Genomic DNA, 288,358 nt, shown 5'->3' with positions numbered 1-288,358 from the left:
GTGCATTCAAGGCTGTGAACATCGAAGCTGCCACATGGGAGGAGCATTGCCTGAAAAAAGACACCGCACAAGCTATGAAGCAAAAGGACAAAGAAAATGCAGGTGAGAAGACCTTGGTGACATGCATGGATCTACAGGGGCTCCTGCTCTGCCCAAAGCCACACGCATCCGCCCTCTACTTTAAGACAAAGCTTGCTGTCCATAACTTCACCATCTTTAACATGGCATCACTTGATGGGACAAACTACCTGTGGCACGAGGGTGAAGCTGGTCTCTCTGCCAATGAGTTTGCTTCATGCATCGTGCACTTTCTCGAAGCAAACCCCTCGTATGAAGAATACATCCTGTGGAGTGATGGGTGTGGCTACCAGAACCGAAACCTGCTCTTAAGCAATGCCCTCCTCAAGTTTGCTACTGAAAAGAAGAAGCAAGTGACACAGAAGTATCTGGAAAGAGGTCACACACAAATGGAGTGTGATTCTGTGCATAGTGTGATTGAGAGATGATTGAAGCACAGAGAGTCACTTTATTGTCCCATCAGCTGGGAAATTTGTCTTGGGCTTACACCCACACTACAGCCACAGACACATACATACAGACATGACACAACACAACTGACTCCTGCACAGAGGAGATAAACAATATAAAAGATACAGTAAAGTACCTGCACGGCAGGATGTCTGGCAACACCGAATTAGAATAGTATACCTATCGAATAACGATAATATAACAACCAAATATCAGTTATTCGATAATTGCCATTTATCTGGCACTATTTAAAAGTTTAACTGAGATCGGAATAAAGGAGTTTTTTTTTTTTTATCTACTTTTTCTCCCCATTTTCTGTTTCTCCCATCCCAATTTCGTATTATCCAATTCTACCCTCCCCTGTCTCGAACGTTGTTAAACCCTGCCTCCCACTGGTCGGCTGCAATGTGGACCAAGCCTTGCATCATGTGTCCCCTCCGGTACACGAGGAGGCAGCTGTCGCATCTTTTCACCTGTACAGCACAATCTCTCAGCGGCGAGGAGTAACGCGCTGTACAGGCGCACCAACCGACCTGTAGGAGTCGCTGTCCACAATGTCCGATCCCCACCCACCGGCTTTCCCACACCCTAATACTGCCAATTGTATTAGTATGAACGACCAGCCAAGCCGGAAGCAACGCAGAGAGCTGGGCTCGAACCCAGCATCTCCTGCGTTAGTGGCGAGCGCCTTGCCCACTGCGCCACTTATTCCGCTTATTCCGCCCCGGAATAAAGGAGTTTTTAAACCTATTTAGTCTAGAGCGTGGAACTCTAAACCTCCTCCCAGAGGGCAGTAGCTCATACTCGGCATGTAAAACATGGAAGGGGGTCCGAGACAATTCTATTGGCTTGCCTTAGAGTAAGTAGCCTGTTCACAAATAGACTGCAGGGATGGGTGACCTTTCACCCCTATGATCTTCCATGCAGTCTGCATCAGACGGACCAGTTTGGACTTTAGTTGTACAGACAGGTTACCAAACCAAGCTGTAATACCGTATCTGATGAGACTCTCTAATACAGATTGGTAGAAAAGTAACATACATTTTTGATCTACACCATGAACTCTAAGGCGACATAGAAAGTGCAGTCGTTGTTGTAGTCTGCTACACAGGCTATCTACATTCCAGCTGAGTATGCTGCAGTTATCCAGAGAGCTCGCTCCAATCCCAGGCCATGCAGGTGAGGTACGTGGACCGCAGTTTCTTCACAGACTTCAGCCAAGGGAACATCTGCAAGTCCATTCGACCTGGAAAAAACACTGGAGATCCAACGGTGCATGACCTCCGAGCAATCAGGTATTTTATCATACACACACAGTACATTCTACATCAGATTCCATCACCACTCACCAGCTGTAATCACACACTGGCTCTCCCACAGGAAATGTAGGCCACATACAGTTGTGTTGATTGATTTTATCGTTGCTTATTAAATTGTAATTGTTTTTGAATGCAGGCCTAAAATGGATGTATGTAGGCTTGGGGGCTATTTAGGGGGTTAAATAGATTCTATTTAACCCCCTCGCCCCCATGTGAACCCTTCCCCCACACTAACCTCCACCTCTTTTCCTTTTCAATTTCTTCTGTCCATCTATCCACTAGATACAACGCAGATGGCACTATGGAGTACAAGATTCGCCACTCGGATGACTGGGAACCTTATCCATCCCCATCTGTCAGGAAGAAGAGTAGTGTCACCACAGTGTCCCCTCTTTACACCTCCAGACAGAAGATCAACGTGCCTCCAAGAACTGAAGAATGTTATGCCCAAGGACTTCCATGGCTTCTATGATGGACTTGACCATGTGGAGAGCAGGGTGTAGACTACTAGAGGACATGTCCTAACAGCACAGAGAGCAGGGTGTAGACTACTAGAGGACATGTCCTAACAGCACAGAGAGCAGGGTGTAGACTAGAGGTGGAGGACATGACCGAACAGCAGAGAGAGCAGGGTGTACTAGTCTACACCCTGCTCTCTTTAGGTCATGTCCTCCACCTCTAGTCTACACCCTGCTCTCTCTGCTGTTCGGTCATGTCCTCCACCTCTAGTCTACACCCTGCTCTCTTTAGGTCATGTCCTCCACCTCTAGTCTACACCCTGCTCTCTCTGCTGTTAGGTCATGTCCTCTAGTAGAGCTCTCCCACAGGAAATGTAGGCCACATACAGTTGTGTTGATTGATTTTATCGTTTCTTATTAAATTGTAATTGTTTTTTAATGCAGGCCTAAAATGGATGTATGTAGGCTTGGCGGCTACACTGTATGCACCTTGACTGGGGGATATATTTTAAATTGTGCCTAGTAGCCTAATTAAATCTATTCATTTATTGAATGTTTTTACAATTGAATACACTAATGCATTTTTTTTAACATGAATACAATGAATTATAAATCAATATTGATTAAACCAGTTTTATATTATGTGGTCATTGTTTACATCATTCACAATGTAAAGATAGCCATATTGTTAAATGATTAACATGATTTCTAGAACATGCATGATTATTTTAGGGTCTGCTGTAGATCCGTGGTTCCCAAAGTGGGCGACGTGAGCCACTGCGGGGGGGTCTCGAGATGATTAAAAAAATATATATATATTCCAAAAAAAATATTTTTTAAGGGGACATGTCTTGCTATTCCTTTCACTATTTGGGCAACTTTACACAATTCCTGTGAGTCTATGGAACACATCTGTAAAGTTTTTTTTCAAAAAAATTCATTGTTTTGTATTTCTAATCCAAGTACTCTAAACTCTAAAGCAGCATTTTTCCACTTCAAGATTTCAAGCTGTTTTGGGCTGGGCTCCGCCCATAAGCGCTTTGAGTGACAGTCACCCACAGTCTGCACTGGCAGACAGAGAGATATAGAGATTGAGGGGGATACTAATTAATTACGCCGCGGGGGGGGGGCATAATCCCACGGGACAATGCATTGGTAACTTGTTTCAACTGACAATATATACCCCTGTGAATATTATTGCACGGATCGGAATACGGGTGCACGCGTGGGAGTCAAAGATATTTTGACAGTGATATGTGAGTGGAGAAGCTCCAGCCCCCCGTGGTCGGGAGGTTGTGTGTGTGAGTATGTGTGTGTTTCCCAGAGAGAAGCTCCTGTCCCTCTCTATCTCTCGCTCGCTCGTTCTCTGCCTCTCTGTCGGCACCCGCTTGAGGAAGTGTCGGTATTTCCACCCGCTCTGTTGTTGAGCGAATGGTTGCGCTACAACCATAGAGGGGGCGTTACTGCAGATCAGCTCCTTGCTACGTAGGATAGCGAGTCAAATCAGAATAGCTTAGTTCACTGGGGGAGAATATTGTCTCAACTGAATTGGAGCAATCCGCCAAAATGAGAATTAGAGACACAGACCCCATTGATACAAACCCCCATTGCTAGGAAACAATGCTAAACACTGGAAAAGGCCATTTATAAGACACAGGACCTTTAACTTATTATTATTATTATTTTTTTTACGCAGTCAGGCCACTGAACTTAGAAGCAGGCCAGGCCAGTCTTTCTAGTTGCAGCGACGCGATAGTTAGATAACCTAGGTGGGGAACAACCAGGAGATCACTGCGACTCACATAAGTTGGAGAACTATCTCTCTCTTGCTCACACACACAAAGGGGGCCGCATGTGATTGGTGGAGGCGGGACCCTTACAAAAACTAAAAATCCATCAAAATCAGTGTTGTTGCTAATCATTGACATGCTAGCCTGTAATAATCCCCCCCAGAAAAATCTACTTTGCATTTGATATATTGCAAATATATGTCATCACACACACTGGCATTTAAAGGGTTAGAATTATAAAATTAATTCAATATGTGGTGTTATGATCAGGGCTGAAGTTGAATAAAAGATTTATGAAAGAAAAAGTGGTAAATTATTTCAACATATAGTAATATATATATTTTTTTATCCTCTTTTTCTCTGCCTGATTTTCTATTTTTCCATCCCAATTTAGTCGTTATGCCAATTCCCCCCCTCCCCTACCTGTTTGTTGTGCGCATGTTCCTCCTACTGGTTGGTACAAGGGAACCCTGAAGTCCACCACATGCTTCCTCCGACACATGTGGAGACAGCCAGTGGCTCTTTTTTTCACCTGGCAGCGAGGACTCTCATTGGTGAAGCGTAACGCGTGGGAGGTCACGCTGCCTTCACCATTTCCTGCCTTTCGCTGAGCAGGCGCCCAGACCTGACCTGTAGGCGTCACTGTCCACAACGCCAGATTACCACCCACGACTTCCCTCCCGCTAACCCAGTCAAACGAGTTAGTATGACCGGCCCAAGCCGCAGGGCAATGCTGACTCCGGGAGTCGAGACCACAGCCTCTTGCATTGGTGACGAGCGCAATCTCCGCTACGCCACCCGACCGCCCCAACATATAGTAATATTTTGATGGCGTTTTTGCAGAGGACAATTTAGTCCCTCGTGGAAAGAGTGAGTATTTCTTTCAATCTGACATTCCAAAAAAAACTGAAAATCCATCAAAATCAGTGTTGTTGCTCATACATATGCTAGCCTTTTTTTTAACAATAATTTGTGATGCCATCACAAACACTGGCATTTAAAGGGTACAAATAAAAAAAAATCTCTCCAGGAAATGAAGTCTTTGTAACAAAATAATTCCTGGTGGGGGACCCCCAGACCCCCCGCTTAAAAAGTGGCCTGACTGGGGCTATATTTCGCACTATATTTCCTGGCCTGAATGATTTCCCCAGTCCGGCCCTGGTTAAAAGCCTCCAATGCTTATTAGTGTGTGTGCGTTTGAACGTTTGCATGTTTCAACCATACATTTCCAATTAAAAAAAAGTTAAGAAAAATAATAATACTTTTTTTTAACCTCCTATAATAGTGGGGGTCTGACACCGTTATTTCGGGGGTTGCGGCCTGAAAACTTTGGGAACCCCAGACAGTAGGCCTAACAGCAAGTTTAAAATTAGCCTAAGGAGAGTCTACAGATTTTTGTCAAATGTATAATGCAGTGTTCTGGAGAAATTCTGCCAGCAGTCCAGTAGGAACGGTACGTTTTGAGCCAAGGGTAAACGATAAGAAACGTAGGCCTATGTTTTTTCCCTGAACAGAGTCATAGTGATGCACTTATGTGCGTGTCAGACAGTTAACTCGATACCATAGGGGTGAGTACACATCCACAGACCTCCAGGTTAGGTAGGCTACAAAAAATTCATCATTAAGAATTGAGTCCGCGATTTATTTTCACACCCTTGACGTTGATGTGACGTTTTGAGCTTACATCCCTTCTTCAGACATGACGACTATAATAAGCCACATTAGTATATGGATTATGCTGATTTCACTTGAAAATAGACAAAGTATTATGTGGAAACATGTAGGGTGGCTTGATCGATAGTTTACCAGCTGAGTGAAACGCAATGAGGCCAGAAGCTAACCGTGCGCCATTATAACCCATTGTTTTACAAAAGCGCATCTCCACTTTCGCCCACAACTAAGAACGTATGTCCATTTAAAGTATTAAATGGTTCCCCTATGACTGTGAAGACATATTTAAATTTTGGATGCTATATATGTCTAATTACATAATTTAGGTTTAATTTTGTATGTTAGTTTATGATAATTTGTTTTCTTTCTTCTGAAAAATACGCTTTTTGGACATACATGTTTCTCATCGGACAGCGACGTTATGATATTTATTCCCAGCTTTTAAATAACATTCAGACTGCAACAGGACCTTTAAACTCAAATCATCTGTCCATCAGCTGAAATCAAATAATTTCACTCTATTCCCTTGTTAAATCTCTTCTATTCCTTCCTCCCTCCCTCTTATCTCCACTTCAGATATCTTCCCTGGCCTTCCCTCCAATAACATACAGGAGAACGTGGACAAACCAAGACACCCCTCCAAGACTATCACTACAAAGAAAGGAAAGAAACTGCGTCATCAAAACCCTACAGGAGAGGAACCCTACCACTGTGATGTCTGTGGTAAATGCTTCAGTTATTTAGGAGATTTACAGATACATCAGCGCATTCATGCTGGTGAGAAACCCTATCATTGTGATGTCTGTGGTAAATGCTTCAGTCATTTAAGAGATTTTAAGATACATCAGCGGATTCATACAGGAGAGAAACCATACACATGTGACCAGTGTGGTAAATGCTTCCGGCAGTTAGGACACCTAAAGATACATCGCCGCATTCATACAGGAGAGAAACCTTACAAATGTGACTTTTGTGGTAAATGCTTCAGCCAGATAGGAGATTTAAAGCTACATCAGCGCATTCATACAGGAGAGAAACCTCACCAATGTGTCGAGTGTGGTAAAAGCTTCAGTCAATTAAGAGTTTTAAAGGTACATGAGCGTATTCATTCAGATGAAAAACCATATAATTGTGACCAATGTGGTAAATGCTTCAGTCGATCAAGAGATTTCAAGAATCATCAGCGCATTCATACAGGAGAGAAACCTTATAACTGTGACCATTGTGAGAAATGCTTCAGCCAGTTGAGACATTTAAAGGCACATCAGCGCATTCATACAGGTGAGAAACCATATCACTGTGAACAGTGTGGTAAATGTTTCACCCATTTAAATACTTTAAAGGTACACCAGCGCATTCATACAGGAGAGAAACCGTACAAATGTCAGCAGTGTGGTAAAGGCTTCAGTCGATCAAATGAATTGAAGATTCATCAGCAAATTCATACAGGAGAGAGACCTTACAAATGTGACCAGTGTGATAAATCCTTCAGCCAGTTGGGAAACTTAAAGCAGCACCAGCGTATTCATAAAAGAGAACAAGGCCACACAGCGTCATAGATGTGATTCTGAGTTGGTGACATTGCCGACCATAGAGGTGCTTGGCATCTAAAGATCTCACAATGTGACCAGTGTGGTAAATGATTCAGTCTGTCAGGAAGAGTAAAGATATATCTGTTCTCATGGAGAGAAACCCCACCATGTTGATCGGTATGGAAAGTGTTTCAGTCATTCAGGAGATTTACAAAAACAAATGGATTGTAATGGATAAGTACATGCTATTGCTACAGTGTATCGGGAACATTGATACATCAGTGAATTCATACAGACACACCTCACACTACATACACACGTGCACTCACAAAGACAGATGAGGACTGCAGACCAAAGCTGCCAAATGTATTTAAAGTCATCATGTTATTCATGTCATTGTTTTTGAGCTATGCCTATATAGGCCTATGTTTCTGTATCTGTAGAGACCTGTAATAGTGCTATTATATAGATCTATGTTTCTGTATCTGTAGAGACCTGTAATAGTGCTATTATATAGATCTATGTTTCTGTATCTGTAGAAACCTGTAATAGTGTTATTATATAGATCTATGTTTCTGTATCTGTAGAGACTAGGGATGCCCGATCGATCGGCCAGCGATCGGTATCGGCTGATATTCAGTATAAATATGAGATTGGGGAATTCCCATAATGCTTTCTAGTCGCCGATTGTGAAAACCGATCGATGACGCAAAAAAACATGAGCCAATTCTCAGCGGAGTTGGTGTCATTGTCGCATGTTAACTATCCTAAAACATGTCGGCAGTGTGGAACTATTACAAAGTGTCTGAGACAGATGCAACAAATGCCATCTGCAATGTATGCCAGGATAAAATACCTAGTGGGGGAAGCAATGTAAAAAGTTTCAACACAACAAATGTAATGACACTTGAAGTCCCATCACCCAGAGGAGCATGGAGAGTTCATTAAGCTTACCGCGGAGTAAAAAGAAAAAGGCAGATTAAAAACTGTCCAGAGACAGTTGTGGTTCGGTCCGGATCTGGATCGGAGTCCGGACTTTTTTTTTTTTTTTTTTTTTTTTTTTTTGGTCTTTTTGTCGCTTTATTTCTACTGGGCAGTCCAGTCGAGAGAGACAGAGGAGGAATGGGAGACAGAGTGGGGGGAAGACATTCGGCAAATAACGACGGGTTCGGGAATCGAACCCGGGTCGGCCGTGTCGCGGCTGAGCGCGCTATGTGGTTCGCCACTGGGGCGCCCCGGAGTCCGGACTTTGAGAATGCCTGTGTTAAGGGCTCTACATGCTCGATCAACAACAACACAACATGGACAATGCAACAATGTTGCAAGCACTCTGCATTTATATTTCTGCAGCGGCTATGCGCAGCCTAAGCAACATTGTACCCTGTATGTAGCTAGCTTCCCTAGCTTCCCTAGCAACATAACGAATTTCCCTTCTCAACCAACCCATTGATAGCAAGTTAGCAACCCATATAATAGCCCTGTGGTCCGGTCGTAGGCACGACAGCGCAGCTTGAACTACCTGTTGTATTCAATTAATTGATTGATGTTTAACTTTTCCCTGTGTCCAGTCCTTTCGACTAGCCCCACCAGGCTAGGTAGTAGCAGTCAATAACCAATTATTTAAAGGTGCTATAGAAAACATGTGATTTAGAATAGTTTTTTAATGATTCGTCTACATAAAATGTTTATCTATAGCACCTTTTAATGAATGAATACATATATTTGTATATGTAGTATGTAAAGTATACTTGACAATCAAGTAGCTTGTTATATGCATGTCAGGTTTTATTGTATTTAACGTTACCTCAGGATAATTGGTCTCCGTCTCCCGGTGTTTAATAAACACTTCTAGCCAGGACAGCATGATGTAGAAGGTCGGCTTGTTCTGACTTCCACCTGCACCTCCACTTTTCTTGTTCAATGTCCTCTTAATTCGGACAAACTTGTCACATATTTTCTTCCATTCCTTGGTAGCATCCACCCAGTCCATCCCAATACTTTTGCCGATCTCTTTCCATGAGTTCATGGTTATTTGACTGTCTTTGTAATCGCTACATGAGCAGTCATACAAGTGTTTGTATTTTCTCACTTCTTCTGATAATATTTCTTGTAATTGGTTCATGGTCAAAATTAAATGTAACAATCAAATTCAATGTAACTATCGATAACGTTAGCTAACGTTAGCTATTTTTAGATCTCGACTAGCAACCAATAATTATATGACAGCCCCGCCTCCATTCGCTAACTAACCAATCAATGCTGCGCAACATCTACACAAACGGTTGCGTTGCTGTCGCTAGTTAGATTTTTGTGCTAGGTACGCGACATCCATCGGCAGTGTATCTGCCGATATGGCTCATAGACTATCAGTGATCGGTATTGGTGGCAAAAAACGTGATCGGGGCATCCCTAGTAGATTAGCTATTATATAGATCTATGTTTCTGTATCTGTAGAGACCTATTTCAGTGTTATTATATAGATCTGTATCTGTTGAAACTTGTCATAGTGTTATTAGATCTATGTTTCTGTATCTGTAAAGACCTGTCCATGTTATTATATAGATATGTTTCTGTATATGTAAAGACCTGTCCGTGTTATTATATAGATCTATGTTTCTGTATCTATTTAGTAAACCTGTCAAGAGTTGTATTGCCAGAACTGTTAATGGATTAAACATTGATTCTTTGTTAAATAATTATTATTGTTAAAGAAACCTGGTGTCTGTCTCGTGTTATTCTCTTTTAAGCAGAAAGGTTATTACTATAGCAGAGCACCTTGGAAATAAATCACACCAAAATAATATCAGGATCTATAATGCAAAAGACCGACTTGAGTCTTAGTAACAGGACAAGCTTTGGGAGGACTCTTGTTCGTGAGAAACGAGGCCTTCTGAAAGAAACGATTTTCTCCACACTGTTCTGCTGCCAGTCCTGTTCACTATTTATATTAATATTGTTTCTGCTTTAACCTCTAGTGGACTAATGACCGCCGGGGATTAGTCATCGCCCTGCGGTCACATTGCCAAACGTTAAAATATAGGACTGAGTCACCTTGTTTGTAGAGCTAAATCTATATTTTATATTATAGCTATGGATACAATACTATAGTCATTAAGCATTGTGTTTCTTCCGGTCAAGATGCAAAAAAGAGATAATCTTTCTATCCATACGTTCCTGTGTTATACCGTGGTGAATATAAGTGTGGTTTTAGAGCGGTCTAGGGTAATTCATGAAATGCTTAGTTATGGCAGTATAAGTCGATTCCATTGTAATCGTTGCCGTTTCTTGCCTGAACCCGCTAGCGTTCCGGAATCAAATCCACATCATAGCTATTATGTTCCATCACGAATGCATGAAAGGAGGGGGGCGTCGTTTCTGATTATTCAATTGTCGGTAACGGCATTCGCATTAATAATAATAATAATGCATTTTATTTATAAGGCGCCTTTCAAGACACTTAAGGTCACCGTACAACAATTTAAAAACAGTTCATTTACAATCCCAATCCATTTAAAAAATAAAATCAGACATACGCCTGCCTAAACAGGTGGGTTTTGAGGTGGGTTTTAAATGGGATGATTGAGTCAATGTTCCTGATGTCGGGGGGAAGGGAGTTCCAGAGGCTGGGGGCAGAGCAGCTGAAGGCTCTTGACCCCATGGTGGACAGACGAGCTGGGGGGACGGTCAGGTTGATGGAGGGACCGGATGGGAATGTTGATGTGGAGGAGGTCGGACAGGTATGGAGGGGCGAGGTTGTGGATGGCCTTGAATGTATGGAGGAGGATCTTGTAATCTATGCTGTGTTTAATGGGAAGCCAGTAGGGCTGTCTTAAATACTTCGAAGCTTCGTTCGATGGCACAAGCTTCGAACATTAAAAAAAAATTACTTCGGTGTGTGTGTGTGTGCATGGGGCCATTGGGTGGGGCCGGGGGACAAATACACTGGAGGAAAGTAACCCAGCTCAGCACTGCCCAAATTATATCATCACTATTGCCTGTTTGAAGGATATCATCCTCAAACACATATACACCACCTACACGCCTATTCTCAGTCCTTGCCCCACAATGGTGGAATGAACTACCCACCCCAGTTAGGACAGCCGAATCCCGTCCAATCTTTCGCCGTCGACTAAAGACGCACTTCTTCAACCATTATCTGAAATAAAATTTAAAAAATAAAATAAATCTAACCCTAACTAACCTTACTGTCATGCACTTGTCCTAATAAACTAACCTACACTGTAACACGCAACACTTTGATGAATATTGTTACTCAGCTGATAGAGTTGTATTCTTCCTGATGACCTGTCGTACAGAACTTGTAAGTCGCTTTGGATAAAAGCGTCAGCTAAATGACTAAATGTAAATGTGAATGTAAATGCCTTGTAGAATTCCACACATAAGAAAGAAAGATACTGGGATGAATAAACAAAATAGGAAATAAAATGTAGAAATGCATGCAATACATAAATAAATATGAATCTCCATATATGAAATAGAACATTTAGATAAGGTGCTACTGAGATGTTTTGGTGAGTTCTTTGTTTTTTTGTGGAAGTAGCCCTTCTTAAAAATGCATGAACATTCACTGATAATTGGTCTGTAGTGGAGTCTACAAGGTCTACATTGCCGGACCTTGTAGACTGACATAATTCTGTGCATAGTTTAGTCTACACAGGCCATATTTCAAATAATCAAAATCTTACTTCATTCATCTTAAACATTCTTGATTTGGGGGATTGGTAGTTCCCATGAAATCTGAAGTTGTTCAAACGACAACAGCTATCCACCTTGAATTAAATCACACAGCCGTGTTGCGTCACAGTCACGAAAGGGGCTACTTAATTCATTAATCCAATCCACTTTATTTATAGAGCACATTTAAAAACAACAAAGTTTACCAAAGTGCTGTACAAGTCCCACAACATAAGATAAAAAAAAGAAATATATAAAAAAAAAAGAAATTATTCATTATTTTTTTAATTCGAAGCTTCGAATTAAAATCGAAGCTCGGCCCCGAAGCTTCGATTGCCAAAAAAAATTCGAAGGTCAGCCCTAGAAGCCAGTGTAGTTGGCGTAGGACGGGGGTGATGTGACTGATGACAGGGGTTCTGGTTATTATACGGGCAGCAGCATTCTGGACCAGTTGGAGCTTCCTCTTTCTCTGGCGAGAGCATCGATCTCATCGAAGAAGACGATGGAGGGAGCGACCGCTCGGGCCTTCCTGAAAACCTTTCTCTTTCTGATCCAAGGACATGGGCACCAGGAAAGAGATTTCAGGGTGAGCTCCATGGAGAGGGAGAGCAGACGAGCACCAGCCCAGTTAAGGTGGAGACCGTCTTTCGCAAAGATATTTCTATTCGTCCAGAAGGCCAGGAAGTTGACAATGTAGGTGATGTGTTTGGAGATGCAGTATGCCTTAAGCCAGATGTGGAGGCTCCTTACGCGACTGAAGATCATGTCTGTGTATCTCGGAGATGGAAACGGAGACGATGAGTGTTTTACCAGTTGTGGTGATGAGTGTATTATAACTTTCTTTGAGCAACTCTGACTGTTTGTGCCTGATGTTATTGGCCCCAATGTGTATGATGACGGAGGAGATCTGTGGACGGTCTTCGATGAGGTTGGTGATGCAGGCGTTGATATCCAGGACCTTAGCGCCGGAGAAGGAGCAGGTTTCACCCTTGGGAACAGTGACATGGCATGGCACACCATGGAGGATCCAATAACAAGCACAGAGGGAGGAGGAGATGGGGGGCTGGTGGTGGGCTTGTCGGGCCTGGATGCGGCCGCTCGACAGATCTCTGGCTGGTGTGGCCTCTGGGTTTGACGTAATGGGCGGGGGTGGGAATGCTGGGAGGAGGGGAGGCGATCCGCTCTGCACTGCAGTGGCCCGGTCAATGGGAACGCTGCTCCAGCCTCCGCAACCCCTCTGGATCTATGGGGTGGCTGCTCTAAGTTTAGTGACAAGAGTGATGGTCGCAACCTCCCCGACATCATCGCGGGACGTCCAGCACTCCGGTCACCACTACGAGACCGCCGGAGACAGGGAGACAGGAGGGCACGCAGAGAGGGTCGCATCCTCCCGGCCTTCATCGCGGGACGTCCGACACTCCGGTCAACACTCCGGGACAGCAACTCACGTGATTGTAGTGGGCGGACATAGCAATAGATACAAGTGGTAAGCATATGTGTGAATAGAGTAGATATATGAATAAGCATATGTGAATAGAATAGAAGTACTTAACCCAGCAATGAAACCACGTTGACAGACCACGGACAGAAGACTGTAAGGAGCTGATCCGTGGCCTCGGTGGTGCACGTAGAGCAGTCTCTGCAATCTTGGCCAAGACCCCGAGACATCCATCACCTTGGACAGCAGGCACTCAGAGAGATGGGGGAGGGGGGGGGGGACAGAGGTTAGAGAGTTCCCATGTTTGTAGTGCTGCGGAAAAGCAGAGATGGGAGAAAATGGACATCCTAACTAAACTAGACAGATTAATCTAAAGGTCAGTCCCCGACCAGGTGAGATCAGGGTAGGTTGAAGGAGAGAGAGAAAAGATGGGTCTTAAGCAGGGATTTAAAAGCTTCGACAGAGCAAACTCTCTCTTCGACAGTGTGTGCATTGAACACTAAAAACGGTTATCAGCCCGATCCATACAAAAGCCTTGCAGGATCAAGCTAAAATTGACGTCAAATCGCTGTTACCTGTGGCCGGGAGTAATCCAAAAAAAATATTCCAATTGTTTGATCGCCATCTGGTATATCCAATGTACATTTGCTTGACAGCATAATCCACCATAACATATCAATCCGGGATATTTGACGGGTTTCAATGGAACCGGCAGAACGGCTGCCCTCGCCCGACAAGGAAAAATTAAACCCGAAACCTCTAGCCATCCCACAGCCCAGGATACAGTGTTAGAAATGGTGCTCGATACCACCGTCTAGCGTGATGCGGCCGGTATTGCACCTAGGCATTCTCAATGCATTCCCAATGTTAAACCCTGAGTCCATGGGCCTGTAATGAATAGAAATATCGAATAAAAGAAATAACAATCTAATAACGTATATATACGTGGTTGGCGTTCACCGGTTGTCTAGAAAACACGTATTTATACGTGGCCGGCGCTGAATGTTAACACTTTGACTGCCATGAAACGTCTTTTCACGTCATTGCTGGCCATGCTCAAGTTGCCGGGGGACGCTGTACAGCGTCCTTATATTAATATTTCAAAAATCTGCGATCGGATTCATTTGTCCCCTCCGCTGGCCTGAGATCCACAAGCAGGACCCACTGAGCTCTCTGGCGGTTCAGGAGCGCCATCTGGTGGCCGATCGGCGCAATCGCCAAACAGGATGTTGAATAGAGGTTGTCCTAGACGACCGTAGTACTTCCGGCGCTCGCTATAGGTCCCGCGACTCTGGCTCGTCACACTACACAGTGATCGATTGCCAATAACTCGATAAACAACATGATTTGGACGTATATACCATTATACAAGCTGGAGATGGACCGGGTAAATTTACATCCCATAATGATAAGATTTCAACTCGACGATGATCGCCCAACGGCGCGCGGAGACTGGGGTGAGTTTCAGCGTGTAACGTTACCGTCTTCGATACTAACTGCTATTATCAACATTTGACCCACATTAGATGATTGGTATAACGCTGCCCACGGAATTATAAACGCCCCCTAGCCCATCCGGTCAACATCAGATGACGTGTAGTAACTTCTAGAAGTACGTCTAGTTGGAATTTTTTATATCGCGCTGATTGCCATAAAACTGTATTGCATCATCAATATAATGCATTTGGGGCTATAGATCACGTTCTGGAGAAAGCTGCAGAAAGAGATGAAAACATACTTATACATTAGACCATACTTTACTATGAATATGTGAATGAAAAAGTTTAACGTTGCTACACAATGAACAATACATATAGGACTTTGAATGGGCCCTAATAATGGCAATGTAGCAATAGAATTTAAAAAGTTATAGCCATGCAAAGAAGGGGTACTTCTCCATAGACAAATAGAGCCGGCAACCTATGGTATATCATTAATTTAACCCAAGGCAACCAAAGTGTTAAGCCCGACGGTTTTGGTACCGGACCTGCAAGCCATAAATCCATCTCTACAGACTGTATGAATTAATGTCTACAGACTGTATGATTGATTGATTAAAAATTTTATTAACAGATTGCAGAATGGGTACAATACACTACGGCTCAATACACACAATTGTTAAGGGGATGCAGACCAGAGAAAGACTTTCGTCTTGTTTACATCAGGGTCCCCCATTTTCAATTCATCATAACATATATGACATACATGACATACAGATAGACAGTACTGTTTATTTACAGACAGAGTTTCTAAAAGAGAATATTATACATTTGAGGGGGAAGAAACTGTACATTGGAGGGGGTTATTTAATTTAGGGACATTAACCGGGACCAGTTTAGAATGAATGTCAAATCAGCAGTCCTAGTGTATATTTTCATCAATACATTTGTTTACCAATAGGTTAACGTGTTATTAGTGAAATATTAGTTTTGGGAATGTATTCGGAAATTTGTGAATGGCGGCTGGGTGGCGCAGCGGAGATTGCGCTCGTCACCAATGCAAGAGACTCCGGTCTCGAATCCGGGTGTCAGCATTGCCTCCGGCTTGGGCCAGTCATCATACTATCTCAATTGGCAGAGGTAGCGGGTGGAAGTCGATGGGTGGGGATTGGACGTTGTGGACAGCGACTCCTACAGGTCGGTTGGGGGACGCCTGCACAGCAGAGACAGGAAGTAGCAGGGGTAGTGTGAGCCTCCCATGCGTTACACCTCGCCACTGAGAGTCCGCGCTGTCTGGTGAAAAGATGCGACAGGCTGCCTCCTCGTGATGCAAGGCTTCTATCCTCCCTACAACCGACCAGTGGGGGGCATAGTCGAGCAACGTTCAAGACAGGGGAGGGGAGAATTGGAAAAATACGAAAAAATTGGGATGGGAGAAAAATAGAAAAATAAGGAGAAAAAGTGGATACAAAAAACAAAACAAAAAAAAGAAATTAGTGAATATCCGCCATTTTGAATGTGCGCCGCCATTTTGAATGCACGCCGCCATTTTTAATGCACATCGCCATTTTGTTTGTAGTCATATGAGGAGAAGAGACCCAGAGCTTTCGAATGGCGTTGGAATTTCGAAAAACGACACTACCCAGGTCAAGCCAGCTCCTGTCAATCATATGACTTGTGGAATTAAATTTTTTTATTTATCTTATTTTTCGGGATTATCTCCCACAAACCTGAATGTTATTGGCATAAATTAGAACACAGTTAGTTTATCTACCTTTCTGCGAACGTTTAGCAAAAATCTGCATTGCAATCTGATGAAAAATGGCGGAGCAATTTCCATTATAAAAACTTAACTGTACTTACAGTAGATTTCATTCACGGTTTGTGGATCACGCCTGGTGATACCAAATCCAGATTGAACTCTGCCATTGGAAAGAGGAGATTTGGCCCAATCCATAGATGTGCGACTTGGCTATAATAAGGTAATTTATAGGCCTGATATTCTATATTCTATAATAATATTTCTAATTGCATGTGTCCGGATGGCAGAATTCAGTACTGTATCTACAAAACCATCTGTTTAATCATCTTCCCTTTATTAATTTGCTTAGATTTTTTTGTACACGTGATCTCAAGAAGGTGCTGAATGAGCTCAGTGGCATTTTTCATGTCTGCTCATTTTTAGCATAGTGTTATTCACTGTCAAAGATGGGGGGGGGGGGGATAGTTCATTACAATTTACTCAAGCCTAGTAACAGATACAATATTTCTGACACTGGGAATACATTCGCTGAGATCCATAGATGTCCCTAGATACCAAGAACATGCAAATAGACCTTGTAGAAGTGGAGCAATCATCCATTTACTTTTCAGAAAATTGGGCTAGGGCTTAAGAGATTAAATACCTGTCATATCTATCTTTATGCAGATGACATTTCTAGATCCAAAGATATTGACTACAATAACCTGATCATTATTTCCTGTGTTAATGGATCCAACATGGAGAGTTACAGAATACAAATATCTTGGCATCTGGCTAGCTGAGAAATCAGTAAATTGTGGCAAATAATTGGCTTCTTGAGCAGGAACAGATCCAGTTCTCCCGTGGTTAGCGGGAAAAGGAGTGTTGAAGCTGTATTTCTGTCAGTGTTGCATTATAATGGTGTGATTTAAAGACAGCAGTTTCCAACCTTAAGCCACTGCCTTCAGTATATCATTCTGCCCTCAGATTTATTGATGGTGATGTTTCCTGTAGAGTTTTTCAGGTTTGGCAAAACACGGGCGGTCCCATGTCACAGACTGTACTGTTGCAGGCCACTGCTGTCAGCGTTCCGTATCTGATATTAACTCCTTGCTCTAACCTACACGTAAGTGCAAATAGTGAAATTCGACTAGCCAGGGAACTGAGCTCTCCCCAAGCCTGGTTTAAGAGCTAAACCCCTTATTCTATGGTTTTGTGGTATAGGCCTACCTCCCAGCCTTGGTGAGTACATAAGAAAAGAGCAGCAAAATCAAGGATCAGCAATCCAAAAATCTCCAACTCAAAAATACAAAGAACACTTTGGGTGTTTCCCTATTTTATACTATTCTACAACATGTGATCAATGTAAAGCTTGAGTCTATTGGTTAACATATTCTCACATAAACATTCTAAGAGTTTATTAACATACTTCACCGACGAGCATCATGCTATAAATACATTATAAAACACAATAAACAACCATATTCAAATGTCACTCGTGTGGTTGCAGGTTTGTGCAAAACATCTATAACTCCTTCCTGCATCTTGTACATCGTCACCAAATCCAGTCGAGTCACGTTGAGTTGATATCTCCACCTGAAGGCCTGTGTCAAGACAGGGGCTAAAGACATAGTAGACTAATCAATTAGTTGATCTTCAATGGAGGATTTCTTTGAATCTAGTGCACTGCTTATCTATCAGAGATGCACTTATCATTTTCCTTTAAATCTAGTGCTTACCAGATGTACTTATCATTTCCTTTGAATCTAGATGTACTTATTTTTCCTCTTTAAATTGAGTTCTTACCAGAGATTTACTTATTTTCCTCTTTAAATCTAGTGCTTACCAGAAATGTACTTATTTGTCCTCTTTAAATCTAGTGCTTACCAGAAATGTACTTATTTTTCCTCTTTAAATCTAGTGCTCACCAAAGATGTACTTATCAATTTCAAGAAATAATCAGCAATTATAATAATAATAATTACTTTATTTGTATAGCACTTTTCATACAGAAGTTGCAGTTTAAAGTGCTTCACAACAGTAAAAAATACAGGCATAAGCGAGCATGAAAAAGGTAGCAAGGTAAGGTAAATCACAGTGTTTCACATTAGGATCTAGTATCCCAATAGGTTCTCTGTTTACAGTTTCATTCAGTAATACAAATAACAAAAATAGTTTAAAATGATTCGGTTTAAAAAATTGTCTAAAAATTATAAAATAGAACGGACATACAACAGGGTATTTAACATATAATAGAGCAGTGCATCAGTAAGAAGTAAAAAGTGATCAAATAGTTTAATTTTGAATTACAACAGAGTAGTGCTCTTAAAATTACAGTGCATCATTATAGTAATAACTAATTGACTAACAGTCTTGGTCAACTAAGACGAAACTGACCCATTAATGGACCAAGGGAGGCCAGCCCTAATGCCACCTCCTCTCTCAGTCTGGTTGGGGCTGCGAAGTGTCAACATCTGTGGACCTTGATCTGTCCAGGCTGTAATCTGGCCAACCGGGCCAAGTGTGCTGGGTTTTTTAGGAGACTTTGAAGTGCACTGGGTTGTTTCAGGAGACTTTTGAATTTTGATAGCGATGCAGAAAATATTATCCAGACAAAATGACAACCAGGGAAATTTCAAGCAATTTTATAATATAATGAATAGAATTATGATGTACATGTAGAATAATAAAAAATAAGAACTAGTGATTGACATGGATTATGATGAAGAAAATACTCACAAGTCAAAGTCAACTTTGTCAGTTTTCCATTTGTGCAAGACATACAGAAAAGTTTAATTGCGTTCCCCCATTCCCACAGTGTTTAAATAAAAAAAATATATAGACAATATAAAACACAAAAGTAACATAATAGGACACAATATACAACACACAACATACAGGACTGTGAGATATGTACAATAATATTGTACATATCTCACAGTCCTGTATATTGTGTCCTATTATGTTACTTTTATTTTATTTTTTATTTTATAAATGTCTTTATTTTCAATTTTCAACATAGAACAAGACATCACAATACACTACCATTAACAATAATAATAATAATGGTGACATTAACAACAGTAATAACAGCACAAGACAGGCAAACAAGAAAGTAAAACAATAAAAATTAAATAAGAAAATGAAAAAAAAAATAATAATAAGTGTGGCTCTCATGTGTGTGCATTATCTTGTGTGCTATATATATGTGTGTGTTCTACCTACCCATATGTGCGTGCGCCTTACCTATGTATATGTTTTATGTGTGAATGCATATGTGTGGTGTGAACGTGTGCATGTGACCGTGTATTCCCTTGGCAACAATGCCAGTACAGTCAGACAAAACAAGGCAGCAGTGGTCCGTTGGGAGGTTACTGGTAATGGGGAAATCCGGCGAATACAGTAGAGGACAGCGCAGGTTCAATATGTGACAGATAAGGGTCCCAGATCTCATAAAAAGTGTCCAACTTGGAATGCAGCATGCATGTAATATACTCACAGGGAATGCATTCCATTATGATATTGTGCCATGACCTCTTTGACGGGACCTCATCCTTGATCCAAAACAATAGGATGTTCTTTCTAGCAGCAAATGTCAACAAATTGAACAGTCTCTTATGTTTGAAATTGGCAATATGAATATCTGGGAGGCCCAGCAAAAGGCAGAGGGGATCCAGCTCGATGGGCAGATAGTTCCTCTACGATGTCGGACCAATAGCTCTGAAGCTTTACACAGGTCCAAAAGCAGTGGACGTGGTTTCCAATCTCTATCTTGCATTTAAAGCAAAGTGGGGACGTATTGGGATCCATTTTACTCTTGGCTCGGCCCTCCACCTTACGGACAGTCTTCCAGGCCTTGACGGAACATAGCGTGATGGGGTTGGAGCACCTTTTCCTAACAGACTTAAAGTCTTTGATAAATAGTAGGTTCCATAGGGGGGACTTAGATTGCGAGGATTCAATGTCCAGCCAGATTGACAGTGGGTCTGATCTGAACCAGCCGACCAGTACCCTAAGGTGTGCTGCTAGCTGGTAATGTCTAATATTAGGTAGGTCTAGACCCCCATCTTCGCTATCCATCTGTAATTTGGCCATTTTCAGACGCGGTTTCTTCCCATTCCAAATGAATGAGCTTAGCCAGCCTTCTAGCACCTTGATAACCTTGTTTGTCAGCAGCACTGGGATCATTTGGAGAGGGTACAATAGTCTGGGGAGCACGTTCATTTTGACGAGGGCTATCCTACCCAGCCAGGAGATCGGTAAAGGGGCCCATCTAACTAAGTCTGCCCTTATGGTGTCTAAAAGGGGGGGAAAGTTGGCCTTAAACAATGTATCATAGGTGGGTGTCACAAATACTCCTAGGTAAACAAAGCCGGAGGGCGACCAGCGAAATGGGAAGGGCTCAGGCAGGATCGGAATGGATTTGAGTGTCCCAAGTGGCACCTATGGGTAGTTTACTACAGGGTAGTTTAGTTAGGGTACAGGGTACTACATGGTACTACATGGTACTACATGGTACTACATGGCACTACAGGGTTCTACATGGCTCTACATGGCTCTACGTGGCACTACAGGGTACCACAGGGCACTACAGGGTACTACATGACACTACAGGGTACTACAGGGTACTACAGGGTACTACATGGTACTACATGGCACTACAGGGTACTATAGGGTACTACATGGCACTACGGGGTACTACATGGTACTACATGGCACTACAGGGTACTACATGTCTGCTCCTTTGCAGCACCACAAACATGGGAACTCTCTAACTCTTCCCCCCCCCCCTCTTCCCTATTGTTAGGTTTTAGTGAGTTTTTCCTTACCTTCGCGTGGGGTATGTCTGGGAGTGCTTGCATTCTTTCATTTATTTGCATCCATCTAAAAATGTTTGCACCTTATGGTGTTCTTGTTCTGTTCTTGACTTATTGTTATGTTTTCTTCTTGACTTGTTTAAAGAAGATCTGTACAGCCCATGGGGACATTAACGTGTGTTGTTGGGCCCTATAAATAAATTTGATTTGATTTGATTTGATTGCTTAGGATTTGGAAAAGTTAATTTTGTACCCCGAGAAGGTACCAAATGTGGAAATCATGCGGGTTAGACATGGAATTGAAGAGTCAGGTTTAGATATAAAGATCAGCACGTCGTCCGCGTAAAGAGTGATTTTGTGTTCCCTCTCGCCCACTCTAATACCTGAGATCTCGGCTGACTGCCTTACGGCCTGTGCGAGTGGTTCTATGGCCATGTCAAATAGTAAAGGGCTAAGAGGATCCCCCTGGGGGTTCCCCCGTTGTAGAGGAAAGTTGTTAGACCTGAGTCCGTTAGTCAGGACCGCCGACATCCGCGAGTTGTAAAGAACCTTGACCCAGTCAATAAAAGTGTCACCTAAGCCAAATTCAGCGAGGGTCAGAAATAGATACGGCCATTCTACACGGTCAAATGCCTTCTCCGCGTCGAGAGACAGAACCACCGCGGGGTGGTCTGTCTCACGAGTCATTTGGATGATATTGAGGAGCCGTCTCATGTTGTCGGTAGAGTTCCTACCCTTAATAAAACCGGTCTGATCTTCGTTAATAATAAAAGGGAGTACTTTTTCCAGGCGCATGGACAGGATCTTGGAAAGCAACTTTTGGTCCGAATTAAGTAGGGCTATAGGCCTATAGGAGGCGCAGTTTTCAGGGCATTTACCCTTCTTAAGGAGAAGGCAAATATTAGCTTCCCGTAGGGACTGGGGTAGTATCCCCACCTCAGCGGAGTGATTAAGCATTGCCAGCAGGGGATCCAATAGAATATGACCGAATTCCTTATAAAACTCGCATCCGAAACCGTCCGGGCCCGGAGCCTTACCAGATGGCATAGCCTTAAGGGCGCCCAGAGCTTCTTCCTTCGTAATTGGGGCGTTAAGGAGCAAGTTCTGATCTTTCGATACCTTAGGGAGGTGTAATTCAGCGAAGAAAGCCTGCATGTCAGAGAGAGCACCGTCGGGTCGTTCGGTCCTATAGAGTTGGGCATAGAAAGAGGCAAACTCTTTATTAATAGTTTTGGTGTCAAAGGACCTGACCCCGTTGGAGTCCGAGATTGAGGCTATCACTTGGGTGTCAGCCCTTTTTTTTGCCAAGTTAGCCAGGCACCTACCAGGCTTGTCACGGTGTTCGTACATTCTCTGTCTGGCAAATTTAAGAGAATATTCAGCGTCCTGGATCAGAAGAGTGTTTAACGCCGTTCTGGTGGCCGTAAGCTCTATAAGCACAGCCGGGGCTGGGTTTGAAACATGTTGATTTTCAAGGTCGGCTAGTTTGGATTCAAGAAGTTTGCATTGTTCATTTTTCTTGCGCTTCTTGGATGATACATAAGATATAATCAGTCCGCGAGAAAATACCTTAGATGTTTCCCAGAGTAGAGACGGGTTATCCGTGGAGTGAGAGTTAATTGAGTAGAACATTTTAAATTCCGATTCGAAATAGGAGACAAATATATCATCTTTGAGGAGGTATGGGTTGAGGCGCCAACGCCTCGACAGCGCTCTCTCTTCTGACATGGAGTAGACCAGATATATAGGGGCGTGATCCGATAAAACGATACTTCCGATTGTGCAGGACGATACTAGAAAGAGCTTAGAGGAAGGGATGAAGAAATAGTCTATTCTACTGTTGCTCTTGTGTGGGCCGCTAAAAAAGGTGAACTTCAGTTCGGATGGGCAAAGGGTTCTCCAGACATCTGAGTATCCAGTGTCTTCGCATAGGGAGGTGAGCATCTTTGCTTGCTTAGAGGGGAGAGCCAGACTGGGTGGGAGTTTGTCAAGAGACGGTATGAGGTGTCTCCGCCCACAAAAGCATTCTCAGAGGCCAGGCCATTAAATTCAGTAAATATCTTGGATAGAAAGTTAGGGGAGTAACCTGGGGGACAGTATACATTCATAAATGTCATTTATTTACCCTTAAGAACCCCTTTGATAATCACATAGCGACCTTGGCTATCCAAAGAGGAAGTTATAAGTCTAAAGGGGATATTTTTATTGATCAATATGGCCACTCCCCTACTAAATGTAGAATAGTTTGTGGCAAAGACCTGTCCCACCCAGCTCTTTTGGAGTTTAGCAGTGTCGTTGGGCCCCATATGGGTTTCTTGTAAAAAAGCAATAGACACATTCTCCCTCTTTAAAAAGGTCAGAATCGCCTTCCTCTTAGCCAACTTCTGCAGGCCTCGAACATTCCAGGAGCAGAGCTTGAAGCTCTGAGTTTTTTTTTCTTTTCATTTCAACCTTTATTTAAAATCGTAAGCATCCTCATTTACAGAAACGACGATTGTACAGTACATAATAAAAACAATATTCACAGAAATTTAAACACCAGAGTAAAAAGATTAAAAACGTTTAAAAATAATTTTAAAATATCAACTAAAACAGTTACAGTACACAATGGTCTGAAATCATACATTTAAACATTCCAAGGGAAGGGAGAACCTCCAATTTTAGCGTGAGTTGAAGGACATTCCATGAGTTAGAGGCATGAAAAGGAAAAGGCTGACTTCCCTAGCTCAGAACAAATCTGAGGAACCCTAAGAACCATCCAGTCATTCGATCGAGTTGAATAGGTTCCAATATTCCAATCTAACAGTGAGGAGATATAAACAGGTTGTTTACCAATAAGGGCTTTAAAAATAAATAAATATCAGTGTTTGTTGCGCCTTTCTGCAAGAGTTAGCCGTAGCCATAGAATATTGAGGGGCGTGTAGGCGGGGCAGACCTGGGCACGCCTGTGTGGGCATGCAGAAATCACTTATCTTAAACACTATGCACACGTACTTTGAGCCATACATAAAACAAATATTAATGACATAAAAAATATATAAATGTGTGGGACCGATGGGTCTTTCCCCAACATCACAGGGACTCACCAACATTTCCAGAGACTTCAAACCTACCATTCGTAGAACCATCTCAGTGGCCAACTGCCACATTTCCCTGTATACAAAAATGCCTCAAAGTGGAAAGTAAACAAGAAAAAATCAAATTGAACCATAAGCCATTAGTAAGGCCAATGGCTGGAACCCAGAACTGTTGGTAAAAAGGGGGGGGGGGTGTATCTGCCAGGCATGTTGCGACAAAACAGGCGTACAGTACATCCACCAGGCCGGGAGGGGGCGATACCTTGTCCGTGAGTCTGTCATCTCCCCTGACGCTGGTTTGACCCTACACAGTTAGGCCTCTCCGCCAGAGGAGGGCGCTGTGCAGGGGGCCGTCTGCCGCTCCAGAGCACATTGTCAGCAGCAAACATTGATGGGGGCCATGCGGGTCGCATGAACTGGTTGGGAGTCGAATAGCCGCGGCCCAGTTGGCGCAGCCACAAGATCCCAGTTTGTTCGACGTGTAATCAACAGTAAGCGCATCCCGGTGGCAATGAACAAAAACATGGCCGGGAGCTGGTATATCGCGTAAAAGTTATAAGCGTGGCAGAAATATCCTAAACAAAATAGAATAGGTCCCGCTCCTTCCGAAACGGAACGTTAGCAGTTAGCATCCTAGCCCGTGGCTATATTCATGCAACAGGAAAACAGTCATATACAACAGAATTGTCCCCCTCCTCCCCCTATATCAGATAGCGAGAGAAAAGAAAAAGATAACCTTCCAGGCGAAGCCTAACGTCAAGTATTCATCCATAATCACATATGTAATAAAATATTAAATGCAACCCCTCTCTGTGTGATAGCCGTAGCAGGATGCTAACGGCCCATCGCTACTACCACGTCAGGATCTGATGAGGCCGATGCCGGGTCCGCGTTCAGCTCCGGTGAAGCCGGCATCGGGTCCGCGTCTCGCCCTGGTGGAGCCGGTGTCGGGTCCGCGTCTCGCCCTGGTGAAGCCGGTGTCGGGTCCGCGTCTCGCACTGGTGAAGCCGGTGTCGGGGTCTCTCGTGGAAGTCCACGGCGTCCTTAGGCGACGTTAGATGTATCTTTGTGCCATCCTTGGCTCTGATGATGAGCTTTGCGGGGAACTGGAGCGATGGTTTAAATCCACGCTTGTACAGGGGCCCCATGATATCTCGGTAGTGTGATCGCTGCTCGACCACCTCGGGACAATAGTCCTCGAAGATCGAGACTGGTTTCCCTCTGTATGTCAGACTCCCTCTCCGTTTGCGAGCTTCCAGGATAATAGTCCAATCAAAACCTACCCTGTCTGGCCTCAGGTGTCCCTGAGGTGTCTCATGTCTCTGGCCTCAGGTGTCTGCTTCATCTTCATCCAGTAATGTGCCCAACCTACCCCTGCCACAGCAATGTCCACAACTAAATAGAGGTCCTATAGAGAACGTTTTTATGTAGAGTAATACATTTCCTTTTTTCTTTTCTTTTTTTATACATCCACAGGGCTTTTAGAAAGGTGCTGAATAAAAGTATTCCCCGACCCCCCCCCACCCCCCCCCCCCCCCCCCCACCCTTGGCGCGTTCAAAATTAATGATGTTTACATGAATCAATGTGAATCAATCAATCAGTGAAATATAAAATGGCAAAATAAAATGAGAGAGAGAAAAGCTTTGGATGCAGTGGAAGTGTCATACAAACATGACAGGAGAGGTGGTACAAAATAAATTATACATTTTAACCTATACATGTCATTATCATTGGTCTACTTCAGTCTAGTGGAAATTACCCTGGGTAGGTCTGGAAGGTCAATTGCCTCTATTTCTTTTTTATTATTATTTTTATTTTACATCCAATAGAATGTCTTGGTTCAAATTATAGAGTCCCTGTTGGTTCCACTTTCAGTCAGGTTGAAACAGCCATGCCCCTGGGTGGATCTGGGGTGAAAAATACCCAAAGGTCTAAAAGCCCCACTAGTGGCCCCTCAAGGCTGTTCTGCACCTTATATCCAACAGAACCAAGATCAGTAAAATGATTGGCATTTTCCTCTTCAGAGCCCTGCATACATGCTTGGACTTTGGACCTTTGCCTTGCCTTTTCAGCTGCCCTCTTCACTTTGAAACCTTCCTCATTTGCCTGTCTTTGATTAGACCTTTGCCTTGCCCTTTCAGCTGCCCTCTTCGCTTTGAAACCTTCCTCGTCTGCTGGCCTTTTCTTGGAACCTTCCCATACCTTGTCAGATGCCCTCTTCGCTTTGAAACCTTCCTCAGCTGCCTGTCTTTTCTTGGATGTTTGCCTTGCCTTTTCAGCTGCCCTCTTCGCTTTGAAAACGTTCTCATCTGCCTGTCTTTGCTTGGACCTTTGTCTTGCCTTTTCAGCTGCCCTCTTCGCTTTGAAAACGTTCTCATCTGCCTGTCTTTCCTTCGCCCTCTTATCTGCTCTATGTTGACGTAAGTACTGCTGAAAGTACTGACGAAAGTATGGCCTTCTCTTTTCATTCCTTGCCATCTTCGCTTCATTTCTCAAAAGCTGAATGTCATAGTACTGTCTGCATTCCAATGCATTTCTCAGATGGCACAGTAGGGACCTGAACTCTCTCTTGCAGACCTTGCACACAACGACCTTGTCCTCCAGTACAGAGAGGTTTAGAGTTACTCATTTCCGCCGGCTTCTGACCACTTCCTTTCTTAGCTGCCTCATTAGGACACTCTGACCCCTTTAGCTCACTAGCAACTACAAGCTTAACCCTAGACCTGGTCTTCTGGTTGACTAAATCCCCAGGTCTAGGAAAAGAAGGAGTCACTTTTGCTGAGCTGGAAGCAAAAGCTTGGGGAACCTGATGGACTGAAAACCCCTTGAGGCTGGAGCTTGAGGTGTAGATCCTCACCAGCCCAGCTCTGTCATCCATTTTGGTTGAGACACTAGTCTCAAGAAAGGTCCTGACCATCTCCGCTGGCCTCTGGACATCATCCTCAGTGTCAGGCACCAGATGCTCATAGTGAGACCGGTTGTAGCAAATTACCATGGGGATCTCTCTCTTGGCTGGCCTGCCTGCCCAGGCTGAGGCTGCCACAGCCTTGTAAGCCCAACTTGAGGTGTTGATCAACAATAAATTAGTCTGAGCACAGTGAGCAATGGCTGCCAGCTTGAAATCCCCAGTCATGCTCTCACACTGCCTGCCCTGCTTCAGCTTAGCCCAGCTGTCCTTCCACTGCTGCAAGCTGTAGCCTGCTCTCCAGGTAGTATTCCATCCCACATCCTCTGCCTCAGATAACCATATTTATCTGTAGAACTGTGGGTCTTTTGGCAACTCCTCCTCAAAGTGGGACTGAGTGTTCAGGGCATCTAAAGTAACTTCCAGAGCACAGTCACCAGTTGCATTGTTGAGGACACCAGTGTGAAGGGAGAGTCCAAACTTCCTCCCCACTAGAATGCCCCTTTGAATCAAGAGCCTTCTGTACACTTCCATCTTAGGATGGCTCTCACGTAAATTCCCTGAAGACTTTTGAGATCTGAAAGTAAGCAGATTAAAGGGAACTTGTGAAACAAACATATATTACATTTCTGCTTTATTGTGGACAGGACAGTCAGAGAGAGGAAATCACTATGAATTGAAAATGGGGGGGACCCTGATGTAAACAAGACAAACGTCTTTCTCTGGTCTGCATCCCCTTAACAATTGTGTGTATTGAGCCGTACTGTATTGTACCCATTCTGCAATCTGTTAAATAAAGTTTTCATTCATTCATTCATTCATTCATTCATTCATTCATTCATTCATTCATGGGGGAGGACATGCAACACATGTCCTGGGCCGGATTCTAACCCAGGACGCTGTGATCGTGCAGTATGCGTCTTAACGTGGTGCACCCCACACATCAATCACTTCTTAATGATGAATGCTGTAAGCAAGGTTGATGACCAATCACACACTAGTAAGTAGAAAAAGGGGTAACCACTGCGCTCAGACAGGTGCGTAGTCCAACATTAATTAGGTCACAAAAAAGTTTTTGTTCCATACAGACTTGTAAATATTGTATTGTAATATGTATATATTAATGTGTATTGTGTTTCATACGTATAGCCATTACGCATTCATGTGATACTGTGATGAAATATCTACCTGTCAATCTAGCCCTGATCATAACGTCAACCTAGCCTGTTTGCTGATTGCTGATTGTTCCCACCTGCATGTTGTCAAGTACAGCCTAGTTAAGGCTTGTTTGTCACAACTATCATTGCACACTGATGAAGGCCGGATGGCTGAAAACGTTTTGTGCTTATACAAATTGTGCATATTAAAATAAAAACAACAACTTTCCTCAAGTGCAATCACACACTAGTCCCATGCATTTGCTTACATTTCCAAGCTTCCTTTATTATCATGCTAAGGTGATATCTCCTTCCAATAGTGCTTTTCAACCGATCCCAGGTGCCGCCTTATTTTCTTGACCCTCTAATCACACCTCGGCAACTATTACTATCCACCTTAGCTTGACCTGTATTCCATTCAGTTGACAGGACTGACCATGGCGGACTGTAAAACTGATGTTCAAGGCAGAGTAGTGTTAACCTCCTAATGCTATGTACCACTGGGTTTGTTCCTGGCCGTTCTCTGGCCGTTAAAGGGATAGTTCAGTACCCTGGTTCCTACTTTACAATGACGTTGTGAATTCTCAACACGATGCATGCTGTTCTTCTTACTGGTTTGTGGCTAAATAAGCAGAGCTGCATGTATCCAGTATGAAAAACAGCATGGATTGTGCTGAGAAAGGACTACCAATTGACAACATCATTGGTAAAATTTGTATAGGAAATAGGGCTACGGTTCTTTATTTTTTATTTTTTTATTAATATTTTTGCACAAATCTTACACATCTTCATGGAAGAACTTTCATCGTCATAACATGCAAAGTCGAAGATTTGTCTTTTTCTTTTTTTTGTAGACATACAAAACGTACATATGACTTATACAGACATACCAAAAACAGACATGGAAATTTAAAAAGTACTTAAAAAAAAACAAAAAAAACATTACTATATATTGTGCATATATAACCAAGATGCATATACGTTACATGTAGTCCGATTCTACCTGCGATGCAAGTATGTGCTGCATCTCTATCGGGATGCCATCTTTCTCCATAGTGCATGTGAGAGGATGCGTCTCAGATATATGTAAGTGTGTGTGAGAACGTGTATGAATGTGAAAGAGATAAACCATCAAAAACTCCTGTCATACCCTTTGATAAGGTGATAGAATTAATATCTTATATTTAAACCCACCCTCGCTGAGTCTGTGTTCTATGCCTTCTCCTCTCCTGCATTTGGTTTGACCTGCTGACCCGTGGTGCAGGCTGAAGCCCAGTCTCTTTTCCACACACACGGTTTGAGTGACCTGCTGACCTCGTGGCTCTGGGCCCCTCTCCACACACACACACACACATACACACACGCACACATCTCCTCTGTGCCTACATCTGAAACCCAGTGGTCCCCGTCTGACACAAGCACACACACTCAAGTACACACACATAGGACAGATACACACACATAGCTCACACACACTTACACACTTCACATGCACACACACACTCACGTACACACACATAGACAGTCCGCCTCACACACACACTCACATACACACACATAGACAGTCCGTTTCACACACACTTACACACACACATACACACAGATACACAAACATAGAATTTATGACTACACTGAATTGCTTAAGTATCACAAAAGTGTCATGAATAGCACGGAGTTAAAGACAAATGACTAGAGTGAGGACATGAACTCGGGTCTAGCCTCGCACACACTCACTCAAACGCATACACAAACATATACACACAGATACACAACCCGCCCAAATGCGGGGGACCCCAGAGACCAATTATCGTTTGGCCCCCACCCTTAATGAAAGGCACGTACTGAAATCTACCTTCTCTTCCCGCCTTATTCTCTTTGTCCTCAACTATGACGGTGACCACTATCAATCATTAAGCCAGGAAGAGGTGTGTCCAACGACAAATGTATAAATGATGTGACGATGTATTATCGCGACCACCACTTGGCAACTGCTCGCTCCGTGTCTGGAGGTGTATGCATTGGTCCTGGTGGTCCGGATTTGTGATCTATTTGTGCTGTGAGAGTTCAGTAAACTACAGACTGCCATCTGACTCCTTGTCTCATCTCTGCTCACCTCGCCGACATTCAATTAAAAGAACCCAGGGCTAATTTACATTATAAGATCAATAGAATATCCTTTTAAATGTGTGTCTCAGATATGTGTATGTGGGTACGTGTCTCACGTATGTATGTGTGTGTATTTCTCAGATACGTGACTGTGACCCTACATTTTGTGTGTGTCTCGTACCCATGTATGTCTCTGCCATGTGTGTGAGTGTGTATCTCAGATGTGTATATGTATGTGTGTCTCAGCTATGTATGTGTGTGTGTCCCATATGTATGTGTATATCCCCTATATGTGTAAGTGAGAGCATATGCTTCAGATATGTGTACAAGTATGTGTGTGTATGCCTGCTTCCTATATGTGAGTATATGCGTGTATGTGTGCCTCAGATATGTATATCTCAGCCATGTGCATGTGAGTGTGCGTAGCTCAGTTATGTACACATAAGAGTGTGTGTGTCCTAGACGCCTATAGCTTATTAACAGCGGAAGAGTGCTGCCGAGTGCTTCCGCGTTTTCCCTGATTGGCTGCGACACGCCCCGCGGCGGCGCGGCAGCCGCAGAGCGGAGCGGAGCGGCAGAGCGGAGCGGAGTGGCAGAGCTTGCGGCATTATGTAGCCGTAATCCCCAATGTTTTTCATTCTACGCTTAGCTCAACTGGCAGCGCTGCCGTGCTGTGGATCCTGCTGTCCGTTGGTGACAAGTTTGATTCCCTTCAATTTTTTTTTTCTTTTTTTTTTTTACGTGCATTCTTTCGCCGGTTAAGTTTAGGCATGTTAACTTTAAGCATTGTTTCGGAGTTGGTTATGGTTAAGGTTAGGCATTGTTTCGGAGTTGGTTAAGGTTAGAAGGGTTAAGTTTAGGCGCTGTTAAGGAGCTGGTTAAGGTTAGAGTTTGTCTTAGAGAATGGCAATATTCTTTCGGAGTTGGTTATGGTTAAGGTTAGGCATGGTTAAGGTTAGGCATTGTTTCGGAGTTGGTTAAGGTTAGAAGGGTTAAGTTTAGGCGCTGTTAAGGAGCTGGTTAAGGTTAGAGTTTGTCTTAGAGAATGGCAATAGACAGCCTATTTCCGCGCTGCAGCTCTCTCGCGCTGCCGCGGTCACATGGGCGTCATGGCCAATCAGAGAAAACGCGGAAGCACGCGACGCACTCTTCCACTGTTAATAAGCTACACGCGTCCTAGACATGCATATGCGGCTAGATATGCGTATGTGAGAGTGTGATAGAGCAAGTGGCTGGCATAGATACACCATTCGGACATACAATATATGTATATACATACATAATACAAAATAAAATATAGGTACCATCAGGTCAGATCCTACTTTTCACATTCATCATTGATAATACTGAAACCCAGCCTCAATCATTCGTCCCAGACCGTTCAGTTAGGTGTAGAAAAATATCCCATATCTCAGCAAGGGCTACGGTTCTGAAGATCAGAACTACCCTTTAATTTGTACATATGGTAATATGTAATGCTAGCTACAATACATAGAGCGCTGTGTGATTATGTAGCTAGCTAGAGTAGCGTTAATGCAAAGCAAAAACAGCTGGGGACGAGCAACGGAGTAGCTAGTAACTTAGTAAGTAGTAGTAAACAATTCAGAAAAAAGTAGGAGGTTAACGCTGCTGTTATCCTTCACTGAACATCAGTTTTACAGAGGGATAGCAAACATGGTCTGCCATTCTGGGTCCTATCAAGTAGTGTTGGCAATAGAGGCCTTGCACAGAACGTGCTCTAACGGACTTATGAGAAAGTTAGAAACAGATTTCTTCCTAACTCCACTTACAGGCCGAACTGTTTCTTTTCAGAGATTCGTTCGTAGCTACAGTACGAACAGGATCTACAAACTCGAAAAGGCTGTCATACGTCAGACAGACTGGTGTGCGCCCGTGTTCTTTATGGCTTAATTTGGGAGAAATCATTGGTAATTGCGCTCACGTCGATTCTACAGACATCCTCTGAATTTAATAATTATCATAATAATAAACTATATCTGTATGTATTGGTGTGCGCCCGTGTTCTTAATGGCTTAATTTGGGAGAAATCATTGGTGATTGTGCTCACGTTGATTCTACAGACTGAATAATTATCATAATAATAAATACGACAATATTTGTATCATTAACAATTACGTTTTACATATAGTCATGACTCAATGGGGCATTGTGATGTCCGAAAATAAATAATGACGGCAAATGACAGTGAATAAATTAATAAGAACTAAACCCAATCGTGCGGATATAGCTAGTGGAATACTGTATTAATATTCCATATACTGTATTTTTCTCTATTGTTATTATTTATTGTTGGTTTTATTTATTTCTTACATTGCTTAGTGTGCACATCGTAAGAGCCAGTGGAGAAGCATTCCACTGCACATCTTACACAAAGCACATATCCACAATAATAAAACAAAAACAAGTAATTTGAATAATAGAAGTCTACTGTCGCCTGTGGACTCGGTCCTCACAAGGGTCAGCACAACCGGAGGTGCAACGCTTAGCCTCCTTATAAGGAGCTGGCGGGGCGTTTCTGTATGCAAATTAAGGTGTACGAGAACGCACATATGTAAATACTTACAATGGGCGGCATTCCCTTTTAAAAGCTTCACCTAAAGAGCAGACTTTCTTAAAGTATTATTTAGTATATTAATATAAGCACATAAGCATTCTATTTCAGCCACATTTTCTGCACTTCTGCTTGGCTATAATGAAATTGTAAGCTCTTGCTATGTGCATTGAATCATTATGTTCATATTTCAATTGTTATTCATGCATGTATTTGTTAATAAGGCTTGAGTTTGCACTCAAGCCATTCATCCACTTCATCCAGTCACTTACCTCCATCCCCCAGCACTGGTGTTGCTGGCCCACAATCCTCGTCATCCTCGTTTGAATTTGACTCCACGTCATCATCTGCCTCTCTATGTTTTGAGGTTGTTGTGCAGTCAGAAAGGCTGTGCTCCTCATCTTCTTCCAATTTCACTTCAACACTTGCATAGCTATATTTCTGTGTTCTGACGGAATCAGCACTCAGCATTGATATTGTATTCAAGCTGTTTGCATCCTCGCCGTCTTCTTCCAACTTAACTTCAACACCGTGTTTTTGTGATATTGTATCAAAGTACTCTGCATCTTCCTCTTCCAACTTAACCTCAACACTTGCATCACTGTGTTTTTGTGATATCGTATCAAAGTACTCTGCATCTTCCTCTTCCAACTTAACCTCAACACTTGCATCACTGTGTTTTTGCGTTCTGGAGTCCGATAGGCTGCTAGATCGTTCACCTATACCAGGATGTGAGGGAGTGCAAGGGGAGGCCATATTCAGAAGAATCTGTGGGGAAATAAGGACGAAATGTCAGTTTATTTTACATGAATCCCTACAGACAAAATAAGTGATTCAAATGAAAATACAGACAGACCGACAGACAATCAAGTATATAGATAAGTAATCTGGAAAGATCTTTGAGAGCAGGCTCATTTACAATGACTTTGAGACAGTGGTGGCTGGTCCATAGAGGGTGCTAGAGCGCCCCCCCCCCCCCCCCCCCGGTGGAAAGAAGAAGAAAGAAGTGGTTTTGGATTTTTCTATAATAGTAGATTTCGACCACTAAGAATATAATAAACATTTTTAAATAAATAATAATTACTCATTTTAAGTATGTTTGTGTTTAAAATGCACAATAACGTGTAATATATCAAATATAAATCATTGTTGTTTGTGTGTCCTGGTCATCCCCCCTCTCTCTTCTCAGGCGCTAGGAATTTCGCCCCACTGACTGGGCGTCAGTGCGCAGCGCAGCCAATTGAAAAATTCACAGGGCAACATAGCAACAAAATTTTGCCAATCAGCGTCTTAAAATATGATGCATGAAGGGCGCTTTCTCTAGCACCCCAAGCAGAGTCACTGGTGCATAGATATAATATATGCACTGGTGTGTTATAGGTGCGGACTGATGATGACATCAATGATTGTCGCAGCGACTCAAGACGAGACAGGATTTCAGTTGTTTTGTCGTCATCGGAAATTGATAATAAACACAAGAAACATTCAGACAGTGTTGGATCTAACTAAATGGATTTATATGGACACATTTGTGGAAAATTCAAGCCCGGACCACAAAGCTTCTCAAAGGGTTAGCGCAACACGCGACTGCTCTTCCAACTCGTAGTGATGTTCTACCACAGCAAAAAAGTTTGTCTCTATAATACTGTTCTGACTTTACTGAAACTGATTGAATATGGCACCGCCCCCCACCTAGAATAATTTTCACCAGCCGCCACTGCTTTGAGAGGAACAATACATAATACAAAAACAATATAGAAACTGAAAAGTCAATCAATTAAACAATTCAAATCAATCAAAACAATTACAGACTGAGGTGAAATGGTTGGCCTTAAAACTCAAAATAGTTTTAAGGTGCTTTGCAAAACATTCCACTTGTCAGGGGCACAGAAGCTAAAAGCACATTTTCCTAATTTAGTGTAAACTCTGGAAACACCCGGGTAAGCCAATCACCAGAGAGAGTATGATAGGATCCAGAGTTCCAGTCCAGTAATGAAGTGATGTAGGGTAGAAGATCAGATCACTGCCTATAGTGTGGTAGTGAAAGGTTAACCTTCTGTAGTGTGGTAGTGAAAGGGTTACCACAGGGGCGCACATAACTGTGTTGATCTTGTTCTCAGGGCAGGACCTGGGGTTGTTGCTTGGTCTTCACCTTCACCTCGGTTCACCTCCTCTCGTCTCTGCCTCACGTGTGCTCGTCTGCTGCGGCGTCATTGGGGAAGAGTCGCCGTCCACGCTGTGGATGTAGCCACAGGTCGAGTTGTTGGCGTTGTTGTTGGTCGCGATGGAAACCTCCCTCGCTTCTTGCGCTGCCAGACCAAGTGTTCTAGCCTGAGTTCTGGTCAAGACCGGGCCTGGGTTTAAATGAATGTCTCCCAAAAGTAGCAGAACCACGATGATCATGGTCCTACGGTCCAATCTGCCATTCGGGGGTACGTTTTTACGTACCGGGCTCGCTGTTAGTAACGTGTGTATAGCCGCCGTTCCGACGTGTAGATGTTTCTTTTCAGAGCCATTGAGAAGGTAGAAGTCACTGTGGGTCTCGTTAAATCCGTTTTCACTTCTCTCCACTTCTGTTTGATGTTGCTTCATTGATGAATTGAGGTATAAATCCGTAATCCATATTAGCAGGAGGAGAAAATGTGCACAAAACCTTGTTGTTTTGGTTCTGTGGTGAGAGCTCTCAGTAATGCGACTGCTCATGACTGCGCCGGATGTGTTGATGGCTGAGCCTGGGTCTGTCCATGAGAATGTTGTGCTGTCAAGTGGCTCCCACACCATAAGCTGTGTTTGGTTGAGCCTGGTGTTACGTCTGTCAACTACAAGTGTTGTCAGCAGGGGGGCTCGAGACCTTTTTTGAGGCAAACAGTGCGGGCTTCCCCGACCTCGCCTTCGCCAGGCCGGGTATCACGTTGGTGCCTCCCACTCCTGAAAGATTGGCAGTGGTCTTGCAGGCGCGCGTGATTTGGGTGGTAGTAATATCACTGCAGGGCTACGGTGTGTAGGAACCCATGGGGGCCTCACACCTTGCATGTCCAGCTGCAGAACAACTCCTCAGCATGTTCTGAGGGGTGTTCAGTGGGGGAGCTTTTGTCAGCTAGTATGATGTCAGCTTCCGCCGTATCAAACCGGCCCTTTCTGTCGGGGTCCCCCCTTGGGTGCGATTGCCTCGTGGGTAGTGTCAGGGTCCGATGTCCCGACTCCACGGAACGCTCTGCTCGCACGGGTCCAGGGTTGGCTACGCACAGCGGGTGGGACCGGGCCGCCTATCTACAGTTCCTAGCGGACCTGCGCCAAATGGCGGTGGGTGCGTTTGGGAGTATCATCACATATGGCTACAGCAGTACCATATGTCGAGGTGGATGGAGAGAACGCTGAGGCGGGGACTTGTATTTACACAACCCCACCCGTTTTCGGGTTTGGTACAGACCCTATTGTCAGGGTCACCAGCAATGACAACTCTGGTCAACGAGATCCAATCTCTGTGGGCGAAGCAAGCCATCGTCGTGTGCTCTGGTGCCCAAGAAATCGGGAGGGGGGGGGGGGGGGGGTGTCAGACCCATGCTGGACCTGTCCCATGGGAAGGTTCAGCATTTTGGACCATCTCCTATCTGTTGAACACTGTCAGGTGGGGGCCTGGTTCTCCTCCATAGACCTGTAGGATGCGTATTCGCATCCTCGATCTTCCATCCTAGGGCTTACCTATGCTTCCTTTGCAGGGTTTAGCGTATGAGTACCAGAGGCTGCCGTTCGGTTTTTCTCTGGCTCCCCGCATCTTCACCAAGTGTGTGGAGGCCGCACTGGGGCCTCTGCGTCGTCAGGGGTTACGAAGTGTATTCTGCCCTGACGACGTTCTGGTCCTTGGCGGTCAAGGTGGATCGTCAGGTCTCATACCAGGCAGGTGGTGGAATTACTCACCAGCCTGGGGTTTGCTGTAGACTGGAAGTAGAGTACTCCTCTTCCCAGTCAACGGGTGGAGTACTATGGGCATCCCTCTCAGAGCATGTTATCGACACGCTCGGGAGGTTCCGTCCTAGGACGGTTACGGCGATGTCCGTGATACGCCTGCTCGGTATGATGGCATCTGCTCATTCCGTGGTCCCTCTTGGCCTCCTCTTCACCTCATGAGGAGTATACGGAGGTGGTTTTTCCAGTATGGAAATAGACCCGGTGAGAGGCAAGTGGAAGCGGCTAAGGTTCCCGTGTCAGTACTGGGGGACCTCACCCTCTGGGGAGGGCCTAGGGCCCTCACCAGGGGGGTCCCCATGGGCAGTAGGCTGTCACACGTCACGGTTTTCACCGACGCCTCCCTCACTGGGGACGCGTCAGGCCAACGCAGTAGGGGGCAGCTGGCAAGACCATGCTGCCCGGTCTGCGCTACGTTCAATGTGTTGGTATTGAAGGCGGTCCTTCTGGTCCTCAAACGGTGTTTGATCAGGACAGACAATGCGACGTCAGCGTCGTATATCGACAGACAGGGAGGAGTACGCTCCCCCCGTTTGCACCGGGCGGCGGGCGGCTGGCTATGGGCATTCTCCATCTGCGCAGCCTGAGGGCTCTCCACATCCCCGGCAGGGTGAATGTGGGTACACGTGTGATGACACGGGCGGTCCTCACCCTGACGAGTGGGGATTACGTCCGGACATAGTCAGGCAGGTCTGGGACCGATGCCGTGGCCGCCTGGGATTCTTTCCCCCCATACATCTGTTAGGTCAGTTGTTGGGGCGGGTACGTTGAGGAGCGCAGGACCTTGATCCTGATTGCGCTGGACCGGGGCGCAGCTGTGTGGTTCCCGGTCCTGATCCAGCTCTTGGTAGCCCCGTCGTGGCCTGTTCCTTGGTCATCGCGGGCCCTCTCTCAAGCGCACGGGTCTCTGTGTCAGTTCCCTGTGCTGGGCCAGCCGCTGATGGTTTGGCTGGTGAGAGGGTGAGTCTGGAGAGGATGGATCCTTCTGTGGTTGACACCATCCGGAACGCGCATGCTCCCTCCACTATCGCGGTTTACGCGGGTAGGTGGCGTATTTTCCAAGAGTGGTGTAAGGTGGGGGGCTGGGAGTGTCCTGCCCCCTGGACGCTGTCCTTACCTTCCTTCAGTCTATTTTTGATAGACTGCCGGCTTCGACGGTGAGGGTATATGCTGCGGCTATATCCTCTTGTCATGAGGGGTTTGAGGGCGTTATGTTGTTCAGCCACCCTCTTGTGAAGCGTTTCCTGCTTGGCGCTCGGCGCCTTAAGCCGGTGAAACGTTCTCTGTCTCCGAGTTGGGACCTTCAATTGGTCCTCGGACGGTTGTCCGAGGCCCCGTTTGAGCCTCTTGAGCAGGCACCTTGGAACAGCTGTCTTTCAAGACTGCGTTCCTGCTGGCCATCACCTCCGCTAAGCGTGTGGGTGAGCTCTGTGCTCTCTCGGTGCGGCCTGAGTGCCTGTCTATTCGTGTCAATAGCAGTGCAACTCTGAGGCCTAATCCAGTCTTCGTGCCAAAAAATATCCAGAGCTCTTTTCACTCCAGGGATATTGTGGTTCAGGCGTTTCATCCGCCTCCTCACGCTGGTGAGTTAGAGGCGAGCCTTCACCTGTCCGGTCCGGGCTTTGGGGGTTTACCTCAGCCGGACTCAGGACCTCAGGGCTACCGATCAGCTCTTTGTCTGTTACGGTGGCTCTCGCGCTGGTAAGGCACTGTCGAAACAGCGCCTGTCCCATTGGTTGTGCGAGGGCATTGCCCTTTGCTACACGTTGGCTGGGCTGGCCCCCCCTGGGGGTGTCAGGGCGCACTCCACTCGTTAGGAGGGGTCTCGGTGGAGGACATCTGTGCTGTGGCCTCATGGTCCTTTTTTTACCTCATGGACTGGGGGTTCTGTCTCCCAGGCGGTTCTGAGGTCTGGAACCTCTCCTGCTTCCCGCCTTTCGGTGGGTTAGCAGGGATGTGTGGGTGTGTGCCACAAGGTGTTGTGTCACACGTGGTCCTGCCTGTGCTGTGCGTTTAGGGGTTTCTAGTTCCCCCTTTTTTCGCACTTGGGTGGAGTTGACTGCCGCCCCCTCTTCGCTAGGAAGGGGGGGTGACGGGACTCCCCTCCCCCCTGGTGGTAGGGCTTGCGGGTCCTCAGGGGGTGCATTTGTCGGGCCTCGCGTCCGCTCTGCCCCATATCTCAATATGGCGAAGAGCGGGACGCGATGCCAGTACGAGTATATAACGATAGGTTATGTATATAACCTAGTTATATGAGTACTGGCTAAGCGTCCCGCTCTTAGCGCGCCCTGAGGTCCCTTGGGGGGGGGGGGGGTTCTGATGGAAAACTCTTCCCGAGGAAGGGCGAGTGTGACCACGCCTGGTGACTTATAGGGAGGTCACTGGGGCGGGGCCTGGTCAAGTGCAAGGGTGTTTTGTTTTCGTTCATGTAGTACAGTAGGTACAGGAGATGAGGTATATCTCAATATGGCGAAGAGCGGGACGCTTAGCCAGTACTCATATAACTAGGTTATATACATAACCTATCGTTCATCTGTATGAGTTCTCTCTCCTGATTGGATACTGAAAAGGCCTTTTCTGTTTACTAAAGAGCTGTAGGGAAGGGAAGACCCCGGTTACTGAACACACTAACATTTCTAGCCAAAATGAAATCACTGTCAATTACACATACACGCACACAAACGCCTAATAACTTTTCAAAATGTGTGCAGCGATTTAAGTTGCATGAATGTTTGTGTTTTACAGATGGAACCACACAGATGGCCGGCATTGATGGGCAGCTTATGAAAGGCAAGTCTATTGGACATAGTGTAATTCCTAATGTGTTTTTTGCAGGTCATTTTCAATTCTCAATGAATGGTTTTCAATTTTCTTCTGAAGATCTTGCCATCCAGAAGATGACTTCAATGCTTGCTGAAGTACTTGTGGTGGTAAAGGATCTATCCAGAGATGTGCAGTTCATCAAGAGGGAGTTGGCTGAGGGCAACATGACACTGGGTGGTAGCCGGGGACCAGCCACCACCACCTTTATATTCCCCTTCCAGCTGCCAATCGCCAGTGAACAAGACTTCAATGAATCGTGGTGGTCGTGATGGATCAATCAGTCCGTCAAAAGATGGTAAATTATTTGACAGATTGAACTGCATTCATTTATCAAATGTGGATAATTTCAGTGTAGTCTTGCTCATTTTTCCTCAGGGGAAAAATAGTAGCCTTTAGCTACTCGAGCAAAAATTCTAGTCTAAAAGTTCAAAATGTGTCACAGAGCTTGTAGATCTGTTATTTATGAAAGGTTTTGAAATTGTTCAAATATACTGTGTTTACATATTGACATGACCAAAATTTGGACAGGAGGGTTAATGTGGTTAAACTTAATGACTGGCAGGAACATGAATGAACATATGGGCTGGAATTTCAGTGCATGCATTATAAGTGTGTGTAAAACAAGTTGGTTGCTCTGTGTTCATAAAATAAATGATATGCTGTTTCTAACGCAGTGCCTTCATTTTCTTTGATTTAGAGTTCTCGCCTGGCTGTGGTAGGAGGCACCAATACAGATCAGTCAGACGGATGTTGCCAGTTGGCATCTGCTATGACCAACGCCCTGGCCAGTGGGTTCAACTGGGCTGGAAAGAAAGCAAGAAGCCATTCAAGACTGCATGTTTGGTGAGCTTCCTCCCCTGCAAACTACTTCATAGGTTATGTTTAGGGAGTGAGACATGACTGCTGGTGATTCAGAATATAATTATGCTCTTAGTGAGACATATAGTACAGAATTTTAATCCAACTCCTATAATGTATTGCATCCTCTCTCTGCGCTTGTTCCATGTCTCTGTAATCCCCTGTTGAAGAATAAAGCATGAAATGAAAAACTTAATCTTAAAAAAAATATGTTTGTTCATTTCTAATAGCTTGCACTTTCACCATCACTTAATTCAAAGGACAATTAGTGAGCTTTAGGGTGTTTTCACACCTGTAGTTCGTTTGCTTTGTTCCGATTCAGGGAGACACAGGGACTATAATGATACAATTGTTGCACTTGTCCTTTAGTTCGTTTGTGTTCACACGGCTGTGTTAACCTGTTCCACCCCAGGTGAAATCTGCATAAAATGTATACCTAGGTAAATGGAATATTGCTCCACTTCTACAAGGGCTATTTGCATATTCTTGGTATCTAGGAACATCTATGGACCTCAATGAATGTATTCTCAGTGTCAGAAATATTGTGTCTATTACTAGGCTTGCTTAAATTCTGATGAAACAAAGGAAAATATGAATTATGATTTTTCTTTTCATCTTTGACAGTGCATAAAACCATGATAATAATGACCAAACTTAAAGAACTGCCACTGAGCTAATTCAGTACCCTCTTGAGATCATGTGTACAAAAGATCTAAGGAAATTAATAAAGGGAAGATGATAAAATTGAAGGTTTTGTATATACAGTACTGAATTCTCCCATCCGGACCAATGCAATTTGAAATATTATTATAGAATATAGAATATATGCTTATACATTACCTTATTATAGCCAATTCGCACATTTATATATATATACATATAGTATCTTTCAAATGGCCGAGTTCAATTTGGATATAGTATCACCAGGCATGCATAATAACATATACAGATATTTAATGTAATCGACTGTACTTTTTTATTTCTCCCACAGTGTAATCATTTTGTAACTAATTTCAGATCTAATTATTCCTACATGATTACAATAGTGTGGAGAAACTGACTGCGTTTCAATATTTGTCAAAAACGTTACCTTTTGTAGCTTATTATCGCGAATCATAACAATTATTGATATGATTCATTCAGAACGCCGAACTTTGAACGACCATAGCGGACCACAGGAAGTGTAGTTTTGAGAAATTCCGACGCTGGCAGATAGCTGGCGAGGCGCTCTTCAAAATGGCCGCAAAAAAACTACAATTCCCATGGTTCAACATTTCCATTTCCGCTTCCGCGTCAAAAACGCGAGTGAAAAATAAAAACTTAAAATGATATAAACTCACTTTTAACCTATTGCTAAACTATTGCCAACCTAACGTTTTACATTCTACATGTATTTGTGACATAGTAGTGATAATAATACTTGAAAACGTTTGATTTTAAAAACGTTAATTTATTGCATCACTCATAAAAATATTAATATATGATAATAATGTCAAAAAGGGGTCGGTACCGTCCCCGTGGGGTGGAACAGGGGGAACTCCAACATTTTGGGAAATTAGCTTATTTAACATCTTCCCTGGAGTTAGACAAGAAGATACATACCTTTTTTGTCTCTGTGCGTGCATTTTAGCTTTGGGAATAGACGCTCAGTTAGCATAGCTTAGCTTCATCACTGGAAGTGAGGCAGGACAGTAGCCTTACAGTGTATTGCAAGGTCTGACATTGACCAAATTTGATATGCATGACCTTGGTGGGCTCTAGGTCAACTCCTGAAAAGGGGGTCAATGTCAGACCTTGCAATCAAAAGTTAGGGGGCGCACTGAAATTATGGCAAGGGTTATTAGCCCCCTAACTTTTGATTGCAAAGTCTGACATTGACCCCCTTTTCAGGAGTTGACCTAGAGCCCACCAAGGTCATGCATATCAAGTTTGGTCAATGTCAGACCTTGCAATACACTGTAAGGCACTGTAAGGCTACTGTCCTGCCTCACTTCCAGTGATGAAGCTAAGCTATGCTAACGGAGCGTCTATTCCCAAAGCTAAAATGCACGCACAGAGACAAAAAAGGTATGTATCTTCTTGTCTAACTCCAGGGAAGATGTTAAATAAGCTAATTTCCCAAAATGTTGGAGTTCCCCTTTAACAGCGGACCAAAACAAACAACAGCGGACCAAAACAAACGCACGCGCGAGCAAACTGTCACTCATTGGTCAGATTTTGGGGGGTGTCCCCCCCCCCCCCCCCCTAACCCTGAATCTGACTCGAGCCTGACTTTACTGATGACCGCGGGCAAAGAGAGAGGGAGAGAGAGAGAGAGAGTCGGTGAGAGAGGGAGAGAGATACGGTGTGAGAGAGAGAGAGAGAGAGAGAGAGAGAGAGAGAGAGAGTCGGTGAGAGAGAGAGAGAGAGAGAGAGAGAGAGAGAGAGGGAGAGAGAGAGTCAGTGAGAGAGAGAGAGACAGTGAGAGAGAGAGAGAGAGAGAGAGAGAGAGAGAGAGAGAGAGAGAGAGAGAGAGAGAGAGAGAGAGAGAGAGAGAGAGAGAGAGAAGAGAGAGAGAGAGAGAATGAATGAATGAATGAATGAATGAATGAAAACTTTATTAACAGATTGCAGAATGGGTACAGTACAGTACAGCTCAATACATACAATTGTTAAGGGGATGCAGACCAGAGAAAGACTTTCGTCTTGTTTACATCAGGGTCCCCCATTTTCAATTCATCGTAACATATATGACATACATGACATACAGATAGACAGTACTGCTCCATCTATACATTTATGACATACCAGATTTGCAATGTACTGTTTGTGATACAAAAAGAGTCCAGAAAGAAAAGAGTATATACATTAGGCGTGGAAACTGTACATTGGATTGGGTAGGTGGGGGTGGGGGGGGACTGTACATTGGAGGTGGTTGGGTGGGTGGGGGGGGGGGGGGGTTGGTTAGGAGTGGGGGGGGGGGGGGGGGTTCGTTAGGAGTGGGGGGGGGGGTTGGGTAGGGGGGGGGGGGGGGTTGGGTAGGAGGGGTGGGTGGGGGACACTGTACAACTGTACAAACAACACTGTACATTGGATTATTGACAAGACCATACTTGGTAATTTACTGTACATTGGAGGGGGTTGTGTTCGGACATTTACAGGGGCCAGTTTCGGGTTGCAGTCTCCCTTAGGTGTTTTTTGAGAGTGTTTTTGAAAGTGGGTAGTGATTCACATTCCTTTACAGCTTTGGGTAGGGCGTTCCACATTGATGTGGCATAATTGCGAAACGTGTTTAGTCCCTTGTTTGAGCCGAATCTGGGTTTAACATGATTTGTGGAGCTCCCTCTGGTGTTGTGATCGTGGTATTCACTGACCTTTGGGAAGTATTTTGACATGTACATGGGTACCTTGGTCGTGTAGTGTATCTTGTAGACCAGGCCCATTGCAAGTTGCTGTACTCTGTCGTCTACTCTAAGCCATCCTAGGTTGTCAAAGTGGGCAGGGGTGAGGTGGGTTCTAGGAGTAAGGTCAAGCAGTAGTCTGACCAGTTTGTTTTGAGATGTTTGTAATTTTGTTTTTAGAGCCTTTGAGGTGCTTTGGTACCATGAGGTGCAAGCATAGTCGTAGTACCCTTGAATGAGTGCTCCTGCTAGAGTCTTCAGGGTATTCTTGTTTACCAGTGAGGAGATCCGGTACAAGAATCGAGTTCGTTGGTTGACTTTTTTTATTACATTGGATGCCATTTTGTCACAGGAAAGATTTGCCTCTAGGATGGAACCCAGGTAGGTAATATCTTCTTTCCTTGTGACAATATTGTCACCCACTGTAACTGAGAAGCCGTCGGTCTTGCTGAGTTTGTTATTTGAACCGAAGAGAATGGACTCTGTTTTGCCCATGTGTAATGATAGTTTGTTATCAGCGAGCCATATGCAGATTTTGCCTAGTTCTGAGCTGAGGGTTTTTTCAACCTGTAACTTGTTCTTGTCAGAGACCAGCAGGGCTGAGTCGTCCGCAAACAGGAACAAGTTGCAGTCACAAGCTGACGATATGTCATTTGCATAAATTAGGAACAGTAGCGGACCTAGTATGCTTCCTTGTGGAACACCACAGTTTAGAGAGAGTCGGTGAGAGAGAGAGGGAGAGAGAGAGAGAGAGAGAGTCGGTGAGAGAGAGAGAGAGAGAGGGAGAGAGAGAAGAGAGAGTCAGTGAGAGCGAGAGAGAGAGAGAGAGAGAGAGAGAGGGAGAGAGAGAGGGAGGGAGGGAGAGAGAGAGAGAGAGAGGAGACGATAGGCGTGTTCGAGATGGATTTCGGTTCGCCTCGAAAGTAGACAAGAGTAGCCGAGTGCAGCCGGGGAAGGAGTCAGAACGTCGGACACTTCAGATTTCACGAGAGCCTCTCGTCTAGTCTCGCATGGCAGATACGCTTTCACGTCACCTCACACACATTACTGTCCAGCTCATTATAATGCGATGGCCGTGTGCAAAATTAGATTAGATTCAAATGTACAACACACCATATACTGATAGTGGAATATACTATTCATAAATCATATACCATAATGTATACCATCTTGTTGCGCGCTCCTGGCCACCACAGTGCGCGCACACACAACATGCAACTTGAAGTTTATCATGATGATATGATGAATGAATGAATGAATGAATGAATGAATGAATGAATGAATGAATGAATGAAAACTTTATTTGAAGAAGCTCTTGGTACCCAAACTCCTGTATCCAATAATAATAATAATAAATATACCGGTACTGTAATAAAGTCTTCAATCAATCAATCAATCAATCAAACGTCTCATAACTTCCTCTTGTGGGCGTGGCTAGTGGTGACAACTTTTCTGAGCCAATAGGCGTTTTGCGCAACGACAGCAAGTCGTTCCCCATCGCGTCAACACTTCAGGCAACCAACTTGCGTTCAGCGTTTCTCTGATTGGCCACGACGCCCATGTGACCGCGGCAGAGCGAGAGAGCGGCAGAGCGGAAATAGGCTGCTGCAGACAGGCATTCTATTGCCGTGCTCTGCGACAAACTCTAACCTTAACCAACTCCGAAAGAATGCCTAAACTGAACCCTAACCTTAACCAACTCCGAAAGAATGCCTAAACTTAACCCTAACCTTAACCAACTCCGAAAGAATGCCTAAACTTAACCGGCGAAAGAAATATTGCCATGCTCTAAGACAAACTCTAACCTTAACCAACTCCGAAAGAATGCCTAAACTTAACCCTAACCTTAACCAACTCCGAAAGAATGCCTAAACTTAACCGGCGAAAGAAAGACGTTTATATAGAGAGGCGATAAATTAATTAAACGTAAAAAAAAAAAAAAATTGAAGTGATTCAAACCTGTCACCAACTGGACCGCAGGCTCCACAGCAAGCTGGCGAACGAGTTGAGCTAACCGTCGATGTTAAAACAGGGGGGATTGCGTGCGGAAACCTGCGCGCCGCTGCCACCTGCCGCTGCGCTCTGCCGCGTCGCCGCGGGGGCGTGCTAGCCGCAAGATGGTTGCCTTAAGTAATGAAGCTTCCCCATCATGGATTTGCGGTGGAGCAGCCGGGTGAGAGGTAATGTGGTGCCTCGCTCTGAAGGCTGTGCGTGGCTCGGCCCCGCGATATTTCCGCGCCTCGTCATATTTTCAGAGCAAGTCGGACAACATTCTAACCGTCATGCAACGCGCTTGGCGAGGCCGTAGTAAAACCTGCGCAGATCTGCGTCCGCCTATCCCATCTCGAACACGCCTGTTGTCCCGCACGGTGCTGCTGTTGCAGCGTCACTACAGACCCCGGCTCTCCTCTCCTGTGCGGCGGCGGGGACACAGCTGACTGACACCCGGCAACACAAACACCATTTCAGGGTCTGCTCTGCTTGTTGTATCTCTGCTGTAACAACGTGCAGCAGCAGCAGCGCGACACTGTTCGACAGACCTTTCAAAGCCCCTTTCCCTCATTCGGTCACTAAACTTTCTGTACACTTCAGTGTTCTTGTGCGTGTTCTCCAGCATCTGACGAATGTGATCGTCTGCCCAAATATCAACGAGGCAGTGTACCTCATCATCGCTGCTCCACGTTGACCCACGACTCATTATTATTATTATTGTGTCGGTTTGTTAAGTCGATTGCATTCTCACAGCGTACGAGTCGCGTCGGGTTCGTTTGGAAGTGCGCCGAGACCACCCTCTCTAGGTGGTCTCGGCCCGCTTGTTTTGTTCCGCAACAGAATGTGATTGCTGTGTTCATATATGCCCAACTGAACCGAAATAGGGGGTAAACGCTCCAGGTTTCGGAACAACAGCTCCAAACGAGCTAGGTGTGAAAACGCCATAAGAGGTGCATGGATACACATTGTAAATGTTAGGGTTTGAAACCGACCTCAACAGCACGGCACAGACAGGTAGTTCAGAGTTAGCCAAACACTAGGGCGTATTTATTACAGAATCAAAATGAGCCAAATAACAAATCAGAATTAACAAAAAGGAGAATGCTTTCGGCAGAGTTGTCTGCGGCTCTGCAGATCCTCCCGGTCTAGAGGTGGGGAATCGGCGTAGGCTCCACTACCTCTGCGGCTCTGCAGATACTCCCGGATCCAACTCGGGGAGGAAACGGAGAGAGAGAGAGAGAGTGGTCAATAATCAATCCAACTGTACACAGAGGCAGTGCAGTTCAGTCCTCCTTAGCTGAGTCCAGTATAAATCACAAGTGACTTGATCTTCGGTGTACCAACACACAAGTTAGCTGAGTCCAGTACAAAACAAAAACGGTACTTCTTCAGTGTTATCCTAACACACGAATTTAGCTGAGTCCAGTACAAAACAAAAACGGTATTTCTTCAGTGTTAATCCTAACACACAAAAAACAGATAATCCAAAAGGTTTGTCTCCAAAAACTCACCAAAGCGCAAACGCGTAAAGTGGGCAACGAGGCACAGCTCCAACGGATGATCGAGATATACACCAGCGGCGACTTCCAAAGATGTCCTGGAGAAGAAGTAGACGAGGCACAACAACGGGGGGGGGAACAGGCAATAGCAGTAGTATCCAAAACGACCCGACAACGATTGATAGAAGGCCTGAGTATATGAAGCCTCTGGAGCGCTAATTACAAACTACAACAGGTGCGTGATGGAAATTGGTAATCGCTCCTGAAGCGTGTGGCGGGGAATGGGCCAATCCTCACAGTATTGCCTAGAGATGGAGCCAGGCTAGGCGTTTGCTCTTCTTTCCAGTCCAGTCTAGCTGGATGCTGACTGTAGCTTTTGTTACGCCTACAGAGTGAGTAAAAAAAAAAAAAAAAAAAAAAAAGGAATCACACTCGTGTGAAGTGAGGGGCGCTCTTATCATTCCGGCCAACACAAATTTGTCCATTCACTGTCAGTGGGAATGCAATGTTTGTGTGGGACAGTTTGTGCACAAACCAAAAGCTGCACATAGGAGGGGCCCCTCAAAAAACAGGAGGGGGGGGGGGGGGGGGGCAGGATAATAAGAAATTGTATGGGATATACACTATCTTCCTCACTCTTTTATTTTTGTGGCTTTCAGCTGCTGCTTGGCAGATTGACCCCAAGCTGACTAACGAGGACTACAGCGAAACTGTCCAGAAGTGGCTTCGTTATGTGCCAGATCGGGAGGGAGGCATCCCAAGGAACCGAAGTGACCCAAACCCAAGTCAAGCGAACCAGAGTCAAACTTAGAGTACCCCAACACACAGTTTCCCTGGTTCATACAGTACAAGCCCTCATGGACACTGTTCTTCCATGGACAATAGACTGTTGTTCTGTCAGTCAAAAAGGAGTCAAATATGTTTACAGATACGTGCAATCGTGCATCTACTTGAATGACTTGCCGGAGTTGCCGCTTCAGCCTGTTCTTGCAGTGTTGTCTCCAGAGTTGCCCTATAGTTTTTAAAAATTGCAGACCCTGTTTTGAATTAGATTAATCCTGTTTCTCCCACACCCTAACCCACACACTCCCATGCAATTTTATCCTGCCCCCTCCCTCTTGTATCTCTTCTTGTGCTCCTCTGTCCCTGGTGTGCTATACTGTACTTTGTGCTCCCCTATCCGCTTGTCCTATTTTTTGAATGTACTGTCCTGTCCTGTTGTGCATTTTATAGGACATTGATTTTATGCTTTGACTGTACTGTACAGCACTTTGGTTGGCTCTCGAGCTTTTAAGGCGAGACACTGCAGGTGAATAGTCAAATATCCTTTTTTTGTTGATTTTGTTATATTTTGCTTCTTAAACATGTCTTCTATGAAACTAGTGACAATAAAACGTCAATAACACACATTTAGTTGTTTATTTTACATAATTTTGCCTTATTGCATCCATAAATGTGCACATATTTAATGGGGAAGTGCCTCATTTGCATATATAAACATACATTTCAGAAAACTTGCAATATATATTTTCTTAGTTTATATGTACATAACAAATTGGGAAAGTTTCATAGTGATATCTATTCAAATATTTTTTGCCTATTAGGGGGTACTACACTGTACTACACTGTTTGTAGCCTGTGTGTAGTTCTGTTCAGTTCAATAACATCATTATTATTATTATTCAGTTATCAGGCATGTGTTTAGGTTGTCTATTACTAATGGTTTGATTAGGTATTGTGTTTGTAAATATCTGTTTAAAAAAAAAAAAGTATGGCATTTTACAATACAGAACTTTGAAGGCGTTTTCCCAAAAATGAGTTTTAAGAGTTTTTCCTCATACTCTGAGCCAGAAATCTCCACTTCAGTAGCACACACATACACCAAACCTTCCAGTTCTATTCATATCTATGTTTTGAAGGTATTTACAGAAGGGTTTGTTGATATCGCATTCATACCCTGATTTATATCACATTTTATTCCTAAAAACATGGCGAAATATGGAATTTTACCATAACAATGGACTGAATGGAGTATTTTCTGATTTATGGAGTGATAAAAAGAGATATCCAAAATCCCCTCTGTAATAACCTTTGGCTCTAATATGTCAACAAAATGAAACTATCATTTTGAAAATGGCTTTATCCAATGTTCAGATTTCTGTCCTGGAATTATATGCAAATTAGTGCATATTTAAGTAAGGCATATGGTGTTATCACAAACTATATTTGTCACCATATCACCCACACCTAGACTGTTGCTCAGGGACACATTGCTGGCTGTCTAGTTTGACCTGTGACCTTTGACCTTAAATGTTATTAATACCATGTTGCAGTGGCGTAACTTTGTTCCTAGCGGTGGGGGGGACATATTAGGGGGCGTGGTCAGTGACGTCGCAGGGGGGGGGGGTAGGTTTTTTTTTCTTCTAATACCAGGTGTGCAATACGCATTTTCCCAGGCGGTGGCGCCTCTTGTAAGAGGTGGTCATCGTGGAGCCAGGGCTTGTCCAGCTGCACGTCCGCTAATTTAATATAATGATACTAGTGAAAAATGTTTAACTCTGTCAAAATAAACGAGCTGCATAGGCATAATAAACTGTAAGCGACATATACATGTTTGCACTGTCTTCTTTCTATTATAAAGTGCCTCTCGAGACTCGGGTGCATAACACATAAGTCATTTGATTGTAATGCAGGTGCTCGCATTATAAATCGAATGTATTATTATTATTATAACACATGAACAGATCAGTAGGGTGGTCATTTGATTTCCGGCACCTCGGCGGGTGTATTAGAAATCGAATGTATTATTATTATTATAACATATAAACAGATCAGTAGGGTGGGCATTTGATTTGTAGCACCTCGGCGCGTGTATTATATATCGAATGTATTATTATTATTAAAACACAACTCACCATAATGCAGCCCTGCCCATTGTTTCGGATCCTCCAAAATCCCAAAATCGCAGCCAATCAGGGAAAACGCGGAAGCACGCGACGCACTCTTCCGCTGGGAAAGCTACACGCCTCCGGGTCTGCAGATGCGCAGATGGACCCTACTCGCAAAACAATGGCAACCCACACATAATCGTGTCTGTGACCAGTGTTTCTTGTTTGTAGTGTCAGCGAAGCCAGCGAAAGGCACGACGAAACAACACATATAACAGAAGGTATGTTGTGGGGAAACATATGTTCGAAACAATGAGTAGTTACTTATATTAATATCTGTTTATGTTGATAAAGTATCCGTTCGCTAGCTATCTTTTCTGTGGACGGGCCTGCACGCGCATGAAAACCAGGCTAACGAGTTAGCTTGAGGTTTATTGCAGATTTGAAAACAACTGGTTGTTTTGTACAGCATTGCTGTGATGGTGTAAGTTTAGCTTGCAGGCTACGTGTTGTGGTTTACAGAAGACGCGTGTGTCATGTTATTATTGTACATCTGGTTTCGACCGTCGAGCCTCCAGGCAAATCTTCTCAAATCAGACCATTAACTGTCCGCACTGTTTATTTGCAAGTGATTGTCTGTGTCCAGACATCACCAATCTTTCTGCATGGGTTGCTGTGGTAACGTTAGCTACACTTAACGCTAGTTGACCCATATGACGATGCTATGTAACGTTAGCCAACCTGTTACAGAGTTGGTAACGTTATGTAACGAAAGATTGTTACGTTTAGCCGTCTCGAAGACACTCTGACGTCACGAGACCGCCGCCATCTTGGTATTGGGGAAACAAACGGAATTCTACTGATAAAATGTATGCGTTGAGCTCCGTTTTTATTACATATTTGATCACATTCTTGTTAATTTCATAACCTTTTCATATAATTAGTTTTGAAAATATTGAGGCCAACATGGCATTTCACTATTTAGAAAGCCTTTCTGGTGATGTTAAGTGCATGTTTCCCCCAAGCCATAGCTAGGGTGACCATATTTTGATTTCCAAAAAAGAGGACATAGCGTGGAATAAACTCGCCGAAACGGTAAAGTGTGCCACGGGCACGCCGTGATTCCGATCCGCGTCAAAATATTCACGGCCATAGAGGAGACCGAATGTGTGTCTCGAATTTGCTCCCACGCGGCCCGCAAAATCGCGCAAGTCTTGTTTACATCAGGGTCCCCCATTTTCAATTCATCATAAATGTACAGTTCCCTCCCCCTTGTATATATTTACTGTATGTCACAAATGTAACAGTACTGCTTTGAGGTCTTTCTCTGGTCTGCATCCCCTTAACAATTGTGTGTATTGAGCTGTACTGTACCCATTCTGCAATCTGTTAATAAAGTTTTCAATCAATAATCAATCAATCAATCCCGCAGTGCAATACTTCAATTCAGCCATTGGGTGGGACGGTCACGTGACCCAAATCAGCCAATGGAAGCGAGGGTCCTTAAAGTGTGGGTCCTTAAAGTGTTGCGGTCCTGAGAGTGTTGGTGCTCTCGTCCTGCAGCTGGATACTATTGCCTCACAGCGCGGCCGTCAGCGTGCGGCCCAGAGAGCGCCGCTGGCTCTGCGGCTCTGCAGCTGCATGCTTCTCCGGGAGTCCGGTTGGATAATGCCATGTAAAAAGTCGCATGCCTGACATATCGGCATGTAACTCGAGAACCGAGGCACGTATTTTGGCGATCCAGATGGCATTCGAACGGCAACGAATAGCGCTTTAATTCGGTAATTTATATGTTCGGCGAAAAATGCAGCCCGAGCCTTCAGATGCTCGCAAAGGGCCGTGAAACTGAAACTGAAAAACAGTGAAACCCCGGACATTTCGATGAATTAATAAACCCCCCCCGGACACCCCGGACAGGGCGTGAAAAGAGGACATGTCCGGGCAAAAGAGGACGTTTGGTCAGCCTACCATAGACAAGACATGCACTTAGAGACAGAAAGTTAACCTGTTAAGCTGTAAACCGTATTTCGCCTAAAGGTACATGCCTAAGTAAATGGAAGATTGCTCCACTTCTGCAAGGTCAATTAGCATGTTCTTGGTATCTAGGAACATCTAGGGACCTGGGGGTATGTATTTCCAGTGTCAGAAATATTGTGTCTGTTAAGGTGCTCCCATAGTCGAGCAGACTGTACACAGAGCAGACTCCACGGAGGTCCGCGCGGCTCTTTGAGCTTTCATAGTCGAGCAGATCTCAGCGGACGTCAGCGGTCTATTTCCTACATTTCTCGCACCAGTTTTACTACATTTCCCACAAAAAAAGTTTTACGCACTTGAATAACAGGTATATAGGCAGCGAGATGAGATGCAATGTACCGTATAGGCTTGAGGTGGACAGCGTGTGGTGCTGAAATGAAACATTGCATGAAATAAAAGCACCAGTTTTATTTAAAAATATTGGAAACGGAGATAACATTCTATGTTATCTCCGTTTCCAATATTTCTAAATAAAACTGGCAATTTTACACACTTCATTTAGAAAAGCCATTCAAACATCTCTCTTGGCACGGAGCGAGTGGTCAGAGTAAAATGCAGAATGGCGTCACATTAAATGCAGTTCGATGTCAACCAAAACGCCAAGCAGCGTTTTGTGTGACACCAAGTAAGCGGCGCGGATGTCCGCGCGTCAGAAAATAGTGGGTCTGCTGTGGGTCTGCTGTCCGCTGAGATCAAAGCTCAAAGAGCCGCGCGGACCTCCGCGGAGTCTGCTCTGTGTACAGTCTGCTCGACTATGGGAGCGCCTTTACTAGGCTTGATAAAATTGTGATGAAACAAAGGAGAATATAAATTATGATTTTTGCATCTTTGATCAAAAATTGATACGGGTAGGAGAAAATGCTCACTGAGCTCATTCACCACCTTATTGAGATCATGTGTACAAAAAAATCTAAGCAAATAAACCTTGGGAAGATGATTAAACAGAAGGATTTGTAGATGCAGTAATTAATGATGATCGATTTTAATTATAAATTCTTATTTTTACCTTGAACTTGACCTTATTATGGCCAAATCATACATCTATGGATAGGGAAAATGCTCCTCTTTCCAATGGCAGGGTTGAATCTGGATTTAGTCATTTCATTGCGGTTTTACGATAATTAGCATTTTCCGATAAATTCGTATTTCCGATTAATCGTATAAAACATTGGTAAAAATGAAAATATACACATTGGCTACTGTTTTTGATAGGGTTATGGTTAGGGCTGTCTTAAATACTTCGAAGCTTCGAAGCTTCGTTCGATGGCACAAGCTTCGAACATTAAAAAAAAATCGAAGTTAAAAAAAAAATTAATAAATTAATTTTTTTTTTTTTTTTTTTTTCAAAATTTTTATTTTTTTTTTATTTTTACTTCGGTGTGTGTGTGTGTGCATGGGGCCATTGGGTGGGGCCGGGGGACAAATCCACTGGAGGAAAGTAACCCAGCTCAGCACTGCCCAAATTATATCATCACTATTGCCTGTTTGAAGGATATCATCCTCAAACACATATACACCACCTACACGCCTATTCTCAGTCCTTGCCCCACAATGGTGGAATGAACTACCCGCCCCAGTTAGGACAGCCGAATCCCATCCAATATTTCGCCGTCGACTAAAGACGCACTTCTTCAACCATTATCTGAAATAAAATTTAAAAAATAAAATAAAAAAAATCTAACCCTAACTAACCTTACTGTCATGCACTTGTCCTAATAAACTAACCTACACTGTAACACGCAACACTTTGATGAATATTGTTACTAGGGCTGACCTTCGAAGCTTTTTTTGGCAATCGAAGCTTCGGGGCCGAGCTTCGATTTTAATTCGAAGCTTCGAAAAAAAATTAAAAAAAAATTAAAAAAAATATTTTTTTTTAATTTTTTTTTTTTAATTTTTTTTTTTTTTTTTTATCTTATGTTGTGGGACTTGTACAGCACTTTCGTAAACGTTGTTGTTTTTAAATGTGCTCTATAAATAAAGTGGGTTGGATTAATTAATTAAGTAGCCCCTTTCGTGACTGACGCATCCAACAAGGTTTCACTCGGCTGTGTGATTTAATTCAAGGTGGATCGCTGTTGTCGTTTGAACAACTTCAGATTTCATGGGAACTACCAATCCCCCAAATCAAGAATGTTTAAGATGAATGAAGTAAGATTTTGATTATTTGAAATATGGCCTGTGTAGACTAAACTATGCACAGAATTATGTCAGTCTACAAGGTCCGAATTCTACATGGTCCGGCAATGTAGACCTTGTAGACTCCACTACAGACCAATTATCAGTGAATGTTCATGCATTTTTAAGAAGGGCAACTTCCACAAAAAAACAAAGAACTCACCAAAACATCTCAGTAGCACCTTATCTAAATGTTATATTTCATATATGGAGATTCATATTTATTTATGTATTGCATGCATTTCTACATTTTATTTCCTATTTTGTTTATTCATCCCAGTATCTTTCTTTCTTATGTGTGGAATTCTACAAGGTGCGCGCACACACACACACACACACACCTACACACACACACACACACACTTACATTTAGTCATTTAGCTGACGCTTTTATCCAAAGCGACTTACAAGTTCTGTACGACAAGACAGCAAGAAGGGTACAACTCTATCAGCTGAGTAACAATGTTCATCAAAGTGTTGCGTGTTACAGTGTAGGTTAGTTTATTAGGACAAGTGCATGACAGTAAGGTTAGTCACGGTTAGATATTTTTTTTTTTTTTTTATCATTTCAGATAATGGTTGAAGAAGTGAGTCTTTAGTCGACGGCGAAAGATTGGACGGGATTCGGCTGTCCTAACTGGGATGGGTAGCACACACACACACACACACACACACACACACACACACACACACACACACACACACACACACACACACACACACACACACACAAATCGAAGTAAAAAAAAAAAATTGAAAAAAAAAAATTTGAAAAAAGAAATTAATTTTTTTTTTTTTTTTTTTTTTTAAACTTCGATTTTTTTTTTAATGTTCGAAGCTTGTGCCATCGAATCGAACGTTCGAAGCTTCGAAGCATTTAAGACAGCCCTAATTGTTACTCAGCTGATAGAGTTGTATCCTTCCTGATGACCTGTCGTTAGGGCTGGGCGATATGGCCTAAATATGATATCACGATATTTTCTGACCTTTCGGCGATACACGATACACATCACGATGTTTTTCTTTTTTACCCCAAACGATTCATTATGAGGCTTACCAAGACAGTATTTGAGTTTGCAAGCTAACATTAAAGACAAAATAAAATACCCATGCATTTAGCATTTTTATATTATATATTAGATTTAGATTATTGGATTATTAGATTATAATATATTGCATATATTTAGCAATGAGATATTATATGATTTAGATATGAAATATGATGAATTGAAAATGGGGGACCCTGATGTAAACAAGACAAAAGTCTTTCTCTGGTCTGCATCCCCTTAACAATTGTATGTATTGAGCTGTACTGTACCCATTCTGCAATATGTTAATAAAGTTTTAAATAAATCAATCAATCAATAGCATTTTAGCATTTTTATGAAACTACTGTATATTTGTATGTCTCTAAATGTTTTGATGAATTGAAAATGGAGGACCCTTATGTAAAAAAGCCGAAAGTATTTTTCTGGTCTTCATCCTCCTGTACTGTATTGTACCCATTCTGCAATATGTTAATAAAGTTTTCATTCATTCATTCTGACGGACAACAGAATAATTTTGATTGACAGTCGAGTCTGCCAATTACGTCACACCGCTTGCACCCGCCCTGCTGTTCTTAGCACCAATCGGCAAGCGCCATTCGTTTTTGACTTCCTGAATGTCCGGTGTGCTGACATCAACAAAGCTACTTACATTAGCTCCCCGCAACAGACTAGTAGGAGACCAGTGAACAACAGGATGACTAAATGAGCCATAATGATTTTACCTCAACGAATGTTATAATAAAAGCCTTTCCATACATCTGTCTGATTGAAAACTTTATTAACAGACCGCGGAATGGGCATATCTCAACACAGGCTGAGATATGAACGAGTAACGTGTGGACCAGATTGACGCGACACAATCCTATTGGGCAAAACATCACGATATCCACGATACGTTGAAAAAGTGTATTGTTAATGAACTGTACCCGATATTTATATAATATCGTCATATCGCCCAGCCCTACCTGTCGTACAGAACTTGTAAGTCGCTTTGGATAAAAGCGTCAGCTAAATGACTAAATGTAAATGTGAATGTAAATGCCTTGTAGAATTCCACACATAAGAAAGAAAGATACTGGGATGAATATTAAACAAAATAGGAAATAAAATGTAGAAATGCATGCAATACATAAATAAATATGAATCTCCATATATGTAATATAACATTTAGATAAGGTGCTACTGAGATGTTTTGGTGAGTTCTTTGTTTTTTTGTGTTAGTAGCCCTTCTTAAAAATGCATGAACATTCACTGATAATTGGTCTGTAGTGGAGTCTACAAGGTCTACATTGCCGGACCATGTAGAATCCGGACCTTGTAGACTGACATAATTCTGTGCATAGTTTAGTCTACACAGGCCATATTTCAAATAATCAAAATCTTACTTCATTCATCTTAAACATTCTTGATTTGGGGGATTGGTAGTTCCCATGAAATCTGAAGTTGTTCAAACGACAACAGCGATCCACCTTGAATTAAATCACACTGTGTTGGCTGCATCACAGTCACGAAAGGGGCTACTTAATTCATTAATCCAATCCACTTTATTTATAGAGCACATTTAAAAACAACAACGTTTACCAAAGTGCTGTACAAGTCCCACAACATAAGATTAAAAAAAAAAAAAAAAAAAAGATATATAGAAAAAAAAACGAATGAATTTTTTTTTAATTCGAAGCTTCGAATTAAAATCGAAGCTCGGCCCCGAAGCTTCGATTGCCAAAAAAAAAATCGAAGGTCAGCCCTAGTTATGGTCTTTACTCTTGGCTACAAATTATATATTTTTTAAAACATTAAGCTCTTAACATCCAAGGGCCCACATGTGGCCCACACTTTGCCGACCTCTAGTGGCTCGGGTGTGCATTTCTTTTAATACAATATCTAGATAGAATTAAAGCCCTATCTGTTGCCTGTCGATTGCCCTTTCAGGTGACAAAATCCGTTCAGCGGTTCTCGAGTTACATGCCGATATGTGAGGCGTGCCCCAAAGTACGCAAAAGTACACATTACCACTCCCGGGGTTCTAGCTCCGTCAATCATTTGGCGATCTCGAAAATCTTTGCACAGGGTTGTAGCCAATGAGTGTGGCTTTCCAATGATACCCCATGATATGATAATTGGGGATCTAATATGGTCTCTATTATTGATCGATTTATGATAAAGAAAAGCAGGGTCCCCCTATAGGGGGATCTTAAGGCTTAACACAGACAGGAAGTTGACTTCGAGAATTATCGCCAACTAATTATTCCACACGGAATGTATGATCTAAAATTCTAAATCTTATCAATGAATAAAGTCTCTACACAAAATACATAACACCCACTACATAAACCCCCGCCCTGTACCATGCCCTCATATCTGTTATTAGTTAGTATCTACTCTTCCTCCCTAAACACTGTCTATTTCTGCTCCTGTAACATCGTTATATCCTTCTTATCTGACTCAGGTCAACAACTGCTCTAACTGACTTGTCTGACAGGTTGTATGCTCTGCCATACTGATACAGCTGATCGTCATAACAAAGAAGGCCAAAAGCTAATCATGTCCAAACCTAAGTAAACTCGCCCCCAGGGAGCGAAATTAACTTTTTGACTCACCGGCCAGTGGCGGGTAGATGGGAAGAGTCTACCCGCCAAGCATATTTCTTACCTGCCAAACATTTTTTGATTAAAAAAAAATATATATATATTTTATATAATTAAAAAAATATATATATATATTATATAATCATACTTGTAGTTGTATTATCTGCGAGACATCGCCACCACGCAATAAGTCAAAATGCTTGCTATCTGCAAGCAGCTCCACTGTCTGTGTGTATACTTGAGTAGCCTCCAGCTCCAGCAAGGATTCTCCGGCCCTGCAGCTAGACCCTATATTCAGCTAGACCCTACATTCAGCATGCAAGGATTCTCCGGCGATGCAGCTGGACCCTATTTAACGTTACGGTTCTTTTGTCAAATCACATTCAACATGCCCTCAGCTAGAATACGCATTCAATCAATGTTATAAGACATTGATATCAGGAGCTATCTGTAGCTACTGCTAGCCCGGTAGATAACATTAAGACAATTTAGTTTACTGGGGCAGATGGATCTAACGTGAGCTAGCTAAGCTAGCTAACGAGGGAACGGAGCACTCGAGTCGACTATTGCTGGAGCATTTGTTGATATCAGCAGCTATCAGTAGCTAGCCAGCTAGATAACGTTAGACAATGCCTCGTCATGTATTAAACTAAAAGTGAATAGTTGACTGGGTCATTGTTTAAACAGTAACGTTAGCTCATGGAGGTCCGATATAGACTAGAGCAGACGGAAGTAAACAAGCCAAATGAGAGCTTCCGATTAGTCATTTGCTTTCTTTCTCGTGAAACCAGTCACGTCACTCTACTGTGATTGGACCGTTGACTTGAGTGCAATGTGGTACTTGTAGTTTTTTAACGATCTCGCGGCGGAGAAAAAAAAGACAAGCGGCTATAATCTGTACTCGCACAAGAGCAGGCTTTAGTTTCGGTCCCTGCTCGCCCCCTTCCCATAATTGATCTGTCGCTCTTGTATCCTTCTTTTCTCTCCATATTGCATTCAGCTTTCTCAACTGTCTTGACTTTAATTTCAGCAACTTCTTTTTTCTTGAAGGAACACTAGTGAGTCTGCTTCACGAGGTTCCTCTTTTAAATCACACTGCCCTGAATTGCACCCATATTTTCTACATCTACTGCCTCCTACTCTTTTTTCCTACACACAGCTGCAACGTGACCGAAAGCATAGCATCATTGGTTTGTATTTCCTCTCTTGATAACTCGTGTTATCTAAGCACACTCTCTTCGGCAGGATATCAAAACATACCATAACTGACAGTAATTTGCATTTCTTCATCCTGATTAGCAAGAAAGCCTCCAGCTATCAACAACTCCTGATATTTCTCTGGACTTTTTCCTCTACTCCAAGAGGGACTCCTCCAATCACCCAATTTTTAAGGAACCCTGTCAAAAAGAGGAAAGCACAATACATTGTATCCGCAAACACCAAGTGTCTTTAGCTTGAGAGTTTTCCTTTTCTGTGACTTGGGAGGAACATCCTACTGTGATTGTTCAACAGCTATTGACCTTAACAAGTCCAACTTCTCACATTTCTTCTATCACCCATTCTGTGACTTCCAGCTCTCTCTCTTCGGGGCAATAGTGGCTCAGGAGGTGGAGCGCTTGTCTGGTAAACGGAAGGTTCTGGCTTCTCTCTGCAACAAAGTGTCCCTGCAAGACACTTAACCCCTAACTTCTCACCATGAGCAGGTTGGCACCTTGCATGGTTGCCTCCGCAATCGGTGTGTGAGTGAATGTGAAGCATAAGTTGTAAATGCAGTCCATGTCTCGGATTTCCATTATTAGTCTTTTCTCTTATGTTTCTTCCTAACAGCTAAACCTTGCCACTTGGTTCAAACATTCCACATTCCTATCCACCATCTTCAGTCGACAGCTTCCTAGCCGGTGGAGCAAATTGGGCCCATTCATTCACGTGTGAAAAAGTGAGCGGCGTACGCCGTACGGGACCATCTGCAAGAAGCTTTAGTAGCGCTGGAATACAACGTCTTTTTTTAACTCTTATTGAGTGGGTCAAACTAAGATCAGCTGTACAGAATTGACATATGGACAGTCCTTGCATATTGGAGTTCATGAAGAACATGAGGAGTCTACTTGGATAACCAGTAAAAGTGGAGGATGATGTCTTAGAGAGGTTTGATGCAACACTTGCAGTTTTCTCTGCAATTTCTCTCCACCTAGTGTGAATAAGTTCCCTTTTTACCGCAAAGTTACCAAACCGCCTCAACTTGTTTATGGCAGATTTAAGTCCCTCTTGACAGATCAGTTTGCATTTGTGGAGTTAATGGCACAGTCTTGTTGTAATAAGCATAGTCTGTATAGCTGGCTAAGGACTGTTGGTGCTTGACTGAGTTTCTGTCCTTGATGCATTTGCAATTGATAAGTAAGTGTTGCAGTCATTAGGACTGTACTAGAGATGCCCCGATCGATCGGCCACCGATCGTTATCGGCCGATAATCAGTATAAATATGCGATCGGTGATCGGTGATGATGCTTTATTTTCGCCGATCGTCAAAACCGATCGAAAAACATGATCCAATTCTTAGCGGAGATCTCACAGTCACTGCTGACTTCTCTCTCAGACACAGCTGCTTGCAGCGTACGGCGCCGCCTCCTCCTCCCCAGCCCCTCCCGCACTCATGTAAACAAGAGCGCAGTCTGCTGGTGCATGATGCGACGTGAGCTAACGTTGGCTACCAGTACCTACCGAGCTAACGTTACTGTTTAAACTAGGGGTGCACCGAAAATTCGGCCACCGAAAGTTTTCGGCCGAAAATGGCCAAAAATGGCCTTTCAGCTTTCGAAAAGAGTTTTTTCACCGAAAATATATCACCGAAACAGAAGCAACCTAACGCGTGTTGTTGTGATGATGTCATCAAAACGCGGATTCATTACATGCGCGCTGTGAGCTCTTCAGTCCTGCGTGATACTCCTCTTGGGACTCGGGAGCAATACATCTCCTCGGGAGTCGCGCTGTTTCTACACTATGTAAACTCTGCGCGCAACAAGTCCAATAAATGCGTCTTTAACATACTTTATCCTTATTTACTATATATATCACTGAGTGATCTAATATGCATATTATTCAGAGCGAGAGGGGGAGGGATTGTTTCTCTCACATTGACGCTGTCTGTCCTGCGTGATACTCCTCTTGGGACTCGGGAGCAATGCATCTCCTCGGGAGTCGCGCTGTTTCTACAGTATGTAAACTCTGCGCGCAACGAGTCCAATAAATGCGTCTTTAACATACTTTATCCTTATTTACTATATATATCACTGAGTGATCTAATATGCATATTATTCAGAGCGAGAGGGGGAGGGATTGTTTCTCTCACATTGACGCTGTCTACTGTGCCAAAGTCATCTGGGGACTAGAAAGGTGTGCTCAGTAGAGCACAGATGTCCGCCTCTCTCTCTCTCTCTCTCTTTCTCTCTCTCTCTGATTGATTGATTGATTGAAAACTTTATTAACAGATTGCAGAATGGGTACAATACAGTACAGCTCAATACACACAATTGTTAAGGGGATGCAGACCAGAGAAAGACTTTCGTCTTGTTTACATCAGGGTCCCCCATTTTCAATTCATCAGGACATATATGACATACATGACATACAGATAGACAGTACTGCTACATCTATACATTTATGACATACCAGATTTGCAAATACAGTACTGTTTGTAATACAAAAAGACCCATAATAGTGATTATTTATTATTTAAGTTAAGTTTAGCCATAATCATATATTTTTCCATAATCAGGTAGCTGAACAACATTGGTAAAAAAAAATTCTATTCTATGAATCATCTTCGGGCTTTCGGTTTTCGGCCAACTGTTTCCTATTTTCGGTATCGGTTTCGGCCAAGAATTTCCCATTCGGTGCATCCCTAGTTTAAACTAAATGACCCAGTGACTACATGAGGCATTGTCTAACGTTATCTAGCTGGCTAGCTACTGATAGCTGCTGATATCAACAAATGCTCCAGCAATAGTCTAGTGCAGGGGTGGCCAACCAGTCAGAGACTAAGAGCCACAAAAAAATGACTGTGGTACCACAAAGAGCCACACCATATACCAGCGTTTCTCAACTTTTTTTTCAGTCACGGCACCCTTCATGTGTTTATAGGTCTCACCCTCTGGCCTCTGAAGTTGCTAATGTCTTTTTTATTTGGGCCTCACAGGGTTAAAAGTACCCTGTGAGACCCACGGTTGCAAAATTACAAAATCACTTTTAGCCATTTAAAAAAATTATGTTTATTTAAAAAATGTTAAAGGGGAACTATTTTACTATTTCTTTCACTATTTGGGCACTTTTACACAATTCCTGTGAGTCTATGGAACACCTAGGTTTTTTTTTTTAAAAAAGACATTGTTTTGTATTTCTAATCAAGTACTAAAAACCGCATTTTTCTACCTTAAGATCTTAAGCCGTTTTGAGGCTGGGCTCCAACCACTGTGTGGCCTGGTGCCAACTGCCACATCAACTGCCACATTATTATGCAGCTGAGAAATCTCTGACATCACAGATATGCACATTTTCAGATGACTCAGTTCAGTGAGGGTGAATATTGTGAGAGGAGAATTGGAAGAATTCGCCAATATGAGAATTAGAGACATATATCCTATTAATATAAGTCCACATAGCTAAGAAACAATGGTAAACACTGAAAAAAGCCATTTATAAGATAGTTCCCCTTTAAGCACATGTATAGTCAATTGGTCCTGTTGTTCAGCCTCACAATGCTATTTGATAGTAAATGTGTTTATATGTCCCACCCTCTGGCCTCTGAAGTTGCTAATTTCTTTTTAATTTGGGCCTCACAGGGTTAACCTCTTAAGCCCGAGATATACAGTAAAAGTGTATATTTTCAGCATTATGTTTGTTTACCAATTATTTGAACTGTTATTAGTGAAATATAAGATTATAGAAATCTCAGGGCATTGAGTCGGAAACCGGCGCATATTGACAGGAGGAAGTGGCACAGCCAAAAGTGAGTGTAGTCTTTTGAAGGAAGAGACTCAGGGCTTTCAAATTTCGAAAAACTACCCTACCCAGCTCACACCAGCCCCTGTCAATCATCTGACTTCTGGATTTACTTTTTAATTTCTCTTATTTTTTGGGATTATCTCCCACAAACCTGAACGTTATTGCCATAAAACAGAACGCAGTTAGTTTCTCTACCTTTCTGTGAACGTCTTGCAAAAAACGGTGTTGCAATATGATGAAAAATGGTGGAGAAATTTACATTATAAAAAAGATGGCAGAATTCAGTACTGTATCTACAAAACCTTCTGTTTAATCATCTTCCCTTTATTCATTTGCTTAGATTTTTCAGGTCTGGTCAATTTTAGCATGGTGTTATTTACAGTCAAAGATAATTTTTTTTTTTAAATATAATTGATATTCTCCTTTGGTTCATTACAATTTACTCAAGCCTAGTAACAGACACACTATTTCTGACACTGATCCATATTATGTCCCTAGATTCAGATACCAAGAACATGCAAATGGACCATTTAAAAAAAAATTGTAAATGTTTATTCTACGTCCTTATGGAATGAGTGACATAAAAAAAAAAAAGTAAATTTTTTTTTTTTTTTTTTTTTTTTTATGGATGGAAGAGCCGCACATTGACGGGCAAAGAGCCGCATGCGGCTCGCGAGCCGCGGGTTGGCCACCCCTGGTCTAGTGCATGATAAGTTACCTCCGTTGACTCGGTAGCTCACGTTAGCTCTAAACTAAATAGTTCACTGAGGCGTTGTCTTAACGTTATCTAGCCGGCTAGCAGTAGCTACACATAGCTCCTGATAATATCAATGTCTTATAACAGCGGTTCCCAAACTTTTTTGGCCGTGCACCCCCTGTCACCTCCCGACCTAGCTGACGCACCCCCTAATGGGGTTCTGTTAGAAAAAATTGTTGCTGGTCTCCGTGCACAGATTTTATTTTTGATTTTATCTCTTCCCACGGCGACTATGGATAGGGAATTTCTTTATTTAATTAAAATGTTCACGACAACATGGATGCATGTACTCTGCCAGCATGTTTAATATCCATAATACTAAAGGTTTGACTAAGATTTTTATGAAATTTTATTGTAAAAAATTTCTTTTTTTACCACCATTAGCCTTTTCATGTCACGCACCACCTAGAGGGCGCTCGTGCACCACAAGGGGTGCGTGCACCACAGTTTGGGAACCTCTGTCTTATAGGGATGGGTGCCGAATTCGGTACTTTTGAGGTACCGAACCGAAACACGTCGGTACTACCGAGTATCGAATCAATCATATTTTTTTATATATATATATTTTTTTACTTTTTTTTTTTTTTTTTACCTTTTTTTTTCATGTCAACGTTCACACGCACAATATATGCTTACCTAGGATTTGACTTGATTCAACAACAAAGCAGTCGGAGCAATGACAAGCCGAAAACTGTCGAAATTGTAGTTATTTGAAGTTTGGATTTTTTTTTTACGACTGAGGTAGGTAAATTAAATTTCTAGAGACTAAAGTACCGAAAAAAGGTACCGTTGGGTACCGGTATCGATTCACAGGTACCGGTATCGGTTCAAATGTGAAAGGTACCCATCCCTACTGTCTTATAACATTGACTCGATGCGTATTCGAGCTGAGGGCTTGCTGAATGTGATTTATACCAATACTAGGGTCCAGCTGCAGCGCCGGAGTATCCTGGCCGTAGCTGGAGGCTACTCGAGTACACACAGAGCATTTTGACTTGTTGCGTGGTGGCGATGTCTCGCAGATAATACAAGTACAAGTCTAATTATATAATATATATATTTTATATATAGAAAAAAAAATGTATATAAAATAATTTAAAAAAAATATATTTCCCAAACAAAGATACAAAATCATCATGAAATATTATTTCACAAACCCTAGATTTAAATATATTAATTGAAAATGGAGGAGGAGAGAAACTGCCTGGTAAAATTGAGCCCTTCTGCTTGTCATGAATCTACAAGCATTTTATTTATCATCAGAATTTGTTTGTAACTCGATTAGGCCTAATTATATCAAACGGAGAAAAAGCATTTATTTACCTAACTAAAAATGCTTAAAATATTTGTCTAATTAACGAAAAACGTTATTATATAATAAAGTGCTCAAATACTTTATTGTAATTAGGGATGCACCGAATGGGAAATTCTTGTCCGAAACCGATACCGAAAATAGAAAACAGTTGGCCGAAAGTCGAAAGGCCGAAAATGATTCATAGAATAGATTTTTTTTACCAATGTTGTGGAACATTATGATTATGGAAAAATATATGATTATGGCAAAACTTAACTTAAATAATAAATAATCACTATTATGGGTCCATAAAACATTTATTCAGCACTTCTGAATGCATACAGTACATTAATTCCATCTTTTCTCTGGCTGCCGCAGCGGACATCTGTGCTCTACTGAACGCACCTTTCTAGTCCCCAGCTGAATGTGCTCGCTTGACTAGGCACAGTAGACGTGCGACAGACAGACAGCGTCAATGTGAGAAACACAATCCCCCCTCCCCCTCTCGCTCTGAATAATATGCATATTAGATCACTCAGTGATTAACCGCAACGGGCATATAGTAAATAAGGATATAAAAGCATGTTAAAGATGCATTTATTGCACACGTTGCGCGCAGAGTTTACATAGAAACAGCGCGACTCCCGACAGCGCGACATCGTCACAACAACACGCGAATAATATGCATATTAGATCACTCCTACCGCGACGGGCATATAGTAAATAAGGATATAAAATCATGTTAAAGACGCATTTATTGGACGCATTGCGCGCAGAGTTTACATAGAAACAGCGCGACTCCCGACAGCGCGACATCATCACAACAACACGCGAGGTTGTTAGGTTGTTTCTGTTTCTGTGATATATTTTCGGTGAAAAAACTCTTTCGGCCGAAAGCCGAAAGGCCATTTTTTGCCATTTTCGGCCGAAAACTTTTGGTGCCGAAATTTCGGTGCATCCCTAATTGTAATATGCAACATGAGAAAAACTGACTTGATCAGCGAGCACATTCACGCTGCGTATTCGAGGGGCTTGCAGCTCTTTTATAATCACAGGATAGTGGATAGGACAAAAACAATCAGAATTAATATATTTAAAATTGTAAGCATTTTATGAGCACACACAACTAGGGCTGCAACTAATGACTATTTTGGTAGTCGACTAATCTGTCGATTATTTTTTCGATTAGTCGACTAATCGAAAAACAATTATATAAAAAAATAAAAATATAAAAAAAGAATAAAAATAATTTTTTTTTTTTTTTTTTTTTTTGCACTACCTAGCTTTGTGAAAGTGGCTTCTCAGCTCTGGTCCAGCTGAAGACAGAGCAGAGGAACAGATTGGACATTGAGCATGACCTCAGAGTTGCTTTGAGACTCTTGTCAGGACCAAACAACATCCCCAGTTATCCCATTAGTTCCCCCAAACTTACTGTCGGTCTGTTATGTTAAGCTAAGAAGTCTTCAGCTGGCTGGACCAGAGCTGAGAAGCCACTTTCACAAAGATAGGTAGTGAAAAAAAATATTATAATATTTTTTTTAATTTTTTTTTAATGACTAATCTACACAACAATTTCTCGTCGACGATTTTTCATAATCGACGTCGTCGATTATGTTGACTAATCGTTGCAGCCCCCCTACACACAACCCTTGGCACTGGCTGTTTCTCCCCTCCCATTTTCCTAGAGACGAAAAGTAACCTGGTGTAACCCGAGTGCCCCTACTGGTTGATACAATTTGGCAACCACCGGAAACCACTTGGCAGGGGTAGAGCATTCGAACGGCTACATCTCTATATCCTGAGGACTTCTTTACCTCACCTTGTACAACAGTGATGCTCGGACCACGACTTTAGGTTTACAGTTCATTCAGAGACTACAGCTCAGGTACATCCGGTTACCCACAACACCTGCGCCTGGAATCTACGGCAAATAATAAACGACAATACACCACATTTCCTCCCCTCTTACAATATATGTCCTATTTAACACTAACTTATGACTTTTACAGTTTCCCAAAATAAACCAATACTTATGGTCTGAAGAATAAATAAACAACTTAGCCATAGTGTTTTAGTGTATACCACAAAGTGCTCTTGTAACAAAACAGTGACACACGATATGCAGAATATTACAGTCTGACCAGGGACCGAAACTAAAGCCCGCCGCCCGCCAGGGGCGCTCAGTTTCTACCTTTTGGCGCTTGACACTTAGAGGGCTGCCCGCCGTGTGGCGGGTAGACGTGTAGTTCATAACGATACTCTTATTTTGCGAGTACAGATTATAGCCTCTTTCGTCTTTTTTTTTCTCCGCCGCGAGATTGTTAAACTACAAGTCCCACATTGCACTCAAGTCAACGGTCCAATCACAGTAGAGTGACGTGGCTGGTTTCATGAGAAAGAAAGCAAATGACCAATCGGAAGCTCTCATTTGGCTTGTTTACTTCCTGAAACGCCACCATTGCGATATGCGGGCAGTCTGCTCTAGTCTAGATCGGACCTCCATGAGCTACCGTTACTGTTTAAACAATGACCCAGTCAACTATTCACTTTTAGTTTAATACATGACGAGGCATTGTCTAACGGTATCTAGCTGGCTAGCTACTGATAGCTGCTGATATCAACAAATGCTCCAGCAATAGTCGACTCGAGTGCATAATACCTCCGTTCCCTCGTTAGCTAGCTCACGTTAGCTAGCTCACATTAGATCTATCTGTCCCAGTAAACTAAATTGTCTTAAAGGATAACTCCACTTTTTTTTTAAATTAGCTTATCTAACATCTTCCCTGGAGTTAGACAAGAAGATGCATACCTTTTTTGTCTCTGTGCGTGCATTTTAGCTTTGGGAATAGACGCTCCGTTAGCATAGCTTAGCTTCATCACTGGAAGTGGGGGAGGACAGTAGCCTTACAGTGCCTTACAGTGTATTGCAAGGTCTGACATTGACCAAACTTGATATGCATGACCTTGGTGGGCTCTAGGTCAACTCCTGAAAAGGGGGTCAATGTCAGACCTTGCAATCAAAAGTTAGGGGCGCACTGAAATTATGGCAAGGGTTATTAGCCCCCTAACTTTTGATTGCAAAGTCTGACATTGACCCCCTTTTCAGGAGTTGACCTAGAGCCCACCAAGGTCATGCATATCAAGTTTGGTCAATGTCAGACCTTGCAATACACTGTAAGGCACTGTAAGGCTACTGTCCTCCCCCACTTCCAGTGATGAAGCTAAGCTATGCTAACGGAGCGTCTATTCCCAAAGCTAAAATGCACGCACAGAGACAAAAAAGGTATGCATCTTCTTGTCTAACTCCAGGGAAGATGTTAAATAAGCTAATTTAAAAAAAAAGTGGAGTTATCCTTTAACGTTATCTACCGGGCTAGCAGTAGCTACAGATAGCTCCTGATATCAATGTCTTATAACATTGATTGAATGCGTATTCTAGCTGAGGGCATGTTGAATGTGATTTGACAAAAGAACCGTAACGTTATACCAATAGGGTCCAGCTGCATCGCCGGAGAATCCTTGCATGCTGAATGTAGGGTCTAGCTGAATATAGGGTCTAGCTGCAGGGCCGGAGAATCCTTGCTGGAGCTGGAGGCTACTCAAGTATACACACAGACAGTGGAGCTGTTTGCAGATAGCGAGCATTTTGACTTATTGCGTGGTGGCGATGTCTCGCAGATAATACAACTACAAGTATGATTATATAATATATATTTTATTAAAAAAAAATGTTTTATATAAAATATATATATATATTTTTTTTTAATCAAAAAAAATTTGGCAGGTAAGAAATATGCTTGGTGGGTAGATTCTTCCCATCTACCCGCCACTGGCCGGTGAGTCAAAAAGTTTATTTCGCTCCCTGAGTCTGACTATATATATCGGCTTCTTACAGACTAACCTAATAAACTCTCCAAGTATATACATATATTTCCTATACATCATAGGTGTCAAACTCATGGCCCGCCACGTCATTTGATGTGGCCCCCCAAGAGCTCTGTTTTTTTTTATTTATTATAAACATTAATCATAATACATGTATGTTGAACATCTGAGGTATTGATGAAGTAACAAAGGAAAAAAGCCAAAAGCACTTACTCCTCAGACATTCTTTGACAATTTTACAGCCCAAAATACAAAAAAGATCCAGGCGGAATAGGTAACAAAGGGTTGAAGAAATATTGTCTGAACTGTCGGATGCAAACTGGCTGTGTGACATAACCGAGCATCTCGCTCAATTGAATAAGAAGCTGTAGGGACGCAAACAAGTCCCACCCAAAACTTGACCAATATAGTTGTGAACTGAGACAACCCTTATTTTGTTATTTTTGAGTACAGTTACAGTTGTGTGTTCATGCAGACACATAATAGCAATTTCATTATGAATAGAAAATGGTGGACCCTGATGTAAACAAGTCGAAAGTCTTTCTCTGGTCTGCATCCCCTTAACAATTGTGTGTATTGAGCTGTACTGTACCCATTCTGCAATCTGTTAATAACATTTTCATTCAATCAATCACCGTGCAGATTGATTGAATGAACGTTTTATAAACAGATTGCAGAACAGCATAGGCTGTTGTTGGAATTTACAGCATCAAAGCGTGCTTTGAAAATATTTAGCTAATTTGCCAAGGAGACATCAGTGTTCAGCATGGGGGGGGGGGGGGGGGGCCTTTGTATTCTGTCATCGTTCTGAGGCCTTGGCACATACTAGTGCACTGCAACCTTGCCCAGGCGGTTCGGGCTGTGTAACTGAGGGGTACAATTCCCTGACTGTATTGAATAAGTATGGTATCATTAAACCACTACTGAGTTATGTACATTACTACTGGCCATACAGTACACATGTATATGAGATGAACACCCCCACAATAACACGGCGTAACAAGAAAGTACTGTTTATAATAATATTTATTAGAAGAGCACCAAGATTATTTTACATTTATTCAGATTGAGAGTTGCGCTTGTAAGGCGAAGAATGTGCATGAATAGGTCAAGAGCGTAAGTCCATGAGCATATTACGAAGGGGATAATTAATACCACCTGTAGCATAAGAATTATATATGGTACACTAGTAGGTCAGCTGGAGAGACTAGGGGGGTTCCCTCCGGTTGTAAGCCAGCAGGGGAGAGGATTTGTCGGTAGCAAAAGTCTGGATCAACGAGGAATAAGGAGACTCCAGGTACAGGAGACAGTGCAATAATCCCTTGATCCGTAGACAAAGCAACAGCTATTCTCCGGTGTGCAGTGCCGCATGGAGGAAAGCTAGCCAGCCTCAGAGTCCTAGAGGCGGGCTCGACGGTGCTCCTCACAGGGTAAATCCCACACGGTAGTGGGTGTAGACAGGGACCGAAACTAAAGCCCGCCGCCCGCCAGGGGCGGTCTGTTTTTACCTTTGGCGCATGACACTTAGAGGGCTGCCCGCCGTGTGGCGTGTAGACGTGTAGTTCATAAGCAGGCCCCTAAAGATATTTGTATGCGAACGGTAAAAATCAATTACGCGCACGCTGTGCGAATACAGATTATAGCCTCTCTCGTCTTTTTTTTCCTCCGCTGCGAGATCGTTAAAAAACTACAAGTCCCACATTGCACTCAAGCCAACGGTCCAATCACAGTAGAGTGAAGTGACTGGTTTCATGGGAAATAAAGCAAATGACCAATCGGAAGCTCTCATTTTTCTTGTTTACTTCCTGAAACTCCGCGATCAGGGCTCTCGTTTTCCGAGACACCAACTTATTATAGTCTCTCTTACCAATAGCAATAGATTTTAGAACACCTAGATTTATCGATAGCAATAGTAATATAACGTTAATGCAACAAAACGAATGCCTTGCTTTGTTAATCATAACGTTGATGCAGTAGCGTATGTCGGTGTGTTGGCCTTAACGGACATGACAATAACATAACGTGTACACATTAAAATTGCGATAATCTATTCTAACATTTTCAAATCGATGCAGTTGAATTTCCCCCTTAGGATCGATGCATTGTTACACCCCTACACCAAAGTCACTGGCCCACTGTGTATCTGTGTGTATAATAACTTGGCTAGCGTTATCAACAGCAGAGGTGGGCAATGGGTCCAGCTGCAGCACCGGAGTGCAAGCGATGTGATGTAATTGGCAGACTCGACTGTCAATCAATGGTCTACCTGACACGCAAACTCAAACAATGTTTCTGTACTGGAGGTGTGATTGATTGATTGATTGAAAACTTTATTAACAGATTGCAGAATGGGTACAATACAGTACAGCTCAATACACACAATTGTTAAGGGGATGCAGACCAGAGAAAGACTTTCGTCTTGTTTACATCAGGGTCCCCCATTTCAATTAATCAGGAAAGTGTACAGTAGGAAAGTGTACAGTATTTCAATAGGCAACCCTGAAAGGATTATTTTTCTATAGCAACACAGCCAAAACAGACAGTGGAGCTGTTTGCAGATAGCAAGCATTTTGACTTATGGCGATGTCTCGCAGATAATACAACTACAAGTATGATTATATAATATATATTTTATTTAAAAAAAAATTGTATATATAAAATATATATTGGCAGGTAAGAAATATGCTTGGCGGGTAGACTCTTCCCATCTACCCGCCACTGGCCGGTGAGTCAAAAAGTTAATTTCGCTCCCTGGGTGTAGACGATTCTCTGCTCCAACAGCCACAGGACCAAAGCATTATAATCCAGCCGAAAGGGGCTCTGTAGTCGTCGGTGTAGGTTATCCAGTGTACATATCCACACGGTTCTCGTCTAGGGCTCCTCGGATGACGGCACAAGGTTAGGCCGCCCAGCCTGGATAAGCACACTAGCTCGGTACGATGAAACGTTGGTAATGCTGGTCACTGTAGAACGGTAGCCGCACGATACACTATACATAATAGACTATTACTTAATAATAGAATAGGTCGAACTCGACGATACAGCGTTAAACTCTGACACTTCAGCTATCAATTCGCACGCGGTCTCAAGGCTCTATTTCGGGGCAAAACGGGCCCACTTCACAGCACGTTGTATCGTGGTGTGAGGCTTCAACTTATTACGGTAACATTACTGCTGTATCCACCTGCAACGTATTTATACGTAAGGTGAACAATCTAGTACCAGCCTTATTTCTGTCTCATATTACTGCGCAGAACCGGGCATGTCCAGGCATGTCTTAGCGGTGACTTTGAACTAGACATTGGGGATATGGCCGTGGCGCCTAGGGGATCGCTGTCCAATAGGAGAACGAATATTATGGTCTGGCCTGTACTAGGTAAAGGGATATTCCGTGTATATGTACAAAGAATATACAAGGGATATCAGACGATATACAAATACTATACAATATATCTCAAGTAATAAATATATATTCGGTTTAATCTGACCCTTTGTAACAGGCTGGGTAGGGCTTTTTTTTTAATAAATAATTCGGGCCGGGCCCGGGCACCGCAGTTTTTTTTTTTTTCTTCATATAACTAGGGTTATAGGATAACCTTCGTTTTTAAGATTCGCTTTCTCTTTTGCGCCAGAGAAACATTTGGATGTAATTACCGCAGCGTGCAGGGAGAACTCAGGGGACAAGTTCAACTCGATTGGTTGTGTTGGAATATAGCCAGTTGGCGAACGTTTTAATTTGTTCTTGGGATGTATGTAGCTGGTTGGCGAAGTTTTGTTAACGGTGTTCAACTCGTTGCTGACGTCGTGGTGAGTGATGTTTATTATTTGCTGGGTCGACTCGCTACCTGTTTTGTTGTGCTTTTCATAATGTTGCTCTGCTCGAAATCTGATTTCTGAGTAGGCTATTGTGTGTGTGTGTGTGTGTGTGTGTGTGTGTGTGTGTCAAAGAAGATTCTATAGCCTTCAATACGTTTTACGAGGCTGATGTGTGAGTCAGTCTATAAGCGAGCACTGGGAGAGACGGCATTCTAATAAGACCGAAACAGACTATGTAAATGCTTCTTAGTTTTGTTTATTTATTACGTTCATATAAAACCGTGTTTCGAATATTTAAAACAAATACAATTTTTTTTTATATTTTAATAATAATAATAATAATTTTTTTCAGGTTTTCACGCGGGCTAGGGCTTAAAATATTATTTACAGTCGGGCTTATTTTCGGGCAGGGCCTGAAGTTCACGGGCTCGGGCAGGGCTCAGGCTTTATTTCAAGGCCCTTGCAGACCACTAGCACATACCCCTGGAATCAACCTGTTCAGACTGGAGCTCCACCTTATCCCTGTACTGCCCCTTTGCCTCTGTCACTGTTCTCAGGTTGTAGCGTGCCGCCTTGTGCTCGTCAAGAGCCCGGTGTTGTAGGCTGAGGTGTGCGCATTCAGAGCTTCGCAGACTGATTTGTCTACCCAAGGCTTTTGGTTTGGGAAAACGAATTGTGGTGGAGGTAGGGATGGGTACCGAATTCGGTACTTTTGAGGTACCGAACCGAAACACGTCGGTACTACCGAGTATCGAATCAAGTGAGATTTTTTCTTTTCATGTCAACGTTCACACGCACAATATATGCTTACCTAGGATTTGACTTGATTCAACAACAAAGCAGTCGGAGCAATGGCAAGCCAAAAACTGTCGAAATTGTAGTTATTTGAAGTTTGGATTTTTTTTTTTACGACTGAGGTAGGTAGATTACATTTCTTGAGACTAAAGTACAGAAAAAAGGTACCGTTGGGTACCGGTATCGATTCACAGGTACCGGTACCGGTATTGGTTCAAATGTGAAAGGTACCCATCCCTAGGTGGAGGGGACTATTTCTTCTACCATAGTACGGACAAAGTCTAGCACTGTTTCTGTGTAATCATTGATATTGTCTGTGTTCTCACGAAACATGCTCCGCTCCAGTCTGTGCAATCGAGTGCAGCTTGGAGCGTGTTCTGAGTCCACAGACCAACGCTTCACTTCGCACCTTTCCGTGGGGGCGTGCTTTAGACTTTGTTTATACTTTGGCATAAGAAAGATGCCGTCGTGATCAGATTTACCAAATGGACTATTATACCCTTCCTTAAATTTCCAGTAGCAATGATCTAATATACTCTCGCCTCACATGCTGATAGACATTTTGTAAAAAGATTCGCCCAGTTAACACTTTGATTGCCACTCACGAGTTTTCTCGGATTTATAATATTCACGTTGAAAGCCACTCACGAGATTTCTCGGATTTTTTTTTTTGGCGATCTGAAATCATATTGCATCACGCGAGCCTACCCTAGCCTACCCAAGAGCCGCCGGCGATTAGATGTGGAAAAAAGCGCCCCCTATCGTCTCCCAGATGACATCAGGGATTTTGGAATGGACTCAATGAAAATGGATGGGGAAAAAAATCCTGTACTCCACATTTTCCAGTCCACTGATGCAGCCGGGGTTACTAGAGTTCATTATGGATCCTCTGAGCGCTGCGGATCATGAGTTCTACTGTATACACGTTAGATCTATACACTTATCGATTATTTCGAATGGTGATCAGGAATTGGAATATACCAGTTGGATACCATCTGATGTCAGGTAAGGAATCTATGTTATCATTGTTAGGATAATCAGACTCATTTTGATGAAGATATAAGCTGTTTTGTGAAATGTCCTCTATCGGTTTCACTGTAAAATCCATGAGGAAATGAACACGGCTATTATCAGCGCGCGGCTCGAATGGGCGTGCGTGTACGTATAATATTTTTTTATTTCAAATCGTTTATTTGAAAACGATTCATAAATAGGCCGACAAATATCAACGTTCTGGAATATTCCAGTAAAAGACGATTATCACAGAATGGCCCAGAATGGGCTGTTTTTACCTCAAAACGTGTGCTTTTCAAAATGCTCTCAAACGGAAATGAAGTGATAAAAAACCAATCTGCCTTGACAGCACTGACTGGAAAATGATTCTTTGATAAGCGACGGGCAGATTAGACACATAGCCATAATTTAAAACATAGATTAGGCGATATTAACGTTAACATTAAAGTGGATGGTGGAGCGCTAACTCTGGCGCCACCTGGTGGCACTGAAAGTGTTAAAGTCCCCCACCACCACAATAGCAGTATCTACGTTACCTGTCTGGAGTTTGTTTACCTCGTCGTGAGGCTCTGAAAGAGCTGCCCCAGTGTTGACTTGAGGGGGAATATAAACTCCGATCAAGATGACTGAAGTGAATTCTCTCGGGATGAAGAATGGACAACACTTGATGGATATATACTCCAGGTTGGCCGAGCAGTTGCATTAAGAATTGACCACGAAGCAGTTAAAAAGTACATTGATGTACTTTTTATTTAACATGACCAACACACTACAACATACATATATATATATATTTTTAAAGATTGATCAGGATTTTATGAATCGATATTGGATTATTTAAAGGAAGATGCATTTAAAAAATATCTGTTTTTGAATCCAGCCCTGATGCCAATACAATCTCGCTAGTAAGAACCCCATGATGATTCTTAACTAAATAAATGTTCATACAATATCTAACATCTAACCACTACATTCTGATTTACTGTCTGTTAATAATCTGTTTACTGTTGTTGACCTTGTATGTATGATGGTGTCATTTTATGTGTTGGGCTGGGATATTGAATCCAATGTATCACTCCCTTCTTTGTTTTTAAAATTGTCTAAACTTAAATTGTGAAATGTGTGATGTTTTGAACCTGAACAGTCGAGATATATTTAATCTTGATTCTCAAAATCTTTGTGTTGTATCATTCTTACTATCTTACTATTTGAAATAAATAAGATTGTGCCACAATGACCTTGTTTTCTCTCCCTGTATCTATGCTCTGTTGCTTTCGTCTTCTGTGTTTTCTCTTTCCCCAGTGAAAACTGCTGATGTAAAAGTGTGTGAATCTGGGGAGACCAGACCAATCTATCCGAGAACTCTGTAGATGATGATGGTGATAAAGGAAACTACTCCAGTTCAATAACCCCCTTTTTTTCTTTTTCTTGTCTGCTAAATATTTCAGCTTTGCGTTGCTATTGGAGTGTTGTGCCCCTGCCTCTGGGCCCCTAACGAGTCCCCTGATTGGAGGGCTTACAGGGAGCTCCCTTCTGATTGGCCAGCACGCTGCCTCCTTGCAGCTGGCTCAGATCAAAGCCCAGCTTGCCCTGACGCAGATAAGCAACGCTATCACCAATGGCAACCAAGGTGTTTCCTTGAAAACCAGCACCCCAACCGCAACCCACCATCTCCCTACAAATCCCCATTCCCCTGCAGCTGCAGCCCTCAATCTCCTCAACCTTCTCAAGGCTGTTAACACCATGTCCAATCCCCTGTACAACCCCTATGCCCCTGGAGCTCAGAGATCCACACTGGGGCAGTATGGACTCACTGGTACCCAGGCATGGATGGACTCTCTTGGGGCCTCTTCTCACCTGGACTCTGGGTCTGGTCTTGGATCCTCCAGAGTGTCCTCTGGGCTTTCTACCAACCCTGGGGGGATGATTTCATCGATACATCCTCAGACTATGAGCTATGGAACGGGGCAGAGAACATCTGCTCACACAGCTGACATGGAGAGCACCATAGACATGCAAATCAGAGGAGCTAGAGAGGAGATAAGGCTACTGGACCAGATGATGCAGCAGAAACCGCAGCAACCGCAACAGGCCACAGACTGGGACCGAGATCCTCCCCTGACCAAGAACCCCAGAGAGGAGATGCCTTCTATGGGTGCAGGTTTGACCAGTTACCCATCATCTTCTTCCTCTGCATCATTTGGGCGATCTGTTGGACACTCAGACAAGCAGAGCAGTGGTGGTAGCTCCATGGACAGGTTGTCTAACTACCAGATGCCCTCTGCTGCCTCCTCATCTAATTTCTACTCCTCCCCCTCCTCATACTCCTCTTCCATGGCTCAAAACGTACCTATATCCCACTCGTACCAGTCCTCAAATGTATTTCAGACATCTAGTTATAGTACTTCTGCTGGTGATGGTGGTAGCAGTAGTTACACATCCAGAGAGCAAGAGGGTGCTATGTCCTCTATACCAGGACTAGGGTATTATTCATCGTCTGACCAGCCCTCATCTTCATTGATCACCAACACCAACCAACCCAAATACACTTTGGAATCTGCTACCAACATCCTTATCAAATTTGGCCTTGAGAACGAAGATTTGAAACTTCTTACAGACTATCCTGACAACGAACTCACCCCTGAAAATCTGCCTTTCATCCTACGAAACATCCGCCTCCAGAAATCCAAGAGGGCTACAGCCACCAGCGAGTCAGACTTGGACCATCAGCCGCAGACCAGCAGGGGTGTTAGTGGATCAGACCACTTTGGAGCTTCTGGAGTGGGGCTGAGGCGGTCAGAGGAATTGACACCCATCCTCCGACAGCCAAGTAAAGTGATTGACTATGGACATTCTAGTAAATATACCGGAGGATTTGGGGATGAGATTGCTGCAGGAAGTAGTGGTCTCGGTAGTAGCAGTGGAGGGAGTGAAAGCACATTCATGATGGACAGTTACAGTAGTAGCAGTCATGGTAGAGAACCTCCACCCAAAGATTTTGGTAGAGTGAAATATAGTGGTGCCAGTTCTTCCTGTGACCAGATTAGCTCCATTTCTGGTTCCAGCTCTCGTTATGGATCAAGCTTTGTGACTCCATCAAACCTAGACCCTCCCAAACGATCCCAGAGGCCAAAGCGGACCAGCCAGTCAACCCAGAAGTTGAGCCAGAGCCACGTTTCTGTTCCAAAGAAATACAAGAACAACAGGATCCCTGAGTCCAAAACTCCCAAACCCAATTTAGTGAAGAAGTTGGGAGTCGATCGTCCAGGTTCAGTGACAACTCCGGCCCCACAGCCAACTCTGGTCCGTGGAGTGAACCCAAACCGGCCCAGTCTGGTGGTGTTTGGCAGTACGAAAGATGATGGCACTCAAAGTAAAGATAAAGATCAGGGGCATGGAGTCACTGGCCAAAGTCAAACTGTCGGACTTGAAGGGGACCTTCAAATGAACCCGCCGCAAAATCCCACGTGGCCTCCGCCGTTCTGTGGCCTCCCGCCCATTAACAGGAACGTCCAGCCTCCTCTTTTCCACATCTCTGGTGCTCCTGGTATGTCCAGTGGTCCCATCGGTGTCCCAGCGGTACAGGTGAAGCCCGGCGGTCCCACCATGTTCTTCGCTCCAAACCTGGGTCAGATTAATCTGATACGCCCACCACCTCTGCCCCTCATGAGGGCGCCACCATCTCTGCCCCGCATGATGGTGCCACCATCTCTGCCCCGCATGATGGGGCCACCACTTCTGCCCCACATGAGGGCGCCTCCACCTCCGCCCCGCATGAGGGCGCCTCCACCTCTGCCCCTCATGATGGTGCCACCATCTCTGCCCTACATGACGGCTCCACCACCTCTGCCCCACATGACGGCTCCACCACCTCTGCCCTACATGACGGCTCCTCCATTTCTGCCCCACATGACGGCTCCACCACCTCTCCTGAAACCACCGGCAGCGACGGCGGTCGCTAAGAGGCTGCCGACACCAACGATGATGAGTGACTACTCTGCGCCCCCGCCCAGAATCTTTCCTCATACCTGTTCTCTATGTAACATAGAATGTATACAGATGAAGGTGAGTAGAGAGCGTCACACTGTTACAAGTCCCTCCAGGATTTACTGTTTCTGTAATTATATATTTAAATTATATATTTTTCATCATCTGCTGTAAAAGGCCTGGATTATTTCTGTTTTAGAAATTGCAATTAGAGGACAAAGGTAGCTATGATTTGATTGTGATAATAAGTGTTGTGCTTAGACTAATCATGTACTGTAAGTACAATTGCAATGATTCAGGGAAATTGCAATACCTTTAATTTTAACAGTGGACATTTGTTTTTTGTTTACAGTAAAGTATTGCACTTGCAATATTTGTTGTTTAATAGATTTTTTTGTCTCCTGGAGGGACTTGTACCTAATTATGTAACTCGGAAATCAGTTACATTATATTATATACTGGGAATGTTTGTATAAAGCCAAGGTGGTATGTTATCACATATATTTCTGAAGAGTTCTAATTTATTATTTCCTGCCGCTAAGATGTCGGATTCATGTTGAAATCAGGAATTCAGATTAAACTGTTGATGATTATTTACTGGTGTTTGGCCAACAATCAGCTGCTCTAGACGAGTGATGAATATTAAATTGAATAAAAGGACAAAAAAGTGATAAACTTGCGTGAAAAAACTTGTGAAAGTGCCTCACAGATCCTGAAGACTGAAGATGATAAATACGACAAAATATGTTTTCAACTTTTCTTTCTTTAATGTTGGAATATTAGCCACTTGATTTTTTTTTTTATATATACCCACACCCAATACATTGTATAATGTATATTAACAGTTTTTCTGTATTATTGGGCTTTTGTTGTTTTTGTTTGTAAGTCTGTTAATATTTCAACTAACTTGTTTGTAACTTTCCAGCCTTTCCCTTTCTCCCACTGGGCTCACAGCAATTGTTCTAAGAGTCTCAGTGAGATGCATTCATTGCAAATCATCCCATTTGTTAGTTTTATTTGCAATATTTAAATGTATTACCTTTTTAAAATGACTGAAGAGGATAATGCACAAAGACGAAGAGGAGAAGCTATGGATGCAGAACAACATACATGATGTGTTTGTAACCTACTTGGTTTCCAACCTGGGTCCCCCACATGGGAAAACAAGCATTTTACCATTCAGCCAAAGATGATCTCCTCTGGCCAAGGGAGATATTAGACTTCAGGCAGGTCTACTCTGCTACACCCCTCCCCCTCTGGCTAAGGAAGATATTGGGCTTACTAGGCTTCAGGAAGGGCTGCCCACTCTGGCCAAGGGATATATTAGGCTTATCCGAGTTCAGACAGGGTTGTTACTACACATACACACTTTGAATTGTGTTCACTACACAGACCTAGGGTTGGCCAATATACATATTCTGTGTTATTGTATGGTGGGATGTTTTGATATCGGGAATCATGACACAATTTTGTTGTCTAAATCAATTAAGATTAATCTAACAAATTATTCAGTGTCAGGCGGCTGGGTGGCACAGCGGAGATTGCGCTCGTCACCAATGCAAGAGACTCCGTTCTTGAATCCGGGTGTCGGCATTGCCTCCGGCTTGGGCCGGCCGTCATACTAACTCGATTGGCTGAGTTAGCGGGTGGAAGTTGATGGGTGGTAATCTGGACGTTGTGGACAGCGACTCCTACAGGTCGGTTGGGGGACGCCTGCATAGCAGAGACAGGAAGTGGCGGGTGTAGCGTGAGCCTCCCACACGTTACACCTCGCCAATGAGAGTCCGCGCTGGCAGGTGAAAAGATGTGACAGGCTGCCTCCTCGTGTATCGGAAGGGACACGTGATGCAAGGCTTCTATCCTCCCTACAACCGACCAGTGGCGGGCATATGCGAGCAACGTTCAAGACAGGGGAGGGGAGAATTGGCACAGCGAAAGTGGGATGGGAGAAAAATAGAAAAAGAGGAGAAAAAGTGGATACAAAAAATGAATAATTATTATTCAGTGTCGATTGAAAAGTATTGTAGATTTATCTTGATAGTAGTACAGTCAGGCCCATAAATATTTTGACATTGACACAACATTCAAATGTTTTGGCTCTGTACACCACCACAATGGACTTGAAATGAAACAATTTCTTTAATTTGAGGGTATTTACATCCAAATCAGGTGAACAGCGTAGGAATTACAAAAGTTTCCCTTTTTAAGGGACCAAAAGTAATTGGACGAACTAACAGACCATAAATAAAATGGTCACTTTTAATACTTGGTTGCAAATCCTTTGCAGTCGATGACGGCCTGATGTCTGGAACCCATAGACATCACCAGACACTGGGTTTCATCCTGCTGGTTCTTGGGGCATTTTTGTCTTCAGCAAGTGAAATGCATGCTCAATTGGATTCAGGTCGGTTGATTGACTTGGCCATTGCATAACATTCCTCTTCGTTGTCTTAAAAACTCATTGGTTGCTTTCGCAGTATGTGAAAGGTCATTATCCATCTGCACTGAAGTGCTGTCCAATGAGTTCTGACGCATTTGGCTGAATATGAGCAGTCTCATCAATAAATACAAGGGAACCAGTTCCATTGGCAGCCATACATGCCCTTGCCATAACACTACCACCACCACCATCATGCTGCACTGATGAGGTGGTCTGCTTTGGATCATGAGCAGTTCCTTTCCTTGGAGCTCTTTGGACCTCGTATTGAGAGTTGAGAGATTCCAAATGCAAATACCACACTTGAAATGAACTCTAGACCTTTTATCGGCTCCTTGTAAATTAAATAATGAGGCACCTGGACATGGAACAGCTGAGCAGCCAATTGTCCAATTACCTGATGTGGATGTAATACCCTCAAATTAAAGCTGAAAGACTGCACTTAAAGCACCTCTTGATTGTTTCATTTAAAATCCGTTGTGGTGGTGTACAGAGACACAATTATGGAAATTGTGTTGATGTCTAAATATTTCTGTACCTCACTGTCACTCTTCCATTTACCAGTGCAGTCTGATATGATGGACATCAACTGGAGTATCCAACACGTGATTTTTCATACTTAAGCAGATATGTGATTTATTTGTTTTTTTTTGCTGTATTGGCCAACCCTAACACACACACACTTTTGTTGCAAGAAACTACACAAAAGTTTTCAGTCCCAAGATGGCTGCCATTTCCTGAGGATTTTTTAACAGAAGACAGAAGGTGGATGTTCCTTTTCCTTATTGTCTCATCAGCCTCATGCTATTTTACATGGACACCTCTCAGGTTTTATCAACTCTTATGAATCAAAATCTACGAATGCTGAGAATGCAGACATGGACATTTGGGGACTTTTGTTTGAAATTGACCAGTTTTATGGACAATTTCATGGGACTGGATATAAGAAGCTGGATTTAAGAAGGCAGAAGATGGAATGAACGTATGGAATGACATGGAATGTAAAAACAAGATGGTGAAGCTTGAAGCTGTGGTGGTGAGGATGATAACGGTTACATTTAAGGCTTGTCTAACTGCCGTTTTGTTGTGTTCTGTTTTGATCATCAGGATTGGATCTCTCACCAGAACTCCAATCATCACATCTATATCTGCAGACTACTACGCAACAAGTCAGTCTGTTTCTGTCTTTCCTTTTCATCTGATTTAAAGCCTGGACCCATTTATTAAACTAGGACTACGAATACTGAGACTTATGCTTCATGGGGTGAATGCACAAACCTAGTAATGTTATTTAGACCAGTTATTTTCAACCCAATAAATGCTGTGGCACACCTAAATAAGTTTCCAAGGAAAACACCATGAATTTGATCTTACAAGTCATGCCGATATTGGTATCAGTTATTGGGCCGATACTGGGCTAAAACGGGGTATCAGCATCTTGAGAGTTTACCCAATACTAAAATCTGATGCAAAGTGTAACATGAAAAAGTGACCTGATTTAATGTATTTCTTTTACTAATAGAGGCACGTTAGAGCTCCCTAAACGAGAAAAGCTTCTTGTAATAATTTTTTTGTCCAATGATTCCAAAATAAGTTTGTTATCCGATTATATTGATGGTTTAGGACAAGAGAATCTGTATCAACAGTGAAAAGGTGTTATTTGTGCATCCCTATCTTATCCTACATCTCCCACTTCCTTGTGCCCTCACAATTCCACCATGATACACCACCAGTCTTAATTGTTGTAAATAGAAAAAAGGTGATATTAGGTAAATAAAAGTTTGCCTCTTGGAAAGAATGTAAACCTTGCCCCCTGTAAATATCCCCTAATCTGAACCCCTCTCTTTCCAACTAGAAAAACTGATGGGAATACCACCAAACAGTACATTTACATTTGTACATTTTGTCATTTAGCTGACTCTTTTATCCAAAGCGACTTACAAGTTATGTACGACAAGTCAGCAGGAAGGGTACAAGTCTTACAGCTGATGCGATGGGGAAGAGAGCATACCTTACCCGTTAGAATCATGGGTTATTGTAGAGAACCTTGATCGTGTCGATAAATGGTGTGCCGAATCCCAGAGCACTGAACTGACCACAGATGAGGCCATTCTAACCCGATCGAAGGCCTTGATTGCATCAAATGAAAGCACCACTGCTGGTGTGTTCAAGTTTAGAGCAGCCTCTATAATGTGGAGGAGCCTCTTGTTATCAGTTTAGAGCAGCCTCTATAATGTGGAGGAGCCTCTTGTTACCAGTTTAGAGCAGCCTCTATAATGTGGAGGAGCTGTCTTGTTATCAGTTTAGAGCAGCCTCTATAATGTGGAGGAGCCTCTTGTTACCAGTTTAGAGCAGCCTCTATAATGTGGAGGAGCCTCTTGTTACCAGTTTAGAGCAGCCTCTATAATGTGGAGGAGCCTCTTGTTATCAGTTTAGAGCAGCCTCTATAATGTGGAGGAGCCTCTTGTTATCAGTTTAGAGCAGCCTCTATAATGTGGAGGAGCCTCTTGTTACCAGTTTAGAGCAGCCTCTATAATGTGGAGGAGCCTCTTGTTATCAGTTTAGAGCAGCCTCTATAATGTGGAGGAGCCTCTTGTTACCAGTTTAGAGCAGCCTCTATAATGTGGAGGAGCCTCTTGTTATCAGTTTAGAGCAGCCTCTATAATGTGGAGGAGCCTCTTGTTACCAGTTTAGAGCAGCCTCTATAATGTGGAGGAGCCTCGTGTTACCAGTTTAGAGCAGCCTCTATAATGTGGAGGAGCCTCCTCTTGTTGTCCGAAGCCAATCTCGATTTAATAAATCCTGTCTGATCACAATGTACCAGTTTCATTTAGCAATCGTCGGGCTAGAACCTTAAAGGAACACATTTTGGGAAATTAGCTTATTTGCCATCTACCCTGGAGTTAGACAAGAAGATACATACATTTTTCTTCTCTGTGCATGCAGTAGGAGTAGGAAGACGCGCACCGTTAGCCTAGCTTAGCGTCAGTCACTGGAAGTAGGTTCCTCCATTAGCCTAGGTCTTGTTTGCCGTCCTCTCCTATCTCTCCTCTATTCTCTGCCTCCATATGGGGCTGCGTGCTGTTTACACACACACACACACACCGATCGGATTCATTGTGGACCATCAGAACAGCGTGGAATATGTGTTTACAGTATGTAGCGTTGGATCAATAAAAGCGATTGATTTTTGGAATGGCGATCAGGAATTGGAATGATCTTTTTGGAGAACATCTGATCTGAGGTAAGGAATCTATTTTACAAGTCTTGGGATAATCAGAGTTGTATTCGCTGAGCTCTCAGCGTTCGCCGTGTGTGTGTGTGTGTGTGGGCGATGGCTTTGAGGAAATCAGAGAATCGATTTTTCAGATCGCCTATATAGCGTGCATACGTACACATATACTATCGATAATCTAGCGTTTATTTGAAAACGATTCATAAATAGGCAGAAAAATTACAAAGTTTTTGTGTATTCTAGAATATTCCAGTACAGGCCGTTTATTATGGAATCTTTTTATTTTCCTTGAAAACGAGGGCTTTTCAAAATGCTATAAAACGAAAATGAACCGATAAAAAAAACAATCCGCTTTGACAATGTTGACTGGAAAACGAGTCATTGATAAGCGACGGGCAGATTAGACACATAGCCATAATTTAAAACATAGATTAGGCGTTATTAACGCTAACATTGAAGTGGATGGTGGGCATTCAAGCACTAAATCGTGTGCCCCCTGCTGGCACTGAAAGTGTTAATGTATCTTACCACACTGGTACAGTCTGCCCAACCCCTTAATGTATCTTATCACACTGGTACAGTCTGCCCCTTACTGCATCTTATCACACTGGTACACGCCGTGTTTTCCTTTTTACCCCCTTGAATGCCACGGTCCACTCCCAAAGTTAACGTTAATAGCACCTAACCTAACCCAGTGGCGAACCACATAGCGCGCTCAGCCACGACACGGCCGACCCGGCTTCGATTCCCGAACCCGTCGTTATTTGCCGAATGTCTTCCCCCCCACTCTGTCTCCCATTCCTCCTATCTCTATCTACTGGACTGCCCAGTAGAAATAAAGCGATAAAACGCAAAAAAAAAATCGTTGAAAAAAAAAAATTGTCTAATCTATGTTTTAAATTATGGCTATGTGTCTAATCTGCCCTCGCTTATCAAATAATCATTTTCCAGTCAGTGTTGTCAAGGCAGATTGGTTTTTTATCGCTTCATTTCCGCTTGAGAGCATTTTGAAAAGCACTCGTTTTCAGGTGAAAAACAGCCCATTCTGTGATAATCGCCTTTTACTGGAATATTCCAGAACGTTGATATTTGTCGGCCTATTTATGAATTGTTTTCAAATAAACGCTAGATGATCAATAGTATACGTGCACGCACGCACGTTCGAGCCGCGTGCTGATGATAGCTGCTTTCATTTCCTCATGGATTTTACAGTGAAACAGATAGAGCACATATCACAAAAAACCTTATATCTCCTCGAAAACGAGTCTGATTATCCTAACACTGATAACGATAGGTTATGACTATAACCAAGTTCTGTTAGTAATGGTGACGCTCGGCATCACTACTGCACTGTACCTCGCTCGTGCACGCGCACTGAATAAAAATTCCACAAATGTACCTTTACATCCCAACATTCGTCTGACCACACCCCTATCAGCTTACCTACATAAGCAGGGGTGGGGCCACATACTCGCCTCCTTCCCAAGCTTTCACCACAAGGTGAGATCAAGGGCAGCAGCGGCGTCTGATGCCGAGCGTCACCATTACTAACAGAACTTGGTTATAGTCATAACCTATCGTTCTCTATCGTAATGGCTCCGCTCGGCATCACTACTGCACAAGGGAGGCCGAGCGAGAGCCATCGGCCGACAAATACACCCCGCTGAGGCCCCCCACAACCATCAGATCAGGGAGGACCGAGCCCCCCGACCCCCCCTAATGGAGGGCACCCCCCCTATTGGAGGTTCCCGGGAGGGCGACGGACCCGACCGTGCGAAGAGGCACTCAAGCAACTCAACGCACAGGGTGAGCAGACCGTGGCCTGACCCCACGACTACACACACGCACAACCCGCATGCCACCCGGGAACGAACGGAGGGAACAACCTCGTTACTGCCCCCAGAAATCACGGGGTCAAGAGCAAACCCAACCCCGTGGCAAGGCCGTAGCAGCGGAGCACGAAGGAAGACCCAGACCCACTGAAGGGACTGGATCCCCTGGAAAACGGGGGCCCGGAGAGGTCAATGACGCCAGGCATCAAGACCCCACCAGGCGGTCACTTAGTGACACCGCCCCCCACATCGCCAGCGTATTCGGATAAGGCCCCTCCAAGAGCGGGCCCTTTCCCCCCAATAGCACACCGCCTGGCACACTGACCCTGCAGAACAGGCAGTCAGCATGGCCGTAAGCACACAAAAAAGGTTAACCAACGGAAGCAGGCAGCGCACCGGGGAAAACCAGGCAACAGGCTGTAACCTGAGCCTGGAGCACTGCGGACGAGACAGGCGCCAAAGGAGTTAGAGCTGCTGCCGCGTCGCCGCGGGGGCGTGGCTAGACGCAAGTTGGGCGTGGTTAGACACAAGTTGGTTGCCTTTAATATTTAGGCCACCCGGACCGACCTGGCATTTTCCCCCCCGAAAAAAGCACAAGTCCCTCAGGGTACCAGAACAGCAGATCTGCATCCCTGGCGGACAACGGGTTAACTGACCTGGACCAGCGTGACCAGGCCAGTCCCGTGTCCTAACCACGCCGACCTGCCCACTCCAGGAGAGGGGGTAGGTATGCGTGTCGATCTAAAACATGAAAAGAGGGCGCCACCCAGACGGTCCTCATTTAGACCGTGCTCAGTGGCCCACCCCAAGGGCGTGAGACCCCTCTACCTATGTTCTGATCTATTCCGTTAACATCCCCCAGATATGAATGAGAATTCATCGAGACAACCTAGTAAACTAGCGCTCGGAAGAGACAAAACTCCATCCCAGTTGCCCTATAAAAACGCTGTTTTAACAAGCAACCAAGGCGCACTTAGCCCCTGTGTGACCCTGAACAGAAACACACCGAGCCAGCACTATGTATGCGTCGAGACCCAAACACATCAATGGATAGTCTATCAAGACACCAAACATTGTTCCTCCAAGTCGCCTGGGAGAACGACACGGAGCCGTCGTGCTTCATGTACCTTCCTCTTTTTATCCCAAAAAAGAAAGAACACAGACTGACATGAATCCCTCATGACGCAGGCTGAGGGTAATTTTTTTTTACATTTTTACATCCCACCACCCTCCCATAGGGAGGAGACGGAAATCCCCAGAGAGACTTCCCACGCGAGCTGTATAGATTGAAAAGAATATATTGCAACATTTGAGCTATGTAATATTTGGATTAGGGCTCTCCGAGGAGGAGGCACTGAACCAATACACTCAATAATCGAATTGAATCAAATACACACACAATAGAGCAGGACTCCTTTTTGAAGTTCTACTCACCTTGACAATCTGAGGAGGAGGCTCTGCACTCTGAGGAGGCTCCCTCACATGGAAGGAGAGTCCTAACTCACAGAAGGCCCGAATAGGAGCTTCGTGAGGAGGAGCCCTGACCACTCCCTGAAACAGATCCATCATATGGACCCGAACAGCTCACGGATGTCCTACCAACAGAGACGCGCACAGTGACGTACTCTATGGCGGGGGAATTTCTGCGGTGCACACGCCCAATATTCCAGGGCGTGGGACCAGGAAACTCCCCCCCCCCCCCCTCTTACCCTGTAACCTTGAAGGACAGGAGGTTTTAACCCCTGCCCATCAAAGAAGGGGAGGAAAGGATTACCAGTTCACCCCTTTACGACCCCACACCCATGATACGATGTAATGACAAATAGAGCATGACAGTCATATTCTGCTACATGAAGTGTCTTTTTAACAGCTTCACACAGCTCATGTGCTAACCTGCTATCTGATTTTTACTAAGGAAAAAACACAGAATAGAGAGGGCCCCCTTAAGAGCCCCGGTACCAGACTTACACATGTGCTTCTGTGGCCAACCCAACCCAGTTGTAGATCACACGACACACACAACCCCTTATCACCTACAAAAAATGGCAAAAACACTCTACAGAGGAAAGCCGTTTTTCATAACGAGAGAATACATAATTCTCGATTAGTATCGGCCACAGGCCTTGCTAAGCACACACGAAAAGTGACCAAACAATCTTTTCTTTAGGAAAATAGTTTCTCAAGCGGTTAGCACAACCCCAGCAACTAAGCTAAGGGTTACATCGTATCCCTACCACACAGTGACACAATATATTGTAACAACATGTCTGAGAGGAGGGTGAAGAAGTCCCCAGGGAATCGGGGGGAAAACACCCCTCCTACTTTACCCTTAATACAGCCAGTTGAACAGGTAAACCTGTTAATATGTGAACACACTGTTCATTGTCATTACAGGCTGAGAAAAGAATTCATTCTTCACTCATATGTCACTAAGCATAGCTTTATAGGTTAGTTTAACCCCCTTAGTTGTGAGTACACGGTACATGAACACACATGATGTTTCTCAACACAACAAACCAGATCATTTTCACATCTGTAACAAACAACCCGATTTGCATGGAGAAGCTAATACCAGTGACAAGACAATTCACACATAACTCGCGTCGTATCCTAAATGTAGTGCAGCAACACTCGTTTTGGAAAACATCGTTATTTACAAAACATTTAGAAGGGAAAAAAAGAAGAAGTGTTTAAGGTCTGGTCAGGACCTTTCCTACCGTGAGCGCAGATGACTGGCTTACAGGTAGGCAACAACTAGCACGCAAGCTAAGCAGCTATCACCTGAACTTGTACTCAACGATATAACAAGCCACACTCAGACAGGCCGCCGTTCTGAAACCCTCCTCACCTTTTAAGAGAGAAGAGAAACGAGATGTCAACACAGTTTACAACGGTGATTTTACCATACATCCGGCGGAGCCAGCACAAGTCCCATCTGGGCTGTAGCCGACTTGAACATGGATCTTCCGATAACGAACATCCATGCCCACATTTCCTCGTTTAGGGTATACTCTCATTTGCATATGAAAGATGGGGCCTATACGGTGACAGAAGTACCCACTCGTCCAGAGATCCTGGGATCACCAGTTACTGGTCGTGGCCCACCAGTTGCTATAATGGGCTTCAAACCAAGATCCTCCGCCGTCGCCTAAAAAGGCTGAACAAAGGACCCTAATCTGGGGCCGGTTTTCGTAAACATTGTCAGCTAGCCCCCATAGCACTAACAGACAAGTGGTGCTCGCAAGCAAACATTACTCACCAAACCTGGAACCCACCGCTTCTCACAACAGTCGGTGCGTCCTACAGTTCAGCTGTGTCGCTGGAGGGTTTTACCCCATCCAGCCGCAGCAAGGAGGACTGCAGTTGGGAGGCATGTAAGCGGCGTGAACTCCCAATACGAAAAAACCGGTGGAGGTGTAGAATGATCATCATCTTCCAGACACTCCAGTGCGAAGACAATATCGCCGTATTTTCTCGAAAATAGTGAGAGAAAATAAAGATATGATGTCAACGTATCCCTTGTTTTCCAACTTTCTCCTACTAACAACCTCGTCAAGTGGGGATCTACCGAAGGCACTTCCTTGTGGTGAAAGCGAAGAAGGAGGCGAGTATGTGGCCCCACCCCTGCTTATGTAGGTAAGCTGATAGGGGTGTGGTCAGACGAATGTTGGGATGTAAAGGTACATTTGTGGAATTTTTATTCAGTGCGCGTGCACGAGCGAGGTACAGTGCAGTAGTGATGCCGAGCGGAGCCATTACGATACAGAACATAGATTCCTTACCTGACATCAGATGGTATCCAAATGGTATATTCCAATTCCTGATCACCATTCAAAAAAATCGATACGTGTATAGATCTAACGTGTATACAGTAGAACTCATGATCCGCGGGGCTCAGAGGCTCCAGAATGAACTCTGGTAACTCCGGCTGCATCAGTGGACTGGAAAATGTGGACTGGAATATATTTTTTTCCCCATCCATTTTCATTGAGTCCATTCCAAAAGGGTGATTTACCATCTGGGAGACGATAGGGGGTGCTTTTTTCACATCTGATCGACGGCGGCCCCTGGGTAGGCTAGGGTAGGCTTGCGTGATGCAATATGATTTCAGATCGCTAAAAAAAAAAGATAATAATAATTCCGAGAATTCTCGTGAGTGGCTTTCAACGTAACTATCGTAAACCCGAGATAAGCCGTGAGTGGCGCTCAAAGTGTTAATGCATCTTATAATAATAATTTGTACCGCACTTTATATTTGTGAAAATCTCAAAGTGCTACAGGAGATAAAGATGAAAAGTTAAATGAATAAAAACAATTAAAATGAATAAAACAACCAATGAAATGGAAGAACATAAAAAAATATATACCTAATAATAATAAAAATGTATAGAAGTAAAAGTAAAAGAATCGTATCACACTGGTACAATCTGCCCAACCCCTTAATGTATCTATCACACTGGTACAGTCTGCCCAACCCCTTAATGCATCTTATCACACTGGTACAGTCTGCCCAGCCCCTTAATGCATCTATCACACTGGTACAGTCTGCCCAACCCCTTAATGCATCTATCACACTGGTACAGTCTGCCCAACCCCTTAGGTCGCTTTCACACAGGGGCTGTTTGGTCCGGACTTTCGGACCAGAATTCGATAGTCCGGTTTTTTCGGGTCTGTGTGAATGCGCGTCGAACTCGGTCCGCGGGTATCTATCTATCTATCTATCTATCTATCTATCTATCTATCTATCTATCTATCTATCTATCTATCTGTGCATCTTGGGAAGAAGGAAGAAAAAACGTGGTTTATTATTATCACTGAGGCGCGCGGCTTATTATATTATTAATAAAACAGCTACTTGTGGGCACTCATAAAAACACTGTGGTCTACAAGTTGTTTAGCGAGAGGATGGTGGTAATTTGCTTCAATAGAACAATGGATCAATGCCATGTCAAAACTCGGCTCCGCTGATCTGGAGGGCTCCGCAGTCCACACACAGACACACACGCGCGCACACACGGGATCGCAGCCACACACACATTTCCACTGTCCAATAGACAAGCGCCCTTTTCGACCGCGTGACATTGTTCAGAAGGTCTCGGTCCGCCTGACAGATATCTGTGTGAACGCAGGCGAACCAAATGTAGAATGCAACAATGTTGCAACTTCACCCCCAGAACCGCACAGAGTCCACTAAAACTATATGTGAAAGCGACCTTAATGCATCTTATCACACTGGTACAGTCTGCCCAGCCCCTTAATGCATCTTATCACACTGGTACAGTCTGCCCAACCCCTTAATGCATCTTATCACACTGGTACAGTCTGCCCCTTAATGCATCTTATCACACTGGTACAGTCTGCCCCTTAATGCATCTTATCACACTGGTACAGTCTGCCCCTTAATGCATCTTATCACACTGGTACAGTCTGCCCAACCCCTTAATGCATCTTATCATACTGATACAGTCTGCCCAGCCCCTTAATGCATCTTATCACACTGGTACAGTCTGCCCCTTAATGCATCTTATCACACTGGTACAGTCTGCCCAACCCCTTAATGCATCTTATCATACTGATAGTCTGCCCAGCCCCTTAATGCATCTTATCACACTGGTACAGTCTGCTCAGCCCCTTAATGCATCTTATCACACTGGTACAGTCTGCCCAGCCCCTTAATGCCCCAGAGGCAAGCCGCTGGTCTCCTCCCTCCAACACGGCCGTTCTATCCATGCCGCTATCCATCACTGCATTAACCCTCTAAAGCCGACATAAACAAAGGTTCGCCTGGACATAGTGTTATATCTTGGCCAATTCTGAGCTTAATCTTTGAGTAAGTATCAAGTGTTATACCTTTTATGATTCAGGGGAACCTACACTTTATTTCTAGTACAGTGTAAAGTCACCATCATACATTACCTTTGTGTGAGCATACAATATTTGGCATAACAAAAAATAAATCCCCGTGAAAATAACTTGTGATCACAAAAGAATCATCGAAACGGTGGTCCTTTCCATCGATCGTAGAAAAACAACTGCCAGGTAGAGCATAAACTGCTTGATCTCATAGGGAATGTTATACCGTAAATCCTCTAATAGTGGATGGTATTCAAATAGAGGACGGGCCTCTTATAATGGCCGGGGCTTTGATACATGCAGACAAATACAGGCCGGCTTCCAATACAAGGTTTTTCGTGCCGTGATATAGAATGAGAAACTCTTGCCAATGCAAATTAAGTGCTGCCTCTCTATACCGTTCCCGCTACACTGACTACATTAACGTTTCCCTCTCGTTGGCGTTAGCATTAGCTAACGTTGTCATAGCTAGATCTGTGGTGTTGGCTGGATGACGTTGGCTTCGTTTGCAATCGTTCATTAACGTTCGCTATCTATATGGCGTTGGCAGGCGGGGCTGGCGTTGTCCAGTTGACATTACAGATCATGATGCTATGATAGCGTTAGCTAAAGCTATTGCCTGCATGCTATCAACTCGACTTGACTCAGGTAGAGTCGAGAAGGTACCACACGCAAAATTGTCTGTGTGGGCCCCGCAGTCTACACATAGACCGTTCCAACTTCAGTGTGTGAATTACGTTCACGGTACGGTGGTGTAGTGGTTAACACTGTCGCCTCACAGCAAGAAGGTCCAGGGTTCGATTCCCGCTTGGGGACCAGGTTTCCATGATGCCAGTTACCCAGGTGGGGTATCTCCCAGGCCTTCCCCGTGCTCGCAAGGTTCCCCCCCGATAAGATAAACCCAATGGAAAAACATGCACAACAATAGATCGCTAACGCTGTGGCGTCCTTGACGAAGACGGACAGGAGCACTTGGATTGGTCCCCTGGCGCGGCTCACGTTGACGCCTGTCTGCTCCCGGCTGCCCTTGGGGGGGAAGGACGACGGGATGGGTTAATCGCAGATACGAATTGCATGCATGCATCGCATGTGTGCCGATTGATGACCTCTGAGCAGGTCCTAAATTATTATTATTATATTAATCCCACCACAGTTTCACAATTACTCAACTGCACTCAATATTTAAATACCAATGTTAGTCTAAATAAATGTAGACGGACAATGTACGTATTAAAAAATAGAATGGATTATGTCTATTTTAGAAATTAAGGCCTGCCTCTTATATAAGCCTCTCTAATAAAGGCCTGGTGCTCTTTGCAGCTGAGGTAAATACAAGACCTGTCCTATATTAGAGGATTTATGGTAGGTATGTTAGAAAAGTCCTGATAGATGCCAATCCTGTTGCCCTTCCAGAAAACATCACCTTTCTCTCTGGCTAGTTTCCTCACCAACTCCTTCTGTTGATATCCTGAGAATCTGACGACAAAAGGCCTCTGAGCTCTGACTGCTTTGCGAGCTGCCGATGTTCTGTGAGCCGTTTCCAGCAGCAGCTCCCCTGTGAATTGAATTGATCTTTATTGTCCACCAAGGTGTAAATTTGTCCTCGGCTCATCAAACAGAAAAATCAACACAAGAAGCCAGAAGGCAACTAGCACGACATAAAACAGAGACAGGGTTACACATTAGAAACGCATGCACTTGCAGAATTAAGGACGCTAATGGCACTTGGAATGAAGGACTTCTTCAATATATTCCTAGTTGCCAGGGGGACTCTATAGCGCCTCCCAGAGCTCAAGAGCTCAAACTGGCTGAATGAAGGATGGGAGCTGTCTGCCAAGATACTACTCACCTTCTTCCTTGTTCTTTCTGTGAGGAGTACAGTTCCTCGCCAAGAACCTCGGGAACCGTCTTCTTCCTTCCACTTCCTCTGGGAAACTATATATGAGCAAATTGATATGTCCGTCTCTGTCCTCATGCTCGGCCAACTTTGCAGTCGATCTCTCAATTTCTGTTGCTTTAGGCACCGCTTCCACCTTCCTGCGGTTTCCAACACCGAAACTCCCGAGTCCCTCGTTCACGACGGTCATCTTTTCATCTAGAGTGGTTATGAATCTTGTTTGCTCTTCAGGTTTGTTCCTCTGGCATCTTTTTCTGTTCACTGGCCAGTTTATCAAACATCTTCTCCTGTCTCTACCATCTTCGTAACCCAAAGAGGTTCATCCGAAACCGGCGCCGTCTTTTCTGCCAGAGTTGGACTATTTTTCTGCAGTTTTCACACCATGTCGCCCGAGACAAATGATTCTTAGATTCTCGCGGTGTTGTCATCTTTTTGTTCAATGAAATGTTTGCTTTTGATTTAAAAATAAATGGTGATGTTGGTCGTAAGTAGCAATGAAATTGTGAAAATGTGTGAGCTACAAATTTAAGCGACCTGCTCCATTGAACGCTGACCTCTTTTCTCTTTTCCATTTTTCTCCTCAGCCGCTCCCACTCTGGCTCCCGCTCCTGGTCCCGCTCTCCCAGCCCCCGTCATCGCCATGGCAAAGCACCGAGGGAGAAGCACAGGGCCCGTTCCCGATCGCCACGTAGTTCCAGACACACACACAGGTTTGTGGGATACATGTACACTCAACTTAAATCACCTGTCGCACATTCGTACATACATACACACACACACACACACACGCACACGCACACGCACACACTCATACCTGGGCTCAACATGGTCTGAATCCCAGAATCCCATGGTCTGGACTTGTGGCTCACAGAAGCTCATTCTCGTTAAGTTCTGTAGGGCAGAGGGCTGTCCCATGTTAAAACCAGCAAGTCCATGAGGGTTCTGATGCAGACTATTTAAAAGCCAACTATGTGGTCATTCAGCAAGTCTGTAGCTTTGCGACCTTCACTCAAGGGAGTTGCCCACAATCCAAAGTGAAAGTGGTGATTGAAGTGTGAATCTCCTGCATTGAATACAATCACGTCTCACACAGACAACGTGTTCTTGAATTCCTTTGTGAGCGGTAGCAAATCACTATCCTCGCTAAACATTACATCTCTATATAGCTACCTTACTAGAGTGGTCGACAAAGTGTCCCTTGGCTGTTTACATGGGACATGCTGCTCATAAAAAAACAGATTTACAAACATAAACATAAAGACAGAAAACACTCATCACAGACAAGCTGGATGTAGCCAATTACTTAAACATTTTCTTTACAAACATAGCCACAACACTGGTTAATAAACTACCTTCCCTCTTAGGGCATTTTGGGGTAGAACACATCATAGCCTTCTACAAAAACCTAGGGGTCTGCAAAGACGACTTCAAACTTGAAACGGTAACAACAGATACAGACAAAAAAAACTGAGCGCCCTCCAACCTAACAAGGCCACTGGCCATGACAATATCCCCTCAAAATTCCTCAGACTCAGCAGCTGCCATCACCCCAGTCATCACCCACATAATAAACCTCTCCATAAAACAGGGACACGTCCCCAAAGACTTCAAAATTGCGAGAGTGACCCCCCTGCACAAAAAAGCCAGCAAATTAGACCAAGGCAACTACCGCCCTGTTTCTATTCTTACCTCCATCTCGAAAGTCATGGAAAAATCGTTCTATGAACAGGTCGAAAAGTACCTCGTGAAAAAAATTAAATTATCTACGAATTCCAATCTGGCTTCAGAACATCCCACTCCACTGATGCGTGCCTTCTCTATTTGAACGACCACATCAAACAAGAGGTGGACGCGGGCAAATACTGCGGCATGGTCATGCTGCAATCCAAAAGGCTTTCGACACTCAATCACTCCATTCTGATTGACAAACTAAAAGCGATTGGTCATCAGCGAGCTGGATGCAATCCTACCTGGAGGGGAGAGAACAGATGGTGGAGGTAAACGGTACACTATCTCCCCCCCCCCCCCCCCCCCTCCCAGTGAGCTGTGGTGTTCCACAAGGAAGCATACTAGGACCGCTACTGTTCCTAATTTATGCAAATTACATGTCATCAGCTTGTGCCTGCAACTTGTTCCTGTTTGCGGACGACTCAGCCCTGCTGGTCTGACAGGAACAAGTTACAGGTTGAAAAAGCCCTCAGCTCGGAACTCGGCAGAATCTGCACCTGGCTCGCTGATAACAAACTATCATTACACCTGGGTAAAACGGAGTCCATTCTCTTTGGATCAAATAGCAAACTCGGCAAGGCAAACGGCTTCTCTGTTACAGTGGGTGACAATATTGTCACAAGGAAAGATGAAATTACATACCTGGGTTCCATCCTAGAGGCATCCTGTGACAAAATGGCAACCAATGTAATAAAAAAAGTCAAGAAACGAACTCGATTCTTGTACTGGATCTCCTCTCTGGTAAACAAGAATACCCTGAAGACTCTAACAGGAGCACTTATTCAAGGGTACTACGACTATGCTTGCACCTCATGGTACCAAAGCACCTCAAAGGCACTAAAACAAGATTACAAACATCACAAAACAGACTACTGCTTGACCTTACTCCTAAAACCCACCTCACCCCTACCAATTTTGACATCCTAGGATGGCTTAGAGTAGACGACAGAGTACAGCAACTTGCAATGGGCCTGGTCTACAAGATACACTACACCACTAAGCTACCCATGTACATGTCGAGATGCTTCCCAAAGGTCAGTGAATTCCACGACCGCACCACCAGAGGGAGTTCCACAAATCATGTCCAACCCAGATTCGGCTCAAACAAGGGACTAAACACGTTTTGTAATTATGCCACAACAATGGGGAACGCCCTACTCACAGCCGTAACATTTTTGTGTGTTGTGATTCAGTCCGGGGTCAAAAACACAAAACAGGCTCGCCGACAGAAAAAGGGATTGTTCACAATTCGGGGTAGTCGTCTAGTCCAGGGTCAGTACACAAGGGGGTATCTCAGCCAGTCCAGGGTCCAGTACACAAAGAACACCTACTCGCCTTTACCTCTCCTAATACTTCCTCTCACTGTCACAACTCCGAATATCCAATCTTCTCTCTCTCTCTCTCTCTCTCTCTCTCTCTCTCTCTCTCTCTCTCTCTCTCTCTCGCTCTCTCTCTGTCACAATGTGTATATCTTGTATGTCATAAATGTCTGGATGTAACAGTACTATATATCTGTATGTCATGTGTGTCATAAATGTTATGAATTGAAAATGGGGGACCCTGATGTAAACAAGACGAAAGTCTTTCTCTGGTCTGCATCCCCTTAACTCATTCAGCGCCAGCTATTATCCTCATCCTGTAGTCAATGGGCCACGCTAAAAGATTTTCAATGTGCGTCACGATGTTTGCAGATCTATATCTATATTCTATATTATAGCTATGAAGACAATACTATGGCTCATTTGACAGTCACTATCTCTCGTCCAACATGTAAAAAAGAGTAAATTCGTTCATGTATACGTTCGCGTGTTATCCCGTGGTGAATATTGTATAGTTTCAGAGTGATCCGGGCTAATTCCTGAAAGCGGAGTTATGGAGGGTTATGTGAATTTAGCTAAAGTCGTTCGCGTTGCTTGCCTGGACACGTTACTATTACAAAATCAAAGGTATATAATAGGTATTATGTATCATCATGAATGCATCAAAAGGGCGGGGGTCGTCTTTTGATGCTCTGATCGTCAGCAATGGCATACGTTTTGAATACTGTTGTTCACTAGTTTCACCATATTTAACTTACTGAGTTGAAGTCTGGGGAAATAATTATAAATGCTCATTACACCCATTAACCATCCTACAGAAAAGAGCTGTGCGCATCATTCACAAGGTTGGATATCTATCTATGTATCAAACTGCACAAATAATGTACAAAGCAAAAATTTATAAACTCCCAGGAAATATCAAAGACTGTTCAACGTGCAAGATGGGGGTTACAATTTAAGGGGAACATTTAATTTGGATTTCTTTGAATTTTTTTTCCCGATTTTTTTCCCATCCCACTGTTAGTCGTTATGCCAATTCCCAACCCCCTTCCTGGTTGTTGCACACCCCCCCCCCCTACTGTTGGTCCGGGAGGCCGGAGACTGTCGCATGCTTTCCTCTGACACATGTGCAGCCAGCCGGCAGCCAGCCTGGCAGCGCAGATTCTCACCGGGAGAGTGTAACGTGTGGAAGGTCACACTACCTTTCTCCAGATCCTACCCTCGCTGTGCAGGCGCCCCGACCGAACTGTAGGGGTCGCTGTCCACAACACCCAGGACCCACCCATCAGCTTTCCCACCCCTAACACTGCCAATTGTGTTAGTATGAACGACCAGCCAAGCTGATAGCAACGCCGAGAGCTGGGCTCGAACCCAGCATCTCCAGCGTTGGTTAGCGAGCGCCTTGCTCACTACACCACCTGATTGTGGAGTTAAAGCAATGTCAAAACATAAAACAGTTTAAAATAAAATACAGTCAAATATGTATATAAAGGTTGTATATGTATAAGGAAATGGCTAGAGGAACTTTACAGGTTAACATACAGTGTGGCAAATATTAATAAGGTATTATAAAAAGAAATATTGTTAAACTAAGTTCATTTTCAATATAAGTCTAGTAATGTATGAATTAGTAAATAAAATATAGTATGTTCTGATGAGTAAATAGGGGTGGGATTAAATACATGTATGCTTCTTCCAACACCTTTTCAAATATGTAAATGACAAAAAAAACTTTAGTTTGACTTTTTTATTTGTTCTTTGTTGTTTTTTATTTTTTATATACATTTATTATTTGAACGGCTTAAGGCTTATATATGTACTTGATGTTTGTTTGTTATGTTGCATATTTGAAATAAACTTCAATCCAATCAAATACTACATACGTTGATCGTTGCGATCGATGTGAAATCATTGTTGGATCAAAGTAGGTTTCATGTCATATAGTCCTTACGTTTACTAGGAGGTATCCCAAAATGAATATTCCAATTGTCTGATCGCTATTTCCAGTATTGATGTCCATCAATCCCTGACATGAAATGGCACAACATATGCATCAAGTGTGCTGACCGCGTTCCAAGGTGCTCAGATGAACCGTTTCACTTGCACAGGTCCAAATTCTCAGCCTGGATCATATAAAATGTAACACACAGTGTGAAATAAGGTTTCAAAGGGTAGGTGATACTGCTACCTAGCAGAATTCGTCCGGCATTGCACTCTCGAGGTCTCAGAATGAGTTCCAATAGTAACACGAGGTCCGTGACAGTGTATAGGATATTAAAATCGGAAAAACAATCTAAAAACGTAATATTACGTTTTTGGCGCTCAGCGGTTGGCGAGCAAACGCGTAATATTGCGTGATTGGCGCTGAAAGTGTTAACAATTGTGTGTATTGAGCCAGAATGAAGACCACGTTCAGCCTAAGACTCATCCCCCCCCGACACACCACACACCGCCTGGGGCGGTCCTTTATACCGGCTGCCATCAGGCTCTACAATAAAGGCCTCGGGCGTCCGGAGCGGCCGGTTCTGCTGCCGGAGTTATCACTGTCTCAACTCGCCATGAAAATAAATTTGGACCATCTTGGAAGTCATCTTGGGTGTACCAAAGAAAATGACCACAAGACACAAGTAAAGGCCCTTTTAAATTCTATCCACTAAAATGTTGTCTCTCATACCACCAGGTCTTTTTCCCGCTCCCCTCACCGCTCTCCTCCCTCCTCCTCCTCTCGTCACCGGCAGTCGAGGAGCTACGAGAGACGGTCATCCCCAAAGTCCTCCAGCCGTCAACAGAAAGAGATCAACGTTGAGAGACTGGCCATGAGACTACTGGAGTCATCAGGTTAGAGAAAGAGAGAGAGAGATGTGTGATGCCACTTTTCTCATATAGGGAATGTTTACACCTATGTACATAGGTATGTTTGGAAAACACATTCCAAAATGTTTGTACCATGGGGCTGGGGGCATTTCAAACATTCAGTGTAAGGCCTCTGTGTCACACATACATGTCGTAAAGGAACACAACAACATTATGGGAAATGCGCTTACCGTCTTCCCCAGAGCCAGACAAGAAGATGGATACCAATTTTCCTCTCTGTGTTCAGTAAAAAGCTATCTGGCTGCAAGCTAGCCTTGCTTAGCACAAATGAATGGAGGCAGATACAGACCACTAGCCTAGCTGTTGGCCAAAAACACATGAGTTTTTTTTTAACCTTCTCTTTCTCCTATTTTTCTCCGATTTTCTCCCCGTCCCAATTAGTCGTTGTGCCAATTCCCCCCCCTCCCCTACCTGGTTGTTGTACGCATGTTCTCCTACGAGTCGGTACAAGGGTGTCCTGATGTCGAACGCACGCTTCCTCCGAGACGTGCGCCGTCAAGCCAGTGACGCTCTTTTCACTTGGCAGCGAGGACTCTCATTGGTGAAGTGTAACGTGTGGGAGGGCACGCTATCTCCACCAAGTCCTGCCCCCGCTGAGCAAGCGCTGAGACCTGACCTGTAGGCGTCGCTGTCCACAACGCCAGATTCCCACCCGCCAGCTTTCCCACCCCCTACCACAGTCATGGTATCCATAAACTTCAATCGGTTCGGATCCTTTGAATGAAATGAAAATGTAAACAAACACTGGCGTTAGCGTTAGAAAGTAGCAATGCGTTGCGTGAAATCACTGCGTCCCGAGAGGAGTGCATTCAAAACATATTTACGAGTATATTTGCTTAGAAAACGTAAATGTCGAATTCAATTATTTTATTTCTCCACGTGGTAAATACATAGGTCACAACATGTTTCCAGGAATGTTTTTGAGTTGTATTTGGAGTGTATTTCGTGACTGTAGGGGACTAGGGAACTTCAGTCTGACCCACTTCCAGTGATGAAGCTAAGCTACGCTAACGGTGCGGGCGTTCCCTAAGCCTAATGCATGCACAGAGACAAAACTCCAGGGAAGATGTTAAATAAGCTAATTTCCCAAAATGTTGGAGTTTTCCTTTAAGCTCGGCTAGTGGTCCATATCCACTTCTTCATTTGTGCTAGGCTAGCTTGCAGCTGGATAGCTTTTTTTTTTTTTTTTTAATATAATCTTTCCCCCTCCTTTTTCCGTTTTTCTCCCATCCCAATGTTAGTCGTTATGCCAATTCCCAATCCCCTTCCTGGTCGTTGCACACTTACCCTCCACGAGTGGAGGCTATCGCATGCTTCCTCCGACACATGTGCAGCCAGTCAACCGCTTCTTTTCACCTGGCAGCACGGACTCTCACTGGGAGAGTGTAACGTGTGGAAGGTCACACTACCTCTCCCAGATCCTTCCCTCGCTGTGCAGGTGCCCCGACCGAACTGTAAGAGTCGCTGTTTACAACGACCAGGACCCACCCTCACCGGCTTCCCACCCACTGACACTGCCAATTGTGTCAGCACGGACGACCGGCCAAGCCGGAGGCACCGCTGGCAGTTGGATTAGATCCCACTGACTCTACGGTGGTAGACAGACGCTTAGTCCGCTGTGCTACCCGACCGCCCTTGCTGGATAGCTTTCTACTGAACACACAGATAAATTGATATCAATATTGAAAAACCTGAGCTGACTTCACTGTGTTCTTGCTGAGTAATGTAAGTTGGTACTCAATCCATTGTATATTTTGATAATTGTTTGTTAATCAATCAGGCTCTGTGCAACCCCATTGGGTTTGACTTGAGCAGCCTGTGGTAATTAGTCCAATCAGTCAGAGGCAAAGCTTGTTTAAATACATTTGCCTGTGCACACATTTCTCTAAAACCTGAGCTGACTTCACTGTGTTCTTGCTGAGTAATGTAAGTTGGTACTCAATCCATTGTATATTTTGATAATTGTTTGTTAATCAATCAGGCTCTGTGCAACCCCATTGGGTTTGACTTGAGCAGCCTGTGCTAATTAGTCCAATCAGTCAGAGACTAGCCCCCTACAGGTGTGGGACAATATTCATCAGGGATTTAAGTGTAGCCTATCTAAGCGCCAGCAGAGCGCCGGCGACCGACTAAGACAGACAAAGACTTGGAGTTTTCCTGCTGGAGTTTACCGAGGAGGCAACCGAGTGCATCAGAGTATCTACTGCCCCTCACCTGCCCTCCTCTAGCAGGCCACTCCTTTGTACCTGCATTTTCTGGTCTTGCCTTGTTAGCTTGTCAACTTACTCGACCCACTGGTTTTAGCTCATTAGCTAAACCTTCAATCGGCTTCATACACATAGCCTTTAGCAGTTGATCCATAGTACTTCGTATCTTTATTTGTTCCTGCTCTACCTGGTGTAAGCATGGCTATGTGTTCTGTCTGTCCTGTCTGTCCCTCTCTCCTAGAAAGGTTAACTCTGTTAGAGAGTCGTGTCCTTGAACTTGAGTCAGGAAAACAGTCAGCTTTAGACGTCTTGGACACTATAGGCTTTTCTGAGGAGCCTCTAGCGGGGTCTTCTCGTCTGGAGAGTCCCAGACATAGTGCTCAGGACAAGGCCTTTGCGCCCACTACGAAGCGGCAGTGTAACCCCTCGGCCTCGGCCTCAACAGCACCTGCTCTGCAACATGATTTTACACGTGTTGCGGGTTCCGGTCCCAGTACGCAGCCGGTTCCACTGCAACCCCGTCGTTCCGTCCTTGTGATTGGCGACTCCATCACCCGGCATATTTTGCTAGACAAGCCAGCCGAGATCAAATGTTATGGGGGAGCCAGAGCTACCGACATTGAAGCCAACCTGAGATTTCTGGCGAATAGCATAGTCAAGGCAAAAGGTAACCCACGTATCACACCCACTGAAGATAAATTCGACCATATTGTTATACACGTCGGAAATAATGACTGTAGGATGAAAGTCTCTGAGGTCACAAAGATCAACATAGTTAGGCTTTCTGACCTCGCCAGAAAGATGAGTCGGCATCGAGTAATCTTCTCTGGCCCCCTGCCTGTAAACCGGCATGATGATGAGTTCGTGAGTAGGACAGCTTCTCTACACCGATGGCTGGAAAAATACTGTAAAGAACAGGGCTTAGGGTTCGTGGATAATTGGTCCTCTTTCTGGGGGCGCCCTGGCTTGCTGAGAAAGGACGGCGTGCATCCTAACATGCAAGGCGCCTCTCTCTTATCTCGCAATATAGACAAGATTATAGCTTCGGGCTGACAGCCACCCCACAAGCATGCCAGGGTGCAGGCTCTTAGCGAGCCTGCTAGTCATGCTAAACTGATGGACCCTGCCAATCCTTATACCTTTCTTGCTCGGTCCCTCCTCCACCAGGCTCCCCACTCCTCTCTTTCTATCTCTACCCCTAAACCTGTATACCCAATCAAAACTAGAATATCCCGTTACGCTCCGCTTTACCCAGCTCGTCCTTGTGCGATAAACCATGCCAACTTAATTGCGATTAAACCTACCCACATGGCTGAAAACCGCGCTGCTAAGTATACAGAGAGTGTGAAGGTTGGCCTTATCAACATCCGCTCTCTGCCAACCAAAGCTCTTTTGGTAAATGAACTGATAACAGACCATAGTCTCGACCTATTTGGCCTCACTGAGACATGGCTTAAACCTAATGATTTTCTGCCCTTAAACGAGGCCTCACCCCCTAATTTTAGTAGCTCCCACATCGCACGCACCTCCAAGAAAGGAGGCGGAGTTGCTCTAATTTATGACTCTAAGCACAACTTTACATCCGACGCAAACTGTAAGTTTTCCTCGTTTGAGGTGCTCCTGTTGCATCCCTCTCCACCCAACAGAAAGTGTGGCGGTCTGATTCCTACCTCCACTGCATCCTTTGTAATGGCTGTCCTATACCGCCCCCCAGGCCCTTACACCCTCTTCCTAGATGAATTTTCAACTTTCATCTCTGAGCTTGTTATGCGCTCAGATAACATTTTAATTGTTGGTGATTTTAACATTCATTCCAATAAAACTCTAGATCCCCTAAATAAGGCTTTTACCGACATCATTGACTCTGTCGGTCTCATTCAAATCGTTGACCAACCCACTCACAGTGGTGGGAACACCCTTGACCTAGTCCTAGCCCGCGGTCTCACTGTGTCAAATTTGACCGTCTCCCCCTATGTTCCTGCTCTCTCAGACCACTACCTCATCAAATTTCAAATTGATCTGACGGTTTCTCGCCCAGACAGTGTAGAATCCTACATGAGCCGTCGTATTAACGCCTCAACTGTCCCAATTCTAGTTAACTGCCTACCAGATACCCTCTCTCCCTTCCTCTCTTACTCTGGCCCCCTTGATCTCTTTACAGACAAACTTAATGCCGCCCTTCGTAGCACCCTCGACATTGTCGCTCCCCTTAAACCTAAAATTAAACGTGCTCCGCAAAAACTAACTCCCTGGTTTACGGAGGAAACGCGCTCCTTTAAAAAGGCTTGTCGCAAACTTGAACATAAATGGCGTTCGACCAAACTCGAAGTATTCCGCCTCGCCTGGAATGATAGTTTACGTAACTACAAAAAGGCACTCTCACTTGCCAAAACCTCTTATTTTTCCAGGCTCATAAATGAAAACAAAAACAACTCAAAGTTTCTGTTTGACACAGTTGCAAAACTTACGCAGAAACAACCAAGTGCCCTAAACCATGCGTTCTCGGCTAACGAATTCATGACATTTTTTACCAAGAAAATTGACCTCATTAGAGATGAAATTGTTGCTTTACTCAACAATCAGAGTCCCTCCCAACCTTTGACGGGCATTCCCCCTGACTTTGATTCCAGTCATACGCTATGCTGCCTTGAAAACGTCTCACTTAGTGCCCTCTCTAAACTGGTTGGCGCGGCTAAACCTTCAACATGTCTGTTTGACCCTCTCCCAGCAACTCTCATCAAAAAACTCTTCCCAACTCTAGGCCCTGCCCTACTCAATATCTTCAACACCTCTTTGTCTACTGGCGTGGTGCCCCTGGCCTTTAAATCAGCCGTCATTAAACCATTACTTAAAAAACCGAACCTCGACCCTCTAATCTTGAAAAATTACAGACCTATCTCCAATCTCCCATTCCTATCCAAAGTGTTAGAACGGATCGTCGCAACGCAACTTACTGACCATTTATCAAACAATAATCTTAATGAATCATTTCAATCTGGCTTTAGAGCCTTACACTCCACCGAAACGGCGGTTACCAAAGTCACAAATGACTTACTGCTCTCTCTTGACTCAAACCTCACCTCTGTGCTCTTATTGCTTGATCTCAGTGCAGCCTTTGACACTATCGATCACTCGATTCTTCTAGGTCGGCTTGAGAACCATGTTGGCATTCGGGGTCTCGCACTAGCTTGGTTTAAATCCTATTTAACTGATAGAACACACTGCGTGGTCTATAATGATTTAACATCTGAGACCCTCCCAGTGCAATGTGGTGTCCCACAAGGCTCTGTCCTGGGCCCTTTGCTATTTTCGATTTACATGCTACCCCTCGGCGATATCATACGCAAATTTGGCATAAACTTTCATTTTTACGCTGATGACACCCAATTATATATACCTATTAAGCCAAATGATTCCTCCCAACTACAAAACCTTGAGGCCTGCTTGCTTGCCGTCAAAAAATGGATGTCGCAAAACTTTCTACTCCTTAATGCAGATAAAACTGAGATGTTAATTGTTGGCCCCCCAAACCACAGAGGCCTGTTTCAGGACATCTCCCTCAACTTTGATACCTGCCATGTATCCCAGAGCTCCACCATAAAAAACCTCGGAGTCATTTTTGATTCCTCCCTCTCATTTAATGCACATATAAAAAATGTCACCAAAATTGCATTCTTCCATCTTCGTAATATCGCAAAAATACGCCCCATTTTAACTCTGGCTGATGCTGAAACCCTGATTCATGCTTTTGTCTCATCACGTCTGGACTACTGTAATGCACTTTTTTCAGGCTTACCTAATTCAAGCATCAAAAATCTTCAACTCGTGCAAAATGCGGCTGCACGGATACTAACTAGAACTAGAAAATTTGATCACATCACACCAGTTTTGTCCGCCCTACATTGGCTTCCTATCCAAGCCCGCTCTGACTTTAAAGTGCTACTCCTCACCTACAAAATTTTAAATGGGCTTGCACCGCTCTATCTATCTGATCTCATCTCCCGATACTCGCCCGCTCGTGCTCTGCGCTCACAAAATGCGGGGCTTCTATCGACCCCTAGGGTTAAAAAGAAATCCGCCGGCCACAGAGCCTTTGTCTACCGTGCTCCCTACCTGTGGAACAAATTACCTGCCGTCATCAGGGGCGCCTGCTCTGTCGAAGCTTTTAAATCCCTGCTTAAGACTCATCTTTTCTCTCTCTCCTTCAACCTACCTTGATCTCACCTGGTCGGGGACTGACCTTTAGATTAATCTGTGTAGTTTAGTTATGGTACAGGGTACTACATGGTACCACTGGGTAGTTTACTATAGGGTAGTTTAGTTAGGGTACAGGGTACTACATGGTACCACAGAGTACTACTTGGTACTGCATGGCATTACAGGGTACTACATGGCTTACATAGCTCTACATGGCACCACAGGGTACTACATGGCACTACAGGGTACTACAGGATACTACGGGGTACTACATGGCACTATGGGGTACTATAGGGTACTACATGGCACTACGGGGTACTACATGGCACTACAGGGTACTACATGTCTGCTCCTTTGCAGCACCACAAACATGGGAACTCTCTAACTCTTCCCCCCCCCCCTCTCTCCCCCCCCCCCCCCCTCCCTCCCCCTTCTCTCTGAGTACCCGTCTCCTGGCGCTGACCAAGGTGATGGATGCCTCGGGGTCTTGGCCAAGCTTGTAGTGACTGCTCTACATGCACCTCCGAGGCATTGGATCAGTTATTCACCGCCGTCTGTCCGTGGTCCTGTCAACTGATTAACAGACTGTTAACAGATTAACAGTCAACGCGGTTTCATTGCTGGGTTAAGTACTTCTATTCTATTCACATAATACGCTTACTTCATATATCTACTCCATTCACATATATGCCTACCACTTGTATCTATTGCTATGTCCGCCTACTACAATCTCATGAGCTGTCTAACGCCTGTCCCGTCTCCCTGTCTTCCTATGACTTGCTGTCCTGGAGTGTTGACCGGAGTGTTGGACGTCCCGTGACGAAGGCCGGGAGATTGCGACCCCCTCTGCGTGCCCCCCTGTCTTCGGAGGTCTCGTAGTGGTGACCGGAGTGCCGGATGTCCCGCGATGATGTCGGGGAGTTCGCGACCCTCTCTGCGCCACCCCCCTTCCCCCTGTCTCCGGCTGTCCCTGAGCAACGACCGGAGTGTTGAATGTCCCGTGACTAAGACGGGGAGGACGTGACCCTCTTGCGCCGCCCCTGTGCCTCAAATAGCTCCGCTATCAACTCTATCTTTAATCTTTCAAAATGTTCAGTTGCTATCGCTATTAGCTCTATCTTTAATTTTTCAAAATGTACAGTTGCTATTGCATGCACTCATCTGTGTTTCACCACACACATGAGTGCATGCTTACCAACTGTCCGTCTGCAACACTACTATCACCGACATCTAAGAAGGGAGATCCCCCCTTGAACGGCCCTTCTAAGGTTTCTCTCCTCCACATTGCCTGTGGAGCTTTTTTTCCCTATTGTTAGGTTTTAGTGAGTTTTTCCTTACCTTCGCGTGGGGTATGTCTGGGAGTGCTTGCATTCTTTCATTTATTTGCATTCATCTAAAAAATGTTTGGACCCTATGGTGTTCTTGTTCTGTTCTTGACTTATTGTTATGTTGTCTTCTTGACTTGTTTAAAGAAGACCTGTACGGCCCATGGGGACATTAACGTGTGTTGTCGGGCCCTATAAATAAATTTGATTTGATTTGATTTATGATTAACCCTTTCACTACCACACTACCGAAGGTTACCCTTTCATTACCACACTACCGAAGGTTAACCCTTTCACTACCACACTACAGGAGGTTAACCCCTTCACTACCACACTACAGAATGTTAACCCTTTCACTACCACACTACAGAAGGTTAAACCTTTCACTACCACACTACAGACAGTTAACCTTCTGTAGTGTGGTAGTGAAAGGTTAACCTTCAGTTGTGTGATAGTGACAGTGTTAAGTAAGCACATTTCCCATAATGTTGGCGTTTTCCTTTAACTCATTCAGCGCCGGGGACTTGAGCATCGTTTGTACTTAGCCAAGCTCTAAGAGATAGGAATAAGTGACGGTGTTTGCAGGGCTATAACTATATTCTATATTATAGCTATGGATGCAATACTATGGCCCATTTGACATCGACTATCTATCGTTCAATATGTGAAAAAGAAAAGAGAAAAATTCATCCATACATTCCTGTTTTATACCGTGGTGAATATGAGTATAGTTTTAGAGCGATCCTGTCTAATCCCAGAAAACTACGCTATGCAGCAATACGTGCCTTTCACTAAAAGCGTTGCCATTTATCGCATATGTACACGCTACTGTTTCAAAATCAAATCTATATTATAGGTATTATGTTTCATCATGAATGCATGAAAGGGTGGGGGGCGGGGTTGTTTTTTGATGCTTTGATCGTCACCAATGGCATACGCTGTGATCGGGGTGAAGACATGGTTGGATCAACGCAGGATTGATATCATATAGCCCTTACCTTCACTAGGATGTACCCCAAAAAGAATTGCGAGTCCCAGTATTGGTGTCGATCGTGTCGCCAACATAATCCGCCACACATCATGCATCTGGAGCATCTGACGCTTCTCAATCCGATCGGGACAAACACTCAACCACTCCACTTCGACAAAGAAAAGTCTGACCGGAGACATTTGATCGACGCACAGGCCAAGATAGAAGTTTTCAAAGGGTGCTGGGAGGATGCGGCCGGTATTGCACTTTGGCAATCTCAGGATGATGTTAACCCCGACGTCCGTGTGCCTGTAATGAATAGAAATATTGAATAAAAGAAATAACGATGAAAACCCGACTATACTCGGGTCTGGTGTTGAACGGTTGGCGAGTTAACCCGACCGGAGTTAATGGGCTTCACACCAGGGTTTCCGTTAGAATTTTTTTTTGTCTGTCTGAGTGTCCGGTAGATTTCAATCTACCGGACAAATGGGATCAATTCCAGTCAGAGTTTATTGAGCTTAAAAACAATTGATAGGCCTATATAAAGAATGACATCCTCAAGGCATTTATAATATTTTAACTTAAAACTAGGCTACTTTTCCATATATACAGTCATTAATATATTCCAAATAAAATAAGTCCCTCGAGACTTCGTGCTGCTGCCGACTTGAGGTGTCGGTGGGCAGTCTGCCCGACATTAATAAACAGCAGTCTGTTATAAACACATTTTTATGAGCTAACGAATTCCGTTATATTGGACATTTGTATTAATTATATCAAGCGAAGAACTGAGAAATTTGGCAGAGAGAGACTGCAACATTATCGTGGGTTTGCGTGATGTATATCTCCACCTCCCAACGACTTGGTGCTGGTCATAATGTCCGGTGAAAATAATTCCCTCTAAGCACAATTTGATTATTTGAATTGTATTAAAATAGGCTAAAATTAAATAGCCTATGCGATGAACGAAACAATCATTACATTTGTTTCATCGTTGCTTCACCAAGCAGGTCTGTCTAATAATGACAACGACGTGTCAGCGCGAGCTTGCTGCTAGATTTACGAGAAGCATGGAGCTGCAGACCCGCAGAGCAGCAGTGTTTTCAGGTCCGGTCGGGGGACCGCTCAGCAGCGCCCCCCACCCAACAGCTGAATTGCCAATGGCTGAATTGGAGTACTGCACTGTGCCGGCACGGCTGGTGGGTTCTGTGGGTCTGCAGCTGCCTGCTTCTCGTAAATCTAGCAGCAAGCTCGCGCTGACAGATCGTTGTCATTATTAGACAGACCTGCTTGGTGAAGCAACGATGAAACAAATGTAATGATTGTTTCGTTCATCGCATAGGCTATTTAATTTTAGCCTATTTTAATACAATTCAAATAATCAAATTGTGCTTAGAGGGAATTATTTTCACCGGACATTATGACCGGAGAGATTAAATATGTCGGACTCAAAAACCGGTAATTACCGGACAACGGAAACCCTGCTTCACACGCCTAATACAATGGAATGACAACCTCTGACCTTAACCTTCAACAAAGGTTACATTTGATTTGATCACATTTTGATTTCCTCTCTCTCTTCAGCCGCCCAATCTGTGTCACACCGTAGTGGACTGGAAGCCATGGTTCACTCTCTGGCTCCGGCTCTGCTGGCTGAGTTCGCCAAGGTGAAGTCATCCTCCTCCAAGAGAGCAAAACACTCCAGAGGACGGAAGACGTCCAGTAAATCGATGTCTGGAACTAAGTCTAGCTCAGGAACGAGCAAGACGACTTCTGCCTCAGGTTCTCAGGTGAGTGTGTTTTGCTTTCAGTACAAATACAGAAATAAGACTATCACCAAAGGAAAACTACTTTGTGTTTTCCTTTGGTCATGACATGCTTTATCAGGGGGTGTGTCTTGGATGGGGATGTGGTGGGGATTGATGTGTGGGGTGTTTGGGGGACTGGCTGTTCGGGGGGGTAGGGGGGAGTTCACATGCCTTCGAGCAACACTACTTATTTTATGCCTATTATTATGTCTGCACTTTCTTCATTGCACTACTTTTATTGTCTTTTATACCTATTCTTATGTCTGCACTTAATGCATTGCTTTTATTCTGTCAACTGTGTGCTAATTCTATGCTTCTATGTTCATTTTATGCTATTTGCTGTGAAGCACTTTGAGCTGCAATCCATGTATGAAAGTTGCTATATAAATAAAGTTGTTATTATTATTATCACACAGGCATGTGTATAACTAGTGCAATCATAAGATGGTATTCACAAATACAAATATTGATATTTACATTATAATACTAGGGGCTGATAGTGCTGTAGCTCTGGTTGTGTGTGTACCCCTTACCTTATCATACCTCATCTCCTCTCCTCACATCTCTGCTCCCTATACCCCTATCTCACTTTCTGTCCCCCCTCTCCCACTCTAGGCTCAGTGTAAAACTATATTAACACTAAAGGGTGTTCCACATTACATTCAACATGAGGAAGTGGTCGCAGCTATCGAGCACTTTGGAAAACCCAGCATGGTCCTTCACATGAAGGGCAAAAAGGAGGTATGATGTATGTGTGTGGCAGGGTTGATTCAGTCAATTCAGGGAGGTTTAAAATTGAGAAGTCACGGCAACATATTAGAATAGAAGTACTTTATTAATCCTGAGGGAAATCCAGCACTACAGATCGCTCACAATAAACATTTAGGTAGTCAAAAATCACAAATAAGAATAGAAATACAGTCAGGGACATGTACAGTAGTGGGTGTCGACGTAAAGGTAAAAAGTCATAAGTCGTCCATGAGATATGCCAGAGTTTGTACTCAGTGAGGCAGTGAGGCACAGTGATGCGTTATATAGTATGATGGCTGTTGGAATGAAGGACTTCCTGTGCCATCATTGTGTCATCGTTCATTGAGTATTGCACATACGCAGTTACTATTTGGCTGCATTTCTATAAAATTTGGTCCCCAAACACACAATTTTACCCTCCTTGAGTGAATTAATTTCATTTTCTTTCAACTTAAAAAAAAACAGTTGTACTATCCAACCCACTGACAAGTAAATAAGAGAGGATGTTTTGTCATCACCAAGTAAACAGAATTCTCAGTTTTTAATTTTGAATTGATTGACATGAAAGTGAATTCATGTTTTTAACCTGGTGTGTGGCCATGTTTAGGTGCCAGGGACTCTCATGTTAACCTGGTGTGTAGCCATGTCTAGGTGCCAGGGACTCTCATGTTTACCTGGAGTGTGGCCATGTCTAGGTACCAGGGACTCATGTTAACCTGGTGTGTGGCCATGTCTAGGTACCAGGGACTCTCATGTTTACCTGGAGTGTGGCCATGTCTAGGTACCAGGGACTCATGTTAACCTGGTGTGTGGCCATGTCTAGGTGCCAGGGACTCTCATGTTAACCTGGTGTGTGGCCATGTCTAGGTACCAGGGACTCATGTTAACCTGGTGTGTGGCCATGTCTAGGTACCAGGGACTCTCATGTTAACCTGGTGTGTGGCCATGTCTAGGTGCCAGGGACTCTCATGTTTACCTGGAGTGTGGCCATGTCTAGGTACCAGGGACTCATGTTAACCTGGTGTGTGGCCATGTCTAGGTACCAGGGACTCTCATGTTTACCTGGAGTGTGGCCATGTCTAGGTACCAGGGACTCATGTTAACCTGGTGTGTGGCCATGTCTAGGTGCCAGGGACTCTCATGTTAACCTGGTGTGTGGCCATGTCTAGGTACCAGGGACTCATGTTAACCTGGTGTGTGGCCATGTCTAGGTACCAGGGACTCTCATGTTAACCTGGTGTGTGGCCATGTCTAGGTGCCAGGGACTCTCATGTTAACCTGGTGTGTGGCCATGTCTAGGTGCCAGGGACTCTCATGTTAACCTGGTGTGTGGCCATGTCTAGGTGGTATCGGACGATGATGGTGATTCATTAAAAACATTTTTATAATGTTTAGACTTAATAGAAATATTGTGGACATGATTGTGTTAACTGAATCACAATACAACTATCCTTTGAATCAAATGAAATGGTGTCACTTTAGAGTTGAGTAACTACACTTCTAAAAGGTGCATTTTTTATGCAAGGTTAACACTTTGGTCGCCGGGGTTAAATTCATAATTTACCATCCCTCGCCAGCCCTATTTAACATGGAGAAGTTCCCCTTCTTTGCAGGGCTATAACTTTTTAAATTGTATTGCTAAATTGACATTACTATGGCCCATTCAACGTCCTATATCTATTGTTCAGGGTGTAGCAACGTTATACTTTTTCATTCATACTAAAATACGGTCTAAAGTATAAGTATGTTTTTATCGTTTTCTGCAGCTTTCTTCAGAACGTGATTTATAGCCCTAAATGCATTATATTGATGATTGTATACAGTTTGATAGCAATCTGCGCAAGATAAAAAATTTCAAATGGACGTGCTTCTAGAAGTTACTACTTATCATCTGATGTCGACCGGATGGGCGGGGGGTCGTTTATAATTCCGTGGGCAACGTTATATCATTCATCTAGTGTGGGTGATATGATTATTAGAGCAGTTAGTAAAGAACACGTTGAAAAATAACGCTGGATCTTACCGTATCTTCCTCGCGCCGTTGGGAGATGAGCGTGGAACAGACATTTTTCTATTATGGGATGTAGAAAGATCCGATCCATTTCCAGGTTGTATAATAGTATATACGTCCAAATCATGTTGTTTATGGAGTTATTGGTAACGGATTGCTATCCGTTGTGATCAGCTCGAGTCCTGGGACTATTAGCGAGTGATCGGACCGAATTGAAATGAGCACCAGCTTCCACTTCCTGTTTCTGCCCTGGGCGATCCGCCGATCCGCCACCAGATGGCGCTCTTGAACCGTTGGAGAGTTGAGAGGGGCTCACCAGTACATATAATGTCTCCGGGGGAGAAATATGATTTCGATCACAGATTTTTGAAATATTGATATCAAAGACGCTGTCCAGCGTCTTCGGCAGAATAAGCATGGCGGGGAAAGACGCTGACCAGCGTCTTCGGCGATTAAAGTGTTAATAGTGCAGACAATAATGGATTCAAAACTGTTTAAACGTGTGTACTAAGTCATACATATTTATTTACTAAAAAGGACAATTATGCTTCCACAAATATATATCCTGTTGTATCTTGGTGAAGCCTGAGGTTTACACTCATATATATATATATATATATATATTTTCCTTCTTTTTTCGTAGCAGAGGGGGTGACATAGGGCTGGGCAACACATTGATATTTTGTCATTTATGTTCTGTCATCTTATGAAGAGATGTTCTGATGTTCAGTTTGATACATTATCACTTCCCATAACCATGCATCGACATCTATTGGATTATTCCAAACATAGAATAACGTTATTGGGAAAGGTCCCTCTGAATTGCATGATATTTGTTTCCAGTATCGCCCAGCCATAGGGTGACATTTTGTGTCCAGCCATAGTGTGACATTTTGTGTCCAGCCATAGGGTGACATTTTGCGTCTGTCTCTCTCTCTTTAAAGGTATTGGTGCGTTTTGAGAAGGAGGAAGACGCAGAGGCTTTGGCCAACTGTAAGAACCTCACCATCAGAGATACACATGTGTCTATTTTCAGTGCAAAGGTAAACCTCTCTCTTTCTCTCAGTATAATGTAAACATCTGTTTGCTGATCATACCAAAGTCCTGGTGATCTGAGCTATTTTTGTGAGGACAGTAGTCTTGGTGGTGAGTTATTGAATTCAGAATCATAATGTGTGGATCAGAATCAATCAGTACACATTATTACTCCTGGAAACCGTTATTCAACCTAAGACAATCAAATGTAACTGAGTGAGCACAGCACACTATAAGAGAAAAGGACTCATGAGGACTGAGTGACGAGAGTAAATAGTAGGCTAGTCCTCGCATTATATAAATCTAATCAAACATATAGGGTCACGCCATCTTCTCAAAATGCAGTGGAACACAGAGGCTTGTGAACAAACATTTATTGCTTTTTTATTTTAATTTACATTTTTTAATCTTTTTTCCTCCTTTTTCCGTTTTTCTCCCATCCCAATGTTAGTCGTTATGCCAATTCCCAATCCCCTTCCTGGTCGTTGCGCACTCTACCCCCTACCGTCGGTCTGGGAGGGCGGAGGCTATCACATGCTTCCTCCGACACATGTGTACCCAGCCCATCACTTCTTTTCACCTGGCAGCACGGACTCTCACTGAGAGAGTGTAGCGTGTGGAAGGTCACACTACCCCTCTTAGATCCTTCCCTCGCTGTGCAGGCGCCCCGACGGAACTGTAGTAGTCGCTGTCCACAACGACCCAGACCCACCCACCGGCTTCCCTCCCGCTGATTCTGCCAATCGAGCCAGTATGACGGCCGGCCAAGCCGGAAGCAACGCTGACAGCTGGATTCGATACCAGTGTCTCTTGCGTTGGTGACGAGTGCCTTGTTCGCTGCGCCACCCAGACGCCTCATTTATAGCTTGTTAAATATTTTTGAGCCAGCACACCCAGGTTTTGGTCTGGTAGTGAGGAAGAGGATTGTCAAACATTGACAATGGACATTGATAGTGGACTATTACAAGCTACTGTGCTGGCCGGAAAACATTTACGTTACATGTTGTGTGACAGGCCAGCCTGTAGAAGGATTATCTGCGTGCTGCCTCCTATAATTTTAACATTTGGTTGGGTCGATCTATGGAGATCATGGATTGCTTTTAAATATGAATACTGAATGAAGGAATATTACGAATCTTATTTTCAATAGGCTATGGACAAGTGTATGACAAGAAAATAAATTATACATTCATTAATAATCGGATGATGTGGGTAGAGTTTAAGTAAGGGATAATGTATAGCTACGAGGTCATTGTCGCAAAATAATTGACCGACACAGAGTTTAAAATACCGAGGCGCCTCGCCGAGGTGTTTTAAACGTCAGTGAAGGTAAATTATTTTGCGACAATGATCGAGTATAGCTATACATTATCCCGCTTATTACATGGCTAACTTACTAACAATATACCTAATTCATTTTACATCGACGAGACGAGATCAAATGCAGACGCAGTTCTGTTCTGTCGCTCCCGCTGTCATCGTCACACACACTCCGCTGTCAGTGCAGACGGCAGGTGTGTCTGATTGGCTGCACTGATGCAGTGTGTCAGTGGGCTTGATTGCGAACAGCTGCGCACAGCGGCCATTATTGTTCGGCAGAGGTCCGTTATCGAGTAATAACGGACCTCTGACGAGTGCTATTGACCAATCACAAGCAAGCATTTCGGCGAATGTGAAAACGCCATGTAATAATATACAATATAATTATCTACATGCACATATGGCCATTGGATGTCTTTAGTCTTGGCTGAAGTTATTCTGATGTAGCCAGGCACATATTAGACCCCATTCACTAACACACAAGTTACAATGAAATTTCTTCTTAACTCCACTTTTTATCCGGCCAATTTGGGTATTCACGAAAGGTTTCTTATTTGGGATTAATTTAATAATGTGGAAAAGCAGTCGTAGATAGGACAGATTGGTGTATGCCCATGTTCTTAACACATTGGTTGCCAGCCGGATATGACGATTTATCGCTTGGATGCCACCACGTTAATCAATGGGAGGACGAGCACATTTGCGAACACATAAACTATATCTTAAAATGATGGCTATGTGTCTAATACACCGTCGCTTATCAATGACTTGCTTGCAGTCAACATGTACGAAATGGATTGTTTTTTCATTGGTACATTTCCGTTTTATACCGTTTTGAATACGAGTATAGTTTTGGAGAGTTCTAGTAAATCCAGAAAAATCTGCGAAAATAGCTCTTTACTGGAATACACAAAACACGTTGTCATTTTTCGGCCTATTTATTAATCGTTTTCAAATAAAAGCTAGATTATCGATAGTATATGTGTACTTATGCATGCTAGAGAAGCGGGCTGAAAAATCGATTATCCATGACCTGGTCAGTGCTAACGTCATACACGCACGCACACACACACACACACACACACACGTTGTGATCGCTGTGAAAAAAACATCTGATTAACCCAAAACTGGTAACATAGAGTCCTTACCTCACATCAGATGTTCTGCAAAAAGATTAATCCAATTCCTGATCGCCATTCCAAATATTGATCACGTTTATTGATCCAACGTTATAGTCCAAAACACATAATCGAAAGCTGCTCCCAGCCTCCCCAGTGAATGTGGTATAAGATACTGCTTGCCAGAGAAGGGAAAACCCCCGGCACACAGAGCGGGCGAAAGTGCACGGAGGAAGGCACATTTACATTGGAACAGCTATAAATGCCTAGTCTATTGCGAAGTCAGTCCCCGTTTTGAAGATGTTTTAAAGATTTCCAGTTCCAGTGTTCTATTGTCCATTTTGCATGTATAACCAGTTATTATATAATTAATTAGAATGTTAGAATAAATTTTTGAATAAATAGATGGATAGATAGATACCGTAATTCCTCTAATAGTGACCTCTATTCAATTAAAAACCGACTCTCTATTAATGACCGGGTGCGCTAAGCTAAGCTATTATAAGCCGACCTCCTAATACAAACCGGGTTACTAATATACACGTGAGCGAACCTCTCCTTACTTCCGTATATATGGAACACGGGTCGTGCGCAGCACGTAACACAACAACAGAGCAAGCATGGCTACCAGTACTAAACAGAGACGAAAGTTTGGCAACCCGTGTTACCAAGTAAACAAATCACGGTGCTACTATCGTTAGCTCTCAGAAGGTAGCCAGAAGCCTGCAGCATCCTAGTACTACTATCGTTAGCTCTCAGAATGGTAGCCAGAAGCCCGCAGCATCCTAGTACTACTATCGTTAGCTCTCAGAAGGTAGCCAGAAGCCCGCAGCATCCTAGTACTACTATCGTTAGCTCTCAGAATGGTAGCCAGAAGCCTGCAGCTCCTAGTACTACTATCGTTAGCTCTCAGAATGGTAGCCAGTTAGCCTGCAGCACCGTAGTACTAGTAACGTTAGTATTGTCTATTCAAAAAACGCACCAGACTGCGACGTAACGTTTTACCGTTTATTTGCTTGCTCCACCAGTGCACAACAACACACACGTCAACTCTCGTTACCAAGCCCGCAGCATCCTAGTACTACTATCGTTAGCTCTCAGAATGGTAGCCAGTTAGCCCGCAGCACCGTAGTACTACTATCGTTAGCTCTCAGAATGGTAGCCAGTTAGCCCGCAGCACCGTAGTACTACTATCGTTAGCTCTCAGAATGGTAGCCAGTTAGCCCGCAGCACCGTAGTACTAGTAACGTTAGTATTGTGTATTCAAAAACGCACCGGACTGCGATGTAACGTTTTACCGTTTATTTGCTTGCTCCACCAGTGCACAATTGACAGTATTGATTTTCAATACCTGTATTGATTTACTATTTCATACAGTACTTGGTTTCAATAAATGAACCCAGTACATTTTACTGGGTTCAAACTGACACAAAATGTTGATTTATTCATTATGATCTGTTTGAAAATTTGAAATATAGACCTCTCTCTTATACATGCCTCCTTTCAATAAAAGCCTGGTACCCGCTACAGTTGAAACAAATACAAGCCCGGGTCACTATTAGAGGAATTACGGTAGATAGATAGATACTTTATTAATCCCCTTGGGGAAATTCAGTGACATACACATACAGCTCAGTCTCATTAACCAATCATTTCACAATCATTACATTTTTACAGTAATAATGGTACTGTTATGATTTTGGGGGAGAACAGAACCCAATATGCAGAACGATGGAGGAGCCCCATGAAAGATTCTGTCAAAACCACAATCAGCCCCTTATCACTTCTTCATGGTTGGCTCTCGTGATCCCTGCGTTGTGTTTTATTTCTCCGACGTCCTCTCATACTGGCTGTACATTGTGGTCATTCCCCCTTTAATGCAATCCGTAAACATAATAATTCACACAGTCAGCATAGTACCTTTCTTGGAATCGTTGTTTATTACATAAACAAAAGCCTCAGATGTTACGCATTTCGTATTGTCCTTGAAAAAGTCTTTGATGGAACACTAAAATTCATTATTCTATCGTCTCTTCTGCTGTTCAGTCCAATGGTGGCTAAGGCCTTGCCTTTAGCCAAAGCCCTCCCGTTAGCCGAAGCTAATCGATGATGTGTCATCCCCCCTTCCCTGGCCAGGGTGAGAGGGATGAGAGTCTCTGATCAAACGTCCGCTCGCGTCAGCTTCGTGTCTAGATCTAACTCATACGCGGAAGACACTCGCATTATTATAATCCTCATCATCATTATCATAAATGACAGGCCCCGCCCCTCTTCTGGTTGTCATGTGACGCGCTGTCATGGTAACTGCTTTTAACCTCTAACCCACATTAAACTCTGTTTCTTGTGTCCACCTCTCTCTCTCCATCCTGCTGTGCTCGCAGCAGTCTCCTATCAGTTGTTATGTTTGGTGGAATGTAAACAACCCCTGCTCTGGCTAGAGACAGACATACATGATGAAAATGAGGATGATGGTATTATCCTCTTAAAACCTCTTAAAAATCTCTGTCGGTTATAACCAAATGCAAATCATCGATTTCCTTCACCCAGAACTACAGAATGACAGGATAACAGAGACTGTGGTGCAGAATGACAAGAGAACGGAGACGGTGGTTGCTCTTCACAAAAATGTGGTGTTCTATTTATTTTCGAACCGAGAGAGCAAGGTTAAACTACAAGTAACAAAAAGAACATAAACGGCGCAGCCGTGCTGGCACTAGTGAAACAGCGAACTTGAGAATACGGAAAATAAACAGGAACAACCAAACACTAACACGTACTTAGAATGAAAACACAGTGCAACACGACGTGGACAGGAACGGGGGGAAACTGGAGGTATGTCGCCACACAGAAATGAGCAAGGACACACACTTAAATACTAGACTAATTACAATTGACAACACCTGGCACGGCCAGTCCAAAAACAAACAATTAAACACCAACTAGACACAAAAGCAATATCAAAACAACCAAGACAATATCACGAACAACAACCAGACAGGGGGATGACAATTAAACAAGGAAAGGAAAAGCCCAGGACAACATACATGAAGAAATTAACTCCACTATCTTAAAGAAACACAAAATGGTGGCCTGCATCATCTGGCCCATCTGATGGTGACCACTAGAGGGAGGTAGGAGACCAGGTAGGAAACCACTGTTCCCATTGTGGCCACTGTTCACTTTGTGAGCAAAGTTCTCATTGTCCTCCCTGGAACTGTTACAGGTACAACATAAATTCAAACAGGCATTTACATTTGTTGACACATGTCAACTACAGTATGTCTGAGACAGCGTATGTATAGTCTGCTGCAGCCAGCACCGGCTGCGCTTCGACGGGAGGGAGGAAAGAGTTAATGTCCTGAAACCACTGTTGCAGCACAGGAAGGGGCGGGGCATGGCTCTGACTACAATGCTGGGGTGTGGGACTTGGTGACGAGGCAGTCTTCTTGGCTCCCCCTTTCCAGCACGTATACTAATTAGCTACCGTCACTAACATGTGGGATAGGCTCAGGACATACACGTGGGAATGGGATGGGGGTGGGGGCCGCATGCCATTCTTATCTCCAAGAGGGCCTTCGACTCCAGCAGCTCTCTGGTTCGACCTTGGAGTCGTCCAGGAATTTGTTTTGGCTGACTGACTGGCAACATTTATTCCAGCCACGTCGATTTAAATTTGATTTTGAGTAGAGTGAATTATAACTATTGATTTGAGGGGAGTGAGTTTTAACAACTCCGTCCAAATGACTGAATGCATTAGTCCAAGTGTCCAAGTGTCTTAATCAGTTCATTTTCGTAGGTCCTGTGCGTGGTAAACGGATCAAAAATCATCTTATTGCAGTCCAAAAGCTTTGATAATCCAAATGTCCACGACTTCAAGTTGGTAGCCCGATTGAAATGTCCCAAGAGGCAGAGAGGGTTAGCCTTATTCTGCTTCCTTGACGAAAATATGTAATCCACTGATTAGATCCATTTCGAGTTGATTTGAATATAGTCCGACAACCGGCACAGCAGCGACAGGCTTCATGGAGGCAGTAGAGGCGGCGGTAGGAACGGCCTTGAGGAGCCTAGGGAGAGGAGAGAAATGTGACTGGGAAGGTCTAGGAAGGAAAATGATGATGAATCAGTGTGACTGTACTTCTGAAAAAGTATAGTAATATGGTTTATTTGTATTGGAAAAGATACAAACACATTAGCTGGTTGAACAATAATAATAATGCAGATATTGAGTGTATATTGAGTGTATTTCTGTGAAAATGCACGTGGCGCACGCCTCTGAATCCAACCAAAGCGGAAGCAATCGCTTCCAGCGAGTCGCTTCCAGCGAGTCGCGCGCCTGCTTGCGGCCGGTGGGCACAGCTACGTCCGTTAACATGGGAGCGAAAGTCAAGCGCTGGTCGCCTGCCCGCCCGCCTGCCTTCCCGCGCGGCTGGTGTGTCTGCGCATTTAGAACTCCATGAAACTGTGCCTGTGAGCTAGCTTAGCTTAGTTAGCAGCTAACGTTAGTTAAGTCCATTAAAACAAGAATGGACGTGGTCGGAGCGGTGTTCCTTGACCTGAGAAAGGCCTTTGACACCATCAGCCATGACCTACTTAACACCAAGCTTTCCAGGTTCAACTTTTCACCCACTGCAATAAAAGGGATGTTCATAGGGAAAGTCATATCTCGAGGGGAGGACACAACGTATCAGGATTAACAACATCACATCACCCCCCTTGAAATATGATGTCGGGGTGCCTCAAGGATTGATCCTGGGACCTTTGTTGTTCAGTCTGTTCATAAACGACTTGCCCTCTGTCTGTGCTGGCACAACAGCCCAGATACAGATGTATGCAGACGACACAGTGGTTTACGTGCACGCAAACAACAAAACCCAGGCAGCACACAAACTGAATGCAATAATGGCATGCATAGTGAAATGGCTCTCAGAAAACGGTCTCCGCCTCAACGCAAAGAAAACGGTCTGCATGTTCTTCGAAAAAAGATCATCTGTAACACCTGACCCTAACGTGTTTGCAGCAAAGGAGAGCCTTGAAGTAGTCAAAGATTTTAAATACCTCGGAATAACCTTGGAGTCAAACCTCACCTCAAAAAACAGGTAAAAAAAGTTACACAGGCAGTCAAATTTAATATAGCCAACTTTAAATACATCCGAGACTCCTCAATATGGAAACCATATTTCCTCATCCACGGCCGTTCATTCTGAACTGTGATTCACTTCTGGTTTTCGCTCGTCAACTTTAACCTAGATCCCTTATTCGCACCCCCCCACGTGGGTGGTCATCTGATTGCTGTACAAGCCGGTTTAGTTACTGCGATTCCTAATATGGGCATAGACACAGAGTGGGAAATGCACATATTTGATCTCTATCAACTCAACTCTGCTGCTTCTCTGCCGGTTGCAACAATTATGTACTTGATACCTGATGTCCCACCCTAACCTCAAATAGAGATGAAAAACACTTGTCAGTGTGGCTTGTAAAGTTATGTGTGTGTGTTTTGTCTTTAGGGTGTCTTATCTGAGAAGCAGAAGAAGCTGCCTGTCAAGTAAGTCAACATTGATATCATCAAATCATATCAACAGTCTATCGAAACCCAAATTAATGTTACTTATAGTAGTTATTTTTATGAAAGTGACATTTTTGAATAACCAACCCAAATTCTTGCGACCTAACCCTATCAAAAACATTTCAGTCAAAAGGTGTGTTTTTGCTTTAATCCCTTTGATCTGTTGATAGTCATATTGACATCATACCAGCAACATTACCTAACCTTTCACCATAGTTTCAATAAAGAGGAAGAATTCATAAGATTTCATTGGTCTAGGAAGGTTAACCATGACCAAGTCCCGCCCTTATGCATAAGCCCCATATTTCATATCTCATGAACCATTTGTCCTATAGCCTTATGGGTAGGGTTGGGCATCGTTTGGATTTGAACGATTCCGGTTCCGATTCCGATTTTCCATTTCCATTTCCATTACCATTTCCATTTAGTCATTTAGCTGACGCTTTTATCCAAAGCGACTTACAAGTTCTGTACGACAGGTCATCAGGAAGGATACAACTCTATCAGCTGAGTAACAATATTCATCAAAGTGTTGCGTGTTACAGTGTAGGTTAGTTTATTAGGACAAGTGCATGACAGTAAGGTTAGTTAGGGTTAGATTTAGTTATTTTATTTTTTTGTCCTGTTCTAAACGATTCTCGATTCCGATTATTTGAGGTGCAGGTCAAAACAGGTCACAGCTTATTTCGCAGGAGTTTTATTTTTTATTTTTTGAAAAATCTTTTTTTTTCATACTATTCGAGAACCGGAAGTTAGGAACCGGTTCCTATTAGAACCGGTTCTCTGTGCCCAACCCTACTTATGGGAACTGTTTGTCGTACAGACTCAGTACCGTCATTGGACTCAGCAGGGACATCCACATGTTTGCCCCGCCCCTACAATTAAGCCCTGCCCCCTTTCATATCTTGTGAACCATTTGTCGTAGAGACTCGTGGCTGGTGCCGTTGGACTCAGTGGGGAGATACACTTCTATTGGTCGGTGTTTGCCCTGTCTCCTACTCTTAAGCCCAGACTGGCTACTCATTAGCAGATGCATACAATCGCAAGGCAGTATTTCTAGTTTAACCATATTAGCAAGTGCATGTTATTAACAGGTTCAGCGCCAGAGGTCGCTATGGGCGTATGGCCGTTGTGTGCCAGCGCTTTGTTCAATGGGGATAAATGCTGGTGTTTGCAGTGCTAAAACTATATAAAATATTATAGCTATGGATCTAATAACATAGTCGCAGTGAGTTTCTTCCGGTCAACATGCAAAAAACGGATAATTTCTTCATCCATACATTTCCGTTTTATACCGTGGTGAATATGAGTATAGTTTTAGAGTGATCCTGTGTAATCCCAGGAAACTCCAGCAAACAGCGCTTTACTGCATTTCATTATAAATCGTGCCATTTCTTGCCTGATTATCGATCTGAAATCAATGCTAGATTATCGGTATTATGTTTCATCATGGATGCATGAAAGGGTGGGGGGGAGATCGTTTTTCTATGCTTCGAGTGCCACCAACGGCATAAATTACACAGTACATGGAAGAAAAATATCGGATCAACGCAAGATTGATAACATATAGTCCTTACCTTGTCTCTGATAAAGAATAATCCAATTATCTGATCGCCATTCCAAATATCCACAGCGATCCTGTGTCCAACGTTATCCAGCATTGCACATGAACGGGCGGGCGGGGACCCTTGTCGATGCCATCTCTATAAGCGCTTGTTTTGCCGGAGTGTTTAGAACCCATCCCCAGGCATCAGCTCGGCCGAGAAAACAAACCACATCGTTTCAAATGGAGTGCAATAGCGGCCGCAAGGCGTTAGGCGGTGGTATCGGACCGTTGCGGTCTCGGACAGAGTGCCACAGAGTCCTACAGCATAGCAGGATGAATTATGAATGGAAATAGCAAATAAAAGAAATAACGACACAGAAACGTAGATCTACGTTTTTGGCAATCAAAGGTTTAATGGCGACCTAACCAAAACGCAATGTTTATTACCGATTTATGACTAGAAAAACATTGTGCTGATTTATTCATTGTCTACATTTATACCACTTCTCTACTGTTGACCTGCTATCTTCCCTTAACCGTTTCTGCGCCAAAAACGAGTTAACTCGTTATAGCCTGCCAATTGAATTATGCCAACGAGTATACTCGTTATTATGGTCGTTATTTCTTTTATTCGCTATTTCCATTCATAATTCATCCTGCTGTGCTGTGGGAAAATTTGGCACTCTGTCTGAGATCGCAACGGCCCGATACCGCCACCTGGTGGTATTCGGCCGATGTTGCACTTACTTTCTGGAGGAAGCTTGGTTCTGTGCATCAGTGAATGTCTTCCTGTGCATTGAATCGCCTTAGAGACACCAGAATCATTATGCTTTTGGAGCTTATGGCGTCGGCCAAATGGAAATACGATCTAGCAGATGGCAATCAAATAATTGGAATATTCCTTCTGCAGTCTCATCGACCAGAGGTAAGAGCAATCTAACGTTAATTTCAGCTTGATTGTCCATTGCTATCATTGCAATCGATCTGATCAACGTATGCTGTTGTACTAACGAATGCCGTTATTGACAATCAATTAATCATAAACGACCCCCCTCCCCCTTTCCTGCATGCATGATGGAACATAATATATACCGATCATATGCATTTGCATTTTTAATTGTAGCGTGTAGCGACGAAATGCCAATGGATTAAGTATAATATGCATCGCGCCCTATTACTAGCGTTCTAGGAATTATCGTAGACCACTCTAAAACTATACTTATATTCACCACGGTATAAAACGGCAATGTATGAATGGAAAAAATATTACTTTCTCACATCTTGAACGATAGATACCCGATGTCAAATGGGCCATAGTATTGCATATATAGCTATAATATTTAAATAGTTATAGCCAGGGAACAAAATAACTGGGCGCCCATCGCCAAATGCGTGTAGATTTACCGTCTGGCGTCTAAAAATAATAGTCTGCCCGCCAGCTGGCGTGTAATTCATATCGATACTCTTATTTTGGAAATCCTGTGCGGGTCTCATTGCCGCCCCAAGCGCAGATCCAGTCATAATATCTGGGCTCCGGCAGCTAGCAACGTTCAGGTTAATATGATACTCTTATTTTGAAAACCCTCTAGCAACTCCGCGAGTCATATGATATCCGCCCAGTCCGTCTTGTTTCTTGAAAACAGAGCAGCGTTGTAAACAGAGCAGCGTTAACACAGCAGTGCGCCTACAGGCGCGAAATAAGTCTGTGATGTTTTTTTTCTTCTCACAACGAGTCCAATGCAGCTACATGCTTTGCACCGTCGCCATTCCTTTATGCCCACATCGCCCGAAATTAACGTTTATGTACCAATCACTACAACGTTAACGTCAGCTAACAAGCTAATCCTGATGATCAGACAAGGCAGAGCCACAGTAAACAGCACTGAGGAAAGGGAAATGGGGGGGGGGGGCACTCTCCCCTTCCCTGTGTGTGTGTGTGCGCAGGGAACAAAATAAGTACCAGCCAACCGCCAATGGCTGGTAAAAAATCTGCCTGGCTGGTAGTTTTTAAAATCTACCAGCCAAATGGCTGGTAAGTCAAAAAGTTACGTTTGTTCCCTGAGAGCAGAGCTACACAGCAGTGCGCCTATTTTGTGAGCCGAAATAAGTCTGTGGTTTTTTCTTCTCACAACGGGTCAAATGCATCTAACATGCATTGCATCGTCGCCATTCCTTTATGCCCACATCGCCCGAAATGAACGTTATGTTTGCGTAAGCTAACAAGCTAATCCTGATCAGCGGCAGAGCCATAGAGAACAGCAGACCGTGTGGACTGGGGAAAGGGGGGGGGGGGGACACTCTCCCTTTCTCTGTGTGTGTGCGTGCGTTTGGAAAGACGATGAAGTCACTAGTCAGGACTCAGGAGAGGAGTATATTGTAGTAAACTGAGGATTACTGAGGATGCACAGATAATGTTGATATTCAAATATAAAAAGGTTTCGAGAGGAGTGGAAGTTTGAAGACAGACTAGACTACAATATGATGCGGGGGTGGTGAGTTGAAACAGTGTGTGTGTCCCCGACCCCACTTCTATGTTTCAATACATTATTTGCATTTAAAACTATTAACGCTGACTCATTCCTTCAGTCCACTCAAAATTATGCTAATATTCCTTATGTTGTTTATGATATTAATTGAAAATAGAATATGAGAGTATTATATAGTAATAATAACACATGGCGATATACTAAAAAGCTATTTTAAATGTTTGGCTGGTAAAAAATCTGCCTGGCTGGTAGTTTTTAAAATCTCAAAGTTAATTTTGTTCCTTGTGTGTGCGTGTGTTTGGAAAGACGACGGCGTCACTAGTCAGGACTCAGGACAGGAGTATATTATAGTAAACTGAGGATTACTGAGGATGGACAGATAATCTTGATATTCAAATATAAAAATGTTTGAGAGGAGTGGAAGTTTGAAGACAGACTACAAAACAGTGTGTGTGTGTGTCCCGACCCCACTTCTATGTTTCAATAAATGATTTGCATTTAAAACTATTAACGCTGACTCATTCCTTCAGTCCACTCAAAATTATGCTAATATTCCTTATGTTGTTTATGATATTAATTGAAAATAGCATATGAGAGTATTAATAATAACACATGGCGATATACTAAAAAGCTATTTATAATTTTTGGCTAGTAAAAAATCTGCCCGGCTGGTACTTTTAAAAATCTACCAGCCAAATGGCTGGTAAGTCAAAAAGTTAAGTTTGTTCCCTGGTTATAGCCCTGCAAACAAGGTGATCGACTCCCACCGTTTACAGTGATGGGCGTCAGCTTCTAATGATGCGTATATTGTGTTGCAGTTATTGTGTTAAATATCCCACGCCACAAAAATGGGTCTATGTCGGTCTCTTCTTTAGATGTTTGTCAAGCGCATTGCAACTCTGTATTTGCTGTATAAATAATGCTTGATTGACTGACTATTTTTCTCCCCCCACAGAAAGCCTATAACGTCCAGTACCGCCAAATCCTCCACCTCCATTAAACGGAGTCTGCTACCTACTCCCAAACTCAAACCTCTACCTTCCCTAATGGACTTGCCAGTCACTACTGCTAAGCTCCTGGTTTCCAAAGCCAAGGCAGCCAGTACGAAACAGACCAAGACAACACAACAGGGCAAGGCGGTCGTAAAAGTGGCAGCAATGAAAGCAGCAGTTAAAGCATCATTATCAAAGGCTAAAACAACAGGTATGATTGTGAAGAAACGCAAGACCAAGCAATTGAAAACTGCCAAGACTGCTGAAGCTATGAAAGTCCAGGTCGCTGAAACCACAGTGCCTGAGGAGTCTGAAGCCAAGTCTGGTGATTCTTCCATCACCGCAACATTGGGATCTACTGGCAACAATGTACCTGGAGGAGAAACAACTGGAGATTTGAAGGAATCTGGACCCATGGAAACAGAAACTGTTCTCAACGTGGAATCAAAACCAAAATATATAGAAATCACACCCGAAACCCCGGAAAACAAATCTACTGATGGTCAACCCAAACCCGACTACAGTCAACCCAAAATGAGTAAGAATCAGCATGCATCAAAAGACACGCCACCCAACTCCATTCCCAAGGTTACCTCCTCTAGCCCTCTACCCAAGGAAAGTTTAACGTCTCTGCAAACCACACCGAAGGCTACATTGGTCCAACCCAAAGCTGCACTGAAAGACTTGGCCACCCCATCCAAAGTTGTTGTGGAAGCTGCATCTAAAGATTCCACTATACCATCCAAAGCGATGGCAAAGGCTGCACCTAAAGATGCCACAACTCCACTCAAAGCAGTGATAGATAGTGCACCTAAAGATGCCACAAGCCCACTCAAAGCAGTGGTAGATGGTGCACCTAAAGATGCCACAAGCCCACTCAAAGCAGTGGTAGATGGTGCACCGAAGGATGCAAGTACAATTTCAATATGTGAGTATATTGTACTTTTTACTCCACTACATGTATCTGAACTAGGGATGTTCAATATTGGCTTTTTTACCGATATCCCGATATTGTCCAACTCTTCATTTCTGATACCGATATCAACCGATACCGATTATGCAGGGTTTCCCCCCACAAAATAAGGTAATTAACATTACATATCTCTTGTTGTGGAATTAACACAACAGTATGCCTACTTTTGACAATAAATAAAATAAGAATTTGTTCTTACTTGCTTGCCTGGGTAAATAAAGGTTAAATAAAAAAAATTGCATACCGATAATTTCCGATATTACATTTTAATGCCAATATCGGACATCCCTAATCTGAATCCATCAGTTACTAGTTACTTTGAAGAAAAAGATTTTGCATAGAAAACATGGCAAAATGTTTGAAGCCTGACAACTTCAAGAGGACATAATCAGAGCAGCATAACTGGACCACATACCACTTTAACATAACCTTTAGATGTCAATGGATCAAGTATCGAATGCTCCTACGCACTGGAATACACAAACATGTAGAATCCATACCTTTACTTTATATACTTAAGTACATTCAATAGCAAATACTTCTCTACTTTTACTTAAGTAGAATTTGAATGGAGGACTTTTACTTTTACCAGAGTACTCATTTATCTGGGTATTTCTACTTTTACAAGGAACTTTGTACGTCTTCCACCACTGATTTATACACCATTTTCAGTATGTGATCTGTTAGCATGGAAATCCAGTATATGCCCTATCGGCTTCCCACCTGCGGACACTGCCAATTGTGTTCGTAGCAGTGTTGTAGTACTGATTTTCAGGACTCGTGACTCCACTTGGACTTGAGCACTGATGACTCAGACTTGGACTTGTTCATTGATAAATACTAACCTGTTAACATGGTCACTGTGTATCTGCTCTAACCTGTTAACATGGTCACTGTGTAGCTGCTCTAACCTCTTAACATGGTCATTGTGTGGCTACGGTACTCTAACCTGTTAACATGGTCACTTTGTAGCTGCTCTAACCTGTTAACACTTTCAGCGCCAGCCATTATCTCCATCCTTGTAGTCAATGGTCCACGCTTTAAAAGATAGGCATTTTCACTGTGCGTCACGATGTTTGCAGAGCTACCGTACTTTTCGGACTATAAGCCGCAGCTTTTTTCCCCATTTTTCGACCCTGCGGCTTATATAACGGTGCGGCTTATATGTGGACAAAACCCGAAAATCGAAATATTGCTTTTTTTACTGCATTGAAATGTTATTTATCTGTTCCCTTATTTGCTAAACTTAATACAACTTGTAAATTAGTTAATGTTATTTGTCCGACAGTATTGTGTCCCAATGGGAGTCATTCTCTGTAGAGGTGGGAACTTAAAGCTCAATATAAGAACGGCCATGCACCACCACTCACAGAATTGAGAGAGCAATCAATCTGTCAATCCTTTCCGTGTCCGGGCCGGGTGAGGTTTCCCGTGTTGAGTCAAATTAAGCCGCAGGCTCCACTCCTTACATATGGTAATTAAACATTAAAACACATGCGGCTTATAGTCCAGTGCGGCTTATATATGTACACATCATTCAATTTAGCTGCTGCGGCTTATAGTCGGGTGCGGCTTATAGTGCGAAAAGTACGGTATATCTATATTATAGCTATGGAGACAATACTATGGCTCATTTGACCGTCACTATCTCTCGTCCAACATGTAAAAAAGAGTAAATTTTTTCATGTATACGTTTGCGTGTTATCCCTTGGTGAATATTGTATTTAAGCATTACATCACGCGCAGGAGTGGTTTGTGAACAATAAACCATGCCTAGGGGTGGTCGTTAGGCCCGAGGCGCAGCCGAGGGTCGTTAGACCCCCCTAGGCATGGTTTATTGTTCACAAATCACGACTGCAAGTGGTGTAAAGCTTTTATACAACTGCCACATTCATCCAACCTTATTTCTATACAATAAACACACATTAATCGAAGATTTATTGAAAAAACCATCCGCCAGAAAAAGTAGTTCCCACAACTACAAAAAAGACAATTTGCCTCCATGTGGAAGCAGATCGGAAGTGCATCCAACCAACTAACACATCCAACTGTGTATTATTGGAATGATTGAGAGAAGTTGCCTCATGTGGAAGCAGCTTGAAGTGCATCCAACCAACTAACACATCCAACTGTGTATTATTGGAATGATTGATTGAACATTTTATTACCAGATGCAGAATGGGTACAATACAGTACGGCTCAATACACACAATTGTTAAGGGAATGCAGACCTACTTTCCATAGAACTTCATTCTTAGATGCTTCTATAGAAAGTAGGTAAAACAAATTAAAACGTTTTCTTTGCCCTATAGGAAAAAAACGTTTTCTTCGCCCTATTCTTTTATTTATTTTTTTAAACCTACTGTAGAGGGCCTAAACTTAACCAGTTGGAAACCAAGCGTACAGTAATACAATTAGCAATCAATCAATCAATCAACTCAATAGGCCATGCTCACTTAGAACAGCGCAGCACCCAGCTCTCTCTCAGTCTGACTATCCCCCGCGTTGCAGGCAGAGTGTGTGTGTGCGTGTGTGTGTGTGGGGGGGGGGGGGGGGGGGGTGGCGGTGGGTGGAGACTAGAGCGAGCGCTGACAGTCGAAAGGAAAAAGAAATTGAAAAAAATTGGAAATTAATCAATCAATCAATCCACGATTTTTCTTTTGTTACAGAATGATTCAAGACCCATCAATTACATCATCCAACATTGTTTAAAGGACTAAGACATTCGCTGTGACAGAATCGCTTGATATTTAGTCGTTTAGTCGCTATCACCATATCCATTTGTAAAGATTATTGTCCACCTTCTTGTGATCCGGCGGATTGATGTGATGTGATTCGGTTGTGGGCGGGTCCTGGGCCAGCAAGCGTGGACTGATCGCAATACATACGTGTAAATGGACTGTTTCAGCCAATCAGAATCGAGAAATTTGCATGCCGTTGTATAAAGTTTCAGAGTGATCCTGGCTAATTCCTGGAAGCTGAGTTATGGAGCGCTATGTGCATTTTGTGAAAGTCGTTTGCGTTGCTCGGCTGCACACGATATTATTTCCAAATCAAAGGTATATAATAGGTATTATGTTTCATCATGAAGACATCAAGGGGGGGGGGTAGTTTTGTGATGCTCTGATCGTCAGCAACGGCATACGTTTTGAATACTACATACGTTGATTGTTGCGATCAATGTGAAATCATTGTAGGATAAAAGTAGGTTTGATGTCATATAGTCGCAATTTCCAGTATTGATGTCCATCAGGTCCCTGACATGAAATGGGACAAACTATGCATGAAGTGTGCTGGACGCGTTCCAAAGGGCTGGAATGAAGCCTTTCACTTGCCCGGGTACCATTTCTCCGCCCGGACTATATATATAATTTAAATAAGGTTTCAAAGGGTGGGCGATACTGCCACCTAGCAGGATTTGGCCGGCAAAGCAATCTCGGCGTCTCGGAATGAGTCCCAATGATACACGAGGTCCGTGAGACTGTATAGAATAAAAAAATTCGAATAAAAGAAAAAACGATAAACGATGGAAAAAAACCCGACTATACTCTGGTTCTGGCGCTCAACGGTTGGCGAGATAACCCGACTATAGTCGTGGTTGGCCGTGAATGACTTAACATGGTCACTGTGTAGCTGCTCTAACCTGTTAACATGGTCACTGTGTGTGGCTCCTCTAACCTGTTAACATGGTCACTGTGTGTGGCTCCTCTAACCTGTTAACATGGTCACTGTGTAGCTGCTCTAACCTGTTAACATGGTCACTGTGTGGCTGCTCTAACCTGTTAACATGGTCACTGTGTAGCTGCTCTAACCTGTTAACATGGTCACTGTTCTAACCTGTTAACATGGTCACTGTGTAGCTGCTCTAACCTGTTAACATGGTCACTGTGTAGCTGCTCTAACCTGTTAACATGGTCACTGTGTGGCTGCTCTAACCTGTTAACATGGTCACTGTGTAGCTGCTCTAACCTGTTAACATGGTCACTGTTCTAACCTGTTAACATGGTCACTGTGTAGCTGCTCTAACCTGTTAACATGGTCACTGTGTAGCTCTAACCTGTTAACATGGTCACTGTGTAGCTGCTCTAACCTGTTAACATGGTCACTGTGTAGCTGCTCTAACCTCCACAGCATTATACACTACCCCCACATTTATTCCAATGTGGAATTGTCATAGAAAGAAAAACTTGCAAAATACAATGAAGATGCAAGAATTGATTATAGGAAGGGGATGTGTATTAGGGAAGAGAAGGTGCTATATCAATAAATGTGTATTAGAGAACATGTGTATTCGATTAGAGAACATGTGTATTAGGGCTGCACGATTTTGGGAAATAATCTAATTGCGATTTTTCTGACAGATATTGCGATTGCGATTAAATTTGCGATTATAATAATAAAAAAAATTTAAGCAGCCGCACAGAGGTTTATTGTAAAATGCGGCTTGCATCTGGCCTACGCGGTGGGTCTTTTCGGGACACCGAGCCTGAAAATGTTTATTTTTACCTGGGAATCGATACCGGTACCCAACGGTACCTTTTTTTCTGTACTTTACTCTCCCTCTCTGAAGTCTAAACTTCACAACACACAATCTAAAACCTCTTACCTCCTTCTCCCAAACCGATCTTGTATCTCAATGGGACTTCCTGGTTAAACAAATTTAAAAAAAACTTTTTTTTTGATAATTGCATCATTCCAAATCGCGATTTTGGTTTAAAATCGATTAATCGTGCAGCCCTAATGTGTATTAGAGAACATTTGTATTCGATTAGAGAACATGTGTATTACATTAGAGAACATGTGTATTAGAGAACATGTGTATTACATTAGAGAACATGTTCTTGCATCCCTAATGAGGATGATTTTATTCTTCTAGGTATTACTCCAAGAGGTCCTCTGGATGCGACACCTGGAGAGCAGGCCGGGGAGCCTGCTCCACCCCCACGCAGGCTTGCTGCCTTGGCGGTTCCAGGGGCTGCTCCACCATTTTGGACGACAAACTCTAAACATGTGATTATCCCTACTAAGTGTGCTGAGTTCAGGGTCCCAGGTAAGGAAGACTTAACAAGTGTCAACAACTATACCATGCAACTCCAATGATAACCGGGCCACATATAGAGCAAATAAATCAACTTGAAATGCAAACCTTTGTAATCCCAAGATGGTTGTACTCAGCAGGCTATCATTTAACATTATGGGGGTTGTATTTTGTACCAAAATTCTAAATATTAAGATCTAGTTTTAACATTTAAAATCCCAGCTTGGGTTACAACCCTAGTAATTTCAAACGACAGCCTGCCAGATGAGTACAACCACCTTGTGATTCAGGTTTGGTTTACAGTTGACACAATATGCTTAACACTTTGACTGCCGGGACCCGTCTTTAGACGTCTTTGCTGGCCATGCTAAAGTTGCCGGAGGACGCGTTACGTTGTCCTTATATCAATATTTCAAAAATCTGCGATCGGATTCATATGTCCCCTCCGCTGGCCTGAGATCCACCAGCAGGACCCACTGAGCTCTCTGGCGGTTCAGGAGCGCCATCTGGTGGCCGATCGGCGCAATCGCCAAACAGGATGTTGAATAGAGGTTGTCATGACGACCGTAGTACTTCCGGGCGCTCGTTATAGGTCATGGGACTCTGGCTCGTCACGCTACACGGTGATCGATTGGCAATAACTCGATAAACAACATGATTTGGACGTATATACCATTATACAAGCTGGAGATGGACCGGGTAAAAATATATCCCATAATGATAAGATTTCTACTCGACGATGATCGCCCAACGGCGCGCGGAGACTGGGGTGAGTTTCAGCGTGTAACGTTACCGTCTTCGATACTAACTGCTATTATCAACATTTGACCCACATTAGATGATTGGTATAACGCTGCCCACGGAATTATAAACGCCCCCTCGCCCATCCGGTCAACATCAGATGACGTGTAGTAACTTCTAGAAGTACGTCTAGTTGGAATTTTTTATATCGCGCTGATTGCCATCAAACTGTATTTCATCATCAATATAATGCATTTGGGGCTATATATCACGTTCTGGAGAAAGCTGCAGAAAGAGATGAAAACATACTTATACATTAGACCATACTTTACTATGAATATGTGAATGAAAAAGTTTAACGTTGCTACACAATGAACAATACATATAGGACTTTGAATGGGCCCTAATAATGGCAATGTAGAAATAGAATTTAAAAAGTTATAGCCCTGCAAAGAAGGGGACTTTCTCCATAGACAAATAGCGCTGGCAATCTATGGTATATCATGAATTTAACCTTAGGCAGCCAAAGTGTTAAGGTATATGCTACCAGTAATATCTTCAGGCTCTAAATAGGATAAATTATTTTATCGATAATATGCTGTGCTTCTATGCTTCATGTCACCATAGTTACGTTTAGGAACACTCTGATTTTCTTCTCTCAGACTATTTCACGGCCAAGGGACTGGAACCAACTGAGGTGAGTTCACTTCTCTGTACACTTCTCTACAAGCCTCTCTCTTTCTATCTCTAACTCTCTACATCTATCGTTCTATATTTATCTCTACATCTATCTCTTTCCATCTCTATCTCTCTACCTCTATCTAAATGATAAATGGCTGCATTTGTATAGTGCTTTTATCCAAAGCGCTTTACAATTTGTTCCTCACATTTTACCCATTCACTCACACATTCACACACCGATGGCAGAGGCAACCATGCAAGGTGCCAACCTACACAACGGGAGCAATTAGGGGTTAAGTGTCTTGCTCAAGGACACTTTGACAAGCTGCCCGGGAGGAGTGGGTATCAAACCGGGAACCTCCGGATTACCAGACCACTGCTCTACCTCCTGAGTCACTGTCGCCCCTTTCCATCTCTATCACTCTACCTCTATCTCTTTACATCTCTATCTCTCTACCTCTATCTTTTTACATCTCTATTTCTCTACCGCTATCTCTTTACATCTCTATCTCTTTATTTCTTTCCATAATCTACATCTCCATCTCTATATCGCTACATCTCTATCTCTACATCTCTATCTCTCTACATCTCTATCTCTCTACATATCTATCTCTCTACCTCTATATCTTTACATCTCCATCTCTATCTTTCTACATCTATCTCTATCTCTCTACCTCTATCTATCTACATCTATCTCTTTACTTCTCTATCTTTTTACATCTATATCTCTTTACTTCTCTATCCCTTTATATCTCTATCTCTCTAACTCTATCTCCTTACATCTCTATCTCTCTCCATCTCTATCTCTTTGCATCTCTATCTCTCTACCTCTATCTCTTTACTTCTCTTTACTACTCACTATCTCTTAACATTACCTCTTTTTACACCAAAAGTTTTAACTGTATGTGCATCAGAAAATAAGTTAAACCAAGTACATAGTGGATGCCCTTGGTTAGACAGGTTTGGGCGTAGTATGTACAGTATATCTATATTATAGCTGATGCGCTAGGTTAGTTAGGGTTTAGAGACCATAGTTCTAGGTTAGTTACGATTAAGACCATAGTTCAGCAGCCAATTGTCACTGGTATTTTTATACAATAATACAATATTGAACACTAGGACATGGATTACAATTACAATGATGGATGATTGCATGGTAATAATATCAAGCTCTGATCACTCTAGTTGTGCACAATGTTCACACTGTCCACACTCGCTATGCATGCTATGAATGCTCCTACCCCCGTTGACAAAAATCCCATCTTGTATGTATCTAGATGGAAACATAGGTCCACCTGCATGGTCTGGATTTTTTTTCGCCACCTGTTTTTTCTTAATCCTTGAAGTGTCTATTTTAATATTTTAACATGTAACAGGTTGAAATAATGTCCCATGGGGTTTATTTTGAACCCTTTATTACACCTATCCTGAACGAAAACCTGAAAAAGAAAACAGTATAACTTTTTAAGTTAAAGGAAAACGCCAACATTTTGGGAAATTAGCTTATTTGCCATCTTCCCTGGAGTTAGACAAGAAGATACATACCTTTGTTGTCTCTGTGCGTGCAGTAGGCGGAAATACGTTTATTTTGTACATTATCTAACGTTAACACGAACCTAAACTAACGTTACAACTAACCTAAAGTTAGTTTAGGTTCGTGTTAACGTTAGATAATGTACAAAATAAACGTATTTCCGCTGCTATATAGACGTTGCTCTTTTATTTTGGAACCCCCCCGACCGGAAGTTGTTACCCTCGTTATCTGCTTGAGTGTCCGGTTGTTGGTTTTTGTTAGCTACAGTAGCAGTATATCAACACCAGCCATGGGGGAATACTGTTTTCTAAATTGGCGAGGCTTTTAATCGTCAAGGTAAGAGGATTTTAAGTCATGGTATCCATAAATTTCAATCGGTTCGGATCCTTTCCTGACTGTAGGGAACTGTAGGGAACTTGAGGGTACAAGTCTGACCCACTTCCAGTGATGAAGCTAAGCTAAGCTAATGGAGCGGGCGTTCCCTAAGCCTACTGCACGCACAGAGACAACAAAGGTATGTATCTTTTTGTCTAACTCCAGGGAAGATGGCAAATAAGCTAATTTCTCAAAATGTTGGCGTTTTCCTTTAACAACATATAGAGATAAATTAAAACATTTCCCCAAACAATATTGACCCAAGGAATTCAGTCAAATTGTTATTTTTCAGATTCTAACGCATCTTGATTCTATTTCAGGACAAGAAAATGCTAAAAAAGCTGAAAATGTTTAGATCACATCTCTATTTTCACACTTTACTCAAATGTAGTCGATCAGATGAGATCAATTTGAGGTTAATATTGGAAATACAATTTTAATAAATTATTGTAGATTTTGTGTAAACAAGGCCAAAAGTGGAAGACTAATGTGAAAAGACTAATTCGACCTACATAGACAAATTAACACATTTTCCTATACAATTTGAAATCCAGTGAAATATGTTTTGTTAAGGTTCAAACAAAGTACTATTACAGTACATCTCCTCTGTTGGCACAACATTAAAACCTAAACTACTAATCATCATCATCAAAGAGATCGTCAAAGTCGATCTCTCCAATCTCCATCCTCATCACACTCGTACTCTCCATCCTCCTCATCCACTTTATGTTTTGCATAATCTGCCTCCTTATTAACCCATCCTGCGCCAAAAACGGCTTACGACGTGTTTGCCCGCTGTAACTGAGGGGTACAATTCCCTGACTGTATTGATAAGTATGGTATCATTAAACCACTACCGCTTTATGTACTTTAATTACTGGCCATACAGTACATGATATATAAATATGATGAACACTTCCCACATTGAATCGGTTCCACACAAAGGTATAATCAAGTATTTATTGCAGCAAAAGGTACATAATATACTTCTCTATTATACTTTGGATGCGCTTATAAGGCAAAGGAATATGCGTAGGCAAATCAATAATGAATGTCCATTCTCTGGTTACGCAGGAGGTAATTATACAACCTGAATCTTAGGGAATTATATCTATGGTACACTAGTAATATATAGCGGGAGATACTGGAAGGGTCCCCCCGGTTGTAAGCCAGCAGGGGTAGAGGATCTGTCGGTAGTAGAAAGTCTGGTCAACGATGACTAAGGAGACTCCAAGTACAGGAGACGGTGCAATAGTCTCTTGATCCACAGACGAATACAGCTGTTCTCCGTAGACTGTAGCTCCACAGTGAAGAAAGCTAGCCGGCCTCAGGCTCTCTGAGGCGCCGACTCGACCTGGCTCCTCACAGGGTAAATCCCACACGTGTCGGCGATTCTCCGCTCCATAAATCACAGGACCAAAGCAAATATAATCCAGCCGCAAAGGGCTATGTAGTCGTCGGGTAGATTAATCCAGTGTACATGTCCACACGGTTCTCGTCTAGGTCTCCTCGGGTGAAAGCGCCATGAAAGCAGCCCAGCCTGGATAAGCACTCTAGCTGATACGAGGAAGCGTTGGTGATGCTGGTCACTGTAGAACTTTAGCCGCACGATACACTATACACAAATAGACTATTACTGACTTAATAGAAATATGTCGCACTCGACGGTATAGCGCCAAACTCTGACAATTCAGTTATTAATTCGCACACGGTCTCAATGCTCTATTTGGGGCCAAACAGGCCATACTTCACCGCACGGAGTATCGTGGGTGAGGCTTCAACTTATTGGGTAACTCTTAGACTAAGTGCTTCTGTATTCACCTGCGCCATATTTATATGCACGGCGAACAATCTAGTGCCAATCTCATCTCTGTCTCGTATCCCTGGGCAAGGCCGGGCATGTACAGACACGTCTTGACGGTAGCTTTGAACTTGACTCTGGAGGCATGGCTCTGGCGCCTGTGGACCGCTGTCCAATATGAGAATGAAATATTATGGTCTGTGCTAGGCTAAAGGGACATTCCGTGTATATGTACAAGGAATATACAAGGGATATCAAACGATATACAAATACTATGCAATATATATCAATCAATAAATATATATATTCGGTTTAATCTGATCCTTTGTAACACCCGCCATGCGTTGAACCAGGGCTCTACGCTAACCTTTTTCCCAAGGAGCACATGTGCTCCTAAATGAAAAAATTTAGGAGCACACAAAGAAATTTAGGAGCACCCAAAAATATTTAGGAGCACAGTGAAAATATTTCAAGTAACATTTTTTTTTTTTTCAAAAATAAATGTATATTTGTACTGTGCGTGCATGTGTGTAAATTAGCTCTTGCTACAACCCTGCATGTTTACATTTTGTATTTTGTACTTGATGTTCATTAACATGTGCTGTCCCTATCAAATAAACTATCAAATCAAACTACTGCTACAAAAGGTTCAGTCACTTAACTTTAGCCCCTTTTATGCATACAATGCTTATGTTTTGGCTGTGTTGCTCTTCTAGAAAAATAATCCTTTCAGGGTTGCCTATTGAAATACTGTACACCTCCAGTACAGAAACATTGTTTGAGTTTGCGTGTCAGGTAGACCATTGATTGACAGTCGAGTCTGCCAATTACATCACACCGCTTGCACTCCGGCGCTGCAGCTGGACCCATTGCCCACCTCTGCTGTTGATAACGCTAGCCAAGTTATTATACACTCAGATACACAGTGGGCCAGTGACTTTGGTGTAGGGGTGTAACAATGCATCGATCCTAAGGGGGAAATTCAACTGCATCGATTTGAAAATGTTAGAATAGATTATCGCAATTTTAATGTGTACACGTTATGTTATTGTCATGTCCGTTACAGCCAACACACCGACATACGCTACTGCATCAACGTTGTCCGGAGTACAGGACGAGTCCTACAAATATGCCATCCTCCTCAAGCACCTTAAAGTACCCAGAGCGCACAACATAGCGCTGGCATATTCTAACTCAAGGACCCCCTACTCTGATGCCCTGGTGGCCCTCGACGCGCGTTATGGACGTACATGGGACTATGTAATTCAAGAGATACGGGAGATTGAACGCCTCCCCCCAGCTAAAGACAATAGAGCCCTGGATGACCTATCCATTAAAGTACAATCCCTGGTGGGGATGCTCGGGTCACAAAAGGAGAAGGGGATGTACGAGTTAAACGCCAACTCCAACGTGGAGCGGATACTAGAGAAGCTCCCCCCAGCCCGCCAAGAAAGTTTTCGGCGGCAAAGAGATCACAGTGACCCCCACGGCCCAGAACAATCCCTCCTAGACCTTGCTGACTTCTTAGCCAGAGAGGTCAGCAGCCTACGAATAGACACCTTCGCGTGGGGTGGCTCTAACCCTAAAGATGGACGAGAAGGTTTAAAGACAACAGCAGGCCCGTCACCGTGATGCATCAGGCCGAGTCGGTGCCGCGACAAAAGAGCCATAACACCCCCCCCGCTAAGGGAAAATGGAAGATCGCATGCCAATATTGCGACCACGAACACTGGCTATCTCAATGTGACACATTTAAGAAATTGACCGCCGAAGAAGTGAGTCAGTGGATTAAAGCGAACCGCCGCTGCTTCCGCTGCACGCGCAGCCACATGACAGCTGAGTGCCGCCTGAAGAAAACGTGCGGCAAGTGTGACGGCGCCCACCTGGAGGTCCTACACGAGAGCAACAAACGGAGACCCGCACCACAAAGCAGCTCGAGAGCAGAAGTACTATACATAGACCCTGCGAAGAGCGGGAGCTCCCGGGTGCTCCTCAAGGTGGTCCGAGTGCTCCTGAGCTACGAGGACAAGGTCCTCGACACCTACGCCGTCCTCAACGACGGGTCAGAAAAGACTCTCCTCCTCGCTTCCGCCGCGACCCAGTTGGGCCTGCGGGGTACCGAGGAAACAATGACAATCCGTACCATTCGTCGAGACTTAAAAACAATAAAGGGTGAAAACGCCACACCGACCCTGCTCATAGGCTCCGACCACAGAGACCTCATCGTCCCAACGGACGCGGTCCACATCGGACCCAGAGGCTGCCCAGCCGCGGTCAAGACCCGACTGGGCTGGACGCTCCAAGGCCTTCCAACCGACCAACGTCCACACGCTGCCTTTACACGAAGGTGAGCGACCAAGACACTACTCTCTTGCAGCACGTCGAGACTATGGACATTAGACTCGCTGCCATTCAAGAACGAACGTAAACTAGTTCGCTCCAAGGAAGACAAGTACGCCATAGCTCTTCTCGAGCAGAAGACCAAGAGGGTCGAGGTCGACTGAGTGCTAAGATACGCAACTCCACTCTTGAGGCGGGAGGGGATGCCCACCCTGCACGCATCAAAGGAAGTGACACAACGCTATCTACAGAACACCGAGCGGCGTCTTGCCAAAGACCCCCCTCAAGCAACGATATATCGCGCCGAGATCAACAAGCTGATCACGGCTGGACATATAAAGAAAATCGACGACCACGAGGCAGACCAGACGACTGAGTCCTGGTACGTGCCCCATCACAAGGTCCACCACAACGGCAAGAACCGCATCGTATTTAACTGCAGTTATCAGATTGGACTACAGAACCTGAATAACTTGCTCCTGCCCGGCCCGACACTCGGCCCCTCCCTCCTCGGCGTACTGCTACGTTTCCGCCAGGACAAAGTGGCCATCAGCGGCGACATCAAAGGAATGTTCCTACAAGTGCGACTGATGGAGGAAGACAAGCCCCTGCTGCGGTTCCTGTGGAGAGAGAGGATCGACGATGAACAACCCTCAATCTATCAATGGGAGGTCCTCCCATTCGGCACCACCTGCAGCCCGTGCTGCGCCACGTTCGCGCTACAGAAGCACGTGGCCGAAGACCCCGGAGCCGACGAGGAGGTCAGACACAGCGTGGAAAGGAGTTTCTACATGGACAACTGCCTACAGAGCGTATCTACGCCAGAAGAAGCCGAGAGCATCTTACTGAAGCTACGAGCCTCCCTGGTCAAAGGTGGATTCGACCTCAGGCAATGGGCCAGCAGTGACCCTCAAGTCCTCCGCAGCCTCCCCCCAGAGACAAAGGCAGCAAGCAGCGAGACCTGGATGGCGACCACCCCAGGTGAAGCGCAGGAAATGACATTGGGCCTCGTCTCGCTCCATTACAAGCACACACCCCTGACCACGGATCAGGGAAGGTCCAAGACCACTCTACCGACCACTCGGCGGAGTGTGTACCGAACACTCGCCAGCCAATACGACCCAATGGGGTGTATCCTACCTTACACCACTCGGGCGAAGATGCTGGTGCGAGAACTGTGGGACAAGGAGCAGGGCTGGGACGACCCCATACCCGAGCACCTGGCTTCTACCTGGAGAGAATGGGAGGGAGAACTCGACTCACTCCAAGATGTGACCATTCAACGGAGCTACTTCCCCCCTACAGTGCGGCTGGTGACGTGTCAGATAGACCTGCACGTCTTCAGTGACGCCTCTGAAGTGGCTTACGGATCGGTGGCTTACCTGAGAGCCCGAGAAGAGGGAGGAGAAGTACATGTAGCCTTCGTCCTGGCCCGCTCAAGGATAGCTCCCCGCAAGCAGCAGTCGATCCCGCGTCTAGAGCTCTGCGCAGCTCTGGTAGGCGCGCAACTCGCCACGATGATACAAAGTGAACTCACCATAACGGTGCGAGAGACAATCCTGTGGTCAGACTCTATGACTGTGCTCACCTGGATCCAGTCCGACTCCTGTCGGTACAAGGTTTTCGTCGGAGTCCGAGTCACCGAGATCCAAGACCTAGTAGGAGCAGCATGTTGGAGATACGTTGACACCAAGCAGAACCCAGCGGATGTCATCACACGGGGGATGTCCTTAGACGACCTCACACGTCCTAACCCTTACAGTGACGGTCCTGAGTTCCTCAAGCTCCCGGAGGAGAAGTGGCCCACCCCCACACCACGGGAGGCGAGTCAAGATGAATCAGAGATCAAGAAGTCTATGTTCTGCGGGCTGACGCACGCCCCGGCTCCAACGGACCCGAACCTAGACGACTGCTTAACTCTTGAGAGTGCTCCGAAAAGGACATTCTTATGGCACCACCCTGAGATTCCCCCCACCACAGACCTTGAAGCATCGAACTACAAAGAAGCCGAACTTCTTCTGCTAAGGAGAGCCCAAAGAGACTCATTCCTCATGTCCTTCCGGAGATTCCAAGCCCGGAGAGGAACCCCATCCGTGTTGTTGTCCGACCAAGGGACAAACTTCAGAGGAGGAGACACAGAACTGAGAGAGAGCTTCCTGGCTATGGGTGAAGAACTCAAGACCCGCCTCGCTCCCGCTCAGATCACATTCCAGTTCAACCCCCCGAACGCCCCTCATTTCGGGGGAACCTGGGAGAGAGAAGTCCGTTCTATAAAGACTGCCATGTACACCGTACTTGGGGCCCAGACCGTGGTAGAGGAAGTCCTGATGACAGTCCTCACGGAAATCGAGGGCGTCTTGAACTCTAAGCCCCTCGGTTACGTCTCAAGTGACGTAGCAGACGTCGACCCAGTCACCCCAAACTATCTCTTGATGGGGCGGCTGGACTCTGCCCTTCCACAGGTGGTGTACAGACAAGATGAGATGAACGGCCGGAGAATGTGGAGACACAGCCAAGTACTGGCCGACCAGTTTTGGACCCGCTTCCTCCTCCATTATCTACCATCCGTCAGAAGTGGGTAAAGGACAGGGACAACCTGAAGGTGGACACAGTCGTCATGATAATAGACCAGTCACTACCCCGAGCTACGTGGCCAGCCGGCCGCGTGAGCAGAGTGATTACTGGTGCCGATGGGAAGGTCAGAGCGGCAGAAGTCATCGTCCAAGGGCGGACTTACACCCGACCTGTGGCTAAGTTGATAGAGCTGCCGGAGATCCCTGACTCCCCTGACGACGACCATGACCCACGTAGATTGTTCCAACTCCTCATAACGAAGTATGGAGAAGTTGACTGGACCCTAATATTAATCTGTGCCCCTTTACTAATTAGGTGCGGACTAATTAGGAGGCGGCTGTTCTGAAGGGCCAGATTAACACTGAGAATCTACGTTTTATTGTTTTATATAACTTGTATATTATTTATATATATAAGCTATATCCCTTTATGCCTCCGTTTGAATCATAGCATTACTCGCTTTCCTCATTGGATAACGCCCTTGACACTGGCGGCGCCAAGAATCGCGCCCCTCAGACAAGTTCAAAGACGAGTCTGCACAAGTTGAGACATGCCCTTGGCCAGCGCATTGATTCCGGACAAGAGATTCGGTTGCGCCCTAGAAAGCACTCTAAGTATATATTGTGGAAGGCGCAAACAGCAGCAGTTCGTCTTTTAGTGTGAATCTAACGTTAACGCAGTTCGACCTAACCTAACGTGAAGTGAAGAGTTCGTCATTACAGCAGTTCGTTCGGTGTGCAGCATTAACAAGCAGTTCGTTCGTTTAGTAACTAGTGTGAACCTTAGCAAGTGTGTGGACTTAACGTAATTAGTATCAGAACACGAGGTGAACCTAGCAGCAGAACTATTGGACATGTGAGCATTGGAACCTACCGCGCCGTATCGTTACGGATAACTAGTAGCTCTTTAGATACTACTTTGATATTGTAGAACCATTGTTTGGTGGATTATAGTGACTTGTGGAAACGTAGTACCGTGGAGAAGAGCATCGTTAATACCATTGTCGTTTGGATTTAACTACCCTGAAGATCTACATCGGGCTAGCTTCGAGGACGAAGCTGGCTGGCTATCATCATTGCTATCGGGCATTGGATTACAGCTATTACCCTGCTACCGAGCACTTGGATTATAAGGACCGGATCCGTATGAGAACCCCTTTCTTCAAGTGACCAGCCTGAGTATCCGTCTATTCTTCATTCCTCTGGAGCTTACTACTCTGTGGGAGGAAATCACCAGTCTCCAGCTATACCCTCGTTTGCCCCCCTATATCGCCATCTCACGCCATGCAGCGTCCCGGTCTAGTATCCTTAGCCTAGGAATTATTCATTCCCACTGACTTTGATACTCTGACATTCTAATATCATTCGCCATAAAAGAGCGACCCAGTAATTCCCTGTTGTATATTTGCTGCTAATAATAAAATACTGTAAATGATATCTCTTTGTCACCGTGCCGTCTATTGAGTGTCTGCCATAATTAACTGTACTGTCTGGCAAGTAATAATAATAATATGTAGTAGTGGTTTAATCTATCACAATCTTTAATACAGTCAGGGTTTTGTAACCCCTCAGTTACACTATCGATAAATCTAGGTGTTCTAAAATCTATTGCTATTGGTAAGAGAGAGACTATAATAAGTTAGTGTCTCGGAAAACGAGAGCCCTGATCGCAATGGCGGAGTTTCAGGAAGTAAACAAGCAAAATGAGAGCCTCCGATTGGTCATTTGCTTTATTTCCCATGAAACCAGTCACTTCACTCTACTGTGATTGGACCGTTGGCTTGAGTGCAATGTGGGACTTGTAGTTTTTTAACGATTCTCAGTGGAATAAAAAGTACGACTTAGGCTGTCATCAGCAGTTCGCACACCGTGCGCGTAATTGGTTTTTGAGGTTCGCACACAATTATTTTTAGGGGCATATGCGAGCAATATGGTCGCACTGTAGAGCCCTGCGTTGAACGCCAAGAACGGCGAAAGTCGTTTTGAAATAAATATTAAAAATTTTTGCCATGGCATTCATAATTCATCCAGCCAACCTCCGGGACTGCAGCCGGACCCTGAATGAGATTGCAACGCCTCAATACCGCCGCCTGGTGGATGGTCGGGCGAGTTACACTCTCGCCAAAACCGGAAGTTATGATCGGTGCGTCGAGGAAATCCCTCCGGCAGTAATATCTTGCTACGGGACTACAGACAAACACTGGCGTGCATCTGGATCGCTTCCATAACGCAATAATTGATATGATTTCTGCGTTTATTGCGCCATACAAACCGGAAATGGATCTAGGCGATTGGCATCAAATAATTGGGATCTTTTTCTTCCAGTCTCATCGGCGAACGGTAAGGGGACAGTAACGTTATTTTCAGCCCGATTGTGCGTTTCTTTGTTTGCAAACAGTCTGATCAATATATCAACCCATACTACCTAAAGCCGTTACTGACGATAAAGGAATTATAGACGACCCCCGCCCCCCCTTTCCTCCACGCATGATGAAGCATAATGTATACCGATCATATACATTTGAATTTTTTAATATAGCGTGTATAGGAAAGAAACGGCAATCGATAATCTATCATATGCGTTTGGGCCTACAGTATAACTAGCGTTCTTGGAATTACAGCAGAAAAGCTTATAAACATACTTATATTCAAGACGGTATTAACACAACAATGTATGAATGAAAAAATATAACGTTCCCACATCCGGAACGATAGATAATCGATGTTGAATGGGCCATAGTAATGTCAATATGAAATTTAAAAAGTTATAGTCCTGCAAAGAAGGTAAACATCTCCATAGGCTTTCAATGGTGGCAGACTGGGTACTTTGATGGGTACAATGGCTGGCAGTCAATGTGTTAAGAACTTTTTGCTCTTCTGACTCCGCTTTCTGGGCCAGTAGCTCAACAAGAGAAGGAGGGAGGATGGGTCCAATCGTCCAGACAGGCTCTTAATACCCCCTCATCCATCATCTTCTCCCAGCCCATATCCTGATCATAGGTTTTGGCCGTGCATCTCAAATATTGGCTGGTCTGCTCTTTTGTAGCAGGCAACTCTGTAGTTGACTCGCTGTACATGTGGGATGAGACAGACCTTGGGAGGAGGCAGGTGTTCAAGGTCTACTTTGGATTTTGCATCCAGGACTTTATCAAGACCCACCATTTTCTGCAGCATCTTGGCCCGCACAGCATCAACTGACTTCATCCGACCATGGCCATACATAATGCAAGTGAAGGACTCCATCTCCTGTTGGAGCTCATCTGTCACCAGCCATAATGCACCAAGCTGACTGAAAGCCTTCTGGAACCTAGGGTTCTTCTGCAACTTCTTCAATGGATTCCAGTTCAGACACATTTATCAGCCTGCGATGCATGCCAGTGCCGTGGTCGAGGTATATGGAGAGGTTGATCCTGCTGTCATGGTAGAGGATCATCAGTATATAGAGAGGTTGGTTTATCCAAGTGGGGGTCCTGGGGGGGAGAGCGAGCAAGAGCATATGTATGTATTGGATTGGATTGCAAGTATTAGGTATATATCTCGTAAACTACATTTATATTGATTCAAATGGAATGTATAGTCCTGTGATTTACTTTGGATATTTACTGTTAATGCTTGTGTGTCTAATTTTATGTTGTGTTTAAAAAATAATAATAAAAAAAAGAGGTTGGTCATGCTGACATGGTAGAGGAGGATCATCAGTATATGGAGAGGTTGGTCATGCTCCCATGATTGATATATCAGTCAATCCCTTTTCTCTTCCTCTCCTGAGGTACAATGAATACAGTCTGTTTTCTCTTCCTCTCCTGAGGTACAATGAATACAGTCCGTTTTTTCTGGCTAGCCAGGTATTTCATGCCGGCCTGTCTCGATGGCTAGCTGGTGGACACTGAGATGACCAATCAGGTGACAGCACTGATCTCTCCCTCTGTCCCCCATCTCCTCCAGGCCTTTGTGAGGTTCCCACAGTGGTACGACTGTTGTGATTTTGTCCTGGCCAACACAGACAAGCCTGTGACCCTGCAGGGCTGTGAGCTGACCTTCCATTTTGTCCTGGATCCTGTACTAACTGTTGGTAGCCATGATGAGGTTGGTCATGCTGACATGTTAGAGGAGGATCATCAGTATATGGAGAGGTTGGTCATGCTGACATGGTAGAGGAGGATCATCAGTATATGGAGAGGTTGGTCATGCTGACATGGTAGAGGAGGATCATCAGTATCTGGAGAGGTTGTTCATGCTGGTAGGAGGATCATCAGTATCTGGAGAGGTTGGTCATGCTGGTAGGAGGACCATCAGTATATGAGAGGTTGGTCATGCTGACATGGTAGAGGAGGATCATCAGTGTATGGAGAGGTTGGTCATGCTGGTAGAGGAGGATTATCAGTATATAGAGAGGTTGGTCATGCTGACATGGTAGAGGAGGATCATCAGTATGAGGTTGGTCATGCTGGTAGAGGAGGATCATCAGTATATGCAGAGGTTGGTCATGCTGACATGGTAGAGGAGGATCATCAGTATATGAGAGGTTGGTCATGCTGACATGGTAGAGGAGGATCATCAGTATATGAGAGGTTGGTCATGCTGACATGGTAGAGGAGGATCATCAGTATGAGGTTGGTCATGCTGGTAGAGGAGGATCATCAGTATATGAGAGGTTGGTCATGCTGACATGGTAGAGGAGGATCATCAGTATATGAGAGGTTGGTCATGCTGACATGGTAGAGGAGGATCATCAGTATGAGGTTGGTCATGCTGGTAGAGGAGGATCATCAGTATATGAGAGGTTGGTCATGCTGACATGGTAGATGAGGATCATCAGTATAGAGGTTGGTCATGCTGACATGGTAGATGAGGATCATCAATATCTGGAGAGGTTGGTCATGCTGGTAGAGGAGGATTATCAGTATATAGAGAGGTTGGTCATGCTGACATGGTAGAGGAGGATCATCAGTATGAGGTTGGTCATGCTGGTAGAGGAGGATCATCAGTATATGCAGAGGTTGGTCATGCTGACATGGTAGAGGAGGATCATCAGTATATGAGAGGTTGGTCATGCTGACATGGTAGATGAGGATCATCAGTATATAGAGGTTGGTCATGCTGGTAGAGGAGGATCATCAGTATATGAGAGGTTGGTCATGCTGACATGGTAGAGGAGGATCATCAGTATATAGAGAGGTTGGTCATGCTGGTAGAGGAGGATCATCAGTATATAGAGGTTGGTCATGCTGACATGGTAGATGAGGATCATCAGTATATAGAGGTTGGTCATGCTGGTAGAGGAGGATCATCAGTATATGAGAGGTTGGTCATGCTGACATGGTAGAGGAGGATCATCAGTATATAGAGAGGTTGGTCATGCTGGTAGAGGAGGATCATCAGTATATGAGAGGTTGGTCATGCTGACATGGTAGATGAGGATCATCAGTATAGAGGTTGGTCATGCTGATATGGTAGATGAGGATCATCAATATCTGGAGAGGTTGGTCATGCTGGTAGAGGAGGATTATCAGTATATAGAGAGGTTGGTCATGCTGACATGGTAGAGGAGGATCATCAGTATGAGGTTGGTCATGCTGGTAGAGGAGGCTCATCAGTATATGCAGAGGTTGGTCATGCTGACATGGTAGAGGAGGATCATCAGTATATGAGAGGTTGGTCATGCTGACATGGTAGATGAGGATCATCAGTATATAGAGAGGTTGGTCATGCTGACATGGTAGATGAGGATCATCAGTATATAGAGAGGTTGGTCATGCTGGTAGAGGAGGATCATCAGTATATGAGAGGTTGGTCATGCTGACATGGTAGATGAGGATCATCAGTATAGAGGTTGGTAATGCTGACATGGTAGATGAGGATCATCAATATCTGGAGAGGTTGGTCATGCTGGTAGAGGAGGATCACCAGTATATAGAGAGGTTGGTCATGAAGAGCAAGAAGCTCCTAACACATTCGGGGCCATTGGGATGCGTCTAAATGCGTCTAATAAATCTCTAGAGGACCGGGAAATGTAAACGGACGTGGCGCTGTTTGTAGAGCTAAATCTATACTTTATAGTATTGCTATCTGTCCATTCTCATTGTCAATTGGGACCATAAACCGTCCCTTCAAAATGGATTAAAGAAATCATTTTTCATCAATATGTTCTCATTTTATAGCACTGTGAATATAAGCGTTATACGGCATTTGGTCTAGTATATTTCCTGGAAGGCGAGATAAAGGGCTAATAGATACTAACGTTATATCCAATGGCATTTCCGTTATACAGATGCTACAGTTAAAACTCAAACTGCATATGATCGGCACGATCCTCAAGCATGTATGCATGAAGGGGGGACGCGGGGGACGTCGTTTCTTATTATTGATTACCAATAACCGTGTTCGTCTAAGTAGCCACATAGGCAGATCGTATCGTATCATAACAAGGCTCGATCGGGCTGTAATTTACGTGAAAAAGATCTTACCATGAGCCGGTTGGATCCCCCGAGCATTTCCCCGTTATCGATCGCCATCTGGTAGATCGATATGTCCATTGGCTGATGATAAATCTCCTTATTGCATAGTGGAATCCGCAATCCAAAACGTAATCCAAACTACATGCTGCACATCCAGAATCCAGCTAACTGAAAACTAAAGTAAAAAAAAAAAAAGAAAAAAAAAATGCTCCGTTCAGCCACAGGGCACACTGCATTATCACGATAGCGCCCCTAAGAGGATCTGGCCGGTATTGCACTTTATCTAATTCTGCAGTGCATCTCGGCGACCTTGAATAGGTTATTAAAATGGAATAAAAGCAAAAACAACTTGCCACGGATATATCCGTGCTTCTGTCCACAACGGGTGGAATCGAAACACGGATATCTCCGTGGTCGGGCGCCATTGTGTTAATAAGGAGGCAGATTATGCAAAACATAAAGTGGATGAGGAGGATGGAGAGTACGAGTGTGATGAGGATGGAGATTGGAGAGATAGACTTTGACGATCTCTTTGATGATGATGATGATTAGTAGTTTAGGTTTTAATGTTGTGCCAACAGAGAAGATGTACTGTAATAGTACTTTGTTTGAACCTTAACAAAACATATTTCACTGGATTTCAAATTGTATAGGAAAATGTGTTAATTTGTCTCTGTAGGACGAATTAGTCTTTTCACATTAGTCTTCCACTTTTGGCCTTGTTTACACAATATTTAGGGCATAACAGCATGATACAATCTTTACTAACATTGTATTTCCAATATTAACCTCAAATTGATCTCATCTGATGGACTACATTTGAGTAAAGTGGGAAAATAGAGATGTGATCTAAACATTTTCAGCTTTTTTAGCATTTTCTTGTCCTGAAATAGAATCATGTGTTTGAATCTTAAAAATAACTTTTACTGAATTCCTTGGGTCAATATTGTTTGGGGAAATGTTTTAATTTGTCTATATGTTGTTAACTTCAAAAGTTATGTTTTCTTTTTCAGGTTTTCGTTCAGGATAGGTGTAATAAAGGGTTAAAAATAAACCCCATGGGACATTATTTCAACCGGTTACCTGTTAAAATCTTAAAATAGATACTTCAAGGATTAAGAAAAAACAGGTGGCGATAAAAAATCCAGACCATGCAGGTGGACCTATGTTTCCATCTAGACTAATATGGGTATGATCAGCTTTGTTTTTTCCACTCTTCATGTGATATGGTTATATGTAGTTAACTTTCTCTCCCTCAATTCTAGGTTGTCAGTCGTCTTATGAATAGTCTCTTTATGGCTCGCCATAGAGTTGCTATGGTTACCGGTCTGCCTACAGACGGGTGCAATGTGGAGGACATTGTCACCCTGGCCAATCCCTGGGGCTACGTCCCGGGACGCTTCAATGTCTTCATCCTGCCCTTTCAGAGGAGGGTAAGACACACACAGTAGAGCTGTCCTCCACTAAAGACTTTGATGTCCACTAACAGTCATTGGACTTTGTCCACTAAGCAATTTGTTGATCTAATCAAAAAATCATCATTGTTACTTTAAGAATGGTCCGTACATAGTGACAAACTGATATATCAGTCAATCCCTTTTCTCTTCCTCTCCTGAGGTACAATGAATACAGTCTGTTTTCTCTTCCTCTCCTGAGGTACAATGAATACAGTCTGTTTTCTCTGGCTAGCCAGGTATTTCATGCCGGCCTGTCTCAATGGCTAGCTGGTGGACACTGAGATGACCAATCAGGTGACAGCACTGATCTCTCCCTCTGTCCCCCATCTCCTCCAGGCCTTTGTGAGGTTCCCACAGTGGTACAACTGTTGTGATTTTGTCCTGGCCAACACAGACAAGCCTGTGAGCCTGAAGGGCTTTGAGCTGACCTTCCATTTTGTCCTGGATCCTGTACTATCTGTTGGTAGCCGTGATGAGGTAAGGACCGACACACACTAGTTAACAGTAGCCATGATGAGGTAAGGACTGACACACACTAGTTAACCATAGCCATGATGAGGTAAGGACCGACACACTAGTTAACAGTAGCCATGATGAGGTAGGGACCGACACACACTAGTTAACAGTAGCCATGATGAGGTAAGGACCGACACACACTAGTTAACAGTAGCCATGATGAGGTAAGGACAGACACACACTAGTTAACAATAGCCATGGTGAGGTAAGGACCGACACACACTAGTTAATAGCTTCCCAGCTCACCAGCACATACCTGGGCTGTAGAGAATGTCAATAGAACTGCATGCACACACACAGACACATGCAGACACACACAGACGTCCGTGCACAGACACAGACGCATACAGAGATGCAGCTGTTTGCTAGACCATGTTCCATGTTGTGCGTCAACATTTCTGTTATTTCTGCTCTGTTGCAGGTTAAGTGGTACAAGGAGCTAATGCATCTCAGCAACACTGTAAGTCACTCCATCTTCAATCTCATTCTACTACTTAATGAGTTAAAGTCCCAATCCTGAATTGTCTTTGACCATGTACATGTGGGGTGTATTCACATACATTCTTGTAGAGTTTGATCTGTCGATAGAAACTGCCTTTTGAAGATTCTTTAACCTATTGTAAATCAGAATAGAGGTCTGTTTTATTCTAGTGTTTACAGACATTATCAATGTAAAGAAACCTTTTACAGACTCAAAATACAGCAAATACAGTTTGCCAAAGATCTTAAGGTTATGGGAAGCCAATGTGACATTAGTCCAGACATCATCCCAATCAAACTCTGGGTCCAATTCTGGGATGTCCTCTCGCCAAACTATATCTAATGGTTTTTGTATGTGGATTTGAGTAAGAGTGTAACCCCTTGAGTTTGTTCTGTCTCCGATGAGTTTAAAAGAGGGGTGTGGATGCAGCGGTTGAGCTCACGGAACCCCTATTTAGGGACATCTATGGATCTCGGGGAATGTATTCCCAGTGTCATACATATTGTGTCTGTTACTATGCTTGGGTAAATTATAATGAACCAAAGGAGAATATCAATTATTATAATGTTTATTTTTTTGTCTTCATCTTTGACGGTGAATAACACCATGCCAACATTGACCAGACGTGAAAAATAGCCACTGAGCTCATTCAACACCTTCTTGAGATCAAGTCTACTAAGAATCTAAGCAAATGAATAAAGGGCAGATGATTTACAGTTTTTTTTGTAGATACAGTACAGCATTTTGCCATCCAGACACATGCTATTGGCAAGCTATAACACTGAAGAAGGAATATGTAATTCCGAAACATGTTTGTTTCAGGCTGCCATTAAATTTTGAACCTGAGAGTGCTGGTCTGGCTTCACTGCTTCTTTTATATGCCATCCAGACACATGCAATTTGAAATATGAATATAGAATATCAGGCCTATAAATGACCTTATTATGGTCAAGTTATACATCTATGGATCGGGCCAAATCTCCTCTTTCCAATGGAAGAGTTAAATCTAGATTTAGTACCACCAGGCGCCTGTTACAGGGCAGCAAAGAATGTGAATGAAATCTACTGTAAATACAGTTACTTTTGTATAATGTCCATAGCTCTGCCATTTTTCACCAGATTGCGACATGGTTTTTTTCTAGACGTTCACAGAAAGGTAAAGAAACAATATACGTTGTACCGTAATTCCTCTATTAGTAACCCCGGCTTGTATTTGTTTCAACTGTAGCGGATACCAGGCTTGTATTAGGAGGAGGCATGTATAAGAGAGAGGCCTATATTTCAAATTTTCAAACAGATCATAATGAATAAATCAACATTTTGTGTCAGTTTGAACCCAGTAAAATGTACTGGGTTCCTTTATTGAAACCAAGCAAGTACTGTATGAAATACGGTAGTAAACAGTGCAATTACAGGTGGTCAAAAAAAGTAAAATAAAGTAAAATAGTGCAATCACAATACTGGTATAATAATAATAATAATTAATAATAATAATAATAATAATAATAATAATAATAATAATAATAATAATAATAATAATAATAATAATAATAATAACTTCATTTTATACAATTCTGAGGTAGGCTTACTCTCTTGGTAAACATTAACACCATACCATTATATGGTATTTACTGCACAGCCAGGCCAGCATATAACAACAATAACTCTAACATGAAACCCGGCTTGTATTAGGAGGCCGGCTTATAATTGCTTAGCTCAACAGCGCACCCGGTCATTAATAGAGACCCGGTTTTTAATTGAATACCGGTTACTATTAGAGGAATTACGGTATTTTATGGCAATAACGTTCAGGTTTGTTTGACCCGTGAGATATAATCACGAATTTGATGCAAATTTGCAATGCATTTGGGTCATCCTTTTGTGTTAAATGGCTGCATAAAACAAGCATTTGTTGACTCATGTTGATAAGAGTATTAAAACTTGAAAAAGATCAGTTTAAGGTAGATTTAGAACCGATAAGTAATATGCGATTAATTTGCGATTAATCGCAAGTTAACTATGGACAATCATGCGATTAATCAGATTAAATATTTTAAACGATTGACAGCCTTAATAATAATTGATGATGATAGTAGTATGTGGACATAGTAGGGCTGTCCCCGACTAAGGATTTGGATGGTCGACTATGATTGGCCAACATTTGCCGTTAGTCGACTATTGGTCGACAAATATTTAAAATAAAAAAAAAAGTATATTTTTTAAATGTATCATTCCATTTGGGCTGTGGGGGGTGCTTAATGTCTGAAGCAGTCGACTGAAGGCTTCTTGTCCTCTGCAAAAGCATGCAATTGGTCCACTGATGGATACATCTTGATATTTGTCTAGTCTAGTGTGTTCATTAGATGGGTGAAATCCTCTTTCAGTGCCTCTGTGCCTGTTTTCGTAGGCAGTTAGCCTCTGGTATGCGTGCCATTAGCGTTAGCCACGCTTCTAGGCCTCTTTTCTTTTGGAAAGAATGATTAAAAAAATATTTATACATTTAAATTATTATAATTTTTTTATATATTTGACTAAGAGGTTGACCAGTCGACTACGGCTCCTTTCGACCGATTAATCGACTAATAGGGGTCAGCCCTAGGACATAGTAATAATAGTATTATTTATAATAATAATGATAATAATTGTTACCTTTTATTCTAGGTATGTTTCAATGTAAATCTCCTGCAAACTTTGCTGATCGTGGACCTGAGGAAGTGGAGTTTTGACACTTGCAGACAACTCTTGAAAATTGTGAACGTCAGGCCTTGCAAGAACTACCTGCCGCTCGCTGACAGGGTGCAGACACACACATACACACACATACATACATACATACATACATACATAAACAGACACACCCTGACTCACTCAAGTTGTGGCGTTAATTGATTCAGTGTTGGGTACTGTAAATATGTATTCCACACGTTTTCCGACTCGGCGATCACTTGGGTCTCTTCAGATGCCTCGGTCTAATCTAATGGGGTGCAGTTACACAGGGAGAGACGATAGGGGGCGGTATTTTCCCAATGGAGCTATATAGCGTTGCTGGCATTCAACTGGCGGCATGAACTAACGACAACGCGTGGCAGTAGCTAGCATTAGCTGCACCATTTTGTAGCTGACATTGGCTCAAATATTTGGTAGCTAATGTTCGCGCTAATGCTAACTAACAACAAAAGAGGATGTGTTGGATGCTTTGCATTGTGGGGCAGATTAGGAGGACTAAATTACATCAAACATACAGCCATACTTAATGCAGTCCCCTATAGTTTAAGAGAAAGCTAAGATGGAGCTGTGCAAGCTAACTCGTGTGTTATGAGGACACAATAACTGAAATAGAGTTTAGACTGACATGTGAGTGAGTAGATAATTGCAGAGGTTTCATTTTAAAATGAACTCTTACTTTAACACATCCACCGCCATCTACGCTTTAAAAATGTTATTGCCCGCCATGCTTTGAGCGCCAGACCTCGCTGTACAGCGTTATTGAGATCAATATTTCATTTTTTCGCCATGGCATTCATAATTCATATATACACCCGCGACGCTCCAGCTCGACCCTATAGGTGAAGGCAATGACTGCTCAATACCGCCGCCTGGTGGATGGTCGGGCGAGTTACACTGGTAAACAGGATATGGCTGCTGTGCGTAGATTAAATTTCATCCGGCCGTCAGATATTGTTGCATAACTCCCGACAGAGACAATGTACATAATGGATCGCTTTATAAACTTAATAATCGATATGATTTCGGCGTTTATTGCGACATACAAACCGGAAATGGACCTAAGCGATCGACGTCGTATGCTTGGGATCTTTCACCACCAGTCTCTTTGACGCACGGTAAGAGGACACTAACGTTATTTTCAGCCCAATTGTACATTTCTTTATTTATTTACAAACCATCTGATCAATAAATCAACCCATACTACATAAAGCATTTACTGACGATCACGGAATTATAAACGACCCCCCCCCTTTCCTCCACGCTTGATGAATCATAACTATACCGATCATGTACATTTGAATTTTTTAATATAGCGTGTCTAGGGAAGAAACGGCAATCGATAATCTATATATGCGTTTAGGCCTATAACTCACGTTCTAGGAATTACTGCAGAAAACGATAAAAACATACTTATATTCTAGACGGTATTTTTGTAAGAATGTATGAATTAAAAAGTATAATGTTCCCACATCCTGAACGATAGATAATCGATGTTGAATGGGCTATAGTAATGTCGATATAGCAATAAAATTTAAAAAGTTATAGCCCTGCAAAGAAGGTAAACATCTCCATAGGCTTACAGTGGTGGCAGACTAGGTATATTGATGGGTATAACTAGGGATGCACCGAAATTTCGGCCGAAAGAGTTTTTTCACGAAAAATATATCACCGAAACAGAAAGAACCTGTAACCTAACGCGTGTTGTTGTGATGATGTCATCAAAACGCGGATTCAGTCATTACATGCGCGCTGTGAGCTCTTCAGTCCTGCGTGATACTCCTCTTGGGACTCTGGTGTCGCGCTGTTTCTATGTAAACTCTGCGCGCAACGAGTCCAATAAATGCGTCTTTAACATTGTTTATCCTTATTTACTATCTGCCCGTCGCGGTTAATCACTGAGTGATCTAATATGCATATTATTCAGAGCGAGAGGGGGAGGGATTGTGTTTCTCACATTGACGCTGTCTGTCGCGTGTCTACTGTGCCAAAGTCAAGAGAGCGCATTCATCTGGGGACTAGAAAGGTGCGCTCAGTAGAGCACAGATGTCCGTCTCTCTCTCTCTCTCTCTCTCTCTCTCTCTCTCTCTCTCTGATTGATTGAAAACTTTATTAACGGATTGCAGAATGGGTACAATACAGTACAGCTCAATACACACAATTGTTAAGGGGATGCAGACCAGAGAAAAACTTTCGTCTTGTTTACATCAGGGTCCCCCATTTTCAATTCATCAGGACATATATGACATACATGACATACAGATAGACAGTACTGCTACATCTATACATTATATTGTATGTGATACAAAAATACCCATAATAGTGATTATTTATTATTTAAGTTAAGTTTTGCCATAATCATATATTTTTCCATAATCAGGTAGCTGAACAACATTGGTAAAAAAAAATCTATTCTATGAATCATTTTCGGCCTTTCGGCATTCGGTTTTCGGCCAACTGTTTTCTATTTTCGGTATCGGTTTCGGCCAAGAATTTCCCATTTGGTGCATCCCTAGGTATAACCAATGGCAGGGAATGTGTTAAGTAGAATACATGGCCACTATTGATTTACTTGCTTCATGGATGTTGCTTTTAATTTTTTTTGAAAAAAGCTAAATAAATAATAATACTTAAGGTAAATGTTTCATTCCATTTCAGGTCTACTTTGAGATGAACGATGTTTCTGAGGCTCGTAATATGATTAGGTGGTCTGGTTTGGCTCCCCGCTTCACCTCAGATGTGAAGAGGCTCGTTGGTGTGAGCAGGTTGGTGTGTGTGCGTGTCTCTGTCTCTCTCTCTGTCTATAATACCGTTCTGTGTCTTGTCTATATACCTTTCTGTCTGTGTCTGTATGTTACAAAGGGTCAGATTAAACCGAATATATATATTTATTGCCTGAGATCCCATGTATAATATTTGTATATCGTTTGATATCCCTTGTATATTCTTTGTACATATATACGGAATATCCCTTTACCTGGTAGCAGGACAGACCATAATATTCGTTCTCCTATTGGAAGCGATCCCCCGGCGCCACTGCCTTACCCCCTAGAGCTGACTTCAAAGGTACCGACGAGATATGTCTGTACATGCCCAGCTTCTGCCCATGAATACGGCTGGCGAAATACGAATGGTACTATTTGTTCACAGCGCATATATATATGGCGCAAGTAAAGTAGAACTTTCCTTAGCCTCTTAGTCTCTTAGTCCCTGTCTCGTTCGGTTCCAGTTATCCAAGCAACGTCTCACCCACTACGCAACGTGGGCAGAGCAGGGCTCGCATTGCCCCAAGATAGAGTCTCGTGTTATCCTAATACATTTGTTCAATGTATCGTTCGCTATTTATTAGTAAACCTTCATTACGAGTCAAAGACCACGTGGAGTGAGTAATTGTGCGTCTACATAGAGCACTTATTGCCCGTGCTAATAGTATAGTAACGTCAAGTTCAACCGTGCTTTACCGCACACCGGAGGATACCTACAGCGCACCACGGAGGATCTACACCCCGCCAGCAGTGCCACTTTCCGGCAAGGAGTATTATTCTTCATTCTTCACCAAGCTGCTGGAAGCAGAGAACCGTCTACACCCACTGCTGTGGGATCTACGTGCCCGTGGGGACATCACTCAAGCCCGTCTTTGTCGTACCAGAGGCACCACGGCTTTCACCTGCACGGCGCGCATCCTGGGACCAGGCTGCTTTTCCCCGCTGACTCAGGGAGTAAAACACCGTCTCCAGGTGCCTTGCTACAGCTCCGTGGACCATTGACATTCATAGAGCTTTGCCCCCCTCTGCTGGCTTACAACCGGTAGTACCCCCTTTCCCAGAGTACCATAGAGATCATCCTTAATATTCATTATTGATTTGCCTGCACATTCTATTTGCCTTATAAGCGCATCTAAAGTGACAAAGTAATGTAATCTAATATTCTTTATGTAATAAATATTGTAAACGAGTATTTTGTGTGGAAAACCGTGTTATTGTGGAAGTGTTCTAATCTAATATACTTGTGTACAGTATTGGCCAGTAGTACATAGACGGTAGTGATTTAATGATATCAATACTTGATTAATACAGTCAGGGAATTGTACCCCTCAGTTACACTGTATATACCTGTCTGTCTGTCTATATACCTGTCTGTCTGTGTCCGTCTATAAACCTGTCTATATATCTGTCTGCCTATATACCTTTCTGTCTGTCTATATACATTTACTGTATGTCTGTCTATATACATTTCTGTCTGTATATATATCTGTCTGCCTATATACCTTTCTGTCTGTCTATATTATGTCTGTCTGCCTATAATTGTGACCAGGCACAGATAATAGGGTATTCTTAAGCAATCTTAAATAATTATCTTTACATTATATGGAAGTACAGGTTCTTTCCTTCAAAATGTTTGTTATTACTTGTACAAATCGGGCAGATACTTTTCAATCTATGTCTTAAGATGATGACACAATAGCCCGCTACAGAGCTTCAAAGGGGCTGTTGGCTGTTCTCTTAACCCTTTCAGTGCCACGGACGACATATCTCGTTTTATTAGCCCCCCCACTGAGTGCCGCCGACGACAAATATCGTTTTATTGTTTTATTAGCGATCTGAAATCATATTTCATCAACCGAGTCTCCCGTTGGTACACCAGCTCCTACAGGAGCTCAGAATGGAAAAAAGCGCCCCCTGTCGTCTATCCCTGTGTAACAGTCACTTAGACTGACCTGGGATCTGTAGATATGTAGAGGCGGAGCCAGCTGGTTCCTTGTGCTGGCAAGAAGTCTGATCAACATGGAAGTCATCGCGGGACGGGAATCAGCCTGGAATATATATTCACAGCAGCCAATACTCAATCAATAAGCGTGATCGATATTTGGAATGGCGATCAGGAATTTGAATGATCTTTTTGGAGAACATCTGATCTGAGGTAAGGAATCTATTTTACCAGTCTTGGGATAATCAGAGTTGTATTCGCTGAGATCTCAGCGTTTGCCCTATGTGTCTGTGTGTGCGCGATCGCTGATGAGGAAATAAGAGAATCGATTTTTCAGCTTGCGTCCATAGCGTGCATACCGTAATTCCTCTAATAGTGACCCGGGCTTGTATTTGCTTAAACTGTAGCGGGTACCAGGCTTTTATTAGGAGGAGGCATGTATAAGAAAGAGGCCTATATTTAAAATTTTCAAACGGATCATAATGAATAAATCAACATTTTCTGTCAGTTTGAACCCAGTAAAATGTACTGGGTTCATTTATTGAAACCAAGTACTGTATGAAATAGTAAACAGTGCTATTACAGGTGGTCACTGGTCATTTCAACGTTTTCAAAGTGAAATCAAGTAACTTTACCTTAGCAGCTCAGTATGCAGCTCAGTATATTAGTAACCCGGCTTGTATTAGGCTTATAATTGCTTAGCTCAAGAGTGCACCCGGCCATTAATAGAGACCCGGTTTGTAATTGAATACCGGTCACTATTAGAGGAATTACGGTACGTACACATATGTGCCCAGGTATGGACTTCAGGGTCATGTTGAGGGATCTTCATTTTTTTTTTTTTTTTTTTTTTATTATACATATTATGAAAGTACAGATTCATACCTTCAAAATAAGCCATCACTTGAACATTTTGGTGGGATACTTTGCAAGCTACTTCCTATGATTCATGGTGATATCACAAAACGTATTCAGAGATAATAGCCTTCAAGAGACGAGCAGGCTATTCGGTGACAATAGTGAAACAACTACAACACTACCCAGAATTCATTGTAATCCATGGCCCCCCTCTCTCTAGGGCAATTAACACCTGGCAGCTTTCCAGGCTGAGGCCCTTTGTTATTACAATGAGTCTGGTGACTGCAAACACAACACCCAGAGGAAAAAGGAAAAGTCATGATAGTTTATTAAAAAATTAGTGTGGTAGTGAAAGGTTAACCTTCTGTAGTGTGGTAGTGAAAGGTTAACCTTCAGTAGTGTGGTAGTGAAAGGGTTAACCTTCTGTAGTGTGGTAGTGAAAGGGTTAACCTTCTGTAGTGTGGTAGTGAAAGGTTAACCTTCTGTAGTGTGGTAGTGAAAGGGTTAACCTTCTGTAGTGTGGTAGTGAAAGGTTAACCTTCTGTAGTGTGGTAGTGAAAGGTTAACCTTCTGTAGTGTGGTAGTGAAAGGGTTAACCTTCTGTAGTGTGGTAGTGAAAGGTTAACCTTCTGTAGTGTTGTAGTGAAAGAGTTAACCTTCTGTAGTGTGGTAGTGAAAGGGTTAACCTTCTGTAGTGTGGTAGTGAAAGGTTAACCTTCTGTAGTGTGGTAGTGAAAGGTTAACCTTCCGTAGTATGGTAGTGAAAGGTTAACCTTCAGTAGTGTGGTAGTGAAAGGGTTAACCTTCTGTAGTGTGGTAATGAAAGGTTAACCTTCTGTAGTGTGGTAGTGAAAGGATTAACAGTAATAGCATAATCTATGCTTTTTTCATCGAGAAAAAACAGATAAATAGTTTTTTTTACCATATTTCTACACATTTCCGCTGCCACATTACAAATGATGAAATCTCGACGAAATACCTCTGAATAAGAATTAAAAAAAAAAATTAAAGATTCAATGACTAATTCGGCCAGAAACGGCTTTGAGGCGAAGCGTTACTAACCGACCGACCGACCGACCGACCGACCGACCGACCGACCGACCGACCGACCGACCGACCGACCGACCGACCGACCGACCGACCGACCGACCGACCGACCGACCGACCGACCGACCGACCGACCGTTAATGACAAGGCTCCCTCTCTTCCTTTCTCTCCCTCTCGGTGATGAGAGTCCTCGGCAGCTTGTGGTTTTTTTTTCCCTTCTTTCAATCTCCCGTTTGCGGGTGTGTGGCGCGCGGCCGGCAGGTACCCCCCCCCCCCAAGTGCCCCCTCTCTCTCCATCTCTCTCTCCCTCCCGAGCGCACGGGCCCCACTCCGCCTCGCAGTTGAGGAAGTGGCTTCCTCCACTCGCTGTCTATGTAGAATGGGGGCTGGCATTAGCTCCAACCACAGAGCCAATCGCATCACCCAGCGGCCGTATGACGTATATCAGCCGTTCAAATCAAAATGGCCTGATTTACTGGAGGAGGAAAGGGGCTGAGCTGAATCAAAGCAATCCGCCAATATGGTATTTAGACACTAAAACACATTGATACGAACTCCTATTACTATAATACAATGCTAGAGACTGAAAAATGACATTTATAGTACATGTCACCTTTAAGTCTTATGTAGTACAGGTCCAAAGTTTCGCTAGTAACATTTACTCTATTTACGCTGTGTAAAATACGGTGAAACTGTACCACACACAAACATATAAAATAATATTAAGTCAACAACTTACCCATAAAGAAAGCAGAACGTTGCATGACAGACAACGGTGTCGTGAAATCTGTATGTGTGACCCGCCACAGTCGGACCCGCCATACGGCGCAAGGGGAGATTCTTCAGAATCGCCTTAAACGTTGCGTGATTCAGAAATGGATTGAAATAGAGATATTGGCATTTTTGAGTGCTTTGAAATGTTCTCTATCTGTTTCCTTATTTGCAATACTTAATACGACTTGTAAATGTGTTAAAATTATTGTTAACTTATCCCGCTGTATAAGTTCCCTCGCTGTTTAACCTCTTACCACGCAACTCTTACCGTATACTCTTGAGGACGATTTGCCCACCGGCGTGACACGCCATTTTGGCGACCTCTAGGGTGTGCACAATTTTTATACAATATATATATCGAATTAAAGCCCTATTTGTTGCCTGTCGATTGCTGTCTCAGGCGGCAAAATCCGTTCAGCGGTTCTCGAGTTACATGCCGATATGTGAGGCGTGCGCCGAAGTACACTGCAGACCTTTTATTTTTTCAAATACCACTCCCGACTCCCGAGCCTCTACCTCCGTCAATCATTTGGCGATCTCGAATATTATTCGACAGGTTTGTAACGAATGAGTGTGGCTTCCCAATGGTACCCCACGTGGGAATGAGCGAATCAGGGATCTAGGTGAAAAGTCACGAGCGCAAACAGGAAGAGACATTTCCGTGGAATACATTGGAGTCCATGAGGAAATCGTTTTCTTTTTTTTGTATTTTATTTTTTATTATTTTTTAAACAAACATATAAACAAACATGACAACACACGATAATATATACAAGCATTAATTGTCAGGGCACATCCAATGAGATCACATTTTAGTTAGTTGTCTTATATAAGATATACCCCTAATACCTGTTGTCTAAAACAACCTACACACATATGCTCAGCTCGAACCCCCCCCTCTCGGACCCCACCTTGAGAAGTACCTCCACTATCCCTCGCACCTAACCAGACACTACCATTATAAGCTAGCTTTTATTCTCTCCACCACTTCTAACCACATTGACATTTTGGATTCATTGAGACCCAGAATTCTTGCTGTAGATATTTCATGGTAAATTACATCGAGATATGTAAGAAACCAAACTTTACGGCACATTTTTTCCGGTTGAAACCAGCGTGATGCGATCAGCTTTTTGGCTACTGTGATACCCGATAAAACCAATCTCTTTAGCTGTGGATTCACTGCAAACTCAAAAACATCATTCAATAGTAATACCGAGGGGTGTACAGGTATATTCCAAGATACATGTTTTGATATTTGTTGGGTCACATCTTTCCAGAATGCCTTAACTGGTGAGCAGTCCCAATACATGTGCATAAATGTCCCTTCGTCCCCATTTGTACATTGGGTGCATTTGGAATCTTGTTTAAGCCCCATTCGGCACAGTCTTATAGGAGTCAAGTATGTCCTGTGAATATAGTTAAGATTGATTTGTTGATGATCCGGGTTCCTTGATGTAAGTCGGACATTTGCCCAGGCTCCTTGCCAATCAAAGTCATTTTCCAGGTCTGGTATATCCCTCCTCCAGACAGAGTCAAGTTGGAGGGTTTCATACGAGGACGTTAGTAATTGATGATAAAATTCTGAAACAAAACCTCTCTATGTCTCTCTTGCGTAGAAGAATTTGTGGTATCTGTGGTGTTCAATTGGTCTGTCTAATGGAACACCGTGAGAGTTCAAACATAGCTCTAACTGTTTGTGAAAAAGCCATGTGGACTTGGTGAGATAAAAATTTTTGCGTATTTCTTTATCACTACAAAAACCCTGTTTGTTAAAAACATCCCCTAATGAGTGTATGCCTTGCTCTTCCCATATAGGGAATCTTATAGGTCGTTTTCCAATTAAGAGTGCATTGTTATTGAATAAGGGAGTATGATTGTGCCATTTTTGTGGGTTAGGATTTTTTTTTTGTGATTCACGCCATATCCGGATCGCATGAGTAATTATGGGGCCAAATTTTCGTTCACAGTGCTTGATTGGTAGTTTAGTGTAGTTTAGGAAATCGTTTTCTGCAGCCTTTTTTTTCTCACTTTTTACCAAAATCGCTCCTAATCACTAATCTCTGAACAGATCTTTATGAAATTTGGACATGTACTACACAAGACTTCAGCCTATCCAATTTTGTTGGAAATCATACTTCTGGAATACTAACTACTACAGAAAAATGTGAAAAAAGCACTAAAAGTGAATTTATTGTATCAGAAACTTTAGAATGTCATCTTTCAAAAGAGACCAGGCTCATGCATGTGCTATAAGTATAAAGTATAGTATTTTGGTTTGCAAAAAAAGTATGCAGTCCTCAAGTTCAAGTTTAGAAGTGGCCACTTTTGGGGGCGACAGTTAACTCATTGAGCGCCACGCTGTTTTCCTATCTTTACTCAATGGCGCCAGCGTTATTGACAATTTCCGCGATGTTTGCGGACCCAACGTGTGTTCTGTATTATAGCTATGGAGACAATAGTATGGCTCATTTGACAGGCATTGTTTATAGTCCAACACTGACGAACCAGTTCATTTCTACATACTTTAGTTTGTACGCTATTCCATGCTAAACATCGCCCCTAAACCAGTCTTTTTTTCTAGATATGAAGATATGACGTTTATATTAGGGGTGTAACGGTACACAAAAACCACTGTACGGTTTCGAAAATTATCAAATTATCTAAAAACGAGACTGCTCATTTTTGGCGCAGAAAGAGTTAAGAGGTTAAAATCATTGGTAAAAACAAACTTATAAAATATACACTGACTGCTGTTTTGACTGGGTTAGGGTCTTTACTCTTGGCTACATTTTAGAAGAAAAAAATATGCAACATTCATACATTTTGGAGAGATGGATTTATGGCGTGATGTCAATCTCGTACCGGACCACTCTGGCTTAACACTTTCAGTGCCCAGCAGAGGGCGCACATTTAGTGCTTGAATGCCCACCATCCACTTCAATGTTAGCGTTAATATCGCCTAATCTATGTTTTAAATTATGGCTATGTGTCTAATCTGCCCGTCGCTTATCAATGACTCATTTTCCAGTCAACATTGTTGAAGCGGATTGTTTTGTTATCGGTTCATTTCCATTTTATAGCATTTTGAAAAGCCCTCGTTTTCAAGGGGAAAAAAAAGATTCTGTGATAAACGCCCTGTACTGGAATATTCTAGAACGTTGTCATTTTTCGGACTATTTATGAATCGTTTCAAATAAACGCTAGATTATCGATAGTATATGTGTACGTATGCACGCTGGTGCCGCAAGCTGAAAATCGATTATCTTAGTTCCTGATCGCTCGCACAGCCAAACAGCCATATCACACATAGGGGAAAAGCTTATATCTCCGTGAAAACAGGTCTAATTATCCTAAGACTGGTAAAATAGATTCCTTACCTGAGATCAGATGGTATCCAAAAAGATTATTCCAATTCCTGATCGCCATTCCAAAAATCGATCCTTTTATTGATCCAATGCAACGTACTGTAAACACATATTCCACGCATTCCTGAGGCTCCACAATGACTGGGATCATCTCCGGTTACATGCGTGAGAAGTAAAATGTGGATTCCGGAGTTTTTTTTTCTCATCCATTTTCGTTGAGTCCATTCCAAAAGGGTGCATTACCATCTGGGAGACAATAGGGGGCGCTTTTTTCACATCTGAGCTCCTGGTGGGGCTGGTTTCCCAACGGTAGACTCGGTTGATGAAATATGAATTCAGATCGCTAATAAAAAAAATGTCACGCTAATTGTCGTGGTGGGCATTCAGGGGGCGGACTGCTAACACGTGTTATGTCGTCCGTGGCATCCAAAGTGTTAAGAGGTTAATATCTTTAGAAACATTTGTGTTAAATCTCTCCGTAAAAATGTTAAGTGTATATCTGTGTAGCATAAAGACAGTGCGCATCAGGCATATAATAAAGACTTTGTTCCCCTTCGCGTAATTCACTCACAGCTCGGGCTGTCGTTGTGTTAGAGACATGATCATAACCAGGTTTTTGCACATGAGTCTCCCCAACACGGAAAACCAAGCCCAGAGTCGATCAGAGCTTCCTACACTTTGGTAACTTTCGCGCACCGCATAATACCTCCGTGAATCCGCAGAGGCATGACACATGCACAGGTAAGGATAGTTGCGGAAAAGTTACCATATCTCAGCATAGGAAGCACTGATCGACTCGGGCTTGGTTTTACATGTTCGGGAGACTTGAGTCATGTGCATAAAAACCTGATTGGGCATGTCATGTGCATAAAAACCTGATTGGGCATGTTAGTAATTATAGTTACCAAACCCATTCATATAATCCACTGTATGCAAAGCATCTGTACACATCCTGATTTGTGAAGTATCACCTCTAGGTAGTGAATAGAGTGAGTGTGAATATTTTTCCTTCCTGATTCCTCCAGTGTGTATGTTATGGTGCACTGTTCCACCTCCAGTGTGTATGTTATGGTGCACTGTTCATTCACTGTTCCACCTCCAGTGTGTATGTTATGGTGCACTGTTCATTCACAATGTTATGGTGCACACTTCCTGAGATATGTGCAGGTAAATGTGATATTAGTAATCTAGTAATCTGTTAATAAGGCTCTAATACAGTGAACACTTCATGTTTTGTGTCCTAGACGGATTCAATTATCCACATCTTTTTACAGTGCACACGTCTGTTAACTTATAACCCTTACCTTTTCCTTACGCTGGCTTGAGATGTCACCCTAGCCTAAAATAGAGATCAATTGCTTAACACATTCTGTGCCAAAAACGTAAAAAGTTGTTATTGGGCGACAACCGTTGAGTGCCAAAAAACGTGAAAAGTAGTTTTTGGATTGTTTTTCCGATATTTTTATTAGGGATGCTCGATATTGGCTTTTTTACCGATACCGATATTCCGATATTGTCCAACTCTTAATTTCCGATACCGATATCAACCGATACCGATATATGCAGGGTTTCCCCCCCCCAAAAACTGAATAATTTTAGGTAAATAATAATTTCACTGGATATTTATATAACAAATATTGTTATTGTTTTTTTGTTTTTTTTTTACCGATACCGATATTTTCCGATATCACATTTTACTGCCGATATCGGCCGATAATATCGGTCGGTCGATATCGGACATCCCTAATTTTTATTCATTATCCATCCAGGGACCTTGGTGTTACCAAGCAAATGAATAAAGGGAAGATGATTAAACAGAAGGTTTTGTAGATACAGTACTGAATTCTGCCATCTTTTTTATAATGTAAATTTCTCCACCATTTTTCATCATATTGCAACACCGTTTTTTGCAAGACGTTCACAGAAAGGTAGAGAAACTAACTGCGTTCCGTTTTATGGCAATAACGTTCAGGTTTGTGGGAGATAATCCCGAAAAATAAGAGAAATTAAAAAGTAAATTCAGAAGTCAGATGATTGACAGGGGCTGGTGTGAGCTGGGTAGGGTAGTTTTTCTAAATTTGAAAGCCCCGAGTCTCTTCCTTCAAAAGACTACACTCATTTTTGGATGTGCCACTTCCTCCTGTCAATATGCGCCGGTTTCCGACTCAATGCCCTGAGATTTCTATAATCTTATATTTCACTAATAACAGTTAAAATAATTGGTAAACAAACGTAATGCTGAAAATATACACTTTTAATGTATATCTCGGGCTTAAGAGGTTAACCCTGTGAGGCCCAAATTAAAAAGACATTAGCAACTTCAGAGGCCAGAGGGTGGGACATATAAACACATTTACTATCAAATAGCATTGTGAGGCTGAACAACAGGACCAATTGACTATACATGTGCTTAACACTTTGGTTGCCTTGGGTTAAATTAATGATATACCATAGATTGCCAGCGCTATTTGTCTATGGAGAAAGTCCCCTTCTTTGCAGGGCTATAACTTTTTAAATTCTATTGCTACATTGCCATTATTAGGGCCCATTCAAAGTCCTATATGTATTGTTCATTGTGTAGCAACGTAAAACTTTTTCATTCACATATTCATAGTAAAGTATGGTCTAATGTATAAGTATGTTTTCATCTCTTTCTGCAGCTTTCTCCAGAACGTGATATATAGCCCCAAATGCATTATATTGATGATGAAATACAGTTTGATGGCAATCAGCACGATATAAAAAATTCCAACTAGACGTACTTCTAGAAGTTACTACACGTCATCTGATGTTGACCGGATGGGCGAGGGGGCGTTTATAATTCCGTGGGCAGCGTTATACCAATCATCTAATGTGGGTCAAATGTTGATAATAGCAGTTAGTATCGAAGACGGTAACGTTACACGCTAAAACTCACCCCAGTCTCCGCGCGCCGTTGGGCGATCATCGTCGAGTAGACATTTTATCATTATGGGATATATTTTTACCCGGTCCATCTCCAGCTTGTATAATGGTATATACGTCCAAATCATGTTGTTTATCGAGTTATTGCCAATCGATCACCGTGTAGCGTGACGAGCCAGAGTCCCATGAACCATAGCGAGCGCCCGGAAGTACTACGGTCGTCATGACAACCTCTATTCAATATCCTGTGTGGCGATTGCGCCGATCGGCCACCAGATGGCGGTCCTGAACCGCCAGAGAGCTCAGTGGGTCCTGCTGGTGGATCTCAGGCCAGCGGAGGGGGAATATGAATCCGATCGCAGATTTTTGAAATATTGATATAAGGACGCTGTACAGCGTCCCCCGGCAACTTTACCATGGCCAGCAAAGACGTGAAAAGACGTGTCCCGGCAGTCAAAGTGTTAAAGGGGAACTATCTTATAAATGGCCTTTTTCAGTGTTTACCATTGTTTCTTAGCTATGTGGACTTATATTAATAGGATCTATGTCTCTAATTCTCATATTGGCGCATTCTTCCAATTCTCCTCTCACAATATTCACCCTCACTGAACTGAGTCATCTGAAAATGTGCATATCTGTGATGTCAGAGATTTCTCAGCTGCATAATAATGTGGCAGTTGATGTGGCAGTTGGCACCAGGCCACACAGTGGTTGGAGCCCAGCCTCAAAACGGCTTAAGATCTTGAGTTAGAAAAATGCGGTTTTTAGTACCCAAAAGTGCCCAAATAGTGAAAGAAATAGTAAAACAGTTCCCCTTTAACATTTTTTAAATAAACATTATTTTTTTAAATGGCTAAAAGTGATTTTGTAATTTTGCAACCGTGGGTCTCACAGGGTACTTTTAACCCTGTGAGGCCCAAATAAAAAAGACATTAGCAACTTCAGAGGCCAGAGGGTGAGACCTATAAACACATGAAGGGTGCCGTGACTGAAAAAAAAGGTTGAGAAACGCTGGATGGTGTGGCTCTTTGTGGTACCACAGTAATTTTTGTGGCTCTTAGTCTCTGACTGGTTGGCCACCCCTGCCATAGGGAATGAGTCTGAGATCGCCAACGTGCAATACCGGCCGCATAACCTTGTATCTTGGCCTGTGCGTCGATTATATGTCTCCGGTCGGACTGTTCTTTGTCGGGCGAATGGAGCGGTTATAACGATCGGATTGAGATGCGTCAGATGCTCCAGATGCATGATGTGTGGCGGATTATGTTGGCGACACGATCGACACCAATACTGGGACTCGCAATCAGATAATTGGAATATTCTTTTTGGGGTACATCCTAGTGAAGGTAAGGGCTATATGATATCAATCCTGCGTTGATCCAACCATGTCTTCACCCCGATCACAGCGTATGCCATTGGTGACGATCAAAGCATCAAAAAACAACCCCCCCCCCCCCCCCTTTCATGCATTCATGATGAAACATAATACCTACTAACTAGATTTGATTTTAGAATAGTAGCTAGTCCAGGCAAGAAATGCCAACGGTTATAGTGGAATTGACGTATAAGGCTATAACTCAGCATTTCGGGAATAACCCCAGACCGACGGTATAACGCACAAATGTATGCATGGAAAAACTTGACCGGAAGAAAGTCACTGTCAAATGACCATAGTATTGTATCCATGGCTATAATATAGAATATAGATTTTGCTCTACAAACAAGGTGACACACTCCTATCTTTTAAAGTGTTGGCCTTGGTTGATATCCTAATCCAGGGGTCTGCAATTAGGTCTGGCCACGGGCCAAATTTTCCCCAAGCCATTGACTGGCGGGCCAGCACCAAAAACAATGGCTAATTTAATAAAATGATAGTGAAAAATGCAGCACCGCGGCGGGTGCATACACATAATAATAATAATAATAATAATAATAATAATAATAATAATAATAATAATAATAATAATAATAACTTTATTTGTATAGCACTTTTCATACAGAGGTTGCAGTTCAAAGTGCTTCACAACAGTAAAAAAATACAGGCATAAGCGAGCATGATGCACTCGCAAATGGGGGACCCTGATGTAAACAAGACAAACGTCTTTCTCTGGTCTGCATCCCCTTAACAATTGTGTGTATTGAGCCGTACTGTATTGTACCCATTCTGCAATCTGTTAATAAAGTTCATTCATAATCATTCATTCATTCATTCATTGATGAACAGCAGATCAGCTGTTGCAGATCACCGCGACGAGTGATGAACAGCAGATCAGAATGCATGAAAACACGACTCACCATAACTGCCCTGGGCTTGTTTCAGTCCTCCAAAATCCCTGCTAATGTTTGAAACATGTCAAATATCCACTCGCCGCCCTCCAATTCCAGATATGCATGAAAACACGACTCACCATAACTGCCCTGGGCTTGTTTCAGTCCTCCAAAATCCCTGCTAATGTTTGAAACATGTCAAATATCCACTCGCCGCCCTCCAATTCCAGATTGGCGTTGAATGCAGCGACTTTATCTGCCAACTTGAACACAGTTGTCATCATTGCCTCGAGTTGTTTGCTATCTTGTCGCCACATATTATGCAGAGAGGACCTCGGCACGCAAGAATCACCGACCTGTTGCGATAAACCTGTATTTTAAGTATGACTCCTGTTTATTAAAAGAAGCTTTATGTGTCTTGGAGGTCGTAGGCTCCTCTTCTGGCTCCTCAGTTGGTATTTCCCCGTTGCAAAGAAGCTATCCAAAGACGTTTGTTTTGGGTTTTTTTAACACATTTTTGCTAAAGTTAATCGCTCGCATCCCGAACGCGGAAGTGAAAGTGCGTTAGGGAAAATATACACCCGGCCCGGTGGGACTATTCCATTGGTTCTCCCAGTCCATGTGACCATTTCTAGCATTTCAATTGGCTATAGTGACAGACATAGATATGATGAATAGATAGATACAGCTTCACAAAGACACAGATACAGAGAGGGAAGAAACATCTTATTCACCAAATACTATGAATGTACTGTAATCTGCCAGTGGTGCAAACACATAGTGGCACCTTGTGACCTCACACATGGCTCACAGGGACAACATGACCGTAGGCTACATCACAACATTATTTAACAAAAAAAGAATGTACAGAAATTAGGGATGTCCCGATCCGATCACGTGATCGAGATCGGGGGCCGATCACGTGATTTTCAGAAGATCAAGATCGGAAAAGAAAATGTTTTTTTTTTTTAATTCAACAAACATGACCATGTTCACGTCTTAAACTCATACTGAGGCCTTAGTTTTGGTTTTAAATTGCATATCATCATTAATTTATTTATTGTCACACAGAGCAGAAGAATTTCTCAAACAAACGCATTTCCTTTGATTTAATTATACATCAAATGATTTATGTCAAGGATGAGGGACATCCACTAATTGCAGAACTTGCAGTCACCTGATTTTTACAGACGATGGCGCCATTGCTCTCATGAAGCAACAGGTTGGAGGCAGAGTTTTTAGATTACTCCGGTTGCAATGCCTCGCTTGAATGAAGTTAACTTTTCACCTGGATAACGTCAACATTCAGGGTGAATGTAATGTGAGAAATTGGGATGGGAGAAAACTTAAAAAAAAAAAAAAAAAAAAAAATTAAATATATATATATATTTTATCTGATCGGGAAAGATCGGGATCGGATCGGGAGCAAAAAAATGTGATCGGGACATCCCTAACAGAAATCTATTTGTCTTGGAAACATCCATTATAGATGGTTTCAACTTGACAATGTAAGCATTCTAAATGGACCCAAATTAATTTCATGTTGCAGTGGTTTGCTAACATCAGTTGCTAACAGGAAATAAGTGCGGATCCAAGCTGTTTCCTAGCAACGTAATCCCAGTTAAACCACTATACCCTTGAATATTAAGACATCCTCACCAAAGCTGTTCAGCACTGGGAGACGGCGCTACTTCTTAGAACACTTGTATCTAAATGGACCCAAGTTCATTCCCTCTTGCAGTATTTTATATATTGAGTGCTAACATCTCATGGTGATAAACTCCTGAGTCGTAACCTAGCAACTCCTCATTCCTAAAGCATCACTTCACTTCCTTGATGTTCTGTTGATACATTGTACCAATCATGGTGAAGTTGTAACCTAGCAACACTTGTTACTGTTACATTTATCCATTCTACATCAGCAAATTGGCAAAAGATAAGTGTTTGTTATTAGTAAAATCGTTAATGAAACTTACATCCATCCTACATCAGCAAAGGCATCAAATCACTTTACATTCAGTGAATTCAGGAAATAGATTTTCTTTCACTTCTTCAAGTGCATGAGAATGGATGTGCTATCATTTCTGTTCATTTTTTATTAATTGAATTGAAAATTAATTGGTCCCAAACATGGCACATTCCAAAACGACAACTTGTGATTCTCATGTGTCATTTCAGCGTAAATGCGATAAGAAGTGCGTCTGCAGCGGAACCTGTGTACAAGATACTTGCTCGAAACTCTCCCTCACTGATGTTGTACAACACGCTGAAGTCTCGTATGGAACCAGCCAAACCCCTGACCTTCACTGCTGGCGGCAGCTTGGGGAGAGGCCCTGACGCACCAGAGGCCAAGTCAGGCACAGGGGAGGAGGTCAGGACCTCCGTTTGTACCATTTCTCCTGCAGAGAAATGGTACAATGTGCACGTGGCGTCATTAAAACACTGTGTAACCAGGTATGAAATCACCAACACACCACTGGTTCTGTGGTACTGGAGCGGTGGCAATAGCATGGTCAGCTAGAGACATCACAAGCTGCATGTTGTCTCGTCTTGCTTTATGAACTTTAAGATGTTTTGGATGCATAACATGTTTGGCAAGTGCCCTCTTTCCATTGCTGCTATATGAAATGTGGTCATTGTAGTGTGCACAATACCTTCCCTTGTCTGCTCTTTCCCTCAGCCAGATACATCTTAATTCTCCTGCACCCTCTTCAGCCAAACCGATTGGCGGTACGACCTCCGTTCCCACAGAACCTCGTCTTTCTCCCACTTCAGCCATCACACCGGCAAAGCCCGACGGCGAAACGCATGCCATACCTCCGATGGCCCTGATAGCTTTGCAGAAGACCATTCGCGAGTACAAACTGGCTCAACAGAACAAGAACAAGAGTGCGGAGGTGAGACTGCATTTCAATCAAATCAATCTAAACTATTCTTCATTGTTATCAAAAGCTTTGAAACACAGTATGTGCCCTTAGGGCCCGGTTCAGAGTTCAGGACTGTGCTTAAATTTGATACAAAATCTAAGCAGGAGAAGAGTTGGTATTCAGACCTTCCCTAAGTGTTCATCTCTGAAGTCGAGTGGCGCAACAGAAACATTTAAATAGCTTGTCTTCTAGCATCCGCCCACTGGGTGCCAGGTTTCTTTCTTGGGTACGTTTTGCGCAATATCATTTTTAGCCAGTCCAAGAGAAGAAATATTATACTAAAGCACCTTTTACTATTTTAGTGGACTTTGGCCCTGTGTGATTACATTGTATTTTGTGGCTGAAGCGATCTCCCTCAATACTGGACCAGTTACAAAATTGTTGTCCCCATTATTCATTTAGACCCCACATGATGGAAATAGGATCCAGGTTTAAAAATCTTTGTCGTTATCCTGTGCGCACGCGAGGGAACATTTATGCGCATGCGCGGCAGCGCGCGTGCACGTGGTGTGCACGTGGCGTCATTAAAACACTGTGTAACCAGGTATGAAATCACCAACACACCACTGGTTCTGTGGTACTGGAGCGGTGGCAATAGCATGGTCAGCTAGAGACATCACAAGCTGCATGTTGTCTCGTCTTGCTTTATGAACTTTAAGATGTTTTGGATGCATAACATGTTTGGCAAGTGCCCTCTTTCCATTGCTGCTATATGAAATGTGGTCATTGTAGTGTGCACAATACCTTCCCTTGTCTGCTCTTTCCCTCAGCCAGATACATCTTAATGTATTTTTGAGAACGTTGTCCAGTTCTTTAGCTGCAGGGTCGTTGGCGAGTAGTAGTTTTGCCATTTGTGGAAGAAGAATTGAAGCAATGTCAGCTAATCAGGTCAGGGGGTTGCCAAGCTACATTTTGTCAAATTAAAATATAGGCTCTATATTATTAGCAACAATGCAACAGCCTGATTCAGGCGGCTTGGGGAGGATGCACATGGAACCACGTGCTCCTGGGCAGGTGCGCTCAGCGGGATGAGGGAAGGGAAAGGAAAGAGGACCTTTCACAAGAGCACTGGTCTCTAACCGTTAGTTAACCCCTCCCCCACCTAACACCTTCCAGGAGTTATGCGCCTTTGTTATTATGATGTGCGAGATAAGCAGTGTCGTATTTTCTTGACTGGGTTTTTGGTTTATTGATGTTACCATCACACTTGTTTGTTCCCGAAGCATCGCAATTAACGATTAATTTACTAGAAAAAAAAACAATTGATTCAATTTGTAATTGAACATTTCAAAATGATTGACATGTTTTTAAATGCGGCACTACTATCCTTAGGTCATATGGGTAGTTGCTTCTCTGACACCACCTACTGAATACCCAGAGTAGGAGAGGACTGGAGGAGCCATGAAGTTTATTTACGTCAGTCAATTCTTTGTAGCTGGAGTTGATGTCAATGTGACTGAAAGTGCACTGTTCCTGGCTTTAGGCAGAATCACACACAGTGGTTTAAGAGAAGTTATTTCGAACATGATTCATTCATTGCACACTAGTTAGATGACATGTGCGCATGTTATAACTTAAGTAACGATACGATGAGTCGGTCATGAATATTAAAATCGACGAAATAAAAATAGAGAACCATTTATAAGCAGCTTGTGTTATGAGTTTTAATATTCATTTTGTTTGCTATTATGAGCAAATTAAATTAGTTAGATTGGACATTTTGATTAATTATATCAAGCGGAGAACGGAGAAATTCGGGACTACGGATGAATGAAGTTATTTCAGAACGCACTGCCTATTGAGTAACAGACAAATTAGTGTGTGTGAAAAAAGCAAAGCATTTATTTACCGAACTCAAATGCTTCAAATATTTTTCGAATTATCTTCAACCTAGAAAATAAATTTAAAACCAAATGTTTAACGAGTAATGTAACAATCCTCGCACTGGGCTTTTCCCCCTCCTCACCTCCACCTTTACTAGAGACGAAAAGTAACCTGATGTAACCCGAGCGCCCCTACTGGTTGATACCGTTAATACGGCAACTACCCATAAACCACTGGGCAGGGTGGACGGTCCTAACTGCTACATCTGTATGTACCCCTCCCAGGGCTTCTCCCCATTACTCTACAGTCAAGGCCGTTCCCAAATCCCCTTTCCATGCAGATTGTATCATTTCCAATAATGGGTTATGCAAATAACAATAAATCATTGACTTGACTTAAATCTTGACTTGACTTAAATCTTGACTTGACTGAAGGCTCAAAGGAAAACGGAGATTCCACAAGTGATTCATCCAGCAGATCAGAAAAGGAAGGTGGGTTCGCTATAATATTACTGTGAATCTGGAGGAATATGAAAAAGTAGGATTGTGGTAAATTACATTTATTTTACAGGTAGGAGATATTTTATTCGTATAAAGGGTCTTCCTGAATTTCCCCAAGGAGATCAATAAAGTAATATCTTATCTTATCTTCATATTATCTATTCCATTTCTTTCCCATATACCGAAATACGATAAATCGGAGCAAGCAGAGAGCCCTTCTGCCACCCAGAAAGCCACCCAGAGAGCCCTTCTGCCATCCAGAGAGCCCTTCTGCCACTCAGAGAGCCCTTCTGCCATCCAGAGAGCCCTTCTGCCACCCAGAGAGCCCTTCCAGAGAGCCCTTCTGCCATCCAGCTTTTCCTGATTTTAGACCATATTTTCAAAGACCGTGTTAATAATGCGATTATTCTTAACATAATGTAATACCAGAGGCATAGGAGATGATCATGGCATTTATTGTGTTCTAGTACCAATTCTCAGCATGTTTATCAAAATGAGCCCAAAAGGAAAGAACACAAATGTTACACGCCCAATAATACATTTGGTAAACCCATCCTCCCATCTGGCTTTGGCTTTCCTGATTCTAGGTTTCTTCTAGTCCCAAATTAAGCAAGATATTATTTTGTCAATTGATGCAAATAAGGATTTGCGTATTAAAGGGGAACTATTTAGCAATTTCTTTCACTATTTGGGCAATTTTCTCGAGTCGCAAGTGTGTAAAAGCAGGGGGAGATCTGTCTGTCTGTCTGTCTCTCGCTCTCTCTTTTTCTCTCTTTTGAGGAAGTGTCTGACAGGGAAACCGCTTCCGCATTATTTCCACTCGCTCCGTTGTTGAGCGAATTGTTGATTGTGGGCGGTGGTATGCAGATCAGAATAATTTTTATTTAATTTTTTTTTATCCTCTTTCTCCTGATTTTCTGTGTTTTTCCTCCCATCCCAATTTAGTCGTTATGCCAATTCCCCCCTCCCCTACCTGGTCGTTGTGCGCATGTGCCCCCTACTGGTCGGTCTAGTGAGCCCTGAGGTCTATCACATGCTTCCTCCGATACATGTGGAGACAGCCAGCGGCTCTCTTTTCACTTGACAGCGCGGACTCTCATTGGTGAAGTGTAACGCGTGGGGGGTCACACTACCTTCACCATTTCCCTCCCTTGCTGTGCAGGTGCCCTGACCGACCTGTAGGAGTAGCTGTTTTACAAAGACCAGATCACCACCCACCGGCTTCCCTCCCGCTCACACCGCCAATTGTGTCAGTATGATGGCCGGCCAAGCCGGAGGCACCGCTGACAGCCGTATTCGTTACCAGTGTCTCTTGCGGTGGTGACGAGCGCTTAGTCCGATGCGCCACCCAGCCGCCCCCCCCCCCCCCAGATCAGAATTCGTACACGTCACAGATACGCTAAATTCAGAATGGCTTGGTTTAGTGGGGGAGGATCTTGTCACAGCTGAACTGGAGGAATACGCCTGAATGAGAATTTCACACCTAGTCAGTTAGGGGTGCACCGATATATCGGTCGGGTATCGGTATCGGCCGATAAGTGCCTTGTTGACTGCCATCGGCCTATCGGCCGATAAGCTCAAATGTGCCGATGGCAGTGGCCAATAAATTTGTGTCGCGTCAATCTGGTCTGAAAAAAGTTTCAGTCAAGCAACCTGCACACACAAGCTACTGCATCAAAGTTACTACTTGATTAACAAAGGCATTCGTTTTGTGGCATTAACGTTATATAGTTATACGTTCAATAATAACATCAGCGTATTTACCCGACCATAGCAAGCATTACTCATTCATATCTCTCACTTCCTTCCTTTGCTCAGAGAGCCCGTACTGAATTGTACCCATTCTGCAATCTGTTAATAAAGTTTTCAATCAGACAAATGTATAGAAAAGCTTTTATTATAACATTCGTTGCAGTAAAATCATTATGCCTCGTTTAGTACTCCTGCGGAGCACTGGTAGTCTACTCGTAGGCCGCGGGGAGCTAGCGTTATTAGCTTTGTTGTTGATCTCTCAAATCAATGGCGGACTTCCCGGAAGTAAAAAACGAATAAGCGATTGCCGATTGGTGGTAAGAACAGCAGAGGCGGGTGCAAGCGGTGTGACGTAATTGGCAGAATCGACTGTCGATCAAAATTGTTCTGTTGCCGTCTACCTGCATTGCTTTGGTTGAGAGAGATAGTGCTCTCTTATTAAAACTAATAAACAAGTCTTGAGCCAGACAAGTTAGTCTGTTATGAAAGCCAGTGAGTATCTTTCGTCATCATTTTAGTTGACAAAATTAACACTGCCGGCCACGCGCACTGTTCTCGCACGGACCTCGCGAGTGCCTGCATGGGCGACTGGTGTGTTTGCGCTGTAAAGAGGGAAGGCTCCTCTGTGCCGCGCGAGGGAAGGCTCCGAGGCGTATCCTTCGTATGGCTGCACGTACTGCACCGTGACGGCCGTACCGTAAATTCGCGGGACAAATACATGTACCGTTACACCCAGGGGGCGAAATTAAAGCCCGCCGCCCGCCAGGGGCGCTCAGTTTTTACCTTTGGCGCTTGCCACTGAGAACCCTGCCCGCCGCGTGGCATGTGGACATGTAGTTCATAACGATACTCTTATTTTGAAAATCTGTGCGGGTCTCATTTCCGGCCCAAGCGCAGCTAGAGTCATAATATCGATGGCTCCGGCAGTTAGCAGCATTCGGTTCGTATGATATTCTTATTTTGAAAAAAAACGTGGCAACGAGTCATATCCGCCCAGCCGGGCCAGCCCTGCAGCGGGATACTATTGGCTTCTGCTCGTATCAACACAGAGAGGCCCGCAGCTCTAGTGCCACTGCTAACGTTAAGCTCTCAGAATGGTAGCAGCTCGCCCGCAGCATCTAGTGCTAACGTTAAGCTCTCAGAATGGTAGCAGCTCGCCCGCAGCTCTAGTGCTAACGTTAAGCTCTCAGAATGGTAGCAGTCTGCTCTAGTCTAGATCGGACCTCCATGAGCTGCATAATACCTCCGTTCCCTCGTTAGCTAGCTCGCGTTAGCTAGCTCACGTTAGATCGAAATGTCCCAGTAAACTAAATTGTCTTAACGTTATCTACCGGGCTAGCAGTAGCTACAGATAGCTCCTGATATCAATGTCTTATAACATTGATTGAATGCGTATTCTAGCTGAGGGCATGTTGAATGTGATTTGACAAAATAACCGTAACGTTAAAAATAGGGTCCAGCTGCATCGCCAGAGAATCCTTGCATGCTGAATGTAGGGTCTAGCTGAATATAGGGTCTAGCTGCAGGGCCGGAGAATCCTTGCTGGAGCTGGAGGCTACTCAAGTATACACACAGACAGTGGAGCTGTTTGCAGATAGCAAGCATTTTGACTTATTGCGTGGTGGCGATGTCTCGCAGATAATACAACTACAAGTATGATTATATAATATATATTTTATTTTAAAAAAAAAATTATATAAAATATATATATATTTTTTTTCAATCAAAAAAATGTTGGCAGGTAAGAAATATGCTTGGCGGGTAGACTCTTCCCATCTACCCGCCACTGGCCGGTGAGTCAAAAAGTTAATTTCGCTCCCTGGTTACACCCCTAGTAACTAGGAGTCATATGAGGGCTGTGTGTACGTGTAACTAGTAGGGATATGAGGACTGTATGTATGTATAACTAGGAAGGATATGAGGACTGTATGTGTAACTAGGAGGGATATGAGGACTGTGTGTATGTGTAACTAGGAGGGATATTGAAGACTGTGTAACTAGAAGGGATATGAGGACTATGTAAGTTAGTGCTCTCACCAGTATCTCACTATGATTATAGTTAGTGCTCTCACCACTATGTAACTGTGTTTAACAGCTATTTCAGTCATGACAGCATTCCTGTGACAGGCGGCACTTAATTATGTTAATACTATTCAGGTGAGGGGGCGTTGCTGTTGCTGTAAGGGCAACCGAACAACAAAAAGATGCCAGTGAGGGAATATGGTACGAAGCTCTTTCCAACGCGTGGTGCTTGTTGATAGTAAATTATGTCTTCTCGTTGAGTGCATTTAAAAGTTTTATTTTCGCTTGCAGAGTGGAAAAAGCAAAGCATAACATAAACTTCTGTGTTTAAACTGTAACCTAAACAAATGTCTAGTGCTGCAAAATAAACCTAAAAAATAACTCAAAACAACTGAAAACAAACAAAACACGTACGGTTAAAAAACTGTGTGGCTTCCCTGTAGGGCTGACCTTCGAAGCTTTTTTGGCAATCGAAGCTTCGGGGCCGAGCTTCGATTTTAATTCGAAGCTTCGGAAAAAAAAAGTTTTTTTTTGTTTTTTAATGTTTTTTTTTTAATATATTTTTTTTGTTTATCTTATGTTGTGGGACTTGTACAGCACTTTCGTAAACGTTGTTGTTTTTAAATGTGCTCTATAAATAAAGTGGGTTGGATTAATTAATTAAGTAGCCCCTTTCGTGACTGACGCATCCAACAAGGTTTCACTCGGCTGTGTGATTTAATTCAAGGTGGATCGCTGTTGTCGTTTGAACAACTTCAGATTTCATGGGAACTACCAATCCCCCAAATCAAGAATGTTTAAGATGAATGAAGTAAGATTTTGATTATTTGAAATATGGCCTGTGTAGACTAAACTATGCACAGAATTATGTCAGTCTACAAGGTCCGGATTCTACATGGTCCGGCAATGTAGACCTTGTAGACTCCACTACAGACCAATTATCAGTGAATGTTCATGCATTTTTAAGAAGGGCAACTTCCACAAAAAAACAAAGAACTCACCAAAACATCTCAGTAGCACCTTATCTAAATGTTATATTTCATATATGGAGATTCATATTTATTTATGTATTGCATGCATTTCTACATTTTATTTCCTATTTTGTTTATTCATCCCAGTATCTTTCTTTCTTATGTGTGGAATTCTACAAGGTGCGCGCACACACACACACACACCTACACACACACACACACACACACACACACACACACACACACACACACACACACACACACACACACACACACACACTTACATTTAGCTGACGCTTTTATCCAAAGCGACTTACAAGTTCTGTACGACAAGACAGCAAGAAGGGTACAACTCTATCAGCTGAGTAACAATGTTCATCAAAGTGTTGCGTGTTACAGTGTAGGTTAGTTTATTAGGACAAGTGCATGACAGTAAGGTTAGTCACGGTTAGATTTTTTTTTTTTTTTTTTTTATCATTTCAGATAATGGTTGAAGAAGTGAGTCTTTAGTCGACGGCGAAAGATTGGACGGGATTCGGCTGTCCTAACTGGGATGGGTAGTTCACACACACACACACACACACACACACACACACACACACACACACACACACACACACACACACACACACACCTACACACACACACAAATCGAAGATTTTTTTTTATTTTTTTTTATTTTTTTTTTAAACTTCGATTTTTTTTTTAATGTTCGAAGCTTGTGCCATCGAATCGAACGTTCGAAGCTTCGAAGCATTTAAGACAGCCCTACTTCCCTGTGATGATTCCCCAATTCCCTCCCGCTCCACACCTGTGACACACATATAAATAGGCTGTGCCTGAGAACATCTGAGCCCCGCCTCCTATGCCCACTGCCCAGCTAATTAGTCAACACCTTCACAATAACACAGTGCCTTCATTCAATAAAGTAACCACAGAAAGATCCTCAAATTGGCTACAACAGTTGCTATTGAATGAATGAATGAATGAATGAATGATTGAATGAATGAATGAATGAATGAAAAGTTTATTTTTGAACATGTACTTCTCCATATTTCTCCAAACAAATCACGGTATCTTGTTCTGTCAAACCAAACAATCATAACAACAAATTAAAAAACATTAAAAAAAATAAAAATAGAAAGGAATTATAAACAAAAGGTCAAGAGCAATGTGTTTGGTTAGCAGACATGTCCAAAAAAGGAGTAGAGGGAAGCTAAGCTTATTGATCCCTACCCCCTTACATTTATGTTTGTTCTTCCATTAATTTTACTAGACTTGATTCACTTGACAGCAGTGAATATAGTACAGCACTACATAACACAATATAACATAACTTTGTTTATCCTTATTACTAATTTCTGTATTTCTCTAATGTGTGTTTAGCTGCTTTTTAAATTGTGCCACATGTTTACTCAGTTTGATGTATTCAGGTAAATTATTCCACAACTTCACTCCACACACCGATATGCACATGCTTTTCAGCGTAGTGTGTACCATTGGTTGTTTAAGATTCCCTCTTAAGTTATATTCTCCTTCCCTGTCTCTGAACCATTTTTGAATGTTGCCTGGGATTAGTTTGTATCTGGCTTTGTATACAATGAGGGCAGTTTTGAAATCCACTAGGTCCATACATTTCAATGCTTGTAGCTTTATAAATAAGTTATTGGTGTGTTCATAATATCCTACATTGTCGATTATTCTTATTGCATTTTTTTGCATGGTGCATATTGGCTGTAGAGTGCTTTTGTAGGTATTACCCCACACCAGGCCACGTGAGCGGATCGGCGCGGCCGAGAAATCCGCTCTTCGCTCTTTAAAGCTTGGTCCGCTCCGCTAATCGCTCATGTTGACCCCGCCCCCAAGTCGCTCTCCGCTCGCTCACCACTCACCTTGAATCGAGCGCTCCCCGCGCCAGATCGCTCGGCAGATTTTTTATTTTTTTTTGGAGCATGGTGTAAATTAGCTCAAACTTAACAATTGTTTGTATTGAGCCGCATTGTAATTGTACCAATTCTGCAATGTTAAATAACGTTGTTTATCCATTCACTAGCTCTATTAACACTATGATCGCCGTGAACGAGTATACACGTCATTCCTAGCCATGCTCATTCTGCCGAAGACGCCGTAACTCGTCTTTGATGTCAATATTTCAAAAATCTGTCATCGAAATCATATTTCCTTTCCGGAGCCCTGAGACACAGTGCAAAGCTCCACTCAACTCTCTAGCGGTTCAAGAGCGCCATCTGGTGGCAGATCGCCAGCCGGAAATTAACCTTTGAACCGGTAGTGCTCATCCATATGTGGTCCGGGCACTCGCTATCGTTAGAGAGACTCCGTATTGACACAGTGAACATCGATCGGTGCAAATAACTTGAAAAAAAAACATGATTTGGACGTATATACTATTATACAACCTGGAAATGGATCGGGCATTTCTCCATCCCATAATAGAAAAAATTCTGTTCCACGCTCATCTGCCAGCGGCGCGAGGAAGCCACGGTAAGATTCAGCGTTATTTTCTAACGTCTTCTATACTAACTGATCTGATGAACATATGACCCACTCTGGATGAATCATCTAACGCTGCCCACGGAATTATAAACGATCCCCCGCCCATCCGGTCATCATCAGATGATGCGTAGAAACTTCTAGAACCACGTCCAGTTGAAATTTTTTATCTCGCACAGATTCCTACCAAACTGTATTTGATCATCAATATAATGCATTTAGGGCTATAAATCACGTTCTGAAGAAAGCTGCAGAAAACGATAAAAACATACTTATACTTTAGACCATATTTTAGTATGAATATGTGAATGAAAAAGTTTAACGTTGCTACACCCTGAACAATACATATAGGACATTGAATGGGCCATAATAATGGCAATTTAGCAATAGAATTTAAAAAGTTATAGCCCTGCAAAGAAGGGGAACTTCTCCATAGACAAATAGAGCTGGCGAGGGATGGTAAATTATGAATTTAACCCATGGCGATTAAAGTGTGATAGCTAGCCGAGCCACAATGCTATGGTCGCTGCCATTAACGTTAGCATGTAAGCTAACGACAACAACAATGGCGTCGATACTTTTTCTAACAGGAGTGAGTGACAAAGCCTGAACAGGATATCACAGGTTCACCCTTCTCATTGGTTGAAAATGGCCTTCATGTTTGTACATCGCCATCTGTTGCTTTGGCATTGTACTACATGTATATTAACATCAGTGTTAAACCACTGTGAGCGGTCTGGAGTGGATTGGAGCGGAGGAGAACTCTCGCTCCGGACGTCGCGCCGACACATTTTAAAACCCACTCCTCGCTCACGTCAAAACCGCCCGCGCCGCTCACGCTCTCATCCGCTCACATGCACTGCCCCACACCTCCGCACAGTAGCTCATATATGGTAGGAAGAGTGTACAGTGTATAGTGTTTTTTGGTTTAGAATGTGTCTTATCTTGCATAAAACACCAACACTCCGTGCCAATTTAGTCCTGACATATTTGATATGAGGTTTCCAGTTGAGTTTGTGGTCTATTATCACACCCAGAAATGTATTCTCAAATACCCTCTCCAGTTTAATACTATCAATCATTAGTTCAACCGGTGTATTTACTTGTATATCACGTTTACCAAATATCATGAATTTTCTTTTTTTTAATATTTAATGATAATTTATTTACATCAAACCACACTTTCAGCTTGGATAGCTCAGCTGCGACATTCTTTAAAAGCATTTGGAGGTTCTCTCCCTCACAGAAAACATTTGTATCGTCAGCAAAAATGACATTTTTCAATTTTTTAGACTCATTACCTATATCATTTATATACAGTATGAATAGTTTCGGGCCCAGAATTTACCCTTGTGGCACACCACAGATTATGTTTGACTGATTGGACCTGTACTCCCCCAACTGCACAAACTGTTGTCTTTGTTCTAAGTAACTCTTTAACCATTTGAGCCCTACTCCTCTGATCCCATACCTTTCCAATTTTAGTAGCAGAATATCATGATTTATAGTGTCAAACGCCTTCTTCAGATCTATGAAGACCCCTATTGCAAACTTCTTATTATCAATTATGCTCGTCAGTTCTTCCACTAGGTCCATAAGTGCCAATGACGTTGAATGATTCAATCTAAATTAGGGATGTCCCGATCACGTTTATTTGCTCCCGATCCGATCCCGATCATGTGATTTTGAGTATCTACCGATACCGATATTTCCCGATCCGATCACATTTTTTTTTTTTTTTTTTTTTTTTCAACAAACATGACCATGTTCACGTCTTAAACTCATACAAATTGCATATCATCATTCATTTATTTATTGTCACACAGAGCAGACGAATTTTGCCAAAACAAACCAATAGTAACCAGCTGCAGAACGGCAGACCAGCCACACTCTCAGACCCAAACGCATTTCCTTTGATTTAATTATACATCAAATGATTTATGTCAAGGATTGCAATGCCTCGCTTGAATGAAGTTAACTTTTCACCTGGATAACGTCAACATTCAGGGTGAATGTAATGTGAGAAATTGGGATAAAAAAAATTGGGTCAGAGTGTGTGGCTGGTCTGCCGTTCTGCAGCTGGATACTATTGGTTTGTTTTGGCAAAATTCTTATGCTCTGTGTGACAATAAATAAATGAATGATGATATGCAATTTAAAACCAAAACTAAGGCCTCGGTATGAGTTTAAGACGTGAACATGGTCATGTTTGTTGAATAAAAAAAAAAATCAGATTATTTTTTTTATTTTTTTTTGTCGATCCCGATCTTCGGAAAATCACGTGATCGGATCGGGACATCCCTAATCTAAATCCATACTTGACTGTCTATAAGTAATGCGTGTTCATCAATGAAACTGTCTAATCGTGCAGCAAATAATTTTTCCATTATCTTTGAGAACTGGGAAAGGAGAGAAACCGGCCTGTAATTGGTGAATAGATTTTTCTCACCTGCTTTGAAGATCGGTATCACTTTTGCAGTTTTCATTTTCGTCTATTCGTCTATTGTTGACGCCCAGCTCAAACGAGCAGAAGTGTGAAATCTTTGAGCGACGATTTCTCCCCTTAGTGTTCAAGAAAACATTTGATTTACAATATTTAAATGATCAAAATCTTTTTCAAAAAAAAATTCAGATAAAAAAATATGACTCATTTGAAAGCTTAGATTCTGTACTTTCGCAATCTGGAATAATCTGGAAAATGAAAATCTCTACATGTGCCACAAGTCGCTGTGCACAGACATATGGGTCCGGGTCGGCTTTTTTTCTCCGGGCAAGACGAGCAGTTATAACGCTCGGATTGAGAAGAATCAAATACTCCCGATTCATGATGTGTGGTGGATTATGTTGGCGACACGATGGACATCAATACTTGGAATGGCGATCAGATAATTGGAATATTCTTTTTTGGGGTACATCCTAGTCAATCTTGCGTTGATCCAAGCATGTTTTCAATGTGATCCGACCGCGTGTGTGTAACGTTAGTCCACAACGTATGCCGTTGATGGCGATCAAAGCATCAAAAAACTACCCCCCCCCCCCCCCCCCCCCTTTCATGCATTCATGATGAAACATAATACCTATCATATGCATTCGATTTTTTAATTGTAGCGTGTGTAGGGACGAAACGCCAATGGATTTAGTATAATACACGTTGCGGGTTATAACCAGCCTCCCAGGAATTAGCCCGGATCATTCCGAAATAACACTCATATTCACCACGGTATAAAACGGGAACGTATGGATGGAAAAATTATTAATTTTTTGCATCTCGAACGGAAGGTTCTTACTGTCAAATGACCATGGTATTGTATCCATAGCTATAATATAGAATATAGTTATAGCTCTACAAACAAGGTGACGAATCCCTATCTATCTACTGGCGGCGTCGCAACAGGCGGCTGCGGCTAATAGCTGGCACTCAAAGTGTTGAGACAAAAGATCAGACACATTTTTGTCCTAGCGCTACTTAAGAAATTTTCAGGGCAATTTTGGGATTCACCAACTGTCCCTTCTCCTGGATGCGGTCTTAACTAAGAGCAGTATTTAGGAGCGCTGAAGAACAGTCGTAAGTCTCGTGTGACTCGTGTGCACCATGTTCTTAAGGGCTTTATTTGGGAGGAATCATGGTGATTTCGTTCATATCAACTCTACAGGCATCCTTGTAATTAATTAATCATAATAATAATAAATATGACAATATTTGTATGATAAAACATTTAGTTTTCCATTTACAGTCATGCCTCAAGAGGCATCGTAATGTCCAAAAATAAATAAAAACACTACACCAACACTGCAAATGACAGTGGATAAATAAATAAGAACTAAAGCTAATCGTGTGGATATCTAGTGCAATAGACTGTATTAATATTCCATATTTATACCATCTTGTTGCACGCTCCTGGCCACCTGTTCAGCACACACACACACACACGCACACACACACACACACACTGTATAGCCTATGTGTGTAATGAATGAACAGTAGGCTTATATTATTCTAATTGTTTCATTAGGAGATAGTAGATACTGTATGCTCTGCCCTATAGTAGTACGTACAGTAAATACAGTACACATCTTAGCATGACATCTTAAGGCCGCCACAGAGTCGCGCCTACTGTGAGCGGACCGGACTCTGCGCAGCATGTCTGCAATCGTTTGAGGTTTCAGTCAAGCGTACCACTGCTTACCAATTTCCTACATTTCTCATGCCAGTTTACTACATTTAATGCAGGTCGATGGCAACCAATACGCTGAGCAGCCTTTTGTGTGACACCGGTGCCCGATGTCTCTGGAGTCTGGTCCGCTCACGCCTGTCTCTGTGGAGATGTCACGCTAAGATGTGTACTGTATGTTATACAGTATGACTACTCAGTGTTTCCCCTGAAAAAAAAATCAACAGCGCTGTGCCGGAATCCATATTTGTGCGTGCGCACGTGCCGTCGGAATCCATATTAACGCACGCTGCCGGAGAAATAACTTAAAACTACCTTAGAATTGTTCGAGATTATTCGAGTTATTCATGTTCATCTTCATGGAGTCATGTGAATTTGCTAGGATATTTTTGGTGTGTCCGCTGACACTAGAAGTGCTCTGGAGGCCCAGGTAGCTGCATATTTGTACACTGAAAGAAATTCACTTATCAAGTGAAAATATCTTGTATTTGGTACAATAAGTCTAATATTGAGTAGAATTATCTTGAATTATCTTATTCCACTGGCAGATAATTTTGCTTTCTTGATTTTGGTCAATTTAATCTTGTTTTAAGAAAATGTTAACCTTGTTTTCTTAAAACAAGATTAAATTGACATCTGAAAAAAAGCTATATCTGCCAGTTGGATAAGATAATTCTACTAAATATTGGACTTATTGTACCAAATACAAGATATGTTCACTTGATAAGATTCAATTAGTTTGCAGTGTAGTTGTAATCAGGGTAAATGTCAAGATTAATGACATGCCTCAACACTTAAGAAAATGTACACTATTTGTATTAGATCCTCCTCATCACCTACATCCCGCCCCGGAGGCTGCGATCCTGACTCCGGTCTCCTCTCCATCCCCACCACCAACATGCGGACTGTTGGTCCCAGAGCCTTCTCTGTTGCCGCACCCACCCTCTGGAACTCACTCCCTCCAAACATCCGTAGTGCTACATCCCTGCACAGAGGATTTCCCCTGTCTAATGAACACACTAGACAAATGATGTATCCATCTGGTGGACCAATTGCATGCTTTCGCAGGGGACAAGAAGCCTTCAGTGGACTCCTTCAGACATTAAGCACCCTCCACAGCCCAAATGGAATGAAAAAAAATATTAAAAAGAAAAAACAGCTGCGCCGCTGTTGAATGCATATAAGGGAAACACTGCTACTATAGGGCAGCACAGTATCTGCGATCTCCTAATAAAACAAGTCATTAGAATAATATAAGCCTACTGTTCATTCATTACGCACGTAGACTATACAGTGTGTGTGCGTGCGCTGCGGCAGGTGGCCAGGAGCGCGCAACTAGACTGTATAAATATGGAATATTAATACAGTCTATTCCACTATATAGCTATAGGTGCTGTATTGCGTCTCCTTTGCACCACACATCAAAAACATCACCTGGTCTGCTTTCTTTCACCTCTGTAATATCTCCAGACTCCGCCCATCTCGGTCCCAATCAAACACTGAAAGTCTGAAACCCTGGTCCACTTATTCGTCACATCCCGGATCGATTACTGCAATGCTCTCCTCACCGCCCTTCCCACCAAACTCCTCAACAGACTCCAAATTATCCAAAACTCTGCTGCCAGGATCATCACCCGCACCAACTCATCCGACCACATCACCCCCATCCTCATTCAATTACATTGGCTCCCTGTTCACTACCGGATCGACTTCAAAAACCTCCTACTCACCTTCAAAGCCCTCCACAATCTAGCCCCCATCTACATCACTGACCTCCAGGTCGGAATACACCCCCTCCCGCACCCTCCGCTCATCCTCTACTTGACTCCTATCCATCCCCAGCTCACGCCTCAGCACCATGGGTGCACCCTCCGTTCATCCTCTGGACTGCTATCTATCCCCAGCTCACGCCTCAGCACCATGGGTGCCCAAGCTTTCAGCTGCTCGGCTCCCAGACATTGGAACTCCCTGCCCCCACATGTCCGACAGTCTGACTCCCTATCATCATATAAATCACAACTGAAAACCCATCTGTTTAAACTCGCATATTCACTATAACCTGTGTCACTGAGTGTTCTATACCCCCTGCTGTTTGTTTGTTTGTTTTGTTTTTAACCTCGACTTTTAACTGCCTTGCTGTGTTTTTATGATCTGTAAGGTGGCCTTGGGTGTTGTGAAAGGCACCACCAAATAAAATGTATTATTATTATTATTATTATTATTATTATTATTATTATTATTATTATTATTATTATTATTATTATTATTATTATTATTATTATTATTATTATTATGTATGATGACAATACATTTTAATCTGCTGGTCTCTGACAAGAACAAGTTACAGGTTGAAAAAACCCTCAGCTCAGAACTCGGCAGAATCTGCACCTGGCTCGCTGATAACAAACTATCATTACACATGGGCAAAACAGGAGTCCATTCTCTTCGGATAAAATAACAAACTCAGCTAAACCAACCTCTGTTACAGTGGGTGACAATATTGTCACAAGGAAAGATTAATTCGGGCGGCTGGGTGGCGCAGCGGAGATTGCGCTCGTCACCAATGCAAGAGACTCCGGTCTCGAATCCGGGTGTCGGCATTGCCTCCGGCTTGGGCCGGCCGTCATACTAACTCGAGCGGCTGAGTTAGCGGGTGGAAGTCGATGGGTGGTAATCTGGACGTTGTGGACAGCGACTCCTACAGGTCCGTTGGGGGACGCCTGCACAGCAGAGACAGGAAATGGCGGGGGTAGTGTGAGCCTCCCACACGTTACACCTCGCCAATGAGAGTCCGCGCTGGCAGGTGAAAAGATGTGACAGGCTGCCTCCTCGTGTATCGGAGGGGACATGTGATTCAACGCTTCTATCCTCCCTACAACCGGCCAGTGGGGGGCATATGCGAGCAACGGTCAAGACTGGAGGGGAGAATTGGCACAGCAAAATTGGGATGGGAGAAAAATAGAAAAAGCGGAGAAAAAGTGGATAAAAAAAAAGGAAAGATGAAATTACATACCTGGGTTCCATCCTAGAGGCAAATCTTTCCCGTGACAAAATGGCATCCAATGTAATAAAAAAAGTCAACCAACGAACAAGATTCTTGTACCGGATATCCTCTCTGGTAAACAAGAATACCCTGAAGACTCTAACAGGAGCACTCATTCAAGGGTACTTGCACCTCATGGTACCAAAGCACCTCAAAGGCACTAAAAACAAGATTACAAACATCACAAAACAAACTGGTCAGACTACTGCTTGGCCTTACTCCTAAAACCCACATCACCCCTGCCCATTTTGACAACCTTGGATGGCATAGAGTAGACGACAGATTACAGCAACTTGCAAATAGGCCTGGTCTACAAGATACACACCACTAAGGTACCAATGTACATGTTGAAATCCTTCCCAAAGGTCGGTGAATACCACAACCACAACACCAGAGGGAGTTCCACAAATCATGTTCAACCCAGATTCGGCACAAACAAGGGTCTAAACACGTTCCGCAATAATTATCAATGTGGAACGCCCTACCCACAGCCGTAAAAAAAATTTAAATCCCTACCCACATTCAAGTTGCAGGGACTTATTGGTCCAAATATGAAGGCAACACCAAAATTTGTAATATTTTCACATTGGCTGCTAAAAGACACCCAGAACAATATCCAAATAGATGACTCACTGAGGAAAAGGTGCATTTTGGACCTAATTTCACATGGAGGTTCATAACACCAAAAAAATATAACTTTCCATGTTGGAAAAAAAAATAATTCCCTGGTAAACTTATTCAACAAAAAACAAATTATTTTCTTTTTTTTTGTGCACAACTGGTTTTGAGTGACTTCATTACAAGGACAAGTCCGAGCCCTGAATGGGCTGTAGAGACATGTTAGTATTAACTCCACACTGCATATACCTATCTCAAGTCTGAACCGGGCCCTGTGTTCTCTATACACTTTTTGCCTCTTTTTTCTCTCTATACACCTTCTCTATACATCTCTTCTCTATATCTCTCTTGCCTTCTGTCTGTACCCATCTTTACCAATCTCTCTCTCCATGCATCTCTCTCTCCCTCTATAGGCTCTGTCATCTGAGACTCCCAAAGTCCTGCGTCCAACTCTGCTAAACCTGGTGGGAATTCCAAGGAAGTGTGGCCCTTCCCATGTGATCCAGGCTCTGACGCCTGCATTTGGACCGGGCAATAAGTTCGTTCTGTCGATGGACAATAAGCAGGTAGGATGTTAGTGTATGTGGGCGTGTCTCGATGCTTGTATTTCAAATCAAATCAAATGTATTTGAAGCCCAAACTCACAATAATGTCCCCATGGTCTGTACAAGTCTTCTTTAAACAAGTCAAGAAGAAACATCACAATAAATCGAGAACAAAAGAACACAACAAAATCCAAATATGCCAGACTTTCCCCAATGAAGATAAGGAAAAACAGCCGATGTGGAGGAGAGAAACCTCAGATGTGCTGTTCAAAGGGGCATCCCCCAACTTGGAAGTCGGTGATAATATAGTGTTGCTATTTCACCACTGTTTCTATTCTTAGGGGTGTATCAGAATAATAATAAATGGAATTTCTATAACACTTTTCTGTTCAGTGTTGGGGATTTTCTATGTTTGTGAAATTTTCGATGACCTGGAGCTGAAAATAACACAACCATATGTGAGAAATATGGAATTGAAACGATCGTGTAGCAACCATGTGGATTATGTGTTTTGGACATATAACGTTGGATCAATAAACGCGATCAATATTTGGAATGGCGATCAGGAATTGTATTAATCTTTTTGCACTACATCAGATGTGAGGTAAGGACTTTATGTTACGAATCTTGGGTTAATCCTATGTTTCTTTCACCGCCATCGGAGCGCGCGTGTGAGGTTCGCACCGACAAAAGTACGGAGAAGCGATTTTTCAGACCCCGCTTCTGTTCGCGCATGATGACACATATAATATCGATAATCTAGCGTTTATTTGAAAACCATTCATAAATCAAGCGACAAATGTCACGATTTCTAATGAAATACATTGAAGCTTGATTTGCTCGAGTTTATTGAGATTAGACAGAACGCTCTACAAATATATTCATATTCATCACGGTATAAAAGGGTTGTATGTATGAAAAATGTTGTTTCGTGCATGTTGACTGGAAGCAACTCACTGACGATCAACGTGTTATTTAGATCTATTGCTATTATATTTTATATATTTTAAGCACTCGCAAGTAAGTCCTATTCTCCATTGGATAAAGCACTGGCGCTGAAGGGCCATCAGCGCCCTCTGCTGTTGGCCCCCAATGAGTTAACAATTGTGTGTATTGAGCCTTACTGTATTGTAACCATTCTGCAATCTGTTAATTCATTGGACGCCAGACCCGATGATAGTCGGGGTAACTCGCCATCGCTTGAGCGCCAATAACGAGTATAGTCAGGTTTTAATCGTTATTTATTTTATTAGCAATATCCATTCATTTTCATCCATCCAGCCTGATGTTATCGTTGGGAATGGGTCTGAGCTCGCAAAAGGGCAAATACTGCCCCCTACGCCTTCCGGCTGGTATTGCACTCCACTGGGAATGGTATAGTTTTTTTCTGGGACGATCCAAGCCGTGCAGGCATGGTTTAAATAATCAGGCGAGGTAACCTGATTCCAACGATAGATCTGTGAGGCTGCCCCCCCCCCCTCAATGCTGTTGAACGTGGCACGGACCTCCGTACCCAGTACTTCAAATGGTGATCAGATAATTGGATTATTTCTTTTGCATTACATCAGATAAAAGGGAAGAACATTATATATAAATTTAATTGTTGATCTGATATGTATTTCTACCCGATCGACGCTGTATCTGTGTGTATGTGTGGCTGTTTTCCGTTGGGTGGGAGGAGGGGGGGAGCGGCGCGCCGGTCTAAACAACATTGCATGCATGCACGAGGCAGGATAATAATCATGATCTAGCCGCAGTGTTGATTTCAGGAAGATTCGATAATCAGCCGAAAAATTACGTGTTTTGTGTATTCCACTAAAGGGCTATTATCGTGTCTTTCTCTGGAATTACTAGAAATCACAAACTATACTCGTATTCAAAACGGTATAAAACGGAAATGTATGAAAAAACAATCCCTTTTGTACATGTTGACTGCAAGCAACTCACTGATAATCGACGAGTGTATTAGACCCATAGCCATAATTTAAGATATATTTTAACCACTCGCAAATATCCCACTCCTCCCATTGATTAAAGTGGTGGCCATCTAGACCTATATCGGGCATATAGCGCCGGCGCTGAATGAGTTAATAATAAATAAATAAATAATAAATAATCTGTTCAATCAATCAAATTTGATTGATTGAAACTTTTATTAACAGATTGCAGAATGCGTACAATACAGTAAGGCTCAATACACACAAAGTTTACAAAAAGTGATGTTTGGTGAAAGTTAGATTTGTACTTTATTAATCCCAATAGGGAAATTCATTCTTGTTTGATGATCAAGAGGCACCTTTTATTTGTTTTAAGTGAAGTTTGGTGAAAAAGCAAGTTATTGCACTATTAATCCCAATAGGGACATTCATCTTTGTTGATCAGTGTTTGATCAAGAGTAACCTTATATATATATATATATATATATATATATATATATATATATATATATATATATATATATATATATATATATATATATTTTAAGTGAAGATTGGGGAAAGTTAGGTTTGCAATTCAATCCCAATATTTTCATCTTGGTTTGATCATTTTTGTGTCAAATAAAAACAAAGCTTATTTGAATGATTTCCTTGGCGTTTCTAAAAAAATCGATTAAAATTGGATGTGGTGTGAAAAAATCACAGATTTTATTTTTAGTCCATATCGCCCAGCCCTATCTCACGATCTAGAAAACCAGCCTCGATTATTGTGAAACGGGGCGATGTTTAGCGTGGTATAGCGCACAAACGGAGGTATGTAGAAATACACTGTTTTGTCCCTGTTGGACTATAAATAGTGCCTGTCAAATGAGCCATAGTCTCCATAGCTATAATATAGAATATACGATGCAGCACAGCGTGGCAGTCAATGAGTTAATGAATGGGTATTCTAGCAACACAATTATAAAAAAGTGGAAACCGTTTTCATAATTGTCTTCTGCCTGTTGTTTCCACAATTTTGCTTCTTGAAGTGGTATTTTTATATCAAAGTTTTAACATTGAAGTGAATGGGACACTTCCACATCTTCCGGCCCCATCAACCAGTATGGTCGCTGTGTGAATATGGTCAATTACTCTGCAGTCCAATATGATGAGAATATCTGTTTCATGACACCCCCCCCCCCTCCTCCCATATATCGTCCGGCCCTGGGGTGACAGTTTGTGTCCATTCTTCTCTCCCTCTTTGAAGGCGTGGGTTATGCTTGACAGCTGGCAAGAAGCAGAGGCTTTGGTCAACTGTAAGAACTTCACCATGAGAGGAAACCATATTGTTAGCACTTATGAGGTATCTCTCTCTTTCTCACACTCACACTCTCAAAGGGTAATGTCTCTCTGTCTCTCTCGTTCTCACTCTCTGAGGGTGATGTCTCTCTGTCTCTCTCTTTCTCACTCTGAGGGTGTTGTCTATCTGTCTCTCTCTTTCTCACTCTCTCTCAGATGGTGATGTCTGTCTGTCTCTTTCTCATTCTCTCTCTGAGGGTAATGTCTCTGTCTCTTTCTCACTCTCTCAGAGGGTAATGTCTCTTTCTCACTCAGAGGGTGATGTCTCTGTCTCACTCTCGGAGGGTAATGTCTCTGTCTCTCTCACTCTCTCTGAGGGTAATGTCTCTGTCTCTCTCAGAGGGTGATGTCTCTCTGTCTCACTCTCTTAGAGGGTAATGTCTCCGTCTCTCTCAGAAGGTAATGTCTCTCTGTCTCTTTCTCACTCTCTCAGAGGGTAATGTCTCTGTCTCTCATTCTCACTCACTCTTTCCCAGATGGTAATGTCTTGTGTCTCTTTCTCACTCTCTCTGAGGGTAATGTCTCTCTGTCTCTCTGAGGGTAATGTCTCTCTGTTTATGTTTATTTATTTTTTACCCAGGGACAGTGCACATTAATCAACATCTTCAGTTTCCACTAGGGGTGTAACGGTACACAGAAGCCACGGTTCGGTACGTACCTCGGTATTGGGGTCATGGTTCGGTACGAGTTCGGTACAACAGATTTTTTTTTAATAATAATTATTAATATAATTTGTTTAATTTTTTGTAATTTATATATTATATTTATGATCATTATTATTAAATAGAATAATTTTCTATAGGCTTGCCATGGTAGTCAGTGATACTGGTGTCATTCTGTGTTCAGGCATCCACTTGCCTACTGCCCCTTTAACAACGTATCCTTGCTAAGTTTCAGTTTCACTTCTAGAGAGAATTTAACTTCACGACGAGACTGAATACTAGAGAACAGATGACATATTACAACAATGGCAGAGGATTATTTGGATTTAAACACAGTGGAGCTCAGATGATCTGTCCGGAAAAGTATGTTTATTTTTTTAATTTGATGAGCTGTGCCTGTGAGTCCGGCGGGGGAGAATGTTGATGTGTTTGTTGGTGCGTGTGTGTCGGCGACGCGTGTGTTTTTTTCCATTGGTTTCATTTGGTTAACGTTATTGGGCGAACAAGAAAACGAAAGAAAACTGTAATGACCCTGCAGTGTTCCAATGTAAATGTGCCTTTCTCCGCGCACTTTCGCCGCTCTGAACTGAAGTCGGGGACTCTGTGTGCCGCGCGATGTTCTTGCACGGACCTCGCGAGTGCCTGCATGTGGGACTCGTGTGTTTACGCTGTGGGGCGTATTCGTCGTATGGCGCGCGTACCGCACCGTGACGGCCGTATCGTAAATTTGCGGGACGAATACATGTACCGTTACACCCCTAGTTTCCACATCAATGTAAATGTGCCAGAGTTTTCATCTGTAGTCCCTGCCTAACATGTATGTCTTTATGGTGTGGGAGGAAACCGGAGAACCCAGAGGAAACCCACACGAACGCAGGCAGAGAGAGAGAGCAGTGCTCTCTCTCTCTCAGAAGGTAATGTCTCTTTCTCTCTTTCTCTCTCTCTCTCTCTCTCTCTCTCTCTCTCTCTCTCTCTTTCTCACTCTCCCTCAGAGTGTAATGTGACCAACTGTTTTCTGATCATGTTAAAGGGTAAATTAACAACATTCCTGCACCTCCAGCTACTTAGCCACAAAACTAAAGCTATTTGGGCCACTCCCCCATCGGAGAAGCCCTTAACACTTTCAGTGCCAGCCATTAGACGGGTCCCGCTGTAGCAATGCCAACACTTTAAAAGATAGGAGTGCGTCACCTTGTTTGTAGAGCTAAATCTATATTCTATATTATAGCCATGGATACAATACTATGGTCATTTGACAGTGACTTTCTTCCGGTCAAGATGCAAAAAAGAGAATTTTTCCATGCATACATTCGCGCGTTATCCCGTGGTGAATATAAGTATAATTTCAGAGTGGTCTGGGATAATTCCCGAAAGGCTGAGTAATAGCCTTATACGTCAATTCTACTATAACCGTTGGCACTTCTTGCCTGGACATGCTACTATTCCCAAATCAAATCTATATAGTAGGTATTATGTTTCATCATGAATGCATGAAAGGGGGGGGGGGGGGGGTCGTTTCTGATTATTTTATTACCAGTAACTGCATTCGTATTGAACACAAAAAATGCTGATCAGCTGGATCGGTATGAAAACCTTGCACAATCAAGCCAGAATTGACGTCAGATGATCCTTACCTGTGATCTGGAGTATTCCAAAAATAATATTCCAATTGTTTGATCGCCATCTGCTCCATCCGATGCCCATTTGGTCCACGACATAACCCGCCATAACATATGGATCTGGAGTAATTGACGCGCTTCGATGCAACCGGGAGAATTGCTCGACTCGCCTGACAAAGAAAAGTGCGCCCGGAGACATTTGAACGTTACACCAAGATATAAGGTTTCAAAGGGTGCTCGATACCGCCGTCTAGCTGCATGCAGCCGGTATTGCACTTTGGCGATCTCAGACTCATTCCCTATGCTAACACCAAGGTCCCTGGATGAATAATGGATACAAATATCGGGGGGAAAAGGAAAAACGATCCAAAAACTACTTTTTACGTTTTTTGGCACTCAACGGTTGTTGCCCAATAACGACTTCTTACGTTTTTGGCACAGAAAGTGTTAAGTAAAAGCTTAAACCTACTTTGAATGCACTGTGGAGTAGATTATATAGGTTCTAATGTGAATTATGGATGGCCAGTCTGGAAATATGGAATGGAACTCTTGAACATCACCTACCATGTTACCCTATATACCCTCTCCTCTCATCCTCACCTACCATGTTACCCTATAGGGTAACATGGTAGGTGAGGATGAAAGGAGAGGGAATAGGGTAACATGGTAGGTGGGGATGAGAGGAGAGGGTATAGGGTAACATGGTAGGTGAGGATGAGAGGGTATAGGGCACAGGTCGGCAATAGGCGGCCCGCGGGCCGAAATTGGCCCGCCAGTAATAATATCTGGCCCCTCAGAAGAAAAAAAAGAAGAAAAAAAGTTTAAAATGTTTTTATTTTTTTATTATTATATATCAGACCAACTAGGCTAGGCTATGTTAGCTATAATGTCCAAATAGAGAAACTACCACCACCTAAAGAATGCTTATTATACTTTGTTTTATCCATGTTCAGAGTAGGTAGGCAGCAAGGTGCAATGTAGCGCTTGCTCAACATGAATAAAGTTGGTGGACAGCGCCTGGTGCTGAAATAACAAACAAGCCACACCACATGTGTGGTGTGAAATTAAAACACCAGTTCAGTAAGTCATTCAAACTTTATCTTTACTTATATATGACTGTGACGGCACCACCCATGTGAACAGTAACAATGCAATTAAACTGAAGTGAAATCAGAGCAGAAAAAGCTGAATCTGCTTCAAGAAGATGCGCTACATTAGGTATATAAGGAATTACAACGAGACATTTATTAACTAAATAAATACAATTAGGCTTTTAACCCTCTAAAGCCGGGCGCAACACTAGACATGTTTTGTAAAACATTAAATATCTTTGGATTTGTTTGTGATAAAGACTTGCTTTATTGTATCGGAATCGATCGTCATCTCAAAATGTAGTGCATCTCTCGGAGAATGCGCGGATGTAAAGCATAGAATCTTGAAATATCTAGATTGGTTTTTTTCCCTGGACTACATCTAATCCGCTGTATCTATCCATTTATCATATATCTATGTCTGTCACTATAGCCAATGGAAATGCTAGAAATGGTCACATGGACTGGGAGAACCAATGGCAAATTCCTATTGTTTCTCAATAGTCCAGTGCGCTCCACAAAAAGGGCTGTCAGATAGACGCATTGGTTGCGCGTAATGTAAGATAGGCCGATAAGAGAGAGGCGCTTGTCTCTGGTTTTATAATAAAATGGCAAAAAGACAAAGGTATAATGTTCAGTGCAAATGTGTATGTCGTTTACAGTTTATTATGCCACCTATGCAGCTCGTTTATTTTGTCCATTCTCTGCCTCTGCCACAAATGTATGTCTTAGTTATAAGGTGGTCTGTCACAGAGTTAAAATGTTTTCACTATCAATATATTAAATTAGTCATTGTTTTTGTTTCCGGCCCCCCATACAATGGCTTGGAAACAATTTTGCCCTCGGCCAAACTTAATTGCCTACCCCTGTCATACAATAACCTCCACTGCTTCAACCCCAGCTAAACACCCATCAAGTGTATCATAAAAGTCACTCTGTTCTAGGGTCTGTAGATTGTGCCGACTAGTACAGATTTTGCCCTTTCGAACTAAATTTCAACCCATACAGTTTCAATTGTCTCATGATTCAGGTCAGTATGGTTAATGCATTTGGTATCTTTATGTACATACATGCAGACACCACCTCCATACTTGTTCCTATTCATTTCTGACTACCAGTGTTGGGACTAACGTGTTACAGTAACGCTGTTACTTTTGGCGGTAACTAGTACTCTAACGCATTACTTTTGAAATTCAGTAACGCAGTTACCGTTACTGAATGGTTCGTTACTGCGTTATTTTTATGTAGATTGTTAGCTAGCGTTAGCGATCCAGCGCAGTCCTCCTCTCCTGTCTGTGTCACTTCACCTGCGGGGACACGCTGTGCTGTGGGCGTGTTTTGTTTACTCTAGTCTTGACTGTCATGACGGCGCCCACTACTCGCATGGATATTCTCACTATTTCTCTTTTGTCGAGCACAAAGAAAAGAAAGTTTTAGTTAAATGTAATTTGTGTTTTGGCTCAAAGATCCTATCTACTGCCCATGCTTCAATGAAGCTAGTAGCTGAGTCTAACGTTAACAGGACTCATCTGAACTGAAGCCACTCGCTTTCGGGGGTTCTAGTTAGCATGCTACCAGGCGGCACACTGCAAATGGGACGGAACACTTTTTCCAACTACTTGGAGAGAGAATATACAAAATGGAAATGTGATAAAGAAAATGTTTGAGGGGCTGGACTAACGTTACATCTCGACCACCGCAGACTTTGGTGAGTGCAGTGATGTGAATGCAAATTAATGGAAACTCAAGTTGATCAACAGATTTTGACTGTAAGAATCTGCCAGGGAATCTCATCAATACTAATCAAACAATATAAATATAGTCCTTTCATGCACAATTGATATCCTAACTATTCTAACGTTGCAATGCACGATTGATATCTTAAACAACATTGCAAGACGGTTATAATGAAACGCTCCAGCGACATCAAGGCTGTTCCTTCAACCTAAGCGGCGATACAATTAGGCACGGCGCATTTCTTATTACGTCGGGACTCGGGACAAGATTTGTGTTTGTATAGACCACATTGCTTAGCAGAGTTCAGTGATGTGAATGGAAACTGTCAAGTTGATCAACAGATTTTGAGTATCTAAGGGCATGGGAGCAATTTTTTATTTTTTTAAGTAACTAAATAGTTACTTTTCACAGTAACTCATTACATTTGGGTGTATGTAACTAGTAAAGTAACGGAGTTACTTTTGAAATGAAGTAACTAGTAAAGTAACTGAGTTACTATTTTTCAGTCTTAGGTAGGTCTACAGATGCCAGGGTTGTTTCTCCTCTTCTGTGTTTTATTTCAAAGTAGGTCTACACATGGTAGTCTTTTTTCAAAGTGGACTACTTTTTATTTTATAAATGTTTCACTAATAAGGGAAGGACTCAAATAGACCTGCATAGTTCAGGGTTTTATTTCAAAGTCGGTCTACAGACGCCAGTGTTTTGTCTCCTCTTCTGTGTTTTATTTAAAAGCAGGTCTACACATGCCAGTCTTTTTTCTCTTCTTCATAAGAGTTTGAGGTTTTCCTTTGTTATAACAGGTAAAAACAGCAATAAAATGACAATTTGCTTTATTTTTGTTGTTTTATAATTCCATTAATGCAATAAACTGTGCTATAAGTATAAAGTATAATAAATCGCAAATTACTTTGGGTATGCAATCGTCAGGCGTTTTATGCTAAATGTGGGGTATGCTTGGGGATAACTATAAAATGTTAGACACTGTTATCTTCATTTGAAGGGTAAATTGGTTTGGTTCCAGATTAATTTTATTTTGTGGGAGGGGGGGAAATGGCTCTTTTGATAGTAAAGGTTGCTGACCCCTGCATCCTCACCTCCTCTGCCTTTCCTCCCCTCTCAACCCCACCCCCAGTACCCCGGCATTAGCAGCAGGGCCCCCTCAGAGAAGGAGCTCCAGTCTCCACCTCCGTCCACCTCCAAGAGAACAAAGTCCTCTGGAACCTCCTCTAGCTCTCGAAGGGGCAGGCGTGACGAGAGCCCCACAGTCAAGAGAAGGAGAGGAGAGGAAGAAGACAGAGAGGTAAACAATGAGTGTGGTGCCAAAAGAAGATGGAATACCAACATCATGAATCTCTTTCAGACATCATTTTGCTCATATCTGTATATTAAGTATATGCATTCCTCCAGTGCATAGACTGTTTAATTTAGTGGCCATTTAATTGAATTTAACAAGTTAATTTGTTGACAGATAAACATTACAAACAGGTTGCCAGAGGGCCAACATGAAGGAGAATGTGGTATTTGTGTGCTGGTGTTTTAAAAAGGAATTATTGTTTAATTTATCATTACTGAGGTAAATAATAATAATAATAATAATAATAATAATAATAATAATAATAATAATAATAATAATAATAATAATAATAATAATAATAATAATACAGTGGATTACTTGCTAAATCTGTTTGATGTCATGAGAAGTTGAGAAAAATGTGTGGCCCTGAGTGGAACAGTTTCTGTTTTAACAGTTTTAAACCTGTGTTGTAAATAATGTGAACCAGACTGAAGCAGTTTTAAAAACCACTGTTGTAGTGTGAACCAGGGTGAAGCAGTTTTAATAACCAGTGTTGTAGTGTGAACCAGACTGAAGCAGTTTTAATAACCAGTGTTGTAGTGTGAACCAGAGTGAAGCAGTTTTAATAACCAGTGTTGTAGTGTGAACCAGAGTGAAGCAGTTTTAATAACCAGTGTTGTAGTGTGAACCAGAGTGAACCAGTTTTAATAACCAGTGTTGTAGTGTGAACCAGAGTGAAGCAGTTTTAATAACCAGTGTTGTAGTGTGAACCAGAGTAAAGCAGTTTTAATAACCAGTTTTGTAGTGTGAAGCAGTTTTAATAACCAGTGTTGTAGTGTGAACCAGAGTGAAGCAGTTTTAATAACCAGTGTTGTAGTGTGAACCAGAGTGAAGCAGTTTTTTTTTTTTTTTTATCAATTTTTTTTATTATTAATTACATGAAACAAGACAACACAATAACCACAGTAACAAAAACATAACTCCACAGGAGAATAACAAACAATAATAATACAGAATAATAAATTATAAAGACAAAAAGAAAAAGAAACGGCGTCCAACCTATCAAATATAGATGGCTACTTCAATAACAAAAAGGTCCTCAAACATGCCAACCTTTCCCCACCTTTACAAAGTGGAGTGACTTAAAAGATTGTTTACGAGAGTGTTGCCGCAGATTTACTGTAGATAGCCTAGGTCCCTTACACATGTTCAAGACTGCCAAACTCGCAGAAGGTAAAGTGTAAGAAGAAAGAAAATCTTCCTCCAAGTTGGTTGACAGGTCAATCAGTCTGCCAATATTAGTCCCTTGGGGAGATGGCATGTGAATTGACATATAGCGCAGAATAGCTAAATATCAACCCCCCCTAAAATCCCCCCAGTCAAAGTTAAGAAGGACAAGACAAAAACCAAGACAGACGAGACATTTCCTCCTCCCCCTCCCCAGAGACCGCCGGACCCCCCCGATCAAGTGCCCCAACCCCGCTCAGCCGCACACGGCGGTCTTTACCTTCTCAGCTGCTGCGAACCACAGGTCAATGCCAGCCTGCCCTACCCCAATCACCCGAGCCGTGGATATCTCAAGATAAATCACATCCAATAGAGTTAGGGACCAGTTAATCATTGTAAGCTTCTCAGGCTCCTTCCATCTCATTGCTATTAGCTTCTTCGCTGCTGTGACGCCCGCTAGGACAACCCTTTTCAGTTGTACGGACGCGGGTAGAGTCGTTATATCGTTCAGGAGTAGCGTAACAGCTGTGAATGGGATAGTTAAGCCACACAGATCTGAAAGTTTGTCCGTTATTGACCTCCAGAAGCGGGCCACTGGTGGGCAATCCCAATACATATGCATATAAGTGCCAGTGGCCTTTTGAGAGCACAAAGTGCACCGAGAGTCGGTTATCAGTCCCATAGCAAATAGCTTCCTAGGTGTAAGATAGGTCCTATGAATATAATTAAAATTAATTTGCTGGTGATTGGGGTTGTGGGAAGATAATGCCACATTTGCCCAAACATCATCCCAGTCAAACTCGGGGTCCAACTCCGGGATATCCACACACCAGATTGTATCCAATGATAAATTTTTATACGTGGATTGAATTAAGAGCGTATAAAAGTCTGAGACAAACCCTCTGGATGTCGTCCTGTCCACTATGAGCCTGAGGAAGGGGTGTGGGTGCAAAGCTTGAGCCCACGGTACGCCATGCGCCCTCAGTGCTGACCTTAGTTGAAGGTAAAGAAAGAAGGACTCGCCGGGTAGATCATAAAATTCTCTTAAGTCCTGAAACGCACGGAGGCCGTTCTTATCATAAATATCCTCCAGAGTATGCACTCCCCTCCTTTGCCATTGAGGAATATTAACCGGCTTGTGCCCAACAAGTAATTGCTGGTTATTAAAAATTGGAGAGTCCAGGTGCCATGGGCATTTAACCCCACACGACCTCTGTACATTACGCCACGTTTGGATCACGTGAGTTATGATCGGTCCATACCTCAGCCGGCATTTCGAAATAGAGACAGTGGAGTACACTACAGTACATCCTGCAATCTTAGCGGAGATACCGCCGCCGCTTCTAAGGAGCGCCACGATACAGCCTCTACAGGGTCTAGCCAGCACATCAGAGGTCTCAGTGAAAAGGACCAGAAATAAAGTTTAAAATCAGGGATTGCGAGGCCCCCATCTTGTTTTCTACGTTGAGTAGTAGCCCTTTTGATTCTCGGGCGTTTGTTATTCCAGATAAACTTAGATACCATCGATTGTACCTTGCGCCAGTGGTCTATTGGAGGGGGCAGGGGGAGCATTGAGCTAATAAAATTTATCCTAGGCAGGATGTTCATTTTGATTATGGAAGCCCAGGCTTGTAAGGAGTTAGGAAGGGACGACCACCTGTCTAGATCCTGGCGTATATTATCATAAGTACCCGTGAAGTTGTACTTAGTAATTTGGTTCAGCGTGGGGAATATCTCTATGCCCAAGTATTTAAAATGTTCTACTATGGGGATATCAGCTGGTAGTCGTACCGCCTTGGCCAGCTCATTAGGTAGGCAGGCTGATTTGTTCCAGTTAATCTTAAAGCCTGACAATTTACCAAAGTCGTCGATTATCCTCAATAATTTTGTGGCCGACCGGGAGGGGTCGTCCATGAAAATCAGCAGGTCATCCGCATAGAGAGCAATTTTGTGTGGAGTATTATTGACCATTATGGGGACGATGTCCTCCGATTGCCTAATAAATTGGGCCAAAGGTTCGAGGGAAAGCGCGAACAGTCCTGGGCTCAGAGGACAACCCTGTCTAGAAGATCTGGAGACTGGAAAGAGTGTGGAACAGTTTTTGCCTGTCAGTATCATCGCAGACGGCAAGGCATACAGGACTTTAATCATATGAATAAAACTCTTCCCAAGACCCATGACCTCAAGTACCTTCCACAGGTATGACCACTCAAGTCTGTCAAACGCCTTCATGGCATCCAAAGACAGAACTGTGGATGGAGTTGTATTGTCTTTACTGTTATCGATTACATGCAACAGCCTCCTAAGATTATCTGCAGCCAGACGCCCCGGGATAAAACCAGTTTGATCGCAGTGTACCAATACAGACATAAATCTCTGCAGGCGACGGGCCAGCACCTTGGCAAACACTTTTAAATCGGCCCCGAGAAGACTCAAGGGTCTATAGCTACCACAATCATTGGGATCTTTGTCCTTCTTGAGAAGTAAAGAAATCAACGCCATATTGACATCTCTTGAGAACTCCCCTTGTTCGATAGCGTAATTGATCATATCGAGCATCAATGGACCCAGTTGGTCCCAGAAAGCTAAATACACTTCGGGTGGAATACCATCCCAGCCTGGTGCCTTACCCCTCTGCATTTCAACAATCGTCTCCCTCAATTCCACGAGAGTAATCGGTCTCCCCAGTTCCTTGGCCTCTTCCTCAGAAATGTGGGGTATCTCAAGCCCGCCAATGAACGATTCAAATTTAGAGTCATCAAGATTACCCTCTGAGCTATATAACTGTGAGTAAAACTCTTTAAAAGTGTCATTGATCTTTTTCGAATCAGTAGTGACTGCACCCTGGCTCGTCCTGATCGAGGGGATATCCGAGAAATGATCATTTGAGCGTATTTTCATTGCCAATAGATGGCTAGGTCTGGAGCCGTGAAAGTAGTAATTTTGTCTTGTCCTATGTATCAAGAACTCAGACTGTTGTTTAAGTATGGAGTTTATTTCTTTTTTGACTATCTTACGTTGTGTGTTTAGTCGTTCACTATAGTTAGTTTGCAATGATGCGTATAGGTCCGCATATAATGTTTCCAGTCCTTCTAGCTTTTTTGACCGGGATTTTCGCAAATTGGAGGCAAATAGTGTGACATGACCCCTGATAAATCCTTTCAATGCGTTCCACAGGACCCTAGGGTCTTCTACTGTGCCAACGTTGATCTGCAAAAATTCAGCTAGTTTACTCCTGAACTCAGAGCAGAAGTCATCGTTCTTTAGCAAGGTCAAATTAAAACGCCATCTGGGAGCTCTTGCGGAGAGCCTGCCAAAGGTTGCCGTAAGGAAAATCCCCTTGTGGTCTGAGAGAGCCAAGGGAACCAATGAGACATCGAAACTATCAAACATATTAGGGGACGCGAATGCATAGTCAATTCGAGAGAAGCTTTTGTGTCTGGCTGACAGGTGAGAGTAATCTTTGAGGGTGGGGTTGGATAAGCGCCAAAGGTCTGTGAGCCCCGTGTCCTGGGCCCACATCCTGAGGGCCTTAGAGGCCCGTTTTTGGTCGCTCGTTTCAGAGGACCCGGACCTATCCATCTCCGCATCCCAGCACGCATTAAAATCGCCACCCAAGTTCCAACATATTCTTCGTGATTGTATTATAGAACGCTGAATCAAATGTGTTAGGAGCATACAATGCTATTATAGCCATCTTCCTATGCGAGAACTCAACTTTTGCTATAGTAATCCTTCCCTCCGTGTCCGACCATACGTCCAGGACTTTGATATCAAGGTTACGTCTTGTAACTATGACGACTCCTTTCGTCTTATCATCGGCTGAGGATGAGGAGATAACGTGATATTGCCGATTTGCCAGTCTTGACACGTCACCTACCAATAAATGCGTCTCACTAAGGAGAGCAAGGTCAATATTTCTCCTCTTCAATAGCCAAAGGACACTGGCACGCTTGTGTGGGGCGTTAAGCCCTCCTGCGTTCCAAATTAAAATATTCAATTTAGCCATGGTCGAGCTTGTCTAAATGCGTAGAGAACATACCAGTGTAGCTAGACTGCTCGAGGCGCTGATCCAGGCGGGCCCAGACGGTCAATCCCAGGAGTACAGAGGGAGGAACAATTACACACATATAAGACAACAGCACATAAAACACATAAAAATACCACCCCAGTTACAACCCCCCCACCTTCTACTCTAAACCCTAACCCACCCGTCCTATTATAAGCCCTCCTATACCCACTCTCCAGTCCCCACCCTATGCCCCATCCACTGAGGATGGTCATCTTCCTATCACTTCCCACTAGAGACATGGATCCAAACCCTAACCCACCCGTCCTATTATAAGCCCGCGACGGTGGCTCAGGAGGTAGAGCAGTCGTCTGGCAATCCGGAGGTTCCCGGTTCGATTCCCACTCCTCCCGGGCAGCGTGTCGATGTGTCCTTGAGCAAGACACTTAACCCCTAATTGCTCCCGATGAGCAGGTTGGCACCTTGCATGGTTGCCTCCACCGTCGGTGTGTGAATGTGAGTGAATGGGTAAAATGTGAGTAACAAATTGTAAAGCGCTTTGGATAAAAGCGCTATATAAAAAAAACAGCCATTTACCATTTACCAATAAGACGCTCCCCACTCCAACCCCCCTCTAGATAAACCCCTGAGTAAACCCCCACTAGTCCAATAAACACAAATAATAATAAAAATAAAATTCAATAAAGATATCGGTCGAAAACCACCTGAGCCTTGGCCCCAACATGAGACAACCATAATGGTAAAAATAGCCATTATTAAATAATAACTCCACATCAACCTGCAACCATCTATTTCCGAATCTGCGCTTCAACGTCGCAATGTTATAGCCCAAATGGGTACAGGAAAATTCAAAACAAAATTAAATTAAAGCATCCCAGCCGATAGTCTAAGGCAGGATCGGGTCACAGGTTAATTGTGCAAAATTGTGTGAACAATGTCAATTAAACAATGACAATAATAAGAAAGGGAAAAAAGGGGGTATGGTCAAAGTGCACCCCTGTAGCAGTCCCTCTGATCAGGCACAACGGCTGAAATGACATAACCTATGTAAGAAAAGCATTAAACACATTAATTAATCCGGGGATGGTAATAGGCAATATCTGACACAACCCGTTATCATCTATTGTTTCAATAAAGATATCGGTCGAAAACCACCGTGTGCCTAGGACTTAACATGAGATAACTTATAATGGATTTTTTTTTTTAAATATAGTCATTATTATATAACAACTCAACATCAACCCTGCAACCATCTATTTCGGAGTCTGCGCATCAACGACGCAATGTTATAGCACCAATGGACAAAGGAAAAATCCAAAACAAAATGTAATTAGAGTATACCAGCCGGTAGTCTAAGGTAGGATCGGGTTCCAGGTAAATTGTGCAAACAAATGCCATTTAACAACGACAATAATAAGAAGGGGAAAAAGGGGTTATGGTCAAAGTGCACATCTGTAACAGTCCCTCTGATCAGGCACAATTAAACACATTCATTAACCCGGGGATGATAATAGGCAATATCTGACAAAACCTGTTATCATATCTTGTTTATATACATATTCAACCGATCTTCTCCTACCGGAGCCCAAAGCTCAAAACAGCATGGATATAAAAATAACAGCATACAAGAATTTAGTTAAGGACCCGATCACCGTTGGATTGTGCGAGCCGATCACACTTATACAGCAACAACAACCAAAGTGCGTCACTATTAACGGGTCTCGAACGACTCCACGCAGGCGATAGACGCAGCCCGCTAGCTAGCCCGAGGCTAGCGCGTGAGCTAGTGATGAATCCGGATAGCGCGTTAGAGACTGTTATGTACATTGTTCAGCTAGCTCGCTAGCTTCCAAAGAGGCGATACACAAGTACGATCATGAGGTCAGCATTAGCAAGTAACAGAAGTCATTGGGAAGTCCCGCTAGTTGGATGGGCAGTGGACAGTTAGTGTCTGGGCATGACAGCAAGTATTTGTGAATAGTCGGCCCTATCAATGTATATAGGCCCACACCGCCAAGTCACTCACCCGACATAGATATCAAGCAACAGTCTCGGGTATCCCCTCGAGATATTCCTTCGCTTTAGCCAACGACCAAAATTAACGCAGACCATCGACCTTCTCCAACACAGATAATTTCGCGGGAGCGAATAGCGTGGGCCTCAGGCCTAGTTTCCATAGCCTGGACAGGACCACCTTGTATTCGCCTCTCTGTGCTTGAACCTCCAGCGTAAAGTCTTCGAAAATGGCCACTTTGTGATAGCCAAGCCTCAGATTACCCCTTCTGGTACGAGCCGACCGCATGATGAGTTCTCTCTGCTGAAGCCTGTTCAGCTTGACTATGATGGGCCTTGGCTCTTTGTTCACGCCGGGAGAAAACCTGCCCGCCCTGTAGGCCGACTCACAGACAGGAGGCGAGGGGAGGACGTCAGTTCCTAGTATTTTTTGCAGTAATTCGGGCATGGTCTCAGAGAGACGGCCTTCACCGCTGGCCTCCGGTACTCCAACAATCCTGACGTTGTGGCGTCTATCCCGGGACTGCATCTCCTCCATTGCCGACTGTAGTTTGTTGACTTCAGCCTGCCTAGCCAGCAGGGCGGACTCGAGACCCACCATCTTCTCGCCCTGTAATGATACCTCCGTCGTTAGCATGGCTAGTTCGTTAGCATTAGCCGAGGAGACAGCGTGCATCGACTCCATCTTGTCTATCAGCGGGACTACCGCCAGCCGTATTTCTTCTGATATCTCACGATGGAGGTTGACACAAAAATCCGCCAACACTTTCTTCTGTGCTTCAGCGAAGCGTGTCTCAGAGTCTGCGTGTAGCTTGGTCATGACCAAGAGCACAGCATCGCTAATCTCACCGAGACCGGGCGACGATGCGGCCAGGCCCGGTGGTGGTTTGCTGGTTGGGGCGCTCATGGATCTGGTTTCCACCACCGACATCGCAGAAAGTGGAAAAAAGTCGACGACAGTATACTAAACACGACGGCCTAGCAAACAGATAAAAATTAAATAAAGACTAATGGGGAGAAACGTATATTCAGCACGGTAGAAGGGAGCTCATGTGAAACACGTCTACTCCATGATCGCTCAGCTCCGCCCCCCCCCCCCCCAGAGTGAAGCAGTTTTAATAACCAGTGTTGTAGTGTGAATCAGACTGAAGCAGTTTTAATAACCAGTGTTGTAGTGTGAATCAGACTGAAGCAGTTTTAATAACCAGTGTTGTAGTGTGAACCAGGGTGAAGCAGTTTTAATAACCAGTGTTGTAGTGTGAACCAGAGTGAAGCAGTTTTAATAACCAGTGTTGTAGTGTGAACCAGAGTGAAGCAGTTTTAATAACCAGTGTTGTAGTGTAAGTAAGTAAGTAAGTAAGTAAGTAAGTATTTATAAAGCACCTTTCATACATGTCATGTAGCTCAAAGTGCTGTACACAATTATAGGCATATATAACGATAAAAGCAATAAAGTCACAGTGATCAGTTAAGATCAATGTTTAAAAAAAAAAAAAAATAATAATAATAGTAACGTAAAAATGAAAATAACGTAAAAACAGTCATTTGCTTACCAGTTTGGGAGAACAGGTCCGCACAAACATTTCCGCTCAGTGGCAACCGGAAGTGCACTAAACCAATGCACTTGTATGGTAGGTAGCAATGTTTAGCTCTTATAACGCTAGTGTAGTTACGTTTTTATCAGTGGTCATAGTTGGGTCCATAGTGCTTTACCAAGTCCCATGGATCCATCAGTGGCCGTGTATTGTGGTAGAAAGAAAGAAAAAGAAAAACGTATAAAGAAAACAGTCTAAAGTTTGAAAGTTTGGGAGGTCCGCAAAAACACGACCGTTCAGCTCAGAAGCTGAGGCGTGTCAAAAACGTTTGAAAAACTGGAGGCGTGTCTCCTATGTACCCGTTCCTTCATCTAAAAAGTTTGAAAGTTTGGGAGGTCCGCAAAAACACGACCGTTCAGCTCAGAAGCTGAGGCGTGTCAAAAACTTTTGAAAAACTGGAGGCGTGTCTCCTATGTACCCGTTCCTTCATCTAAAAAGTTGGGTCCACAAGGCTTATCCTAGCCTCATGGATCCATCAGGTTTTTCCAAGCCATAACTATTTGTAAGCTAGACTGTATAGGTACGTTTTTAATTTTCCTTTAAAAATGTGTATAGAGCTGGCGTTTCTGATGTGTGTTGGTAGTGTGTTCCATAGTTTTGGGGCATAGTTGGCAAATGCCATACTTCCTATCCTTTTTTGGTTTCTGGGCGTGTCTAGTAAACCTGTAGTGGATGACCGTAGCGTTCTTGAGGGCAGATAACTAACTAGGGAATTTGCTATGTATTTTGGGCCTTGCTCATTAAGAGCTTTATATGTTAGGAAAAGGACCTTAAAATCAATTCTATGAGTTATTGGAAGCCAGTGCAGAGTGGCCAGGACTGGAGTGATATGTTCTCTTCTCCTTGTATGAGTTAGTAATCGAGCTGCAGAGTTTTGGATAAGCTGAAGCTTCCCAATGGTTGCTTTGGGAAGACCAGTGAACAGTGCATTACAATAGTCAAGCCGACTTGATACAAAAGCATGAATAAGTTTCTCTGCATCCTTTTTATTTACGAAAGCAGTTTTAATAACCAGTGTTGTAATGTGAACCAAATCAAATTTATTTGTAAGGCCCGACAACATACGTTAATGGCCCCATGGGCCGGACACATCTTCTTTAACTTGGACGCCACGGATTAGCCTCATCCTGTAGTAGCTACCGCCACCGCTGTAAACGGTGGGAGTCGCTCACCTTGTTTGCAGGGCTATAACTATTTAAATATTATAGCTATATATGCAATACTATGGCCCATTTGATATCGAGTATCTATCGTTCAAGATGTGAAAAAGGAATATTTTTTCCATCCATACATTCCCGTTTTATACCGTGGTGAATATAAGTATGGTTTTAGAGCGGTTTAGGGTCATTCCTGGGAGGCTAGTATTAGGCTGTGACACATATTATACTTAATCCATTGGCATTTCGTCCCTGTACACGCTACAATAAAAAATTCAAATGCATATGAACGGTATATTATGTTCCATCATGCATGCATGAAAGGGGGGGGGGTCGTTTCTGATTAATTGATTGTCAATAACGGCATTCATTAGTACAACAGCATGTATACGCTAGGGCTGTCTTAAATACTTCGAAGCTTCATTCGATAACACAAGCTTCGAACATAAAAAAAAAAAAAAAAAGATAAAAAAAAATTCAAATTTTTACTTCGATTTGTGTGTGTGTGTGTGTGAGAACTACCCATCCCAGTTAGGACAGCCGAATCCCGTCCAATCTTTCGCCGTCGACTAAAGACTCACTTCTTCAACCATTATCTGAAATGATTAAAAAAAATTAAAAATTAAAAATCTAACCGTGACTAACCTTACTGTCATGCACTTTTCCTAATAAACTAACCTACACTGCAACACGTAACACTTTGATAAACATTGTTACTCAGCTGATAGAGTTGTACCCTTCTTGCTGTCTTGTCGTACAGAACTTGTAAGTCGCTTTGGATAAAAGCGTCAGCTAAATGACTAAATGTAAATGTGTGTGTGTGTGTGTGTGTGTGTGTGTGTGTGTGTGTGTGCGCGCGCGCGCATGGGGCCATTGGGTGGGGCCGGGGGACAAATACACTGGAGGAAAGTAACCCAGCTCAGCACTGCCCAAATTATATCATCACTATTGCCTGTTTGAAGGATATCATCCTCAAATACATATACACCTACATGCCTTGTAGAATTCCACACATAAGAAAGAAAGATACTGGGATGAATAAACAAAATAGGAAATAAAATTTAGATAAGGTGCTACTGAGATGTTTTGGTGAGTTCTTTGTTTTTTTGTGGAAGTTGCCCTTCTTAAAAATGCATGAACATTCACTGATAATTGGTCTGTAGTGGAGTCTACAAGGTCTACATTGCCGGACCATGTAGAATCCGGACCTTGTAGACTGACATAATTCTGTGCATAGTTTAGTCTACACAGGCCATATTTCAAATAATCAAAATCTTACTTCATTCATCTTAAACATTCTTGATTTGGGGGATTGGTAGTTCCCATGAAATCTGAAGTTGTTCAAACGATCCACCTTGAATTAAATCACACAGCCGAGTGAAACCTTGTTGGCTCAGTCACGAAAGGGGCTACTTAATTAATTAATCCAACCCACTTTATTTATAGAGCACATTTAAAAACAACAAAGTTTATGATTTTTTTTTTTTTTTTTTTTTTTGAAGCTCCGCCCCGAAGCTTCGATTGCAAAAAAAAGCTTCGAAGGTCAGCCCTAATATACGCTGATCAGGGCGATGGCTATGAAAACAATGCACAACCAAGCTGAAATCGACGTTAAATTGTTCTTACCTGTGGCCGATGAGATTCCAAAAAGAATATTCCAATTATTTGATTGCCATCTGCTAGATCATATGTCCATTTGGCCCACGCCATAACCCCCCACATCATAATGAATTGGGCATCCCGAAAGCGATTCAATGCGATTGGGTATACCCCTCGGTTCAGGCTACTCGAAAACTCCGCCCGGAGGTCACACAGTCACAAAGGAAGTGCGACATCGGCCGCATACCACTGGGCGGTGGTATTGGACCGTTGCGATCTCAGACACATTGCATATGGTACCACAGCCTTCCTGGATGATTTATGAATGGAAATGGCGAATAAAAGAAATGACGATCAAATAACGAGTATACTCGTTGTTGGTGTTAATCGATTGGTGGCCAATAACGAGTATACTCGTCGTTGGCGGGGAATGAGTTAATAAACAAGTCAAGAAGAAAAATCACTAAGTCAAGAACAAAACAAAAACACCATAAAGTCCAAAAAAAGTTAAATAAATGCAAAATAAATAAATAAACCAGACTGAAGACCAGCATCAGAACAACTGCATGCCTATCCCTTACCCCAAGGTTAAGCCCTAACCCTGAAATAGCTCTTTTACCTTGTGGGGTCTGACCAATATCCCCTCAACTTGTTTCATCACTTGGACATTTAGTTCCCATAATGTTTTATTTTTAATTTTTTATATATATATATATTTAATATAATATCTAATCAAGTGTTAAAGTATATATACATGAGATTACTATATTTCAGAGTTTCAGCATATTAACACTTTGGCTGCCATGGGTTAAATTCATTATCAACCGTAGGTTGCCGGCTCTATTTGTCTATAGAGAAAGTCCCCTTCTTTGCAGGGCTATAACTTTTTAAATTCTATTGCTACATTGCCATTATTAGGGCCCATTCAAAGTCCTATATGTATTGTTCATTGTGTAGCAACGTTAAACTTTTTCATTCACATATTCATAGTAAAGTATGGTCTAATGCAGGGGTTCTCAACCTTTCTGCTGCCAAGGCACCCCTGTGTCCAAAAAAATATTCCAGGGCACCCCTACATACGATAAAGACTTTTGCGGTCCTGTCTTTTTTGCTACAATGATGACAAAAGTGCTTGCTTTCAAAATAACGTTTATTTAACCCATTGAAACCGGGAAACAAACAGAAAATCATGTATTTTATTTTTAAATACAGAAAAATATCAAAGTGCTATCTGTTGCAGCTGCACTGTTTTCCATAAAAATAACATAGTGTGACCATTTATCAAACAGAAAATCATGTATTTATTTTTTTAAATACAGAAAAATATCAATAAAGTGCTATCTGTTGCAGCTGCACTGTTTTCCATAAAAATAACATAGTGTGACCATTTATCAAACAGAAAATCATGTATTTATTTTTTTAAATACAGAAAAATATCAATAAAGTGCTATCTATTGCAGCTGCACTGTTTTCCATAAAAATAACACAGTGTGACCATTTATCAAACAGAAAATCGTGTATTTATTTTTTTAAATACAGAAAAATATCAATAAAGTGCTATCTGTTGCAGCTGCACTGTTTTCTATACAAATAACATTGTGACCATTTATCAAACAGAAAATCATGTATTTATTTTTTTAAATACAGAAAAATATCAATAAAGTGCTATCTGTTGCAGCTGCACTGTTTTAAAAAAAAAATTAAAACTAGTGTGACCATTTCTCAAAACAGAAAATCATGTATTTATTTTTTTAAATACAGAAAAATATCAATAAAGTGCTATCTGTTGCAGCTGCACTGTTTTCTATAAAAATAACATAGTGTGACCATTTGGAAATATTATTCTAGTGAGGTGACGCTTGTTTATGACATCACATCCTGCCATTCTTTGTTGACGGTCAGGGACACAATGTTGACGTATAAAATAGCTATATATAAATGTAATCTGCAGAGTGCCTTTTACTGTTTATCTGTTAAATACAGTTTTCATTCATTCATTCACATTTTGTATCATAATAACAGCAGCGGATACACTCACTTTGTCTGCACTTGGCGAGTAGCCCATCACCGTAGCCCAAGCGTGTAATTAGCACGCTTGTGATCCGGTCTTGAACTTTCCATAACGTGTCTCGATAAATCCATTTGATTAGATCCAGCACTGAATGCATTTAGTAATTATTATCACGACAGCCGCCCGCTTTGCAATTCATTGATAACGGATCAGAGCCGGCTCTGTAACGGAGATAGGACCCGCGATGTGACGTCACACGAATGCGACTTCTCTGGAAATGCGTTGGAAAATCTGTTGGTAAAAGCAATGACGCCTGACGCGGACGTTAAGTTGTTTCTATAATAACTTTACGAAACGTGTGAAGACATTTTGATCGATTTCTTTTTTAGTTCATGTTATTAGATTAGGCAATTATTGTATACACATGAAGCACTAGATAGACTATTTGTTTAGTTAATAGTTGTCATTCTATATTCTTAAAGAAACATTCCCATCAGGCATCTCGCGGAACCCCTGACAGCTCTCCGCGGAACCCCTGTGTGCCGCGGAACCCCTGTTGAGAACCGCTGGTCTAATGTATAAGTATGTTTTCATCTCTTTCTGCAGCTTTCTCCAGAACGTGATCTATAGCCCCAAATACATTATATTGATGATGCAATACAGTTTTATGGCAATCAGCGCGATATAAAAAATTCCAACTAGACATACTTCTAGAAGTTACTACACGTCATCTGATGTTGACCGGATGGGCTAGGGGGCGTTTATAATTCCGTGGGCAGCGTTATACCAATCATCTAATGTGGGTCAAATGTTGATAATAGCAGTTAGTATCGAAGACGGTAACTTTACACGCTAAAACTCACCCCAGTCTCTGCGCGCCGTTGGGCGATCATCGTAGAGTAGACATTTTATCATTATGGGATGTAGATTTACCCGGTCCATCTCCAGCTTGTATAATGGTATATACGTCCAAATCATGTTGTTTATCGAGTTATTGGCAATCGATCGCTATGTAGTGTGTCGAGATCGAGTCCCGGGACCTATTAGCGAGTGCCCGGAAGTAATACGGCCGTCCAGCACAACCTCTACGGCACTTCCTGTTAAGCGATTGCGCCGATCGGCGACCAGATGGCGCTCCTGAACCGCCAGAGAGCTCAGTGGGTCCTCCTGGTGGATCTCAGGCCAGCGGAGGGGACATATGAATCCGATCCCAGATTTTTGAAATATTGATATTAAAGACGCTGTAAGGCGTCTTCGGCAACTTGAGCATGGCCGGGAATGACGTGTTTAGGCGTTTACCGGCACCCAAAGTGTTTTTTTTTTGATCCACTTTTTCTCCCATTTTTCTATATTTTCTCCCATCCCAATTTCGTATCATCCAATTCAACCCTCCCCTGTCACGAACGCTGTTTCTTGCCTCCCACAAGCCGGCTGCAATGTGGACTAAGTCATACATAGCACAAGTCCCCTCCGGTACTTGAGGTAACAGCAGTCGCATCTTTTCACCTGCGCAGCTCGATCTCTCAGTGTCGAGGAGTAACGCGTGGGAGGCTCACGCTGCCCCCGACACTTCCTGATTCTACTGCGCAGGCGCACCAACCGACTTGTAGGAGTCGCTTGTTCACAACGTTCGATCCCCACCCTTCAGTTTTCCCTCCCCGTAATACGGCCAATGTGTATTACTGCGGACGACCAGCCAAACTGAAAAACAATGTGGAGAGCTGGATTCGAACACGCGAATCCTAGCGTCTCCACACTGGTGGCGAGTGCCTTAGACCACTACACCACCTAGCCGCCCATGGCACCCAAAGTGTTAACCCTTGTGTCTGAAAACGAAAGTGTTACACTCTTACCATTAACACTTTCAGTGCCCAGCAGGGGGCGCACGATTTAGTGCTTGAATGCCCACCATCCACTTCAATGTTAGCGTTAATATCGCTTAATCTATGTTTTAAATTATGGCTATGTGTCTAATCTGCCCGTCGCTTATCAATGACTCATTTTCCAGTCAACATTGTCGAAGCGGATTGTTTTTTTATCGGTTCATTTCCGTTTTATAGCATTTTGAAAAGCCCTCGTTTTCAAGGAAAATAAAAAGATTCAGTGATAAACGCTCTGTACTGGAATATTCTAGAACATTGTAATTTTTCGGCCTATTTATGAATCGTTTTCAAATAAACGCTAGATTATCGATGGTATATGTGTACGTATGCACGCTGGTGCCGCGAGCTGAAAATCGATTCTCTTAGTTCCTGATCGCTCGCACAGCCAAACAGCCATATCACACATAGGGGAAAAGCGTATATCTCCGTGAAAACGGGTCTGATTACCGGTATCCTAAGACTGGTAGAAATAGATTCCTTACCTGAGATCAGATGGTATCCAAAAAGATTATTCCAATTCCTGATCACCATTCCAAAAATCGATCCTTTTATTGATCCAATGCTACGTACTGTAAACACATTGACACGCTGTTCCGATGGTCCACAATGACTCCGATCGGCTCGGGGTACATGCGTGAGAAGTAAAATGTGGATTCCGGAGTTTATTTTTCTCATCCATTCTCATTGAGTCCATTCCAAAAGGGTGCATTACCATCTGGGAGACGATAGGGGGCGCTTTTTTCACATCTGAGCTCCTGATGGGGCTGGTTTCCCAACGGTAGACTCGGTTGATGAATTCGCGCTAATTGTCGTGCTGGGCATTCAGGGGGCGGACTGCTAACACGTGTTATGTCGTCCGTGGCATCCAAAGTGTTAACACATTCACGGCCATTGGAATTCCCCATCTAGCTATAGCTAGGCCAGCTTTCCATTACACACTTTCACTGTGCGTCATGTTGTTTGTAGAGCTAAATCTATATTTTATATTATAGCTATGGATACAATATCATGGTCATTTGACAGTAAGAACCTTCCGTTCAAGATTAAAAAAAGAAAAGAAATTCCATCCATACGTTCCCGTTTTATACCGTGGTGAATATGAGTTATTTCGGAATGATCGGGGCTAATTCCTGTGAGGCTATTTATAAGCCGCAACGTGTATTATACCAAATCCATTGGCGTTTTGTCCCTACACGCGCTACAATAAAAAAAATCAAATGCATATGATCGGTATTATGTTTAGTGATGCACGATATATCGGCCGCCGATATAATATCGGCCGATATGGCTGTTTTTTTTTCACATCAGTATCGGTCCGATATCAAGATAGGGCCGATATTAAAAATATATATATATTTTTTTATATATATATTTTTTTGTACTTGTTTTGGCCTTAAATAGTTTCAAAATATCAGTCATTACTGAAAATAAGTTACAAAAGTACAAAAAAATATGCGTTTTGGAAAATAGCTCTTTATTTGATTATCATAAAAAAGTGTTTTCTATACAGAGATATCGACATCGGTAAATATCGGTATCGGCCAGAACACCAATATTAATATCGGTTATCGGTATCAGACACAATTTTCACATCGGTGCATCACTAATTATGTTTCATCATGAAAGGGGGCGGGGTCCTTTCTGATTAATTGGTTGCCAATAACGGCATTCGTTATTAACACTTTGCCGCCCAACCACGAGTTAACTCGGGTTTCGGTGCCATGTGTTGAGGACCAGAGCCCAAGTTGTTATTGTTTTATTCCATATTAATAACGGAATCAACATCCCCCATCGACTCTGCAGATTTACCCGCCTCTGTGAAATCGGCGACATGCAATACCGGCCAGATCCTCTTAGGGGCGCCATCGCTCCACTGCAGTATCATTGTGGGCGAGTGGATTTTTTTTTTACCGTCTATGAGCGTTTCATTTTAGCCTGATCCCAAACGACCAGCCTGCACCGTTGATCACGGTTCGAAGCGCATATTTCAGCCTGGAATAATGGGATTTATGATCAGCCAATGGACATATCGATCTACCAGATGCCGATGAATAATGGGGAAATGCTGCCGGCGATCACATGGGCTGACGGTAGGACCCTCTTCACCCAAATTATAGCCGGATTGGAGATTGTTGTAAAACGCAAGCAATCGATCTGTGAATGTGGCTACTTGCACGGACACTCTATTGCTAATCAATAATACTAATCGGCGTCCCCCGCCGCCCCCATTTCATCCATAGATGCTCTGGAATAGTCCGGATGATAAGCAGTTTGTTTTATTTCATTCATATATATACAACAGAAATGCCGTTCAATATAACGTTATTAGCCTTTAGCCCTATAACTAGCTTTCCAGAAAAAAATGAGACGAAAACTGCGATAAAGCTTATATTCACGACGCTATAAAATGACAACCAACCGATGGATTTTGATTTTCTTTAAGCCATTATGAAGCGACGGTTTATGCACTCAAGTGACAATGAGAATGGACAGATAGCAATACTATAAAGTATAGATATAGCTATCCAAAAGGACATCGGTTTGTTTACAAAGCTTTGTCCTCCAGCCACATATTAGACGGCGACGAACGGTCCTCAATGTGTTAACACAACATACGCTGATCAGGGGGATGGCTATGAAATCCTTGCATGATCAAGCTGAAATTGACGTTAAATTGTCCTTACCTGTGGCCAGTGGGATTCCAAAAAGAATATTCCAATAATTTGATTGCCATCTGGTAGATCATATGTCCATTTGGACCACGACATAACCCACCACAGCATAATGAATCGGGGATCCCGAAAAATATTCAATGCGATCGGGTGAAGCCCTAGGTTCAGGTTAGTAGAAAAGAGCGCCCGGAGCGTTTTCAGTGTGGCACCCGGTTTGGAACAGGGGTTACTGCATTCTCGATACAGCGCCACTAGCAGGATCTGGCCGGTACTGCACCTTCGGAGTCCCAATATGCCTTTTCCAGGCAAAATACAGCTCCCTGACATTGAATAGTGTATTAAAATCGAATAAAAGAAAAAATGAGTCAAAAACGTATATATGTATATATATATTTTTTTGTATCCACTTTTTCTCCTTTTTCAATTTTTTCTCCCATCCCAATTTTAGCCGTGCGAATTCTCCCCTCCCCTGTCTTGAACGTTGCTCGCATGTGCCCCCCACTGGCCGGTTGTAGGGAGGATAGAAGCCCATTGCATATCCCCTCTGATACATGTGTAGGCAGCCAATCGCATCTTTTCACCTGCCAGCGCGGACTCTCATTTGGCGAGGAGTAGGCCTGCCGCGATAAGCAATAAATCGATTAATTGCCGCGATAATTAAAATTAATGCAATGATTTTGACGGGCGCGATTAATTGCTATTTGCGCGTTTGTTTTAATGAGGCGGAACCAGTGCCCCTTGTCAGTCACTGTCCGTGTTGGGAGGCGGGCCGCTGGCTTTACTACAGAGCAGAGAGCACAGCAGCTCCGTGGGGCAACACCACATAGCTTAACTACATTTCTCAATAGTGTTGCTCCTGCTCAGTTTTTACGTTTGGCGCCTCCCACTGAGACGTCTGAGCGCCGTGTGACGGGCTATCAAATAGTCATGTGAAAACCGAAAATCATGATCCAATTCTTTAGCGGAGTTCTCACTCGCTGTCTCAGCACAGACATGCAGCGCGCACCGCGCACTGCTGCTCCTACCCCTCCCCACCTGTTTCTGTTTCTGTAACCATGTAACGTTAGTTAGCACTGCTGCTGCTGCTGCTAATGCCTGCATGTAAACAGAGGCTATTGCCTCACCGTGACGTTAGTCTAGTCAGTGTGGGACCTTCGTGAGATAACGTTAGCTACCGTTACAAAATGACCCAGTCAACTATTCACTTAGTTTAATACACGAGGCATTGTGTAACGTTATCCAGCCGGCTAGCTACGGATAGCTCCCGACATCAACAAATCCTCCAGCAATAGTCCAGTGCATAATACCTCCGTTGGCTAGGTAACTAGTCACTACGAAATGTCGCAGTAAACTAAATAGTTCACTGAGGCGTTGTCCCAACGCCATCCAGCAGTAGCTACAGATAGCTCTTGGCATCAATATCCTACAACAACAACAACAACATGCGTATTCGAGTCCCTGGTTTACATCGCATGAGTGAGGGCTGCTGACTAGGGTCCAGGTGCAGCGCCGGGGAAAAGTCTAAAACACCGGAAAAGACGGAGCGGTGGGCTTCAAAATAAAAGTTTGGGGAAATAAATGTCTCAAAAAAAAATTCTCTAACCGGTCGCAATAATATCGCTTATCGCGATATTTTCGGGGGCAATTAATCGCCCAGCAAAATGTGTTATCGTGGCAGGCCTAGCGAGGAGTAACGTGTAGGAGGCTCACACTGCCCCCGCCATTTTCCTGATTCTGCTGTGCAGGCACCCCAACCGACCTGTAGGAGTTTACAAATAAAATAAAATAACATTTATTTGTAAGGCCCGACAACACACGTTAATGTCCCCATGGGCTGGACACGTCTTCTTTAAACAAGTCAAGAAGAAACATAACTAAGTCAAGAACAAAACAAGAACACCATAAGGTCCAACAAATTTAAAATAAATGAATGAATGCAAATACAACGTCCAGATTACCACCCATCAACTTCCCACCCTTTAACTCTGCCAATTGAGTTAGTATGACGGCCGGCCCAAGCCGGAGGCAACGCTGACAGCCGATTCGATACCGGTGTCTCATGCGTTGGTGACGAGCACAATGTCCGCTGCGCCACCCAGCCGCCCCCCTATATACGTATATATATGTATATATACGTTTTTGGCCGTCAACCGCTGGCTCCAAATAATGTATATATACGTGGTTGGCCAGGAATGTGTTAAGGGACTAAATGGTCCTCTTCAAAAACACCATACAAATATTACATGTTGAAATAATTGTCCGCTTTTTTTTTCATGAATCTTTTATTCAACTTCAGCCCTGATCATAACCACCAAATATTCAATTCGTTTTAGAATTTTAACCCAGTGTTTGTGATGGAAACACACACAAATTTAAATATTTTCAATATATCAAATGAAAAGTGGATTTTTTCCACTTTGCATTTGATATATTGAAGATATTTCACCTTTTGTGTGTGCTTTTAACAATAATTTCTGATCCCATCACACACTGGCATTTAAAGGGTTAAAATTCAGGGCTGAAGTTGAATAAAAAAATTATAAAAAAAAGGTGGAACGTTATTTCAACATATCATATTTTTATGGCGTTTTTGAAGAGGACCATTTAGTCACTTAACCCTTTCTCTGCCACGCTTATATCCATCCTTGTAGCCAGTCTGCCAGCTCTATTTGTCTATGGAGATGTTCACCTACTTTGCAGGGCTATAACTTTTTAAATTGTATTGCTAAATTGACATTACTATGGCCCATTCAACATCGATTAGCTATCGTTCAGGGTGTAGGAACGTTTTACTTTTTCATTCACACATTCATACAAAAATACGGTCTAGAGTATAAATATGTTTTTATCGTTTTCTGCAGTATTTCATAGAACGTGAGTTATAGCCATTTATGCATATATTAGATCATCAAATGCAGTTTGATAGCGATTGACGGCAGATAAAAAATTTCAATTGTACAAGGTCCTAAACGTCATGACTCATCTGCTGGTGACCGGAGGGGGGGGGGGGGGGGGGGGGGTCGTTTATAATGCAATGACCGACGTTAAATGAATCATGTAGTATGAGTGATATATTGATCATAGCAGTTTGTATGGATAATAATAATCAAAAACGCTGAAACTCACCGCAGCTTCCTTGTAGCGATGGGGGATGATACTGGAGCAAAAAGATTGCTATTATGGGATGTTGATCTAGGCGAACCATTTCCGGGTTGTATAATACTATATACATCCAAATAATGTTGTTTATCGAGTTATGGCAACGGATCGATTATCCAGTGTGTCCAGATGGAGTCCGGAGGGAATAGGGAGACACACCGGCGTCACAATTATCAATATCCGGTTGTAACTCGCCGATCGGCCACCAGGTGGCGGTGTTGAAGCGTTGGAGAGTTGAGCGGAGTCCTACAGCACCAGTCAATGATCCGTGGGTGAAATATGAATACCATGACAGAAATTTGAAATATTGATCTCAAAGACGCTGTAAAACGTCATTGGCAGATTACGCATGGTGAGGAATGACGTCTTAACACATCATTGGAGATTAAAGGGTTAAAGGGGAACTATCTTACTATTTCTTTCACTATTTGGGCAATTTTACAAAATGTCTGAGTATGGAACACATCTGTAAGTTTTTTTTCAAAAACATTAATTGTTTTGTATTTCTAATCAAGTACTCTAGAGCAGGGGTTCCCAAACTTTTCAGGCCGGGACTCAGAAAATAAGGCGTCAGAGAGCCGCGGCCCAATGCACATCGTCAGGCTTTTTTTTATTTTTTTTGCCAGGCGACCGATTTTTTAAGCCAAATATCACTTCAATCCTATTAAGTTAGTTCAAGTTAGTTATTCATTTATATGTGCTATTTATGAGAGGGCTAACTTGTTGCAAAATAATAATGATAATAATAATAGCCTCATTAAAATACTATTGTTGCTTCGGTTGTTTTCAGCGTTTTATGTGCATAATCTGTTATTTAGTTTGAAATGTTCATTGAAATAAGTAGATTTTTCGTTTTTGTTTATTTATTAAGTTAATATAAAACCATATAGTCACATTTTAGAATACAATAGAATAGAATTTTAGAATACAACTAGAAACACTGTCCTGGCCTGCTTCTAAGTTCAGTGACCTGACAAAAAAAAAAAAAAAATTTAAATCATCTAGCGGCCCTCCCGTGGCTGCTCGCGGCCCACCTTTGGGTCGCGACCCCGACTTTGGGAACCACTGCTCTAGAGCAGCATTTTCTGCCCTTCCAGATTCCAAGCTGTTTTTGGCTGGGCTCCGCCCATACTCTCAATGCGCTTTGAGTGACAGTCACCCACAGTCTGCACTGGCAGATCTTTGGGGAGAGAGAGATAGAGAGATGGAGAGGGAGACTAATAAATTTTGGGGCTTACAATGCATTGGTAACTTGTTTCAAATGACAATATATACCCCTGTGAATATTATTGCACGGATCGGAATACGCACGCTATGATATTTTGCAACAGGTTGACGTGACGTGAGTGCCGATACAGAAAGTTCAAGTTCAAGTTCAAGTTCTTTAATAGTTGTCATACAGAAGTACAGAATACTTTCATACAAAATGCTTCTTACTGTTACGCTCCAGAGACTGTGCTAGACAAGATAGTATCAAATAACATAATAACATAATATAGCATGAATTTAGAAGAAGAAAATGAGGTCACAGTGTTCGGTATAGACATATGTACAATGTTCTGAGTTACCATATAATATACAATACACAATACTATGCAGTGTACTAATGTACAGTACTATCTAGTGCAAAGCAGAAATGGGATGAGGTACAATTTTAGGTACAATTTACAGTAAGGTGTACGAGTTGTAGTGCAGTCCTTCATCCATAAATATAAAGTGTGGGGAGTGGGTGCTACAGTGTGTTTGTTTAAAGTGGGTGTGTGCTATAAGTGTGTGGAGTGGGTGCTACAGTGTGTTTGTTTAAAGTGAGTGTGTGCGTGTGGATGTGTGTGCTATGTGCGTTTGGTGGTTGTTGTTGTGTAGTGTTCATTCATTGTTCGTTTAGCAGCCTGATGGCCTGGGGATAGAAGCTTCTTCTGAGTCTTTCTGTGCTCGCCTTGAGACTCCTGTATCGCTTGCCTGACCGCAGCAGTTCAAAGAGGCAGTTGTTCGGGTGACTGGAGTCTTTAATGATTCTCTTAGCCTTGCCCTTGCAACGCTTGTAGTAAATGTTCTGGAGGGTGGGGAGCCCCCCTCCAATTGTGCGTTCGGCTGAACGTGTCACTCTTTGTAGTCTGCTTTGGTCTTGTGCAGTGCTATTCCCAAACCAGGAGGTGATGTTGCCGGTCAAGATGCTCTCTATTGTACATGAGTAGAAGTTCTTAAGGATCTTCTGGCTGACTTGGAACTTCCTTAGGCGCCTGAGGAAGTAGAGGCGTTGTCGTGCCTTCTTCACAACACTGTTAATGTGTGTGGTCCATGTCAAGTCCTCGGATATGTAGGCTCCGAGGTACTTAAAGCTGTTGACTCTCTCAACCGGTGCCCCGTCGATGCTGAGGGGGCTGTAGTCCTTGACCCCCGACCTCCTGAAGTCCACAATCATCTCCTTTGTTTTGCTGACGTTCAGGGAGAGGCTGTTTTCCTGGCACCATCCCGCCAGGACCTTGACCTCTTCCAGGTAGGCCCTCTCGTCGTTGGCAGAGATCAGGCCCACCACCACTGTGTCGTCAGCAAATTTGACGATTGTATTGCTACTCCGCTGAGCCACACAGTCGTGTGTGTACAGGGAGTAGAGGAGGGGACTCACGACGGAGCGAACAGAAAGGCAGCCGGTCGGAGCAGCGCCATCTCGAACGAACGAACGAACGAACGAACGAGAGAGAGAGAGAGATAGAGAGGGAGAGACAGATAGAGAGAGAGGAGAGAGAGTGCGCGTGTGCACGCTTCGAGTCGCGATGCAGGGGGACTCGGGGAGAGACAGAGGAGAGATCGCTCCGTATGAGCCTCTCTCTCCCTCTCTATCTGTCTCTCTCTCTTTTTCTCTCTTTTGGGGAAGTGCAAGTGTTGGACAGGAAAACCGCTTCCGCATATTTCCACTCGCGCCGTTGTTGAGCGAATTGTTGATTGTGGGCGATGGCTACAACCACAGAAGGAGCTGAGGTATGCATTGCAGATCAGCAGCACCTACTTATGTCAGGAAGCGAGTCAATTCTGAATGGCTTGGTTCAGTGGGGGAGGTTCTTGTCTGAGCTGAAGTGAAGAAACGGGACTAGCTAGAGATTTCACATCTAGTCAGTGTTGGTACAACCCCACAGTGCTAGAAAACAATGCAAACCACAGGAAAAGGCCATTTATAAGATACTTCCCCTTTAACACAATGGGGACGAACAACGGAGATCTCCGTGTTTCGATTCCACCCGTTGTGGACAGAAGCACGGATAAATCCGTGGCAAGTTGTTATTGCTTTTATTCCATTTTAATAACCTATTCAAGGTCGCCGAGCGGCACTGCAGATTTACCCGACTCTTTGAATTAGAGAAGGTGCAATACCGGCCAGATCCTCTTAGGGGCGCTATCGCGGTAATGCAGTGTTCCCTGTGGCCGAACGGTGGATTTTTTTTTTTTTTTTTTACTTTCAATGGAGTTTTATGTTAGCTCGATTCTGGATCTGCAGCCTGTAGCTTGGATTACGTTTTGCATCGCAGATTTCACCATGCAATAAGGGGATTTATCATCAGCCAATGGCCATATCAATCTACCAGATGACGATCGATAACGGGGAAATGCTCGGGGGGGATCCCACCGGACCACGGTAAGATCTTTTTCACGTAAAGTACATCTCGATCGGGCCTTGTTTTGATAGCTATCCAGGCGTTCGGCCTATGAGGCTAACGCGGTTATTGGTAATCAATAATCAGAAACGACGTCCCCCGCCCCCCCCCCCCCCCCCCCTTTCATGCATACATGCGTATGCAGTTTGAGTTTTAACTGGAGCATATCTATAACCGAAATGCCATTGGATTTAATGTTATTAGCTATTAGCCCATTATCTCGGCTTCCAGGAAATATACTAGACCAAATCCGGTATAATGCTTATATTCACACGTCTTCTTTAAACAAGTCAAGAAGAAACATGACAATAAGTCGAGAACAAAACAAGAACACCATAAGGTCCAACAAATTTTAAATAAATGCAAATAAATGAATGAATGCAAGCACTCCCAGACATACCCCACGCGAAGGTAAGGAAAAACTCACTAAAACCTAACAATAGGGGACAAAAAGGTTAGAGAGTTCCCATGTTTGTAGTGCTGCGGAAAAGCAGAGATGGGAGAAAATAGACATCCTAACTACACTAGACAGATTAATCTAAAGGTCAGTCCCCGACCAGGTGAGATCAGGGTAGGTTGAAGTAGAGAGAGAAAAGATGGGTCTTAAGCAGGGATTTAAAAGCTTCGACAGAGCAGGCGCCCCTGACGACAGCAGGTAATTTGTTCCACAGGTAGGGAGCGCGGTAGACAAAGGCTCCGTGGCCTTTGCCACGTAGACGAAGGCTCTGTGGCCTATCCAAGATAATAAAAAAATTAGAGATGTTCCGATACCATTTTTTCCTTTCCGATCCGATTCCGATACCTAAGCTTTGGGTATCGGCCGATACCGATACTTATCCGATACCAGTGCATACATAAAAAAAAAAAAAAACGATATTATATAAATTTTTTATAAATATATATATATATATTTTTTTTTAACAAATACTGTTTTATATATACTGTTTTTTAGTCATAACTAGAAAGTAATGGTATTTATTCAACAACAGGTGATTGTATAGATTTGTATTAGTATCATTAATCAATGAGTATGGGGCTTCAGCACTGCAGATATACCCTACTCCAATGATCCACACGGACATTATACGTTGCTGCACTCGCTACCCACTGGCTCTGCAGATATACCCTACTCAGTCTGTCTACAAGGCTCCGTTCAGTAGCAGTCGGATCTGTTTTGATTTTTGCACAATAAATATTCAACATTCTCTTTTGAGACTCCGCCTCAGACTCTTATCATTTGGCACTAAAAGCTAAACATTGTCGCCGATATGGCTGTCCGCAACATGTCATTAATTGTGTACGCGACGTGCAATTGTGCAATGACAACGTTACCGTTAGCTAGCATGAGCTACCGGTATATGGGAAGACCATAGAAGACTGTAACGTTACTGGTGACATTGTGATTTAACTTGGAATACTCCTTTGCCAACTTGCTGTACTTTGCTTGCAGGTCTGCAGCCATTATTGCTGGATTATATGAATAGCCCCAACTTTAGCCAAGGTAATGTTAAAGCTAGCTTTCGGTTAGCCGTTCAATGCTAATAACACCAGCCACCAAGCGAACCCATGAGCTCGCCGTCAACACCGCTCTGTCGGGACGATGACATTTAAGAAAGTATCTGCTGTTAAAATGACAAATGGCATTGACACTTTAATCGATTAAGCACACGTTTGTTTTATAATGCTTACTCAACAGACCACAGTGTTGTTGATAAATTACGTCATATGGTATCGGAGCGCAGCATTAGAGGGTACTCGCCGATACCGATACCAGCATTTTAGCCAGTATCGGCGGCTTTTCCGATACCAGTATCGGTATCGGAACAACTCTAAAAAAAATACACACCGTTGCCACATATATTGGCTACAAACATAACCACTGCAAAGTTATAAAGAAAATAAGAATCTCAAAGGACCATTTGGTCCTCATCAGACACAAGGGTTAAGAATAGTTGTCTCCTCCACATGACCTACCTTTCTATAAACTTCATACGTCATTAAAACCTCATGATGAAGAATCAAACCTGAGTTTTACTCTCCTCTACTATTTTCATGTTACCTGCACAAAACAAAGAAATGTTATCTTCCCTGTTCTCCCCTCTTACAACACTGTTGTTGATGTTAATTGGTTGATCTTGAAACATATTATAACTATAATCAATTATAATATTTTCTCTCCACCCAGGACACGTGTTTTGCAACAGATGATATCTCAGAGGATGACCTTCCTTCATATACCTACCCATGCGACCTGGATTCTTTTAACTTGGAAGAGTTTGTCACTGTCGATGAGGTCGGCGACGTGGGTAAAGAGTTCCCCCATCTTCCTCCCAAGTCATCATCCTCATCCTCAGATCGCAGACCAGAACGATCATCTAAACGAAAGAGAGCAGAAGAGAATTCTAGTTCATCAGTTACCAAACAAAGATTGAAGGAATCCTCAAAGGAGGCCCCCAAAACCAGATTGTCCTCCTCCAAAAAAGTAGAACAGAGTCAAGACTCCCCTTCATCCTCGAAGGACTTGTCTAAAATCATCCCATCTATAACCACCACCTCCTCATCCTCCTCTACCGTCCCTAGGTCTTCCTCCTCTTCTTCTGCTCCCCCCACTGAAAAGCCGTCCTCCACTGCTCAGAATACACAACAAAAGAAGAGCACCACAGCTGCCAGTAGAACTCCTGCTCAGAGGTCACAGCCGGTACCATCTAAGAGACGTACAACACGCTCTTCTGCTACTGTTACATCCAAAGCAACAGCCATTAAGAAAGTAACAGACGACACTGCCCCCTCTCAACCAATGGAAGAAGCCGTTAAGGACCTGGTGCATGTAGTAGTACCAACCTCGGAGGGTGTAGTAGCAAAGCCTGGCCACAAGGTGTCAGCAGAAGCTGCTGCAGTGAACACTGCAAAGTCAGAAGCAGAAATGGAAACATCAGTCAAACAACCACAGATCCCAGAGAAAAAGGGAGTGGATGAAACAAATCAAGCCCAGAGAGACTCACCTCCTCAAGGGAAGGATGCCCAGAGTGGTGCCTCTCCCTCACTTGATCCTGGTGCTACAGAAGACAACCTCAAGACAGACATCAAGAAAACTACAGAAGACTGTGAGGAAAAACCTGAAGATCACCTGGACCAAGATGATGGCTCTGAAAAACAACTTGCTGAATCCCAGGAAGGCCAGACTTCACACAAGGAAACGTATAAGATATTGGACAGTGCCGATGAAGAAAGCAAGAGTGACCATCTGATGGACATGTTGGATTCTTTCCAAATCTTGGACAGTATTGAAAACCTAACGGAAATGGATGCAGAAGACAATCAACCGGTCAACGATAACAAAGAAATGGAAAAACAACTACCCGAAGAAGCTTCTCAAGTGTTAGACATGGGAGGCAAAGATGAGGAGATGCCTAAGGAAGATAATTTCCGAGTCTTGGATGTAGGCGAACAAACTCCAATGGATGATAAAGATAATAACAAAATGGTTTCAGAGGAATCTTTACAAGATGGCAACCAAGCTGCCAAAGATAATCTACAAATCCAAGATAACAAGGACCCCAAGGAAGATGCTCTCCACATTGCAGATTCTGCTGAGGATACGAATGCCAAAGAAGATGACAGGAAATACACCATAGAAAAACAAGATAACCAGATCTTGGAGGAACAATCGTTCCAGATTTTGGACTCTGTTGGTGATGAAACTCTGATGGATGAGGAAAGCTTAAAATCCACATCAAGTGAAGTACTTGAAATGCCCAGTATTCAGTTTGTTGAAAAGGATAGTCGGATACAAGAAGATGATACATATCAAATAATTGACTCTGTTGAAGACCAGCCAGCTACAGAGGAAAGAAAGGAGGGGAAAATTGTGAAAAAAGACAACAAAGTAATAAAGAATAGTGACATCTCTACCAGGACGTCCAAAAACCAAAAGAAAGCAACACCTGAGAGAGACAATAAAACATCTAAAGAAGAGAACAACCTAAAAGCAAATAGTGACACCATGATAAAAGCATCTGAAAAAGAGGTAGATGAAGTTGCATTTGAGATTGTAGATTCGGTGGAGGATGAGCCTAATAACGACAATTTCACCACTGCAGAAGAGGCACAAAATAAGGAAAGAATACCCAAGAAACATGATAGAGCGGCGAAAAGAGAGAATACGACAAGGAAAAGCAACACGCCTATCAAAGACTCTGAAGGAGGAAGAAGGGAAAGGACACAGAGGAAAGAGGAGAGAATGACTAGACCAGTAAGGACGACGAGAGCATCCAAAAAACAGGAAGAAGAAGCTTCTTCTCGGGTTGTAGATTGTGTTGATGACCAGCCAACCACGGAACACCCTGAGAGGGGAAAGAAGAACACCACCACAAAGACATATGATAGAATGTCTGGAAAAGAGGAGAAACCAACAAGTAAGAGCAAGGAAACTAATGAAGCATCCAAAACGGAGGAAGAAGAGGAAGCTATGTATGAGATAGTGGATTCTGTAGAGGATGAACCAGTAGAAGACAATCTGACCACCACAGAGGGGTCTGATAGAGGAAAGAAGGAAAGCACAAGTACAAAGGAAGATAGTACAGCTAAAAAAGATGAGAAACCATCAAAGAAGAGTGACACTCCTGTTAAAGATTCTGAGACTGAAAAAGGTGAAAGAACATCAAGGAAAGTGGAGAGAACAGGTAAAAAATACAACAAAGTGGCAACAAGGAGCAGCACCATTATTGAAGCACCTACAAAAGAGGAGGAGGAGGAGGCGGCAGATACATATCAGATTGTAGATTCTGTTGAGGATGAACCAATTTATCATGATTTCACCACTACGAAAAAGAGAGAAAAGAAGGAAAGGGCACCTCAGGAAGAGGATAAATCTGCTATAAAAGAGGACAAACCACCAAAGAAAAGTGACACTCCTGTCAGGGATTCTGAGTCAGGAAAAAGAGAAAAAACACCTAGAAAAGTGGATGGAATGGCTCAAAGAGATGACAAACCAATGAGAAAGAGCAGAACCCAGATAGAAGTATCAGAACAAGTGTGGGATTCATATCAGATTGTAGATTCTGTGGAGGATGAGCCAACTGTTGATTATCTGACCACTGTAGAAGGATCTGATGGGCAGGGGAAGAACAGTACCATTATTGAAGCACCTACAAAAGAGGAGGAGGAGGCAGATGCATATCAGATTGTAGATTATGTTGAGGATGAACCAATTTATCATGATTTGACCACTACGAAAAAGAGAGAAAAGAAGGAAAGGGCACCTCAGGAAGAGGATAAATCTGCTATAAAAGAGGACAAACCACCAAAGAAGAGTGACACTCCTGTCAGGGATTCTGAGTCAGGAAAAAGAGAAGAAACACCTAGAAAAGAGGATGGAACAGCTAAAAGAGATGACAAACCAACGAGAAAGAGCAGAACCAAGATAGAAGTATCAGAAGAAGTGTGGGATTCATATCAGATTGTAGATTCTGTGGAGGATGAGCCAATTGATGATTCTCTGACCACTGCAGAAGCATCTGATGGACAGGGGAAGAACAGCACCATTATTGAAGCACCTACAAAAGAGGAGGCAGATACATATCAGATTGTAGATTCTGTGGAGGATGAACCAATTGACCATGATTTCACCACTATGAAAAAGAGAGAAAAGAAGGAAAGGGCACCTCAGGAAGAGGATAAATCTGCTATAAAAGAGGACAAACCACCAAAGAAGAGTGACACTCCTGTTAAAGATTCTGAGACTGAAAAAGGTGAAAGAACATCAAGGAAAGTGGAGAGAACAGGTAAAAAATACAACAAAGTGGCAACAAGGAGCAGCACCATTATTGAAGCACCTACAAAAGAGGAGGAGGAGGCAGATACATATCAGATTGTAGATTCTGTTGAGGATGAACCAATTTATCATGATTTCACCACTACGAAAAAGAGAGAAAAGAAGGAAAGGGCACCTCAGGAAGAGGATAAATCTGCTATAAAAGAGGACAAACCACCAAAGAAGAGTGACACTCCTGTCAGGGATTCTGAGTCAGGAAAAAGAGAAGAAACACCTAGAAAAGAGGATGGAATGGCTAAAAGAGATGACAAACCAACAAGAAAGAGCAGAACCAAGATAGAAGTATCAGAAGAAGTGTGGGATTCATATCAGATTGTAGATTCTGTGGAGGATGAGCCAATTGATGATTCTCTGACCACTGCAGAAGCATCTGATGGACAGGGGAAGAACAGAACCATTATTGAAGCACCTACAAAAGAGGAGGAGGAGGCAGATACATATCAGATTGTAGATTCTGTGGAGGATGAACCAATTGACCATGATTTCACCACTACGAAAAAGAGAGAAAAGAAGGAAAGGGCACCTCAGGAAGAGGATAAATCTGCTATAAAAGAGGACAAACCACCAAAGAAGAGTGACACTCCTGTCAGGGATTCTGAGTCAGGGAAAAGAGAAAAAACACCTAGAAAAGAGGATGGAATGGCTAAAAGAGATGACAAACCAACGAGAAAGAGCAGAACCAAGATAGAAGTATCAGAAGAAGTGTGGGATTCATATCGGATTGTAGATTCTGTGGAGGATGAGCCAATTGATGATTCTCTGACCACTGCAGAAGCATCTGATGGACAGGGGAAGAACAGCAACCTTATTGAAGCATCTACAAAAGAGGAGGAGGAGGCAGATACATATCAGATTGTAGATTCTGTGGAGGATGAACCAATTGACCATGATTTCACCACTACGAAAAAGAGAGAAAAGAAGGAAAGGGCACCTCAGGAAGAGGATAAATCTGCTATAAAAGAGGACAAACCACCAAAGAAGAGTGACACTCCTGTCAGGGATTCTGAGTCAGGGAAAAGAGAAAAAACACCTAGAAAAGAGGATGGAATGGCTAAAAGAGATGACAAACCAACGAGAAAGAGCAGAACCAAGATAGAAGTATCAGAAGAAGTGTGGCATTCATATCGGATTGTAGATTCTGTGGAGGATGAGCCAATTGATGATTCTCTGACCACTGCAGAAGCATCTGATGGACAGGGGAAGAACAGCAACCTTATTGAAGCACCTACAAAAGAGGAGGAGGAGGCAGATACATATCAGATTGTAGATTCTGTGGAGGATGAACCAATTGACCATGATTTCACCACTACGAAAAAGAGAGAAAAGAAGGAAAGGGCACCTCAGGAAGAGGATAAATCTGCTATAAAAGAGGACAAACCACCAAAGAAGAGTGACACTCCTGTCAGGGATTCTGAGTCAGGGAAAAGAGAAAAAACACCTAGAAAAGAGGATGGAATGGCTAAAAGAGATGACAAACCAACGAGAAAGAGCAGAACCAAGATAGAAGTATCAGAAGAAGTGTGGCATTCATATCGGATTGTAGATTCTGTGGAGGATGAGCCAATTGATGATTCTCTGACCACTGCAGAATCATCTGATGGACAGGGGAAGAACAGCAACCTTATTGAAGCACCTACAAAAGAGGAGGAGGAGGCAGATACATATCAGATTGTAGATTCTGTGGAGGATGAACCAATTGACCATGATTTCACCACTACGAAAAAGAGAGAAAAGAAGGAAAGGGCACCTCAGGAAGAGGATAAATCTGCTATAAAAGAGGACAAACCACCAAAGAAGAGTGACACTCCTGTCAGGGATTCTGAGTCAGGGAAAAGAGAAAAAACACCTAGAAAAGAGGATGGAATGGCTAAAAGAGATGACAAACCAACGAGAAAGAGCAGAACCAAGATAGAAGTATTGGAAGAAGTGTGGGATTCATATCAGATTGTAGATTCTGTGGAGGATGAGCCAATTGATGATTCTCTGACCACTGCAGAAGCATCTGATGGACAGGGGAAGAACAGCACCATTATTGAAGCACCTACAAAAGAGGAGGAGGAGGCAGATACATATCAGATTGTAGATTCTGTTGAGGATGAACCAATTGACCATGATTTCACCACTACGAAAAAGAGAGAAAAGAAGGAAAGGGCACCTCAGGAAGAGGATGAATCTGCTATAAAAGAGGACAAACCACCAAAGAAGAGTGACACTCCTGTCAGAGATTCTGAGTCAGGAAAAAGAGAAAAAACACCTAGAAAAGAGGATGGAATGGCTAAAAGAGATGACAAACCAACGAGAAAGAGCAGAACCAAGATAGAAGTATCAGAAGAAGTGTGGGATTCATATCAGATTGTAGATTGTGTGGAGGATGAGCCAATTGATGATTCTCTGACCACTGCAGAAGGATCTGATGGACAAAGGAAGAACAGAGCGCTTAAAGAAGAATGTAGAACTGATGAATCAGAGGAAGAGAAGGCTATCTATCAGATAGTGGACTCTGTCGAGGAAGAACAAGAAGTTGAAGATGATCTGATGACCACAGAAGGGTCTGATGGAGGAAGGAAAGAAAGAACAGCTAAGAAAGACAATAAAACTTCTAAAAAATATGAGACACCGAGCAAGAGTTGTGACATCACTACAGGAGCCTCCGACAATGACAAGAACCAAGACCAAACAGCCAAGAGAGATGACAAACGTTCCACAAAAGAGGACACGCCAACGAAGAAGAGTGAAGGCCCCACTGAAGGGTCTGAAAACAAGGAGAAAGACAATATGACTAAGGAGGAGGATAAAACAGGAGAGGAAAACCAGACAAATAAAAGTGCTCTGGTGACGCTGGATGAGGTGAGCGAAGAAGAGGAAGATTACCCAGACGACACAGAGGATGAGCAAGAGCTCAAGAAGAGACAAGCCGCTGTGAAAGAGAAATGTCTGACAAAGGAGCGAGAGAAGAGGGAGAAGAGGAGCAAGGATGGGGAAGAGCGGGAGAGAGAGAAGAAGCAGAGGAATAGCAGCAGCAACAGTAGCAGTAGAGCAGAAGGAGGAAGGAGGAGAGGGAAGGAGAGAGGGAGAAACAAAGAAGAGGTGGATCTGGAGGGGCTGGTGACTCTGGATGAGGTGGGAGCAGACGAGCCTGGTGGAGAGGTGGTTGAAGGAGGAGTGGAGAGGAGTGGAAGGATGGATGAAGGGATGATGGAGGGATATCTTCAGGCACTGGTCACCCTGGATGAGATTGTAGAGGAAGAGGAGGGAGGGGTGGGACGGAGCGCTACAGAGCCACAACCACCCAGCCAGGAGGAGGAACCGGGCGATGCCTTCAACCCTGAGGTCAGGAACTGGTTCTGTTAATATATTAACTCACTCGTTTATTGTAGTTTGTGATAAGCATGGATAAAACAGTCCTGTTGAGCTTTATTCATGATGCACCGCTCTCCCTCTACCTGTACCCAGTATTAATGCCACAATTCTTTACTTTGTAAGGTTGTATTCCTTGATGATTTAGTAATATGCATATTGTATGAGGTGTCCAATCATTACACCTGGGTAAAACAGAGTCCATTCTCTTCAGTTCAAATAACAAACTCAGTAAGACCGACGGCTTCTCAGTTACAGTGGGTGACAATATTGTCACAAGGAAAGATGAAATTACATATCTGGGTTCCATCCTAGAGGCTAATCTTTCCTGTGACAAAATGGCATCCAATGTAATAAAAAAAAGTCAACCAACGAACTCGATTCTTGTACCGGATCTCCTCTCTGGTAAACAAAAATACCCTGAAGACTCTGGCAGGAGCACTCATTCAAGGGTACTACGACTATGCTTGCACCTCATGGTACCAAAGCACTTCAAAGGCACTAAAAATAAAATTACAAACATCACAAAACAAACTGGTCAGACTACTGCTTGACCTTACTCCTAGAACCCACCTCACCCTTGCCCACTTTGACAACCTAGAATGGCTTAGAGTAGACGACAGAGTACAGCAACTTGCAATGGGCCTGGTCTACAAGATACACTACACCACTAAGGTACCCATGTACATGTCAAAATACTTCCCAAAGGTCAGTGAATACCACAACCACAACACCAGATGGAGCTCCACAAATCATGTTAAATCCAGATTCGGCTCAAACAAGGGACTAAACACGTTTCGCAATTATGCCACATCAATGTGGAACGCCCTACCCACAGCTGTAAACAAATGTGAATCACTACCTACTTTCAAAACCACTCTCAAAGAGCACCTACGGGAGACTGCAATTCGAAACTGGCCCCTGTAAATGTCCAAACCCAACCCCCTCCAATGTATAGTTTCCCACCCCACCTACCCAACCTCCAATGTACAGTTTATTCCCCCTCAAATGTATATACCGGTACTCTTTTTTTAGACTATTTTTGTACTCATAAACAGTACTGCATATTTGTAGATCTGGTATGTCATAAATGTCTAGATGTAACAGTACTGTCTACCTGTATGTCATATATGTTATGATGAATTGAAAATGGGGGACCCTGATGTAAACAAGACGAAAGTCTTTCTCTGGTCTGCATCCCCTTAACAATTGTGTGTATTGAGCTGTACTGTATTGTACCCATTCTGCAATCTGTTAATACAATTTTCAATCAATCAAGACCAGTCCTATTGGGCAATCATACAGTATGTAGCGCTGCATGTCCATATCAAGGTAACAATAGATAAAGAATTTAAAAGCAGTCCTGTAATTTTTTCATATTGCAGTGCAGTATGATATTTTAAAGTGACCTTATCGATACCATAATGTAGATAAAATATAACACATAATATAATTGTATTCAATACATTTCTGAAATGATAAAAGATAAATCAGAGATCGATGATCATCATGAAAAACAAAATGCATTCCCTAGAAATAAATATGATGCACAGCGGATTAAACACTTATATAATTAATTAACACTTACTAATATTCCAAAGAGACTTGAGACTTGACTTGGACTCTAGCTCAAAGACTTGATACTTGGATTTGGATAAAATGACTTGTGAGCATCTCTGCTATGAAGCCATCCCAAAATAGCTTCCACCATGGCTTTGGTTTTGAAGTTCTCTCTCTCTCTGTTGTCTTTCTGTATTTCTTTCTCTCTCTGTAGACTCTGGTGACTCTAGATGAGGTGGTAGAAGATGAAGAAGAGGAGAAGAAAACGTCCAGCACTGCTAAACGCAAGCTTAGCACTGACCACACAGGTGTGTGTGTGGTGGTTGAAGTTGCCCCAGTGAACTTTCTTTGTCCTTTCATTATGACTCATCCCTCTTAACCCTCTTCCTGTGTCTCCATCTCTCTGTCTCTCTTCAGAGGAAAGGATGACTTTTGTTACTGTTGATGAGGTCGGGGAGGAAGAGGAGGTGGTGGTAACGACCAGGAGTGGAGGAAGACCCAAGAGGAGGGAAGAACAGACCCCTGGTAACACACACACGCATGCAGTCTCCCTGACAACCTAAACCTTTTCAGGTGTACATTGTCTGGAATGTTTTCCAGAATTCTTCTTGCAAAACTGCTACGCAGAGAGTTGTATGATGTTCTACTGTCAGGGCAGCTGGTTAGTGTAGAGGTCTAAGCAGAGAGTTGTATGATTTTCCACTGTCAGGGCAGCTGGTTAGTGTAGAGGTCTAAGCACTCGCAGGTTTCAGATCCCGGCAGTGGTACCTCTGGCTTGGTCAGTCGTCCCGTCGTATGAATACAATTGGCAGTGTTTGTGGTGGGAATTAGTGGTCTGCAAGGGCCTTGGAATTAGGCCCGTGCCCAGCCCGAGCCCATGACGTTCAGGCCCTGCCCGACAATAAGCCTGACTGTAATGCAACATTTGAAGCCCTAGCCCGAATGAAAACCTGATTTTTCTTTTTTTTATTTTTAGACTTACATTTTTTTAATTTGTTTTAAATATTCGAAACACTGTTTTATATGAACTTAATAAATAAACAAAAACGAAAATGTCCAATAGGTCTGCCTAAATAACAGATAGGCTGAAAACTAACAAGCATTATATTATAGCCAAATATACATTTTTGTTTTTGTTTTAGATATTCGAAACACTGTTTAAACAAAAACTAAAATGTCCAATAGGTCTGCCTAAATAACGCATATCACGCTGAAAACTAAGAAGCATTTACATAGCCTGTTTCGCTCTTATTAGAATGGCGTCCCAGTGCTCGCTTAGACGGACTCACACGGAAGCCTCGTAAAACGTATTGAAGGCTATATGGAATCTTCTTTGACACACACGACACAATAGCCTACTCAGTCACTATACAAACAAACAGAAAACAGAAATCAGATTTCGAGCAGAGCAATATTTATATAATGAAAGCCTAACGGAACAGGGCAGCAGCGACCCCACATCAGCAATTAATAATACATCAGTGTCATGTACAAAGGTCTAAGGACCACACAGAATAATAACTGGAGCCAGCTGCACATGAGCACAAACAGCCTCTCTCAGTAAATGCTTTCAAAATAGTCCCGGGCAGGTAGGTAATAACGTACACAAGGCGCTTTTCCAAAATAGTAAATTATATTTATTATGCAGGGTAGGGATTGAAACCTCCACTGTAAATAGGCAACAAAGGGAAAAAACAACCCACAAACAATTAACAAACAGGGAGAAGGGTAAGGGGAGAACAACCAAGATAATTATAATTAAGTTGATACCAGTGTTGGCAAGGGCCAACACAGTATAAAGTTCCCACGGGGAAACAGTGGCAAAAATGGCCTACAGGCCAACAATATATATATAACAATCCCACAATGGGGAATCCACACAAAGTGGTAATATGTACTGTACACTATAGCTCCACACAGGGGAGGCAGAAAGGCAGAAGGCCAGATACATAGATATATATATTAACTAATTCCACATGAGTGGCACAGAGGCCACAATATATATATATATATATCAATATATACACTTAAAGGTACAAGCTCACCTGGATAAACAGAGAAAAACACCACTCTAACCATATAGCTCACGGTGTAGGGTGAATCCAAAGTGGCCAACAATATATATATCCCACACAACAGTGGAAAACAATGGCAACCTCACTCCACTCTGGTCACTGGCAATTGACAGAAGGAGGCGCCCAGACGTGTGTGTGCTGTCAGGTATTTGGCTACCCATCCCTCTCGAGGTGATTGCCATCAGCTGTCATTCATTAGGCAATCAGCACTCTTCAGTGTAGGGACGGGCAGCACCTGACAGGGAGAGAAAAGAGACAGCATTAGCTCTCATGTTCACACACACACATCACATACAAAACACAACACATTAAATATACTAACCTGATGTTCAGAAGGTGTCATAAATACAGTAATAATGGTAATGACCAACCCACGTACCCATGTACGTCACACCTCCCCCCATAAGAGCGAACCTGTAGGGTTAGCAAAATATTATTACTTATTACCCAACATCCTATTAGTACCACATACCAGGGAAAACAGAAACAACAACAACCTCTACTTTGACAGGCCGCTCCACCGATACCGTCCTGTCAACAGGAGACAACAAACTGGAAACTTTTCCTGGGAAAAAAATAAAGCACAAAAAAAATCATCTCATTGCGATTAACACTTTGGCTGCCAGGAAACGTCTTTAGACGTCATTGCCGGCCATGCTCAAGTTGCCGGAGGACGCTGTACAGCGTCCTTATATCAATATTTCAAAAATCTGCGATCGGATTCATATGTCCCCTCCGCTGGCCTGAGATCCACCAGGAGGACCCACTGAGCTCTCTGGCGGTTCAGGAGTGCCATCTGGTGGCCGATCGGCGCAATCGCTTAACAGGAAGCGGCATAGAGGTTGTGCTGGACGTCCGTATTACTTCCGGGCACTCGCTATAGGTCCCGGCATTCTAGCTCATCACAATACACAGTGATCGATTGCCAATAACTCGATAAACAACATGATTTGGACGTATATACCATTATACAAGCTGGAGATGGACTGGGTAAATCTACATCCCATAATGATAAGATTTCTACTCTACGATGATCGCCCAACGGCGCGCGGAGACTGGGGTGAGTTTTAGCGTGTAACGTTACCGTCTTCGATACTAACTGCTATTATCAACATTTGACCCACATTAGATGATTGGTATAACGCTGCCCACGGAATTATAAACGCCCCCTAGCCCATCCGGTCAACATCAGATGACGTGTAGTAACTTCTAGAAGTATGTCTAGTTGGAATTTTTTATATCGCGCTGATTGCCATAAAACTATTGCATCATCAATATAATGCATTTGGGGCTATAGATCACGTTCTGGAGAAAGCTGCAGAAAGAGATGAAAACATACTTATACATTAGACCGTACTTTACTATGAATATGTGAATGAAAAAGTTTAACGTTGCTACACAATGAACAATACATATAGGACTTTGAATGGGCCCTAATAATGGCAATGTAGCAATAGAATTAAAAAAGTTATAGCCATGCAAAGAAGGGGTACTTCTCCATAGACAAATAGAGCCGGCAACCTATGGTATATCATGAATTTAACCCAAGGCAACCAAAGTGTTAACAGGACAGCAACAGGGAAACAAAAAAATCAGCACACGTCCCTGGCACCATCACAGCGCCCATCTCCTTTTCAAAATGGCGTCACAAAAATAACATGATCAGGATCCAAAATGGTGTCACTCAAATTAGAACTTTGGTAATTTCCGGAACACTAATTCCCCCTCCTCTATCACAAAGGCCGGGTTCCTACTAACAGCAGCACTGGCCACTGCCGCAAAACAGCATGATAGGGAGGAATCATGGTGCTGAGTAGTGATCAATGCCTGACGTCTCAGTGGCAATGGTACGTCAGCAAACTTGGGAATTACCAGCTTCCCCTGAACGCTACTTACAGCAACCTTTTCCATCTCGCCAATATATGGCCCCCCCCCTGTCCTCAGCGAGAGCCTCGCCACAGACAGTCACTCAACGTCAAAGCTCGAGTTCGCTTCCTCTCCTGTGCCTTGGTGACAACACAAGTAGAAAAAACATTGGGGTGATTATTAATCAATTCATCACAACACAAGTCGGTCAATGGAGCGTTCTCAACCTCCACTCCCTTTGGTTCCTGGGCTGACCCTCTTTTCTCCTGTCGCCTCCTCAGCGTATGACATCTTTTTACCACATGGCCCGTCTTTTTACAATAATTACACACCACCGGTCTCTTAGACGGCGGTGAGCGTGGCTGGAACGCTGACTCACGAGGAGTGAATGAGCCACCTTCACCACATACATTAGGACGTACAGAAACACGTTTGCGTGACCATTCAAACTCATCTGCCGAAATTGCAGCCTGTCGGAGCGTTGACACCCCCTGCCCATGTAAATAGAGCACAGCTTCGACTGGCAGGGTGGCTTTGAACTGCTCCACAAGCACCAATTCACTCAATGATGCAAAGTCTTTTACCTCACACGCAGAACACCACAGATCAAAATTAAGTCTCTCCTCCCGGGAGAACTCAACATGGGTTTGGGAAGGAGACTTACGGCGGTTGCGAAAATGCTGCCTGTATGCTTCTGGTACCTCTTCGTACACGCGCAAGACAGCACTTTTCACTTTCTCATACACCACGCTGTCTTCATTCGATAATGACCCGCACGCCACCTGAGCCCCACCAGTGAGTCTGTATTTCAATAAAGTCGCCCACTGGTCCTTTGGCCAATGCAAAGCCCACGCCATCTGCTCAAAAGCAGAGAAAAATGATTCCACCTCAGACTCCTGAAAGGGGGGAACCAAGGACATATGCTGGCTAATATCAAAGGGTGCCTGGGGGTCGGAAAGCACTGGAGAGGAAATGGTGCTACGTTTAGCGTCACCACATTCCAACTCCAGTTTCCTCATCGCCAATTGAAATTCCCTATCAGCCACCTCCTTTCTCTCCAGCCTGTCTCTCTCCTCCTTTCTCTCCAGCCTGTCTCTCTCCTCCTTATCTCTCACCTCCCTTCTCTCTTCTCTGTCTCTTTCCCTCTCCTCCATCTGGAGACGGAATAAACGCAGCTTAAAGCGTGCGCTCAATTTACCAGAAGAAGCAGTAGAACCATGGTCTGAACCTAGTGCAGAGTCAACACTCTCAGGATCCGACACACCAACATCCTGATCACAAACCTCCATAGCTCTACTCATGAAAACCCTATACTCTGCACTATGCACTATGCACTATGCACTATGCACTCTGCACTCTGTACTCTGTACTCTGAATACAGTTATGAAAGAAAGTATACTGCCGTAGCAACACACAATATGACCCAACAAATCAGACTTCAATAAGCCCTACAAAATAGCCACTCACCTATAGTACTCAATAATGTCCCTGTGCAACACTTAACAGCCACATTATGCAGTATGACAACCTGACCAATTCGATTTAATATCCACATCTAACATTCATGAAAACAATAAATGTCGGTTCTAACCACCTAACTAGGATCACCTGGGTAACACTAACTACCCTGACTAAACTACTTCCCTAGCGGAATGAGGACTACACATATCTTCAGTCGATTACCGATTTCATTGCGCACTCCACCGGAATAGACGATGCGTGCCCCCCTCCCCCTAACCAAGCACGTGATCCACCCTTTACCTATGTGGAAAAAAATAGAATGGTTAAGAGCATAACTTACAACAATGGTTTACAACAGTCAAGTGTGCAGCACAGAAATACAATAATATAACTTACCAAATGAAAAAAAAAACGCAACCTACTTGACACGCTCCAATCGACAAGTCCACATGTCACATAACAACAAGGAACTATACAATTGTGCAAACTAACGAGCCCCCATGTCATGTACAAAGGTCTAAGGACCACACAGAATAATAACTGGAGCCAGCTGCACATGAGCACAAACAGCCTCTCTCATTAAATGCTTTCAAAATAGTCCCGGGCAGGTAGGTAATAACGTACACAAGGCGCTTTTCCAAAATAGTAAATTATATTTATTATGCAGGGTAGGGATTGAAACCTCCACTGTAAATAGGCAACAAAGGGAAAAAACAACCCACAAACGATTAACAAACAGGGAGAAGGGTAAGGGGAGAACAAACAAGATAATTATAATTAAGTTGATACCAGTGTTGGCAAGAGCCAACACAGTATAAAGTTCCCACGGGGAAACAGTGGCAAAGATGGCCTACAGGCCAACAATATATATATAACAATCCCACAATGGGGAATCCACACAAAGTGGTAATATGTACTGTACACTATAGCTCCACACAGGGGAGGCAAAAAGGCAGAAGGCCCGATACATAGATATATATATTAACTAATTCCACATGAGTGGCAAGTGGCACAGAGGCCACAATATATATATATATATATATATATATATATATATATATATATATATATATACTTAAAAGGTACAAGCTCACCTGGATAAACAGAGAAAAACACCACTCTAACCATATAGCTCACGGTGTAGGGTGAATCCAAAGTGGCCAACAATATATATATCCCACACAACAGTGGAAAACAATGGCAACCTCACTCCACTCTGGTCACTGGCAATTGACAGAAGGAGGCGCCCAGACGTGTGTGTGCTGTCAGGTATTTGGCTACCCATCCCTCTCGAGGTGATTGCCATCAGCTGTCATTCATTAGGCAATCAGCACTCTTCAGTGTAGGGACGGGCAGCACCTGACAGGGAGAGAAAAGAGACAGCATTAGCGCTCATGTTCACACACACACATCACATACAAAACACAACACATTAAATATACTAACCTGATGTTCAGAAGGTGTCATAAATACAGTAATAATGGTAATGACCAACCCACGTACCCATGTACGTCACATCAGACTCACCACTTCGCTGTTGATGTCAGCAACGCGTTGAATAACGTTAACAAAACTTCGCCAACCGGCTACATACATCCAAGAACAAATTAAAACGTTTGCCAACTGGCTATATTCCAACTTCAAACAACCTATGCCACTTTGGTCCGGTTCATTTGTTCATCATCCACCTGAGGGCTTCATCACTGTTCTACTCCCCTCGAGTTCTCCCTGCGGGCTGCGGTAATTACATCCAAATGTTTCCAAAAATGCAGCTTTCCCAGACGCATTGGGAACTTTCAAAAGCTCTCCCTTTCCCTAATTCCATATCTGTTAACTTATCCATCGCGACTCAGAGAGACACTCTCTGATCTCTGATGACAGCTGGCGCAAAAATGAAACAGAAACTTAAGGTTATCCTATAACCCTAGTTATGAGTATAGGGAGCGCGGAATAAAAAAAATAAAAAGAGGGCGCTGCCCGGCCGAGCCCAAATTATTTATTTAAAAACAAAGCCCTACCCAGCCCGAACCCATCGGGTCGGGTAGGGCCCCGTCGGGCTCGGGCAGGGTTGTGGTGCACTAGTGGGAATGAGTCCTGGTCGTTGCAATCCTACTGGTCGGTCGGGGCACCTGTTCATCAGGGAGGGGATCTGGGGGAGATAGCGTGAACCTCTGCCTGCGTTAAGGTGAAACTCCTAGCTGTCAGGTGAAAAGAAGAGGCTGGCGACTCTGACACATGTATCAGAGGAGGCAGGTGATCCCCAGACCAACAGTAAGGCAGCATGTGGTAGTCTACACCCTCCCCAGACCAACAGTAAGGCAGCATGTGGTTAGTCTACACCAGGGGTAGGCAACCCTAGGCACGCGTGCCTGCATAGGCACGCAGGGGCATTTGCATAGGCACAGGGGGCAGCATAAAAAAAAAAAAAAAAAAAAAATGAAAATTATATATATATATATATATATTTTTTTTTGCTTTGAAATATTATAGTGAAATATTTTGCACTGTTGTCGCATTTATCTTGTTGAAATCCTCCCACAGGTTCTTTTTACTACCACATATTTAGAGACCCTTTATTTGTTTATTATTTCAATTTAGCTGGAAATACATTGCTACATCATTCAGTAACATTTGCAGAGCCTTATAACAAAAACATTATTACGGTCACCATTGTGACCAGTGGGATTAATCAACAAATTGTATTATTTATTTTTCTATTTCATTGAACATTGCACATGTTAAAAGCCATTTTTTTTTACTCAAAATGTGAGTATTACCAAGTCAACTTGTGTTCTTAAAAAAAATTACAATAAACATAGTTTTATTAGGTTGAAATAATGTGGTTGTGTACTTATTTTTCTGTTAACTTATTATGGATTGAAAACTGAAAACCGTAATGCACAGTAACTGAACTCAATATTTTTAAGTTCTGGTAACTTATTATTTATTTTTTTACATTGTAGTCTTGCGATCAATCAAAACTTATTTACACGATATACCTCACATTCACCCTCCATTCACATCCTGGTGTTCTCCATTAGGCCTGTAGGTGGAGCTATGACAGCACACGTACAGTACACACACCAATGGTGTGTGATGTGTCCAAAAATGAATGGGCAAATGTGAGTGAAATGGTCGCACTGTATGCAGCTGTTTGTCTGCATTGCATTCCCCCCCCCCCCCCCAACTCAGATTTAGGGTTGATACAACCATCATAATAATATTGTTAATAATAACAATAACAATAATGATGTAATAATGTAAAATTATCATTAAAAAGACCTGATTATGAGAAGAAAAAAATTACGATGCATGGAATATTGTTGAGGCACACTAGTTACAACTATATTTCAAACAGGCACTCCATGTCAAAAAGGTTGCTGACCCCTGGTCTACACCCTCCCCAGACCAACAGTAAGACAGCATGTGGTAGTCTACACCCTCCCCAGACCGACAGTAAGGCAGCATGTGGTAGTCTACACCCTCCCCAGACCAACAGTAAGGTGCTGTGGAGGATAACACAAAAACTTCTCTCAGACAAGTATGATCTGAAAAACTCCAGGGCTGAGCCTTTGTTGAATGTCGGATATTGCGTATTGGCTAGACATCATAACACCGACTACACAGTATATAGAAAGAAGGAATAAAAACGCTGACAAACAGGATCCGTGTATCAAGGAAAGCAACCATTTTATTTTGTGAAAGGTTGCTCTTGATATACACACTCAGCTGGTGTCTAATCAGTCCATCACTCAGCTGGTGTCAATGAGTCAATCATTCCCAGGGATGACGGGAGAGCACACTCATGATTGTCAACAGCCTTTAATGCCAACCCAGTGCTCCAAACAGGAGAGCAGAATATTGTGATCCACTGTGTCAAAGGCAGCAGTGAGATCCAAAAGTACAAGGATAAGAGAGTCAGTGGCCAAAAGGATATAATTAAAAACTCTTTAAGAGTGCAGTCTCGGTACTGTGCAGTGCTCTAAAACCATATAGGAAAACCTCCAGAATGCCATGTGTGTCTAGAAAATACATTAATTGGACAAGTACAATTTATTCCAAAATTTGGGGGGGAAACGGGAGCTTGGAGATAGGCCTGAAATGAGAGAGGACAGAGGCGTCCAGGTTAGGCTGTTTAATCAGCGGTTGCACCACAGCATGTTTAAAAAGTACAGGTACAACACCTGCAAGGCTGTTGTTCATAATCGTTTGGACATTAACTATAACCCTGCTGACCTCTTTGACAAGGTGAGGGGGAAGGACATCTAAGGGGAAGCCTGAGGGCTTCATATGGGCAATAATTTTCTCTAGCTGAGCAAGGGACACAGGCTCAAACTGGCTAAAGGTGGCAGGGCAGGTGACGGTAGTAGAAGGGTCACATGTAGGGGTGGACGTGCTAGCTCTAATGTTGGCAACAAACAACGGAAGAAAAAGCTCATGTTTCAGTGGAAGCTTCAAGACAAACAGACTGGGGGACATCAAGAATATCGTTTTAAAAAGAACCCGAGGCTTGTGACAATTGTTTAAAATCTACACCAGCTATCCCTCAGAATGTCAAATGACAAATGACCTCCCCAGACCAACATTAAGGCAGCATGTGGTCTACACCCTCCCCAGACCAACAGTAAGGCAGCATGTGGTAGTCTACACCCTCCCCAGACCAACAGTAAGGCAGCATGTGGTAGTCTACACCAGCGTTTCCGTTAGCCGGTAATTACCGGTATTTGACCGGCAAAATCTGTTGAAGTCCGACATATTTAATCTCTCCGGTCTTAATGTCTGGTGAAAATAATTCCCTGAGTCTAAGCACAATTTGATTATTTGAATTGCCGTAATTCCTCTAATAGTGACCCGGGCTTGTATTTGCTTAAACTGTAGCGGGTACCAGGCTTTTATTAGGAGGAGGCATGTATAAAAGAGAGGCCTATATTTCAAATTTTCAAACAGATCATAATGAATAAATCAACATTTTGTGTCAGTTTGAACCCAGTAAAATGTACTGGGTTCATTTATTGAAACCAAGTACTGTATGAAATAGTAAACAGTGCTATTACAGGTGGTCACTGGTCATTTCAACGTTTTCAAAGTGAAATCAAGTAACTTTACCTTAGCAGCTCAGTATGCAGCTCAGTATATTAGTAACCCGGCTTGTATTAGGAGGTCGGCTTATAATTGCTTAGCTCAAGAGCGCACCCGGCCATTAATAGAGACCCGGTTTGTAATTGAATACTGGTCACTATTAGAGGAATTACGGTGTATTAAAATAGGCTAAAATTAAATAGCCTATGCGATGAACGAAACAATCATTACATTTGTTTCATCGTTGCTTCTAATAATGACAACGACGTTGTCAGCGAGAGCTTAGTGCTGGGTGTGTGAGTGCATGTGAAGCTGCAGAGCCGGAGCAGCAGCAGCACAGTGCAGTACTCCAATTCAGCCATTGGCAATTCAGCTGTTGGGTGGGGGGCGCTGCTGTGCGGTCCCCAGATAGAGCCAGAAAAGAGCCAATAACAGCTGAATCTGCTGCTCTGCATCGACATACTCTCGCAAATAAGTCGTTGGGAGGTGGAGAGAGAGAGAGTCGTCACGCAAACCCACGATAATGTTGCCGTCTCTCTCTGCCAAATTTCTCAGTTCTTCGCTTGATATAATTAATACAAATGTCCAATATAACGGAATTCGTTAGCTCATAAAAATGTGATTATAACAGACTGCTGTTTATTAATGTCGGCGACTGCCCACAGACACCTATTTGATTTAAAGTCGGCAGCAGCACGGAGTCTCTGGACTTATTTTATTTGGAATATAATGACTTTATACGCAAAAGTAGCCTAGTTTTAAGTAAAAATATTATAAATCTACATGCCTTGATGATGTCATTCTTTTGTTTTGTTGTCATTCTTTTGCCTATCAATTGTTTTTAAGCTCAATAAACTCTGACCGGAATTTCTCTCATTTGACCGGTAGATTGAAATCTACCGGACACTGAGGCCGGCAACAATTTTTTCTAACGGAAACCCTGGTCTACACCCTCCCCAGACCAACAGTAGGACAGCATGTGGTAGTCTACACCCTCCCCAGACCAACAGTAAGGCAGCATGTGGTAGTCTACACCCTCCCCAGACCAACAGTAGGGCAGCATGTGATAGTCTACACACCCTCCCCAGACCAACAGTAGGGCAGCATGTCCACCCTCCCCAGACCAACAGTAAGGCATAATGGGGAACGACCAGGAGGGAATTGACATAATGGCTAAATTGGGGGATGTACAGAACTAACCGGTGCTACTTATTCTCATATTATCTTCACTTAACATATTGAATAAATACAAATAAGAACCGAAAGATTAGTTTAAAAAAGTTATTTCACTTCACGGCATCTGTGCAGCCACGTTTATTCTTATTTTTATTTAACAACTTCGAACGCAACCATAAAGGACTGGTTTCTTTATGCAGAAAATATAGTTTGTTTACTTTTCTGATAACTATATCACTGCTTAACTCATAAATGTTAACACTTTAAGTGCCGAAAACGTGTTTAGGCGTCTTTCCTAGCCATGCTCAAGTTGCCTAGGACGCCGTAACTCGTCTTTGATATCAATATTTCAAAAACCTGTGATCGGAATCATATTTCCCCTCTGCAGCCTTCACACACAGTTCTGAGCTCCTCTCAATCCTCTAGCGGTTCAAGAGCGCCATCTGGTGGCCGATCGGCAGAAGCACCAAACAGGAAGTCATGTGGATGAAGTGGTGATCACCCATATTACTTCCGGGCACTCGCTATAGGTCCCGGGACTCGAGCGCGACACAATACATAGCGATCCGTTGCCAATAACTCGATAAACAACATGATTTGGACGTATATACTATTATACAACCTGGAAATGGACCGGGTATTTTGACATCCCATAATGGAAAACTGTCTACCCCACGCTGATCGCCCAACGGCCCGAGGAGACTGGGGTTGAGTTTTAGCGTGTAATATTTCCGTGTTCGATACTAACTGATCTGATGAACATATGACCCACATTAGATGAATGGTATAACGCTGCCCACGGAATTATAAACGCCCCCTCGCCCATCCGGTCAACATCAGATGACGTGTAGTAACTTCCAGAAGTACGTCCAGTTGGAATTTTTTATATCGCGCTGATTGCTATCAAACTGTATTTCATCATCAATATAATGCATTTGGGGCTATAAATCACGTTCTGGAGAAAGCTGCAGAAAGAGATGAAAACATACTTATACTTTAGACCAGTGGTTCTCAACTGGTCTAGCCTCGGGACCCAACATTTTCCTTAGTCATTAAGTCGCGACCCAAAATTTTTAACCACTATGATTTATGTAAAAAAAAAATTGCAGTAATACGCAATCTTTCAAAACATGAAATAAACACACAAAAGTGCAACAAAAGTGCAACTATTGCTAAAAACCCAATGAAATAAAAGATTAATAAATAATATATGCTTCTTAGCAGATTTCTTAGCTTAACATAACAGACCTAAATTTGGGGGAACTAATGGGATAACTGAGGTTGCAACAAAAGTGCAACTAGGGCTAAAACCCAATGAAATAAAATAATAATAAATAATATGCTATTCTTAGCAGATTTCTTAGCTTAACATGCAGGGAACTAATGGGATAACTGGGGATGATGTTTGCTCCTGACAAGAGTCTCAAAGTCTGGGGTGATGGTAGACAAAGCAACTCTGAGGTCATGCTCAATGTCCAATCTGTTCCTCCGCTTTGTCTTCAGCTGGACCAGAGCTGAGAAGCCACTTTCACAAAGATAGGTAGTGAGAAAAAAAAAAGAAAAAAAAAATTATGTTTTTTTTTTTTTTTTTTTTTTTTTTTTTCACACACTTCCGCGACCCACTCAAAATGGCCCCGCGACCCACTTTTGGGTCGCGACCCACCAGTTGAGAAACACTGCTTTAGACCATATTTTAGTATGAATATGTGAATGAAAAAGTTTAACGTTGCTACACCATGAACAATACATATAGGACCTTGAATGGGCCCTAATAATGGCAATCTAGCAATAGAATTTAAAAAGTTATAGCCCTGCAAAGAAGGGGAACTTCTCCATGTTAAATAGAGCTGGCAACGGATGGTATATCATGAATTTAGCCTTAGGCAATCAAAGTGTTAACCACTTAGGAATCGGCCAAAAATGGGGCTAGTTTCTTTTTTTCTTTTTTCTTTTTACTTTGCATACCCAAAATAATTTTATATTTATTATGCTTTATACTTATAGCACATGCATGAGTCTGGTCTCTTTTGAAAGGTAACATTCTGACTTTTCAGATTGAAAGTGTATCTCTCCGTCGCATAAGGGCTGGCTGGCAGTTTAGGTTTACTTTATTTGTTCAAGGGGGACAGCGTACATTAACAGTTTGAGTGCCAGCCATTTAACATTGGAAACCCCGTTGAATGCCAGCACCCACTTCAATGATAGCGTTGTGAACGCATAATCTCTCTCCTAAATTATGGCTATGTGTCTAATCTGCCTGTCGTTTATCAATGACTTGTTTGCAGTCAACATTGTCGAAACGGATTGTTTTTTTATCGGTTCATTTTCGTTTTATAGCATTTTGAAAAGCCCTCGTTTTCAAGGAAAATATATAGATTCCGTGATAAACGGCATTTACTGGAATATTCTAGCATACACAAAAACGTTGTCATTTTTCGGCCTATTTATGAATCGTTTTCAAATAAACGCTAGATTATCGATAGTATATGTGTACTTATGCACGCTATAGAGGCGGGCTGAAAAATCGATTCTCTCATTTCCTCATCAGGAATCACCGCCCACACACACACACACGCATAGGGCTAAAGCTTATATCTCCGTGAAAACAGGTCTGATTATCCTAAGACTGGTAAAATAAATTCCTTACCTGAGATCAGATGTTATCCAAAAAGATTATTCCAATTCCTGATCGCTATTCCAAATATCGATCATGCTTATTGATTACAGCGTTGGTACTGTAAATACATAATCCACGCTGTTCTGATGGCCGGCGATCACTTGGTCTCTTCAGTTGGCCTTGACTGAAAAACTGACCACTCCCCCTGCGTCAGTCTAAAGTAATGGGGTGCAGTTACACAGGGAGAGACGATAGTGGGCGGTATCTTCCCAATTGAGCTCAGAGAGACTCTGCAGCACTAACACGAGGCTCGATTGATGATCCAATAATTTTTTTTTAAACGGCAAACAGACGCTATATAGCGTCGGGGGCACTCAAAGGTCGGCATGAATTAACGACAAAAAGCGTCCGTGGCATCCAATGCGTTAATAAAACATTTTAAAAACGTAAATGCACCCAATTTTTGCCAAAAGGCTAATTTCCATTGGCAGTCCCCCCCCCTGTGCACATAAGGCTTATAATAAAGGCATAACTGTTTGATTATTTCATTTCTCTAACGAACGCATCTATTTCAGTCGAAAGTCAGACAGGCTTGTGCTGCTGCTCGCTCATAACGGAGCGACTCCCAGTGCGGCCATCGCACACACACACCACATTATTCTCTGCAGCAGCCCAGACACGTCTCACATCATAATAACAAAGCTCACCTGGAGAAGGTGTTAGGTGGGGAGGGGTTAGGTGTGTTCATATTTGAATCCATTTTGTCTCTTAATTTATTCTTCCCCTCACCTCTTTCCATTCTTCATCAGTGAGGCAGTCGACTAGAGGAAAACGTGGGACCATGAAGGAAGAGAAACAGGAAAAGGAGGAGCCTCCCACAAAACAAGCCCCTCCCACAAAACAAGCCCTTCCCACAAAACAACAAGCCCCTTTCACTGAAATGCAAGCCCCTCCCACAAAACAAGCCCCTCCCACAAAACAAGCCCATCTCACAAAACAAGCCCCTCCCACAAAACAAGCCTCTCACACAAAACAACAAGCCCATCTCACAAAACAACAAGCCCCTCCCACAAAACAACAAGTCCCTCCCACAAAACAACAAGCCCCTCTCACAAAAATGCAAGCCCCTCTCACAAAACAACATGCCTCTCTCAAAGAACAAGCCCATTCCACATTGCCAGACGCCACTTCTTCATTGGTCAAACATGCATCTGCATCATTGATTGACGATCACCCAGAGCTCCAGATCAATGAGGCTGAGGTGGGAGAGAACCGACCCAGCATCGATGCCTCCTCTACTGGGCAGGACCAGCAGCCTCATCCCCCTGATAACCAGACCTCGGATGGAGGGATCGAGACAGAAGACCAGGCTAGAGCTGCTCTCAAAGGTAGTGAGAGATTCAATACATGATACAAGTGTCATTTTCTCTTTCTTTTTATAAGTAATTCATTCTTAACACATTCGGGACCGGCCACGGACATGTCCGTGTTTCGGATCCAACGGTAGAGGGCCAACCACGGACATGTCCGTGGCAAGGTTGTTTTGGCTTTTATTCCATTTTATTAACCTACTCAATGTCAGCGAGCGGCACTGCAGATTTACCCTACTCTTGGAATTCTGAAAAGTGCATTATTGGCCAGATCCTCGTAGGGGCGCTGTCTCGATAATGCAGTGTTCCCTGTGGCAGAACGGTCTTTTATTTTTCTTGACTTTGAATGGAGTTTCCTGTTAGCTGGAATCTATACGTGTAGCATGTAGCATGGAATACATGGAGTAAAGGAATATATCATCAGCCAATGGACATATCGATCTACCAGATGGCGATCGATAACTGGGAAATCCTTTTGGGGATCCAACCGGCCCACGGTAAGATCTTTTTCACGTAAATTACATGCTGATCAGGCCTTGTTATCATACTCAACCAGCCGATCAGCGAATGTGGCTACTGAGGCTAACGCCGTTATTGGTAATCAATCATCAGAAACGACGTCCCCCGCCCCCCCCTTTCATGCATTCATGGTGGACCATGAATACCGACAATATGCATTTTGAGTTTTAGCTCTAGCTTCTGTAGTGCCGAAACGCCATTCGATTCAATGTTATTAGCTTAGCGCCCTGTATCTCGCCTTCCAGGAAATATACTAGACCAAATCCCATATAACGCTTATATTCAAGACGCTATAAAATGGGAACGTATTGATGAAAAAATTATTTCTTTAAGCCATTTTGAAGGGACGGTTTATGGTGTCAATTGACAATGAGAATGGACAGATAGTAATACTATAAAGCAGCGGTTCTCAAGAGGGGTGCCGCAGAGAGCTGCCAGGGGTGCCTTGAGATTAAAAAATAAAAAATATTTTAATTTTTTTTATTCTTTTTGGATTACAGAAAATTATCACTAAAGTGCTATCTGTTGCAGCTGCACTGTTTTCCATGAAAATACCATATTTGGATAAGTTTGACCATTTCTCAAAATCTGAAAATCATTATTTAATAAAACACAGAAAAGGATCACCAAGTTACTCTGGATAAAAAAAATACAGACAACATTGAGACAATCTCCTGACACATCTCCATCCAAACTCTTGGAAGAACTCATTGAAATCTCATCTGATTCCACCTGGAGAGCTAGTTTCAGAGTGTGGTGCTGAGTACCAAGTATCTCATGATGCAGCAGTTAAGGTGTTGATACCATTCAGCACCACATCTGTGTGAAGCTGGCTTTTCATCCATGACAGCTCTGAAAACAAAATGTAGGGCCAAGTTGAGCCTTGAGGATGACATGCGTGTTGCCTTGTCAAAGATCTCCCCACGTATTGACCGTATTATTAGCCAGCAGCAGCAGACCTCGCATTGAGCTAGAAATGTCCACTGAGTGAACGAGTGCTTATTTTCTGTATTTATTAATATTTTTTGAGAAATGGTAACTTTGTGATCCTTTTCTGTATTTAAAAAAAAATACATGATTTTCTGTTTTTGAGAAATGGTCAAACTTATCCAAATATGCTATTTTTATGGAGAACAGTGCAGCTGCAACAGATAGTACTTTAGTGATCCTTTTCTGTAATTTTATTTAAAGAAATATGCTATTTGATTTACTACTACAAGCAGTGTAATGTCAACAGTACTAAGCCATTTAGACCTGAAACACCTGTTAATAATGCATTATATAGCCTGCATATACACACAAATGTGTTTCCCGGTTTCTTAAATAAACATTATTTTGAAAGCAAGCACTTTTGTAGCAAAAAAGACAGGACCGGAAAAGTCTTTATCGTATGTAGGGGTGCCCTGGAATATTTTATTGAACACAGGGGTGCCTTGGCAGCAGAAAGGTTGAGAACCCCTGCATAAAGTATAGATTTAGCTCTACAAACAGCCTCACGCACAATGAAAGTTTGTTTTGAAATGCTGGCCGTATAGCGTGAGATTAGACGGCCCCCAATGGCCGGGAATGTGTTAACGTGCTTAAAGTTCTAAAAACCTGCTCCCACTCAATCAAAATGGAAATGAATGTATTTTCAGTTTTGATGTATTTCTCTCTCCGTCTTTCTTTTCTTATCATTTATGCTCCCTCGCTCTCTTTACTTTCTCATTCCTTCTCTGCATCCCTCTCACTTTCTGTTCATTCTTCTCTCCCCCCTCTCACCTCACCATGTCTTATTTACTCTCTCTCTGTATCTCTCATCCTGTCTTATTTACTCTCTCTGTATCTCTCATCCTGTCTTATTTACTCTCTCTCTGTATCTCTCATCCCGTCTTATTTACTCTCTCTGTATCTCTCATCCTGTCTTATTTACTCTCTCTCTGTATCTCTCATCCTGTCTTATTTACTTTCTCTCTGTATCTCTCATCATGTCATATTTACTCTCTCTCTCTCTCTAGATGTTAGTAAACAGAGAAGGGAGGAGGTCTCGTCGTCCTCAGATGCTAAGAGGTCTCGTTCTCAGTCTCCAGACGTCCCAGCTGACTTCAAGATGCCTCCCTTCAGACCCAAAAACCCTTTTGGTGAGACACACACACACACGCACACATACACATACACATTCACCCTGAACCTAGAATTAATGTAGTTCACACAGTGTGGCTGGGTAGTGTAGAGCAGTGGTTCCCAAAGTCGGGGTCGCGACCCAAAGGTGGGCCGCGAGATGATTAAAAAAAAAATTATTTTTATTTTTTATTTTTTTGTCAGGCCACTGAACTTAGAAGCAGACCAGGACAGTGTTTCTAGTTGTATTCTAAAATTCTATTCTATTGTATTCTAAAATGTGACTATATGGTTTTATATTAACTTAATAAATAAACAAAAACGAAAAATCTACTTATTTCAACGAACATTTCAAACTAAATAACAGATTATGCACATAAAACGCTGAAAACAACCGAAGCAACAATAGTATTTTAATGAGGCTATTATTATTATCATTATTATTTTGCAACAAGTTAGCCCTCTCATAAATAGCACATATAAATGAATAACTAACTTGAACTAACTTAATAGGATTGAAGTGATATTTGGCTTAAAAAATCGGTCGCATGGCAAAAAAAAAAAAAAAAAAAAAGCCCGACGATGTGCATTGGGCCGCGGCTCTCTGATGCCTTATTTTCTGGGCCCTGGCCTGAAAAGTTTGGGAACCCCTGGTGTAGAGGTCTAAGCAGAGACCCAGGGTGGCTGGTAGGGGTGGGAATCGCCAGAGACCTCACGATACGATACTATCGCGATACTTGCGTCACGATACTAAATATATCGCGTTATGCTGGGTATTGCGATATTAACCCTTTAATCTCCAATGACGTGTTAAGACATCATTCCTCGCCATGCGTAATCTGCCAATAACGTCGTACAGCGTCTTTGAGATCAATATTTCAAAAATCTGTCATGGCAATCATATTTCACCCACGGAGACTTGACGGGTGCTGCAGATCTCCTCTCAACTCTCCAACGGTTCTAGACCGCCATCTGGTGGCCGATTGACGAATCGCCAAAACCGGAAGTGAGCGGCCGGAAGTGGTGCTCACCCATATTTCGTCCGGCCACTCGCTATCGCTCCCGGGGCTCCATCTCGACACACTGGATAATCGATCGGTTGCCCTAACTCAACAAACAACGTTATTTGGACGTATATAGTATTATACAACCTGGAACTGGACCAACTAGATCGACATCCCATAATAACGATCTTTTTGCTCCAGTAGCATTGCCCAACGCTACGAGGAAGCTGCGGTGAGTTTCAGCGTGTTTGATTATTATTATCCATATAAACTGCTCTGATCTATATATGACCCATACTACATAAATGATTTAACGTGGGCCACGGACTTATAAACCCCCCCCCCCCCCCCTCCGGTCACCAGCAGATGACCAGCAGGTATGAATTTGAACGAAGTGTGAAAACAGCTAAGGCTAAGTACAGAGATAGTCTTGAGGACAAATTGAAAGCTGGGGATGCAAAAGGGGTTTGGCAGGGTCTACATATGATTACTGGGTACAAGAATAAACAGTCAGCTCAGAATGGGGACCCCCTACTCCCTGACAAGCTCAATGAATTTTATTGCAGATTTGATGTGCACTCAGGTGATCAACCCAGGGTAGCTGATAGAATGGGTCCTGTAACCCCCCCCTTTGTAGTCGAGGAACACCAAGTCAGAGCCTTACTCCGCAAACAAAATGTTAGGAAGGCCGCAGGGCCAGACAATGTGTCTACTTTTACCCTGAAAAATGGTGCTGACCAACTCGCTACTGTTTTTACAGATCTTTTTAATTGGTCTCTCAGCACACTTAAAGTCCCGGCATGCTATAAATCTGCCATAGTCGTACCTGTGCCCAAGAAATCTAGCGCTGCTTGTCTGAATGATTACAGGCCCGTCGCTCTGACCTCTGTCATTATGAAGGTGTTTGAGCGGCTTGTCTGTGATCATTTATCTAGTATTGTTAAATTAGACATGTATCAGTTTGCTTATCAGCCCAACAGGTCTGTAGGGGATGCTGTATCTATGTGTTTACACACCATCCTGCAGCACCTGGAGGCCTCTGCCACTTATGTACGAATTTTGTTTATTGATTTTAGTTCAGCGTTTAACACGATTGTGCCTTTTAAATTATTTGAAAAACTTAAATTGCTCGGAATTGATGAGTCTCTGTGCTATTTTCATTCTAGATTTTCTCTCAGACAGAGAACAAGTGGTTAAAGTAGGTATTTTGTTCTCTAGTTCTAGGACCTTGAACACCGGGGCCCCCCAGGGCTGTGTTCTCTCTCCTCTGCTCTACTGTCTATACACTAATGACTGTGCCTCCCACTCTGATTCTGTCCGATTTTTTAAATATGCGGATGACACAACAGTAGTGGGACTAATTAAGAACGGGGATGAATCGGCCTATAGAGCTGAAGTCGATAGCTTTGCTGTATGGTGCAAGGAGAACAACCTGCTTTTGAACATCTCTAAGACAAAGGAAATTATAGTTGACTTCCGGCGCGGGGAGGCAGTCCACCCTCCTCTGTACATAAACGGCCAGCAGGTGGAGAGGGTGGACAGTTTCAAATTCCTCTGCATCACCATATGTGATCATTTAAAATGGGAAGTTAACACCAGCCTCATAATTAGCAAAGCCCACCAGAGGCTCCACTCCCTGCGCCAGCTTAAAAAGTTTGGTGTGTCCAGGGAGGCGATGCTCAGTTTTTATAGAGCCACTGTAGAGAGTGTCCTTACCTTCTCAATGACTGTGTGGTACGGAAACACCACCGTCCATGATAGGGGACATTTAGAACGAACTGTACGCACAGCGTCAAAAATAATCGGCTGTGAGCTCCCCTCTGTGGCCTCCATTTATGCCACACAAATCCGGCGGAAAGGGGAAAAGGTGATCAGGGACCCGTCTCACCCTGCTTACGACCTCTTTAACCCCCTTCCCTCTGGCAGAAGACTCCAAAGTCTCAGGTGCAGGACATCCCGTTTTAAAAACAGTACATATCCCGAGGCTGTCCGTCACCTGAACTCGAGTACAAATGTATAGGCACTTTGTACAATAAGGGCTAGCACCAGCCAACATGCACTTTAAGGCAATATGCACTTTAAAACTGGAACACTGAGCAATTTATTTTAGGTACTGTAGCATTTTTTCTTTTTAATTGTTTGTGTAAAACTCTTTATTGTGGGGATTGTATTCTTGTGTTTTTATATTGTATTCTTGTGTTTTTATATTGTACTCTTGTGTTTTTATATTGTATTCTTGTGTTTTTATATTGTATGTTTTTAACATCGTCTGTACTCTACGTGGCACCAAGACAAATCCCAATCAACAGTGTTGAAATGGCAATAAAGTTTCTATCTATCTTCTATCTATCTATGATGAGGCATGACGTTTAGGACCTTGTACAATTGGAATTTTTAATCTGACGTCAATCGGTATCAAACTACATTTGATGATCTAATATGTATTTATGGCTATAACTCACGTTCTATGGAATGCTGCAGAAAACGATAAAAACATATTTATACTTTAGACCGTATTTTAGTATGAATGTTTGAATGAAAAAGTAGAACGTTGCTACATCCTAAACGATAGATAATTGACGTTGAATGGGCCATAGTAATGTCAATTTAGAAATACAATTTAAAAAGTTATAGCCCTGCAAAGAAGGGGAACATCTCCATAGATTTACAGTGGTGGCAGAGAGGGGATTAAGATCAGAATAATCCCTGGCAGATAAAGGGTTAATATTGCGATATAATTTTTTTATCAAATTTAATTTATTACCTTTTTTCAACTGCAAAGTAAAACGTTGTCAACATGTTTTATCTAATAAAATAAAGTTCAGTCTGTTCATCTCACTTCAATCATTTTTATTGCAGAACATGGTATTTTCTCAAGCAGACAGATGTAAACACTGTAATCTGTGTTGCATGTACCTGACAAACTGAACTGTTTGTATTACAGTCATATTCCAACTTAACTGAATGCACGTGTGTGTGTGGACTACTGTACTATTACAGGTATTTAAATGAACAATGCAACTTCCTTATACCAAAAAAATAAAAATTGTTTATGAATAATTAAATATCGATACTTGGCGTCCTTGTATCGATACAGTATGGCCACGCAAAGTATCGCGATACTACTACGTATCGATTTTTTCCCCCACCCCTAGTGGCTGGGTAGTCCCCAGACCGACAGTAGGGTAGTCTACACCCTCCTCAGACTGACAGTAGGGTAGTCTACACCCTCCCCAGACTGACAGTAGGGTAGTCTACACCCTCCCCAGACTGACAGTAGGGTAGTCTACACCCTCCCCAGACTGACAGTAGGGTAGTCTACACCCTCCCCAGACTGACAGTAGGGCAGCACAATGACCAGGAAGGGAATTGGCATAACATCTGAATTGGGGGATGGGAGCAAAATGTAAAAAGGCAAAACGCGTTTGTCAGCCATATTGCCGGTGGTACTGAGAGGGTTAATGCCCTAGTACTGAGAGGGTTAATGCCCTGGTACTCCGAGGGTTAATGCCCTGGTATTGAGAGGGTTAATGTCCTGGTACTCAGAGGGTTAATGTCCTGGCACTGAGAGGGTTAATGCCCTGGTACTCAGAGGGTTAATGTCCTGCCACTGAGAGGGTTAATGCCCTGGTACTCAGAGGGTTAATGCCCTGGTACTCAGAGGGTTAATATGCATCTACTACACTGCCTGTTGCCTAAATACACACATGTCATCATTTACAAACTGAAACTGAACTATTGGTCACTGATTCACTTTCTGTCACCCACCCTGCTCTCTCTCTCTCTCTCTCTCTCTCTCAATCTCTCCTTCTCTCTGTCTCTCTCTCCCCTCTCTCTATCTTTCTCTCCTCTCTGTCTCTATCTCTCTCTCTCTCCCTTTTTTTTTTTTTTTCAGGTCACGAGTTTGTGGTTCCTAAGACAGGGTTTTTCTGTAAGCTATGTTCTATCTTCTATGAGAGCGAAAGATCTGCCAAGAAACTCCACTGTGGCAGCCAGAGACATTACCAGAATATGGAGGTAAACACACACACACACACACACACACACACACACAATCATAGTGAAAGGACAAAGAAAATCCACTGTGTTAAAGGTGCTGTAGATACAAATTGTATGTAAACTAAGGCCGGGCTAAGTTAACGGCAGACTATTATCGCGCGATAAAAGAATTGCCGCCGTTAATCTATTCTCAAAATTGGGTCTGGGAGACAATTACATTAGCTGATGTATACCTGGTCGAATTACTCTGTGTGCGTAGAACTCCTGTGTGTGGAGACACGTTGTGGGCGTGTTTGTTTACACACTGCTACTACACTCGCGTCACCAATAAACATAATAGTTTCAAGACATTGCGTCGGTCTGAGAGAAGAATCAAGCATCGGAAATACATTTGGACTGCAGTATTCTGTTGTGGATGGTTAAAACCTTTGTTTACATATTGTGGTGTGGATTAAAACGTTCGATTCTGGACCCGTTTTCTGCCTGGCTCAAATCAAGCTGGCGGGCTCATTCGAAGTTGAACACAGCTAGAACCTCCACCACAAGTCTCTTTAAGTAAGCTAGCTAATGGCTAATGCATCCTTACACTACTGGCAAGTATTTTCATATCTTAACCAACATTGCAACTTGCAAGGCGCTTATAATGAAACGTTCCAACAGCGACATGAATTGTTCATCAATTCATTCAACCTAGCGTGCACTTATTTTCAACCTAGAACCTAAGCTCTCTCTCTCTCTCTCTCTCTCTCTCTCTCTCTCTCTCTCTCTCTCTCTCTCTCTCTCTCTCTCTCTCTCTCTCTCTCTCTCTCTCTCTCTCTCTCTCTCTCTCTCTGTGGGTCCTTCATTGCCGTCTTTGATTTAATGTTATCCTCTTACATAAAGGCCTCATGTCGTATTTGGGTAACTAGTAAAGTAACAGAGTTACTATTTTTCAGTAACTAGCACAACACTGCATAGAACACACATATTTTGAATGCCTTCGGCAGACTTCAAATGAGCCATTTTAATCTAGATTAACTCCAGGATTGCAGATAGATTAATCTAGATCAAAAAAAATCTATATTTAGCATGCACACAGATGCAAATAAACAAACACATTCTAGTATGCATGCACAGACATATATAAAATGAAGCACATTCTAGTATGCATGCACTCATACACAAACACATTGTATTATGCATGAACACAAGACACAACTAAACATGAAACTAATTCTAGTATTAACACATTGAGTGCCAGCAGGGGGCGCCAGAATTAGCGCTTGAATGCCAGCCTTTTTGGGCTGATTTTCCGATATTTCATGATTTCTATATTCTATATTATGGCTATGTGTCTAATACGCCTGTCGCTAATCAATGACTTGCTTGCAGTCAACATGTACGAAACGGATTGTTTTTTCATCAGTACATTTCCGTTTTATACCGTTTTGAAAAACTGATGTTTTTGGAAATGTCCAGAAAAAGAAAAGATTGTGATAATCGCCCTTTAGTGGAATACACAAAACACGTTGTCATTTTTCTGCCTATTTATGAATAGTTTTCAAATAAACGCTAGATTATCGATAGTATATGTGTACTTATGCACGCTAGAGAAGCAGGCTGAAAAATCGATTATCTATTTCCTGGTCAGCGCACACACATAGGGGACACGTTGAGATATATGTGAAAAAAAACTGATTACCCCAAGACTGGTAACATAGATTCCTTACCTCACATCAGATGTTCTGCAAAAAGATTATTCCAATTCCTGATCGCCATTCCAAATATCGATCGCGTTTATTGATCCAATGCTGGGTACTCGAAACACATATTCCATGCTGTTCTGAGGGTCTACAATGAATCCGATTGGCTCGGGTTACATGCCTGAGAAGTAAAATGTAGATTCCGGACTTTTCTTTTCTCATGCATTTTCATTCAGTCCAATCCAATGGGTGCATTACCATCCGGGAGACGATAGGGGCGGTATTTTCCCTGTTCGAGCTCATAGACAGTCCCAATGGTAACGTGAGGCTAGATTGATGAAAAATGAATGGATATCGCTAATAAAAGCAATAATGAGATTTCTCGTCCTTGGCACTCAACGCATGGCATGAACTAACGAGATTTCTCGTGGCTGGCACTCAAAGTGTTAATGAACTCTGACACAAATAAACAAACATCCCTGACATTTTTCTTCTCTCCTCCTTCCAGAAACATTACCAGAAGCTTCAAGAACATACAGGAAGTTCCAGTCAGGGCTCCGCCTCCATCCCAGCTGACTTCAAGATGCCTCCCTTCAGACCCAACAACCCTGTTGGTGAGACACACATACATACACACACACATACACATTCACTCTGAACCTAGAATAAATTTAGTTCACACAGTGTGGCTGGGTAGTGTAGAGGTCTAAGGGTGGCTGAGTAGTCCCCAGACCGACAGTAGGGTAATCTACACCCTCTCCAGACTGACAGTAGGGTAGTCTACACCCTCCCCAGACTGACAATAGGGTAGTCTGCACCCTCCCCAGACTGACAGTAGGGTAGTCTACACCCTCCCCAGACTGACAGTAGGGTACTCTACACAAGTCAAGAGTTTTATTTGTCACGGCATACAAGCATACAGTGAAATGCGAGGGGTCATGCCTGCAGCGATGTGCAACACAAGTAATAAGACAGGAATGAGAATAGGACATTTGTGCAATAATACAATGTGCAATAATACAATGCAATAATACAAGTAATAATAATACTAGGTATATGTACATAAAGTTTACAAGAGCATGGTAAGACATGCTAAGGTCCTGCGATAGTGCAATACACAGTTAGCTACGGATGAGGCACTGGGTCTTATGTACACTACTATACAATGCTACAGTTATACTATGTGTCCTTATGCTAGCTTGCTATATCCCTCTGTTTACTATACAAGAACCACTCCTGTTCTTATTTTTTAAAGTGTCCTTTTCATTGTGTAAGACAAGTGACCGTTGAGTGTGGGCGTGTGCAGCATGTGTGTGCGTGTGTGTTCATGCTAGAGTGACTGTTAAGTGTGTGAGCGTATACAGTGTGTGTGTGTTGTGTGTGTGCTCATGTGTGCTTGTGGAGAGTTCAGTGTTCAAGACTCTGATGGCCTGGGGGAAGAAGCTGAGCCGAAGTCTCTCTGTCCTAGTTGCTGGTGTTCTCAGGCGTTTGCCTGACCGCAGCAGCTTGAACAGTGATGAGGGGTGATGAGGGTCTTTCCTTATTCTGCAGGCTCTGGATTTGCACCTCTTGTTATATAAGGCCTGCAGGGGTGGTAGTGCAATACCCGTGGTACGCTCAGCTGAGCGCACCACTCTCTGTAGGGCCTTCTTGTCCTGTGCCGTGCTGTTTCCATACCAGGCAGTGATGTTTCCAATCAAGATGCTCTCTACAGCTCCGGAGTAGAAGGACTGGAGTATCTTTCCCGATACTCTGAACTTCCTTAACTGTCTCAAGTGGTAGAGGCGCTGCTTCGCCTTCTTTACGACTGAGTCTATGTGTATTGTCCATGTCAGGTCCTCTGAGATGTGGACCCCCAGGTACTTGAAGCTGCTCACCCTGTCCACGATAGCCCCGTTTATCCTCAGTGGTGTGTGTGTCCCCTGCTGTGTTCTCCTAAAATCCACGATCAGCTCCTTGGTTTTACCAATGTTCAGGAGCAGGCTGTTGTCCTGGCACCCTCCCCAGACTGACAGTAGGGTAGTCTACACCCTCCCCAGACTGACAATAGGGTAGTCTGCACCCTCCCCAGACTGACAGTAGAGTAATCTACACCCTCCCCAGACCGACAGTAGGGCAGCACAATGACCAGGAAGGGTTTGTCAGCTATATTGCCGGTGGTACTGAGAGGGTTAATGCCCTGGTACTGAGAGGGTTAATGCCCCGGTACTGAGAGTGTTAATGCCCTGTTACTGAAAGGGTTAATGTCTTGGTACTGAGAGGGTTAATACCCTGGTACTCAGAGGGTTAATATGCATCTACTACACTGCCTGTTGCCTAAATACACACATGTCATCATTTACAAACTGAAACTGAACTATTGGTCACTGATTCACTTTTGTCACCCACCCTGCTCCCCTCTCTCTCTCTCTCTCTCTCTCTCTCTCTCTCTCTCTCTCTCTCTCTCGCTCTCTCTCTCGCTCTCGCTCTCTCTGTCTCTCGCTCTCGCTTTCTCTGTCTCTCGCTCTCGCTCTCTGTCTCTCGCTCTCTCTGTCTCTCGCTCTCTCTGTCTCTTTTTTCTTTTTTTCTCAGGTCACGAGTTTGTGGTTCCTAAGACAGGGTTTTTCTGTAAGCTGTGTTCTATATTCTATGAGAGCGAAAGATCTGCCATGATACTCCACTGTGGCAGCCAGAGACATTACCAGAATATGGAGGTAAACACACACACACACACACACACACAGTCATAGTGAAAGGACAAAGAAAATCCACTGCTGTAGATAACATTTTTATGTAAACACATTTAGCATGCACACAGATGCAAATAAACAAACGCATTCTAGTATGCATGCACACTTGCACAGACATATATAAGCATGAAACACATTCTAGTATGCATGCACAGACATATATAAAATGAAACACATTCTAGTATGCATGCACTCATACACAAACACGAAACACATTGTAGTATGCATGAACACAAGACACAAATAAACATGAAACAAATTCTAGTATTAATGCACTCGGACACAAATAAACAAACATCCCTGACATTTTTCTTCTCTCCTCCTTCCAGAAACATTACCAGCTTCAAGAACACACAGGAAGTTCCAGTCAGGGCTCCGCCTCCAAATGACCACGACTCCGCCCACTCAGTCTTGTACTGGTGTCTTTATGTAACAGTTTGCGGGGGGAAACTAAACTTGAAACTTGGCACACATGAAATACTGTGAAGTATATCATGTATGGATGAGTTTTAGAGCTAATGCTGAGATAAATTTGACCAGGAATTGGAATTAGCACTAGCAAAACATTTGAGTTTTGTGTTCAATCAATCTTTTCTGTTGTGAACAAGATCACAGTTTCATAGATGCAAAGTGCAGCTCCTGTGTCGCTCGGGGCAGAGCGGCTAACTGTGAGTGAGTTACTGAGTTACTGATGAGTGTGTTAGTGACATCGGCGGTCAGGGCCATACATATTTGGACATCAACAACAATAAGGATATTTACATCCACATCAGGTGAACGGTGTAGGAATTACAGCTTTCTACATGTTCCTCAGGGACCAAAGGTAATTGGGACTTTTGGCTGCTCAGCTGTTCCATAGCCAGGTGTGTTATTCCCTCATTATTTAATTTACAAGGAAAAGATAAAAGGTCTAGAGTTTGGTATTTGCATTCGGAATCCTAGTGTCTGGTGATGTCTATGGGTTCCAGACTTCAGGCGGTCATCGACTGCAAATAATTAAAATTATTAAAAGTTTAGTTTGTCCAATTACTTTTGGTCCCTTATAAAGGGGGGTGTTGTAATCCTGATTTGGATATAAATACCCTCAAATTAAAGCTGAAAGTCTGCACTTAAAGAACATCTTGATCTTGATTGATGTGTACAGAGCAAAAATTGTGTCAATGTCCAAATATGACTGTAGATGCTGCTTTGCATCTAGAAATACGTTGGCTGTCAAGAGGTTATCCACCAGCCACTACAGAGGAATGGAATAAAGAATATAGAGCAAAAAGCTGCAGGTCATCAGGTCCAGAGGAACAAGGTGAAATGTGTCCACATTATTCTCTGCTGCAGGTGACGAGATGTTACTGGACTATGTTACCTCCAGTGTGTTTAGGCCTCCATCAGCTGCTGGGTCAGATGTTTATGTCCTGGATGGAGGTTGTCAACCGTGACAGTCGGTATGGATAACATACATTAAGTATTATTGGTCAAAATCAGATGTGAGGAATAAATGTCCCCTCGTTTTTCTGCAATTATCCTGCTCACATCCCTAGTGGTACATTGGCTTGGGGTGTCGGATGCCATCTTGTTTAAATGAGGGTCCAAAACAATTATGTTGTACAGTTTGCTCAGTCCTCTTGTTGAAATATTGAACTATGTTTATGATCCCATCTGTAATTACAGAGATAATGTACACAGAAATAAATGTGAGTTTTTATTCATGTAGATGTGATATTTATTTTGGATGGATGGATGACTGGACTATTAAAGGTGGTGTAGATGTCTAACCACCACAAAGACCCAGGTTCAGCGCCCGGCAGCGGCACCTCAGTCTTGGTCAGATGGCCATTGGGATATGAGTCCCACAATAGTGGTTGGATTTTTGCAATTGGCTAAATGTGTTGCAATTACTAGTTGGTTGGTGCGCCTCTTCAGCAGGGAGGGGCGCAGACAGAATTTGACAGGAGCAACACATGTAGTATTAGAAATACGGTAGCGCCTGAACCCCTTGGTCGATTGAGAACATTTAAACAGCGTCTGAACTGTGAGAAATCGTTGTTCCCGTCTACATATGTGATTACGGTCAAATACGCTTCCTGGAATACAGGAAGTGCGAGGCGGAGCAGAGATTTTTCGCTCCAGTAGCGCTTCATTGCTTTTGCATGTAAACAACCTCACAAACTCTATTTCAACATGTCCAGAAGTATTTCCAGGCTCGTAGAAACACAGGCAAGGATGTTTCACACACAGGAGATACGGAGACAGAGAGGAGAAGGAGGAGGGGCGTAATTAAGGCATAGGTGTAAAAAAAGAAAAAAAAGGTCCCTGCTGTTTTTCTGTGTCTTGACTTGAGAGAAATGCATGTCAGAGAAGCTCTGTTTCTAGTGAGTGAAGAGGCACATCTTCTGGAGAAACAAGGTACTGCATGTGGCTGAAAACAAGGCATGTGAGAATGATGGGAAAGGCCTCAATTGTTTAGTTTCTTGTTGATATTACACAATTATATCATACAGTAATGTTAAGTAACTGACAGATATACAAAGATGAAGTAATAATGAAGAAGATTGCAAAAGCACTTGTTCCTAGGACATTATTTGAGCCCATAAATTGCTAGAAATATCCAGGCGGAATTCTATATACAAAGTCCAATAAATGCCTGTACATGGTTTGACATTTTCATAGTTCTGTGCTCAAGAAAGACTCAAAAGTTCACAAAATTGTCTGTACATATGTTATATTAGTAAAACTTCAAATTATACAAGTGTTTTCAGTTCGACCGATGCAATTACATTTTCTATTTCCATATAGTCCCCTAAAAGCCCATTCCGATTTTTAGTTTCTTGTTGATATTCCTGGTTATTACACAATTATATCATACAGTAATGTTAAATAACTGCCAGTCCAGATATTGAAAGATGAAGTAATAATGAAGAAGGTTGCAAAAGCACTTGATCCTAGGACATTATTTGACCTATTGAGCTCATAAATTACAAGAAATATCCAGGCGGAATTCTACAATGGTAGGTACCAGAGGGGTAGGGTCTCCCAGTGAAACCCCTCCCTGTCAGGTGAAAAGAAGCGGAACGTGTATCGGCCTACACCCTCCCCAGACCGACAGTAGGGCAGCACAACAATCAGGAAGAGAATTAGCATAACGACTAAATTGGGGGATGGGAGCGAAAGGAAAAATGCATACAAAAAAAGAGGTGGGTGGATCTATCATAGGTTGTTATTGATTGATTGTTAGATGATGGGTTGTTGGATGATAGGGTGTTAGATGATAGGTTTGATGGATGGATACAGGATAGAGGAACGATGGGGGAAGATATGAGAAAAGCTGATGATAAATTATATACCACAGATTCAATAAGTTTTGCCATGTAATTAATAATAATACATTTATTTTATATAGCGCCTTACATAAGGTATCTCAAAGCACTTTACAGACATTGAATTATAGTACATGGACTTCAACATGTAGACACAAACAAAAACGTAAGGTTATGTATATAACCAAGTTCTATGAATTCTGGTGACGCTCAGCATCAGTCTGCACTGACTTCACTTCGTGCACGTGCACTGAATAAAAAATTCCACAATGTACCTTTACATACCAACATTCGTCTGGCCACACCCCTATCCGCTTACCTTCATAAGCAGGTGTGTGGCCACCTACTCGCCTCCTTCCCAAACTTTCACCACAAGGCGAGATCAAGGGACGCAGCGGCGTCCTGACGCTGAGCGTCACCAGAATTCATAGAACTTGGTTATATACATAACCTTACGTTCTATTTCATTCTGGCCTCCGCTCAGCGTCAGTCTGCACAAGAGGAGCTGAGCGGAAGCCAGAAGCTCGACAAATGTACCCCGCTGAGGCCCCCCACAACCATCAGACCGGGGAGGACCGAGCCCCCCGACCCTCTCTAATGGAGGGATACCCTCCCTATTGGAGGACGGGAGGGAGACGGATCCGACCGTGCGAAGAGGAACTCAAGCAACTCAACGCACAGGGTGAGCAGACCGTGGCTTGACCCCACGACTACGCACGCACAACCCGCATGCCACCAGGGAACGAACGGAAGGAACAACCCTCGTTACTGCCCCCAAAATCACGGGGTCAAGAGCAAACAACCCTGTGGCAAGGCCGTAGCAGCGGAGCGCGAAGGAAGACCCAGACCCACTGAAGGGACTGGATCCCCTGGAAAAAGGGGGCCCGGAGAGGTCAATGACGCCAGGCATCAAGACCCCACCAGGCGGCGTGAATATTTTAGGCAACCAACTTGTGTTTAGCGTTTCTCTGATTGGCCACTACGCCCATGTGACCGCGGCAGCGCGAGAGCTGCAGCGCGGAAATAGGCTGTCTATTGCCTCGCGCTGCAGCGCGGAAATAGGCTGTCTATTGCCATTCTCTAAGACAAACTCTAACTTTAACCAGCTCCTTAACAGCGCCTAAACTTAACCCTTGTTCTGAAGGTCCAGATTAATACTGAAAGTCTGCGTTTATTATTTTGTATAACTTGTATATTGTTTATATATATAAGATATATATCCAACGCCATCCGTTTGCACCATAGTATTATTCGCTCGCCTCAGTGGGTCCCGCCCTTGACATTGGAGGCGCCACGAGACGAGCCCCCCAGACAGAGTTCAAAGACATGTCAGGGCAAGTTCAGACATGCCCATAGCAGGCGCATTGATTCTGGACAGGTAAATCGGCTGCGCCCTAGAAATCAGTCTGAGTATATATATTGTAGATGGCGCAAGCAGCCGGCAGAGTGAGTGAACAGTGGAAGTAACAAGCCGGCAGTATCAGGACAGGAGAAGCAGCAGAGCGAGATTGTAATACGTTCGGTACAGTTGTACACAGACCTACCAGCGGTGTATCGTTACGGATAGCTAGTACGACCATAATATTGTAGAGCCAGTATTGGCGCAGTATAGTGACTTATGTAAGCGAAGTAACGTGGAGAAACGTATAGTTAAAACCATCAGCGTTTGGATCTAACTACTCCCTGAAGACCATCCTCGGGCTAGCTTCCAGTACAAACGAAGCTAGCTAGCTACCATCTATGCCATCTGGCTTTTGGATTAAGAGCTATTAACCCTGCCATCGGGCACTAGGATTACAAGGACCGTACGAGACCCCTTTTCTTCAGTGACCACAGGATTATCCGACCATTCTTCAATTCCTCCAGAGCTTACAACTCCAGAGGGAAATCATCGTCTCCAGCTACCCCCCTTGCTTTGCCCCGTATCACCTCCTCTCACTCCCTGCAGAGCTCCGGTCGAGTATTCTTAACCTAGGAAATATTCATTACCACTGACTTTGATACTCTGACATTCTACTATTAAAAGAGCAACGTGATAATTCAGTTGTATATTGATATGACGATTAAAATACTGTAAACTTGATATCCTTGTCCCCGTGCCGTCAATTGAGTGTCTGCCATATTTATCTAACTGTACTGTCTGGCAAGTAATATTCTTTAGTAGTGGTTTAATCTAAACAATCTTTAATACAGTCCGGGTTGTGTAGCCCCTTAGCTACAATTGGTCCTTCGAGCCGGATGGTATCAGTAATAATAATCATATTAATAATAATATGGCCAGCGGCGGACACTCTCCAAACGGCTCTCCCCCATTAGAGCGCCCTAGGCGCCAGCGTCAGCCCCCTCCCCACTTGGAGAACTACGCTGTAGATCTACCTCCTAGCTTATCTAAAAGGACGTTAAGCAAGGATAAAATTAGTAGCTTAAGTATGCCCAACCTTATCGACCTGTCAACCCCACCGGTAGAGACCCAAGCTAGTTTAAGTGAAACTGACTTAGCTCACGGGGGGGGACAAGCGGGACATGACTTGACTATGCCCATAGACCACCGCGCCCCCGAGATGGACCTCGGAGCGCAAGAAGATAAAGACCGCGCCTCCGAGATGGACCTCGGAGCGCAAGAGGATAAAGAATGCGCCCCCGAGATGGACCTTGGAGCGCACCACAGAAAAGAGCACCGCGCCCCCGAGATGGACCTCGGAGCGCGGGAGAAGACAAAGTACAGCGCCCCCGAGATGGACCTCGGAGCGCGTAAGGAGACCAGGTCACCGCCAAGCCCTGTCAACTCCAGATCAGCATCATCCCCAAGCGAGGCCGACCAGAGGCTAGCGCAAGTCCTGATCGCCACGCTGACAGCTTCAGCCGAAAGAGACCGCCTCCAGGGTGAGCGTGACCGCCTCCAGGCGCAACAAGAGAGTGAGCTTAACCGCCTCCAGAGTGAGCGTGAACATTTCAGACTGGAAGAGAGGCGCCTACAGGCTGAAGAAAACATGCAGCGCGAAGCAGCCACTGCGCAGCGCGATGCACAGCGTGACGTAGCCAATGCGCAGCGCGAGGCGGAGCAAGACCGCCTACAAGCACAAATGATGGAGCAAGCGCTCCAGAGAGTGACACCCCACTCTTCCGCCCGGAGCTCCCGGAGATCATCACGACACGGGTCGAGGGCACCTTCCCCTCCCCGACAAAGCTACACGGGACCCAGCCTACGGGAAGAACCTGCTTACGTTGCAGAGCAGCTAACCGAGCGACTACAAAGCCTAGCGGAGGACGAGGGAGGTCAGAAATCCCACCCGCACGAACCCATCTCAGACCAGGAGGAACAGTGCAACCCCGGTCTCAGCCCCGACGCGCGGCGTTATGAACCCCCAACCCGTCCCAGTGGGGAGTTCGAGCAACAGACAGCACCGAGGAGTAGTGCCTGGGGGCCCAGTCTCTGGTTCCCGCCCAGCACGAACCAACGACCCCACGTACGGGGAGACCCGCCAAGGAGGCCTCTCCCCCTACGTGCATCAGTGTCACAGCCATCCATGGCATCCTACATTGGGACACCCACATTCCCAGACTTCACAAGAGAAGACCGAGCGCAGTATACCGAACTGCGTATGTGCCTAGAGACAATTATGTCCGGAGTACAGGACGAGTCCTACAAGTATGCCATCCTCCTTAAGCACCTCAAGGTAACTAGAGCGCACAACATAGCGCTGGCATACTCCAATTCACAGACTCCCTATTCTGATGCCCTGGTGGCCCTCGACGCACGTTACGGACGTACATGGGACTATGTCATTCAGGAGATACGTGAGATTGAACGTCTCCCCCCAGCTAAAGACAATCGAGCCCTGGACGACCTATCCGTCAAAGTACAATCCCTGGTAGGGATGCTCGGGTCACAACGAGAGAAGGGGATGTACGAGTTGTACGCCAACTCCAACGTGGAGCGTATATTAGAGAAGCTCCCCCCATTCCGCCAAGAACGTTTTTGGCGGCAAAGAAATCACCGTGACCCCAATGGCCCAGAACAATCACTCCTGGACCTTGCTGACTTCCTAGCCAGGGAGGTCAGCAGCCTAAGGATTGACACCTTCGCAGGGGGTGGCTCGAACATTAAAGAGGGACGAGAAGGTTTAAAGACCAAAGCCGGCCCATCACCGTGATGCACCAGGCCGAGTCGGTGCCACGACAGAAGAGTCATAACCCCCCCGCTAAGGGAAAATGGAAGATCGCATGCCAATATTGCGACAACGAACACTGGCTGTCACAGTGCGACGCATTTAAGAAACTGACCACCGACGACGTAAGTCAATGGATTAAAGCAAACCGCCGCTGTTTCCGCTGCGCGCGCAGCCACATGGCAGCCGAATGCCACCTTAAGAAGAAGTGTGGCAAGTGTGACGGCGCCCACCTCGAAGCACTGCACGAGCAACAAGCAGAAACCCGCCCCACAAAGCAGCTCGAGAGCAGAAGTACTCTACATAGACCCCGCGAAGAGTGGGAGCTCCCGGGTGCTCCTCAAGGTGGTACGAGTACTCCTCAGTCACGGGGACAAGGTACTCGACACCTACGCCGTCCTCGACGACTGGTCGGAGAAGACTCTCCTCCTCGCCTCCGCCGCGACCCAGTTGGACTTGCGGGGTCCAGAGGAGACCATGACAATCCGTACCATTCGTCGAGACTTAAAGACAATAAAAGGTGAAAATGTCTCGTTCACCATAGCAGCGATCGATCAGCCCGAGAAGCGGTACAGCATCAACAAGGCGTTCACAAGCTACGACATAGGTTTGTCACGCTACGATTACCCCATCCCACAGCTGAGGGAGAAGTACGAACACCTACGCCGACTGCCCATACCGCTCATCGACGGCGCTACACCGACCCTGCTCATAGGCTCCGACCACGCAGACCTTATCGTCCCCACGGACGCGGTCCACATCGGACCCAGAGGATGCCCAGCCGCGGTTAAGACCCGACTGGGCTGGACGCTCCAAGGCCCTCTCTCCGGGCCTTCCAACCGACCAACGTCCACACGCTGCCTTTACACCAAGGTGAGCGACCCAGACAATACCCGCTTGCAGCACGTTGAGAGGCTATGGACACTAGACTCGCTGCCATTCAAGAACGAACGCAAAATGGTTCGGTCAAAGGAGGACAAGTATGCCATAGTTCTACTCGAGCAGAAGACTACGAGGGTCGAGGTCGACGGAGTGCTAAGATACGCGACCCCACTCTTGAGGCGGGAAGGGATGCCCACTCTGCACGTGCCGAAGGAAGCGACACACCACTACCTACAGAGCACTGAGCGGCGCCTCGCCAAAGACCCCCCCCCCAAGCAACGATATATCGCGCCGAGATCGAGAAGCTGATCACGGCTGGCCATATAAAGAAAATCGATGACCACGAGGCAGAAAGGACGACAGAGTCATGGTACGTGCCCCACCACAAGGTCACCCACAACGGTGATGAAATGATGAAAAAAGAACATGTGGACGTGGCTCTACTAAGCGAAACACACATTTTAGAGAAAGACATAGATACGTTAGCGGACAACACATACCATAACATTAGTCACTCTTCCTTTGTAACGAGAACTCGGGGTTGCCATAGTCGTTAGACGGAAGTTGAATATTGAATTAAAGGGAGTATGGTCTGATGCAGATGGTCGGATAACTATAGCTAAGATAGTACACAAGAACAGGAAAATAGCGTTGGTAGCGGTATACGCCCCAAATTTGTACGAAGTGGGTTTCTTCACTACACTAACCAATGCAATGTTAGACCTTCCCGATTACTCATTTATAATAGGTGCGGATTTTAATGCCATTTGGAATCCAAGGATGGACAAATCTTACCTCGCCTTTTCCAGCGAACAAAATAATTCATCTAATGCATTAAAGGATTGGTCGAAGATTACAGGTGTAAATGACTTATGGCGATCACTTAATCCCACAACCCGAAAGTACTCTTGTCGATCTGCGAGACATAACACATTATCCAGAATAGATTATGTCTTTGCATCCCTGAGACTATTTGATAACTATGAAGTGGAAATGATACCCAATGCACTATCAGATCACTGTTATTTACTCCTAAAAGGAACATTTGGTATACTATCTTCCCGAGCCCCAAGATGGCGATTTAACTCGATGCTGCTTAATAACAAGGAATTCATTACACAACTCAAATAAGCTCTTATAGTATTCCTACGGGAGAATGCAAATTCGGTGCAAGACCCCAGAATAATATGGATGTCGGTAAAGGGAATGATCAAGGATTTCACTGATAGCTTTTCCTCCAAAATGCGCAAGAATCGATGCACAAAACTGGCTGACCTGGAAACGCTTTACTCAACGTTATTTAATTCTTTAAAATACAACAACTCAACTCGACTAGAAAATCAAGTTAAGGTACTAAAAAAAGAGATCAATGCCATATACAGACAACAATCGGAAATACAAATACGTAGCACAAGACAACAGCAGTACTCCCAAGGTTCTAAACCTAGTCACCTATTAGCCATGCGATTAAGAATTAATGCAAAATTTGCAGATATAACTACCATTAGAGCACAACAAGTACTTGAAACAGACCCTGAAAAAATAAACGATACATTCAAAGAATTCTACTCCGACTTATATAAATCAGAAACGACCTTCGATCAAAACAAAATGGACACATATCTTAATCAAATTATTCTCCCTAAACTTTCAGAGGATGACGCTAAACAGTTAGAAACACCGATCACACTAGATGAACTTAGGGAGGCCATATCTGAAATGCAAAGTGGTAGGGCTCCTGGAAGAGACGGTATCCCACCAGAAATGTATCTCTCTTGTTGGGACATAATTGGACCGTTATTACTAAATATGACCTTATACTCAGTCAATGAGGGGAACTTCCATAAGAATGACAATATTGCACTCATAACAGTTCTCCTTAAAAAAGACAAAGACCCCACTGAGTGCGGTAGTTATAGACCTTTAAGCCTCCTCGGAACCGATATCAAACTGTACTCTAAGGTATTAGCCATCAGACTACAAAAGCATATGACGTCTTTAATTCATCCGGACCAAACTGGCTTCATAAGAGGCCGCTTGATCACTGATAACATAAGACGATTATTACACATACTAGATGCTAACAAGGAAAACAACACACCTAAGGCGATGCTATCCCTGGATGCAATGAAAGCTTTTGACAGGTTGGAATGGCCGTATCTATGGGCAGTATTAGAAAGGATGGGGTTAGGAAAAGGATTCATTGATATGATTAAAGTATTATACAAAGACCCATCGGCCATGATTACAACTGGTACAATCATATCCGAAACCTTCCCGGTATCACGCTCTGCCAGACAGGGTTGCCCTCTTAGTCCCGGACTATTCGATCTATCATTAGAGCCTTTAGCACAATATATAAGACAATCCCAATCCATAGAACCAATCGTAATCAAGGGCACACAACACAAAATTAGTTTATATGCGGACGACGTAATACTGTTCATGCAAAACCCCAACACAGCATTGCCTCATATTCTTAAGTCGATCGAAGACTTTGGAGATTTATCAGGTTTTAGGATAAATTGGCCGAAGTCGGCCTTCCTTCCACTTGACGCCCATGCAAAGGAAAATATAACCCTCCCAGTAGAGATACCTATGGTAAAACACTTTGGGAGTGGAAATATTCCCCACCATAAGACAAACGGTGAAGCACAATTACACAAAAATCCAAAATAAAATCAAAGAGGACCTTAACAGGTGGTCAAAACAAAAAAATTCAGTACATGGCATTGGCATTTCCAGATTTTCTCCATTATTTTAAGGCGTACACTTTAAGACCATTGACGATATGGTTTGATCCCCAAGCATTAGTATCCTGGAGAAATCTAGAAGAAAAAATAGTAGCCCGACATAGACTGAAGGACATAGTATACACTAAATTATCAATTAAGCAATGTGAACGAAAATTTGGCCCCATAATTACTCATGCAATCCGGATATGGCGTGAAACACAAAAAAAATATCCTAACCCACATAAATGGCATAATCATACTCCCTTATTCAATAACGATGCATTCTTGATTGAAAAACGACCTATAAGATTCCCTATATGGGAAGAGCAAGGCATACACTCATTAGGGGATGTTTTTAACAAACAGGGTTTTTGTAGTTATGGAGAAATATGCAAAAAATGTAGTCTCACCAAGTCCACATGGCTTTTTTACATACAGTTACGGCTATGTTTGAAGTCTCACGGTGTTCCATTAGACATACCAATTGAACACCATAGATACCACAAATTCTTCTATGAAAGAGAGACATCGAGAGGTTTTGTTTCAGATTTTTATCATCAATTACTAACGTCCTCGTATGAAACCCTCCAACTAGACTCTGTCTGGAGGAGGGATATACCAGACCTGGAAAGTGACTTTGATTGGCAAGAAGCCTGGGCAAATGTCCGACTTACATCAAGGAACCCGGACCATCAACAAATCAATCTTAACTATATTCACAGGACATACTTGACTCCTATAAGACTGAACAGAATGGGTCTTAAACAAGACTCCAAATGCTCCCAATGTACAAATGGGGATGAAGGGACATTTATGCACATGTACTGGGACTGCCCACCAGTTAAGATATTCTGGAAAGATGTGACCCAACAATTATCAAATCTCTTATCTTGGAATATACCTGTACACCCCTCTGTATTACTATTGAATGATGTTTTTGAGTTTGCAGTACATCCACAGCTAAAGAGATTGGTTTTATCGGGTATCACAGTAGCTAAAAAGCTGATCGCATCACGCTGGTTTCAACCGGAAAAAATGTGCCGGAAAGTTTGGTTTCTTACATATCTCGATGTGATTTATCAAGAAATATCTACAGCAAGAATTCTGGGTCTCAATGAATCCAAAATGACAATGTGGTTAGAAGTGGTGGAGAGAATAAAAGCTAGCTTATAATGGTAGTGTCTAGTTAGGAGCGAGGGATAATGGAGGTACTATCCAAAGAGGGGTCCGGGAGGGGGGGGGGTTCGAGCTGGAGCATATGTGTGTAGGTTTTTAGATAACAGGTATTAGGGGTATATCCTGTATAAGACATTGGTATAAAAGGTAATTTCATTGGATATACACTGTGTATTAATGCTTGTGTATCTTATCGTGTGTTGTCATGTTTGTTTATATGTGTGTTTAAAAAATAATAAAAAAATAAAATACAAAAAAGGTCACCCACAACGGAAAGAACCGCATCGTGTTCAATTGCAGTTATCAGATTGGACAACAGAATCTGAATAACCTGCTCCTGCCCGGCCCGACACTCGGCCCTTCCCTCCTCGACGTACTGATACGTTTTCGTCAGGACAAAGTGGCCATCAGCGGCGACATCAAGGGAATGTTCCTACAAGTCCGACTGATGGAGGAAGACAAGCCTCTACTGAGGTTCCTGTGGAGAGAGAGGCTCGACGACGAACAACCCTCGATATACCAATGGGAGGTACTCCCATTCGGCACCACCTGCAGCCCGTGCTGCGCCACGTTCGCGTTACAGAAGCACGTGGCCGAAGACCCCGGAGCCGACGAGGAGGTCCGACACAGCGTGGAAAGAAGTTTCTACGTGGACAACTGCCTACAGAGCGTATCTACGCCAGAAGAAGCAGAGAGCATCCTACTGAAGCTACGAGCTTCATTGGCCAAAGGTGGATTCGACCTCAGACAATGGGCCAGCAGTGACCCTCAAGTCCTCCGAAGCCTCCCCCCAGAGACCAAGGCCGCGAGCAGCGAGACCTGGATGGCGCACACCCCAGGCGAAGCGCAAGAGATGACCCTGGGCCTCGTCTGGCGTTTCAAGACGGACTCGCTTCACTACAGACACACACCCCTGAGGACGGATCAGGAGATGTCCAAGACTAGACTGACCACTCGGCGGAGTGTGTACCGAACACTCGCCAGCCAGTACGACCCAATGGGATGTATCCTCCCCTACACCACTCGGGCGAAGATGCTGGTGAGAGAACTGTGGGACAAGGAGCAGGGCTGGGACGACCCCATACCCTGGAAGCCATACCTGGCTTCCACATGGAGAGAATGGGAGGATGAACTTGTCTTACTCCGAGATGTGACCATCCAACGGAGTTACTTCCCCCCTAGAGTGCGGTTGGAGACGTGTCAGATAGACCTGCACGTCTTCAGCGACGCCTCTGAAGTGGCGTACGGATCGGTGGCCTACCTGAGAGCCCGAGAAGAGGGAGGAGAAGTCCACGTAGCCTTCGTCCTGGCCCGCTCGAGGATAGCTCCCCGCAAGCAGCAGTCGATCCCGCGACTAGAGCTCTGCGCAGCTCTGGTAGGCGCGCAACTCGCAAAGATGATACAAAGTGAACTCACCATACCGGTGCGTGAGATCATCCTATGGTCAGACTCCATGACCGTGCTCACCTGGATCCAGTCCGACTCCTGTCGGTACAAGGTTTTCGTCGGAGTCCGAGTAACCGAAATCCAAGACCTGGTAGGAGCAGCATGTTGGAGATACGTTGACACCAAGCAGAACCCGGCGGATGTCATCACACGGGGGATGTCCCTAGACGACCTCACACGTCCTAACCCTTACAGTGATGGTCCTGAGTTCCTCAAGCTCCCGGAGGAGAAGTGGCCTATCCCCACACCACAGGAGGCGAACAAAGATGAGTCAGAGATAAAGAAGTCTATGTTCTGCGGGCTGACTCAAGCCCCGGCTCCAACGGACCCGGACCTAGACGACTGTTTAACCTTTGAGAGTGCTCAGAAAAGGACATTCTTATGGCACCACCCGGAACTTCCCCCCACCACAGACCTCGACGCATCGAACTACGAGGAAGCCGAACTTCTTCTACTAAAGAGAGCCCAAAGAGACTCATTCCCAGAAGAACTAGATTGCCTGATAGGGGAAAAGCCAGTCCCCTCAGACAGTCAACTCCTCACCCTAGCCCCAGAGCTCGACGCCCAGCACCTCATCCGTGTGGGTGGTCGATTGAGACGGGCCCCGGACTTGACCGAAGATGCTAAGCATCCCATCGTCCTCAACAGCCGACATAAGATAACCGAGCTGATCATCCAGAAGTACGACAAGGGAGTGCACCACGCGGGGGCTGAGCGAGTCTTTGCGGAGATCTGACGGCGCTTCTGGATACTCGAAGGGAGAGAAGCTGTACGTCGATTCCAATGGACTTGCCCGACCTGTCGTAAGTGGAGGGCACAGCCCAGTATTCCGAAGATGGCCGACCTGCCTCCCTGTCGCCTCCGACTCGGAGAGCGGCCCTTCCACTCCACGGGCGTGGACTGCTTCGGCCCATTCAACATCAAGAAAGGAAGAGGGACGGAGAAGAGGTGGGGCATCGTGTACAAGTGCATGACCACCCGAGCTGTTCACATTGAAATCCTCCAGACCATGAGTACGGACTCATTCCTCATGTCATTCCGGAGGTTCCAAGCAAGGAGAGGGACCCCATCAGTGCTGTTGTCCGACCAAGGGACAAATTTCCGAGGAGGAGACACAGAACTGAGAGAGAGCTTCCTGACTATGGGTGAAGAACTCAAGATCCGCCTCGCGCCTGCTCAGGTCACCTTCCAGTTCAACCCCCCGAACGCCCCCCATTTCGGGGGAATGTGGGAGAGAGAGGTCTGATCCATAAAGACTGCTATGTACACCGTACTTGGGGCCCAGACCGTGGGCGATGAAGTCCTAGCTACGGTCCTCACAGAGATTGAGGGCGTTCTGAACTCTAAGCCCCTCGGCTACGTTTCAAGCGACGTAGCTGACGTCGACCCCATCACCCCAAACTACCTCCTGATGGGGCGGCTGGACCCTGCCCTTCCTCAGACGGTGTACAGACAGGACGAGATGAACGGCCGGAGGATGTGGAGACACAGCCAAGTACTGGCCGACCAGTTTTGGGCCCGCTTCCTCCTACACTATCTACCATCCCTTCAAGCCCGTCAGAAGTGGGTAAAAGACAGGGACAACCTGACAGTGAATACCGTCGTGATGATAATAGACCAGTCACTACCCCGAGCTACGTGGCCGGCCGGCCGTGTGAGCAGAGTGATTACTGGTTCCGATGGGAAGGTCAGAGCGGCAGAAGTCATCGTCCAAGGGCGGACCTACACCAGACCAGTAGCCAAGTTGATAGAGCTGCCGGAGATCCCTGACTCCCCTGACGACGACCATGACCCACTGACTTTATAGATTATTTCCAACTCCCCATAGCACATTATGGAGAAGTTGACTTGACTTTAATTTTAATCTGTGCCCATTTATCTACTAATTAGGTCGGACTAATTAGGAGGCGGCTGTTCTGAAGGTCCAGATTAATACTGAAAGTCTGCGTTTATTATTTTGTATAACTTGTATATTGTTTATATATATAAGATATATATCCAACGCCATCCGTTTGCACCATAGTATTATTCGCTCGCCTCAGTGGGTCCCGCCCTTGACATTGGAGGCGCCACAAGACGAGCCCCCCAGACAGAGTTCAAAGACATGTCCGGGCAAGTTCAGACATGCCCATAGCAGGCGCATTGATTCTGGACAGGTAAATCGGCTGCGCCCTAGAAATCAGTCTGAGTATATATATTGTAGATGGCGCAAGCAGCCGGCAGAGTGAGTGAACAGTGGAAGTAACGAGCCGGCAGTATCAGGACAGGAGAAGCAGCAGAGCGAGATTGTAATACGTTCGGTACAGTTGTACACAGACCTACCAGCGGTGTATCGTTACGGATAGCTAGTAGCTACTTAGATACGACCATAATATTGTAGAGCCAGTATTGGCGCAGTATAGTGACTTATGTAAGCGAAGTAACGTGGAGAAACGTATAGTTAAAACCATCGGCGTTTGGATCTAACTACTCCCTGAAGACCATCCTCGGGCTAGCTTCCAGTACAAACGAAGCTAGCTAGCTACCATCTATGCCATCGGGCTTTTGGATTAAGAGCTATTAACCCTGCCATCGGGCACTAGGATTACAAGGACCGGTTCAGTACGAGACCCCTTTTCTTCAGTTACCACAGGATTATCCGACCATTCTTCAATTCCTCCGGAGCTTACAACTCCAGAGGGAAATCATCGTCTCCCGCTACCCCCCTTGCTTTGCCCCGTATCACCTCCTCTCACTCCCTGCAGAGCTCCGGTCGAGTATTCTTAACCTAGGAAATATTCATTACCACTGACTTTGATACTCTGACATTCTACTATTAAAAGAGCAACGTGATAATTCAGTTGTATATTGATATGACGATTAAAATACTGTAAAATTGATATCCTTGTCCCTGTGCCGTCAATTGAGTGTCTGCCATATTTATCTAACTGTACTGTCTGGCAAGTAATATTCTTTAGTAGTGGTTTAATCTAAACAATCTTTAATACAGTCCGGGTTTAGTAGCCCCTTAGCTACAACCCTTCTAACCTTAACCAACTCCGAAACAATGCCTAACCTTAACCAATGCTTAAAGTTAACATGCCTAAACTTAACCGGCGAAAGAATGCACGTTAAAAAATATTGCCATTCTCTAAGACAAACTCTAACCTTAACCAGCTCCTTAACAGCGCCTAAACTTAACCCTTCTAACTTTAACCAACTCCGAAACAATGCCTAACCCTAACCAACTCCGAAACAATGCTTAAAGTTAACATGCCTAAACTTAACCGGCGAAAGAATGCACGTAAATTTTTTTTTAAAAGGGAATCGAACTTGTTACCAACGGACCGCAGGATCCACAGCAAGGCAGCGCTACCAATTGAGCTAGTTCTGGATGTTAAAAAAGGGGGGATTACTGCTACATAATGCTGCCGCGACAGAGCTCTGCTGCTGCCGCGTCGCCGCGGGGCGTGGCTAGACGCAAGTTGGGCGTGGCTAGACACAAGTTGGTTGCCTTTAATATTTAGGCCACCAGGCGGTCACTCAGTGACACCGCCCCCCACATCGCCAGCGTATTCGGACAAGGCCCCTCCAAGAGCGGGCCCTTTCCCCCATTAGTACGCCGCCTGGCACACTGACCCTGCAACACAGGCAGTCAGCATGGCCGTAAAGCACCCAAAAGGTTAACCAACGGAAGCAGGCAGCGCACCGGGGAAAACCAGGCAACAGGCTGTAGACCCGAGCCTGGAACACTGCGGACGAGACAGGCGCCAAAGGGGTCAACTGAAAACAGCACCCCGGCGGAAGGGGCGTATGCTGGCATTGTTGCGCACCATGACAAAGCCTCCATCAAAAAAAACCACCCAGAGGGGTCGAGGCAGAGAAGGCTGACACGATTGGCAGACGTCATGAACGTGCAGGGGCACACTCAACCGAGTAACCCGGGAGTCGACTCTGCTCCAACACACCAGGGAATCAACCACCTTCACTGTACACAGACGGTGGGTGTTCCTATAACCCCCAAGAAAAAACTCAAACATACCTGCGGGTATACACCAGCTATACCGCAGTACAAGTGTTTCAGTTTCCAAAAAGGGGTTATCCCAGGCCTACGGTTTCAACGAAACATTACTTCGGACTGGGCCCGGCGGCCCGGGACGCACACAGGGATGCCAGAGGAGGTCCAGAAGACCACCCCAACAGCCCCCTCTTCACCATGCGTGAGAGAGGAGCGAAGAAAGGAGAACCAGCCCCTTATAATAGTGCCAGGTACAACGTGTACCCAACAAAGGGTCTCCATAACGCCTAACCCTGTGACACCCGGGCCGACCCGGCATTTTTCCCCCCGAAAAAAGCACAAGTCCCTCAGGGTACCAGAACAGCAGATCTGCATCCCCGGCGGACAACGGGTTAACTGACCTGGACCAGCGCGACCAGAACCAGTCCCGTGCCCTAACCACGCCGACATGCCCACTCCAGGAGAGGGGGTAGGTATGCGTGTTGATCTAAAACATGAAAAGAGGGCGCCACCCAGACGGTCCCATTTATACCGCGCTCAGTGGAAGAGGAAAAAATCCCCCATCCCAGTTGTCCTATAAAAACGCTGTTTTAATAACTAACAACCAAGGCGTACTAGCCTCCTGCATGATTCTGAACAGAAACACCCCGAGCCAGCACTATGTGTGCGTCGAGACCCAAACACATCAATGAATAGTCTAACCAGACACCAACATTGGTCCTTCAAGTCGCCTGGGAGAACGACAAGAAGTTTGTCGTGCTTCATATTCTCCACTCTTTTTATTATTAAAAAAGAAAGAAACACCGACTGACATGAATCCCACGTGACGCAGCCGAGGGTAAAAATTGTATACATTTTTACATCCCGCCACCCCTACCACAGAGGAGGAATGGAACTCCTCCGAGAGACTTCCCACGTGAGCCATAGATTGAAAAGTCACGGTAACATTGAGTCATGTGACCAACCGACTCAAGTTACACGTATAGAACAGTAAGTTCTTACGCTCTGCCCCGACAACTTGACAACAATAGACCCTACATACGGAAGCCGTCGTCCAATAGAAACGTGCCTAGTGACGTTTGCTATGACTGGGGGAAACCCAAGACTCAACCGCCTGTGATAGGTGCGGAGTCTGGGAAACCCTCCCCCCCCCGTGCCAAGCTGCCTAACAGCTTGGCCCTGACCGAATGAAAAGAGAGTCCAATAACCCCCTGACCAATCAGAAGAGGGAAGGAGGGGTTTATCCGGTACCCCCTCGCAAGCCCAACCCTTGCATACGACAACAACAGCCATATGATACCTTCAGTAGCAATGCTAATGAATAGCACAAGCTAATTCAATGCACACTAGCCACAGACACATCTGTGAACAGGGTTTATAGCAAGGCCAAGTTGAGTGTGTGTGAACCCGACACCCGTATCTATGTTGTAAGACACAGAAAAATCTGATAGAGAGAGAGAGAGAGCGGCTGAGCCGCGGTACGTTTTCATACGAGCATTACTGCAAACCAACACAATAGTGTTGCAGCTCAATATCACTGTTTAAGCAACAGAGCACACAACTAACCTCTACCTTTATGTGAAGATTCAGGTCGAGGCAGAAAAAACCCTTTTTCAACCGAGTGTAGGCTGCAGGCCTTGCTTAAGCTCTAACATGAATGTAACGTCTAGCCCTCCTATCAAACCCATACTAGCGAAAGATTCACACGTTGCATCCCCATCATAAGTTTGGTGAATAAACACAGTTTGTTAGCAAAAAATACAGTCCCTCCTTAGGAGGGACTCTTTATTTTTCAACAAAATCATAGTAGGGCCGGGAAGGGAACAGGGGGGACCACAGAGGGAAAAAGTCATTATCTTAGCGACGCCTGCCACGAGCCGCTCGGGATTTGCCACCCCGGGGAGCCCCGGAGGGACGGTAAACAATCGGCGGCTGGTCACGACGATCCCTACCGTCACCTCCGGGCGTAGATGGGCCGGCTGCAGTGGCGGAGGCGCCCTCTCTCCTCCTGGCCTTCTTCGCCGAAGGTCCAGCAGTGGCGGTGGTAGCAGCGGCGGCCACGGCGGAGGAACCTTGACGACACGGCGGCCGTCTGACTCCACCGGCAACATCGGGCGGGGGGAAATGAGGCTGGAGCACGGAGCGCTCCTCCTGCATCTCCCTGCAGGTTGAGGTCATCAGCTGCACTGCCGACCCGAATAGTCCAGCATCGGAGAGGGGTGCCGTCAGAAGTGGATTCCTCTTCTTCTCCGGCACACGCGCCTGCTCCAGCCAAAGGTGGCGCTGGATTAGAGTGGCCAGGGCGCGCACTTTCCCAGCGGCTATAGCCTGCGGCTGAATCAGATGCAGGATGGCTCCTGCCGACTGGGCGAGCTGATTATGTTGTAAATCAGTCAGCTCCGTGCCGCCCGTCAGTATCCCGGACATGAATCTCGCCAGCTGCGCGATGTTGGAAGTGGCAGCTAGAGATTGTGTCCCGGAGATAAATGACTGGTCACTCCAAAACGCCAACCGCCTCGCCGATGTCCCTTGGGGAACCGGCTTCCGTAACGGCTCCCACACCACCTCAGGACAAAGGAGCGCCGCCATCGGCCTATCAAGCCGTGGCATGCCCTCCTTCATGCCGTCTACCAAACCCACCACCTGCGTGACTTGCACGTAGGCGGGAGTAAGGCCCATGATGTGGGAGACCATCTGTCCCTGACGGATGTAGGCCTCCATTGAAGGGAAAAATGGGCAGACAACGTCCACCCCTCTCACCGGGCGACGTTGCCATAGATGACCTATGAGATCGTCAGGGATAGGAACAGGCAGTGGCTGCGGCAGCGGCACGCCGTTTGCGACTGCCGCCGCCGCCATGAGCTCGGGGAACAAAGCACGCAGTTCCCCCTGCATACTTTCCCCCTCCTAGCCCGCGTCCCTCACATGCAGCAGACTACTGGTTAAGGAGCCACATTCTGATGTGGCTGATAGCAGGGCATCCCGCCGCCGAGTCGGAGGTTCTAACCCAACATCTGCGGACGAGGAACCCCAAGGAGACATCTCACCCCCCTCCAGTGTTACCTGGACAGGCGGGCCTTCGAACAAGAACCCGTCCGCCTCTATCATGTAGTCCTCTGTTTCCATCGGCCATGTAGAGTCAGACGCATCCTCATCCGGCTCCAGCAACTCACCAAAACCAGGCCGTTCGCGTCTGCAAGCCACCATCTTGCGACGGGAGCGAGCTGACGCAAAAAGTTTGCGTCTCAAATCCTCCGCAACCAAAGGCGTCGGCCGCCCAACAGCGGACGACTCCCCGGAAGCAGAGGAACCAGAACCAGACCATCCCACAGGAGACGGCGCTGGTGCACCAGCTCCTTGGAGAGGCAAACTACCCATCGGATGCCTACCGGGCGTGGCTGCCGACCACGAGAGAGGCCTCAACCCCGCTCCAAGACGTACGACAGAGGCGGAAATGGAGAACCGCTGGTGAAGGGTGGCGTTGCGAGCGCGGCCCTCCGAGGTAAACATTATGACTTAGCTTTTTTCTTTTGAAATATATGAGAGAAGAAAAAAACAAGAAAAAATGTAAACACGTATCAACTTTCTTCAACTAAACAACCTCGTCAAGTGTGGGTATCTACCGAAGGCACTTCCTTGTGGTGAAAGTGAAGAAGGAGGCGAGTAGGTGACCACACACCTGCTTATGAAGGTAAGCGGATAGGGGTGTGGCCAGACGAATGTTGGTATGTAAAGGTACATTGTGGAATTTTTTATTCAGTGCACGTGCACGAAGTGAAGTCAGTGCAGACTGATGCTGAGCGGAGGCCAGAATGAAATAGAACAACCAAACTCTGATGAGAAGACAAAAGTAGACAGTTAATGAGTTTTATTTAGCTTACAACCCAGGAGAATTTACTTGAGAGACCCGGCGAAACACCTGGCCGAGGGGGTCTCATAACGGGCTCCATGAGACAGGGGAATTGGATTGGAGGATTCAAGGAAGAGGGGGGGGGATATGGGTTGGGGTCTGGATAGGGTCGAAGGTGAGAGGAAAGGTAAATGGATGGGAAGGGGGGGGGGGGGGGGGGGTTGGAACATGATTGGGAGATTGTTTGAGGGGGGGAATCTGCTCAGTCTTCATATGAGTGCATACTAACGCGTTACAAATTGTAATGAACCAAAAGAGAATATCAATTCTATATATTTTTTTTATTATTATTTATCTTTGACGGTGAATAACACCATGCTAAAAATGACCAGACATGAAAAACTGCGACTGAGCTCGTTCAGCACCTTCTTGAGATCAGAAATGTGTACAGAAAATCTAAGCAAATGAATAAAGGGAAGGTGATTAAACTGAAGGTTTTATAGATACAGTACTGAATTCTGCCATCCGGACACATGCAATTTGAAATATTATAGAATATCAGGCCTATAAATGACTTTATTATAGCCAGTGTTGGGACTAACGCAATACAAAGTAACGTGTTACATTACTTTTGGCAGTAACTAGTACTCTAACGCATTACTTTTTAAATTCAGTAACTCAATTACCGTTACTAATGGTTCATTACTGCATTATTTTTATGTAGATTGGTAGTGAGCTGCAGTGCATTAATTAATCCATAAATTTTTTGTGTATTAATCTGAACCGTAGTAAGTACAGGGGAGCGTTCTCCTAACACTCCAGGGCTTATTACAACTAGCCGGACTTCTGGGTAATTCCCTCTGTAAGGTAGTGACAGTAAACCAGGAAACCGTTCTCTCGGACTGGGCATTTATTTCCGTTTGCAGGGTTGACAAGCTCTCTATTCTTAATGTTATTGAAATTCTTTTATTGGGAAAACCACATTGAGATACAGTATCTCGTTTTCGAGAGGGTCCCACATTTTGTGAAATGTAACACATGACACACAACAACAAAAATTAAATAAATACAGGACACATACAAAAACACAACAGAACAAGTACACATTGTAAGAGGATATGTCTCATTTTAAGATGATAAGAGGATATGTCTCAATCTCCATCATAATAGGCCCACTCCACGGCAGTCACATGACGTTGCCACCGCAGGGCAAACAAATATGCTTACCCCGCGATGACACCGCCAGGCAGCCGCCGCGAGAAAGGCCCAACAAAACATTCAAAGGGTGAGTAGAATACAGGATGTAATAGAAATTGAGCTCCAGGACTGGCAGGAGAAGAGGAGCAATCAACCCGCCCAACGAGCGCCCAAATCAACCAATCGGCCCGCCCTGCCTAAAAATAGGAGTAGAGCCAACTAGCTAACCCGTAACACACGCATAAAGGACGGCTGTGCCCCACGTCCCCTCACCAGCGCAGGAGCCCCACCAAGGAAGCATGTACACTTGACCATATAATTAGAACAAAGAGCATTTTTAAAGAGGTAAAATGAAGATATGGATCGAATGGTCACCGGAAGATTGTTCCAGTCCGAAGGGGCTTTGAACATGAAAGATTTCTTGGCCATTGCTTT

General features: G+C 43.4%; 2 protein-coding genes across 2 annotated transcripts in view; both read left to right on the top strand.

The window, feature by feature from the left end:
* LOC311242104 (uncharacterized protein) overlaps window positions 1-8,879 on the top strand; it is a gene marked incomplete at its 3' end in the record, with an annotated part of 40,693 nt that extends 31,814 nt beyond the window's left edge. Inside the window, exons 4-5 of the mRNA XM_084331055.1 lie at window positions 6,343-6,673; window positions 8,867-8,879. Of these exons, the coding sequence (XP_084187181.1) occupies window positions 6,343-6,673; window positions 8,867-8,879 (344 nt within the window). The remainder of the gene's footprint in view (window positions 1-6,342; window positions 6,674-8,866) is intronic.
* Window positions 8,880-76,800: 67,921 nt separating this feature from the next.
* LOC311241999 (uncharacterized protein) lies at window positions 76,801-266,867 on the top strand (the record flags this gene model as incomplete). Its single annotated transcript, XM_084330953.1, has 31 exons — window positions 76,801-79,122; window positions 82,589-82,650; window positions 94,883-95,008; window positions 100,026-100,183; window positions 110,506-110,711; window positions 111,345-111,470; window positions 114,435-114,533; window positions 122,471-122,508; window positions 127,517-128,481; window positions 133,403-133,576; window positions 134,968-135,002; window positions 151,333-151,500; window positions 151,861-152,001; window positions 152,462-152,500; window positions 155,183-155,317; window positions 157,904-158,010; window positions 173,350-173,625; window positions 173,852-174,068; window positions 191,925-192,077; window positions 195,243-195,338; window positions 196,836-196,910; window positions 201,576-201,743; window positions 228,919-235,896; window positions 237,698-237,791; window positions 237,901-238,008; window positions 252,567-253,145; window positions 255,644-255,766; window positions 260,646-260,767; window positions 262,940-263,045; window positions 265,003-265,124; window positions 265,490-266,867. The coding sequence occupies 31 exons, from the start codon at window positions 76,801-76,803 to the stop codon at window positions 265,547-265,549; spliced, it is 14,178 nt and encodes a 4,725-aa protein (XP_084187079.1). The 3' UTR covers window positions 265,550-266,867.
* Window positions 266,868-288,358: the final 21,491 nt, after the last annotated feature.

The sequence above is a fragment of the Notolepis coatsorum genome, assembly GCF_963971535.1.
Source record: "Notolepis coatsorum genome assembly, chromosome: 1".
Classification (NCBI taxonomy): Eukaryota; Metazoa; Chordata; class Actinopteri; order Aulopiformes; family Paralepididae; genus Notolepis; species Notolepis coatsorum.
The sequence above is the reverse complement of the archived record's forward strand: the minus strand, read 5'-3'. Positions and strand labels throughout refer to the sequence as shown.